The sequence below is a fragment of the Podarcis cretensis genome, assembly GCF_951804945.1.
Source record: "Podarcis cretensis genome assembly, chromosome: 3".
NCBI lineage: Eukaryota > Metazoa > Chordata > Lepidosauria > Squamata > Lacertidae > Podarcis > Podarcis cretensis.
The window spans coordinates 63458812-63703688 of NC_137172.1; the positions used below are offsets into that span (position 1 = coordinate 63458812).

Sequence of the window (244877 nt, forward strand, 5' to 3'; positions counted from 1 at the left end):
AGAACGGATTAAGTTTGACAACCAAGGTACCACTGTACTTCATTTTTAAGCTTAAAGGGGTCGAGCAGCCTTTGACAACCTGGTACCCTCCAGATGCTTTTGACTGAGACACCCTTCAGGGCATCTGGCTGGGGATGATGGGAGATGTAGACCAAAACATCTGAAAGCTGCCAGGTTGGCAAAGCCTGAGCTGGGCAGTAAATATGGAGGGGAGTGTGACCTAGTCCATTTGCCTATTTTACTGCAAATCTGCTAACAATTTGCCAGTGTCACAAGACTAAGAACCTATATTGTTTTATCGACCTTTAGTTGTTATAGCTTTCCACTCAAAATCCTGGAGATGGCAGTTTAGTGTGGTACAGCGCATTCTCAGTCTGCCCTCTTAGCCACCCCAAATTACAATTCTCCCTGGTAAGGGAGAATGACATTTTCAGACATTTGTTAGGATACATTAGTGTGGAGAAGGGGCCTGCTGCTCTCCCCACACACTCCAGTCACCTGATAAGGGCTTATAACAAGTCAGTTGAAGACTGATCTGTAGATCTGTCCTCATGGGAGTGAAAGTATTAGCCAGGTGTGTTAACTTTCCCTGCCCCTAACAGACAAATTCCATCGGGGGGGGGGTTAAAAATTGAAAATGAAACTGCACTATCATAAAGCCCTTTTGTAAAGCTACAGCACAGCTGTAGTTGGGATCCTGCATACACTTTTGGCTGCCCCATATCAGAAAGGATAGCATAGAGGTGGAAGAGGTGCAACTGAAAGAAGAGGGGCAAGGTTGGAGCCCCTTCCCTACGAGTAAAGAAAGGCGTTTGGGGCTATAAGGTGTTAGAGTATCCTGAATGCTATGGGAAAATTAGACAGAGAGAAATGCATTTCTGTCTTTCATATTGCCAGATCTTGAACGGTGATGCAGATGGGTAATTTTAAACTCAAGACTTAATACTTGTGCACTCTCTCTCTCTCTCTCTCGCGCACACACACACACACACACACTTACACATACACCCCTCTTTAGATGCAATGTATATTCCCTACTTTGAAATGTAGTAAGCCAACTTTGCTGTGTTGAGGGGCCCGTCTGCTCATTCTGTCCTAGATGTCTGTCCTACAGTAAAGTCCTACCCCAAAGGTACCACTGCCTTTCGGTCATCCAACTGAACTAATGGGCAGTGGCTTCAGAATGGACCACTGCAAGTACCTCTTCACACAACACAGAAGTCTGCATTCTGCCCAATAAAATGGTTTGTTCCTCTAGCCCTGTGTTGTCTATTTTGAGAGGCAGCAGCTTCCCAGGGTCTTGAACAGAGGTCTATCATATCACTGGCTACTTGATCTTAAGAAAAAAAGAAAGAGATTCTAGCAACACAACCAGATGGGCAGGGTATAAATAATAAAATTATTAAAATGATTGTTATTATTACTATACCGTTGCTACAATGTGGGCATGCATATGCTCTTGGCAGTATCACCAGCTATTAGCAATGGCAGCTAAATGGAACCTCCAGGTTAAGAGGCAGTGTACCACTGATCACCAGATGCTGTGAAGCAAGCAGAGCTATTGCTGTTAAGTTGTGGGCGAACATATCAGACAACACAGCGATTCTTCCAAAGCAGCTCTTTATTTGTAAGCTGGAACAGAACTGAACTGGGGAGCTCATTCAGCCTGCTTATATAGAGCTCCACTAGAATGCAACAGTAACCATTTTCTGTAACTAGCCAATCACTGAACGTCACTTTCGATCCTTCATTTGCATACAAACTATCCAATCACTGAACGTCACTTTCGATCCTTCATTTGCATAACTATCTACAGTACCCCCCTGCTGGCCCAGGGTGAGAACTTCAGTACATAACAATTGCCTTGAAGTTCTGCTCATGGCCCTTCCTGGAAGCATCTTGCTGAGCACTGAAAGAAGGTGAGCTACTGGATTAGACGCCCCTTTCTGATCTGATCCAGGGCACTCCTTTTCTTTTACATTCCACTCTGACGCTCTGGACAAGGCAGTTTGTCTTCTCCACCTGCCTGCCTGAAGGAAGGAGCAGCAGCTCTGAAGGGAAATGTCAAGCCTGCTGAGGAATTAAAAACCCACGGGCTGCATTGCCCAGTCCTCTGGCTACGTATGCAGGCTTAGTTTGAGCATAACATTTTTGTTTCCAGTTTCTTTTTCCTTCTTTCCGTCTTTTTTTTTTATATAAAAATTCTACTTTTAGGGGCACCAGTAGGGGGTTAATGCAAGCCCGGCTTGACACAATACTGGAGGCATTCATGGAGGGAGCCCACAGTTGCTGCCTAGGCAGATTTGGCCCAGGCTTCCAAAGAGACAGGAGCTGTTACTGCAGAGAAGTATGCTGCCTGCCACGGTTGGACCATTAGTATGGAAATGAGGCATGCGTGTGACAGGTGGCCTTACAACCAACACAATTAACTTTCTCCATTAGCTGACGCACCGACAAAACAGATGCAGCATCAATAAGCACCACAAAAAGAGAGAGAGGGAGGGAGAGCCTCACAAGCATTGAATAGGAATGACATTTTGTACATCCCTATTATTTATAAGAAGTAACAGCCAGTGCACATTACTTAATGGGTGGGTTTGAGGGAAAAAGGGGGGTAGGTTTACCATATATTAATAGTTTTGCAGGGAGACTATGATGCAATAAAATAAGGTTTGCCTCGGCTGCCAGAGAGTAAATATATTGATGCGTTTTTAAGATCAGACCGTTTGGTTTTGCTCTGCATGTGCAAACTGGTATCAGTTTGCAGTGCAGCTACTGCCCTCACATAAGCAGCTGGCACATGAACCGTCTGCCAGAGAATCTGAACACAGGATCACTGGTCCACCTATGTGGTGCAGTGGTTAGAGTGTTGGACTAGGATGTGAGAGATCAAGGTTCAAGTCCCCAGTTGGCCATAAAGCTCATGGTGTGAGCCAGTCACTTGGGCCAGTCACTACCTCTCAATCTAACCTACCTAACAGGGTTGTTGTGAGGATAAAATGGGGAGGGAGGGAGAGACTGCCTCTTGTATGCCATCTTGTGGTCCTTGGAGGAAAGGCAGGCTATAAGTGTAATGATGAAATAAACAAAAGTACTATAAAATGACCTACTACTCATACATGATCTCCAGCTTTCCAGGGCCTGACCTTTTTTTAACTGGAGATACCAAGGGTGCAAGGGACGTGGGTGGTGCTGTGGGTTAAACCACAGAGCCTAGGACTTGCCGATCAGAAGGTCGGCGGTTCAAATCCCCGCGACGGGGTGAGCTCCCGTTGCTCGGTCCCTGCTCCTGCCAACCTAGCAGTTCAAAAGCACGTCAAAGTGCAAGTAGATAAATAGGTACCACTCCAGCGGGAAGGTAAACGGCATTACCATGAGCTGCTCTGGTTTGCCAGAAGCGGCTTAATCATGTTGGCCACATGACCCGGAAGCTGTACCCCGGCTCCCTCGGCCAATAAATCGAGATGAGCGCTGCAACCCTAGAGTCGTCTACGACTGGACCTAATGGTCAGGGGTCCCTTTACCTTTACCTTTTACCAAAGGTGCAACTTTGGATCTTCTACCTGCAAGGCATCTGCTCTGCCACTGAACTATGTTCCCTCCCCTACTTTGCATGTGGCAGCCGACTCGTAGCATAATAGAGTTGAGACTTGAGCGGTCATCTAGTCCAATGTCCATCAGTATAGGGAATCTGCTCCTACAGCATCCTTGGCAGAGGGCCTTCCAGCCTCTGCTTAACAACCTGCAATGAAGGAGAGACCACCATCTTCTGAGGCAGTCTAAAAATCCGGTACCATCTGCAAAGCTTGGTTTCCTGTAACATCTCAGGTTGCACAGTAGTTTGGACTAGGTCTTTGTGCTCTTGTGTGTGTGGAAAGAGCCATGAAGAATATATTGTCTTTCTGGCTTGTGGACAGCAGCATCTATGGTTGTCAGATTGTACAAACTGAATATAATAATAACATCATACATGGTTATAGTTGCGCAACTCCTAGTAGAAAGATTGGATTATGGTAAATGACAAATTGGAAGAGATGTGGACATTTGAGAATCTGCGTTTCTTGGATGCACTTGCTGATAAAACAAAACAGGCAGGGTTCTGGTGTTCTGGATGTATTTTTGACCCACTTTTTTTTAAGCACACCATGTGCTTCTCTGGTATTAATTCTATTTTGCTAGCTTTCCTGGACATTCCCAAGCTCTTCCCATGACTCCAAGTTTTACCACAGGCAGCCCAACACCAAGAAAGCAGCCTTCTGTTGGGATTAGGATTCTGCATAGGGGGAAAGCCTGGTGCCACGTGTCAATGTTTGGGAAATTGCTAATTTAGTCTAGTTGTGCCTATAGGTTAAGTCTTTCTGCATCTCAAAAATTTTTTTTACATGCTTCACAGAGCGCTTTACAGAGATGGCTCGCATGCCAGTTAAAGAGAGCTTGAATACAACATTCTAAGCACAGATATTACCACATCATAGTTGTTTGCTGGCCTGTGTAAAATACACTCCTGGGTTGGTCTCATATAATTTGTCGGCCACATTTGGCACCCTTGTTGTTAACAGGGATGCCAAGGACTTGGAGGGCATGACAGCTGCAGCTTTCACATGCCTCTTGAGGGGAATATCTCCGCTTGAGAGGCAGATTTAATGGGACAGTCTAAGAAGCGTTTTCCACCAGCTTCTGCATTGTATGCCTGTTGTGTTTGATTAGAGGATTTTAGTCCCATGGGCAGCAAATTACATGCATTAAATTAGTCTGTGGGGGCGGGAAAGAGGAAGGGCTAAACTTTGCTTGAGGATCCCTTGGCATCTTCTCAAGGTGAACCACATGTTATATTTAAACTATTGGGACTCACCCAAGGGATCATGGTTCCCAAAATCAGCCTGTGTGTTATTTATAGTCTAGCGACCAAATCTTGGTTTGTGTGACAGCAGGATGTTTACCACAGTGGTCCCTTGGCTTTGGAAGAGCCTCCACACAAACAGGACTTTCAGTCTTTGGGTTTTTACAAGTTCAAAAACTATTTTATGTAGAGGGTTGGAGGCTTGTCTGAAAAATGCGGGGGTTAACTAATATAGTTAGTTTTACTGCCTTAGGATGGTATATATCATCTCAAGCATCAAGAAATGCTACAGTGCATGATCTTGTATTATTCTTGCATTAAAAGTGCTGAACTTTGGATTATCTGCAACAAAAACCCTGCTTTTCTTAGGTTTCCCTGTTCCCAGAGCCTTTTGGTCTTTAAAAGACAAAACCAATACTTTTAATTTTACCAGGCATCTAATCGATACATGCACACTGTGGTCAGTGTCAGTCAGTGATTTTTTTTAATTAAAAAAACTTTACTTAAAATGTTTCCATAAAAAAAACCACCTCATCAGTAATTACAAGTGATTTGGCTGCCATAATCTCAACTGGCTGAAACTGCTGAATACCTTTCAGAGGCAACCTCGTGTAATGCACATGACTGTAACCCAATCCAGATATTATCAAAGGTGCCTGTGTCCCAGTAGTCAGATAATTGCAGCCCTGCTTTTCTTCAAGTTTCTTGGACGGCCTTACCACTTTTAAGATCACAATCCTATTCACACTTACAATGTAGCAACTTCCATTGAACTCAATGAGACTTACTTCTGATGCATAGGTCTGAAGAACATGTCTCTTTCTCAACATAGTGAACTGATAAAATCAGTATACCTTTTTTCACCTTTAATAATGTTTAATAAGTGCACACCCACTTTCAGTCAATTAAAAAAATTAAAATTACTTTGACAATTCTTAGAATGGGAACTTTGTACTTTACACTTCTTTGTTTTATTTGTATCATTGGTTATTTTGGGGTATATATTGCTATGTGTTTGCGGTGGAGTAAGTAGGCTATATGTGAGACCCTTCTATTCCTTGGATCCAGCAAGTGTTAAAATATAAGGCAGGCTAGCTTCCTGTGTTGAGGTGGTGCCTAGGTGATGGGCCATTAAAGGAAACAGAGGAAAGGGGCTCTGTGTGCAATGGTAAATGGCTCATGGTTAGTTAGAAGACAAAGCCAGAGTTTGGAGTAGAGTTTGGCATTGATATAACCTAGAGGTAAAGCTGCAAGCTGGAGAGAGTCAGATCAATATTTGAGAGCAATGTTTGATCTCTGTTTGAATCTAAGGCTGCGGCTATGGAAGAACCAAGAAGCTTTTGGGGTGTTAATGCTGTGAACCCCTCTATCATAGGCTCAGGTTGTATATGTGTGTAAATAAACCATTTATTATAAAGATGCCACAATCTCTGTTGTGCCTTAGCTCACAAGGAAACATGAACTCTGGTTGAGTGCCTGGAGCCTCCAGAATCTTGCACCACTCAGGGGTGGAGGAAGGGGTGTGTGTGGTGTGATGTCACCACTGAGGGGAGTGACAAAGTGCCGGGCGGCACTCACCGCGAGGCCTGCAGCGCACCCAAGCCAAGGGGAACTGGCCATGGATTCACTTGACCCTAAGCCAGGCCAGCTACCTGCGAGGGGCCCAGGTCTCTCTGCTGAGGCAGCCTGGAGCTAGTGAAGCAAAATATGGTCAAAACACCTGTCTCTTGCCTCGAACGGTATGAACTGATTGTGGCCATCCCATTTAGCCCCACTGTTCCAATCCTGGATATTAGGCTTGCTCCCTTACCATGCAATCCCACACATGTTTCATCAGAAGTAAGCCCCACTTATTCAGCTTACTCTCATGCAAGTGTGCATAGGAATGCAGCCTTAAAAGGGTTTGAGGAATGAGGCAGCTTACCCTGCCAGAAGCAAAGAAGAAAGTATCTGAAAGGAGAAGATGAAAGGCAAATCAGATGAAGTCTATGCATCCATTATTCAATCAAAAGGTTTTCATTTAATCTAATAAAAGTACCATCCACATTTATGAGGCAGCATTAATAATCTTTGCTGATTCAGGAAAGAGGCCCATATGGCATGGGGTATTTTATTTTTATCTTGGCAAAATATGTCTGATTATCCACATCTGCGATAAACCAGCCTTGCCTAAGTTGTTTAATGAGGATTTGTAGGGCAGGTGATTTCCTTCAGAAGATTACAGTATATTTTCCTTAGTGATCATCCTGCAAGCAGTTTGGGTTTCTAGCTTTATTTTTAAATGTTTAAAGTTACACTTTTCCTTCTGGAAACATGTTCTGAATATATTATATTGATCTTTAATGGCTAGGGCTTGCTTTTATGGTGCCAGGCCAGTAGAAATGAATTTTCCCTGTATTTGTTCCTTCCCTCCTTTCCATTACTTTTTTCTAAGCTAAAAAGCCCCATGTGTTGTATCATATCCTCAGAGAAGAGTTCCTCCTGCCCCTTGATAAGTAGCCACCCCAGAATTCACCCTTCTCTGAATTTTGCATTGCAGTTCTCCAGTCAAAGTAATGCGTAGGGGGCGGCGGGAATGCATATGTGAGTTTAGAGTGTGCATAAAAAAAATCATATATTAGTGAAAATAACATACAAAAACGCATGGTGTTAGCAGAAATTGTTTTGCAAAAATATGTATCTTGGGCAAAAATGCACGCAGAAATGTGTGTATTGGAATAAATTTGCATTAAAATGCTTTGGAATTTTCATGAAGTGGAAATATGGAAAACTGAACTTAAAGACTGGAAGAATGAGAAGAAAAACCAAAATCGACAGACTTACACAGAACTGTATTTGCCATTTTTATGCCCATCCCTGCTCCTACCTTCCCTGCTTTCCTTTTTGACTTTGTTTTTTAAACCACCCTGAATAATTTGCTGTGAACAGCAAACCTCACTGCTCACCTCCGATTCAAGGTCATTGATGAGCAATATGCTAAAAGTATAGTACCATTCAAATGACCATAATTAGCAGTCCTGCCTGTTTTGAATGGAACTGTTCTCTCATTTTTAAAACATAGAAGTGTGTCTGGTATTCAACAAGTAGGTGTTAATGAGGTGGCTCAAAGCTGGAAAAGAATGGGGGGGGGGACACCACCAGGGACAAAAGTGTGGATGTTGTGGAGGCAGAAAACTCCCATAGAGATTTCCCATTTACTCTGCAATTAATTACAACTATATGCTTTCAGAGAATAGGTAGAAATTGTTTTCCTTCCAAGGGATGAAAGTCCTGGCTTTCCCTTTTATTACAGAAACCAATTGCGATTATTTCTCAGATGACCACAGTAGTTAGATGATATATAAAAATAAAATTCTGCAGCTGTGTTGGCAGAAATTAGCAAAAGATGAGTTAACCCAGGAGTGGGCGGAATTCAGGCTGATCAGATGCTCTTGATATTTTGCTAGATCTATCAATCAGAGCCCAGTGCATCAGAGATGTACAGTTATAATCAAAGAACAGCGTGTGTCTCAGCACATTCTGAGCCTAGGAATCTAGAACTGAGTTTACAGTCTATTCTCATCAGCTTTCTACATTTTAGCAGCCTAATTTAGGTGAGAAACCTTCTTTTGGAGTTGTTGCTGCCAAAGTGGAAATTGCCCAAAGATCTTCCACTAGATCCTGTTCCACATTCTGCCCACCCCACCCCCCTGAATTAACCTAATCTGCATTTCTTGTCCATGGGTTATTGTCGTTACCTATCTGTACCTGGGAAGAGCAGCAGCTGGATGGTAGAGCGTCAGCTTTTCAATCACCAGAGAGGCTTGTAGAAAGAAAGCCTGCCAGAAAGTGCCTGGAAAACTTCTACCAGTCAGTGTAGACAATACTGAGTTAGATGGACCAATGGTCCGATTCAGCACGAGGCAGCTTCTGTGTTCTTATCACATTCACAATCATATATACAAGACACTAAGGCACATGCTAATACAGTGGTACCTTGGTTCTCGAACGTAATCTGTTCCAGGAGTCTGTTTGACTCCCAAAACTGTTTGAAAACCAAGGTTTGGCTTCCGATTGGCTGCAGGAGCTTCCTGCACTCAATCAGAAGCAACAAAAGCCGCATCAGACGTTCGGCTTCCAAATTTTTTTCGCAAACTGGAACACTTACTTCCGGGTTTGCAGCATGTGGGAGCCGATTTGTTCAGCTACTAAACAGTTCGAGAACCAAGTTACAACTGTATACTAATTTCAAATGTAAAGAATTTCCCCTTCAAAATGCAAAACTCTTCTCCCTTCCCAGCTGAACATTTACTGATGACGGAAGTGTAGAACAAAATATATTGCCGACCCCTAACCATAGACCAGCATACACATGAAAAAACAAGTTCTTTTTCTTTTTTATTGTGATGCCATCAGTATGGGAGAGATGAACCAACTATATGGAGTATAAATATGGTTGTATCATCATCATCATCATCATCATCAATAAATGTAACTCCCTTAAGCATTAAGGCTGGAGATGTATTTAAATTTAAATATAACAAAATTTAATTGCTGGTGCTTTAAATGCCAGACTTTAGCAACCCACCATAAGCAAAGGCTCTCAAGAAGAATATACCAAAAAGTGATCGTAGTTAATTCTAGAGTTGGGCTGAGGAGAATATTCACCCGGATTTTACTAGAGACCTCCTCTTTTCACAGCCCAGAGGCCATCAGGCCATAAAACTATTTCCACAGTTAATTCTGAATGGGTCACCAGGAGTTGCTTTCACTATAGGAACTCTCCTCTCATTGTGTGGCTTCTTGGTAATATGGCATGAAGTACCAGTACCTGGATAAATTGTCTGCTTTGTCTTTGTTGTGCAAGAGTTCATTGTAAAGAATATAAAGAAGTGAGGTGGCAGATGTGTAGTGAGGAGAGTTCACAACAAGCCTTGTTTCTATGAGGGGCACTGTGTTCTCTTTCTGGCTTAGGTTTATTTGCAAGCCGCGAAGCCATGGAGGGAAGGGGGAATTAAGCCCCCTTTTGACTCTGCTTGTATCCACACAGTATTAGTCATCCTAATACCTCTTGCAGGATGAGAATGTATTTACTTCTTTGGAAAAAAAAGAAAAAGCATCGAAGTAGCATGAGCAGCATTTATGAGCTGCCCTTGCACACCCTTTCCCTGAGATTTAACTACAGTGGTACCTCGGGTTAAGTACTTAATTCGTTCCAGAGGTCTGTTCTTAACCTGAAACTGTTCTTAACCTGAAGCACCACTTTAGCTAATGGGGCCTCATGCTGCCACTGCGCCTCCGGAGAACGATTTCTGTTCTCATCCTGAAGTAAAGTTCTTAACCCGAGGTACTATTTCTGGGTTAGCGGAGTCTGTAACCTGAAGTGTATGTAACCCAAGGTACCACTGTATTCTCCTTTTGCCCACAACACACACTTCACACACTTGCAACCACCACCACCACCAACAACAACCAACACTGGTGCCATTGTTGCTTACCTGTATGATGCTGGGGCATGGTGGGAGCAAGATAAGAACCTCAGGAGATTTACCAGTGGGACTGCATCTGGTCACTCTGGTGGTTGCACTGATGTCACTGTGCCGCCCTGACCTCATTGCTGCCTCATTCAGTAAGCAAAAACAAAGACAGGCCTGGGAGACTGGTGTTGGCCAACCGCAAGCCCTACCATTTTTATGCTATAGGAGTAACGTGGTTGCTATACATAACTGTGTGAGTGTTTCATCTGTGAAAAGAGGGGACTCCATGTACACATGTCACTTTTCTTTAGGCCAGGGATTCTTGCCTGATGTAGTCTCCCAATCCAGAATTACACATGGCTGAAGGCTCTTTTCTGCCTACCATACACTTTCTGCATCTTGTATGTGGTAGCCTAGGGTCTGCTCTGGCTTCTGAAACAAGTGTGTGAATAAATGGACCAAAACATAAGAATGTTGAACAGATTATTTGGATTGTGAAGCTGAACAGATAGAAGAGCTGCAATTCAAACCAACAAATCAACGTTTACTTTCTGGAAAGAAAGTTATTGGGGTCGCCTGGGGTGGAAGGATAGCTAATGTGCTCCCTGGAGCACATATGCACACTATTTGCTTTTTTAAAGACCTCTCCAAATCCAAAAAGGGAACAGTAATTTACCAGGAATTAAAAATCAAAATAAGTTTATACAATTAATATGCCACTACATGACTGCTGCCTGAGTTTAATTTAATATATTAAAGGGGGGGGGAGTCCAATAATCTGTTCCCTTCTCCCATCGCTAGGTTTTTGATGCACACAAAGTAATTTCTGCTCAACATTAGAGATCCATCCTGTTCAGCCTTGCAGAAGAAAGGTCCTGAAAGGCATGTACAGGATAAGTAAATGGAGCTAGGAAGGAAGGCGTATTGAGGTGACCCAGCTCTGCTGGTTTCACACATCTAAAAATGCATGACTCAATTACACAAGAGTTAGCTAATGAGGAATGAGGAAGATGTTACAGATTGAAACAAATGGCAGCTAAATGAATCGGTGCTGCTTTTCAGACTGTTGCCTTTCAACAAAACCCTGGCAAGACATTTTCTTCACAGGGTATGAATCACCCCGACTCAAAAAACAGCGAGACCAGGGCCACCTACATTCAGAGTTTGTACAGTATGACCTTAAGGCCCAACATCTACCAGAAGTTGAGTAGAAAAAGGACAAGCTTGGAAGAATAAAAGGGTTTACATCGGTATTAAATAATTCTCTCTTAGATATGCAAATTTCTAATTAGTTACTGTGGAAACTGTAGGGGCCTGGAAGTAAGCCCTGCACAATGAGAGTGAGCGTTTACTTTTTTGATTTACTACAGGGCTGTAGTAGCAGAGGGAGGGGAGAGCAAGAGAGAGGGAAATTAATTCATTGCTTTTAACATGACAACAGAATGAAGTGCAGGGAATGAAGTGACTTTGTTTTGTTTGCAGCTGTTGTTACAGACCCCAGAGGAACTTTATGTGACACAGTCTCACTTGTCATGTCTATCTAGAATTGTAGATTACTAGTTTACAACAGAGTCCAAATGAATATTCTCAGCAAGCTTTGCATTTGCAGGGATTTTTACAAAATTCACAGGGCATGAACTCAAATTCCAATGGATGTTTACCCATTCAAGAACTTTGCATTCAATTTTTTCTTTTTGTGTCCTTATGTGTGAATTTGTGAGTTGAGACTCAACATCCTTCTGGTAAAATTTAAATTTGTGCATCCCAGTTCATGTATTTTACCTTCCCCATTTGCCCTTAATGAATTTACCATGAAGAAAATGGAGAAAAATCATAATTCAATATTCATGCATTTGGAATTACTTAATTTATAGGAAGCAATCTTTGGAGAAGTTCCAAAGCACAGCATTTGGAACTATTAAAATATGGAAAGTTATTTAGCTTAGGGATGTTAGTTGTGATGAAGTTCCACATTCTACGTAGCTGATCATATAAAAATTACAAGAAAATGGTCAACATAGTATAAGCATGCAACTGAATTCCTTGCTCTTCTCCCTTCCTCCATAAATACTGCTTCTGATATGTGGCTTTTGTTAGATAGGGTTTTTTGAAGGAAAATACAAATCCCAATCTAAAGTCAATTTGCTCATGGAACAGACTTTGTCTCACTTTAGCTTAAGATGACCAGTTACCTAATGCAAATGCATTAAGCTGGTGGCAAAATATTGAATCAGGAGCTTTAGCTTTCATATTGGCTTACATTCATTTCTCCTAAGTATGTTGATGCTTTCATGTCAATATTCAGTTATAAAGCCTTTCGATACATCTAACTTTGCAGTTTACATGTGTCAGGGGCTCAGGAGCAGAAGCACAGGGAAGAGGGGAGATGGAGAGAGAAGGGGAAGAATCTGAGGGCAGCGTAGGAGAAGATGACAGTGGCCCGAGAGATTCCATGAGCCTCTCCAGCGAATCGGAAGATTCACAGAAGGGGGCGCCGGTGGCCAGGGCAAGGGGGGTCCCAAGGGGGACACCCCAGAAGCAAGGGGCCAGCGGGGACTCCCAGAGCAGCAGTTGGAAATCAGGACCAGCTTCCCCACCAGAGCATAGTGGGGGGGAAGAGTCCCAGGTATCGGGAGTAGCGTCTCCCCCAGCAGGGAGAGAAGAGGAGTCAGGGCTGACCGCACCTCCATCGGAGAGTCAGACAACGGAGGGGAGGTCAGATCCGGCCAGTATCCCGGAAGAGGGAAGCAGTGACAGAAGTAGTGTAACGGTCAGGAGGAAGGTCACTGGGTTGGCGCGAGAGGCAAGTTCAAATGTACAAGAGCGCGGGACAGCAGAGAATGAGGATTGGGAACCGGGTCCTAAAGCCCGCCGGAGGCAGGGGGAGGAGCTAAGCGACTCAGCGTCAGAGGAGTCCAGAAAGGGGAATGCCCCAGCGGGCAGGAGGACCCAGAGGAGAAGAGAACAGCGGAAAAGGTGGAGCAGGGCTAGGATCTTAAACTGGTGTCAGAGGGGAGGAGATTCAGACGGGACTACGCCGGTCTAAGGGTTTAAGACGTGGAGCTGCGCGCTGCGGCTTTAAAATGGAAACTGAACTTCAATAAAGACTTTTGTACATAGCGACAGCCTGGCGTTGGTCCTCTGTGAGCTGGGACCTAGGGGCAGCTCTGACAACATGAGAAAGCCAGCTTTCCCTAGAAATGGAAGGCAGTTTGTTTTCCTATTTTCCAAATAATTCCACTACTTCAGGACCAGTGAATACTTGATCTGGCTCCTTACAAGGTGACTCTGTAACAGGTTGTTTATACACATGCCAAGCTTCTCAAACGGTTGCCACATGCTTGCATCTACAGCTCCTTTATACAGAGTAAGACCATTGGTCCATTTAACCAGTGCTGGAATAAACCTTGTGGAGGCCCCTAGACAGTCGAAATCTTGGAGGAGGGCCCTCACAAATTATTTCCTAATACAAGTGTCTTTCCCAGTCCTGCCTGGAGATGCCAGGGATTGAACCTCAAACCTTTTGCATCAAAACATGTGCTCAGAAGCATCTGGTATGGTGGGCTAATGCTTTCTACACTGATGACACCCATTAAGTGAGCCTTGCAGAAACATGTAACTAGTAAAGGACTGGTGCAGATTAAGGCGAAGCAGGAATGTGAGGGAGCACCATTTAGAAATCAAATGTGACCACTGAATCATAATGGTGGTCTACCTGACAATGAATTGACTCAAACTTAGCTGATGCTGCATATTTAGTTTAATGGAGAAGGCTAAAAATTTACACTGAGGAAGGAGAGGAAAGAAAGAGTATTCTTTCTTGAGTTCTCTGTGTGCAGAAATATATTCTATAGCTCCACAGCAGGGCAATGATATACATCAAGTTAAGAGGAACAAATTCCATCTAGTTCATCTCTCACCCAAGCAACCAATTCCCCACCCACTAGTCCTCCATACATGGGCAAGTACAATTGAGAAGCTCACCAGGAAAAAAAATGCAGTAGAAGCAAACATTTGTTTGTTTGTTTGCCTTACATACCACCCTTCATCATAAGATCTCAGAGAGGTTCTCAAGAACTAAAGTGGAAATTTACTACCAAGAAGAGGTCAACATGCTAAGAAATAGGAGGGTAGATGCTTTTAACCTGAGGATCCTTCTTTTCTCTCCTAGCCAATTTCAGTGTGGATTCTCCAATGGGGCAGCATCCAAAAAGAGAGGCTTTCAAACACTGCATGCACCACCAGGGAAATTAATTTAGAAGGACCTTCCCCCAAGCCAGCTACTGTCGCTTTCAGATTGTTGGTTTCAGATCACCCATGACTAGCATTTGTCTCACTAATTCACAGATAACGAATGTTATTAACAATGGCATTTGCTTAGGTTCTAGTTCTAGATGCTGAGGGCACAAATCCGTTCATTGACAAAACTTTTCATTACTTTCTGTTTCAGTGAACTTTAATTGTCCCCTTTTCTGGGCAACTTCTGAGACTTGAAGGTCTGCTTGCAGTGGGTGAATGTTTTATTAGTTACTTCTACAACAGTAATAATAATAATTAGCAGGAACAGTAATGATTCATCTCACCACAAATATTGAGAATACAAATGCAGTGTCCATCTGCCTTGTGAAAATGTATTTATTTGAAATTGCTGCTAAAATGAGCATTTTTATGGCTTTTACCGTTTCATGTGTGATAGCTGGGGTAAGGGGTAGGAGACACAGGCTCTTTTCACCATAGTACTCTAGGTGATAAAAAATAATGCAGTGTTTTCTCTGTTTCCCTAAGGAACCTTCATTGAAAGAACAGTAAACATTAAAGACACATTAAGACACTCATACAAAAACAAAAAAGGGACCGACTTGGCTTATAAATGCTAATACTCATTACAGATGGTCTGCATCCATCTTGTGTGAAGGGAGTGAAGAGGAAAGTAATTTGAGCAAACGAATCTGGACTGCTCCTCATGCTTTTGTCATTCACTGGGCTTGTTACCTTTTGAATTCCAGCAGTTGGGCTGCTTGTGTCCTGTTTTAGTGCCCTTCGTAAACCATCTCCCCCTGTTAACCTGGCCTGATGGCCCCAATGGAGTGGCCATGACAATGGATGTTCATTTTACCGCTATAAAAGGGCTTAATGATTAAAAGGCCGCATCATTGCACTCTGCCACAGAACTCATTCTTTTGCTCCCGTGAAGTCCCTTTGATTCAAAATGTTCTTTTGACAGGATCAAGAGTGGTTTTCATTCAGCTGGGCGGCAGAAACATCTGCATTTTCTATCCTCTACCTCCTACTCAGTGCACATAGTTAATGTGTAATTAATGAAACATCCCTTCATGGAGTGGCACACAATTGCCATGGGTCTCCCACCAACCTCGCTTCAGCTCCAATAAAGCAGGTCTGCTTTTATATCCTTGTACCCTCATTCAGTGATAGCAATAAACCGAGCTTCAAGCTTATCTAGCCAGCTTACATCTTAATCTTTTTTTCCATCCTCACTCTTCTTTCTCCTAAAAAAAGGGGGGCTGGATAAAAAAAACCTATTCAATTTCTTTAGCGTTATTCAAGCACATTGGAAATGGGTAAACCCAATGCACAGTGATATTCAAAGCAGAATAGAGATGACAAGGTTGAAAAAGGTCTAAGGAAAGGTCTATAGTTTGAAACAGAGATCTCATCTGGCAAGATGAAAAGACATTAGAGTTTTCACGGCATGTAGTTTAAGGTATTAAAGAGCACACTAACACTTTGAGCTTCTTAACTGGATGCAGATAAAACCCTAAAGGTAAAAGGACCCCTGACCATTAGGTCCAGTTGTGGCCGACTCTGGGGTTGCGGTGCTCATCTTGCTTTATTGGCTGAGGGAGCCGGCGGACAGCTTCCAGGTCATGAGGCCAGCATGACTAAGCTGCTTCTGGCGAACCAGAGCAGTGCACGGAAATGCCGTTTACCTTCCCGCTGGAGCAGTACCTATTTATCTACTTGCACTTTGACGTGCTTTCGAACTGCTAGGTTGGCAGGAGCTGGGACTGAGCAACGGGAGCTCACCCCGTCAGGGGGATTCGAACCACCGACCTTCTGCTCGGCAAGCCCTAGGCTCTGTGGTTTAGACCACAGCGCCACCCGCGTCCCAGATAAAATCCTACTATCTGTTAATATGGCACAGGGATATGGAAACTTTGCCCTCCCCCCAAGATGTTGTTGGACTCCAATTCCCATCAGCCCCAACCATTTTTTTGTCATGGATAATGATTGCTATTCTGCCACTTTCCATCCACACCAGTGAATGGCACCTGACTGGCTGTATGGGGGTATGGATGTGTCTCTCCTCTCTATACTCCATTGCCTTTTTCTGTTCTGGTCCAGTCAGAAGAAAGACTATGAACACCATTTGGCCTGGTGCCTTAAGCTCCACGTGGGCCTCAAATTTAGACACTTGTGGGTGGTTGTTTTTTTTAAAAAAAATTTTTGAGAAATTTCACCTCTTGCCTTATGCACATTGGTTTAAAGTGTGACACACTCAGAATAGAGCTGCAAATTTATGCAAATAAGATGTACCAGTGATGTTTTGCAGACACTGTGAAAAACTTGCATTCATGAGCAGTACTAGTTCCAGAATGAGGTCCCATGTTTCAAAACAATATTCCACTTTGCTCTAACAACTTGATAGGATAATTTCAGAAAACTGTGATTCCCCTACAAAAGAACATTGTGCTCTGTGAATTAGTAATCCTATGCATTCTCCATGGAAACCCACATTATCTGGAAAGGCCTATATTCAGAAACACTGCAAACAGGTTTTAAACTATCAGGTCTTGAAACCAAAAATTTCAAAGTTTCAATGTTTCAAACCTGACTGACCTCAGGCTTGAACTGCTCCCAGGTCATCAGCAGAGTCCCCAAGGACATTGACTAGTGTCCATTGACAATTCCCACACATTCACTTTAGTTTGGTCATGTTGTTCAGATGCCTGATTATCGTCTTCCAAAACAACTACTCTATTCTGAAGTTAAAAATGGAAAGCGTAATGCTGGTGGTCAACAAAAGACGTTTAAAGACTCTCTCAAGGCAAATCTTTAAAAATGTAGTATAAACACCGACAACTGGGAAACAATGGCCTGTGAACACTCCAATTGGAGAACAGCCTTTACCAAAGGTGTCATGGACTTTGAAGACACTTGAACTCAGGGAAAAAGCGGAAAATGTGCTAAGAGGAAGGCACACTTGGCAAACCCTCAACATGATCAACTCTGGCCTGGAAACCTATGTCCCCACTGTGAAACGATGTGTGGATCCAGAATTGGCCTCCACAGGGACTCTCTGTTAAAACCATGTTCATGGAAGACAATCTTACTTGGCTATGAGCAATCGCCAAAGAAGTTTGTAGGCTAGAATGATGAATGCCTTGCAGGAGTAGTTGCATGACTTGAAACTGTAGTGTCATAGCCAAGCCTAGTTTAGGAAATGGGATGGCAGGAATATTGCAAAAGTGAAAGAAATCACACTTGCTCTCAGCAAACAGTTTTTCAGTACATTTCAGGCTGTGGACAGTAGTACTTAATTACTGGAATGGGCAGGTCTCTACTCTAGGGACAAAGGCTCTGTCTCTGGGGACTGAGCTTAGCAGATGTTTGAGAAAGCTATGTGCAATTTTTCTAAATGGGGGGCAAACGTTTTCTGATGTGTGTGTTTGTTTTTACAAAACGCTTTGCTACTGTAGGATGCTGCATGAGTCCATCTACATGGGTGAAAAAGTGAGACTTAACTAAAGTCTGATAGGTAAGACAGTAGCACAAAAGAAGAAGAAGAGGAGGAGGAGGAGGAGGAGGAGGAGGAGGTTAGATTTGATATCCCGCTTTATCACTACCCGAAGGAGTCTCAAAGCGGCTAACATTCTCCTTTCCCTTCCTCCCCCACAACAAACACTCTGTGAGGTGAGTGGGGCTGAGAGACTTCAGAGAAGTGTGACTGGCCCAAGGTCACCCAGCAGCTGCATATGGAGGAGCGGAGACGCGAACCCGGTTCCCCAGATTACGAGTATATCGCTCTTAACCACTACACCACACTGACAGGGATGGGGAAACAGGCCATTCCCATTGGATCTGTTAGACTTGATGCTGGAATAGGACATGGGAGATGGTGCTTCAAACCCCCATTCATCCATAAAGCTCATTGGGTTACCTTGGGCCAGTCACTGTCTTTCAGCCTATTCTACCTATAGGATTGTGTGAGAAAATAGGGAGGAGATAAAGGTAAGATATAAATGCAAAAAATGCATGCAATATATACATAAAAAGAAACTCAGGCATACATGTGTTATTATTTTCCTTTCTAAGCTCACTTTCCATTTCCAGATCATGTGTACTACCTTCAAAGGGATCAAATGAAGAAGAGGAGGAGGAGAATACAGAGCTCTTGAGGAGCAGAGGAGGATAAATTTTATTTAGTTTTCACTTAAAGGTGAATTTATCAAATGCACACTTTCCCAAAAGAATATGAGACCCAAAACACTGTCATCCTTTGAAAATCACACTTCCCTGAAGCTTGTGGTGCAGTTCTCCAACCAATCAGTGTTTACAAAAATGAATGTATGACAAGAGAAGTCACATAAATGTTAGAAAAAATATCATGAAATTTTTTATTATTATTATTATGCATGTATTTATTGCATTTATATGAGGAGAAACTGCTCGCGAAAAATATGCACATTAGTCAAAACTGCTCAGTGGGAGAAATTTGCACAAAAATATTGAATATTTTAAAGTGTTTTTTTAAAATAGCAGATTGCTGCAGAAATGTGGAGAATTGAATTTAAGATTGGAAAAATGAGAAACTGAGAAAACAGTGTTGTTTTGGGGGGTAGATTTTGTCTGTGTGTGTGTTTTTCTGTGCCCAAAGGCTAAGTGTAATCAGGGTTCCTTCAGACTCACTATTCTACAGGAGGGATTCAAGTGCATACCAGAACTTTAGGTTTGTACAGTTAAAGTGGATTAGAGGGATCTGTCAGCTTAGTGCAATAATTCCGTTTAAAAATAAAAAATTGGACTTTTTTGCAGATTGGAAAGTCATAGGAAGTTGGGTGCATTGAAAAGTATGGAATGGACATATGATTAATGGGAAGATGAATAAACACCCCGCAAGCAAATCAGGACATACCGTATGTTCATTTTTTTATACAGTGGTACCTTGGGTTACAGACGCTTCAGGTTACAGATGCTTCACTTCAGGTTACAGACTCCGCTAACCCAGAAATAATACCTTGGGTTAAGAACTTTGCTTCAGGATGAGAACAGAAATTGTGCTCTGGCGGCGCGGCGGCAGCAGGAAGCCCCCATTAGCTAAAGTGGTATCTCAGGTTAAGAACGGACCTCCAGAACGAATTAAGTTCTGAACCCGAGGTACCACTGTACCATCCCCCTCCACAAAAAAACATACTCAATAAATACCAGATTTAATCCAACTTTTGTATAAACTTTGTGCTTGCAAATCAAGATAAATGCTCAAGAAACATGTCATCTAGAGTACCCACTGCAGCCTCTACACATGTGCAGAGTGTTTTCCCCTTTATTACTGAGAAAGCAGTCATCTCTTGAAAGCCTGGGATTCAGGGAGAAGCTTCTGTTCTGGCTTCAATCCCAGTGCCTCTTTTTTAAAAAATAAAAATACATAAAATACAAATTAAGCACTGCCTACATCACATGAAGGCTGTGGTGGCTCAATTACATTTCATTTATTGTGGCTCAAAATGGAAAGCTCAAACCAGCTTGCCAACATATCTTTGGTGGAGGGAGGAAAAGGAAACTTCAAAGAGAGCTCCGGATTCCCCCATCCACCCCCGCACTTAATTCAAAAGTATGAGTGAGTCAGGAAAAGGATATAATGTTTGTCATGGGGATTAGCCCCCTACTGTGTTTGTTACATATGAGCACATTGAAAATTGCTGGAATACAGCAGAAACTGTTCTGCATCTCTGTAGTTGAACTGAATTCCAGGCATCAATAGTGTGTGTGTGTGTGTGTGTGTGTGTGTGTGTGTGTGTGTGTGTGTCTCATGGTGCAATGAGAGCAAAAGACAACTCAAGCCCAGGGTCTTAGCACAAGCCTTCTCCCCAATCAGATACCCAACAAAACTAAGCCCTATGCAAAGGCCATGGATAGATTATAATGAAAGTTCCATAATCATTTGCCAGGAGGTTTGTGGGTGTCTGGAGAGTGCTCAAAATACTCACAAAGCCACATAGAATCCTGTTTGTTTCTACTCAAAGCAAATGAAACAAATCTAACTTCAAGCACAGTAACAGATGAAGGATCTCATTTACTGGGGAGGAAAAAAATAGTCTCTGTTCTTTAAGGATAGCTCCCCCATAGAATATGACTTGAATACTGCAATATTGCTTAACAGGTATCTCAGAACGCAGCAGGACTTACTTCTGAGTAAGCATGCATAGGACCCAGTTGCACAACTGCTACCCCAAGAGTATTTACCAGAATGTGTTAATTGAGGAGTGAGTCCTGTTCTGTTCCATAGGATTTCTTTGGGGAGTAACATGCATAAGGATGGATGAGAGACAAATTCTATTTCAGTTAAGCAAAAAACAAAACAACATTTCTTTGACCAAATCTCATCTCTCATTTACTTAAATTCACAGCTCTGTGCTGAGAAAGTGTGTCACAGTTTGTCCCTTTGTGCATTCTGTGTGTATTGTGGGTGGTACTGTTGTGAGTTCTTGGAGCAAAGTCGTTTTATGCCACCCAGGGTGAGAAGCCAACAGTACTATAGAGCTGGCCCTCTCCCAGGTGAGAGGTGAGAGGAAAGCATTTGATAGTTCTTTGAGTGCGGGGCAGGAGCCCATTGGTGCTGCAGAGATGAGCAGAGTCTGTTGTCTCTGGGTGCTTGGTAGTAATCACTTGTAAGGAACATTTGAGTGTGTAGTGGGTGCATGTGGGTTTAGTAATGTTGAGGGTGAGTGGTTTGGGTGCTTGGTTTGTAGAGATATTGCTATACACTGCCTTGATATTTTAGGAAAGGGTGGTACATGAATATATGTGAGTTCTTGTTAAAGCATTTATTATTTTATTTACATGAAGTGACGAATGGTTGCAGGGGTTGTGTAAATGGAAGTTGATAGTGATGGTGTGTGAGTAGTTGTGTGGATAGTGGTTGTGTTTTATGTTGGCTTGGAGTGTGACTAGTGTATTTTACATTGTTTAGGTCATGATACCTTGTGTGTTGGTTTCTGATCTTTGTTATATAGATGTGCCTATTCTGGATATAGATATTGTATATTTATGTATGCATTTTTCTTAATCCGTCCAAAATGGTGCTAAGTTTATAAAAAAAATCTGTGTGTTTTGATTCTGTATTTTTATTTTCCTTACTGTGTGCTGCTTTGGGATCTATGGATAGTAAGCAATTTACAAATGGACTAAATAAAAATCAAGAAAGGATAAAATCCTTTCTGTCAATTCCCCCCTTCAAAAATAAAAAAGAAAAGTTTTAATGATCCTAGCAAAAATGGGCAACAACTTCAGAAGCAGAAGGTATGCTGATTTGGGAAAGACACAAAAAATATTCCAGAAAAGTCTTTCAATTTTGCAGCATTCGTATTAATAACTTTGGACCTTGCTTCTCAATCCTTTCTGCATGGAAATATTCCCCTTAGATGTTGGTAGGAGAGTTCCCAGTTGATTTTGCAGGAGTTACACCACTGTCTCTCAACTTTTCAGGTGTCTATGTTGCTATACTTTACATTATATTCAGTTGTCTGTCTTCCAGCATCAGTGAAGCAAGAATTATCTTTGCATGTTTCCGACTTGGTCCCGAAGAGTCCTGATGGTTCTGTGACTTCCACAAAGATGCTGATTCTAGAATATAGTGGGTTTTTGTGTCCTCTGGGCAGCACAAGCTTGCTTTTGCAGCACTGGAGACACACTTAAGATCTGTGCTGCTGCATCTAATTAAAGAGACAGGGAGGGGGGATGGCTTCCCCTTAGTTACTGCAGCTTTAAAGACTTAACCAAGTGTGGGGGAGGGGGGAGGAAAGAGAGAAATAAAGCACTGTCCTCCTCATGAAGGTGCTGAAAGGCAAAGCAAGCTCTCAGCTCCTTTTCTCTCTCTTGGTGGCATTTGAAAGTGTAAAGCTTTGAATACCAATTGCTTGAACTGGACATATGTGAATCTCTTCTAATCCTACTAATCCTGTCCCCAAGTGCTTCTTTGTATGTGGAGGCAACACACATAGATCTAAGTTAAAGTGGCCATAATCCTGGAAATGTGGAAAAATGTCCCAGTGTGAGAGCTAGGAGAGGGAATGGCTATCTAACAGAGGGGACCTGTTGGAGGAACTATTGTCTTGGCCAAGGGGTTGGGGGGGAGAGATGTGTGGAAATGGGAGGGGGAGCCAAGGATGACATGAAGGAGCGCTCTCACCTTTTCTGAGCTGCTGGGAGAAAAGCAAACCCACCCAGCGGGAAAGCTCCCTTGCAAACAGCCATTGCACACTTGAGCAAACCCACAGAACTGAGACAAAGTTCCTGGATGCTGGGAAATTCACCCACTGGCTGCTTTCAGCTGTGTGAGCCCAGCAGGCCAGGCGCTAATGTGCTGCTTTCATTATATTTCACACACACGCACACACACAACCCCTCCATTTCTGAATGGCGGCAGAGCCATGGAGTTCTTCCCTAGTGTTCTGCTCTCCACCCCCACCCCCAGTCAAACATGCACAGTCAAGTTAGAAGCAGCACTTCACACAGCTTATGCCCCAACTGAGTGATTTTCTAGTGATTGCAAAAAAATAAATGTTTTTCCTCCTATTCCCTTTTGCAGACATAGGATGATTCCCCTGATATGACATTCCTATCCCGGCATATATAACAAATGACGAGGGCCTTCCCTACCATTGAGCAGAGTGAGGGAGTTGCCTCAGGCAGCTGATTTTGGTGTCAAGAACGGGCAACTCATGGTTAGTTATCCAACTGGTTTTTCCAGTTTCGTTTTGTTGTTTGTTTTTAATGCCAAGGAGTGCAAGAGGCAGTTGTGGGTGGTTTTGCTTCACCTCAGGTGTTGAAATAACTTGATAGGCCTTGGATATTATGCACATTGACTTGAGGAAAGTATTTCCAGTCAATTGTCATGGGTGAGGCCTCCAAATATCTTGTATGGCTAATATAAGCTCATGGGGACTGAACTGGTGGTGACAGACCCACCGACAAACCTAGGGGTCATAATAGATAGCTCAATGAAGATATCAACAGAGTGTGTGGCAGCTGTGAAAAAGGCAAATTCCATGCTAGGGAATCATTCGGAAAGGAACAGAATTTAAAGCTTCTGATAGGATAATGCCATTATACAAATTTATGGCTTGAGACCTCATTCAGAGTAGTATGTACAGTTCTGGTTGCCTCACCTCGAAAAGGATATTGTACAGTTGGAAAAGGTTCAGAAAAGGGCAACCAAAATTATCAAGGAAATGAAGTAATTTCTCTATGAAGAAAGGTTACAGTGTTTGGCACTTTTTAGTTTAGACAGAAAGGCGAGTAAGAGGTGACATGACAGAAGTTTGTAAAACTGTGCATGACACAGAGAAACTGGATAAAGAAAAGCCTTTTCTCCATCTCTCTTAGCATTAGACCTCATGGACATCCAAAGAAGCCGAATGTTGGAATATTCAAGACAGATGAAAGAAAGTTACTTCCTCACATCCCACGTAGGTAAACTATGGAACTTCCACCCACAGAAGGCAGTGATAGCCAACAACTTGGATGGTTTTAAAAGAGGAGTAGACAAATTCAAGAAAGCTATTGAAGGCTACTGGCCATGATGGCCATGCTCAGCCCCAGGTTGGAGGCTGCATTCTACTGAATGCCATTTGGAAAACACAGGAGAAGAGGATGCTCTTTTGCTCAAGTCTTGCTTGCAGGTTTCCCACAGGCATTCCACAGTGAGCGAGGTGTTTGTAATGTAGCTCTCTTGCTTTGGGGAGTTAATGTATCTATGTGGGGTTTATTGCCTATTGGTTTGGTCGCAAGTTGTTCTGGGTTGCTCCATGACTGACAAATTTAATAAATAAAATAAATATTAACCACAATCTGGTTGCCACTGTGAGAACAGAATGTTGGACTAGGTGGGCCATTGACCTGATCTAGCAGGCTCTTCTGACATTCCTATGTTCTTAATACATGAAGAAGAAGAGAACCCTAAGGAGTCTCAAAGCGGCTAACAATCTCCTTTCCCTTCACCCCCCACAACAAACACTCTGTGAGGTGAGTGGGGCTGAGAGACTTCAAAGAAGTGTGCCTGGCCCAAGGTCACCCAGCAGCTGCATGTGGAGGAGTGGGGACGCGAACCTGGTTCCCCAGATTACGAGTCCACTGCTCTTAACCACTACACCACACTGGCTCTCAAGACACATGGGGACCCCAGACATACCCATGAAATACAAGACACTAAAACCTGGGCAGCAGTACGTGAGTTTGTCAAGGAACCAGTTGCACGTATTATTGCTCATGCCTACAAGATGTTGACATGTAGTCCAGTGTACTGAAGTCTTGTTCTTGGAATCTTGAAGAGTTGCATCTGGGCCAAAGTCTTGCTTTAGTCCCACTGAAATCCATAGGACTTAAAGATAGTTATGACTAAGCTATTGGATTGATTGCAATGGGGCTAAAGCATGACTAGCTTAGATTTCGTCCATGCTTTGCTTGCCCTGTGCCTAGAAAGCACGAGTCTGAGCAGTTTTCCATTTGCTCTGCCACTTTCTCCAGGAAAACCTGCTCTTTAACACTGAATCGAAGCAAGCATCAATCCACGGAAAACCCAACTGGCATTTGATTCAGCATTAAAGAGTGGGTTTCAATGAGAACAAGCAGTGTGGATGAGCCCTTAGTCTACATTTAGTGCTAAGTCTGGAAGTTTTAGTCCCATTGGTTTAAAAAAAAAAAAAATACAAGGGTGTCATCTAAAACTATTTTTGAACCACATCTTCAGCTCCATCTTTCTCACAGCTAATTTCAGCTCCATGATTTCAGACACTGCACCCAATTACATCCTGGTGAGGTTTACTGTGCACCCAGAGCTTCATTTCAAAAAGCCTTTTGATAATGCCAAGGTTTCCTTGTGTTAATCCAAAAACAAAGTGGACCAAATAACTTTTTTAAAAAATGCATTGCTGTTTAATTAGGCACATGGCGACCCCAGGAAATCTAAAAAGCAGGTAATGATATTGATTCTTTATTATCACTTTAATTGTCTATTTTGATGTGTTAGAACTGAAACTATTTTCCAGCTGCAATGGCTAATGAACTCCAAGATCAAACAAGATCTTGCTAATTATTAAGTTAATGAGGACAAGTTCACAGGCACAGTTAAGTTAGTAATTACCCAGTTCAAAGTATCTAAAAACTGCATACAATCTTGATTTGGTTGCTATAATGGTTTATAGTTTCTATTCCTGATTTCTGAACGTAGTTATAGATGGGCACCCCATATAAAGTATACATAATGCTAATAATGTGGAAACATGGCAGAAGCCAGACTTCAGCAAATTCAGTAGGTTCCTCTTTTAGAAATTATTCAGTTAATATTGGAAATAAATCCAATGTCTATTTCTGTCTGTGCAAGTAATATATTTGTACAGTATTACTTTCCAGAAAAGGAGCTGGATCGCTTGCTTTTATCTGGTAGTAGCTTGGACCCCAGTTCTTTATATACCAGCACTACATTATAAACACTACAAAGGAGAGTATGTTGGTGTGGCAAGTAGGAAGAGAACTCATGGGTGACCTGTTGCTGCCAGAATCCAAGGAGGAGGCTGGTCATTATCCAAGGCAACACACTGAGAGATAGCATGAGTCAGAATCCATCCCACTAGGGTTAAGCAAGCAGCATCTCATGAGCGCCATAGGCCCTGATGAAGCTTTACTCTCTAGTGGCATCCTTCTTCAATACTTCATGTCCTTATTGCCCAGCATCCCTCTAACCGCCTATTAAAACTCCAGATACAAGGACAGGTGCTGCTAACTTTTCAAACTCACATTAATGCCTCTGTCTGTTAAACCCATCTGGTCCAAAACCTGTCTGGTGTAGGGCTAGGTTGTTGCTTGTATTGGTAGGCATAGTGTTGCACTTTTAAGTGAAGAAAGACAGACCGGATATGGCAGTGGCATAGCATGGGTTAGCGCCTGGGGCCATGTGCGAGGGGTGGAAGGGAGGGAAACGAATGGAGTACGCATGCGCATTCAACTGCCTAACAGCGTCCACGTCACCCAGGAGATCACAGCCACAGAGATAAGAAAATAAGAGTCATTCCATTGTCTGGAGAAGTCACTTCCTGGTTTACATTTTCAGCTGACCCCACCAATGGAAGCGTGCAGCTGTATTGAGGCAGCACCAGGTGTTGAAATTTTGCACCCATAACAATTTCGTGCCCAGGGCAACCGCCCCTATGCCCCCACCACGGTACGCCACTTGGATGTGGGGCGTAATATCCATCCTTGTACATGGTGGGAGGGAAAGGATTGCAGTTTGCCAACCCCAGCTGAAGTGGGTTCTTTCAGCCCCTGAGAATGCTGGTCTACAGCTTGTGCAGTGCTGCCCACTCATACATTAAGTGCCCTTTAGCAGATGTGTACATACTTCTGCCAAGCAAACACTCTTGCTTCATTCAGCATGCTTTAGAGTTGATTGGGTGAGGCTGGAGTTCACTGAAGAGCACGGTGTGGCTATTTCATTTCCTGCCAAGCCCAGAATGTACCCCTCTGACCCAGCAGCAACAGAGTAACTGAAATATCATGAGAAGCTGGAAAACTCCCACACCAAAGTGTATTAAAGGGAGCACACTTTCACCGACATCAAGATGTAACACCTTATAAACATTCTTTTCCAGTGCAGTTGATACAGAAGCAGCATAGATGTTTTATTAATTGATAGTGGCTTCCTTTGCTGCTAATTAGCCACCACTATTATTTATTTAAGTGCTGACTTTGTGGGTTGGTTATTTATAAGACAAATAAAAGACACCTGCCTCCAAATTTCTTGAAGATCAAAACTCATTCTAGCAGTGGCTTTCCTGTCGTTTCCCCCTCTCTGCCTTCCCTCCAGAGTCTTGAATTGGATTATTTCGACAGTAATGGTGGCAGAACAGAATACGGCTACTATCATTACTTCTAAGCTTCCCAGTGCTGCTTTTACTGCTCCGTCCTTTATAGTGCCTCTGCTTCTTAATAAATATCTAGTTACTCATTTAGTTGGGAGACACCATTGCTCTGTTAGAATAGAAACACAAGCTTTAAAGCCAAAGCCCACAGCACAAGACCAGAGGTGGGAGATCCATACAAGGAAAAAGCAGATAAGTGGCTATAGGTCTTTATATATGAGGTGTGGATATGGCATTTGGGATATGCAGAATCCCCTTTGAGATCATTAACGGTCCCTTAGGGGTTGAAAAAAATAAAATCTCTATGTCAAAATTTTATCAGTTCCCAATCAGCATAACCTACCCCTGTTTCACTGCTTTATGAATGTCATTATCCTATTGAATACTTGGCCTGGACATTATTTCTCCCAAGTGCATTATCTTCCATTTGCCTAAATGCATTCAAATTAATAGAGAGCAAGTTAAAGTACTGTATGCGTGGTCTTAAAGTGCAATACATCTGAATTAAGACCAGGGCCAATAGTAAACCAGGTAAAGGCAGGGACAGGGTATTAAATAGCTTTCTTGCCATTCTAATGCCAGATGGCTGCCCCAAAAGGCACAGTCAGCTTACTAACACAGACACACCGCCAGCCTATACGTTTTTGGGATGGCTCACAGGTGCTTCAAGAGGAAGGGCAAGACATAAATTTAACGAATAAATAAGTATTTTAAAAAAATAAAATCCTAGCGCACAATCTATACTATTTTGCACATGGGAAATGTGATTCTGCTGTGGTTTGTTATGGCTGTGTAGACTTTGGCAAAAAGAAAATGACAGGTTTTTAATTAGTGGCAAGTGATCAGGGATTCGTTTGGGTCAAGGCTCACCAAGGCCAACCCTCCATCTCAGTTCAGAATACCAGACTATTAACCCTGGAATATACATGAATCATAGAATTGTAGAGATGGAAGGGACCACAAGGAAACCTTCACTCCACTTGGGTCTTGAACCCAAGACCCTGGCATTAAGAGCTTCCTGATCTACTGACAGTGCTATTAGATCAAGTGGAGAGTTGCAACAAAAGGTGGCAGTGTTCCCCAGCTCCTAAGAGGAGGCAGCTTAAAACAGGAGCCTTGTAACAGCGTTTAGGACCCATGGAGGCATGGGCATAGGCAAGGGGAAGCAGAGGAGCACTTGCCCCACTGATCAAGTAAAAGAATAGAAATACTTAACTAACTGACCAGTCACATCAGTGAAACTTTCCCACCTATGTTATATGGTGTTCTCAGGCTCAGGGCTGGTTTCGCTTTGGAAGCCTATAACCTGACAGGTTCAAACCTAAGTCCTTTATTGCTATATAGACTTTGCAGCCCATACCTATGATGTGGCCAGACGTTGCAAGAGGAGTCTCTCGCTGTGCAATGTTTCCTGTGGGCTGTTCTCAGCCTGGGAAGCTCAATAGCCTGATGAGGGGGATGAGATGCCCTTCTTGATCCAAGGCCTGTTGCACAGCTATTCACCAAAATACAGTGATGGCATGCTTGACATTAAATACATTGCGTGGCATAGTGCATTAAACATATGTAAAAGGATGGGGAGGGGGTGAAGGAGTGCAGAAATCTTCCTAAGCTTCTTATGCAAAACTGTTCCAGGTGTCAAGGGAAATCAAATCTTTCCTGGGATCAGAATGTCTGCCGCCACCAGTTCTCCACACACTAAGGATTGTGTGCCGGTCTTTTAAAGTTCACATGGCAAAAACAAACAGTGGAAGCGCATTACCAATGACAGCATGCAGCTACAAGCCCTTCAGAAATAAACTCTCTAATCAATGGATATAAACAAGTTGCATTTCCATCCAATCCAAAAAAGGATCACCTACCCCACTGCTAATTAATACCTCTGTATATTTAACGGCCTGAAAAGGCTCATGGACTCGCTTATTGTAATCCGTTCATTAAAAGTTAAACTTAGTATTCAGGTACTGCCTTGCCTTTAGTACAGCGAATCAAATGCACACCGCTGAATAAGTGATTTTGTTTGTTTATACAAACTAATTTCATGCTATTAGTAGCAAATGCCACTGAGGATTAGCAATTCATGAACAGTAAATAAAACTAATTACACTTTGCAAGCTGACTGACTGACTGTCAGTCCAACTCGCCAAGCTTTATGATTAGTTGTTGGGGGAAGGCTTTCCTTTTTATTTCTTAAGTTTTTGCATTCGGTCCAGAAAAGAATGGCGTTTGACTCATCTTGTTCTAGGAATCAGTTGAGTACATTATTGCTGTGCATCTACTCACATGGCTCACTAAATATACTGGGACTGATACTCCAAAACCATTAAATCCTTGGGAGTTGTACCATTAATTTCAGTGAGAGGCTCATTGCACCACCAGTGATAATTTGTTGGATTAATATTTTGGATAGGAGTGCAAAAATCAATCAAACATGAGAGTCTCAGAATTGTATTGACTATTGGAGTCAACTCCTAATAAAATATTTGAGTGGGCTACCACTCCCCAAAGTTGATGGGCATTGCCATTCAAATGGTGTTCATGCACAACATCATCTGAACAGTTATGTGGGGCAGGGCTTACTCGGGCCCCCCAATATTTTATTCAAGTTGGCACCCCTGGTATTTCTGACACTAACACAGTCCCACATAAAACTTGTGGAATCAGCCTTGCAAAATGCCTTCTTTCTGAAGAAGTCGCTTTCGGTGACATAATCCAATGTTCAGTTAAGTTGGAAACAGTGGGACATGATGATGTAATCTGGCCAAAATTTACTACCATTGATTTCAGTGACATTTGTTCATGATGTGTTTAGACTTTCTGCTGAAATGGCCCTTAAAGTGTTTCACTCCAATGAAATTAACCCTTGATTTACAACTGCCATGTTGGTTTCATTTTATATGTTGCTTCTAAACATGCACAATGGGGTTCTAAGTATACCAGCCTTCCTCAGCCTTATAACATCCAGTTGTAACTTCCCTGACCAGTGGCCATGTTGACTTGGGCTGATAGGAGTCGTAATCTAGAACATCTGGAAGCCACCAGTTTGGGGAAGGCATACAAGAAATATGCAGCTGAATTCTGTGTCACTTGTGAAAGCAGAGGGCAGTGTGACATCATATCAGAGTGCACTGCTTACATATCTGTTATCATTTTGGGAGTGCAACATATGGTAAGATGATGACATGTCGCATGCTGTGTTTGACTACCTACCAGCAGGAGAGGGAGAATGAGTGCAAGGGCAGCTCATTTCTCCCATAATGTCTACCTGGACTCTGAAAAAGACTGAAGTCTGTGGATCTACCTCATAATACTGACACAGTCTTTTTATATGCTCAGTGTAAGGATAACATTCTGGGTTTTCAGCTAGAGACAGACCCCTTGCTACTGCAAAATTGTACCTCCCTATTAAGCACAGAAGGTGAACCATATCAAACATATAGAAAACTAAGAACCAGGAGTCTGATATTAGAGATGTGTTTTCCAACTGGAACACAATCTCTTAGTAAAAATCAAGTCAGCAATTGCTGCCTATAGACGTTCACGTGTTTCACTCTCAAAGACTGCCAAAATGGAACTATATAATGAATCTTGCTGGCCCTAACCAGCCATGCTGTTTATGCATCATTAAAATTAAACTTCCACTTCTGCCAACAAATTACATTTCCTATATATTCTCATAATTAGCACTTCAGCAGCTTCTGCTATTCAGAGACACTCTCGCATCCTTGCATTCAAGGCTGTTTGAAAATGTTTCGAGCCAGTTCTGTCCTCGTCAGACATGATTTCTGCTCTTTATCAAACAGGCATTCTCCTTTGATGGAAAATGTGGTTCCAAAGGGGTGAGCGAACCAGCTGTGGTTTGGAAAAGAGCAACTTCTGTTTTCCAAATGCTGCATGACCCCCTGTCTCTTCAACCCACCCACCCCTTGCCAGTGATCTCACTTTCTTGAATCTGAAGCTCTCTCTATCTTGCCAATCAAACTACTGGGGGGTTGATTCAAATGCAATGTTTACTTCCCCTCTAAATTATAATTCTGTTGAAAGAGTAAGAAGTGTGAAAGAGCTTTCCATTGTGGTTGGAGCTTTCAGATCACTTGGTGGGAAATCTTACCAGTTTCCCAGTTCATTGGGGCTTCATAAACCTTGATTTCCCATTCGAACCAGACATCAGGTGAACACGAGTCATTGACACCTGATCCCTTTGTTTATTTACAGTCAGGCTTCTTTAAAGATACTAAGATGGGTAAAAAAATATTTGCTACATCAGCTTTAGGAGACTAGGGTGAGCTGCAATTCTAATCTTGTTACTCAGAAGTAAATCCCATTAAATTCAATCGGGCATCAACATGGATTGCAGCCTGAATGGATATCAAGTGTGAGGGATGAGAATACCCTTTCATCCTCTACCATTGGGAGGCTTCCTTTTGGCCTTCCACCTTCATGATTTTGCTGTTTTGCTTGCTGATGGATTTATGGTATTTTATTGTACTCCATTGCATATTTTATTTTAATATGCTGCCTGCCAGTTTGCGGACATTTGGGCTAAAATGTAGTATAGAAATAAATTGTAATAATAAAATAATAATAAAATTAATTGTGTGCAAATGTAGGCTTCTGTCCCACTCCTTGTTACTCACTCATAAATGTTCCTGACATAAACAGGACTTACCGGCTCTAACAAATAGCACTCGTATATTGTTAATTAACAAGACTTGTCCCATTAGGAAAAAATATTGCCATTTAAGATAATCTTATATAGATTATTCTGGGCTATTTAGGTTCATCCTCAGCCTATGTCAATGAAAGGTCTACTCCAAATCAATGTGACTTTTGTTTAAGAAATGCATTTCCAGCATGAGGAACAGATACGGGGGAAACTCTTCTCATTGTTAAATTGCTTGAACAGATTGTATGTACTCTGTTGTTGTTCTTTTAATTATAGGAGACTTAATCAACTTTCTGGGATTCTGGATGAATTCTGCAACATATTAACAGTTTATGTTAGCAAGGGCTATAATAATTTATATTAAACAATAGGTGTTCATTCTAATTTTTCTTTTTTTCCACCCATTTTCCATATTACATTTGCAAGGGTACATACAAAATGTATGGGGTACAATCCAGCTGAAGTCCGACATGCAAGTGCCATAACTTTAGTAAGAGAGGCAGGGACATGCTTCAATGAGGTCCGTTGGTTTGCAATAGGAAATAAAAGTGCTGAACTGAATGGAGCACATGGCCCCCACCTGTAAAACAAATGTGTCTGGTCAACATTTTGTGTTTCTTACCAAACCCTTGAAACAGGTATGTGGGCTAGGGAGATGGGATTCTTGCCCCCACTTGATAGCTGCCATGTGTCCCTGGAAATTGTAATGTATGACGTGACCTGCTAAAGGCACCTTCAGTCTTAGCATCACTCCCCCCACCAAAAAAAGTTAGTTTTTTTCCACGAGTTTAAATCATTTTGCATTTCCTGTGCCTGCAATGCGCATGCAACTGGCAGTGATAACATCAATCCAAAACACCCTTCCTTTGATATCTGTTCCATTGCAATCTGCATCAGACTATAATACATCCATACTGTTTATTTGGCTTGAATCTGCTTGTTCTTATATGGTGCACATGTACTTGAGAGGCAGTGTGGTATAGTGGTTAGAGTGTTTGACTAGGACTTGGGATCTGGTAGACCAGGGTTCAGATTCCCACTCTAACATGAGTGTTTTTACCTTGTTGCCAGCCCTCCTGTCTTGGGCTACCTCGCAGGGTTGTATGGAGGAAAAAAGAGGAAAGGTGAGATATCATCATCATCACCATTAGCAAACCAGCGGACAGGGGATTAACCACTTAGTAGTCATGCATAGGCCAGTGGGGGCTGGCTGTCAGGGAAATATAAATTCTACTTTGAGTAGCGCGTGGTATTTGATTTCTCCTCCACATTAACAACATCTCTCACATGGCACAAACAAGGAGAACCTCAAAGTAGTTTCTTTCATGTTGCAGTTGGGAAACGGTCTGCCTTAGTGACACCTGAGGCACTGCGTTTGCTTTATATGAGCATCACAAACCCGACAGAGAGCATCAGGTCCACATCCAGCCGCGCTCCACCAGCGGTTCCTTCTTAAAATCGAAATACAGCGTCTCGACGCTCATCGCGAGTGGGAGGGTGGGGGACGGAGAGACCCGAAAGGTGCAATCCTTTGCACACAGACCTGGAAGTCAATCCTCTTGAACACAGCGGGACTCACTTCCTAGTAAATACGTCAAGGATCGCGGCGTAAAACGTTGCGCACAGGATGTCTCAGGTTCTGCCTCCATCATCTCCAGGTAGGGCAGAAGGGGGGCCTCCTGAGCCCTAGACACCCGTTGCCACTCATTGTAGACAATACCGAGCCGGGTGGGCCGTGGCCTGACTCAGTACTTAGGCAGATCCCTATGTTCCTGTGAAGACATGGGGTCCCACAGAGTCCGCCTGTCTGCCACAAGGCGCGCCTCTCCATAGCACAATGACTGAATGCCGACCCCTTGTGGGGGTGTCCATTTGCATGCAAGTAAAACCCGCGCAATACAAGGGGATTTGCTCCGGGGTAAGCAGCTGGGCCGGTGTTTGTGGTGGGGTAATTGGTTTGTTTTTCTTATTTTTATTATGCATTTTGCGGTGGTGGGGGGGGGGGGGTTCCTATTGTATTTTTATGTTGTGAACCGCCCTGAGATCTACGGGTGAAGGGCGGTATACAAATTTAATAAATACTAATAGGTGGAGCAGTTGCGTGATGCATCGCCCTATGATCGCCTTGAGGAAGGTTTTAAGACTCGGGATTGCTGCTGCCTTGTTAGCAAAGGGAGAAAATAAAGGACTGTTCCTTCCTTGCCCCCAGGCTGTCCGGTCTAGGGGGTTCCACCAAGGAAGGGGCCCCGGCGCTTGTGCACGGAAGTCAAGCGGATCCCTTCAGGACAGAGACCGAGCCTCTCCAACGGCCAAGCGCTGGTCTGTTTTGGAACCAGATTCTTTAGGATATGGATTTATTGATGGCATTTATAGCCCACCTTTATTCCTCCCCTGAGCTCAATGTAGCATACGTAGTTCTCCTCCTGATTTAACCACCCAGCAACCCTGTGAGGTAGGTTAGGCTGAGACTGAGTGGCAGAGGAACGAGGAATGGGGCTGCAAGGTTTAAATGGGGCTCGCTCCCAGGTGAGGGCGCAGAGGGAACAGCTGTCTAAGAAGGAAAATGAAGGGGCTCCTTTTAAATGTAGGAAGAACTGCGCGCTATACCCGATGACTAGCATGCTTTAGTCACCAGGGAGCAGTTAAGAAGGAAGAGGTGTCTCCATTACCAAATGTTCTGGTCACTCTTTTAACTTTTCTGGTAAGCTGGTTGGGTCCTCGCCATTTTGTAGCCCTATGTCGAGATTATGTTACCTTGTGTAAGGAATGATGCAGTGAGTATTTTGGAGTTCCAAAAAATGTGTGTGCGCGCACGCATGCACATTCACACACACACACACGATCAGACATTTTAAAGTAGCTAGATGTTACACGCTCCGTATAGACATGGCAATACAGTAGACAATCCTGTAAATCAGGCTTCCTCAACCTCGGCCCTCCAGATGTTTTGAGATTACAATTCCCCTCACCCCTGACCACTGGGATCATGGGAGTTGTAGGCCAAAAACATCTGGAGGGCCGAGGTTGAGGAAGCCTGCTGTAAAACTTCTGGTTTCCATGCAGCTTGATCCAAGTGCCGGTCCAAAGTGAAATATTTTTTAAAAAACCACCACCTTCTTCCGTGTGGACTAAACGTGGCTCTCTGCCAATGAAGAACAGGGGGGAAGGACCCAGCTTCACCGGGACGCTGCTGCGTTGGTGACAAGGCTTCAGAGCTGGAATGGGGTGTAAAAGTTGCAAAATGTTGCCGAGCGTTTCAGGCCATGTTCTTGGAAACAGTTGCGGCTCAGAGAGCGGGACTTGGTTTCGGAATTACAGCTCAGCCATCGGACGCATTGGGGGGCAGGGAGAATGCCCCATAGCATGCAAAAAATGTTTTCCCATCCATATGGAACGAATGCCTGATCTCCCTTTCCTCCTCATCCCCAACTGGGCCGCTCCTTTTGAGCGGGGAGAGGGGAGCTCTCCACACGCCGTGATTTGCTAGACCTTTTCCCTCTAGCAGCTCAACTGATTGAGCACGAGACTCTTAATCTCATGGTTGTAGGTTCGAGCCCCACGTTGGGCAAAAGATTCCTGCATTGCAGGGGGGGTTAGACTAGATGACCCTCGGGGTCCCTTCCAACGCTACGATTCTATGAAGACCTCCATTCGGGGTCTCTCAGTTTCCCATCGAGGGTCAGCAGGCGAGCGATGCAGGAGTGGGGCGGGCTGGGAGAGGCGTTTCCTCCCCCATGAAGCAGTTGCCTCAGGAGAAATCCGTAGGAAAGTCGTGCTCCGGCGGTCCGGGACTGCTCGGTTCGCAGAGGATCCAGCAGAGGGCTCCGACCCGGGAGGCGACTTGAAGGCGATGGGCAGTCCCGCTTACTCCTCACTGGGCCGGGGGAAGGCTTCACTCACCTCCTCCAAACGTCGCCCTTAAGTCGCCTTGGCAGTGAATATCGTTCATTCCGACGGAGGAGCTCTCTGGACAGCTGCCGGTGTACATCAGGATGGTCAGTCTTTCTTTCTTTCCTTTTAAAATAGTTCCGATTTAGAAAAAAAATAACACTTACGCTATTATTAATAATACTATTAATATTTTTTAAAATGCATTCTTCAGAGTAAAGCGAGGAGACCTCGCCACCGGCTTCGATCGGTACTTCTGGGGTTCTCGTGCAAGGAATCGCGCCCAGGAAAGGACCGAAGTGCTGTCAACTCGGAGGCTTTGGAAAAGTGACATCGCTTCCAGGTCGAGCCTTTGACTTCGAACCGCATCTTCGCCGAGATGGGGTAAGACTGGGCTCCGTGTGGGGATGCGGGAATAAAAGTATGGAAAAGCGTTGAGGTTAACTTGTCGCTTTAGCCTCTGCATATCTATTCCGAAGTAAGATCCACTGAGCTTAGTGGCGCTTACTCCCAAGAAAACGTGCGGAGGACGGCAGCACAGATATCTCTTAAGATCATCGGAGATGGTGCTAAAATGAAGTAGGTCTGCTTGGAGCAAATGCTCTGGGATTAAGGAGCCTCTAAATATTAGTCTGGCTTCACTATTTTAAAAGCTTCCATTGCTCCAGGCAGCCTCGCTTCCAGTTCCGTCACATGGTTTGGGGATTTCCTCCATCTCAGGGACATAAGGGAGGGAATGCGGAAGATCGATATTATTTTTGAGTCTGGTTATTTCCAAAAACCTTTCTTTCTTTCTTTCTTTCTTTCTTTCTTTCTTTCTTTCTTTCTTTCTTTCTGTCTTTCTATAAAGTATTTAAAAATATCTTTTCCCCCCTTTCCTGGTAGAGCTCCGCTGGAGAGGGCTCCTTTATGCCTGCGAGTGCTTTGGGGGGAGCAGGTGCTGCGAAGGCGGCACCCCCCTCTTCCCCAGGCAGACTTCCCTGGAAGCGCAGGTCCCTCTCGATTTAGAGAGTGGCCACGCGCTCTGAGCGCCATTCGAGTGCCGGAAGGTGGGGAGGCTCAGGCGCGCAACTACTTTCCGTGCGTGCTGGCTTCCTGAGTTCACACGATCGAGGAGTGCGCGCGCCTGGATCGAAGAAAACCCACCAATAAAGGCCGAGCAAACTTCTGGGCGTATGTTTGACGGATTTACCCATACGCAAATCAGCTGGCAAACAAACTGCAAGCCGTCCAGCACCATCTCCAAGACCCGGAGCAGCTATCGCGTGTCTTCGCTCCGGAGCAAACTTCTCTTGACAGGTCTCCAGAAGCTGAGGCGCGCGTGCGCCTTCCTTTTCCAGTCGCTGACCCTCTGTCATTCAACCCTTTCCCATGACAAGCGAGATTGTCAACTGGTTGCCCCAACAGTCAAAGGCGCATCCCTTTGGCCTGCCCTCAACCATTTCCCAAGCCTTCTCCCCGCCGGCCCTCGCATGCTTCCTCCTAGGCCCTCTGCCCAACAAATTCTCGCACGGTCTGACCACCGAAGCAGTTGCCAAAGTCCCTGGCTTTTCTGGCGCGGTGATCCAACTCACATTGAACGAGGAGATCTGGGCATCCTACACACGCTATACCTTTGAAGCACAGTCGAAGCACATTTCCCCCCTCAAAGAATTCTGGGCACTGAAGTTTCTTAAGAGCTGCTGAGAATGGTAACTGTGAGGTTTAAACCACAGTGCCCAGAATTCTCTGAAAGGATGTGTTGCAAAGGCACACTTAGTCCCGGGAATTCCAAGCCCAAGGCCAAGACTGAACCCCGCCTCTGCCTGCAGGAGTGCCAAGGGGGGCTGCTTCAGACTCCATGCTAAGGTCCTCATTCCGTGTCTATTTCTTGGGGCAGGAGACAGTGGCGTAGCGTGGGTTGTCAGCACCCGGGGCAAGGCAAGTAATTTGCACCCCCTAACCCGTGGATTTGCGCCCCCTAACCCTAACCCCCAGATGTTGCGCCCGGTGCGGCCGGCCCCCCCTGCACCCCCCACGCTACGCCACTGGCAGGAGATGCGCCATCAATCTCAGCGGGCCGGATTTTCCAGTAAACGAGCATAGTAAACGTCCCTGTGAGCTCTAGAGTTACCTGGGGGTTAGATCCACAAATACTATTGGAAAGCAATGAAAGTACTCAATTATTTGCGCGCCCCCCCCCCCACAGCAGACGTCTGCCTGCCGCAATAATCCTGGTTAAGCTCACAGGTCAGTTATCCGGAACCAAATGGGACTTCCCTCGCTCAACAATAGGCAACTGGGAAATAACCGCCTCAGTTGCCTCTCAATTCGGTTTGGTCCCAGTAAGCGCGCAGGGGAGAACTGGGGTCATGGTAAAAATTCTAGTTTGGATTCAGGCATTTTGAACTCAGTGGCATTTACTTCCAAGTTCACATATTTAGGGGTCGGGGTGGTCAATCGTTTTAGGAGTATTACGCTGCTTTACCTTACCCTGCCTGACCAAGGGAAATTTGAAACAAATTTGGGTGCACATTATATTGGGTGTAGTCGTTTCTGTGCTGCCTCCGTTTTGCAGAATGTTGTCCTCCTTGGTGACGTATGGCAGTGGCGGCTTCTTTTTTGCTTACTTGGGGGTCACTTGTTCACATGCACGCGCACGCGCACACAGACACACACACGGAGTTGTTGCGCCGTTTAGGATGCCTTCTGCATATTTCCGCAAGATAGAAAGAAACGAACACAGTGTGAGTCAAAGGAATGCGAACGGAACGGGGTCCAGTTTCATCTGTGAGCCATTTCCCGCAGACTCATAAACTGATCTGAAAAAAACAGATTTATTTGAAGGTTAAATCCCAGAGAATCAATAAAATTTGCTTCCCAGTAAATGGACTAAGCTAAGCGCAATACTCGAAACTATACTCTCCATTGAATCTACGCAGTCTGCATCATATTTCAAGATTGAAAGTTTTCAGAGATATCGGGGAGATCTCAATATATATGTATCCGCGCTCACTTGGGAAGCAAGTTATCCCTGTTTTTTCCGTCCAACCAAATAAACAAGCTCAACATAACTTCGAGAAATGATAAAAGAATTGAAAAGTCCATGGAGATGTCAGACAAAACTCCAATATTTTAAACAGAAAAACAACAAAAATATAGTCTGCGAACCGCCGCATTTATAATAATAATAATAATAAAATAAATTTATGCATCAGTAAAGCCCTTGTCTACCGTCTCTGGACAGGCCAGAGGTATTAAGAGACGTGGGGGCCGGATAAATTATTTCGAAAAGGAACATGGCCTACATTTTTATAGAGTAAACGAAAGCATTCACACGTCTATTGGACAGTACCGAGGCACGCTTGCCTTTGAAACCGACAGTAGGGGTAAACAGCAACCCAGTCCAAATAAAAACAGCCCCTTTAAATGCACTGGGAAGAGGGGATGAGCTTCGGGGACAGCAGTCTGGTGCACATTTCAATTAAGACTGCAGTCCTATCTCCACTTACCTAGGAGCAAGCCGCCCTGAACTCACAAGGAATTGCTTATGAGTAAGCACGCATAGGATTCAACTGCAAACGATATTCGTTTGTTCCCGCGAGGGGTTAGCTAACCCGATCGAGCGCCACTGATTCTGCCGGGCAGCGAACCGAGACCGAGGAGTGGCATCATAAAGCCCACTTTCTCCTGAGTAGCTTCAGAGTGTTCCCCCAAACCTCATGGAAACCCCTCGGAGGCTACTTCGGAGTAAGATTTCCCCGCCTCTTCTCTACACGTCGTTTACTCAAAAGTACTTCTAACAGGACTTGCTTCTTAGTAAACATGCAGAGGACGGACAAAACCCGACGTTGCTTAAAGGAGCACGAGCGCCTCCCTAAGCTCGGAGCTGCGGGGATTTGGAAAGCCCAGCTCCCGGCATGTTGGATCGTGTCTCTCTCCCCTCCTCCACTTCCTAACCCACCCACCCCCTATTTATTTGACACATACCAAGAGGGAGGATCAAAATGCCCCCGCCCTTAAGCCCCGACGAGGGTTCCAGCCTCCTCCCGGCCCGTCGAGGAAGAGAGGCCAAAGCGAGCGCAGGCTGTGCGCGCTGTCCGTCCCCGGCGGGGCGGGGCTGCCGTCTCCGGGACTCCCGCGGGTCCCTGGCCTGAGGGGTCCGCGGGAGGCTCCGGCGCACAATGCCTGCGAAGCGGGGTCCTTGCTAAACGGGGCCGTCCAAGCGCGCCCCGCTGAAGAATGGCGCGTCATCCCGAACAAGCCCCTTCGAGGCAGGAGGGCGCCTTTTGTCTCTCTGGCTCGCCCGCGGCTCTATAAAAAGCCCCTCGGCTGGCGAGGCAGCCTTAGAGCGAGCTCAGGCGCGCAGCCGCACGCACACGAAGCCAGCAGCTCTCCTGGAGAGGGAGGGGAGAGAGAGAGAGGCGGGGAAGGGGGATCTCCTCCTCTGTCTCGACCACCTTCATTCTCGTTGGCAGAAGAGCTTGGTGGCCCTCCTGCCTGCCTGCTTGCCATTCCTCCTCCTCTTCCTCCTTCCCCTCGAGCGGGGAAGCCCCTTCTTGCACCTTCCCGGCCCCTGCAGCCAGACCATGAATTCTGACTCCAGCTCTCTTTCCAGCAGAGCCTCCTCGCCAGACATGGAGGAGATGTACCTGCGGGACCATCACCACCACCACCACCACCACCACCACTCCGTCTCGTCGACGCAGAGCGAGGTGGGCCAGCGCGGGCCGGGCGAGGGCCTCTCTCGGGCCGGCTCCAAGGGCTCGTCGAGCGAAAGCAGCAAGTACAAGATCAAGAAGCAGCTGTCGGAGCAGGACCTGCAGCAGCTGCGGCTGAAGATCAACGGGCGCGAGCGCAAGCGGATGCACGACCTCAACCTGGCCATGGACGGGCTCCGCGAGGTGATGCCTTATGCGCACGGGCCGTCGGTGCGCAAGCTCTCCAAGATCGCCACGCTGCTGCTGGCGCGCAACTACATCCTGATGCTCACCAGCTCCCTGGAGGAGATGAAGCGGCTGGTCGGCGAGATCTACGGCGGCCACCACTCGGCCTTCCACTGCGGGACGGTGGCGCACTCCGCCGGGCACCCGGCCCACCCGCCGGGCGCCGTGCACCCTGTGCACCCCATCCTGGGCGGCGCCTTGTCCTCGGGGGGCAACCCGTCGCCGCTCTCGGCTTCCCTGCCGGCCATCGGCGCCATCCGGCCGCCGCACTCGCTGCTCAAGACCCCCCCGGCGCCGCCGGCCCTGCAGCTGGGAGGGGGCTTCCAGCACTGGGCCGGCTTGCCTTGTCCCTGCAGCATCTGCCAGATGCCCCCGCCGCCGCACCTCTCGGCTCTCACCACGACGGCCAGCCTGGCCCGGATCTCCACAGAAGCCAAGGACCTGCTTAAGTGAACTCGCCGCCGCCTCTCAGAGGGGGCCTTGGCCAAGTCTCTCGCCCGCCCGCGGGAGGGTCTAGCGAAGACCACCGCCCGCCCCCTCGGAAAACCTCTCGCTGCCCGGGAAGCCACGGGGGGGGGGGGGGCAAACCGGAAGGACTCGAGAAGGTGAAGCAGCCCAGAGGTCCCGCGGTGTCGTCGCATGCTTGATTCTCCTCCTCCAACTCCTGTTTTCCCTTCAACTCCTGTTTTCCCTCTCCTTCTTCCTCCCTTCCTCCCTCGTCCCGTCTGATGCTGTCTCCAAACTTCATTTGCTGTAACCAGGGGGACGTGTGTGTGTGTTTAGGGGCAAAGGACCTTGCAAGGTAACCTTTTTGGTTGGATTCTGGGTGTTTTGTTTTTCCTGTCATTTCTCTTTCTTTTAAAATCCCTGTCAATTCAGGAAATAGGGAGAGGGGGGGAACGAGAATGTAAATAAGTGCTTGAAAACGGATGGGGGCGGGAGAAGAGATGTCTCTCTCTCTCTCTCTCTCTCTTCATTGTACTTGTTCACAGCCGCAGAAGCGCTCGCTTGCTTGGTTGGATTGCGGTTCGCAACGATTTCGCCGTCTAGGAAAGCGTGGAAGGGTCATTCCTGGAGCTGAAGAGTGGGGGGGGGGGCTGATTTGGAAGTAAGCTCGTTTTAAAAACCAGTGGCCAGGATCCTAGTGAAGTTTGCAATCCTGTGCAAACTTCATCAGGACTTCTGAGTCAAGCAGTGCAAGTCAGTGCAGCTACAAGAGTTAGACAAAGTACTGTAAGAGGACTTACTTTGGATTAAGTCCCTTTCAAACCAGCGGGGCTTCCTCCCGAGAAAAGAGGGCTGTCTCCTTTATTTAAGGGTGGGGGGTGCGCGTAGAATCTGCAGTAACTGGAGCTTCTTAGCGGAGGCTGAATGGGGTTTATATCCACTGATGCTTATTTCCAATGTCTTCTGGGCTAGGGGAGTTTAGACGACGAACGGTCCGATCCACAAACCAAGGCATTTTATGCTGGGAACATAAACCCTTTGAAAATAAGAGTAATCCGGGGACACTAATTGGCTAAACTCAGCAAACTGGCTTTTGAATCGGACTGAACGTGACTTCTTTTTTTAAAAAATTACGCTGGGGCAGGTACAGGAACCCTTTTAATTTTCCAACGGGGCGTCCGTTCCTCTCAAGCGACTGCATGCGTGCTTCGAGCCTACGCTGTTATTATTAGTATCCAGACCATGGTTGTTCGGACGGCACCAAGGCAGTTTTCCTTGTAACAAGGATTTAGGAGTGCAGTCTCGAAGTGCTAGCCCAGGATGTTCTTCCCTCTAGACGAGACAGTTTGCTGCTTCCCCGCTTTGCCCTGGAGCCGTCCAACCTCCCCGCACTAGGTTAGAGACAACCCTTCCACGCCGGATCCGCCGCGTCCAAGACAATGCGCGCTTCCCCGGCCTCCCATCCTTCAGTCAGTCCCATCCTGCATGCGGGCTCGGCGTCCCCCGGACTCTCCCTCGGACCTTCCCCGCTCTCTCTCTCTCCCGTTCTCCCTTTCTGGGCGCTTGCTTGACACTATTTTGTGAAGGACCCTCACAGACGATGACGTGTCTTTATTTTTTATATATTCTTGAGAACTATCGATATATTTATTATTATGGACCAGTGTTTCTGGATGAAAATTTCAAATTAAAAACGGTGAAATGATAATTCAAAAAAAGATTTGGGTTTCTTCTTTTTGGTTCTACCTCCTTCGAGGTAAACGAGAGCTGGTTTAGAGTGGGACTTGTTTCAAAACCAATGAAAAGCTGCTTTGAAGGGGTAAAGCCTTGCAAGGTGAGGGAGACTTAAATGCGCTGTACGGAATCGAAATCTGAGTAAAACTGTATTCATGTATTTTTTGCAAACTATTTGGGAGCATGCCGCAGCAACTTGGTGGGTATTAAATCGGAGAAAGCGGGGAGAGAATCCGATTGCGAATGTGCTTTATGCCTAGGACGCACTTACTTAGAAGCAAGTCCCATTGTATTATTATTATTATTATTATTATTATTATTATTATTATTATTATTACATTTCTATCTCATCTTTCCTCCAACGAGTTCAGGACAATATACATGGTGAAATCAGTGGGATATTTGCAAATAGTTGTGAGGAGCATCCTCTCTCTCTCTCTCTCTCTCTATATATATATATATATATATATATTTAAACCCTTCAGATAGAATTTTGGATTTAAAAGTACATTTAGGAGAATTTCCCGATTTAACTTCCGGTTTAACAGGTCCAACTTCCCACTCTAGCCTACCCTATTTTGTGCACCAAATGACATGGAACGTAGGTTGGTTTTTCTTTTGAAACAGGACTGAAATCTCCATGAATTCCTAATACGCATAAAATGACTGCAACACTCACAACAATAGCCAGACTTGGTAAAAACAAACGCCAGCAAGCAAAGGGGAAGAATAAATCAGGGCTCTTTGTGCCCAAAAGAAAGTGTGGCGACGAAACCCCGAAGTGAGGGGCTCGTTGATTCAAAGCCAACTGAAAAGTCGAACTCGATTTCCTCCCGACTCCCACAGCAACTATATATATATATATATATATATATATATATATATATATATATATATATAATTGGTTTCATTTAAGAATAAATAACTAGTTTATATATATATAAATAACTAGTTTATATATATAAACTAGTTATTTATTCTTAAATGAAACCAAGCGAGATGTTAGTTAGTCCTTCCTGCAGTCTTAAGGGGCTGTTCTCAGAAGATCAAACGAGAGAAATGAATCCGTTCGATTCAAGTAACTCTAAATTCAATACGATTCAGTGGGTGCCTTGACATTTTTCATTGCCACACTGATTATGTTTTTTTTAAAAAAATTATACATACATACATACATACGAGATGAAGTTTATTCCGCTGGCCACGGAAGGCTGAGAATGAAGACATTGGAAATGGCCTCTGAACTTAATTCACTTGATTGGTTCCCGTCACCAGCCAATGCCCATCTGTCCTGCGCCTGGACCTCCTGCTACTGGACCAAAACTCTCCTTTGATTTGCCTTGCGTCATTCTGCGGAGAACTTCGTCTGGGCTTCTGCTTGTGTTTTGCGATGGGGGGGGGGTGTTTTATTTTTTACTTTGAATTCACGTCTGACTTTGCTGTGGTTAAAAGAAAAACACAACAACGTACAACACTTGAGAGGGATGTGCAATTCAGACACCTCTTCCTCTCTGGGATAGTTTAAAAGTCGTTGGGGGGGGGTTATATTCCAGAGTAAGTGGTGCCAGATTGATAGCTAGAAATATATATACATTAATGCTATAATTCAAACTACTGTAATAGGAGAACCCTTCCGAGGTTTTCAAAGCGAGGCTGCAGTTGGTAAAATTGGTCGGTTTGGGTTTTTTTACTAGCTTTAAAGGGAAGGAGGCGTACGTTAGGGGGCTGGTGATCATTTTCCCGTTGATGCATTGCCCTCAACGACAACTAAAGCGAGAGACATAATTCAGCGAGAGATACGATGTTCCAAATTCATCGCTTTAGAAACAACAATATAAATAACAAGGGAGGGGACGTGAGTGAAAGGGTTGTTTTTGAAAGGAGAGAAATAAATGAGGGGAATGAGTAGGGGAGAAATGAGTAGGACTAAATAATTTGATAATGACTATCATTCGGAGAAATAAAACATTATCTTCACCCATCGTTTGCAGCTTTCCAAAGGAAATCAATTTGTTTCTTAAACGGCAAATGTTTTATACGTACCATAGGTGCCAAGTCCCTGGGGTCCTGGGTGCTTGAGCACCCAGAAAATTCCCCATGAAGGGGCCGGGCACCCACAAATTTCGGTGCCAGGGCCATGCACGCTGCATGGCACCCACGACCTCGGGCACCCATGGTTATGTGACCAGGTTGGCACTCCAGAAACCCAATTACCTGGAAGTATGGAGTTTATTGTTGATTAGAAGCTGACAACATCTTACGCAGGCAGAGTTAAGAAGTTTTAATTTCCATTGCATCGAATAATAGAGATTTAGGCATTAAAAAAAAACAATTTCCCCGCTGCAATCAGTGAAACGAAAGTGCTTAACTTGGGCTGCGGTGTGTTCAAATAATATCCCCCCTCTCATCTCAAGGCCCCCCCTCTCGCAACGCCCACCCCCCCTCTCAAAACGAGAATGTTGTTGAGTCAACTTTGCATAGTATAAAAACATTATGTTCTAGTCCTTTCCTCCCTCACCCTCCATGTAAAAAAAGCACATTTTCCTTAGCCAAAAAACATGCAGGACTGTATTAGACTTCCTTAGAATCGCGCCGATTTGTAAGTTTTTCAATGGATAAGCTTTCTTGTGAAGGGAACAGGCTCCCACCCACGTCTCCAAGGCGGGATGTAAATTTATTAAATAACTAAATAAGTGTAGCAGAAGGCGGAAAAGTGTGAATGAGGAGTCTTCTTCCGCTCACTCGCTTGCAATGACTGTTAAATTGAGGTGAAAATATCAAAGCCCACCCCCACCCGCGTCTGTCTCCGACACACACACGAGCGCACACACGAGTCCCAGACCTTTTCTGCCTCTGAATTTGATGCCGTGTGGATTCTCTCCAGTGACCCAAAGGGACTATTGATTTGGTGATGGTGGAAGAGGGCCCGGCCCAAATGCTCAGGCGTGAGCGGCACCTGCGTGGACGTGTGGACGGTGTGTGCGTGCGTGCGTGCGTGCTGGAGATGTGTGTGACAATCCTGCAGATCAGGATGGAGTCTGACAGAGAAGCCTCCTGCCCGCAGCCAAGTCTGGAGATGAGCGGATCCGGGAGCTGAGGGCGATTGGAAAACTCCTGAGGTGGACGAGGAGCTCAGCTCCAGAATGTCCCTCCACATTGACTTGCACCACACACACAACTTTTTTGAGTTTTGGAATATGCGACGAAAAATAAAAATATCCTTCTGGTGGTTTCAGTGCCTTTCCTTTCATCTTACTCCCCCCTATCCACCACCATCGCTGTGCCTGCTAATTCTTAAGATTTTAAGGCAAAGACTCGATTCTGGCTTCTTTGCTTCTTTTTTTTGGGGGGGGGGGAATCAAATTCAGTAAAGAAGGCAAAGTGGGATGCTCGCAGTTGATCAGCCGTGCTTTGTTCGGAACTGAACCGTAGGAAAGTCGTCAAGCTTGCAAAGCCCTGCACGCTTTTGTAAGGGAGTAAAGTCCCATTGAGCGCAATATAACTTATTGCCTTGAGCTCAATGGGGCTCACTGCTGAGCATAGGCAGGCGTAAAAGTAGCTGGGTCTAGGCAAGATCCCAGGCCGATCTCGGCAGTGAAGGCTAACTAGTAGCTAGGTTAACTGGTAAGGTTGAGGCTTTTCTTCCCTTACCCCCCCCCCCCCCCGCCCAGTGGCACTCGCACACTTTTCCTTCTCAGCGTAAAAAACCTCACGCCTTCTGCTATCGCAGAGGAGCAATTGGGCAGCTAAAGAAAAGGCAGAGGGGGAGGAGAGAGAGGTCTAAAGGACCGACATGTGACTTGCACGAGCTGTTTAGAAAGGCAGCCTTCCGCACTTTCCAAAGACCAGTTGGCGCTGCCTCACTGCGCCTTCTGCACCAGTTAGGGGGTTCAGGGGCGCGCCACCCTCATACCTGATGGCGGATAGAAAACAACAGCGAACAGTTCCAAAGTTCTGCCCAAACTTGGCCTCTGGAAATAAGGTACGGGAAAGGAGATCCCCGAGGGACCTCGCTCCCTTTGCGTTTCTCCTTCAGGAGGAGAGCTTGTGAGCAATGCTGCAGCTATTTTTCCTCCCCCCAAACCATTTTGCAGCTACGTCTTCGAGGCAAAACGCCTCCCTTATGAATGTCCTGGTTCGATCGTGCCTACTGCCTAGTTTTATATTTTTATTGCTAAGAGCTGTCGAATGCTTGCGCGAGTTTCGAACCTAGTTTCCATGGGAGTGCGCTTTCTACCCCTCCCCGCCCCCTAAAACCCCCAAACCCGCGGGGCTCCTCCTCGCCTCTTTTGCATTCGCGGCCTGCCTGGGGAGCAAACGAGCGCCTCCCGCGCGCCTTTTGATCCCTTCCTCCAATCGCAATGCATATGCAAAACAGGCGGCCGCGCAAATCCGCGCAGTCCGGGACCGAGCGGGCTGCGGAGGAGGCGCCAGCTGGGAAGCCTCCCTCGGCCCTTTGAGGCGCCGCTTGCCTTCGCGGCGCGCAGCAGGGCCGGGCAGGGGATCCTCTCCGGGTTCACGCTGCTAAGTCTGAGGTGGGGGCGGGGGAGGGGCGGACAGATCGCAAGGCCTTTCAGTCTAGTTCCAAAGGATCGAGCAGGCCAGCATTCTGCGACGTTTGCTGGCCAGGATGAACCACATTCCGTCGCCCTTTGGGAATGGACTCCCCGTTTTGGGTTGGGTTCAGTTTTGACATTGCGCACGAATCCCGCTCTCGATTTTTGGGCGAGCCGCTGCCAATACCCAACTTTTCCTTTGGAATCTGCTCTCCAACCTTAAAAAAGTCACATTTTCGCCCCTCTCCCCAAATAAAAGGAGCCGCTGCGCCACTTTCTCTCGTTTTTCTATCCCAAACTGTAACGCAGGGAGCGTGTGCTGACCAATCTTGGGTGATCTATTATTGATCTGGAAATTCCCCCATAGCGCTGGCCTATCCATTTACAAAACAAGTTCGCCTCCAAAGCAGAGCGTGTGCGCGTGTGTTAAGCGAGCCCGTGTACATCTCAGGGCCAGGCCCCCGGTCCGCAGCAATGCCTGGTTGGATCAAAGGCGCAGATGACTTTGAGTTGAAGACCAAAATCCACCGAGTGCAGCACTCTTTGCAAGAGGCCCTTCAAGAAGCCAGGCAGGGACCTGACCCGATCTCCGTTCTCTGCCCTCGAGGGCTCGACTGCAGGACTGGAGGAAAGAGATGGGGAGCAAATGCCTCTCAGCCAGCCTGGGCTTAACCCTGAAGCTGTTTTCCAAGTCCCACTCAATCTCTAGGAACTCAGAAAAAGTATTTTATATTGGAGATCCCTGCGCCACAGCCAAAGAGGGGATCCTCATCCGTCACTTAGCCTCTATCTTACGGTTCTGCCACATTTTTCTCTCCCCCTCCGGACCTCATGCAATCTTCCTTTCTGCATTGATACAGGACTTCGGTCACGCAGCTAGAGAATGCAGAAGACAAAGTGGAGAGAGAAAAAATATCCTACGCGGGATGACACGAAAATAGACCCTTGTTTCGAATAACTTTTGAGTCTTCGCCAACTTCCTTACAAAAACGCAGAACCTCGTTGAAGACGAGTAGATGGCAATGTATTTCCGTCTAGAGAGGGGGAGGCGGGTATTTGTCCAACCCCGACTCTTCTCCAGCCCCGCCTGCCTGACCATCGGACAGGGGTGATGGGAGCTGGAGTCCTTTGGTTCCCCAGTCTTGCAAAGGACGCTTTGCTCGGTTGGTTCGAACTTTTACATCGCTTGTTCACCTTTCAAGCAATAGCCAATATAATTGCACTCGTGCTAGTAAGGGATACTGCAGCTTCCTTAGGGAGAGCCCTCCCTTTGTATGAGATCTTTTTAGAAGTTGAAGACCCCTCCGTGCGCCCCCCCCGCCAGTACATATTGGCACCAACATTGGAGACGTCGCCCGTGTTTTCCATTCTAAAATGGGCTGATCTGCTCTACGCGTCTTGCAATTGGCTGTGTAAGAAATGCCGTCGGATACCGATTCTGCTCGGAAATCAATAGCCCTCTCCATACGCAAGCGCGGGCGCATCACTCCTGTTGTGAATCTCTTTCTTCCACGCAGAAACTACCCTCTTGCACTAGGCAGGGTCGTAGTTCGTCCCACCAGATGGCAAAGCGTTCTCAACCCCGAAGCAGCTACAAAATCCATCCGTCTGGCATTGGTGGCTCCTATCGAAAAGCTGAGACTATCCAGGAGGCAGAGCCGAGCGCGATGCGCAGAGGCTGCTCAGCGCCCACCCGGTTAAACGGAAGCGCTAGAAATTCGCGTCTGAACCTGAAATGCTAAACATTTATTGAAGAAAATCCCCAGTCCCGGACTATAAATAAACGTGGGCTCAAAATGGGGAAGGTGTGTGTGTAATTCAACAATTTCTCTGAGCCATCAGTTGGTGCAAACCTCTTGAAAGTTTTGGTGAGCTTCAAAGAAACATTCTCCCGACAGCCTGTTTATGCGTGTTTACTGGGAAGTAAATTCCTCTTTGTTCAACAAGGTTTCGTCCTCGCAAATAGCCCCCCCCCCCGCTGCAAAAAGTCCCTTGACGTGAGAGACTACGAATTAAAACGCTGCCTAAATGCTCCAGCTTTCGTAGCGTAATCGCAAAATATTCTAAATTTTAAATTAGGAATATGTATATTCATTGCTTTTGGGAGGAGGCAAAAGAAAACAAAACAAACAAGCCTCTGTTTCCCCTTCTCTACTTGTCATAATTCATGATGATACTTTAAATGTTTTGTTAGCCTGCGAAGTGAGATCCAATCAAATCTCAACCACGGTGGGCTCTTAATGCCCTCTTTTATCTGTGGGGAGAAGCGAGGGGAGAGAAATGGGTCCGTCAAGACGATCTAAGCCCAACTCTGCCTCCGAGATCACAGCAGCTTAAGACGCGGTGGCCATAGGTCAACCACTTCTTCTTTTGGTTAACCTATACTGAGCTGTTTTTTCTTGGAACTTATTTTACTTGAGGGTTTTTAATTGTATATAAACGGTTAAAATTCTGCCGTTTGTTTTTAATTGTCTTGTTTGCATTGCCGTAAGCCGCCCTGGGACCTTACGGTGAAGGGTGGATAAGGAACCTTATCTATAAGCAGACGAATATCTTTTCTGTATTATCGGGCATAGATGAAGCTAGCGCTTATGCTACGTGGTCAGTTGTTTGGGTGTTGCTGAATTGTTGTTGTTTTGCAAACTTTTTCAATAGGTAGATGCGTTTAAAAAAACTTTTCTTTTCTTTTTGAAAGATAGAAAATTCGGTTGGTTCTGTTAAGGATTTAGGTTTGCATGGAAAACAAGGAGCGTGAAGAGGAGGCTAGCTCCTGAATATAGGTTGGGTGGTTTGTTTGTTTTTTAAAGATGTTCTTTCCATGGTGCTGACCTTGCTTCGGACTGCTGCCCCTGCTAACTAAGGGGCTCCGAATCGTGTGTGCTCAACTGGGGAAGTGCCTCGTTTCTCCCTTGCCCTACATTGCGTAAATTGCATCTGCACACAACACACACCTTTCATATTTGGCCTCTTGCTTAAATGAGGGCTTTTTGGCTTCCTTATAGAGCTCGGGCGGGGGAAATAGTGTAATCAACATCTCCTGAAATCCCAAATAATCCAGCCAAAATTAAATACTTTTAAGAACCATTCACTTCAGTGGGAAAGATTTAAGCATGTGCATACTTCTCTTAATATGTTGCCCATAAGAAGCCAGTCACAGAAGCCATGGGTTTTCATACTTGTAAACAAGTTCCATTCAGAACATTTAAATAAATGGGGCAATAGAATTAGTAGTCACTTCTAGGTTATCTGTTTATTGAGCATGAATCCTGATTCATTCCCACAAAGTTTGCAGAGAGGTTAGACAATGCCAGCTATTTATTTATTGTTTGTGGGGAGGTTATATGGTGTTGCGTCAATCAAATGCTACCCTACAATTTCCAGTGCATTTCCCCATCACAAATAGTCTGAGTTTGGTTGGGAATAAACCACAGAGCCTAGGGCTTGCTGATCAGAAGGTCTGCGGTTGGAATCCCCGTGATGGGGTGAGCTCCTGTTGCTTGGTCCCTGCTCCTGCCAACCTAGCAGTTCGAAAGCATGTCAAAGTGCAAGTAGATAAATAGGAACCACTCTGGCGGGAAGGTAAACAGCGTTTACATGCGCTGCTCTGGTTTCGCCAGAAGCGGCTTAGTCATGCTGGCCACATGACCCAGAAGCTGGATGCCGGCTCCCTTGGCCAATAAAGCAAGATGAGCGCCGCAACCCCAGAGTCATCCGCGACTGGACCTAATGGTCAGGGGTTCCTCTACCTTTACCTTTTTAGGTTTGTTGTGCAAGAGCTCCAAATCAGCTTCAATTGCCAGCATGTAACTGAACCCTCCCCACAAAATAGCAGAAATCCAGAAATGCCCAGTAACATTAGGTAGGCACCACCATTTGTACAGTTGAAGCTGCTTGCGAACCCATTTTTATTTCAGGAAGCATATCTGGACACTTAAATGTTGTTGTTGTTTATCTGTTTTCAAATGATGATTATTTTGCTGTGCACCTCTCAGAGATGCTTTGTGATGAGCTGGACCAATTGCCAGGAGCTATTTTACTAAGACTGAAGTCTGAGCTGGCCTTCATTTGACCTGTGGATCTGGACTTTAAAGAGCCAAGCTGCAATATAATTGCCATGATATAAATATTGCTGGAATGTGCCACTTCAGACTGCACATGGTGGGTTGGGGGGGTAGGGGGTAGTATTTTCGAATGCTTCTCAGGGAGAAGATTTCTTGATCATCTAGAGTTAGCATGATAGGGATGAAGATATGTCTTCATAACATGCTAATTCTGTATCTATAGTGAATTTTTCCTTTTGGGGAGCATTCAAATCTGTGACATTCCCCACACCTGCAGTTTGAAGTGGTCCAGCCCAGCAAGTGGACCTAAATCCAGCAGCTCCCACTTTCATCACCGTCCAAAAATATATCATTTTAAACCAACAAACTGTACTGGGAGTGATGTGCAACCCTAGGTATGTCTACTTCCAAGTAAGTCCTATTGAGTCAACTAGAGCTTCCTCCCAGGATTCCAGCCTTAGCTACTTTTTGATGTTTGTGTAACTAATTGCCTTATAGCTTACCTTCCTTTCATTATTCCTTTTTAGCATTATCATTCCGCTCAGTGGCGTAGCATGGGGGGTGCAGGGGGGGCCGGCCGCACCGGGCGCAACATCTGGGGGTTAGGGAAATCCACGGGTTAGGGGGCGCAAATCCACGGGTTAGGGGGCGCAAATCCATGGGTTAGGGGGCGCAAATTACTTGCCTTGCCCCGGGTGCTGATAACCCACGCTACGCCACTGATTCCGCTTATGCCTGCGCTGCAATCTTACATCAGTTTCAAGCAGTTTCTGTGGTTCGGTACCCCAAATGGGCATTTCATTGCATCAATAAATACATGCTAACACTGTGCTGCTTCCAAATAATTGTCCATCTCATTTGAACAAGGGTAAATGTATTCTAAATTGTCTCCCAGAAAGAGGGACACTGCAATGTGAGGAAGTAAGCCGCTGCGTCTTGTTTTCTTGCTCGAAGGTTGGCTCAAATGGATCACCACCAATCAGCACATAAATCTTTAGTCGTCTTCCGCTGAACTAGTCTTTCCAAAGCAGTTGAAAAATGTCCCTGTGTCCTCAAAGGACACACCTGTTATATGAAACAGTTTTTAACCAGCTTGTTAAGCCAGCTTTGACACATCAAAGAGCCTGGACAATGGACACAAACTTTAACAATAGTTTTGCCTCCAGCAAAAGCCTCCATCAAAGCCAGGCTTGTGCCAGTGGTATTATGGCCTCCAATTGAAAATAAATTTTACTTGAATAAGTACCTCAGCCTGATCAGAGGCTCTGCCGCCACGGAAACAAAAGCAGTTGGGGATAAGTTATTGACTCCACTGACAGCCTGAATGGACTTCATTATGCCAGCCCACTCTTGGTAAATGTGTCAGGTTTTAAACTGAATTAGGTGGCAGGTGCAGGAACCATTTTCCTGCCCCCCTTGAGACAGCAGAGAGCCAATCATCACCTGATTCTGCAGACAAATGTTTAGATTTGGTGTGTTTTTTTCCAGGCTGTGTGGCCATAAGTGAAAGCATATTTAAATCATAAGGCTTCCCTGTTTCCCCCATCCCATTTTGCCTGTCATGGGCCTGTAATGTTCCCACAGGCAAATCGCACAGGCCCTCTGGCGTAATGGGATGTGTGTGCTTCTCCTCCTCCTCGGAGCACAGAGGACAATGATGTTGCTGATTTGTCTCTATTGTGCATCACTTGAGGCTGCTGATTTCCAGCTTCAAGCGCCCACTTCGGTTCAAGGCAATGGGAGACCCCAGGGGAACAAAATCCACCCCCTTCATTTTTGTTCTTCTTTTGAGCCATATGAACACAGGCACTTTCTAAAGAAAGATATTTAGGATGATGGACTTGCACAGAATCCCAAGGAGATTAAAGGAGAAAATCTGTACGTCTTCCAGCAATCTCAGGTGGCATAGTTTCATATTAAGAGTTTCCCCTAATATTTTTTTCTTTTTCACATACATGATAACACCTACAAATTATGATAGCCAGTGTGGTGCAATATTTAGAGTGTCAGACTATGATCTGGGAGACCAGGGCTCAAATCCCCACTCATCCATGGAGCTCTCAGCTGAACCTACCTCACAGGGTTGTTTTGAGGATAAAACGGGGAGGGGAGAACCATGTACATCACCCTTAGCTCCCAGGAGAAAAAGGTGGCATATGAATGTACTAAATAACAAGCTTGCATCCTGATACATGAGAATACACACTGGACACAACTAGGCTTTCACATTTAAGTCCTAATGGTTTCAAAAGCAGAAACAAACACATGCTGAAATCCATTAAATTTCCAGGTTCCTCTCTTGCGTGGACAATACTCATAATGGGAAGGGAGCACAGGCAGCTTGTTCCTCCAGAACTGTTCCTTGAATGTGTTCATTCACAGGTATTCTACAGTAGACAATTATGCATTATTTGGGCATGTTTTAAACAGTGTGTGCCTGCTTTCTACTCCTGAAAAAACATGAGCATTTGTAACCCTTTCATCAAAGGTTCCTGTGGAAGCCTCATGCTCTTCCCTGTGATATAACATGCTTCAAACAACAGTTCTCAAAGGGGCTGGTCATTTTATCATGTAATATATGCACAATGTAGATAACATAGGCTGAACATCAGAATCGCCACCTTAGAACTGAACTAACTTTTTAGCCAGGGTGGGTTTTCACACTAATGATGCAGCCATGAAGACACGTTTTTGCCATGTAGCAGGGCCATAGACAAGGGGTTCACTGTGGAGCCTCAAACCAATGTTTTTTAACAAATAAATTTGACTGACTGGCTGAAGCTGGAAGTCAGGCAAGCTGTCACACAGGGTGGGATGCATTAACCATAGTCATATACTGGGCTTGGAAGGTCCTTTCCATATCTATACATGGCTACAATAAGGTTTGCATTCGTTTTATGTTATTTAGCCTTTTGTCTGCATATTTTACCTTCTAACACTCTTCTTAATAGCCTGCTAGGACCTACAAAAATAATGCAAGATCAGCTGAACTTCAGACACTTTGCATGCCAACTCTCATTACTTAATCATAAGACTCAGGACTATTAAGACTCTTTAAAAAAGAGAGAGCTATTAAGACTCTTAAAAAGAGAGAGAAAGCTAGTTTTCTGGCCAGAGAGAGGAGACCTGGCATATGTCATTGGCTGCATGCCGTATTTAAGTTAATGAGCAAGAAAGTTACCCCTTCTGCCTGACACAAGAGATGCTCTTTATGGAATCTAAAACTTGCAAATTCACATACAAAGTAGTAGTTATATATAAGTTTCTTTACTCTTGATAATAACTCTAGTGGTAACATATATAATTCTTCCTCATACCCTTTGCCCTAAATAGCAGCAGCAGTCAAGATGACTTCAAGACTCAGTGTTTGACTTATGCTGGAAAGTTTGTGCATCATCCATCCACAGCAAAGCATTTTTAATGCTGGTTGAATGCTGGTTGAATTCAGTGAGAGAATTGCACATGTGCTTAAAGTCTTCCATCAATATCAACAGGACTTTAAATGATGTGCCATATTTAAACATTAAAACATTCCTGATATATTATTGAATGTGGGCTATCACCTGATTAAATGCAGTGGTACCTCGGGTTACATACGCTTCAGATTACAAATGCTTCAGGTTACAGACTCCACTAACCCAGAAATATTACCTCGGGTTAAGAACTTTGCTTCAGGATGAGAACAGAAATCGTGCTCTGGCGGCGCGGCAGCAGTGGGAGGCCCCATTAGCTAGAGTGGTGCTTCAGGTTAAGAACAGTTTCACTTATTTAAGTAAAATTTGGCCAAGTAAATGGTTTTTTAAAAAAGTACATATATATAATAATAATATGCAAAGGATGAGAAATATGAATTTGCTGAGTTAATTTAATTGAACTAGGATGTATGAAGGGGGGGTGGGGGGAGGTCAAGAACTGGGGTTAGGAAAGTAAGGTTATGAAACTTTATACGTGTTGTCTTTGTCTATGTGTATGTATGTTTGTCTTGATAAAATGTGAAAATTTAATAAAAATTTTATTAAAAAAAAAAAAGAACAGTTTCAGGTTAAGAATGGACCTCCGGAACGAATTAAGTACTTAACCCAAGGTACCACTGTAAATGTTAATCAATTAATGACTTAACTATCAATCAATTTTTTTACCTCATTAGGTGATGAAATTGGCCTAAATGTGCATATTAATAAAATATTACTTCTTTAAAAAGCATAATTTACTTGGTTTTAGATAATTTAAACACATTGTAATAGAAGGCACCTTCTTAGAAGAAGCCTTTGTTGGATGTATGAGATGGAAGAGGGAAAATGGTGTCTGCAGTTTTTGTAAATGTTTGCATTAAAACAATTGACAACTATCTGTTGGCAGGAAGCTGCAGTATCTTTTTGGTTGTACAAAAGATTCTGAATTCACTAATCTAAATGAGTAATCTACTAAGGCTGCAGTTCTATCCTGTGCACACTTACCTGGGAGTAAGCTTCATTAAACATGGTGGAACTTATATCCTCATTGAGATGCCTAAGATTATGTTATGAAAGTCACAGTTCTTTTTTTTTTTTTTTTTTAATAATTTTTATTGCATTTTTCACAAAAAAGAACAAAAAAGCAAATTTTCACAAACATTACAAAAAGAAAAATTTTCACAAACATTACAAAAGAAAAGAAAACATAGACAAAAAAAAAAAGAAAAGAAAAAAGGAGATTTTAACATAAAAAAACAAAAAAAAAATCCCTCACTTTCCAATTATAACCTTCAAAACCTTATTTTCCTTACTTCCACCCGCCTCCCGATCTTGTATTCTATGTAATAATTAGTTCAGCAAGCTCAATCTTTGTTCATTTTAATTCTTGATCCCTCCCTTTGTGCTCTTATTTAACTCAGTCACTAGAACCCCTTCTTTCCTTTTCAATGTCCTCAACATTCAAAGATTTTACAGTGTTTTTGTAGATAGACTTTAAACTTCTTCCAGTCCTCTTCCACCTGCTCTTCTCCTTGATCTCGAATTCTGCCAGTCATTTCAGCCAGTTCCATATAGTCTATTACTTGCATCTGCCATTCTTCCAGAGTGGGTAGGTCTTGTGTCTTCCAATACTTTGCGATGAGTATTCTTGCTGCTGCTGTAGCGTACATAAAGAAAGTTCTATCCTTCTTTGGCACCAATTGGCCGACCATGCCCAGAAGAAAGGCCTCTGGTTTCTTCAAGAAGGTATACTTAAATACCTTTTTCAGTTCATTATATATCATCTCCCAGAAAGCCTTGATCCTTGGGCACGTCCACCAAAGGTGAAAGAATGTCCCTTCAGTTTCTTTGCATTTCCAACATTTATTATCGGGCAAATGGTAGATTTTTGCAAGTTTGACTGGGGTCATGTACCACCTATATATCATTTTCATAATATTCTCTCTTAAGGCATTACATGCCGTGAATTTCATACCGGTGGTCCACAACTGTTCCCAGTCAACAAACATAATGTTATGACCAACGTCTTGTGCCCATTTTATCATAGCAGATTTTACCGTTTCATCCTCAGTATTCCACTTCAACAGCAAATTATACATTCTCGACAATATCTTAGCATTGGGTTCTAACAATTCTGTTTCCAACTTTGATTTTTCCACCTGGAAGCCAATTTTCCTGTCCAAATGATAGGCCTCTCTTATTTGAAAATAATGTAACCAGTCTCGCACCTTATCCTTAAGTTTCTCATAGCTTTGCAATTTCATTTTATCTCCCTCCTGCTCCAGAATTTCCCAATATTTTGGCCAGTTAGATTCCATATTAAGCTTTTTTAAGGCCTTTGCTTCCATAGGTGAGAGCCACCTAGGGGTTTTATTTTCCAATAAATCTTTGTATTTCATCCAGACATTAAACAATGCTTTCCTGACAATATGGTTTTTAAATGTCTTGTACACTTTAGCCTTACCGTACCACAAGTATGCATGCCACCCAAAAACGTTATCATATCCTTCCAAATCCAAAATATCCGTGTTTTCAAGAAGTAGCCAATCCTTCAGCCAGCAAAAAGCTGCTGCTTCATAATATAACTTGAAGTCCGGCAGGGCAAACCCCCCTCTTTCCTTTGCGTCAGTAAGAATTTTGTATTTTATTCTGGGCTTTTTGCCCTGCCAGACAAATCTAGAAATTTCTTTTTGCCACTTCTCAAAACAGTCCATTTTGTCAATGATTTGTAGCGTCTGAAACAAAAACAACATTCTTGGCAATACATTCATTTTGATAACAGCAATTCTACCCAGTAAGGAAAGTTTCAAGTTTGTCCAAATTTCAAGATCTTTTTTCACTTCTGACCAACACTTCTCATAATTATCTTTGAATAAATTTACATTCTTCGAAGTCAAGTTCACCCCTAGATATTTCACTTTTTTCACCAATATTAAACCTGTTTCTTCCTGAAACCTTTCCTTCTCTACTGCTGTCAAATTTTTCTCTAAAACCATAGTTTTTGATTTATTCAATTTAAAACCTGCCACCCGACCAAATTCTTGTATTATTTCCAGTGCTCTTTTAGAACTAGGGATTGGCTCCTGTAGCGTCAGTACTAGGTCATCTGCATAGGCTTTAAGTTTATAGTGTTTAACTCCGACCTGTATACCCTGAATCTGTTGGTCCCTTCTAATCATATTCAGCAAGACCTCCAGGACTGAAATAAAAAGCAAAGGGGAAATTGGGCAGCCTTGTCGTGTCCCTTTCTCTATCTTAACTTCTTCCGTTACTGCATTATTCACTATTAATTTCGCCTTCTGCTCTGAGTAAATCGCGCCTATACCGTTTCCAAACCTTTCTCCAACCCCCATCCCTTGCAAATTTTTCCTCATAAAGCTCCACGAAATATTGTCAAAGGCTTTCTCCGCATCAATAAATATTAAAACAGCTTTTGTATTTATATTAACTTGTAGCTTTTCTAAAATGTCAATTAAGTTTCTCGTGTTATTTGACAATTGTCTGCCTGGGAGAAAGCCAGCTTGGTCTTTATGAATCATTGTTGCTAAAACTTTTTTCAATCTTCTAGCTAAAATATCAGCAAAAATTTTATAATCCACATTAAGTAGGGATATGGGGCGGTAGTTCTTTAGTTGTGTCTTTTCTATCTCATTTTTCGGTATAAGCGTGATGTAAGCTTCTTTCCACGACTCCGGCGCTCTTTTCCCTTCCATAATTTCATTGCCAACCTCCATTAGAGGTTGAATTAAGTAATCTTTCATGTCTTTGTAGTATTTGGAGGTTAGCCCATCCTATGAAAGTCACAGTTCTATCAATAACATCTATTACTTTTCAGTACTGGAATACCATTGACTTCCATAGGACTTATGTCTCAATAGACATGGTTAGAAGTGTCACAGAAAAATCAAATTGACTGTCAAATTCCAAATGGCTATCTCAAGGGGGTGCATTTAGAAAACCTAAGATTTCAAACATTTCCCTACCTTAATGATCAATTACCTGCAGTGAATAAGCTACAAGAGAAGTCTTGTGCACTCACAAATACTGTTTCTTTACAAATTATGAAGCACACAGTTTTCAGAACATGGATAGATTTTTCTTTACAAGAATGGCATTTCTCAAGGTGTCGTGTGAAAGCTACTACTTTGTTATGTACTTTGTTGACCCTGTATCTGGGTCAGCGTTCATTTTACCATGACAAAATAGGAGTGGCTTAACTTCCAACATATCATTATAACCTGCATTTATGGTCACTTGGATGAATATCATTATGAGGGAAAAGGCATTGCAGAAAATAAAACAATGGTGCCTGCTTTAACTGTGATTTTATTGATAATTGTTGGACACACACACACACACACACACACACAGGCACCAACACTAATACAGTGGTACCTCGGGTTACATACACTTCAGGTTACAGACGCTTCAGGTTACAGACTCTGCTAACCCAGAAATAGTACCTCAGGTTAAGAACTCTGCTTCAGGATGAGAACAGAAATAGTACTCTGGTGGTGCGGCAGCAGCAGGAGGCCCCATTAGCTAAAGTGATACTTCAGGTTAAGAACAGTTTCAGGTTAAGAACGGACCTCCAGAACGAATTAAATTCTTAACCCGAGGTACCACTGTACGTGCAGTTCATCTAGGATTTCTGAATTCAGTTCCTCCCGCTTCAAGCTGTGAATGAGTCAGAATATGTCACCTACAGAATCAGACCAAAGGCACCCAGTTATGTCCACACCACCACCACCACACACACTCTCCTCATAAAATAACATCAGTTTCTTCTTTAGGGCTATCTGAAGACCACTGTGTGTCTGTCAACACAGAAAAATCATTTCTCACAGTGGTATCACTTGCTGGATATGTTCCTCCCCCACCTCCCTTCAACTTGAGCAGATGGTGTTTCATAGTTGGTCACAAATGGCTGTCAGTGAGTTTGTCTGCCTGCCAGTAACCTGTAGTTTGGGGACTCCCTTGGAGAGTGTACCAGCACCGAGTCTGCTGATAGCAGCATCCAAGAAAATGATCCATCCTTTCTTGTCAGGCACAAAATTAGCCATCTCACTTTCAAACTGTTGGCGAGGGGGATATGAAAGAAATAAGGACACTGCCAAACTAGCTGATGGTTTTTGAGCTCTCATTGTCTGACTTTAACACATTAAAAGCAGCCATTAGGGTGGCAAGGTTGCAATGAATGTAAAGGCATCTATTCCCCCCCCCTTCTATTTTTTCTATAAAAAAGATCAACCTTGCTTTTGGAACTAGCATTTTTGCCCTACATTTATTTCAGTATTTTTGCCAATTGAGACTACCTCTTTTATATTGGGTTAATTCCCCCCACCCCCAGACCTATTTAGTCTACACCGCCTGCAATAACCTTTAGTGACATTGTTCTGCAAAAGGGGGAAGAAATCTAGAGCCAGCAAATGTCCCATTGCTCCCATCATTTTCACTTTGGCTTCAGATCCACAACTAGAAGGCAACCAGCCAATCCTGCTTTCCTCTGTGATTGGCTGTTTACCAGCAGCTTTGAGTAGAAGGAAGGGAGAAGAAGAAGATAATGTAGAGCAACCATCTAATCATGAAAAAAGACAAAAAATGAAACCCCCTCCAAACAAAGCCTTTATCTGGGGGAAACCCTCACTGAATAGAGCTGGATTTATCTCTTTGCATACTGTTATGCTGTAATTTTGGGTAATTTTAAAACATACCCAAATGGAATTTAAAATTTGCATCATAAAATAATTGTTACCTATATTTTATTTTCTGCTGGAAAAAAAGAAACATGGAGTTTAATTTTGTTGCACTGTATTGATTACATATCTTTTTCATATCAATGGAATATATCTGCATGTTAATAAGTGGAAACTTCTTTCGACAGTAGTTTTAATAGTAGTAGCTTCTGAGCCCTGCTTATTAGCAAAATGATTTGGAATGCAAATATGTGAACTGCCTTAAACGGGCAAGCATTTAAGAATCTCAGCAAAGATTTAAAATCATAAAATATGCAGCAAAGTAAAGTGTGGAAATATAGGCTGTTAGACCTTTAAAATATGCCATTGTGAGTTCCAAAACTTCCATCTTCCCATATTATAGAAAAGACCACATGTTTGGTAAGTAAAACTTACAAAGGTCAGGTTCATGTGCTTGTCCATACATCAGTCAGAAAACACAGGCAATAAAACCTGGCTTAATTACAGTGGTGAAAGTTCCTATTGGTACAGGAACACAAGAAAGGCTTGGTAGAGCCATGTAGTCTGAGCTGCAGCAACCTGTTTAAAACCTCTTCACATACTGAACTTCTAAGATAGACTGAGGGAAGAACAATAGGCCTGTTGCTGTTGTTGTTTAGTCATTTAGTCGTGTCCGACTCTGTGACCCCATGGACCAGAGCACGCCAGGCACTCCTGTCTCCCACTGCCTCCCACAGTTTGGTCATACTCATGCTGGTAGCTTCAAGAACACTATCCAACCATCTCGAACTCTGTCGTCCCCTTCTCCTTGTGCCCTCAGTCTTTCCCAACATCAGGGTCTTTTCCAGGGAGTCTTCTCTTCTCATGAGGTGCCCAAAGTATTGGAGCCTCAGCCTAGTTCATCCCAAAGTGAGGTAAACCTGGCAGGAAAGCTTTCTCTGTAGTCTTAACCCCTTCACGCATTGATTACACTAAAGCATGTTAGTTATACGAGGCTGTTTATCCCACAGTTTGATCAGTGGAATAACTCATGATTTGTTAAACAAACAATGGTATAGTGTTATGTGTATATGAGGCCACTGAAAACTCTGGCCAAAATTATCTTTAAAGTTCTGCAGCTCAAAACAGTAGTTCCCAGGTTTCTTCCACACTAGTCTGGAATCACCATGGCTCATTCATTTACTTACCAGCGTGGTGGTTAACATTTATTGTGCTTTCTTCTCAGCATTTCTTCCATCTTCGGTCCAACTTTTAAACAGGTGGATGGGAAAATCTCCACAGCCTTTAGCATTCCTTTCCCATCTTTTAACAGAAGAATGCTTTTGATATGGGCAGTGACATGTCAGGCAGGTGACCCTATCACAGCTTAGCACACATTCTCTGTTATCTTTATTTTATAAACCCATTAAACTATTTAGAGTCAATATTTTTATTAACAGTAAAATGCTTTTCTGGTTATCATTTTTTAAAAAGCAAAACACTGCTTAAATGAAAAAGTATTATAGCACTATAACAGGACAACACTATTTTTTAATTAAGAAGAAAGAAAAGCTCTCGGGTTATCACCATTTAAAGCAATCCTCCCTTCCCCTAATTAAACACTTCCAATCTATACTTTGAATCCCAAACAAACACTATAAACACTTCACTTTTTGACAAAGTGTGGGTGGAACATAGCAGGCTGAACATGCAGAAAAAGTGCAAGATGCCCGATAGTGTGGAAAGTCTATTTCTATTCCAATTGCAGTTTGCAGAGAAAGAACAAGGACTTTGTAGTGCTAGGAACCACCCTTCTAGAAGGTGTCCCAGTCCTACTCAGTTACTTCCCTTTCATATTGTTTCATTCACCTCCAAGTGGTGAGAAGCTCTAAGGGTGCAGTGTTTATTCATATTTGGTTTCCTGTGGAAGGTGGCCGCTGGAAGGTAATTGCATTTTGTAATATTTGTGTTTATTTACAAATATTGAGTGTAAGTGGGGGTACAGCTTAAGCAGTGTTTCTCAAACTTGAATCCCCAGCTGTTGTTGGACTATAACTCCCATCATCCCTAGCTAGAAGTACCAGTGGTCAAGGTTGATGGGAGTCGTGGTCCAACAGCAGCTGGGGACCCAAGTTTGAGAAACACTGCCTAAGGCGACAGCCAGCACCCCAATATGCTCTTAGCTTTCACCGTTCCAAACTTAGTTCTTACTGTATCTGTGCCTTCCTCAGTCTCTGGCTCAAACAAAGTATTTCCCTCCCTCATATACCTTTTCCCTTGCTCTTGGCTATCCGGGAGTTAGATCCAGATCTATAGGGATTTAAAGGTCACAAGAGGTGCTTTAACTGGATCTATAATAAAACAGAAGCATGTCTTCTTGGGCCCATGGCTAGGAAACACACATTCCTGGTAAATATAGCCGCTTGCTTGGTCTTTATATCTTTAAAAAATGTGTTTTTTTTCATCGCCTAAAACAAGGGTGTCTAAAGTAATGGTACTGCAACCCATGATCAACCATAACTGCAAGAAGACAGAATACTAGGTAAAGGTAGAGGGACCCCTGACCATTAGGTCCAGTCGTGACCAACTCTGGGGTTGCGGCGCTCATCTCGCTTTACTGGCCGAGGGAGCCGGCGTACAGCTTCCGGGTCATGAGGCCAGCATGACTAAGCCGCTTCTGGCGAACCAGAGCAGGGCACGGAAACACAGTTTACCTTCCCACCAGAGCAGTACCTATTTATCTACTTGAACTTTGACATGCTTTTGAACTGCTAGGTTGGCAGGAGCTGGGACCGAGCAACGGGAGCTCACCCCGTCGCGGGGAGTTGAACCGCCAACCTTCTGATCAGCAAGTCCTAGGTTCTGTGGTTTAGCCCACAGTGCCACCTGCACCCCTAAATACTAAATGACTCCAATTACAGACTTATCTCAACTAGTTGTGTGTTTTCATTTAACCCCTCTGAGGAAAGCATTAAAAGGATGGCTAGGAATTACACCGGGGATAGAGCTACTTTGTTATGGTTTTGGGAAAATATGTCAGTGCTCAGTTCCACTCAGGCAGTTTAATTTTGGTTCATCATGGAAGATTCCTCTTCTCTGAAGATTTCAGGAGAGGTGGGGGATATAGTTAGAAAATGTGATCTGTGGGAGTTCATTGCAGCTTGATACAAGAGATGATATCAGAGATTAGTTAACCGTATGGGCTGAGTCCCAGGGGAGGTATGTGAAATGAATCAGATTAAACAAAATTGATAATGTGAATACTTAATCAAACAGACAAAGGTAGTCTGCACAGCTAATTAGGGGCAAATAGAGCGTCCCTCTTGTACCTCATTTAACTGACAAATTGTGCAGACAGTTTTAATGGGAGTCTGTTTAGCAAAGAGAAGGCTGTACAGTTGACAGCTTGGCAAAATGTGGTTTCTGTAACACCACATGATGCTTATGGAAATTAGCCTAGTGCAGCTGAGCTCCGAGTAGGTAAGGTCTGACCACACTATAGCAAAATGGACCTTTTTGTCAATTTTTTTAAAAGGGTATGTTTTCCCTCACTATTTCAGAGCATTATTCCTAAGGAGGACTCACCATCCCATTATACGAATAGCAAACTCATTATCTATGTGGGGAGAAGACCAGCACCATCCATGCAGAAGCAGAAAGGATCAGTAGCCTCAGGTTTTCAGAAGTATGAAAAATCTTTAGGGAATAAATCCTGGAGGCGGTGTGGGGGAAGGAAGGGAGACAACCCAGTGAAGACTGGACAGGCTCAGTGGCCATGGAATGTGGGCTGACTTCTGGAGCAGAGAGGAGAGAAGACCAGAGGGAGTGGAAAGGAATACCTTCAAAAGGGAACACTTGGCAACATTTTGATGCAGGTCCCATTTGCTTATTAATAGACATTCAAAGTAGACAGTGGAGAACAGATATCCATCCATACAGGGCAGGTGTAGTGAAGCTTTGGTCCGTCACATATTGCTGAACTACACCTCCCATCATCCCTTGTCATTGGCCATGCTTGCTGGGGCTGATGGGAGTTGCAGTTCAGCAACATCTGGAAGGCCAAAGCTTCCGTGAAGCTAAACACCATTATTTAAAAGCTTTTTCATCACAGCCAGCTGCAAAACACAGATCTTTTTCCTCATCACTGGTTACATTCAAAACAGATAAAACAGTCTCTATGTATATTTTCAGCACCCATAACACAGTTAAGTGAGTGACCTTCGCTCTTCACTTCGGGACATCAATTGGCCATCTAATACAGAATGATCTTTGCCTCTCTCACATGACAGTAACAGTATAAAGCAGCACTAAAGTAGAGAAAGGGCATTAGCTCAGTGCCAGCCTTGCAGTGACTCATATTCTGTTGGATATATCCGGAAACACTTTAATTTCCAAAACAACTGTTTTTGGTCTATTGGAAAGAGAGAGAAAAACAACAATGTGTCTTGCTGCACATACGTGCGATGGCATAAGCTTTCTGATGAAGTAACTAACCCATTTGCAATAATGAATGTGTCAGCCTTTCAGGTGCCACAAGACTCTTCGCTGCTTGATTACCAAGGAATCTCTTGCTACTGCTTGGCAAAGATTGGGGGTGGCCTGTAACTGTGCAATGCTTTGCACTGTTAGTGGGTGACCTTCTTTGAGCTCCATTAGGAACAGGCTCACCTAAAATGGGCTTTGAGTGCGACTTGATTAGGACTGGGATCAGATTAGCTTCTTTTCAATCTCCAGATCTTGTCATGCTTCTAGTGATCTCATTAGAAAAGCAATGAGCTCTGGAGGCCTCACAGACACCTTCAACCTTTTTGTGTCTCCTTCTCTGCTATGGCCTTGCCCTCCTGCCAGGTAAGTTTCAGCAGGAAAGGGTGGGAGGTGCTACAGCAATAAGGAGAGCCTATTTCAGCATGTTCAGCTGCATATACACTGTTATCATTAAAGCATATTTGGAACACTTTTCCCTCCTCAAAGAATTACAGGCACTTTAGCTTACCCATCACTGAGATGCAATTCCCAGCAACCCTAAACAAAAGCACTGTGCCTAGGATTCTTGTGGGGCGGGGTGGGGAATGTGCTTTATTTGTAAGAATATATGAAGAGCCTTGTTGCGTCCGGCTACTTGCAAGGAACCCTGCAAGCAGAGCTTGAGTGCAACAGCACTCCTTTCCTGTGCTTTCTAGCAACTGGAAATCAGAAGCAACTAAATTCTAGCAGGACATTGCAGTGAAAATATTCTAAAATCCTGGTATCATAAGCAGGCATGCCAGGAGTATTGATATTGTTGTCACCAAGCTGCACGCAGATAAGTTAAACAAGATGTGTAACAGCATGAAAAGGGAATAAGAGTTGTATGAAACTGCCCGTCTTAATGATTTAACCCTTTTTGTACCTCTCAAATAACTGGCCACTCATTCTTTCAGTTGGATGTAATCCAGCTACCAGAAAGAACAGAAGGGAAGGGAAAGAACAATTGGCAAGCAGGATTTCTTTTGTAAAACAGGGCAGCCTTGCTTTAGGTTTTTTTTTTCCTTTTCCAGCGTGAGTCAGCATATTCAGCCTGGTTGCCCTTCCAGACGCTTGCTTGAATAGTTTTTTTAACCGGAGCATTTAATAAGTTGCCCTTAATTGAAATGGGAGGGAGTCCTGCTACTGTTTCGACAGAGCTGTTTGAGTTAATTGATAAAGCTTCCCTTTTATTACCAAGGGTTTGCCTTCTGTTTGAAGCTGTACAGGCTATTGCCCCGAAAGGCTCTGAGATTTCCTTGTGGAAATCTAGCAAATATTGGAAATTGCACTGGCAAATTAGCAAGGCTCCCAAAGCAGAAGTGACAGCTCAAGTGGACTGGCGGGGGGGCGGCCACTCCGCAATCCCACACCAATTGGCCAGACTGATCATATGGACTAATCACAACAGATCTGGCGAAATAATGGACACCAGATGTTATCGCTTTGTACACGGTCCCTCTCGAGGGATTTGCGACAAAAGGAAAGCAAGAGCATGATTCTGTCATATATATTAATAAAACAGGGTTACCAGGCATTCTGGTGGAGAGTGCCTATCCCATGTTCTCAATTTGTTTCAATGTAGTTTCTCTGCCAGGGCACGGTGGAAAGCAAGGCGGTGTGTAAATAAACAAGCAATATGTCAAAATGCAAGCAAAGTGTGTTCATTTTTATAGGCACGCCAGCGCTGGAATATGTGAAAATGTAGCAAGTGAAAGAGGATTACTAACTTACTTTGTTAAAGTCTTCTGGGAGGGAGTTTGGGCTGCTAATCACATCTTGGAGTAGCACCACATTATGGCAGAATAGCAGTACATTTTGACCAATCACTGGGAGCTACCAAATGGAACACAGCCCACAAAACTGCAGTAGAAAAACCAAGGTGGTGTATGGAGCCCTGATGGCTTGTTATATATGGCTGACGGTTTGTATATTTTGTTTGTTGAGTCTCATGTTGTGCAGGTCTGACTAAGCAATTTGGTGTCTTCTTCCCCCACCTCCCTCCCATATGCTCAGAGCCCTTTACTTGTTAGTATGGAGTGAGAGCTACTGCACAGATTTTTTTCCCTGAGGGAAGATTCTCTGAAGCAATTTTGTATGGTCTTCTTATCTGTGTTAACTGCTGCAAATCTACACGCATGCACACAACACCCCTAAACTGTGGGTTTAAGCAGCCTGCCACAGAAGGGGAGAATCAATGCCATTTCTTTTTCCATTGTTACAGATATATGCCACTGCTAGATACTGAAGCCAATAGGATAAATATTTGGCCCAAAATTGGTTTTGAATGGAGAAGGAGGAATAGTAATGTACTGAAGTCCTGACTTGCATGTATAACCTCTCACAGACCCATCCCTCACAAACAGCATCCATAGTCCGTATCCATTCCTGCCACTCCTTTGGTGCAAAGATGCATCTCTGCTGGCAAGCCATGTAATGAAACATCTTCCTCTCTTGTTGGGGGACACTCTGGAACATGTTTGGTGGTGCCTGGTGGGAGGAGAGAGAAAATGGAACTTCCAGAGGGTTTCTGCTGGTGCAGCATTGGATAGAATATATCATATCTCACAGCAGCTCCAGGCTGGCTTGAAGTCCCTGCACAAACTAGTTTCTGTTAGCCACAGTCCAATATCTCAATGCCGTGATAACGATTGCGTACCTTAGAGGGCCATCATGCAGATTAGCCAGGAAATGTATGTAGTGCTCTTCAACACTCAAACCATACTTTTAAAATGCTAAGTATTATTATTATTACATTCAAACAAATGCAGCTCATGATTGTTAAGCAAAATATTGGAGGAGAGAGCAAGGTGAATCTTCTGGCCCCTGTTAGGCCACCATTTACTATGGAATTTTGAAATGGCTAAAACCCACCCTAAAGGACAGGTAAGAAACGGAAACAACAACAGCAACACTGAGAGTTGGAGAACCAGCACAGGGTGACTTCTACATGATGCCTGTGGCTGCAATGTGAAGCATGGGTAACCTAATTTACAGTATTGTGAAGACTGGCTTGGAAAGTATCCACACCAGCACTGCCTGTCTTCTCAACAGAGCAGTCCTGGTATAGAAACTGGCCACATAGTGACTCCACAATGGTGTGATGGCTGGGACAATACATGATAGCCATGGGGGGGGGAATAGATCATTACATAGAAACCATTTCCAGTCATCTCCATGTGTTTCTGGTAATAGCTGCTCCAGCTCAGGGGGAACCAAAATGTTGCTTTCCCAAAGTGGTTGGACTCTAAGGCCCACCAGCCCCAGCCGGCATGGAGAATGGCCAAAGATAATGACAGTGATAGTCCATCTGGGTCTTGAGGGCACCATGTTGGCTACTCCTGCTCTAGCTCATAATAAAGACATAACAGAAGTTAGAAGGTACATCTTCTCCTGTAAGCTTCCCATAGGAATAGATGTTCCAAAATCCTCCATCAAACCAAGAGAAGCTGTGTGTACGTGAATATAATGACATAATTTTTACAAAATAAAATCTGTTGCCTAATTTAATCAAATAGCATTTTTTTAAGTAGCCAACATTTTAATTCTTAGAGGCAATTTGCTGCCAAGTTTGTTTTTAAAGACAGTGTTACTTCTTTATATACTGAGAAGATCTTTATTCCATTTCTTTCAAACTACTTTGAAATTCTGTTCTCTTTGTTATATCTTCATATAGTGTCTCTAGAAAAAAATGGTATTATAAGGGATGTATGAGTAATCACTTATTCAGTCATTCTCATCTTAAATCAGTTTGCCTCCTGTAACACAAATACAGTAGGAAAACTTCTGAAAGAATTTTTTTTGCCTTGTCTGTGAGAACATGCAAAGGAGTTACCAGTAAGTGGCTGTTTGTCAGCTCTTGACAGTGACAGAATTCCCTCCTCCTTGAAAGCACTTCCTGAAGAGCTGTCTTTTAGCCTTTGGCCAAGCCATTATCAATTCTATGGCACTGCTCCATCTGTCTTTATCCCAGCAATTCTAAAGTCAGAAAAGAAAATTATTTTCACATTAGCAACTCATTAAAGGGCCCCAAATTTGTAGGCCCAATCACTGCTGGAGCCAAAGGCATTGTTTTTTACACTTCTAAATGCCTGTTTGGGGGCTTTGTTGGAATAGGCAGCTCTGGCCTGAGGGGACCTTCTGTCATGCACACGGTTAAGTGGGGAAGGTGGAGCTGTGTCACAGCTATCCATCACTATCCATCACTGTCACCACCACCAACAGAGAGATGGCTGACAGATAGCTAGTCAGTCAATCCATCAGTGAGTCCTGGCCTTAGATCAGGGAGGGAGAGGATGTGTGTAGTAGACATGACTCTTTTACTCAAGGAGTAAGTATGATAGCTGGTGGGGAGCTCTTTGCATTCTGAGGATCCATACTTTTGAGGAACACCTTTCATGTCCTTCTTTGGCCTTCATGCCAATATTCACACAGAAAGCTTGTTTCATCCCCAAAGTCTCTTGTAACTAACAAGTTTCAAAGCTAGCCCATTTATTTCACAGTAATTCAATCGCTAATACATTTCCTAATCTTTAAGGTTGGTGCTGCAAGACTCTGTTGCTTTTGCTGCAGCAGATTTAGAGTCCAATCTAGCCATGCATACTCAGATGCAAGTCCTACTGAGTTGAATGAGGCTTACTCCCAGGCAAGTGGGGTTGGCACTTAGATTTTCTCACTGGTGTTTCCGATGTTGGTCTGAATGAAGATAAAGCAGATCGGTTTAGACAACAAACAACAACAAAGTACAATTAGGGTTGCATCCTAACATAGCTACATAAGAGCATAGGAAGACCCCCTACTAGCTGAGGCCAAAGGCTCATCAAGTCCAGCATCTTCTTCTCACAATGCCTATTGGAAGCTTGCAAGCAGGACATGAGCATAAGAGCACACTCCTTGCTTGGGCTCTCTAGCAGCTGATAGTCAGATGCATGTCATCTTTGATACTTGTGGTAATATACAGTTATTCTTTAGTCTGTTAAGAAAGAAACAAAATAGTTTTTTAAAAAATATATGTTTGGCAGGTGAGCATGTAGAGATTTTGCATCATGCTGGTGCATGTGAAGGAGGGAATGGATGTTCAAAACTGTTTTAGTGGGAATGCTGTTGAACACTCTCCCTCACCAATGGTCCTCCCTCAGTTGTTGACTAGTTGCAGAGACTACCTCACTGGTCTAGCTTTTGACCTGAAAGCTCTCTGGTTTTAGCTCATGGAGACTCAAGGGAATTTGGGAGGAACCCTTCTCTTGTTATACATCAGCAGTGGATCACACTCACATTCTCAGCACTCACAATTTTGCTTCAGCTGCCTAAAGACTGTTAAGTTTGAGACCCACAAATTGCAAAACCTTGCCCAAATTATGCGAAGCAGCCCTTAGCAGATGGGTGGCTAACCAATGGCCCTTCCAGATATTTGTTGGACTACAACTCCCATCAGCCCCAGCCAGCATGGCGGATGGTCATGGATGATGGGATTTGTAGTCCAACAGCATCTGGGTGCCCACAGGTTAGCTACCCCTGCGTTAGGAATACATTTTCTACCCTGTTAATGGAAAAAATATATGCTATAGCTGGCTATCTGGCTAATTTATTTATTTACTATGGGTGGTAATCAATTAAGTTTTATGCAGAGCGGGCCTATTGAAATAAATGAACTTAACTTATGTTGATTAATCTCAATGGACCTACTCTGAGCCAAACTTATATATCCCAGCCATCCTCCCATGTAGGACACCCTACATCAGCCTACATGCAAACTTTTTCAGCAGGGGGCCGGTCCATGTCCCTCAGACCTTGGCGGGGGTGGTAGTGGTGAACTATATTGGGGGGGGGGAAACAAATTCCTATGTCCCACAAATAACCCAGAGATGCATTTGAAATAAAAGCACACATTCTATTAATGTAGAAACTCTCTGATTCCCAGACATCCGCGGGCCAGATTTAGAAGGCCTTTGGGCTGGATCTGACCCCGGGCTTTAGTTTGCCTACCCATGACCTACATGGTCCTTTCACTTCTTATCCTCACAGCAACCATGTGAAGTAGGCTGAGTGCTAGTGATTAGTTCAATGTTACCCAGTGAGCTTCATGAATGAGTCCAGATATGAAGAGCCTGAGTCTGCCAAGTCCTAGTTCTGAACTACAATTACTAAACCAAACTGGCTGTCACTGTAAACCAGGGGTGGGGAACCTCAGGACCAGGGGCCAGTTGTGGCCCTTCAAATATATCTATCTAGTGCTTGAATCTCTATCAGGACCACACCCCTCTATCAGGACCAGACCCCTCTCCCCAGGCCACATTTTCCACTGGCCCTGATCCACACTCAATTTGATTTTGCCTGGCTGAAATATGCATTTGAATTCGGATAATGACTCTTGCTTGCCTGGATGGAGCTTAGAGAAGTGTGTGTGAATGTCTGCAGGAACTAACCTACTGCAGAAAGGCAAATTTTACATTTGTTGCTCCACCCACTTTGGCTTTTGGCCTTGCCTACCATTGTCATGTGGCCCTGGACGGTTGCCCGCGAGGATATGCAGCCCTAAGGCAGCAAAAGGCTCCCCAACTTCGCTGTAAACAGTACTGTAAAATTTCTAGAAGAGAGGAAGGAAAATGCACCACATTGTATGGAGGTAACCAAGGATTGTTGTGGTTTACGTGTTCAGGCATTATCAGAAACTTTTGTTCATTACAAAACTCAAAAAGCTGTGGGTACAAGACTACCCATCATCCAGACCAGTTCCTCTTACCTGGATAGGTCAGGCTATTCTGGATAGGGTTGTGTCCACTCTGAAAAAAGTAGAATCACACTGTGGAAGTACTATGAGATCTGAGCAGAGCTTTGAAGGCTCAAGTGGAGATGCTGGAATCTGATGGCTCTAATATTGCGAGAGACCATCCATTTCTCCCCTCACATCATGTCAAAATCAGCCCTAAGCACAAATCTACTTGAAAGCCCAGAATATGCCTTTTACTTTTCAGGCCTATTATTTAAGTGCTGGGATCCTAGCAACACTCTCTCATGCCCCAATCTGTTTTGGGGTGTTTCGCTCTGGGAAGAAAGTAAAGAATTTCCATAGCTGAGGAGAAGGGGAGGGGTAGAAAATCTTAAGAGTTTGACTCAGAACACAAAAGAGCTTCTCGCAGGAAATGTGTGTGTACAATTGACCTTCCTCCTTGAGGCCTTTTTTGCATTCAGAAAATACATCTGACTGTGCTTATGGTCCATGGAGATCCACAAGGTGCTTGCAGCTGGTACAGATACCTCATTAGAAATTCATTTTTTCCTGTCATAATAACAAAGTGCAGAGCAGCGGTGGTAACATAGTTTCGTATGGGAAAATGCACAAAAGGGGACAGCTGAAAGAAGCTGTGCTTTTCTCCTGTATTTTTTTTTTAGTCTGATAGAATCATCTTCAAAAGAAGCAGCTTTGTTCCACCCCCTCCCCCGTCCCCCTACTTCTCAGAGGCTGAATTTACTGAATTGCATTATATACACCTATTGCAGCAAGCCTGCTTCTTTGGAAGAAAGTCATCTGACTGTAGAATTGCTCTCTCATGGTTTCTTTCCTGCCCCAGAAATTGTACACAGCATCCAATAGGTGAAAATGGATAGATCTGCTATGTCCAATATATTTCAGACTCTCTAGAAGCATCTTACACATCACTTCATTATTATGAAATCAGTGTGGCCAACCATTTTTGTTGTTGTTGGAAGCTTAGAAATTGTCATGGGGGGGGGCACAAATAGAGATTAGCATTTAGAATAACAACAACTATGCAAAGAAATTTTGTTTCGAGTTTCTCCATTGTTGGTAGCAGAAAGAACACGGCTCCTTACCCTGGATCATTCTCCTCCCTTGGGGACTGAGGGTTTTGTTTAGTACTTTGAAGAGAGACACAACACTTCATCCTTTAAAATGCACATCCATAAAATTACTGTACTGAGTCTGAAACCCATGGTCCATCATGCAAAACCAGCAAACTGAAATAATAACAATAACAATTATTATTATTAGTAGTAGTAGTAGTATACCACCCTTCATCCAAAGATCACAGGGCGGTTCACAACGTATAAAGACAAAATGAGAACACAAAATACAATAAGAAATAAGAAGCAAATAAAAATAAACACACCAGCACGAGAAGGCCTCTTAAGGAAGACCTCTCTTATGGATTGAAATGCCTTAAATAAATTAGAGCACAGGTAGGCAGCAGTGGACTACATGATTCTGGACCACTGGTATCCAAGTTTGGTTTTTCTGGACTTCAGCTGCAGTTTACAAAGCCTAAGACCATAATTTAGGAGTTTTTTCAAACAGGCTTCCTGCCGTCCAGGTTGATCTGACAGGAGGGGCAGCACAATAAAGGATGCGACTGATCTTAAATCAAAGGAGAAGTGTAAAGCAGAGGGAAGCTTTGATTACAATAGTAATTGCTTATGCACCCGAGGGATGTTTAAATGCCAGGGATCCCATATATTAAGTAGTGCATAATGCATTAATCTTCTCAATGAAAGAGCGGGGGGAATGACTGAAAAGTCTATAGGACACGTGAAATGACAATGTATGCATCAGAGCCATGCTGTCAATTAATGCAAAAGGTTGTGTATCAAAATTACTCTAAATCCAGTCTCATAATTTGACAAAAGTTGTAAGTCAGCATCTACTACGATTGTGGTATTCAGTGCCCTTCCCAAACACTGTGGACATTTCCAAACATGAAAATTAAAAGTGCAATATCTTACCCACTCACCTGGGAGTAAGCCCCACTGAACTCAACAGAACTTAGGTATGAGTAGATAAACCTTGGATTAGAAAACCTCTCAAAGAGCTACAATTTGCAGCACAAACTACAGCTCCTAGGATTCTTTGGAGGAAAGTATGCTTTAAATGTATGGTGTGCATGTGATGTTACTGGGAAACCATGTTGACTTCAGTGGGATTGACTTCCGCATACATATCTTACTTTAATTATTAAAATAATCAGTACACCTGCTTTCTTTTTCAAAAAATAAATACCAAAGTGGTTTGCATTTAGGAGTGAACCCTTAAGATTGTTTGTATTTTTTGCTTAGTGACTGCATTAATTATATTTTCTATATGCTACTAAAATTGATTGTTTTCTGAGGGATGATTTCCTGCTGATTGCAGAAGTAGGGCTGATTTGGTTGTCAGCTTTGGACGGAGCAGTATTTATCTACACGGTAATCAGAAAACCAAGAGGTAAAGGTTTCTGAGATGTAGTAATTGGAAAACATCACCTGTTGACTCCCCCCCCGCCCCTTGTGTAGCTGTTAAAAGGAACTGGAGTTTTGGGAGCAAAGAGTCAACCCTACATGTCGTGGAAGATACGCTTGCAGAAATGAGGAAGCAGCACCATAATATGGCAATGTTAGTAATTTAACAGGAAAGCTTCAAAATCCCTCACTCTCCAAGTCCCACAGAATCCCACATTACTAGTAACTGCCTTGGATCTTAGCAACAGCTTCACTTTCTTATCTACATACTGTGTGTCTTCAGAACAATTTACACCAGACCCTACCTCATCACCTTATCTCCCCAGTCACTCCAGACTCCCTCTTTTCTCCTCATGGAATGAAGGCATTCCTCAGTATTTATTTCCCCGCTTCCTCAGATCATTGTTGTGCAATAGCCCAAGAGTTGCAGAATGTAGCATCCTCAAAGAACCAAACTGTCATTATGGGGAAACCAATGCAATTATTCTTTGGAGATTTGCCAGGATTCATGCACCCAGAAGATGTGAACTTGCTTGCGTACAGTATTTCATCCATTTCTGTTCCCACTTCCCCCCCAAACAGCACAGTCTGTCAACTGATTTTTATCAGAATTTAAAGAGATTGGGAGTTCTGCTTTGCCATCTAGTTTGTAACTCAGGTGAGGACCTAAAATTGCCGACTGATAAGCCAACCATGATAAGCCTGAAACAAAGTATGCTGAAATGTCATAGTAAATCATTGCAATAGAAGAGAAAGCATTTCCTTACCAAAGTGTGAAGTCATTCAAGGAGCTTTGCTGTCAGCAGGTATCCAGGGGCTGTGTAATATTTCAGAATGATAGAAACAAGATGAAAAGAGTTCCAAGAAGAGGAACAAAACCACAGAAGTTTCAGGCTCAAATGATGCTATACCAGGGGTCAGCAAACTTTTTCAGCATTTTTATTTCATTTTAAATAAGAGGGCACATTCTACTCATGTAAAAACGCGCTGATTCCCGTGTCGGAAATCAAGCCCATATCAGGAGAAACTGGCAACTCTCCCAGGCACCCGGCATGATTCCCTGTTGACCTCCCTGGCTGCATTCCCCAGCAAGATCCAGGCTAGGTCGCAATAGCGTGAGAAGAACACACCCCTCTTTCCTGCCCCCCCCCCCGGGCAGGGGAAAGAGATAGACGGAAACGTATTTACATGCCTTTATTTCTGTCTTTGCAGCATTACAAAAAACATGACTGCTCTCTTCAAGCTCCAGCAGTCTAGAGACAAACACTTCCTGGACAGGAACAAATGGAAGAGCTCATATTACACTCTGAGCTAATTCCGGTGCTTCGCACTGTGAATTGACTGTCCCTCTGCCTCCCACGGGCAGTCCCAACATTCCCATCATGTTTACTTTTCAAGCTAGCACTTTGCAGCTGCATTGCATCCATATCGTAACATCCCGGACCATCGGTGGGCCAGATTTAGAAGGCGGTTAGGCCTTAGTTTGCCTACCCATGTGCTATACTATACTCAAATGCTCAAGTATCCTGCTACGGGCTTCCCAGAAACATATGGGACTCAGCTATATTAGTCAAAAAACAGTTTTTGGAATGTGTTATAAACATGCAACACCAGATGGCGCTGGAGAGCAAAAAATATTATTTCCAGTTTTCCATTGTGGTTTTTCTTCTTTCGTTATAACAGTTTAATTTATGGCTTACTTATAGCATTTTTTCGTGTGTGTAGATCCATCCCTGGTTGGCCACTGCAAGAACAGGTTGGTGGACTAGAAGGGCCTTTTGTTTGATCCTGCAGACAAGTTTGCCTTTGTAGTGTAGGCCAGGTTTTCAAGATGTTAGCAGAAAAATGATTTAGTGTAGGTATGGAATTCTGTTTCTTATGGAAAAGTCAGTGCTGTCAGCAGTGGGAAAATACTGCAGTGAGCAAAGTGCATTTTCACCGGGCATTGTGCTTTGTCTTGTATGTTAGATTTCTGAAAGAGAAATAAGAGCAGCCTGTTTCACATTAACACTCCCATTCTAAACATGTTCATGGTAAAATAAGTCACACCGAGTTTGAATTATTATTATTTTTTTAAAAAATAAAATTATTTAGAGGCTGCCACCTGCCCATGACTCCTGAGCCTCCCCCAGTCTGTCAAAACAAAGGGGGAAGGGGGAAGGAGATCTGTATCGCCGGACATCCCCGGTTCCCCCTTGGCAGTGGCGGCAGCAGCGAGCAGCTCCTGAAGCCACCCAGAGCCAACTGTGCTACCAGGCCGGTTCCTGGCTGCTGAGGCTGCCACTGCCATGTTTCCCGGGGACAGATTTGCAAATCTGGGGACATTCCAGGGACAGATGTGCAAATCTGGGAACTATCCCTGGGAACTGGGGACGTCTGGTATCCCTATTCTGGGGCAAATAAATCGGACTGCATAGCACCAAGGGACCCTAATATGGAAGTATCATTACTTTTATTCATACTTTCTCTATCTGGACCGCCGTGCCATTTCAGACAGTGTGTGAACCTCTAGCTCATTGTGCCAGAAAAGTACAAACAAGAGGAGGAAAAATATGTTTTTTTTAATTTGAGAACATAGTACATGGGCATTTATACTCTGTTCCATCTGCCTGCTTGCAATCAGGACACCAGATTTCATCCTTTGATACTGACTGGGCAGTTTCAGGAATACTTTAGCAGTAACACTTGTTGCCATCTGATCTCTATTGTTTTCTAACTTATATTCTTTCTAATTCCCCCTCCCTCTCCGATTGTAAATTTTTTTTTGGATCGAAGAACAGACCTTCATATTCATTAAATGTGTGAAATGATGGAAGCAAAGTGTGAAATGGTAATAGTCTGTTTGTGGTTGATTAATAGAAATTTCCTCTAACAATTCCCAGATCCTTCTGGGGGTCATTGGAATGGAGCAGCTGTAAAGTCAGCAGGAGTAATTTAGATACTGTCTGATGGGGGCCATGCCAGCTTCAGAAAATAAGTGGGAAGTGTCCTGTGCACTTTTTCAGGATGGTAGGTGATGAGCAGACATTGCAGTGTCAAGTTAACATCATGATTAGTTTCCAAAAGCCTTCTGTTGTTAAGGAAAACTATGGTTAAAAATTAATAATTGGATCACTCCCTCTAGAAGTTGTTTGCTTTATTGCCAAATAGTGTTTGCCAATGTCAGTGTAAAAAAGAAAGATAAAAACCCTTATGTAGGAAGAAGCACCACTGTCAAGTTATTTTTCTTCTGAATTCAACTGTGCAATATTAATGGGGGGGGGGTGTGTGTATTTGGCACATTGTCTTTAAGACAGAAAGGTAGTGGGGCTGTTGTTGTTTTCAGACATATTTTCAGACTCCTCAACTTAAAACACTGCTGCCAGCAGCAACAACAACAATGTCTTAATACTACTTTTATGGCTGGCACTTTCCAAATGATGCCAAAGCAACATCAAAGTAGATCTCCAAAAGGGATAAGAGTACAATAAAGGTGACTAAGTGGTAAAAAGCCTGGGACAAACGTCAAAAGTATTTCACTGACTTTGGCAACAATGACACATGTGTGACAATGATGCATACCGGATAGCAAGGGAAAAACCCCTCCCTCTATTGTTGGGCACTGGGTACCCCACCACCCAATTTCAGGGTGATGGAACAATTATCCAAGAACATCAGCACATCATATTTTCATACCATAAACAGCTCACGGCGCCAAGGATGGCTTTCCTGCAGAAAGCACATAGCGTAAATTTGAAGGGTGTGAAATTGACATGATTAATAATTATAGTTATTAGCACATGGGCCAGCTGCTCATGTATGGTTTATTCCATGATTTATGGTGCTGTAAATGCCCATATCTCCATCTGATGCAGAACTGAGAGGGCATACAACCATGGACAGAATGTATCTTACCCATTGCCAGAAGTTTTGCTTTAAAACAAACAAACAAAGTAAACCAAGAACTCACCCTGGCTCAGTCTGGGTGGAAGTGGCCCCTTTTGTTTCCATGCCTGCTTTAAACCTGTCTGCTCCGTGCCCCCAAAGCCTTTGAAGTTTGGGTTGCAGCTAACAAGGGGCTATGGTTTTCCCACCCTCCTCACTTCTTCATTCTGTTGCCAGGCTGCAAACAATCACTATACATATTACAGATGAAACCACAATAGAAGAAGCAAAAACTAATCACTGAGGTGCCAGAAGTGAAATCTTTTGTATTCACAGGCAAGTTGATCCCTCTCCCCCTACTGCTTCTGCAACATACACGGTACGTTTACATGGTTGGTTACGAAGGACAGCAATTTATGGCCCAATCCTCAATGTGTTTACTTGGAAGAAAATCCCAATGACCTACAGAGCAACTCTGGGCCTTTTTGACCCCAGGACACAGCAAAGTTCCCCTAAGGGCAAGGTCATAAAGGTGAATGCTTGGAACTGGTGCCCTTTTGTATAAAATCTAGTATTTTTTTGACAGGGTTTGACCCAAATCAAATGCACTTTCCAAAATTTACAGATTTAATCATACATTACATTTGATGCATAGTTGATGCCAGTTTGTGCTGGAAATGAATCCTGATACAAAATACAGGTGGTTCCTTCCTATCAGTTTTCTTTCTCATTAAAAAAAAACCCCTTTATCTGGTTGAAGCTCATGTGATTTTGTAACCAGATCTCTTCTGCATACTCTCCCCCCAATGAATGAAGTCCAAAATAGTGTTCAGAGTGTTGGAAGTAAAGCAATGATGCTTGCAATAAGCTATATGAACCAGTGCAGGGTAGTAGATAGAGAGGCAACCTCTTCTTCCTCCTTACTGATCTCTTCTCTTCCAGTAGCTACTTGTTGTGATGATAAATTGGAAAGAGAAGAACTGTGGAGGTCACCTTGAGCTCCTTTGGGGAAAGGTGGGGTATAAATGTATAAATAAATGTATAAATGTATAAATAAATAAATAAATAAATAAATAAATAAATAAATAAATACAGTTCCCACACAATTGAGAACCATGCACAACTAAGGTTCTAAATCACACAGGTAGAGAAAGTCATTTGATGCAGACATTCAACCCCCTACATGGAAGACAGAAGGGAAGGAAACTAGGAAGTGACGAGGGTGGGATCACTGGGCTCATTGCCATTCTCCCCCTCATTATGTGAGGGGCACTACATCTGAGGAGGGCTAGACATCATGGAGAACATACAAGTTATTTTTAAACAATCTTCAAACAACAAAGAAAGGGGGCTAGAGGGACCAATCCTGAATTAGCATACTGGGTCCTGGTTGCCCAGATCCTTCTAAGATTTATACTTTGTTTACTTACTTGCTAAATTTATATCCCGCTTAATACATCCATGTATAGGGGGAAAAACCTAAGCTGATAATGTAAGTTGTAGTCAGGGGGAAAATAATTATAAAAAAATAAGAATACAGCAACAAGTAAGACTTTTAAAAAGGTAAATAAAATACAGATTGGTTTGGGGGCTTGGGGGCTGGGTTCATTTTAAATGGATTTCTTTTTCAGGGAGAGAACTAAAAGGGATCACTTTTCAGATAAAACCGTTCCCTTTAATTACATCATCTGTGACTGTCAGTTACAACAGAGCTCTCCCTCTACCCTCTTGCTAGTCTGGTGGCTGCTGTTACATTCCCCATCACCCATCCTGGCATTTTCCTTATATGGTAAGCTGAGAGACATTTAGTTTTGCTTTTAGCAGATGCTTGTCTGCAGCTTTTCTTTGGCATATGAATCACCAAGGTGCCACAAAGCACTTGAGGGGTTTCCCTGTTTAACTCTAGCCACCTCATACAGATCTTCCTTTACCTCTGACAAGCCCAAATCCCTTCGAGTCACCCCAGTTTGACTTGGGATTCAGACGAATCCAATGAACACACCTAGTTTTAATTGTAGGAGCTTATCATAACATCTGGGACGCAGGTGGCGCTGTGGGTTAAAGCCTCAGCGCCTAGGGCTTGCCGATCGAAAGGTCGGCGGTTCAAATCCCTGCGGCGGGGTGCGCTCCCGCTGCTCGGTCCCAGTGCCTGCCAACCTAGCAGTTCGAAAGCACCTCCGGGTGCAAGTAGATAAATAGGGACCGCTTACCAGCGGGAAGGTAAACGGCATTTCCGTGTGCGGCTCTGGCTCGCCAGAGCAGCGATGTCACGCTGGCCACGTGACCCGGAAGTGTCTCCGGACAGCGCTGGCCCCTGGCCTCTTAAGTGAGATGGGCGCACAACCCCAGAGTCTGTCAAGACTGGCCCGTACGGGCAGGGGTACCTTTACCTTTACCTTTATCATAACATAGTATGTGATATACATATGTATGTTGCAGCTGACTGCAAATGTTCACATTGACCAGGTTCATTTCACATGCAATAGAATTTGGTTTTAAAACAGTGATTCTTAAACTTTGTTTCAGAAGGCAAGTGTTATGGGTTGTTCATTCACTGTGAAGCACCACACTTTCTTATGGTAACCAGATGGAAGAAACTTCTTCTAAGGTGCATCAATTTACCTGCGGCTGTGAGTCCACAAAATTATATGCAGAGAGAGAACTGTCTGCATGTGTTCACAAATACAGAACTGTATGTGGGGTGTTTTTTTTTTTGGGGGGGGGTTCTTTGACGTTTCCACCACAGCTACTTTCAGTGCTAAAGTGGCGAATTTACATTCCTTTCTGCTTAAATGATAACATTTATACTGAAAAGTAGATTCCAACCTCAGAATATATATTGGCAATAATAACAACAACAGCCTTGTGACATTTTGCTTGTTTTTAATTATATTGTTTTCCTTGTGGTCTTATAGATCACCTAAAACTGTACACACAAGCAATCTAAAGTATATTGTAGCCTGAACTGAGCAACTGGGAGAGATTATTGTAACATCCTTGTTATAATATTTTTATTCAAGTATGGTGAAGTGTGTGTGCGCACACCTATATGCACATAGGATCTTATTTCAATGCAGGGTTGTTTTTGGCAAACTGGCTAAAATTGTCATTGTTTTCCCTGATTCCTTTTCTTCTTTCATTCTTCTTTGTTTCTAGCCCTAAAATTGATTAAAGATTACACACACACACACACAGAGAGAGAGAGAGAGAGATGAAAATAGAAAATGAAACATGTTCTCTGCCCCCACCTCATGTCTTGTATATGTAGGGCGCAGAATACTTTGGTAGCTGTTCTCATAACGAGCTTTCCTCTAATGATGAGGTAAAATCTATCAGGGAAGTTGCCAGGATATAGTAGGCAGATGGGATCATACTTAAGTATTTGAAAGGAATTATAATAAATTAATAGGTTTAGAGAAAATGGGTAGACCCACCACAATCCTCCATTGTGTTGGACACATGGCATGATACTTTGAAGTTTCTGTTGATCTTCAGTTGACAGATTATAGTTCAATATTTAGCTCTTTTATTAGCCAGATTAGTAAAATCAATGCTTGGGATAACTATTGAACTAGTCAGAAAGTATTTTATCCAGATAGTTATGCAGCTTTCTTGATGACCACCCAGGTAGAAATAGGCATTTGCTAAAATCTAAACTAAACATTTACATAATGTTTCTAAAGCAGCGAGTGGGAGGAGGGTTTCAGTGAGATGTGGATGAATAAATTCATTATTAATGTTATGCTAATAACTTTAATCACCACCAATATTTACATTTGGACAAGGGATTTAAAGTAAAGACTTGTCTGCACTTATTAAAATGTTTGAACTTCCTTTAAAAGGGGTGGGGGGAATGAGGGAGAAATTACAAGTATTTAAATTAAATTGATTCTAGGTATGAAGCATTTTGGAACAAATCTTTTCTTGAGGGCATGTTTTTAGCAATTGTCATCAAATGCACAGAACAAGTCCCTGCTAAAAATGTGCACCTGAGGAAGGAATTGTTCCAAAATGTATCAAGCCTGGAATAAAGTTTATTTCAAGCACTTGGAATATTGCCCTCTTTTTTCTCTCTGTCATAGTCTTCCCTGGTTTTGTGGGCAATTTACTACTCTGAACCATCACCACCAAGCATTCTTGCATTCTCACACACTTCTGCTTATACAGTGGTACCCGGGTTACATACGCTTCAGGTTACATATGCTTCAGGTTACAGACTCCGCTAACCCAGAAATATTACCTTGGGTTAAGAACTTTGCTTCAGGATGAGAACAGAAATCGCGGTGCAGCGGTGCGGCAGCAGCGGGAGGCCCCATTAGCTAAAGTGGTGCTTCAGGTTAAGAGCAGTTTCAGGTTAAGAATGGACCTCCGGAATGAATTAAGTACGTAACCAGAGGTACCACTGTACGCACATCCTCTCTGAATGCTGGTACTTTTCATTTCCTCCTTCTTTTGACTCCTCTCATGGTATATTACACTGAGTTGCAATACATTATTTCTGTCAGTAGGTGACACTATTTGCACAGAAGACACATATATTTTAATAGCAGCACCAAAGGGCCAAACTACATGTAATGTTAAACATGATTTTAATTACGGTATGCATTATGGAGACCTTTATGTATGAGATGGGAAGAGTGGATTTCTTCCACACGTTCTGTCTATGTTTTCAATACAACTTGAACCATCAAAGGGATTGGCTACCAGGAGACTCAAAAAGTCAGGTCTTGTCTCTTGTGTTGCAATCTAGAGATAGATGGGTGATTATGCTGGTATACTGCCTAGCCTTGCAGTCCAACCATCTCCTTACTTGATATGTCAGAGGTGATCTTGGACCTGGTTTATAGGAACCACTTTTAGGTCAGCTCAGGATTTCGTGGCTGTCATGACAACAGTGGGACTTTCCCAATATGAACTTCCCTGTATATGTCCTGGACAAACCATTTCCTGGTGTGGCTTATGCTTGCAGCACCTGTTCCAAGGGCGGGGAATTTGTTAAGATGGTTTACTCCTGGAGGCTGGTGGAATTGGAGAGATTCCTAAACTCTCAGGAAGTTTCCAAGTGGTCCTGTTGAATCCCTATTCATGCTATAGAATTTGGAGATTGCTTGGGCAGTTGACACAATAACTCCCCAAACAGCATAAGGATTTCAGCCTTACAGCCCAGTCTTAGTCATTATATACTTGCTTCCAAGTAAATATGACTAGGAATATAACCCTTACATCCACTTACTAGCAAGTAAGTTCTGCTGAAGCCTTGCTTTTTGTGAGTATATGGGCTCCTTCCCGCTTTTGTTGCTGTCATGGCCATGAATCAAGGGTCTAGGGATCTATGCCTATATTTTTAAGGCTACCTGGACAATTCCCACATATACTGAGCTTGCAGCATACCTTCTGACATCTCCACATTAGATATGACTAATGTGTCTGAGAACTAGATTTTACAGAATGTTATGATCATCTGCGGTCAACAACACCATAATGTTGTGTCTATCACAGCAAAAACAGTGTATTAATGGAGCCATTAATCACCATCAAAACTGTATTAAGAGTGAAGATAGCCAAAAAGAGCTTAACTGACAGCAAGTGGCCATAAACCTGTCCAAAAACTAATTTGATTACCATCATACCAGCATCTGTGCCTCTTATGAGGGTTCATTTTTTTGATGAAATTAAGTAGACAAGCCATTCATGCGTATAATAGACATCTAAATCATGGTAAACATGTTGCTGGCAACAGAAGTAGTTAAAGAAAGTGTGAGATTGCCTTGCGTGATGTGTTTCGTACACAAAGTGAAGGCATTTCTTTTTCACAACAGTTGGTTTTAAAAAAAACCTGCCATCATATGCACCCTTTGATAAGCCGAATACTGCAAGGGAAAACATTTGGATCCATAGTCAATGCTGCAAACTTGGCATTGGGGGGGGGGAGCTGCTGGAGATTTCCCAGAAAAAATATGTTATCTCAGTCTAAATACTTCCTCTTCTGGATACTTGCTCTTTATCAATCCAAAGTATTCTCTACAAAGAAACAGTTTTATAGGCAGTTGGATTCATTTTGTTTTGCTGAATAACAAGGATGGCTAATTCCCTGGCCCATGGGCCTGATTCAGCACCCCCCACCCAGCATTTTTTCTACCCTCTCAAGAGCCCAGTGACATGGCTCTGGGGTGGATGGAGATGTTTAAAGCTCTTGAGGCAGCCCAGCACTTGGATGCAAATCTCTCCTTCCCTGTCATCAGATCAATCCTTTGCTGAGAGAGTGGCTGTGTGTGTGTGTGTGTGTGTGTGTGTGTGTGTGTGTGTGTGCGTATGCATGTATGTACAGTATGTGTGAATGTGGGGTGACTATACCTACCAGTGGCATGCAGACCCCAGGAATTGGCCAATGGTGAATGCTGCCCTTAAGCCTGAAAATGTTAGCCCACCCCCCACTGTAATGTATGGGGCTGTAAGATCTTGCAGATTCCATTTCCCACCATTGCTTAAACAGATGGGGCTCTAGGTTGCAAACAGTATAGGAAAGGGTTTTCTGACGATACGTGATCCTCCAACTCTTCTCATAAACCTAGGAATGCACAGTCATTTAGGAAGAAATATATCCAATCCAGCGCTTTACAACTGGAGGCTGGGTGGAGAAACCAAGGTCCCCAAAGGTAGTTTTAGAGCTCTGACAGCAGACACCAATGGGTTTGTCTCAACAAATAATAGTGTCGGCTGACAGGAGATTCAGAACTGACCAAATAACAAAACAGAAAAAGCACTCCACATAACACAGAATTCTGTAATGGAAGAAGTGGTGATGGCCACTCATTTAGATGGCTTTAAAAGAAGGCTAGGCAACTTTATGAAGGATGCCTGTCAGTGGCTATTAGTTATCATGGCTATATGAAATACCAGCTAAATACCAGCAGCTATGGAACAATAATGGGATATTGCTTGTGGCCTTCCCAGAGGGATCTGGTTGGTCCCTGTTAAAAGAAGGAAATTGCTCCAGATTAACCTTAGTCTGATCCAGCAGGTCTCTTCTTTTGTTATTTTGACTTGTACAAAATTAGCTTTTGTACCCTAGGTGGTCTGCACTTTAATGCCTTTCCTGGATTTTGTTTTTAAATGATGGGACCTTCTTTGCTTCATCCACTCAATGGCTGGTTTGTTCTACCCATTGGTCAGTGATCCTGAATTTGCAAGAACCCTGAACAAACAGGCAAATGCCAGGCAGCTCCTGGCAATTGGGCAATGGGGAGCAGTTGCTCTACCCTGCTTACTCTCATGACCTAGATACAGTGGGCATCGTTGCCCTCTCCTGTTACTAGCCTTTCTCAACCTTGGGTCCCCAGAAGTTGCTGGACTATAACTGACATCATCTCTGACCACTGGTCCTGCTAGTTAGGGATGATGGGAGTTGTAGTCCAACAACATCCAGGGACCCAAGGTTGAGAAAGGCTGTGTTAAGACTGTATTCATGGACCTGCTAAGATCCAGTCTGATTCTGATTAGCAAAGCATGAGACTTGAGCCTACAAGACCTCCGTAGAGGTGCCAACAGCTTTATTGGCCTACATAGACAAAGAACCTGACCTGGCATAAGGCAGAGTCCTATGTTCCTGATCTTGGCTTATGATTCAAAGTAAGGAACAAGTCAGGACAACTTCTGTATCTGAGCTCCCATGGGCCTCTGAGAATGACCCACCAAGTACTACTGTGTGGCATATTTGTTACTGTTATTAAAGTTTGTGTGCTAGTAATAGTAATAGTAATAGTAATAGTAATAGTGGGTGAATAACACTTTGAATAAGCAGATAGCAATGAGAGGTTACCATCTATTTAACCCACAAGCAGTTATAAGTGCTCTCTATCAATACACATTCAACAATCCTATGAGAAATACATAGGAACTGTATCTACAAAACTTCAAGACAGAATGAATGGCATTTATCTCTGGTTCCTTTTTATGAATCACAGCAATGCTAACAGTGAACATCTTGCATTTGCTGTGAACAATGCCTAAAGCCATGGGAAACAGCCTGCCATTCGCAAGCTGATGTCTTGTAGGCAGCTACATCTTACCTGAATTTGCAGATGGGCCATTCCCCAGGTGGGTCTGGCCAAACACTTCTCATTAATCATTGCTTAAATCCTTCTCAGGGGGGAGACCTCAGGTTAGACATCATTTGGAAACAAATTGGGTGAAAAATAGCTCTGACAATAAGAAGCCTTCCTGAAATTCCCCTGTGAAAATGTCAGCAGTGTGAAAACAGACTCTTCCAGGACACTAAATGATCTGTCAGTTAGCGAATGACATTATAATCCACTTTTATGCCACAGACAGCCATAAGCCTTTGCTACACTTCCTCCTTTCCACCCTTTATGTTCCACAGTGATTCGAAAGCTTGGATAAAAATAAGGAAAAAACCCAAAAACCGTAATCCAGCAACACAAATGTTTGGCAGGCCTACATCATTCTTATTTTATGCAAATATAATAAGATTTGATAGGAATAAAATTATTACGAATCATTCTAAATGCAAGAAACAGAAGGTGCCTCAAAGAAGAAACATATTATGAATTAACAAGGAGAGATAGTAAAAGTTGGGGGTTCCCCCCCCCCAACTGTTTGGGAATTATCTTGTTCCTGTGTTTGCATTCCTAAGCCCTGCAAAATAAACACATTTAAGTCCCATTAATTAAGTGGAAGAGATAGTTGCTGATGTTGAACACTTTCACTGAAATGAAGAAATGCAATGTGTCATCCTAAGCTTGTTTCCTTTGAAGTACATTCGACGCAGTTCAACCACCGTGGTTATATTATAAAAAGGTAGGTTAGACGCAAACAAACAAACAAACAAACTATAGGACCTGCTTCCTTACAAGTGCATTTTGTACCCTAAAGTGCTTAACTTTGGCAACATATGTATTCAGGATTATTTCTAACCAATTCTAGGGTTGCAGCTAACATTTGCAGGAATTGCAAATGTTAGGTACCACCCCAGCATTTTAACTGCAATCTGGTGAGTGGAATATTCCAACGCTGTGAGCACAGGAGCCTCTAAAAAAGAAGCCGACCATGGAAACTATGATTTCATATTCAGCAAAGCAGCCAAAATATCTTAATTGAGAGATGAGAGTTGACTATTAGATCAGGCTGCTCCTGAGAACACCTGAGACTATTTTGCTGGTCTTCTCTTCCAACCCACTTTAAGAAGACGGCTTCACAGTTCAGAAGGTTGGAGAGTGTGAGGCATGGAATTGGCCTGTTCCGTCCTGGGAATAGCTGTTTGTTTATTCATTTAAATCAAGGGCCACATTTTGCTAAGAGCTATCTTCTGTCAAGAGCCTCATTCCCTCGGAGGCAATCTGTCAGGAGTTGCATACTGGCAATAGGCAGCTTTGGAGTCAAATGTGGGCAGGAGTGGAACCAAAAGTGAGGGAAGCCCCCCCTCTTTCTCCCCCCCCGCCACTCCTTTCTGTTCCCCCCCTTTCTCCCATTTCCCAATTCCTTGTGTCACCAACATGAGATTAGGCCAAGGGCTGCATGAAATTGAGCCATGCATAAGTTCAGCATCTCCATCCCAATTCACCTAATAAACAGAATGAAGATTCTATATTTCCATAGTTGAGAAAATCTATTTAACTTGTCCACCCAATCAGAAAAGCATAGGTCCATTGTCACCACTGCTGCTGGGGTCTTGAGCTGGAGGGTTTGAAGCCAGTGTGAAAGGTAAAGGTATTGCAGGATCCTGTTGGAGGATCATTGAGTCACTTGATATGGCATCCTTGGACAGTGTCTTCTCTAGGAAGGTGGGCTCAGGCTGTTTCTCAAAAGATGTTGACCACCCACCAGCCCCATATGATGCTGGGGCTGTAATTAGGCTTTGCTTCTTTCAGAGGAGGTGTTGGTAGGTCTACGCAGCAGTATTACAAATATGTGCAAGCAAATATATTTTGTACTAGTTCCTTCGTCCATCTTCCTTTCTCGCTTGCCTATTGCAAGATCTTCATGCAGAATATAAAATTACAATATGTGCAAAGGATAGTGTGGCATTTTGAAAGGCCAACTATACAAATACAGTGGTACCTCAGGTTACGAACTTAATTCGTTCCAGAGGTCTGTTATTAACCTGAAACTGTTCTTAACTAGAGGCGTGCTTTCCCCAATGAGGCCTCCTGCTGCCGCTGCACTGCCAGCGCACGATTTCATCCTGGGGCAAAGTTCTCAACCCAAGGTACTATTTCCGGGTTAGCGGAGTTTCTAACCCAAAGCGTTTGTAACCCAAAGTGTTTGTAACCCGAGGTACCAGTGTACACAAATTCTCCATTCCTCATCAGTAAAAAATAACTGAAATTGTTAAATAATTGCAGGGCTGTCGTGAAGGTAATACAAGTCCAAACATGTGGCAATGGACCTCAAATTTCTCTGAAACTATATTATACACTTCTGTGTTGTCAGGATTTTCATCACTGACACAAAGTGCTGTGAAAGTTATGCTGCTTCAGTGTATTCACATATGTCTCCATGGTGCTGGCATGCCTCTGGAGGTAGCATGGGTGCGGAAAGCTTCACTCATCATGCAGAATTAATGGGGATGTGAGGAAGCTGCACAGAAGTCATTGAGCAAGAAGATTTATTGCTTTATTTGACAATCTGTTATTAACTAAACTGGGCATGGCACTTCTGGGACTAGGAACCAACAGTTTGACATCAGCTAGTAAAACACAAGCCCTTTTTGTGGCAACATACATCACCCAGCTCACTCCACCCCCCCCCCCTTCGGATGAGTCAGTTGAGGGCTCAAATGGAACCTTGATGACAAAAGATGATGTCCACTCCGCAAAGGTAGGGGGATTAGGGGTTTTCTGTTGCAGGTGAGGATCTGAAACATGAGAAAATGACCTCGCTGGATTGCACAGTAAGAGAAGGCGTTGCCTGTTCAGCTCCGTCTCTCTTGTCATTAGACACACTAATGATGAGAAACAGTTTACTTAATCTTAATAGACTAGCAGGGAGAGACAGCTCTATATTATCTAAATAAAGATGGCAAATGTATTTCAACATTGGCCAATGCTAAATTAACCCCTTTACAACATTGCTGAGAGTGCCCAGAATATGTCTATAGTTTCGGATTCTGAAACTCTTTTTTCTTCTTTGTGCTGTAGCTGTACAGTATTTGTGAATCAATGAAGTGGGAAACAAAAGCTAAGGGTCCAATGAATTGTGAGAATCACTGTTCCCAAAGATGAGTTTAGAACAGTGCTTTTCGAATATCCAATTCCATATGAACTTGTCTGCTGAAGAACAGTTGCTAGGTCTCAGTGGTACCACATGGGAAGTGAGACTGTGCACTGGAATGCATCAAATACTTCCCGACATCTACCCATTGCAGGGGAAGAACAGTAGTGGTGGGCAAGCTGACTTCTGGAGAAGTTTGTCTGCCATTGCAGTCCTTGTAATTAACCCTCCTCCTGAAAAGTTCCTGGGGTTTCCTAGAACAGATCTTGAAAATGACTAGTTTGCTTTCTCATTTCATTTATACTACATCTTTCTTCCATCAAACTCAAGGCGACATACCTAGGGTTCCCAGGCAGTGTCCAATCTGGGCCAAGACCTGACCCACAGCAGCTTAGTTTCAACAAGATTGCTGCATTTATGTGCAGAGTTGAACCAGATACAACTCTAAGGGTGGCTCGACATGATTCTTTGTTGGAATTAGCAATACTCTTTGTTACAGATAGGTAGCCGTGTTGGTCTGCCATAGTCAAAACAAAATAAAAAAAATTCCTTCCAGTAGCACCTTAAAGACCAACTAAGTTAGTTCTTGGTATGAGCTTTCGTGTGCATGCACACTTCTTCAGAAGAAGTATTTGAAGAAGTGTGCATGCACACGAAAGCTCATACCAAGAACTAACTTAGTTGGTCTTTAAGGTGCTACTGGAAGGAATTTTTTTATTTTGTCAATACTCTTTGGTTTGCTTGAAGGAGTATGCACTCCATAGCTCTAGTGTCTTGAATCTTAATAACAGCTTTATGTTATCCAAGGATATCAGAGCAGATGTTGAGGGTGGATCGAGGGCTACAGAGGGAAGGAAGGTGAAGTCTCATTACATAAGTAGAAATTCATTCCCCTTGCTCACAAACAATTGCTGTGTTCACATGGCAGTTTATTCCACTTTCACATATTTTACGTGACTGTTAAGTTCTGCATTTTATTTGAGCTTTCACATGATGTAAAAGCCACTTCTGGAGCTACAGTTTAGTGCTCATTTCCACGTTATTTGCTTCCAGGAAAAAAAAATCCATTGGCAAACAATGTGGAAATGAGCACTAAGTCTGAGCTATATTCCCCTATAGTTTCTAGAAATGGTTTTTACATCACATGAAAGCTCAAGTGCAATGTGGAAATTAACAGTTAGGGAAACATTTTAAAAATAGAATAAACTGCCCTGTGAATGCAGCTAGTGTTGGCTATAACCAATAATTTTTTATTCTCTTCTCGCAGAGCTACAATTTCCAGCACCTTAACAAATTCCTGTTCCCGGGATTATTGGCAGGGGGTGGGGGTGGCATGCTTTAAATTCATGGTGTGCAATGCAGCCTGACTTCCAAGTAAACATGCATAGTAAGGTGCACTATATATTTTTCATCTGGTTAAGCTCTGACTTATAAATAAACATGCATTTTACAAGACAATATTTGCTAATGCCCCAGACTACTTTTTTAATGTCATAAGACTATATTTAATGCCAGAAATCTATCAAGGGTGATGTCACCTGTGTTGTGCCAACAAGAGGCAAATTTTAAGGAACTCTTTCTCTTTCTCTTTACACAGAATGGCAGCAAATCAAATCAAGTGAGCTTGCCAGACAGGGAAGAGGTGAAAGAACAGAACAGCATCTGGACCCTATGTACGTGGTTCATATACTTCCAAGGGGAAGCATTTTCCACACTCATTGCAGCTTAGCAAGAAAGAGCAGGGCAGGGGAAGGGAACAACAACAAAAAATCAGGCAGAGGGGGGGGGGAACAGGGGAGTCCTTTTGTATCTGTGTCCAATATGGTTTCTTTTGATTGTTCATTCTCCATAGTCAAGGGCTCCCCATGGGTTCTCATCTGTTACCCAGGCACAGCCATACCTGCTTGACTGTGTGAAAGTGGTTCAGCTGTCGGCTCTGGATGAGGCTAACAGATCACATCTATCTCCCGGGCATCTACGGAGCTCACAGGGCTCCAAGGATCAAGCCCCGGACAAGAATACAAAAGCAGGTCTGTATAGAAAAACAGCCAAACTTCTGTATTGTCCATAGCTCATTGTATGGACACTGGAGGTCAAAACTATCCAACATTCTTGCTTTCACAAGATACGTTTGTTTGTGTTTGTGTGTGTGTGTGTGTGTGTGTGTGTGTGAGAGAGAGAGAGAGAGAGAGAGAATGATTCTTGTTGTACTTTATATGGGTGAAATTACTTAAATATATATAAAATAAACTGTAAGATAACAGCTTACGTAAGATGCAACTTATATTACATGGAGACTGTTCTAAAAGGATGTAATCAAAACATAGGTATAAGAGCAATATGTAATTTTTGGTGGCATATGGAGAAAACATTTTTCTGCGATGAAAGAGATTGCTAGGAACAAAATATGCTGCACTGGCTGAGGATGGACACTAAAGTGCACTAAAAGAAAACTCATTTGAAATGGTAAGAATTAAACTTCAACCACGGAAACAGCACATATTTTTGAAAGTGGTAGGTGGAAAAGAGATGGATAGGGTGACACCTAGTGTGGTTCTTGAAGAACTTAGAAGAAAATATTCAACAAACATAAACAGTGGTAGCCTGCATGCGTCAGCTGCAATAAGATTTCAGGGGACACACACATACATGCAGCACATTTTCTGTTTCAGTTCTTCAGTTAAGACAATAAGCTTGCAATGGTCTAGTTCCCTGTTAATGAAGCTGCCACTTTATGTTGTTTCTTGATCTTTGGATCACATAGCAGTTTATAGAAGTAGCTATTCAACTAATTAACTTATGATTAACTGGTAAGTCAATTTACTAATGAAATTGGCATGGTCAAAGTAGCAGAGAAAGGAGGTTTGAAGCCTAAGCCTATGCATTATTACTCAGAGGCAAGTTATGAGTTGTATAGGATTTTCTTCAAAGATACTGTGCCTTTGCCTTTTTTTAAAGGTTCAGTTGATTCCTTCTACTTTTCTTGATGATATGAGGAATTTCTTCAGACTTGTTCATTCAATTTTAAAATAAGTTTTAGAGATTCTATGTTCTGAGCCTCCTTTTCTATTAGTGCTGAAACACCTCTTTATCATGAAGTACAACAGATTCACTACCTATTTCTTTAATTCTTGTTTGTTTCACATTTTTATTTTTATTTTAAATTGTATTACCCCAGATTTTCTTGCCTCTCATTCCTCCCATACACCCCTCCATATCTCTCATTTTAAACATTCTTTTTACCTCAGATTTTCTCAGCTCTCATTCTCTGCACACCTCCATACACGTTTTTCATTTTTTAATTAAACATTTTTACCTCAGATTTTGTCACCTTTCGTTTTCATTCTCCCTCCCTCCCTTCCCTCCCCTTCTTTTTTCTTCCCACTCTCTTCCATAGAGCTTTTCACTTTCTGAAAATAGCCCAATGAAAAAAGATTTGCTGTCCCATTCGTTCCGCACTGCCCCCATAAAAAGCAGATATTTTCAGGTTGACTGAAAGTTTAACTTAGTTATTTTTTTTATTTTTAAAGAAAATCCAGCGTGACCTGGCACGTGTTGGTGCCCTTGCTACTTAACAAATTACTTGTTTTTTTGACCTAAGTTAAACACTGTGCAAATTTCCCTTGTCCGTGTTTTCATTGTGTGCCCACTTTACTGATAAATAATAAAGAGCTAACTTGTTGGGCTTTTCAAAGCAGGGCTTCACTAATTTACACCAGATCACCTCACACCATAATTCTACCAACAATATTCTAGAATGCAAAATGGACTAAAGTAGTCTGCCTCCACTAATGTCAGGAGGAAAATAACAGTTTATGTTAGCTGACGACCGAGCTGTATATGTTCAGTGAGATTCTAAGGCTGGGAGAGAATAGCAATATAATTTCATAACACAATATGGATAATAATACATTCTTCTTTAAGTATGCATAGTATTCATATTAAAATCTGAACATGAAACAAAATGCAGAAAGTGCACAGCATCTTTTCTCGAAAGCTCCCAATTTTTTCTATACCGCTTTGCAGGCTCAGTATGTAAATCAAAACTCCACTTTTGGGAGTTGTTTAATTTGCAAAGGAGTGGAACCTAATGAGCCTGTTCTTATGACAGTTTGATGGACACATCATGAGTCTCTTCTCCCCCCCCCATCCTCCCATTGTGTAGCTGCAGCTTCTTAAAAAGGCCTGTTAAAATACCAACCACACTCCTTTGCATGGGAGCATTAAAGAGTTTCTTTTTATGGATATATGCTCTCTTGAATACCCGTGGAAGCCCAGAATGCCCTTCATCTCTATAGACATCACCTTACAAAACAATAACTCCTTTTTTAATTTATATACTGATGCCATTTCTCCAGCAAGGTCCTGAATATTGAACTGGTCATGCATGGGATTGCCCCTCTCTGTGAACCCCTTTTTTAGTGTCTCCTTCGTGCCGTTTAATTTTCAAAAGCGAGAAATATTGTAGAGTTGTAAATCTTTGGCCTTTCTTTAGCCAGACCATCCAAGTTTATATGAAGTTCTACCTCTCAAAAGTGATTTAAGGATAAGGTCAAGCCAGCCTGCCACACATTTCCTGGCAGGTGGTCAAGCATGGAAAGAGAAGTCTTAGCAGAGTTAAGGTGAGTTAAAGTCTCTTGTCTGTGATGTAGACATTGTTGTGTGGCATTGTTGCCATTTTTTAGTTTTCTGTGATGCTAAGCTTTTCTGATATTTGTGCACTTAAATAAATGCATAGGGATAGCTCAGTTGGTAGAGCACAAGACTCTTAATTGCAGGCTCGTGGATTCAAGCCCCATGTTGGGTGAAGGTTTCCTGCACTGAAGGGGGGTAGGACTAGATGATCCTCACGGTCCCTTCCAACTCTACAATTCTGTGATTCTGTGATATATACAGTGCATTTCTCTCCCACAATCATTTCAAGCAAAACACATATTGGGTAAAGATAATACATATGTGTATTATCCTTGGGAAGGAAGCTGCATATCCACCAGCCATATAGTTGGTGGGGTGCAGCTTCCATCCTAAGCCTCTGCGGGGATTGCTCTCCTCCCGTGGAGGCTTGGAGGCAAGCTGCACGCCCACCAGCCATATGGTTGACAAGGTGTGGCTGGTGGGCATGCAGGAGGGAAAGGGGAGGCCGCCCGCAAAGTTGCACAGCTCCCCCACTCGCTGGGGCGTCCCGAGAGGCTGACACCCTGGCGCAATGCACCAGTAAACCCAACAGCGGTACTTATTTATCTGCTTGCACTGGTATGCTTTTGAACTGCTAGGTTGGCAGAAGCTGGGACAGAGCAACAGGAGCTCACCCCGTCGTGCAGATTCAAACTGCCAACCTTCCGATTAGCAAGCCCAAGAGGCTCAGTGGTTCAAACCACAGTGCCACCCACCAAGTAATCTAAGGTAATGCCTCCTCCATTATAGACCTGCCTGATAGCTAAGGTCAGTTCCAGAGTTTAACTATGAGCTGAATGAAAAAATACTTTCTTTTGTATGTCCTGAAACTTCCAACATTTATCCTCATTGGGTTCTGGTACTATAAGACAGGGGCACGGGTGGCGCTGTGGGTAAAACTTCAGTGCCTAGGACTTGCTGATCGTCAGGTCGGCGGTTTGAATCCCCGCGGCGGGGTGAGCTCCTGTCGTTCGGTCCCAGCTCCTGCCCACCTAGCAGTTCGAAAGCACTCTTAAGTGCAAGTAGATAAATAGGTACTGCTTTCTAGCGGGAAGGTAAACTGTGTTTCTGTGTGCGGCACTGGTGCTGGCTCGCCAGCTGCAGCTTCGTCACGCTGGCCATGTGACCCAGAAGTGTCTTCGGACGGCGCCGGCTCCCGGCCTCTTAAGCGAGATGAGCACGCAACCCTAGAGTCAGACACGACTGGCCCGTACGGGCAGGGGTACCTTTACCTTTACCTTTTTACTATGAGACAGGGAGAAAAACTTCTACCCACTTTCTTCACACCATGCATAATCCTGTGCACCTCTATCACGTTCCCATTTACTCGCCTTATTTCTAAACTAAAAAGATCCAAATGCTGCAACCTTTCTTCACAGGGCAGTTGCTCTTACAACATGATAATTTTGGTTGCCTTTTTCTCAGCTCTTTTATGCTGTGTTATATAATTTTTGTGGTACAGCAACCTGAACTGAACATAGCACTCCAAGCGCTGCCACACCATACATTTGCATAGTGGCATTATAATGGTATTATTTCCAATATGCATCATTGTGCACTTATATTGAATTGCACCTGCCATTTTACTGCCCATTCTCCCTGTTTTCAGATTCCCTTTGGAGCTCCTCACAATTATTTTTTGTTCTTGCCACCTAGAACAATTTGGTGACTCATCTTTAGGTGCCAGTAAGCTGTTTGTTGGCAAAAGCCAAGAACTCCATTCAAACTTTTGTCATTTCTGCACCATTTTTTGAATTTTTATGTGTGTGCTTCTTCTCCTGTCCTGGAATAAGTGTGCATTTGATTCTGTGGTCATTCTACCAGCATAATGTCAGTATCTCTAGACTCGGCATTATGTAATGATAGGGTTTCTTGGTTCAGTGCTTAACTTTTGCCAGATCATAATTATTTTTAGGAAACTTGGGTCTTCCTCAGAACATCTGTACATGATTGTACATTTGAAGCATGAAAGGAAAGCCTTAGTCATAGCTATTCCAACAGTCATGTTCAGTTACCCATAAACTCACAGATAAGATACCATGTACATATGATGTAAGACTGTGTACACACCATACGTTTAAAGCACCTTCCCTTCACCCCAGAGAATCCTGTGAACTGCAATTTACCCCTACTGAGCTACAATTCCCAACACCTTTAACAAACAATAATTCCTAAGATTCTTGAGGGCATACTTTAACTGTGCTTTAGATGTATGGTGTGTACACAGACTGAGTGTGTAAAATACCAGATTATGGCTGATTCTGTGAAACAGACATGCATAAAAATTACTTGTCAACATGACCAAGACTGCTCAAGGCCTAATTCCACACCCTCCTTTTTTTCTAAGTACTTAATTAATAGGCTGTCAAGAACATGTATTTCTGTCACACTAAGAGTTAGCAGCCCCTTCTGTACTCAGTGGACATAATCAATGTGCCTGAATACTTTGTGGCAATTCTTGTTGACTCCATCAATTATCAGTATTCTATCCCAGTCCTTTCCATCAAAATCACTTCAAAGACTCAATATAGATTGATTCACACATGACCATTACCAAAACTGTCTTCTAGGATCTGGGGGAGGGGAGAAAAGGAGGCAGATTCTTGTCTTACGTTTCTTTGAACCCACTGTTGTCTGTCTACATGTATTTACTTTGCATGGCCTATGGCTGAACCATGAAAATTAAAAAACAAACTGCTATTCAGCAAGTCATGTCAAAGGTGACCACTATGCTAGAAAGTTGACTGTGGGACAAACATTCGCTCTGATTAGAAGGCCTCTTCTGCAGCGTTGCTGTCTCCACAGTTACATACCTGTCTGCAGAAGCCTTTAGTTTATCTTGTCTATGTGGGAAGTCCTAGACGATGCCATCAATCTGAAAGATGAGAGGGATGCTCCCTTGACACCTAAACAAAGACTATAGCGCTGTAAGAAAGAACTCCAGCTCCATGCTGAACAGAGTTCTTTTGAACTGCACGATGTTCACACACAAAGGCTGCGTACACATTGCCATTCGCTCCGGCTCCAGTGCGCTCCCACCGCTGCTGTTTCAAGCCATGTACACATGACATTAGTCACAATCCATATCTAACCTGTAATTTCGTGAGAAATACTTCTGCTGTGCTTCCCCTGAAACCAATTTTCATCTGATTTGAGAACAGAAGCCACATTCACTTTGCAGTTACTGAGGTGTACACACTGAGACAGCCGTTGTACATGTGTGGGTGACAGTGCACACACAGACCACAGCTTCACAAACAAGAACCCAGGGCATCACAGAGGTAGGGAAACCAAACAGATTATGTGCATTGGGGGAAGACATCTGCATCCCCTTTCTGATCCGTGCAAATATGACTTGAAATGTAGTAGGGGAAAACGACCTTGCTGCATTTTAAGATGCTAATGTGTACATGACCAACGTGTTAGGACAGTTGCCATGGCTTTGTGTTGTGCAAAATGAAGGATGTCTCATGAATGAACCGAAGAGGTTTATCAAACACACATTAAAGGGCAAAACATGCTGTTTGTATTATGTACACACAGAAAGATAGATAGCCAGCACCTTTCGTGAGGAACCCTATATTTTCTGAAGGATCAGTTTTTGAGAGGAAATAGCATCTCTTCCTTTCTCTTTCACAGGCTTTGGCCTCTAGAGAATATTGTCCCAAGTCCAAACAAGGAATGGGACAAACACCTATCAAGGAAAGCCTTCAAAATATACATAGTGCCAAAGCTTTTTTGGGGGGAAATTAAACAAACATTTATTGGTTTTTAAACAAATACAAATACAATAACCATTAAACACTTATCTAGCAGTACAGATAATGGTGTGTGTTTTATCTGTTGTTTCTAGACATACACTTCCAGTCAGGGTTAATGTAGTGCAATAATGTCATGTGGTATCAAAGACATCCATGAACTTGGAAATGAGGGAATCTCATCTGTAGGATGTAAAATACCACACCTTGTCCATTGTGTTTCTCCCATTGTACTGGTGCCTTGAAGTTCCCAAGGAAGCAGCAATAGAGGATGTGTGAGTGATTTGCAGAACCTCTTTGCATGCCTTGTGAGATGCTACACAGGCAAATTTGTGCATCTTTCCTCTGGGGAACTCATGTCTCCGTCCCGCTTCACATGATAATCAGAAGCATAAAAAGACAGTGCGTAATTCCCATATCACATGGCTCTTTTGAGCTTCCTTGCAACATGCAACACTCTCGTATGTCTGCTTTGGGATTGCTTTTATTAATTATGTTGAAGAGCCTCAAAACTTACTGAAGTTACTGTCTGGATTTGTAGCAACATATCTTACAAACCTAGGGAAGATGGATCTCTCTACATAAGTACCTTCTCCTGCCTCTCCACACACCACACACATCAATCTTCTCCTTTACTGCCTTTTCCTTCTACCCCCATATTCAGGCTACTTTGTCAATTCTTTCCTTTTTTAAAGGTAAAGGTAAAGGGACCCCTGACCATTAGGTCCAGTCGTGGCCGACTCTGGGGTTGCGGCGCTCATCTCGCTTTATTGGCCGAGGGAGCCGGCGTATAGCTTCCGGGTCATGTGGCCAGCATGACTAAGCCACTTCTGGCGAACCAGAGCAGCACACGAAAACACTGTTTACCTTCCCGCTGGAGTGGTACCTATTTATCTACTTGCACTTTGACGTGCTTTCAAACTGCTAGGTTGGCAGGAGGGACCGAGCAACGGGAGCTCACCCCGTCACAGGGATTCAAACTGCCAACCTTCTGATTGACAAGTCCTAGGCTCTGTGGTTTAACCAACAGTGCCACCCACGTCCCTCTTTCATTTTTTTTACCACCTGCTTTTTCCTCTCCATATGCCTCACTACTTGCAGGTGAAGTGTGTTCTTGGCACCTCCCATGCCACCCTGATAACTGCCATGAAAAAGTGTGCCATTCTTTCTGAGGTTTTATTATTATTATTTAGTTGGTGAGCAACTAACCATATATTCATGCTGTTGAAAGGAAGAAGAAGAAGAGTTTGGATTTGATATCCCGCCTTTCACTCCCTTTAAGGAGTCTCAAAGCGGCTAACATTCTCCTTTCCCTTCCTCCCCCACAACAAACACTCTGTGAGGTGAGTGGGGCTGAGAGACTTCAAAGAAGTGTGACTGGCCCAAGGTCACCCAGCAGCTGCATGTGGAGGAGCAGAGACGCGAACCCGGTTCACCAGATTAGGAGACAACCGCTCTTAACCACCACACCACACTGGCTCTCAAGGAAGGTTTTGTAACATCACGCGTACTGAACCAGTGCACCCATAATCCACACGCCGCATGAGGACTGTCCTGAACTCTGGGCTGATTTGCTGCTATTCCAAATGGACTAGCAGGACAAGGGTAGATGATCCATCTCAGCTACTGCCTCACTAAAGCTCCCATGCTGGCTGGTCATGTTCCTACAGGTACCCTTTCCTCGTGTCCTCTTTAGTACTATATTTGCTGGGGGAATCTGCCATCTGGATACAGCCTTAGTTCTGCCAACACATGATACATGAGAGCCATTGGAGTGTGCTGGGTAGAGTGTTGAGATGGGATGAGAAAAACCCAAATCCCTGCGCAGCTGTAAAGCTTTATTGGATAGCCCTGGGTAAGTCACCATCTCCAAGCTTAACTTACAAGGTTGCTATATGTGGCTAAACTGCTATTCTGAGTTTCTCAGAGGAAGGGTAGGATACAACAGCAACAAATAAATAACATAGAGGAAGCAGATGGTCACATAACAATATGCTCTAAGGAATGCAAACTACATGGCATCAGATGGAACAATGTAAGCTGAAGTGAAGACAGGGCCTAAGCTTTTATACTGATCAAACAGTAGGTAGAATAAAAAAAAGTGAGAACATATTTAACTATCTTGTAGATGCTGTACTGCTTCACCTCCTCTTCCCTCGAATATATTTGCATTTCCCCAACACAAGAAAATTGCAATGCAACATGCTGCAATTTATTAGAGAGCACTATGTTTTCTCTCCTTCATATGTCCTCTGAAAACCACGGCTTCGGTTGCTAAGAGTTATGTACTTTTCATAATACAGAGTGTTTTAGCGTTTTAGACATGCAGGGTTTCATCACTTGCTTGTCTTTAGCTTTGGGAACAAAAATAAGTTCCAGGAGATCTGTCATATGATTAGAGCAGCCCAATCAGAACACACAGAAAGGGAAGTAGTTGCCAAAAGAGCAGATGTGTCCAAAGTCTGTACCCGTTAATTTCGTGACCTACTAAAATCACTCGGAGATTTATACTGCTAATTACTGACTTTGTTTCTGATTTAATCACCCTTTGCTTCACCTTTCTAAAAATGTGAACAGAGAGAACTTCCTGCAAAAATATCACATTATGAAAAGCCTTCATCTTTAAGATAAAAGTAATGCAAACTGCATCATTACTAAAAATAAAAGAGAAAAGAGGAGCATTTTAAATGACTATTTGGAAATAGCAGTAAAAGCTTTTATTGGTTATTTATAGTGGCTCGTGCAATTCGAAATGAAGGGTTTTTTAAAAAGGTAATTATAAAAGTGAGCTTTAGAAAATAAATACGGATTTTAAAAAATAATAATAAGCAGAACGTGGTCCAAATTTAGCCAAAACTGACTAAAGCAGTAATGACAATTGGGTTGGATCCAGACTTAGCAAACCCATTGAAATCAATAGGACTTAGGTTAGCCATGACTACTCTACTCCCAAGTATAAGTATGTCTGGATTAAACCAAGGTGTCCTAGCATTCCTGAAGAAAATCCCATAGAAAGGCAATTCTGGTGATAGATCAGTTAAGCATTATTGCACTGAAATCGGATATGAATGAAAGTATGTGTTTAAAGGAATGAAAAGCTGTTACAATGGTACCCTAAAGTTACCAGTGGTCAAAGTGTGCTCAGGTACAGAAGAGACATGGCACTAGGGATTGCCTTCCAGAAACATTGCTGTATGTGTCAGAAAACACCTCTGCATAAAGATGGGACAGCAGCATTAAGCTAGATCCATTCCATTGGGGCTTTACTACGCCTTCAGTTTTTGCCAAGGAAAAATAAAGTTGGACAAATGAGCTTTGAAAATGAATAAAAGAAAATAATGGATAATTCAGAACAACAAGTCAATAATGATTTTGTGTGGATGATAGGTAAAAAGTGAGTGTCCGAAGAGTGGTAATCTCAGAGTAAACAGTTAGTGTGGAAGCACGCTACATGTCCTGTCTTGATCCCAGCGAGGAGCCCATGGAGTACCGTATGTAAAAATAGAATTTCTGGTCTTACATTCTTATGAGACAAGGGTGTGAGACAAGTTGATAGCCCCAGTACCAAGGAGAGCTCCTCGTGAGCAACTTGTTCTAAGAGTAGCTGGGGCCTGACTAAAGTCTTGAGGTCATGATCACCCCTCTCATTTTCTGTCTGTTCCTTGAGAAGGGGAAGACCTTAAAGTAGCAAGCCTCTGGCCTGGATCTAGAGCTGCTACTCTCGGAGGATTCCCAGCAGGTTCATTTCCAGCACTGATGGGTGAACAGCAGGGGCTGTTGCTGGCATGGATAGGATTTATTCTGCAGGGTTTAGACTCTGAGGATACAAGTTCCAAAGGTCCTGCTTTATGGATCCCTGCACCACCAATATGGCTTTGGCTCAGGTTCTGAATCAGGCCTGGTCATGATTCTATGGTCCTGGTTGTCCACCAAACCTCTGCTTCTGCTGCTGTTGGTCCTATAGGTCTGGCTGTCTCTCTCCTTCAAGTTGGACTCCAAGCCTAGGCTGCTGCTCTGGGTAGAGGTCTTGTCACCACATCTCTTCTCTCTTTGTCATGGCTACACTGCAGGAGCAATTGGTAGTGTTTGCCCTGATTCCTTCCTCAAATGAAGATATAAAATGAAGACACACCCACTTTAAACACTTGAGAAGCCAGATGTATGGAACTGGCAGCCTGGAATGTTGAAATAGTGATGGTATTTTTTTTTGATGGTGATTATTTTTGATGTGGATGAGCAAATATTTTTTGCCATATTTATATGGTATGCTTTCTAAGGGAACACCTGAAGGAACTGCTGCAAACAGTAAGTGTTGAATACCATGCCCAGACATGAACAGGCAAGTAAAAGCACATTATTAATTAATTAATTGCATTCTTTCTTCCAAGGATCTCAAACTGGTATACATAGTACTCCTCCTCCCCATTTCATCCGCACAACAATCCTGTGAGGTAGGTTAGGCTAAGATATGGTGACTGGTCCAAGGTCACCAATTAATCAACCTTTAACATAGACAGATAAAAACCCAAAGAAAGGGTTATGGAGTCTTTGTGCTGGATTTGATTACCCCCCTCTGAGGATTTTTTTTTCCTAGGCAGAATTCACCAGGAGGATCATTTCAACTGCAGTATGCTGCAAAAAGATTGAAGTTTGGAGCTATTTTAAATAAGAATAATTTTTGAAAGTTTCTGAATTATCTTCAACACTTTCCTCCCCACTCTTGATGTAGGACTTTGTTTTCAAAATACAAAATTATATTGATCCACAGTGATCTAAAGCAGGGGTAGAAGAGTCTGCGGTCCTCCAGATGTTGCTGGACTCCAGTACCCATCATCCTTGATAATTCGCCATGTCAGCTGAGGTTAATGGGAGTCAGCCTCACCTTCCTGTGGAGGGCCACAGATCCCCATTTCTTTTGTAAAGCCCCTGGCTAATAATAGAGATATCCAAGGTTGTTTTCACCTGAGATATTAAAAAATACTTTAAAGGCTCTCTCTTGTAGTATTCATGCCATGTTAATATGGGATGAACCACAGAAGCAGAAACTGAATGCACATTCCCAACACTGTATGATTTACATTCACATTATAAATGCATTTAAGAAAAACCTGATTGGTGGATTAAATATGAAAATGCCCTAAATCTTCTAAACTAAATGCTCCTCACCAGTTAGATAAAAATATGCTGCTTTAATGAGTTGTATTATTATTTGCACTGATTTGCCAATAATGAGCCAAAGGTAAGATTCAAAATAAAAGCATATATCAATACTAACACATTTCAAAATCTCTTATTTCCGCAATCCAGGGAAAATTGCTGTCAAGGCCTTAATTCTGTATGAAAGGAATAATGTTGCATTTCAGATCTAAGATTTCCGACAAGGCAGACAATGAGCTTTCTGAAAGGCGAGAGCTTTGGCTTGTTTCTTTTTTATAAACTCACAAACATGGTCAGACATAGCTTTCCTTTCAGCCAATTAAGCTGTTTTAAAGCAAACTGGTCAAACAGTGACATCATAGTGGGGGGCCATGGAGTCAATTGGATGATATAGAAGGCAGAACATTTAAATGGTGACTTCTACCATTGTTTCCCCTGTCTGAAGCTTTTCTCCTTGGCCAATGCTGCCCGAGTGACCCTATACAATTGGGGAATTCAAAGCCACTGACCTCAAGAGATGCCATTAAGAAGGCAACTGCAGAATAAAATTTCATGGTTGGGAGCCAAACGTACTGTCTCCTTCCACATCTTGATGTTGACAATATTTAATCTGTATGCCTTCTTCCCATCATAGACTTAAAATAGATAAATGCAATAGATAACATGGAGGTTCATATATTTCTGTAAATAACCGTGCCCATATGTGCATTAGAGTAACACTGACCTTAGCAAAGTCTGTAAATACTACCATTTCACAGCACAATGGTATTGCCTTTTAGAGAACGACAGTGAATAATTGCAAGTGGTGATTTTCAGCATACTAGTGCAGATTATGGACTCTTTCCCTGGCATATATTTCATATGACATCCATTGTCTTCTCCAGCTGCTGGATATAAAATTGGTGAGTTTCAACATCTGTCTAATGACCATACAGTTTCCCATGTGCAAAGAATAGGCAAATTCAAAACATTCTGTTAATAATTGGGGACACTGGGGGAAATGTTCTCTTTGCCATTTCTTAATGAGGACATCAAAACCTGTATTCAGCCAGCAAGTGGATAAAAAATAGAACCTTGGGAAACCTAAGACCGTGGCAATTGTTCTATTTGGGGGGGGAGCCCATATTAGTCAAGATATATTTTAAGGTTTGTTTTTGTGTGTGGAAACCTATTAAAACTCAGAAACTAAGTCAAGGTAGCATTACTAAAGTGTCTGATTTTTGTTCTGTGTCATGAGATAATGCCACAGTACTTCAAACTTAAGCACAAATGGCCTTAGAGCCATATTCCTGATTACTTCATAGGTCAAATGTGGCTTAAGCAAATGCAAGGATGTCCTCGTTTTTTCAGCCCTGCAGAATGTGTCACAATGTCAGGTAGGTATACTATTCTCTGCTGACTCTGCTTCCACCAAATGTACAAAGCCAATTGCAAAAAATAAGTGGAAAATGGAGATGAAACAGATAGGGGGATTTTAGGCTTCCCTTGGATATCTGGTTGATCCTTGTGCAAACAAGATGGGTCATTGGTTTGATCCAGTAGGCTCTTCTTAAGTTCATATGAAGCAGTGGCATAGCGTGGGTTGTCAGCACCCGGGGCAAGGCAAGTAATTTGCACCCCCTAACCCGTGGATTTGCACCCCCTAACTCGTGGATTTGCGCCCCCTAACCCTAACCCCCAGATGTTGCGCCTGGTGCGGCCGGCCCCCCCTGCGCCCCCCACGCTACGCCACTGATATGAAGCAAGCGGTCTGCTCTGATGTAGCCCTGTAAGCCTTCCTTTATGCCAAAAACAGCTTTATTGATAAAATTCTCAATATATCAAGTATGACTGGATTAAAGAGAGACATTCTTTGGGAGCTTCCTTTTAGAAGAAGAAGAGTTTGGATTTGATATCCCGCCTTTCACTCTCAAAGCGGCTAACATTCTCCTTTCCCTTCCTCCCCCACAACAAACACTCTGTGAGGTGAGTGGGGCTGAGAGACTTCAAAGAAGTGTGACTGGCCCAAGGTCACCCAGCAGCTGCATGTGGAAGAGCGGAGACGCGAACCCGGTTCCCCAGATTACGAGACTACCGCTCTTAACTACTACACCACACTGGCTCTTTTAAATCTTTTAAAGATTTTCTAGTGACTTTTCTCTAAGAAACTCAAGAGAGACCTAACTGAGTTACCCTATTTTACCCTTATAACAATCCTGAGCAGAGAGCAGGCCAGGCCTGTGTAGGCGAGGGGTGACAGCAGGGTACACTTGCCACGGGCCGTGGAGAGCTAAGCCAAGCTGAGGGGGCCTGCCAGGGACCAGCTGCTTTTCTGTTTGAGCTTATAACTTTATTCTAAAAAGACTCCCACCCCGGGCCTCAGACAAGCTCTGCAGGGACCTGGGTCAGGCTGAGAGATACTGACTCAGCTAAGGCGCCAACCCCTTAAGCTTGATGGCTAAGCAACAGTTTGATCCAAGACATCCCCAGCTCACATCAAAAAGAATATTCATTGCACTATGGTGGCTACTGCATTAAAGATATTGGAAATGCAGACCAGGATCCCAACCGAGTATCATACAGATGAAGGATGGACAATGTGGTACCCTTCAGATGTTGCTGGACTACAAGACCTGCTATCCCTGACATTTGGCTATGCTGTCTATGGCTGATCGGCACTGGAGTCCAACAACACCTGGAGGGTGATGGGAAAATGAATTATTTGTGGGATTGAGTGTAGGTATGTTTGAACACTTTTAAGGATTGTATGAAATGTATGTTTGTATATTTGTAATATATGTGTATTAAAAATTCTTTTTAATAAATAATTAAAAAATTAAAAAAACAACACCTGGAGGGAACTATGTCCCCACTTAAACCTACTTGAACCTGAAAGCCCCTTTCTGAACACCACCTTTGAAGGAGGTCAAAGAGAGAGTTCCAGAGCTCCAGTGGAGTCCAAAGGCCAGAAACAAGTCCATGGAATGCTCTCTCCATGGAGGCCCATCTGGTCCCGACTTTGTCATCATTTTGGCACCCAGCAATTCTTTTTTTTTATGGGTATTTTGGCATCACCAACTATTGGATATTTGTATTTTGGTTGTGTTTTTAATACTCTTGGGTATTTTTGTTATTGTATTTTTAAAATTCAAGGGCTTTCGGAATTAATTCAAATACAGATCCTGTAATGCAAGCACAAGGCCCTTGCTTGCTCATAAGCAACTCTTTAGCCTTCATTGCCAGACTTTAACTTGGCTCGAAGACTTTTGGTCAAAGTCAGTATAGAAACTGCCTTGTAAGCCCTGTACCAACTCTCAGATTGCCTTGGGCAACAACCAGGAACATAGGAAGCTGGCTTACACTGAGTCTATGGATCTGTCTAGATCAGCACTGCCTGCAGAGTCGGGAAGTAACTCTCTGGGATTCCAGGCAGGGGGCATTCCCTGTCCTACCTGGAGATGCTGAGGACTGAAACTTGAGTCTTCTGCATGAAAAGCTTGTGTGCTAACAATGAACTATGACACTTCTTTCTAAAAGCAAATCATGTTGTTGTTTAGTCGTTTAGTCGTGTCCGACTCTTCGTGACCCCATGGACCAGAGAACGCCAGGCACTCCTGTCCTCCACTGCCCCCCGCAGCTTGGTCAGACTCATGCTGGTAATCTCGAAAACACTATCCAGCCATCTCGTCCTCTGTCGCCCCCTTCTCCTTGTGCCCTCCATCTTTCCCAACATCAGGGTCTTCTCCAGGGAGTCTTCTCTTCTCATGAGGTGGCCAAAGTACTGGAGCCTCAGCTTCACAATCTGTCCTTCCAGTGAGCACTCAGGGCTGATTTCCTTCAGAATGGAGAGGTTTGATCTTCTTGCAGTCCATGGGACTCTCAAGAGTCTCCTCCAGCACCATAATTCAAAAGCAAATCATACTCACAAGCAATTGTTTCAATGCCCTCCATCCTTCTGAAAGCAACACACTCCAGAGACACACAAATTGGAGTGTCTGTTACAATTGCAGCATGATGCTGAAGACAGACCATAGTTTTTAGCTGAGTAGAAAATGGTGTGATAGAGGTATCATTCCCCATAGAGGATATCCATTTCTTTTGTCCATCTGTCATCTCTGATCATGCAGGTCTTCAGGTTTGTAAGCACCACACACACACACACACACACACACACACACCCACACACACACACCAGCCCTCTTTCCCAGTAGTGACAGTGGAATAATTATATGAAGACCATGATATCTCTCACATGTCACCCCCTATAATCTCTATACAGCCTGATAGGGAGAAATTGGATGTGGCAACTCTTCATCAATTTGTTAGGCTTTGTTTTCATGTATCTGTTACTGTTTCCTGGCTACTTGCTCCTCTTCCTGTGTAGACGCATGTTAAACATGATGACTTGCTGTATAGAAGCCATGTGTTGTCATAATGTAACATCATTAAACAAAGTGTTTAGAGCAGTTTTTAGCTGAGCCAGAACATGAACAACAAAACCCGCCAATTACACTGTCATTTTCGGTAGTTGTTAAGGTTTCAAATGTCTCCAACTTTCTCTGGTAGGCCATATTGAGCATGTCAGAGTGAACATCTGAGATAGCGATTTGCTAGGCAGTGTGCTATTCTGCCCCCTCCTCTTTTTTTAATATCAGAGAAGAAAGAGTTCTTTATAATAATTTGGCTCAAATGTCTACACACATTGCTCCAGCGTCTGTAGCAGCATGTGTTTCTAGGATTGTTCTGGAAGAGAAAATGCAGAAACAGCAGGGAGCAGAAGATAAACAGGCAATTCGTGACTCATTAAAACCAGCACTGGTAGCCAACATTGTGGAGTGTGTGAAGGCCCCAGATCCAGCTCGCCTATAAACTTTTCTTTACCAGCTGGACTTAGCATCTGTCAGAGTTTGGAAGGAGAGATAATCTGGTACAAATGATTTCAGTGTGTCGCATTTATTAACCTGCCACCTTACATAACACTGCTACTGATTGGGAACTCGGGGAACGGGTTTGAACAATGACACAGCTTATTGTTTAAATGTTACAACTTTTGCTGTTAAAGACGCAACACCCCCCCACACACACTTTTTTTCTTTTTGTAAAATAAATAAATGGCCACTCAGACAACTGAAAAATTACGACAGAACTGCCTCGAATCACTGCAGCACTGAGAAATGGATGTGCCAGAATGTTATTCCAATCTGATTTTAAAAAAATAAAAATATCTCCCCTCTGTTATCTACATCCACAAATAAACAGAAATTTTTTTTTAAGCTAGTTGGCGCATTAACTGCTAGACATAACCCTGAACAAAACAAATACCACACTGAGAATTCTAGTACTTAATTCCACCCCCAGTGGCTGTTCTTCCTATTTGATGCAATTTAGTTGGCAAACACTCTGATTCTAAATAGCAGGGGCTGCAAGCCTATACATGGAGTGAATCTCTTTGAACTCAGTAGGTCTTTCTTCTGAATAAATATGCATTGGATTAAGCTGGAAAAGTAGCGGTCACAAATATTACACATATATCACAGACAGCGATATCCAGTCATGTCCTCTAACCCTCCAGAGCAGATTTTGGGGTGTGCAGGAAGGGGAAAGCAGGGGGGACAGAAAGGGAGGGGAAGGCCATTGGGCAGACATTACTGGGCATCCCATTGTACAAGCCAAAGTCCGCTAGCATGTCACTCATAATCTCTTGCAACAGACTTGGAGGTAAAAATGTGGCCCCAAAGAAGGAACTATATTGGAAATAGGCTCAATAAACATACTTTGGTGCATCTGTAATCTTGCTCCCATTTTCTTTGTAGGGATGCATACCGCACCTTCATTTCCCTTCTCCTTAAGTTGTGCATCACAAACAACATTTTTATGTAAATGTGCATTTTGCAGCTGAATTTAAAGCAACATTCTCATTTTAAAGGGTCTGCTTGCTTTGCCTTTAGGTTCAACAAGAAAGCAGTTGGGTAAAATGTGTGTTTACTCAGAAGTAACCCCAACTAAAACCAGTGACATTTACTCCTTGGTAAAGTTGCATCTAATCACAGCTTTACTTGGAGACTGCAAAAGAGGAAATCTACAACAGATAGCAACATAAATGTCAGCATAGGCATTGCCATCTAAATGCACATTTTCCAGAAGCTGCTTGACAGACAATTTGCAAAGCAGTGTGCATTTGTTTCTGTTCCAGATCAGTTGCCAGCAATTTCAAATTAATGGGGATGTTTATTCTTTATCACAAAATGTGCACATATTAACTTATAAAATATGGATAAGATGTTTTCCTGTAGCAAAATGCAGATTTGCCATTTAAAAATAAAGAAAAACTGCAGAGACTTTGGGAAGCGGGAGGGCGGGGGGGGTGAGTATGGGGGGAAGCAGGCAAAGGAATATCTCACATTTCATAATGGTTAGCCTATTATTTGTAGTTTTGAAACCTTATTGGTCCCCAATCTAATCTTTTCTGAATATAAAAACATTAACATATGGTTTAACGCAGCACAGGGCTGGAAAGTCCATATCCCAAAAGCGCATTGTATGCAGGGTGACATTCACACTAAATATCATCCCTCAGGGTCTGTACTCCATTTTACCTGGGATTGGAGAGCCATGAAATCCCTGGAAAAGTTGTTCATGAGTCTGAACCAAATGGTGCGCAGTGTACTGAGATAGTAACAGTGTATGCTTCTGCCAAAGGTTGTGGCTCAAATGTCTCTCTAAGTAACATTAAAAATCTGCTGCTTCATGCCTATGAATTTCAATATTTATAGTGTTCAATAAAATGGTCCACTGTCAGAGAGAGATGTGCCACTGTGCACTCTCTGAGCAGATGGGCTGCAATATGGCACATTTACATGGACCAGCTGTGGAGTGCAGAAATGAATGCTGGTCATAGGCAAGGTACAGGCGCCACATCTGGAATGCTAACAGACTGGCCTCAGCATCCATTGTAAAGTTTCCTGGAGCAGGATGCGCTCTGATTTAAAGCTGCTCACCAGTGTACCTTAAACTGCATCAAGAGTCCTCATTAACACAAGAGACTGCAGTGAGGTTTAGGGCCTGGAACTTCTCTGTTGGGCATCTGTTAGAGCACGAGAATGGTACTCGGTAGCCTATTGTAGAAACACCCCAGGGAGAAATTCTTTCGTGTACAGTTCTGTGTTCTAAATTTAACTTCTCTTTTGCTTTCTCCCATATATGACAGAGGAGTCAATGCGATCAGATAATAGCGGACGGCACCTCCCCCAGCCCATTTGCTTGATGGAACTGTTTGTTTTTTAACCCAATGAAACATTAAATAATGCCTGACACACAACAATAACAAATGCTTTTCGCTGGATTTTTACGGTTACTACCTTCTGAAACCTAAAGCTCTTAAGTGCATTCCTCATAATACGTGAATGCAGAATTCAGGTCTGCTGCCTTCTATATCCTCAGTGACAATCTGCCGGCAACTGAAACTCCCTTATGACCATGTTTGTGTTGTTCACGTGTGTCTGTCACATCCACAAGCGAGTTGTGCGTTTAAAACATCCACATTTCCAGAATAATCAAATAAAGAGGAGATTTAGACATGCAAGGTTAAGACAAGGAGCTTTCTAGAGGATAGAGACCACAATTTTTAATAAAGCATTTCTTTTCTTGCAACAGTTTTATTGGTTTTTAAACTACAGTGGTACCTTGGGTTACAGATGCTTCAGGTTACAGACGCTTCAGGTTACAGATGCTTCAGGTTACAGACTCCACTAACCCAGAAATAGTACCTCGGGTTAATCTGATGTACCACTGTACAGCAGAACATCTAATGGTGTTTGTTCTATCCATTGACCTGAGACATAAGTTTACACATTCAGTGATGAGATCTATTACTTAGCATAACCTCTCCACTGAGAAGATTGAGCAGCTGGTAATAAAGCATTTATACAAAGTTGTACTTTGAGTGGGATAAGCACCTGCATGAAATTTTAGCACGATGCACAGATCCTAAGTATATCACATGTCACCCAAAATACGACTTTAAAACTAGCTCTGGTGGGTCAAAAGAGACATGACACAATTCGGCATTCAAGCCCAGGCTCAGTCTCCCAAATTTTTAGAACTATAAAACAGTTGCTGAGGTTTCTCTTACTATTTGTGTTAGTGACACAGAGGAAGAAAAGAGCATTCCCCATTCTCTGCTCTGCGCCCGTGCACGCGCGCACACACACACACACACACACACACAATTGTGTTACCTGATTTGAAGTTTCTCTTAGCCCCACTGGACTAAGGTGCAGGTACCTGTATAGTGCCTGATTTCTGCGGACCGTTTGGGTCTCTCCCAGGAGAGATGCATGGCTCAGGCATGCTGCAGGCCCCGCGGTGAGTGCCACCCAGCATTTTGTCACCGCCTCAGTGATGACACCCAGGGCAACCCACACCCACCGTACCCCCTTCCTCCGCCCCTGCCCATCCATATCTTATCAGAAACAGCTTCTGAAAGCTTCTCAAGCATCATGCATATCTTCTGCTCTCATTCATCAGAGCTGCTTTTCAATACATTAAAAAACCCTACTGTGTATGTCCATGTATGACAGCCATCATTTCTACTGTGGCCTTTTATTCTACTTTTTCAGATATACTGAGGTAACCCAATATACTCTCCATATTCCATAACATCTTCAGAGGAGACATATCTACATATATTACATCTAGTTCTCCATCTAGTACAGATAACAAAAGTAAAGAGTGTATTTAAAATTACTGTCAGTCAGCATGGAATGAAATCATCTTAGGAGCTTCTCAACCTTTCTCTCTTTACTGCTCGTCAGATGCGACAAAGGCAGCCTTTAGCCTCACAAATGCCTGTAATGTCTTGTCTATCAAACAAGCTGTGCTGCACTTCAGAGTTGTGTGGCCTGACATGTGCTTGACATGGACAGCAGAACACATAAGCTTTCCCATCTTGGAGGATAAATTTGAGCCTATTGCTTCTGACAAAAAAACCCACCCCATCATGTATATTTATGATCTGCCAAGAGAATGTATGTATTTGCAGTCGGAGTTGTGTTTATGCAGAATCTTTTGCCATGGGTTAGTCAATATTTCACAAGGAAATTCATCACTGTTTGCAGATAAATAAACTGTAAACTCTACTTATGACTAATTCTGCTAATATCTGAGCTGGCATTTGTGAGCCTGCACATCTGCTGACATTTGTAGAAGCAAAAACTGAAGCATACATGTGTTTTCATTTCTGCATTAAAGCAACTATATATCTTGAGCTTACCTGGGTAGGTAAACTGTCACTCAAGACTGGTTCACTCCACCAGCAACTGTTACAGGGCTGGTCCAAAATATTTTGACATCTGAGGTGGACAAGATGGCAACTTCCCCCCTCACCCCCACTCCATTTACAAAAGCGGATAAGACTGGCAGCTTAATCTTACTTTAACACTGGCAAAGGATAGTGTCCTCTGGCCAGCAATTGATCCTAAGACAAACCTTTCAGCACAAAAAAGATCTGTCTACTCCCCACTCCCACTGGTGCTCCCTACCATCTGTAATTCAAAGGCCTGCTGCTCCAATATTCTAGCCAAGTTGCATCCAGGGGAGCATGACTGGGCTTGGAGCTTCTAGAGCACCACAACTATGGCATCCAATGGAAGGCAAGAACTGGGAGTGGGGGGGCAGATTTGGGTATTGCACATGCACCACTGAAATTTGAGATGCCAAGGTCTGCCACTGCCTCTAGTAGCTTTGCGTAGTCCTGTCCTCCATGTTGTCCGACCCCCTTTTAAAGCCCTTTAAGTTGGTGTGCGTAGAATTGCACATGCTCCCTGCACTCGTTAAGCTGGGTGTCCCACCAAATGATTTCTTAGATGTGTGGATGACCCATCGCACATTCATCACGACAGTGAAAACTTTCATATCGTCCGATGTCATCTTTTCAGAGGGGACAGTTCACATATTTTGGTTGAGAGTTACCAAATAGTGAGTAACCAAGAGATGAGAGATCGAGCTATGCCCTTGGGTGAGTAAACCAGCCCTCAGGCTCATCATTCCAACCCCACACTCTGCTGCACTGCCTTGTCCTACATATTTGAAACAGATTTTGGGCAGGGCTGGGGGTAGCACCTGACACTGAATTCTTTCATGCTTCTCATAACACAAGTTATCTCTGTGTACAACTCAACCTGCCCTGGTATGCCTTAAGAAGTGAGCCAGTACTTTGGTGCAGAAGTCCCCTAAAGGCAAGCAGTACAGTCTCATATGCATATAAATTCATGCCACTCTTTGGATTTATCTTGGAAACAGAAATGAATAATATATACACGATGATAAACACTCACTGGGGGAAATCTAAACAGGCTATCAGTCGTGCTGCTGAACTCTGCTTAATATCTATCAAGCTACCTTCTTACTGACCTGGGACATTTTGTAAAGCAGTAAAACTGTCACCAACCAGTAAAATGAGAAACAGGGTGGGTTGTGGGGGGGGGGAGCGTGGGAGATGGGGACATTTGCATTAGACTTCATCCTATGAAGACCAAACATTAAAATGCTATTTGGTAACTTAGTAATAGAGAAGAATGGCAAGGCCATATTCTTTCTTCTTTTTTTTAAGTCCAGCTCTTTTAAGTGTCTCCTTAAGAGAGCTCGGTAGGGTGTGTCAATATTGCTCCCCATGGCAATCATATGGTTTGCCTATGCAGACGCTGAATTGTTTTGTGGATGTGAAATATTGTGTGTTACCCTGTGAGCAGTGGAGCCAGCAGATCTGGAGGCCGTTGTTGAGACTGACAGTTACATTGTGCCCATGAATAGTGCAAAGGCAGAATCAAAAACTCAAGTGGACCCAGACAGAATGTCCTGACCTTTAAGAAAAAAGCTGATTGGTTATGGTATATAAGCTCTCTTCATCTTTCAACATAATCCATTACACCTATCTTAGCAAACACTAGTAATTTATGAGGATGCATAGATATGTTTCTCATAGATATTTTACACATTCATCAGTGAGGGGGAAGTCTATGTATCATATAATATCTTGCGTATAATTATTTTAAATGTTTTATATTCACGTCATTTCATTTCTTGCACCTACTTATACATTCTTATGATAGCATTCTAGCTCACTTGGAATGTGAAGCAGCAAGTTGCAACCCTTGAATAATAAATCTGCAGCATACTGACCCAACTAAACATTTATAAAGGGCAAGAAGAAGAAAAGAAAGGGGAGAAAAAAGATATAGCCAAACACACTTTAACCACTGCAGAAAAATAACCATGCCAAGCCAGATAACGGCCATCAGCATTAGTATTATTACTTTATCTCTTTGTATGATTTTGTCTGATCTAGATTAATGAAACATTTGCTGCAATCACTATATGTCACACATCTTTAATGAGTTTTCTAAAACTTTTCTAAAAATTACCATTTGTTCAGTTTATAGAAAACATATGTAGCATGATCAAAAGAGAAAAATAGTTTAATTTGCAATAACATTGTTATTATTATGTTATGCTGAATGGATCAGAATTGTCATAGATTACTGAATGTACAGTAAATTAATATCACAACAATGATTATTGCCGTTATCATCATACGATTATAATACTGATAATGGTTACAATAATAATAATAGAGCTTTTTTTTTAAAAAAAAAAAAGTAACTGTTTAACCAAAATGTAATCTGTTGAAAGGAGGAATGATTTAGCATGGAGAAAGTCTTTTATAGTTGTAGATGTTCAACAACTGAATGTTAACCATTGGGGAACTGTGCTAATTCACTGCAGGCTGAGGGGAAGGAATAGAGGGAGAAGACCATTCATCTCCAACTTCTCTTACTGACTTGCCACCTCTGTGTTCTCTGCTACTCTGAAAGAATATAGTATTTGGAAAGGAAATATAATTAAAAGAGACGGGGGTGGGGAAATACCTGTCAAACAAAAGTTTGAGACATATTACAGGCTGAAGAAAATCACCAAGCTAATGAAGTGCAATGGTTTTGCAATAATCAGTTCTCGAAACTAGAAGAATGTTTTAGAAGAACTGACAGTTTAAATGTTCACATATGAGGTCAGGTATGGGGCAGCTGGGTATGGTTGGTGGGGGGCGGGCAGCTTCCTAGGCCAAATTGGGACTAGAAAGCCACAAAGTAGCCACCCCTGATTTAGCCTATTAACAATCCAAATAGTAGTTACAAGAGAACATTAAAGAGAAATGAAATGGGCAGGAGCTAAAAACTCCAGTACAATGAACAGAGGAGTAAATTATTGTAGTTTTCCCAGTTTCCACTGAGAAGGGAGGATGCCTCCAAAACTAGAGGTGCAAAAAATAATACCTACACCTATTGCATCTATACAATTTAAGCAAAGCAGTCTTTTATCACCTGTAACATATTTTATATTTCACTGATGTCTATGTAAAATGCAGGGGGGGTGTAACACAAGTACTATATTTCAAAAGCATTTTTTGCTCTTAGGAAGACTTTGATATTGAAGTAAATGTTGGCCTCTTCGGTGTTTTTTTAAAACACATACATGTATATTAAAGTGTTGTTTTGCTGCCCCGTGTGTACAACAGAATTCTTTGCCTAAGTTAATGACCTTGATTTCTATAGTGTTTGAACATGAAAGCATTAAGACAAACAGACCATCTGGTGAATTTGTAAAACAATATTTTCCAACCTAGTCCTAGGTTTATCATATCCTGTACACTGTCTTCATTGCCCACAACCCCCACAAGTTTACACTTGATTATGGTAAGGGCAATTTTGCATCCTTGTTCTCTGAGAGGCATTAAAAAAAAACCCTTCTAACTCAATTAGCATTCTAAAGAATGGCTCCAGTTTTGTGCTCCATTAAAGTCAGCTAAATTGATGCCCTGCATGTCTTTATTTCAGAAATAAAGCTGAACAATTAAAGCCCATGTCTCTTTGCTCAGCTTTTGATTCCTCACAAAGCTTTCCCACTTGCCGCCTTTGGATGCAATGTTAACAAAGTCAGTTAACATCAAGAGCAGCGGTAACAGGCATGGCGGAATTCCTTGTTTTTGCTCAACCAGTCTGTGTTCAAACTATTCCATTGATTTATTTGTCCAGGCTGACCCTTATTCACCACTTAATTATCCTTGTATAATGTTTCAAGAGCTTCCTGACATAAGGAGAAAGACAATTGCTGATGTTCTGGGAAACAACTGTTGACCTGATGGCCAAAATGATGGCTGCAGGTCGAAGGTTGGTCTCCTTTTGAAGACCATCCTCAGTTTTTAAGAGGTGTGGCTGGAGACACCTTTCTCAGGTACTACTAGCAGTCTGGTTATCCTGTCAATCAAGCCCTGGAATATTACTCAGGTCACACACAAATGACAAGTTACTGCATGAAGGCATGGGCCAGCTAGCCCATCCAAATGTTTATATTGAACTAATTACATTAATTTACTCTTTGCTCTTCCCTATTTTGAAACACTGGGCTTGATTCTTATCTCACACATAGTTTACATCAGTGAAGTTCCAATGAAATACTCCTATCTAATACCATTTGCTTACAACAGAAAGGTGTTTGTATGCCTAAAAGTCACTTACATGCACAGCTCATCATTTCAATGGGTCTTAAGATGCTTATTTTTTATGATTGCATCCAGGATAAAATTCAACTGTATAACAAGAAGCTGCTATAAAGCCTAATGATGAAGAGCTGGTGCGACATTGTGTCTAAATCTAGGGCTCTTGTCATTACAGTGGTACCTCGGGTTAAGAACTTAATTCGGTCTGGAGGTCTGTTTTTAACCTGAAACTGTTCTTAACCTGAGGTACCACTTTAGCTAATGGGGCCTCCTGCCACCACTGCCGCTGCACAATTTCTGTTCTCATCCTAAAGCAAAGTTCTTAACCCGAGGTACTATTTCTGAGTTAGTTGAGTCTGTAATCTGAAGCATATGTAACCTGAAGCATCTGTAACCCGAGGTACCACTGTATGTCCAAATCCCACAAGCATCTCTGACCCAGTGGCGGAGCTTCATGCTCTGCCACCAGGGGGCAGAGAGCAGGCATGGCGTGGCACCCGCAGGGGCACAGCGTGCATCCTGAAGGCGTGGCACACTGCCTGTGGGGGCGTGGCTCCTAGTGCAGGCAGGGGGGGGACAGCCGCGATGGCACCCCACTGGGAACGTGCTGCCGGGGGCAGTGTGCTCCCCCCGCACTCCTCTTCCTCCACCAGTGCTCTGACCTTGCCACTACCCACCCCTGGCTTTGAAAAAGGCCTTTAAAACTTTTTACCATTGCCATTCTGTATGAGAATTTCGGTGATCTAATTACTTTTCATGCATCTATTTGACTGCTTCCACTCAGTGTTTCATGCTCTGCCTGAGATTCTATTGTTTGATTTCTTTCTGCATGTTGCTTTGTGAGAGATTGGCCCTGAAAAGTAACTAATAAATAACTGGAGTAAATAAATACATTTGCAGCATGTTCCATTAATTTATAAATAAGCATGAGTACAACCAAAGCCTTGATTTCACTTTGACGTGCTTTCGAACTGCTAGGTAGGCAGGAGCAGGGACCGAGCAACGGGAGCTCACCCCGTCACACGGATTCGAACCACCAACCTTCCGATCGGCAAGTCCTAGGCTCTGTTGTTTAACCCACAGCACCACCCGCGTCCCTCTGATGAAAATAGGGACGTCCTAAAGAAAAACAGGATCAGATCAGGAACTGGGACAGCTTCTGTAAAATCTGGGACTGTCCCTAGAAAATACAGAAACTTGGGAGGTCTGAAAGTGCTCTGTAAAGTTCTATTTAAATGTGTGTTATTAGTCCTAGAAAATAAAGTTCTTGTTTTAGATGGTAATGACAACTGCCACTTAATATTGTTCATCAGTTCTAAGTTTTAGGCACTAAAATGTACCCCACTACTAGGGTTCCCATGACTGTTGTTTCATGTCACCTAAAGAAGAGCAAGGGTTTAAGCAAACAGCTGTTTTGTTTGTAATTTCAGAAAGTGCATCACATATTTCAGTGGAGATATATATATATATAAAGGAACAACCACCACCATCCTTGTCTGAGAGATGGAAAATTTATGACTGCAAAGGGCAGTGTTTTATCAAAGAGTTTGGCCAAGGCCAATTCACCTACTGGGTGATGCAAGAACACAGCAAGATGAAAGTGAAGTGAGTTCATTTCTTCCCATCACAACAAAAAGGTTGATGAAGAATATACTTGATATCCTGCTGTCCCCAGTTACCTGGGAGTTTGGAGCCTGCCATTTGAATAATGTTTCCTGTACAATAGGGATGACAGCAGAAGTGTGGAGAGACTGATGGGGCTTCCTGCAGGCTCAGCTTTTATAGTTCAAACTCATTCTTTACCCTCAGAATAGAACGGATAATAAATGTTTAAATAAATAGTTAGCAATCTTCGGTCAAAGCTGAGTTAACTAGCCACTTTCTTGTAGTTAAGAGCAACACTTAGAAACTCTTGCGACTGAACACGGTACCTCTACAGTTTCATATTTTACTTTTGAGTTTGCCTGTGAAAGAATGCAATAATTTGCACTTTGTGAAATGTTAAGAATAATGCAGAATTAAACCACTCACTGAGTTGTTAACCAAGGTGTTTGTTTAAGTGACAAGGTGCTATCTACGTGTGCCCAAAGTTCAATTTAATGATGCACCCATCAGTAACGTAGCCTTTTACTACATGTACATGCAGCATGATCAAAGGGCTTCTTATGCACATTGGAATTCAGATATGCGCAGATGTGCATAATGGATTCCTGCTTTACTTCCACAATGGGAGCAGCTCTGCAATATATTCCCAATGTGCATCAGTGGTCCAAACCAACTGTGGACTACTGTTTGTGTATATCAGAACACACCCAGAATTTGGAAACGGAAACCGTGCATTTCATATACATTTTGACATCACTCCCATAAGAGTGATATTTGAATGACATCACTTCTGCTTCCAGGATTTTAAGCTCAGCTACACAAATGTAGTAACAAAGTTTAAGGAGCTTTAAACATAGCTAACAGAATGCATGCGCTATGAAGTGCCAGGTCTTAATTCCCTGAGTGCGCAGTGGCCCATGCAGCCATGCAGAGAAAATAATATATGAAGCCACTATACAGTACTGTCACGAGTTTTCTCCAAGAGGTGGTACCTGTCAACTTGGGCATGTTTCAGAAATTACTTCCCCCATGCAACTGAAATTTTGTTACAGTTCACAGTAACTGAGGAATTGCCCACACTGTTCTAAAACAACTTGCTTAGCAACTGTGAAGGGAAAGCATAAATCAAGATATCTGAACATCACACATATCAAGTAAAAGCATCAGGTAATGCTCTATCAGCTAAAAGATAAGTTCCAAACCGGTTACCCTTCCCTTACTCCTCAAGGCCACTCCAGAAGCAATGCTTGTTTTTAATCCTAAATATTTTTCCTTTGTCAGTAATGATCCATCAAAATGTTGCATTTTATATCACAATTTGTACTTTTGGGAATGAAAGTAACTTACGGTAAATACCCTCAGAAATAGTTGGGACTGTCTATCTGTTATTCTTTTCAGGGACTGTGATTGGCTGTGTTGAAAAAAGTCTTCTGCTTTCAGCTTTTGCTATTATCAGTTCTGCTGTTCAGAAGATCACTGATAGTGGTGCCATTAAGAACACAAGGAGAATGTACCAGGCCTTTAAGAACAATTGACCATGCAGATGCTGTCCTTCTAGCTGAGAAGTGGACAGAAACAGAAGAATTGAGAGGGGGAGGGTGCCAGGGTAACGGGGTATGATGTCACCACAGAAGGGGGGGAAGGGGGCCCTTTTACAACTGAGATTTTGGGAGCAGGGGTTTCTGGGAAGAAGGAGCAGGAAGTGGGCAGAACTCCATGCAGGGACTGAAGGGCTGCAGACATTGTTGTAGGCACCTTTGTACATCCTTTGTCAATGGGAAGGGGTTAACTAATCTTTTTAGCAAGTGCGCCACAAGTGCCAAGTGTTAGTAGCCCTTCTAATGCACACTTGCATTGCATATGCAGCCCTCCATGCCTGACCGTCATTTGCCCATAGTCTGTAGGCCAAGGAACAGGCAGCAGCACAGCAACTGGTGAAACAGGCAGGAGTGCAGGTCTAACTCTATGCCATTACCAAGCCCACAGGCCCTTCTGCTTCCATCATTTGTGCCGCTGTAGAACTCGTGCCACAGGTTTGTCACATGCAAATGATTATGTCTACACAGGTGTGCTTCTGACTCAGTCTGTTTCATACCTTTGATGAAGCAAATTGTACCCTTAAAAGTGTCTTTTTTAACAAGTCTTTTTGGTTCCTCCATCCCAACAATATAAGGAAGCTTATTTAATGGGATTATGATGCTGAGAAGGCAGGTACTCCTGTCCTTTCTGTGATCAGGCTGTAGTTTGTTACATGATACTCAGTGCTGTATTTATTGCCCATCTGGTTCTGAGATGTAGTTAGACCACAAAGTTGGGGTTTCTGTCCCATCCTCCTTCAAGCCTGTTGTTGTTGTTGTTTAGTCGTTTAGTCATGTCCAACTCTTTGTGACCGCATCGACCAGAGCACGCCAGGCACTCCTGTCTTCCACTGCCTCCCGCAGTTTGGTCAGACTCATGTTTGTAGCTTCGAGAACACTGTCCAACCATCTCGTCCTCTGTCGTCCCCTTCTCCTTGTGCCCTCCATCTTTCCCAACATCAGGGTCTTTTCCAGGGAGTCTTCTCTTCTCAAGAGGTGGCCAAAGTATTGGAGCCTCAGCTTCAGGACCTGTCCTTCCAGTGAGCACTCAGGGCTGATTTCCTTCAGAATGGATAGGTTTGATCTTCTTGCAGTCCGTGGGACTCTCAAGAGTCTCCTCCAGCACCCTGTTAGCCTGTTAGAGATTACATTATCACGGGGGGGGGGGGACCCTCCACTAAACTATATCTCTGTTTATCTCCACATAGGTATGCTTAACTAATTTTCTGGTACCAATCAATCATTGAAATAATATTGTGAATGTCATCCTTTTCTGTTCCACAGGTTATCTCTTTAAAGGGCAAGGCAAGGGCCCTCATTCAGTCTCTGGAGCTCCTCTCAGGCAATAAGGCCTGGAAATTGGCCTGAGGAATCAGTCACTCCCAGTGTCTACAAGAAGAATAGATCAAGCCTTGAATGTTCATGTTGGATATTGTCTGAAAGGTTGCCCATCATGTTACTGCTTGGAAGCTCTGGCGGTCAGGGATGACACGCTCCGGCTTCCCTATTAGACCCCCTACACTGCCAGGACAAAGGGAACGGCAGGCTGCCAGCCAAGCACATACATTTGCAAACTGCCGTCAGTCAGTTCCCAAGGCCAGAGGCTGGATGCCATTAACAAAGGAGCTGTGAACTGCGGGCTTAGCCCATTTCATTCTCCCTGCCGGGAGAGTGGCGCTTCTCATGAACAGCTATAGGGGCTGGTCTCTCCCCCTTGGTCAGGAAAAGGCTGGCTAGGAGCTGCTGCTGCTGCTGCTGCTTCATGTTTTAATCAAAGGTCGCCTGAGCCACTAATGCTCTCAACATAGAAGTTGCTAATACAGGAGATATGCTTCCCAGGCTGCCAGTGAAATCATATGTTTTCTTTTTAAAAGCACCTGCCACATTATTTATTCTTTGTTTGTTTGGGGGGGGTTAAGTTTATTTTATTTGGGATTTAAGGTTAAGATATAATGAGCTAGAGTTTAGGTATTGTCTCGCCTTGAGCTTTTAGCTAATACATTGCAGGGTGGGTAGGCTATCTATTTTCATTTTGAAATGGAATGCTTGTGGTTTAAATACTCGATGTCTTATTCATTATCTATCTTCCTTTAACTGATAAATTCAGACAGTCTTCCAAATCACAACTGGAAAGATCAGAAATGAACTATGAGTTATCGTCAAGGGCAGTTCCACATAGAGCTTGTTGCTGTAATCCAGTCTGGCCATTACCAGAGAATGGAGTACAGCTGCAAAGCCATCTCTATACCAAAGGTTGTAGCTGGTGAAATAGGCACTCCTAGCCACAGAGGCCAACAAGAGTATTCCCAAGCTACAGGCCTGCTCCTTCTAAGGGAGTGCAACTCTGCCTATAACATGCCATCTCCCTACCTCTCAGGCCCAGTAATTCAGAACAAATAACACCTATGTCTTATTGGGATACACCTTCCATTTATTGGCCCATGTCCAACACTTTCAATCACTTCCAAGCAGAAATTTTGTTTCCGTTGAGTAATCAGTTCTCTAGGGTAATACTGGCTTATTTTGACCATGCATACAATTCACCCTAACACAGGGCTGCCATACGTCCAGATTTTCTGGGACATTACCAAGATTTCAAAGGCAGAATTGATGTCCAGGGGGAATTTCCAAAAGGTGGAGCTTTGTCCTGGATCTTAGGCAAGTCAATCGAAAAATCACGTTTTTGTAAAAAAAAAACCAAACTCAACAATTTTGAGGTGTCCTGGTTTTCACTTTTTGAAATATGGCAACCTTATCCTAACACATAGCCTGAATTTTAATCATTTGAAATAACGATGGACAAAACTGTCAAATTTGATTTCTGTTATTGTCTTCGTTTTTCCCACGTGAATTCATTTATCCACATTTCCAAAGCAGTCTGATCTTTTTTAAAAGTTCTCATGAGAAGCCATCAACATTTTAGTTGAAATGTCTCCAAATATACACATTTTTGTAGGCAGTTTTTCACTAACCTGAAGATTTCAGCAATCAATTTTTTCAGGAAGCGCCTGAATCCTTATATCCCCATTTGATTGCTGAGATCATCTGTAGCAGCATTGTAAGTTATCTCCCATGTTAATGAAACTCATCTGATATAAACATGAAACAAAGCCTTCCATGTTATCAGTCCAATCATGTCAAATCTTCTTCCAGTAGAGATTTAGCAGGCTTCTTCTGCATTAACTTCTAAATGTTTGCTGAAAACTTTCCTATGCTGTCAATTTAAGAAAAAAATATATTTCTGTGGTGCTTAGCTGTGATTTAGATATCTGTGATTTTGGATTTTATGTGGTTTTTATTGTATTTATATTTGTTGTATACCAGGGGTCAGCAAACTTTTTCAGCAGGAGGCCAGTCCACTGTCCCTCAGACTTTGTCAGGGGCCGGACTATATTTTGAGGGGGGAAATGAACAAATTCCTTTGCCCCACAAATAACCCAGAGATGCATTTGAAATAAAATCACACATTCTACTCATGTAGAAACACCAGGCAGGCCCCACGAATAACCTAGAGATGCATTTTAAATAAAAGGACACATTCTACTAATGTGAAAACACGCTGATTCTCAGACTGTCTGCAGGCCGGATTTAGAAGACGATTGGGCCAGATCCGGCCCCCGGGCCTTAGTTTGCCAACCCATGTTGTATACTGTTCTGATATATTTTTTAATGAAATTGTGGTATACAAGAATTTTTATAAATAAACAAACAAAGAAAACACATTTTTGCATGCTATTTCCATTAAATAACTTCCCCCAGTTATACGTTTTCTTCAAACGTTTGGTTGGTTCGCAAGAAATGCAAACAGAACTGATTTTCTCCCCTTTCCTTAATGAGGCTAGATCTTCCTTCCTTTCTACTGCCATATCCCTAGTTCCCTTATATTCTTCTTGAAAGGGTTGTTGTTTGCCTAATAAGTAGGCTTTAAAAGTACGATTGGAAATCAGAGCATACTAGGCTGGCCATATTTCAAAAAGTGAATATCCGGACACAAAAGTTTTTGAGCTTTTTAAAAGGACATTCGCCAGATTCTACCGTTCCGACATGGGTTGCCATATGTCTGGATTTTCCCAGACATTACAACGATTTCTGCCCGGACACAGTTTCTGAATCCCAGCTATGTCTGGGAAATTCTGGATGTTTGGCAACCCTAACAGAAACACTCCCACGCCCACCTTGGTGTTCTGCCCCCTCACCCCCAAGAGTGCCATATTGGTGTGGATGTTCCACCATCATAGGAAAGTCTGCATACAGTCCTGACAACAGGGTAGAATTCTTCCCTCACTAAAAAAATATTTTTCAGGAGCCCCCACATCATTCTGAATATAAAAGCGGACCTAAATAGGAGCACAGAGAAAGCTGTTTCAATCCATAAATAGTTCAATCATGTATGAAAATATAGTCACCAAAAACCCAATAGGGTTGTAGGAAATGACCCCTTATTTTTTTATTATTATTATTAAAATTTTTATTACATTTTCAGTTTACAGAAAAGAAAAAGAAGGAGAAACCAGAAAAAAGAAAGAAAGAAAAACAATCCAACTTTCAAAATACATTTTTAGGTTACCAACTGGACTTCCCCACATCTCCCTCACCCTGCGTTCTTTACAATAAACATATCAGCAAATTATTACCTTGTTTCGTATCTTATTTATATCTTTCAGAGTGTTTTACTTCTAAATTTAAAGTACCTTTTGTCAAATATTTATACCTTAAGATAATACATAAAATAACTTTAAATTTCAACTTTTTCTTACTTATAACTTAACTTTCTATTTTCCTAATCTAATTGCAGGAGCTAAAATTTCCAAGTCATGCAGATTCTTAACATTCATACAACTTATAATGTTTTTGTAAATAGTCCTTAAATTTCTTCCAGTCCTCTTCCATTGTCTCTTCTCCCAGATCTCGGATTCTGCCAGTCATTTCAGCCAGTTCCATATAGTCCATCAACTGCGTCTGCCACTCTTCCAGTGTGGGAAGGTCTTGTATCTTCCAATATTTTGCAATGAGTATTCTTGCTGCTGTAGTTGCATACATAAAAAAAGTTCTATCCTTCTTTAACACCTTTTGGTCCACAATGCCCAGGAGGAAGGCCTCTGGTTTCTTAGGGAAGGTGTACCTAAACACCTTTTTTAACTCATTATAGATCATTTCCCAGAAGGCCTTCACTTTTGGACAAGTCCACCAAAGATGAAAGAATGTCCCTTCAGCCTCCTTACATTTCCAACATTTATTATCAGACCGATGATATATTTTTGCAAGTTTGACTGGGGTCATGTACCACCTATATATCATTTTCATAATATTTTCCTTCAGGGCATTACATGCCGTGAATTTCATTCCAGTGGTCCATAACCTTTCCCAGTCTTCTAACATAATGTTGTACCCAATATCCTGAGCCCATTTTATCATGGCTGATTTGACTATCTCATCCTGGGTGTTCCATTTAAGCAGCAAGTTATACATTCTCGAAAGCGCCTTGGTCTTAGGTTCTAACAGTTTTGTCTCTAATTTCGATTTTTCCACCTGGAATCCTATTTTTTTGTCTGACTTAAAAACCTCTTGAATTTGAGCATAATGAAACCAGTCTTGCACCCTATTCTTTAATTTTTCAAAGCTCTACAGCCTCCAATTATCTCCAATTTTTTCTATTATTTCCCAGTATTTCGGCCATCCGGCCTCCATATTGGGTTTTTTTCGAACCTTGGCCTCCGCTGGTGATAACCACCTCGGGGTCTTACCTTCCAATAAGTCTTTGTATTTTGTCCAGACCATAAATATAGCTTTCCTGACAATATGGTTTTTAAACATTTTATGAACCTTATCGTACCACAAATATGCATGCCATCCAAAAACATTATTATACCCTTCCAGATCTAGGACGTCAGTGTTCTCAAGGAGTAACCAATCTTTCATCCAGCAGAAAGCCGCAGCTTCATAATATAACCTTAAATCTGGCAGGGCAAACCCCCCTCTCTCTTTTGCATCCGTTAATATTTTAAATTTTATTCGGGGCTTTTTGCCCTGCCAGACAAACCTAGAAATTTCTTTCTGCCACTTCCCAAAACACTCCACTCTGTCCACGATCTGTAGGGTCTGAAACAAAAATAACATCTTCGGCAATACATTCATCTTTATAGCTGCAATTCGACCCAACAAGGAAAGTTTCAATCTTGACCAGATCTCTAAATCTTTCTTAATTTCTGACCAGCATTTTTCATAATTATCTTTAAATAAATTCAAATTTTTGGCAGACAAGTTTACCCCTAGGTATTTTACCTTTTTAACAACATTTAACTCTGTCTCTTTCTGAAACCCATCTATTTCCAAAGGTGTCAGATTTTTCTCCAAAACCTTGGTTTTTTGCTTGTTCAGTTTGAACCCCGCTACCCGACCAAATTCATAAATTAATTCTAACACTCTCTTCGTACTAGATTCTGGCTCCTGTAGTGTTAAAACCAAATCATCTGCAAGAAATGACCCCTTATTTTTAAGAGGCATGAAAAAACACCAATAGCAGAATAAATTGCTTGTCCTGCCTGACCCTTGAAATTTCATTTCATGCTTGGATGCCCAAAGTTCTGTTGTCCTGCGAGTTCTCATATGAATGTTACTATTCAACCAAATACTATCTTTGTTCCAGGGGAAGACCCCTCAGAAAGAATGAAAGACAGCAGACAACTCTACATTTCAACAATTAAAATTTCTCCTTTGAAGGGGAAGCTTGAAGCTTTGGAGTGCAGAGGTACTTATAATAATACAAAATAATAAGAAATTTCAGGAAGTGACACTCAGCATATCAACTGGACTGCCATTTTGCTAAGACCTTTCAAATTACCTCACGGATACCATCTCATGTGGTACTTCCAGGTGGGGGTTTACTGTGGGATAGGTGCTCCTCATGCATGCACATTTTCCCAGTTTTCATACAATATTGTTGGCAACAGAATGTCTGCCATATTTTCCCTGCTCCTCCTAATTTAATCCAGATTAAATGAACAACTAATTTACAGTATTAAGCCTCCACCTGGAAGCACTGAAAGTGAAGTGTGGTGAGAAAAAAGTAAATTTTGAAACCATTCACATGAGAGGTTATCCCTTCCGAACAAATACTTGAATGATCAATTTCACTGACTCCTGCTTGCTTATACTGAGAGTACACATTTTCATTACAAGTAGCTACTGTCTTGAAGCCACGGCAAAGGGTGAAAGCCGTCCCAAAAGACCAAAAACTCTTTGGCTTAAGATAAAGACTAAGTAGGGCCAGCCCTACTATTAGTCTTTCTGAGGCAGTTGCCTCAGGCAACACTCTGGAGAGAGCTGCGAGGGGCAGTAGATTTGGTGTATTCCTAGTTAGCAGTGCCAACTTGGGCCCTGCACCATGGCTGCCCAGTGGCGCATGCACGTGTGCTCTGGCACCACGGTTGTGCCTGCACCTCTGCCATGGGGCCTCTGTACGCCATGTGGCCTTCGTCCGTGGCTGCAGTGGGCCCCAACAGAGGCCCCGCAGTTCAGGTGCAGGCCCCAGTCCAGTCGTCGCCGGGGCACCTGAGCACCAGAGGTAAGGTGTCAGCGGGGGGGGGGGGGAGCCCAGGTGGTGGTGGCAGTGAAGGCTGGGTGACAGCGGACAGTGGAGGGGGGGCAAAGGTTGGGCGACAGTGGAGCCCAGCAGTAGGGGGCAAAGACTGGGTGGTAGCAGTGCGTGGTGGGGTGTGTGACAGCGGGGGCAGGGGCAGAGGTAAAAAAATAATTGTGGGTGCCCAGACCCCCAGGTTCCCATGGAGATGGTGCCAGTGTTTTTGGTTGAGAACATGGGCTTCCCTTTGCTTCCTGTCTCTGTGACCCTGGCAACCTGTTCCCTGGTGCGCCTTTGCTGCTCCTTCAGTCATGGATGCAGCACCATGAGGACCTCCCTGCCACCCGCCTGGGCAGAGTTCTAGGCCAGGTAACCACCTCCAGTCACCTCAGGCCATGGCTTCCCTGCTGAGGCCACCAATGGTGTGGAAGGGGTGGTGACAGCATAGTGCATGCCAGCCCTCCTGTTGCCCTCAGTCCCCTGCTTGGCCTTGCTGGCCATGGGGGTGGGAGAGAAGGGAGACGAGTCACACCTTCAGGCAAGCCAGAACTCATCACATTGATGATCCTCTTAGGTTCTCAAACTGAGAAACTTGTTAGTCATGTACTAGCTGAGCTTCCTGGCTGGCTGGTGAACTGGCGGATCAGTTGGCCAACTAATCACTCACCAACAGCCCTGACAGCTTCCTTATTTTGACTGTCTTGGGCTATGTACACTTAAAACTGGTGGGAGACACATGAGTGGGAAGAGGGAGGAAAGCCCCGTTGTGCAAGCAAGAAATCCTTGCACAGGGCCGCTGATAGGACTCCTTAGGTGTATCCCACCCAATGGTTGCAAACTGGGAGGTGGGCAATTAAAGCCATCCCCATGCAGCATTCACAGTAGAGTGACTTTGAGCCCCCACCCTCTAATTTCATCCTCATGGTTCTTTTTTCATACACCCCATAAGAACTAATAGGAAAAAATAACTTCAGTGTTCATATCTGCCAAGTGGATAGGAACTGCCAGTCTTGCTGGTCAGTGTGAACAGAGTGTCCTGGCAGCAAAGGGGCAGTGCTGCTGTTTCCCTGCCATGATCCTTCTTTGACATCATCAGGATGCTGGAAGCAGAATTGGGTAGCAGCCTCCTCAAGGTGGGCAGTGCACATCATCTTGATTCTGCTTGCAAAACCTGAGCAGGACTTTTTGTTGTTGTTGTTTTACAAGCAACCCAATCTGATTTCCTGCAGCATTTCTAGACCCACTAATTTAAGGTCTGCCTGATCTCATGCCAGGGGATGACAATACATCAAGGAGAAGGCTGGAGACAAAAGATTGTCCTTCTATATGCTATTAGAATCCATAAGTTTTAATAATGTTGTTGCATCTATTTTGGAGCCAGGAGAAATTTCAATAAGGGCACAGATGCAAACGCGGCTTTTATGAGCAGTAACATTTACTAAGGAGGAACATTTATAGTTTCCCGTAATTTATAGCTTTTAAATGCAAAGATATAATGCAAATAAGTTTTTCTTCCTCTCTTCTCCCACTGATCAGCTCATGAATAAGGCTGAAAGAAGCTTGGACCGAGCGAGCCAGGAAGAAGACAGTGAGAATGAATTAGCTTGTGCCCCCCATCCCTTACTTAAAATGTCATCAAGTGACCATGGAATCCCTTCACAGCTAGCTCAGCTTGAAAACTGAGCACAGTTACGTTTCATGATAACTTCTTCCTCCCGTTTCAGGTATTGAAACAGAAATGCTGATTAGCTGATTAGGCAACAGAAATAGTGCATGAAATTTCATTAGCTTCCTAACAAGATTCCTCAGCCTTGGCCATAGGAAGTCAGGACTTCTAGCTCATGGATTCTAATTCAAGAAATGTTTCCCTGGCCATAGCAACTTAAATATTTGTAGCAGGCTGCCTGCCTTTGCTATCAAAGTAACCAAGTTCCTCAGGATTCAGATTATATCCATTTGATTTAAATCCTTTACTTTCTTTCATTAAAACTTTTCAGATACCAGAAAAAGCAAATAATAATAATAATAAATTCACATGCATCAAATTAAGCACGCCTTGCTTGGGCAACTGGAAAAAAAGTATAAAGGGAAAACAATGCAAAAACAGCTTGTTGTGCAAAATTTATTTGTATGCACTCACAAACCAAAAATATACTATACATCTCTGGGAGGGGCTGTAGTTCAATGGTAGAGCTTCAGCTTGACAGGCAGAAGTTCCCAGGTTCAGTCCTCAGAATATCCAGTAGGATGGGAAAGTCTTACTGCCTTAAACCCCAGCGGGCTGCTGTAGGTCAGTGCAGACAATACTAAGCTAGATAGGCCATTGATCTGACTCAACATACAGCAGCTTCCTGTATTCCTATGGGAGAAATTCAAAATGGCTTGTAATCTACTAAGTCCTACTCAGGGTAGACACATTGATTTCTGTGGGTCTATTATCACCAAAATGTACTGCCAAGCATTATGTCTGAATTGTCTTTCATTTTGTCAGTTCCACCATTAGGGTTTTTTTTAAAATAGCCATTAAATGTTCCTTTGAATGATGTTACTGCAATCATTTTTCAGTTTAAATTTATACACAAAGTTCATGGCTCATCAACATCAGAACATTCAGTCTTCTGTATAGCTTTTCAGTACAGTTCAACACTAGTTTAAGGATAATTGCATAAACATCACAAAAAGTTGAAATTTTATTTAGGGTGCTAGTTATCCCACAGGCTGCCAATTAAAAAAAAAGTATTTTAAAGGCATTTCACATTGCAGAAAAGAGCAGGGTTGCTTAACATTATATATTAGTTCAAAATAGTACTCCAGTAGGTCACAAAAGTGGCTGGATGTAATTTTCTTCCCAATTTAAGATTCAATGGAATATAAATATACAGTTATATTTAGAAAAGTGCAACTCGAGATCTTAATGTCAACATCAGAATGCATTTGTTTAAAATGCAAGTAACATGGTTGAATGCAGTAACATGGTATAGATTATATTTTATTTTAACATGGCAGAATGAAAAGTGAAAGAAAAAACAGCAAGCAGAGTACTGGAAGTATTATTTTTTTGCATAGGGAAAATTTCTCATGAACTCATCAAGTATTATATTGCTCACTGCCTATATTTAAGATAGAAACAAAAGAAAGAAACATAGAGGGCTTCGCTTTTGAAATCATCAAAGCCAGGCTGATCAAAGTGCACACATAACAGTTTACTCATTTTCTTACAGTGTTCTTGACCAGAACATATAGCAAATACTTGATTTACTATACAGTATGTGATCTTCCCATCCTGCAATAAAAACTATTATAATATCCATTTATTTATATTCTATCAACACCAATAACTATTACTGACAAAATGCAGAGCTAAAACTATTCAATCAGTCTGGTAGCTCCACAATGCTTCAACTAACTCTGTTTCAAATCTATATTTTGTTTCAGACATCTCAGGGTAGGGCATGCTTCTACAACTTTTGGAGTAGATACGTTAGGGCTTTTGCAAACACTCTTTTCGTTGTATAATTAATGTACAGTTGCTACTTGATTAACTGAGTAATTTGGGAGGGGAAATTCAAAAGTCTTTTTCTCAAGGAAGCGTTTTGTGGTTCAGCAATCACATTTTCCCAGGTCTCAAACAAGAAGAATCTGCCAATGTGAAAAAATGTAGTTTTACTGTTTGGGGTCTACTGTTTGGAGGAATGTGATTATATGGGTGTTATGAGCACTTCCTGGCTAGTGGCACCTACTAACATCACTGTGATAAGCAACATACTTGCGACATCATCCCATTTTATTTTAAATTTGGCTTCTTTCGAGGCTGCAAACACTCCACTGCACCATTCCGATGCAGGAGCAGTCAGGCAATGTTTTATAAAGGAAAAACAAAGCCTGAAAAAGTTATTCCTGCTCTTGCAGCCTGCCCTAACTTTTCAATGAATGGACGGATGTTCCCTCCTCTGGAAATAGCTCTAGGATCTGTGCTCTCCATCTCCAGCACTGTAGTGCCTGCTTTGTTGTGTTTTGTTTTGTTTTGTTTTAATAACTGCAAACTGGCAATCTTTTCACAGCACAGATATCAATTCCTCTCCGCATCCCTCGGCAACAAGGTATCCATTTTCTTTGGGGATAGGGGTGTTTAGCCCAGCTGCTGGATCAGGTGAATGTAATCTAATTCGCTATAAGGAGAGTCCTATAACTATATGGTTTTTCGAAGTTTCCTGATATGTGAGAGAAAATGAATTCCACCTGCAATCATATAAAATATATATTTAAAAATTGAACATTAAATCATTGGTCTAGCTATAATATTACTTAAAAAAAAAGTTTAGACAGCTGCTCTGGAAGACATCAGAGTCTACTAGGATTGAGATATGAGATCCAATACAAAGATTTACTCTCATTCTTTATACCCCCAAGTTAAAACTCCTTCTCCCATCTAGCCATGCCTCATGCTTAAAAATTCCATCAAAACACTAAATGCCACATGTAAAACATCACAACAGGAAATACTGCTTTTTATCAGGTACCTTAAGACTTATTATCTAATATTTTTATACTGCACATTTCTGAAAATGAGAATATTGCAAAATGTTTCATATTTGTTATGTTATCAACTGCTTCAACTGAATGATACACCACAAGCAAAGAAATAGCACCACTATTCATGCATCCGATAAGAAAGCCAGTGCCTGGGGGATTTCATCTCTCAACAATAGTGCACACCTCTGCATGTCTACTCAGAAGTAAGCCCACTGAGTTCACCTGGGTTTACTTCCAGGTAAATGGGAATAGCATTACAGCTTTAGATACAGACCCACTTGTTTGGAAGTTAATTCAGTGGGTCTTAATTCTGAGTAGACACATAAAGAATTTGAGCTGAAAAGCAGATAATTTCTATGATGCCACGCCATTACTCATAATTTGCCTGACTTGCAAATTGATTTCCAAAATAATAAAATCTATCAAGATAACCAAATCACAGTATCAAAAATAAGCAGTAATTCCATATTATGATATATATTGATAACAAGAAAGCAGCATATGACCTTCAAATTCCCATAAAAGCCTGCCAAAATAATTAAAAATAGCCTTACAGTTTTGGGGGTTTTTTGAGGGGGGGGGGAGATAAGTACCAACTAATGTGGCTTGGTTTCATTACTAATCATAAAATATGAGTGTTTCTCTTTTCTGTGTAATTTCCAGTTAAACATTTCATGACATCAAATGAATGTATGCAGATTTGTAGACATTATCAGCATGGAGACCATACTTTTTTTGGCAAGGTCTTCATATTATGCATTACAGATAGCTGGTGAAAAGTCAGACTCGAGCTGGTTGCTGTGTTAGAGTGACTCCAAGTGGATTTCCTAAGTAAGTACAGTACCTTAGAAAACGAACAGATTTACAAAGTAAACCTCAACCCAACAAAAAAATGATTATATGATTTAACTTATATTCAGAAATCCTCTCTGTATGCTTGTAGACACTCTGATAGGGTGAGGGCAATCTGCATATGGAAACAAGATTTGATCCTGCGCGCACACACACACACACACACACACAAGATGCTGCTTGGTAATAGTGAACTCATTCGCTGTGGGTCCTTCTCTAGCTAAAATGACACTACTTATGCACAGGGGAGGCAACAGTAGGTTTGGAGAAACCATCCCCAAGTACACAAAAAGAACGTTTAGGAAAGCAACCTCTAAATGCGGCAAGGATCCATCCAACAGCTCAGTGAGGTCTAGGCTTGCCCAGTGACTGCAAAATGCTGAGAGATGGAATTGGGAGAACTGAGGAGATGGGAAATGGAGTGGAATATCCTAAGAAAGGGTATGGCTGGCTGGCAGGAACCCTGCTTGAACAGGAACACTCCACACTGCAATATTTTGTTTTGGGTCCAACTTCTAAGAAGTAGCTGTCTTTTTAATGTTAATTGTCTATCCTTAAACTTATTTTATTGCTAGTTTTGTATTATCTTGCTGGGCTATTTGGGTGGGCCCACACTTGGTACTTGGGGGCTGCACAGGCAATGCCTCTTGATGGATCAGGGCCAAACATGCATCAACAAAGAGCCGTCTTGAAAGCACCAAGCACATTCATATTTGAGAGTGGTGTAACTAATTCCAGACACCTTATTTCCTCTATGCCTTTCACAAAATTGGCAGTGGCTTGAAGCCTGGCAGTCCATTTTGGCAGGGAAATCTTCCACTGAGCAGTTTGCACACAAATTGCTAGTGTACATGACAGTATGATAATCCTCCCTGCTCTCCTTATGGAGAGACACATGGGGATTTGCATTAATTAACTGCCCCTGAATGGTTCTGCCTGTGGAGCTCAGTACACTGGGGAACCGATTGCAACATTTAGGACTCCCCCAGACATCCTATTTGTTATGCATTCATGATTATTTGTGCTCATGATGGTATTGGAGCGGTTATACACGATCCCACTTTCAATACTGTTTGCCCCTGCAAAAGCTTCTGGCCTGCTTTGTCACCAGCTGGTGTATGCCAACTTCCTGCTGAAATCCTGTAACTTTTCATGCCACAAATGTATTTATTTACGTACTTCAGCAATTTGTATACTGCTTGATCACAGTCATCTCTAAGTGGTCTCTAAATGTCCCAGGAAACTGTTCGTGTTCCACTTTTCATGCACTAGCACAATAGTAATACTACAGCAATACTGGGGAAGCATTGAAGAACAGCTAATAATGGGGTGATGTGTGGCTGGTCCAGTATAAGTCCACCACATGTGTGCCACTTGCTTTTTGCCACCCTAGCTTACTGTGAACATTACATTTTAAAAAGCCACTGGTTTCAAGCTTGGCAGCCCAGTTCACCCATCCCTAAGGCCAACTTTGATTGAACTAGTGTTCTGTAGCCCCCTAGTACCTGTGCTCTAGGGTTCTGCATGACACTCTTTTGTCCACAATGCAATTTAACATCTATATCAAGCCAATGTGAGAAGTGGTTAGGGATTTAGGAGTATGGTGTTAATGCTAGGCTGGTGACATGCAGCTCTATTTCTCCCTAACAGCTGCATCAGGTGTGTTGGTGCAAGCCCTGAATCAGTGTCTGAATGCAGTGATGGACTGAATGGGGGTCAATAAATGGAGTGTGAATCCTGGGAAGATGGAGGTTCTGTGAGTAGGTGGTTCCCATGTCTGGAAGATCTGCGATTGCCTGATCTGGATGGGGTTAAATTTCTTCTAAAGGAACAGGTGTGTAGCTTGGAGATACTCCTGGATACATCTATTTTATTAGACATCCAAGCAACCGGTATGGCTGGAAGTGCCTTTTCCCCGCTTCAGCTGGTGCGTATCAGATAACCTGGCCACTGTACTCCATGCATTGGTAGTCTTGATACTGGATTACTGTAATGCACTATATGTGGGGCTGCCATTGGGACTGGTTCAGAAGCTCTAGCAAGTAGCAAATTCAGTAGCTGACTTCAGTGGTTGATGGGGGTACATGGTACATGGTCAACAGCATGTTACACATCTGCTGAAACATCTTCACTGGTTTACTCATATGGCTCCAGGTCAGATTTAAGGTTCTTGTGCTATTGTACAACTTGGGTCCAGAGTACCTTAAGGACCATTTGAGCCCTAATATCCAAGGCTCAGTCACTGAGGTCATCCAGAGGAGCGTTGTTAGCTTTCTCCCATGTTACAGAAGCCCAAATGGTGATCGTTTAGTGTCACTGGTTCCACACTCTTCCAGCAGAGATTTGGTAGGCATCCTTGCTCATCCTTGCCCTTGAAATTTGGGCTCTCAAATTTCAGTAGACTCCAAAATTTGGCACCACCCCCCCCCCCATCTCTAGCACATCATTCTACATCATAGTTGTGGTGCCCCCCACATCATCCACGCCCAGTGTGGCCAAACTGGTCTTGCTACCCTAAAACTGCTTCTGTCCTTGCTATTGACTCCCGAAGAATATTTTATGCCAACAGGCCTATGCAGCTGTTTAAACCAGGCATAGGTAAACTCGGCCCTCCAGAAGTTTTGGGACTACAACTCCCATCATCCCTGACCACTGGTCCTGTTAGCTAGGGATGATGGGAGTTGTAGTCCCAAGACGTCTGGAGGGCCCAGTTTGCCTATGCTTGGTTTAAACTGTGTTGATTAATCATTTTAATGATTATTTTGTATTGTTTTTATGATATTTAACGTTCTATTATATATATTATTGTTTTATGCCACTTTGATACTATATATGAGTTGATGATATATAAATACTTTTGTAAATAAGTAAATAAATAAATAAAAGGTGTCACCCTCACATTCTTTGTGAAAATGCAAGCAGAAGAATGATAGAGTGAATGTACAAATCAGCCTGAGTCTCACAGAGTTCAGTGGCATCACCCTTGAGCAAGTAATGTGCAAGACAATTCATGAGTCAATGCAGCAGCAACAGGGGCACCACCTGGGGGGCGTGGGTCTGATGGCTTCCAAATTTTCTTTTTTTTAATATTTTTATTAAATTTTCACATTTTATAAAGACAAACATACACACACAAAGACAAAGACAACACTTATAAAATTTCATAACCTTACTTTCCTAACCCCAGTTCTTGACCTCCCCCCATCCCCCCTTCATACATCCTAGCTCAGTTACATTAACTCAGCAAATTCAAATCTCTCATCCATTGCATATTATTACTATATCTATATATATATGTTTTTTTTTGTTTTTTTTTTAAAAAAACCATTTACTTGGCCAGATTTTACTTATCCAATTTTCTTATAAAACATTAAAGCCTTTTCTAAGGTCGTCTCGAGTTCCTTCCACGAATTTCCCTTTAATCTTAAAAATAGGTCATAATAATCAAACACAAAAGTCATAAAGATTTAAAAACAAATTCTCCTTTCCCCCCCCCCAGCCCCGGTTTCTGTCCCTTCCAAATGTCCCCCCATCCATAACAACAGTTTTTAGCCTGGGTTCCTCACATCTGAGGCCTTTAAGTCCTTGTCAGTCTCTCTTTGCCGATCTTGTTGGTAACCCTCCTCATTGGTCCTCAGGTTTCGGGGAAATTTCAGCTCAGTCTCATCAGAATTTCTTCCATCCAAAGTACTTGACACCAGCTGCTGCAGAAGATCAACCAGTCCATACTCAAATAGGAAGCCCCAGTCGTATTTCTTATTTCTTTTAAAATCAGGTATTCCAGATGTTCCAGGGGCTTCCTCCCTCCTCTTTCGCATCTTTCGCAGATTTGTAATCCAAGGGTCTTCTTCTTTGTATTCTAACAATGTAGGCTTGTGGTTGGTAGTCTCCATCTGTACTAGCCCTTGCTCGCTCTCCCCCTGTTCCGAAGTTATCTCTTCTGATTCAGCTGCAGATTTTTCCCCAGTCAAATCCATTGTACCTTCAGCAGAGTCATTTATTTTAGAGTTCAAGGTTATGAGTTGTTTACTCATGACCGTAGTCTGCTCCTCCAGTTTTCCCACAAGAAAAAACATTCTTTCTAGCTCTGCCTGTAGTTTTCCATCTGCAGCCATTGCAATGTTTCAATGTTTCCCCTAGGGGGATTCTAGTTACTTAGTAATCTTTTCCAATAGTCCTTTACTTTGTTATTTCCCTACTTTGTTTCCAACCACTTTAGTTCGAATGTAACAAATTAAGTCCAAAAAGTGTTAAATAATAGAGTTTTTCACTTTCGCTGCCCGTTTGACAGCTCCTTTGACAGCTGTCAAACTCCTCGTTCCTTGTTCTCCAGCTCACATAAAAGGACACCCCCGGGTCTGGGGGGGTTCAAAAAAAAACAAACTTCTAAAAAATCACTCTTACTCTCCAGCACACATCTTCTTCTGTCAAATTCATGCAAATCTTATCTTTTACAGAACACCAAGGAAAGAACTCTCCACCTTAGTTCTCCGATCTTTGCTTTAAATTTTCTGTAGGCAGGGGGGTGCGGACTTCCCTTTAGCACATCCCCCGATCGTGCCGAATTCAAGGATAAACTTTTTAAAGTCCAAATTCCAATCTACTCACGGATTAATTAGAGTCCGAATTTCAGGGAAGAAAGTCAGCGGTCTCCGGCCATGGCTCGCGGCTTCGCTCCACTGCAGTAGCGGTCTACTCACAGCACCACGCCACTCCCCGTACCCTCTCCGCAGCCTTTAAAAAGGCTCTTCGTGGGTCGGGGGGCGCTTTAGGTGCCCGCCGAGTCACCAGGTCCGCAGGCTTCCGCGCCTGCGGTTTCTAAGGGTCCCCGCGTCGCCGTCGCGGTGAGACCCGTTTGCAATGGAGCCGATTCCCTCCGGAGCTCGGAGGGAATCCGCCATTACTCGGATCGCGCTAACCCGGAAGTCCGATGGCTTCCAAATTTTCAAGGGGGCGGGGATGGGCCCCTCAAAATTCCACGGCAGCCCATTGCGTGGCGTGCGCGAGAGACATTATCACATTGAGTGGCATGTGCACATGACGTCAGCACGGCATATAGCGTGGACGGGAGCAAGGCAGTGTTGAGCAGCATAGTTATTCTATCCTGGAGCTGAAGGGACACATTCAGTATCCACCCACTTGCACAATGGAAATACACATGTGCCACAGGACTTTCCATTTCTCTTCTCCTTACACATCATCACATGGACTCAAAATCTACTCTGGATTTTGGGGGACTGCAGGGGGGAAGAGAGGAAGGAGCCACATTGTACGAGCCTATACCCACTCATGCTACATTGAATCTTACTTCAAAATTTAAAATTCTTTATAGTATATTCACAATTTCATACCAAATCATCCTGCTAGGGTCTCCCACTCCAGATGTTGTTGGACTCCAGTTTCGCTTAGCTCCAGTAAATATGGCCAATGGTCGGGGCTAATGGGAGCTGTGGCGTGGAAACATCTGGAGGCCTCCCCCGCAGTAAGGGATGTAATCTGAAATTGGAGTAAGGTAAAGGTACCCCTGCCCGTACGGGCCAGTCGTGTCCGACTCTAAGGTTGTGCGCCCATCTCACTTAAGAGGCCAGGGGCCAGCGCTGTCCGGAGACACTTCCGGGTCACGTGGCCAGTGTGACGAAGCTGCTCTGGCGAGCCAGCACCAGCACAGCACACAGAAACGCCGTTTACCTTCCCGCTATAAAGCGGTACCTATTTATCTACTTGCACTTAAGGGTGCTTTCAAACTGCTAGGTGGGCAGGAGCTGGGACCGAAAGACGGGAGCTCACCCCACCGCGAGGATTCGAACCGCCGACCATGCGATCGGCAAGCCCTAGGCACTGAGGTTTTACCCACAGCGCCACCCGCGTCCCAGAAATTGGAGTAGGCATTTATTATAACTGTTAAAACCACTGGGAAAGTGAAATAGGTGAGGTTAACACTTTTTCACTATGAGGTCAGTATTTCCTGTGCTGCGGTGACTTAGAAAAAAACCAAAGCATTCACTTCAAACAAATGAAGCACCACAGTGTCCTTGGTATGCTCAGTCATTTATGAATTTGTTTATAAGCATAGTTATTTCTACTTCCCTGATAAAAGCATAAATGTACAAAAGTTACTATTGTTTTTGCATATTGCACCAGTAATACAGAGCAGAATTTCATACAGGAAAACATCTTTCAGATCCGGATGGGGAAAATTTCCCAGCCACAGGGTCACATTCCTTTGTTGCTAACTTTCCAGAGTTTATGAGCCAGTAAGGGGACAGGCTCTGGAATTTTTGGCTGTAGAGACCCTGCTCATTGGAGCTATGAGGAAAAACAAGATTTGCAAGTACAGTTGTACTCGGGTTAAGTACTTAATTCGTTCCGGAGGTCCGTTCTTAACCTGAAACTGTTCTTAACCTGAAGCACCACTTTAGCTAATGGGGCCTCCTGCTGCCGCTGCCACTGCGCCGCCAGAGCACGATTTCTGTTCTCATCCTGAAGCAAAGTTCTTAACCTGAGGTAATATTTCTGGGTTAGTGGAGTCTGTAACCTGAAGCGTATGTAACCTGAAGCGTATGTAACCCGAGGTACCAGCTGTACACTGACATAGCAATAAAACCAGGTCACGCAACCCTCTTGTTCTGTTTGAGATAGTACAGTCCCAAGCAACCTCAAGTTCTGCTGGTTCTCACAAGAGAGTTGATGTGAGCAATACGTGAACACTTAAAGCACCTTTTTAATTTCAAGAGTGGTCACAGCACAAGGAGCTATGACATCCCTCCCCTTGATGCTGCAATTAGACTTGACATCATTAAATTTCCCATTGCAGCAAATCCAAACCATTTTTTTAAAGCCTAGCTGTTTCATGAGGGAATTCTTTTTAAAGGGTGGAGCTTCGGACAGGGAGGGTAGAGTTAAACACATCTGGCCTGAGAACAAGAAGTTCCCTGCTCCTTGTTTTGGACTCTAATATTTCAAGCATCTGCAAAACAGACACTGGTCTCTTTTGCTGGAATCTTAAAAACATGGCAAGAAGCCTGCTGAATCAGAACAAAAGCCCATCTAGGCCAGCATTCTGCTTCCACTACCACCTTTCAGTGTTTTTAGCCAGTGTTGGAAGTTAAAGTTATGACTGAGTGATGCGATGCAGAGAATTCTAGGGTCACACGGAAAGTCAAGAGCAGATCAAAACTGTAAAATGAACTAGGATGTATTTTCTTTAGTCAATGTTGCAGGAACGTACCGTTTCGCTTTGAAACTGTATTGTGCATACCTGTATGTGAGCCTGTAGTTTTTCCTGTAGTTTCAGACAATGGAGAAGGAACCTCGTGGTTTATTTTGAGGGGACTCCCTGCTTCATTTTTAGGCTGTCGTTTTTGTTTGGCTGCCGAGAAATGTGAACGCTCACGAAATCCAGAATTTTAGTGTAGCCACGATTGGGAATGATTTGTGCTCACACACGAAAACTTAAGAAAAGAAAGGGTGACTGTTTGACCTTTTGCTCTCTAGCGATTGTGAGGTCAACACAAATAACCACCACAAACGCTCTTCAGATTAGATACATTGCTTTTTAGCAACTTGACATTTAGCTGATCCAAGCATGGGCATTGGATAAGCTCTGTTGCTTGAAGTGTTCACGTCTTGCTCGCATCAACTCTCCTGTGAGAACCAGCAAAACTTGAGGTTTCCTGGGGTCCTACTATCTCAGACAGAACAAGAGGCAGCTGCAGCTTTATTATGCTCACGCGCCTCCCCAGAGAAGGGCCTCTCCAGCTGAAAAGTCCGGAGGCCGTCCCTTGCCAGCCACCCCGCCCCTCTGTGGGAGCCCGCCTGGGTGGGTGGGGCTTTCTCCGAGGGAGCGGCTCCAGCCGCGGAAGTGCGGAGGCGGCCAACGGTGCTTTTTTTTTTTTGCCCTGCCTTGGTTTGTTGTGGTTCGGGGTGAGGAAAATGGGGCCGGCGGAGCTCCTGGTCGCCCTGGCGGTCTTGCCGTGGGCCTTCCGCGGCGGGTCTGGCGCGCTGGCACTGCCGGAGAAAGGTACCGTGGGAGGGGAACGGGTCCGGGTTCGGCCTCCTCCTGAAGCGAGGCGCCGCCGGAGCCTGGCGCATTGTTCAGCGCGGCTGGCTCTGCGAATTCGACTCTTAGAGGTTCCTGGATTAAGAGGCCTGGGCTATAGGTTTAGGATCTGGCTTCCGGTATGAGTTTTCCGGTATGCCAAAGCTCGGTTGGTTCAACGCCGGTCATTTTTGCTCGCTTCTGGTCTTGGTAGCGGCGCGCCTTCTCCACGCTTCCCTCTTTGGATTTTACGCATGGTCCGCGCGTCGCGTAGGTTAAGTCTTTCGAAGGAGGCATCATCTCTAGTTACTGATCTTCGTTGCAAAGTCGACCGGGCACTTTGAAACACACGGGAAAGCCCCCCTTTGAAACCGGCCCATTCGTACTGGGCTGCCCCCAAAATATGGGGACATTATTTATCCGTGTCAAATTTATTTGTTCAGTGCGTTTCTATATCCCACATGTTGTGTGCGCCGTTCATGTACCCTGGTATCAGGTATGCACGAAAGACATTATGCCCATCCCACCGCCATTCTAGGCTTCGAGTGAGTTAGGGTTTGTTAGAACTGATTGTGAGGCCTCAAATCCGTACAGCCGAATACAGTACTAAGTTGATCTGCCTTGCCAGCCAGCACTGCATTTGCTTCCCACATATTGTCAAATATGCAGCTGGTGCTTCCAGGTCACAGAGTTTTAAGTGACTTTAGACCCCTGCTTGTGTTTGGCTCTTCTGTAAGACTTTGTGATTTGGAAAATGTTTGTGATTTTCTTTTTTCATCCTGTATTGCATTATAGAAGAAGTACCGTATTTTTTGCACCATAACACTCACTTTTTTCCTCCTAGAAAGTAAGGGGAAATGTCTGTGCGTGTTATGGAGGGTATGCCTACGGGTGGCATGCCTACGGATTTTCCTCCTCTAAAAATTACGTGCGTGTTTTGGTCGGGTGCGTGTTATAGAGCGAAAAATACGGTAGGTTCTCTGGTGCTTATTCATACAAGGAAGTAGATAAGAAAGTTGATTCTTGTATTTTAATATTTTGCTGGAAGCCGCCCTGAGTGGCAGGGGAAACCCAGCCAGATGGGTGGGGTATAAATAATAAATTATTTATTATTAGAGTTAAGCAACATGGTATAAGCAGATTTACTTAAGTTACAGTATATATGCCACATAGCACGTGAGTTGTATGCCCAACTGTGATGCCTGGATTTTTGTTGCTATAGGTGAGGCAATTTTCAGGCAAAATCTTCCATAACTCAGAAGATCTCCTTTTGCTGTGCTGATCCACAATGAAGCATTCTGTGATAAATTCCAAGTTCATGCAGATTCTACATTGTATTTTTTTAAATAAAAGTATTTATCTACCGCTGTATCGTGTATCAACAGTTTACAACAATATAAAAGCATACAATGAATCCATTAAAAAAATACTGTAGAACAAAGGACCTGGTTAGTGCCCAGTATTAACTGTTGCTTACACTCAAACTAGCACACAATAACCTGCAAGGGGTCTGTGACTGAATTGTGAGAAATTTTTGCCAAAAGGCTACACTCAGTGGCTTCTTTTATTAGTTTTCCAATTATAACCCAATTATACAATACCAATTAGTTCCAAATTTATACAATTTCATTAAAGTGAGAACTCTTAAATTGGGACAGGGCCAGTCATGGAAGTCAAATGTTGTGTCCAGCATAATATATTTCAGTGCTATTCTTTTTGTTATTAGAGTGAATGGCAGTCTTTAACTTAATATGAGAGAAAGTAAAGTGAACCTACCCTTTAGTTTATTTACAAATGCCCCAAGTCCTAAATTTTTCAGCCATGCATATTTTTATTGTGATATGGCCTTTTTAGCACTGTATTTGCTGTGGATTTTTTGCTCCCAAACTGGCCGTGCAAAAGGCTGTTAGTGCTTAGGTATGAATCATTAGGTATATCAGTGTGATATTATGTCACCCTTTGTCATAGCTGTCAACGTTTCCCTTTTTTTTAAGGGAAATTCCCTTATTCTGAATAGGATTCCTCGCAAGAAAAGGGAAAAGTTGACAGCTATTCCCTTTGTTGACCTAATGTTTCAGACTACAGTTCCCATCAGCCACAGCTATTACAGCTGTGCTGGTTGGGCTGATGGGAGGAGTAGTCCAAAAGCATAGAGGGCACGACATTGGTAAAGACTATATTAGGTGTATAAAGTTATAGATTAATCAGAGTAACACCTGGGTTTGTTTGCTCATGCTGGTGCATGTGATCAAGGGATACATGGGGCTACCTTTGAAGGTGACTCAGAAGTTACAGAATGCGGCAACTAGACTGGTGACTGGGAGCAGCCGCCGAGACCATATAACACCAGTCCTGAAAAATCTTCATTGGCTCCCAGTACATTTCTGAGCGCAATTCAAAGTGTTGGTGCTGATCTTTAAAGCCCTAAACGGCTTCAGTCCTGTATACCTGAAGGAGCGTCTCCACCCACATCATCTAGCCTGGACACTGAGGTCCAGTGCCGAGGGCCTTCTGGCGGTTCCCTTGCTGTGAGAAGTGAGGTTACAGGGAAACAGGCAGAGGGCCTTCTTGGTTGTGGCGCCTGCCCTTTGGAACGCCCTCCCATTAGATGTCAAGGCAATAAACAACTATTTTACTTTTAAAAGACAACTGAAGGCGGCCCTGTTTAGGGGAGTTTTTAATGTCTGATGCTGTATTGTTTTTAATATTCAGTTGGCAGCCGCCCAGAGTGGCTGGGGAAACCCAGCCAGATGGGCGGGGTATAAATAATAAATTGTTATAATATTATTATTATAGGCATGGACTGAAGCATAGTTAAGCAGGGATGTGTGCAGGGGTGAGGCTGCAGAGTAGATGTGCACTTTTGCTCTCTACACCTGTGCTCGGGGGGGGGGCACACGGTATTGATATGGGGCCTTCAGCAGTTGTACAGTTGATCCAGACAATGGTAATCAATAAATCTTGCACTCTGCAAGTTAAGCACACTAGGCTGCTAAACCAACTTGTCCATAAAGGTCACTGGAAATCAGCTGGCCCTGGACCCATGAAATGACTGTAAACTCTTTCTTTTCACAATACTTCTGAATTCTAAAGATACATTATTAGTGTTAACCTATTGAATAAGTGTAGTAAGATTTCCACACATCCTCTTTATCAGGAATAGCTAACTCACAGGCAGCCTCTGTTCCACCAAGCAGCTTTTAAGACCCTCAAATTTGTCATCTGTTGTTGTTCTAATGTGCTTTTAGTTTGTTAATTTTACTCATGTGGGTTTCCTACTGTGATGCCATGAGCTCTCCAAAATTTGTCAAGATTTTAATTTTTTGATGAGTGCTTCCATAGGTCTCCTGTGACACTGACTCCCAAAGGTTGTTTGTGAGTCCCCAATGGCCCCACTAAATTTGATACTGTATTTAAAATACTGACTACTACATAATACTACTACTGTGATGCCATGATGTCAGATATTTGTGTGTGTGAGAGAGAGCGAGAGACATCTCTAAGATCCCTCAGATTTTTTATTCCATATGAATTTAACCAGGAAGGATAAAAATCGATTTAAAATAGTGTAGTCTTTTGGAAAGAAGCTTTTAAAACTGTTCTCACTATGGCCACTTTTGCATTTGGGCTGCCATGTTCATCTTGACATACATGCTCTGAAGAATTGACTATGGTTCAAGGTGGCCTTTGACCCTTTAGGAAGGCATGAGGAACAGATGTGGAGCAAGTATTTGAAGAGGCACTCGGGAAATCACTTGGAACTCTAGTTGCGTATTTTCTGGAAATATGTTAGAGATCCCCAGCTTAGTATCGTTTAGCAGCTGGTGTGCTTGTAGCTGCAAAACAATTGTGTAACTCAAGTTTGGAAGGCCTCTAAGGAATAGTGGTTTACTAAAAGCTAGGAACTTTTAGCTTCACATAGTGCATCATCCTGAGTGTGGAAAGGATATTGTCAGCTTAGTGAACTGTCCTTTTCTTCCTTTTGCTTACATTCCTGAAAAGTTTAAAAGATGGCTCCATGATAGAGATAAGTCTTATGTTGCCTGCTTTAATGAAAGGTGAATTATCTCTACAACTAAGTAAAATGTATCTTCCCTTTTATCCAATGGAAGACGCAAAGGCATTCATTTGGAACTTAAAATGTTGCACCTACATTGCACAATATGAGTGAAAACATAACTTGTGGGTGCCAGTGCAAGAGGAAGTCCTGGCTATATTTTACAGTTGCAGATGAAGCATCCTGTGGGGTTTAACAAGGGTACCCACTGTGTGCAAAAACCCTGCAAGGGGTCTGCCCAAATACTAGGAAGCAGCAGGAGTCAGGAGAAGTTTTATTTGTTCATGAGCTACAGAACAGCAGCTCAGCATAGCAGGCAAGACTAAGATGCTAACCCATTTCTACTGAGGAATGGAGGGAACTACATCAAGAGAGGGGAGGGGTGTTCCTGTCACAGACTAGACCTGTCTCTTAATGAGAAAGGCCTCACTCACTACACTAGAAGTGGCTAGACCAGGTGGCTTAGCAGGACTATACAGGATTATTACCCCTGGTTTGTCATGATGTACAGAAAGTTTTGTGGGAAGAAATTGGAAGAAAATGTTGAAATATAGGAAATAGGTAAAAACAACCAGGGAGGGAAATGAGGCTATTAAAAAGTACAATATAACTTTAAGAACGAAGTTTGGTTCCCCCCCCCAAAAAAAAATCCATTTTTCCTCAAGTCATGTGTTTTAGATCATACGCCTGAGGCAAGGATGATCTTACAGCTGATTTTTTTGTAAAGTGCTCTGGGAGCCTCTCTCTCTCTTACTAAAAAGCAGTGTATAAATAATTTTAATTCGGGGTGGTTTTTAGTAGTTAATTCATAGTGAGGGAAGTAGCTTACCAACCTCAAGCTCTCTGTGCCACCTTGGTTCATGCAGGGTGGTACAGTTTTTGAAGGCTGGTATCATTTTTGAAGGCTGGCAGGGCTACAGTTGGTATATTTGTAGAAATTTTCAGTGGAATTAGACCTACTGACATGTGTCCTGAAATGCAGGACAGACCTCCTTTGCTTCCATGCATTTGACATAAGGTGAGAATAAGCTGTAGGTGCCCACATCCTCACATGCAGTCCCCTCCATCCAGATTTCAGGCATAGAGGTTGGACATTTCCTACATGTATAGGAATGCACATGTATGTGACATGCGGGAGGCTGCAGAAACACAGGGCAATTCTGCTGTCCACCCCAGCCCCTGTGTGTTCTGTTTATATCCTTCTACTAGAATTATAAATAGTCATTTGGTTGGCTGTTTTCAAAATTCATTTAATTCAGTTGCATCAAAGCAGTAATAACCTTTGTCTTTTCAGTGCCTTCACCAAGCAATATTGTCATAGATTCATATAATTTCAACACCTCTGTTCGGTGGGATTACAAAAGTGTGTCTTCAAAGACCCTCTTTACTGTGAGCATCCAGTGCTATGATAGGTAAGACTGTTTTGACTTTGTACCTCCCCCAAATGTTTGTTCGTTCAGTGCTGTTTTCTAATGAATCAGCAGATTAACAAAAATAAACATTTTTTGCAATTTTATCACACTTTATAAATTTGAATATGAATTTCGAATGTTTTCTTTTCTTTTGTTTTACATAGGGCTGGTGACGTGGAAGTTGATAACTGTGTAAACATAACACAACACTATTGTGATATCACCCACGAGGTTGATGAGTCGTGTGATACATTCTGGGTGAAGGTTAAAGCTCTTAATGGACTGCATGAATCTGACTATACATGTTCAGACCGATATCATGTGTTTGAGAATGGTAAGTTGTCATTGAAATATGCAAGGCTTCTAGATCTTGAGTATGGGCTATCCTTTGCAATGGGGCTAGGGAATCTCCAGGCTGCAGGGCAATTGGGGGCTCACATGGGAGTTCAACTTAGCCCACAAGGTTGCAGTTTGTACGTGCTCCTGTATTTAACATGGACACTGGAGGCTAAGGTGGCATTTTTTTCCACTCTAGCATGTTCACCAGCTACGATCCCTTTTGGACAAAGGTGATCTGGCCACTATACTCCATGCTCTGGTACTTTCCAGATTGGATTACTGAAACGCGCTCTACGTGGGGCTACCCTTCTTGACTCAGAAACTTCAGTTGGTCCAAAAGGCAGCAACCAGATTACTGACTGGGGTTTTAAAACAGTTGCAGTGGTTCCCTGTTTGTTTCTGGGCCCAATTCAAGGTACCACTCACATTGCTGTTTAAAGCCCTAAACAACTCAGGCCCCCAATATCTGAAAGACTGTCTCCTTCCCTACAGGCCCTCTATGGTGCTGAGACCAGCAGAAAAGGCCCTCTTGGTAGTTCTAAGGCTTGGGTGGGCAGCCAGGAGAGGGCATTCTGTGTGGCGGCCCCTAAGCTGTGGAACTACTTACCCACACAGGTGTGCCTTGCACCCTTCATTGTACTGTTTAAACACCTGCATCTACAGGTGTTTTCAGGACCCACCTTATTTTTATGGTTGTGGATTGTTTTAAATTGTCCGTAATGTTGTTTTAATGTTGTAACCCATCCTGGGACCTTAAGGTAAAGGGTGGGTACTACTACTACTACTACTACTACTACTACTACTATTCTTTTCCCCAAACCACACCTAGCCACACATCAACTGTTACTGATTATGCCAGCTGAAAAGCAGACAGTCAGGGTTTAATACTTCACTGTTTGTCAAGTTCCCAGCAGGGAGCAAGATCACAGAGCAGGATTAAATCTAGTTATAGGTAGGTAGCCATGTTGGTCTGCTGTAGTCGAAATAAAATAAAAAAATTTCCTTCCAGTAGCACCTTAGAGACCAACTAAGTTTGTTATGGGTATGAACTTTTATTGGTATCTGAAGAAGTGTGCATGCACACAAAAGCTCATACCAATAACAAACTTACCGTAGTTGGTGTCTAAGGTGCTACTGGAAGGAACTTTTTTATCAGGATTAAATCATCACTCATCTGAGTGACAATTAAAGCCAGTGCTTTTTTCTAGAAAAATAGGTGCCGGCACTCACCATGAAGTTGTTACAGTAAGTGCCACACTTTTTAACAACAACAAAAGTGCCAGTACTGGGTACCCTGAAAATAATAATTTATTTATACCCCACCCATCTGACTGGGCTTCCCCAGCCACTCTGGGTGGTTTCCAACAAAATATTAAAATACAGCACTGATTGTCTGAAAGCAGCTCTTGTACACAATCCTTTTGAAAGAGACTTCTGCAAAGGCTTTAAGTCTGTCCCTGCTCTCCAGGTTGAGCCCCTCCAAAGGGGAGCGGCTGTCTTAAAGTCTTTTGTAAATCTCCCTCTTTTAAGTCCCCAGTCTCGGAGGCTAAGAAGCGAAGTGCAAGGTGACTTGGGAAAGGGTTTGCAAGTCTCCTTTACTCCCCTCTGAGATCAGGAACTTAAAGCGGGGAGACTCACAGAGCCCTTTGCAAGGCTTCCCTCGCTCCCCTTTTAAGCCTCCAAGCTCAGGGGCTTAAGAGTGGAGCATGGGGAGTAGGCCTGGGTGATATATTGATTTATCGCCCAGGACCAGTATGAGACCACGATGTTGGTTTGACTTAGCGGTATATCGCTGGTGAAACTGCCACCACTCCTGAGTCCCTCTGCTAGCAGCGTCCACTGGAGGGAGTCAAGAGTTCCTTCCTCATGCGGGCACTGCTTGTTCCTCCCTCTGCATCTTTAAACTGCTCAACTGAGGATTGTGCAGCTGCCCTTGCCTCAGTTGAGCAGTTAAAGGAGCCCCCAGCCTGGCAATGTCTCCTGCAAGCCAGCGGTGGGTTAGAGGCTCTGAAACTGCTCCGCTGAGGGGAGCGCAGTTGCCACTCCTCAGTTGAGCAGTTTAACATTCCCCCCCCCCCCCCATCTGAGACAGCCCCGGTGCTCTCGCAGCTCGCACAAGAATGGCAAGATGGCAAGAGCATCAGGGCTGTTTTAACTGCTCGCTGTGGGGAGCAGCAACCCTCTCTCCTCAGCTGAGCAGCGCAAACAAGTTGCGTTGTCCCAGTCTGCAAGCCTGGGCGAAACTGCCTCAGCTCTTGCCAGCGCATCTTGTTTTTTCAGCATCCTGGTATATCGCCAAACCCCACAGTGTTTGGCTGGCGATACACCGTGATGTCGAAAAGCTGATATCGCCCAGCCCTAAGGGGGAGATGTGTGTAGCACAGGTGAGCAGCCTATGACAAATAGTACCTGCCTCCAATTAATGCTCCTATTATGATTCATGAGGGGTAGCTTCACAATTTCCTTATCTTCACGGGTTGTCAATTCTCTCTATTGATTATCATTTTAATTACTTCTGTAGTACTTCACAGAGTTAAAAGGAAAGTATAGTTGTTATTCTTGCAGCACAACACTTTGCGGTATATTAAGAGAGTGGCATGACCCAGGCAGCCTGATCCCTACATACTGTAGAATTTTAGCCAATACAAATGGGCTGAGGGTTGCATTCTGTCCACAAGTTGTTCCCCAGAAAAGATCTGATGATTCACCCATACTGCTTCAATCACGCTGATAAATGTTTAAAGTTGTCTGTAGCTAACTTTCTTGCATTGCAGTACTGTGAACTGTTTGATATTAATAGGAAAAGTTTAACTGTTTCAGGCCGAATAGCACCACCAAAATTTAATATCTTCATTGAGAATCATGAAATAAAAGTTGATACTGAAGTTCCTCTCACTCCATATGGCAAGAAGTCCCCACTTACTTTAAGGGCAAACATCACAGACTTCACCTCCAGAGTGTTCCTTTGGGAAAAAGGACACCCGGAAAAGGTATATTTAAGACTATCAACTTCTCTCCCTAATGTAGAGGCTGTTTTTGATGTGATGCTCAGAGAAGAATTTCAGCATAGTTCTGATGAGCTTCAGTTCTCCACCAGGCACATGAAGTATATTCCACACATTTTTTAGGAAACTGGAAGTTGCCTAATGGCTGGACTTCTGGGTGTGCTTTGTTTCCTGTTTCCTGCTGTATACTTCATCTTCTTCAGCTGTGAAGGGACATCCTGTTTTTCTTCTTGATATTAGCATGGGGAAGGTAAAGGCCTGGAAAAAAAAATGTGTTTCTTTCAAAGTGTGTGCTTGCTTCTCTCAATCTACAAGTGTACTATTTCCCCTTAAGGGCATAGTTGGCAAGATTTATTTTTGATAAGTGCTGCAAACCTCAACGACATAAATTCACATGATTGACCTGTTCATTTATGCTGAAGCACTGACAGTTTTGCAATGACAGTTGGAATTCTTTACCCAAGTCATTCCTGTTACTTACTGTGTTCAGAATCTATGTGTGTGTCTCTGAATCAGGAGTACTGCATAGAGATTTTAATGGACAATCTCATGTGCCCTAAGACTGTTCAATGTGCTACTCATCACAGCAAGACAATTGAAAACAATACATTGAAAACAATTTATGTTAAACAGGTTTCTAAGTATTGTGTATATTAGGGTACAGTTAAAGTTTCAGTTTCCACATTTTTTTCAAGAAACAAAGCTTTATCTCTTAGAGTACTGATGGTTTAATTGTGCTACAGCAGTAACAATAGTATATAATGTCTTTTAAAATAAGGTAGTAATTTACCACACCCACACCAACACGCACCTACCTTAAAATTTAAGAGAAGAAATCACCAGGGAGGAAGAGATTTGTGAAAATTATGTAGGATCCAGCTGCATGTACGGCTGACCATTAGGTCCAGTCGCGGACGAGTCTGGGGTTGCGCACTCATCTCGCTTTACTGGCCGAGGGAGCCGGCGTTTGTCTGCAGACAGCTTCCGGGTCATGTGGCCAGCATGACTAAGCCACTTCTGGCGAACCAGAGCAGCACACGGAAATGCTGTTTACCTTCGCACTGGAGCGGTTCCTATTTATCTACTTGCACTTTGACGTGCTTCTGAACTGCTTGGTTGGCAGGAGCAGGGACTGAGCAACGGGAGCTCACCCCGTTGCAGGGATTCAAACCACCGACCTTCTGATCGACAAGCCCTAGGCTCAGTGATTTAGACCACAGCGCCACCCGCTTCCCTCTGGATTAGAATAATGAGCACTAAATAATGGAAATGGGGGGGGGGGGGAGCAGAGGAAGAAAGGGACTTGGTGAGGAAGAGAGTGCTAGCAAAATGTTGGGAACGAGTAGGGCCACATTGTGAGAGAAAAGACAAAACCAAGGGCAAGAGAATGCAGGCACTTAGAAGCAAAGAGCAAAAGTTTAAAATGGATGTCATAATGAAAGGGGAGCCAGTAAAGAAGACAGAAGTGGTCACCAGGAGGCCGGATGGGCAAAATGAGTAGCAGATTTGAGAACTCAAGATAGAGGGTGGAGAAGAGAATTAAGCATGCCTGGGGAGGGAATTAGGCAAGCTTGATGCTTTAAGTAATAGAGGCAGCATAAAATCGGTATAAACCAATGTTTTAGTTGTAGGAGGAGAAAGAATGAAATTTGGAAATATTCAACAAATGCAAAAGTCAGGATAATGTAATGGTAAAGAAGAAAAGACAGGAATTTCTGTCTCTTTTTTAAATAGACTTTTTAAAAGAGACAGTAATAATGGAACTAAAGAGGAGGAGCGGTAAAGAGGAGGAACTATAAATTCGATATATATTTCTTAGTTATTTCATTTGAAACAATTGGAGGGCAGGGCGGAATCCCAATATGTATTTTCATGTATCTAGGTATATGCCCCACAATATGTTGGTCATTGATCTAAAGATACCACAAGTCTCTTGTTCTAACACTGTGAGGCTAAATCAGTATTTCAGTGAAAGAGATGACAGTTGATGAGAAACAGTAACATGGTTCTGTTAAGCAAAAAAACCCCAATAGCTTTTAAGAGCACAAAGAGGGATGCTGCATATTGAAATAGCAATGAGGATAGAAAGAAGGTAAGAATGTGGACCAGGACCCTGATTAGTTGAAACACCACTGACATGAAGTAGGAATGGAGGTGGAGGGGAGGACAGAGAAAAGGGGGAAATGAGAAAATTGATTGCATCATGTTAGGAACAGGGAAGTAAACCACATACAGTATAAATCATGCAGTGGGGAAACAGAAATGGATAATCTGACTAACTCAAAGAACATGGAAAGAAAAATCTTGTTGTATCATGGAGCCCATAAGAAAGGCTTTTTCTACTCTGCAAATCTTCAGTAGCAAATTAGGTTGTTAGTAGGCAGCGTTTAAATCAGCTGGCAGCCCCCTTCCTGTTTCCTTGCATATATTGTATTTACATAAACAAGTATAACTTTTAAAAAAAGTTTTTATGTTATTTACAGCGTCAATCATTTGAGGCAGAGGACACATCATGTAGTGACACATCATGTACCATATCTATTCAAGTTCCTCCTTCGGAAAGCTTGTATTGTGTTTCAGTTCAAGGATTTTCAGATGAGTTTGCCATTCAGAGTGAAGAATCTGAAGAGAGGTGTATTGACATTCCTCCTAAACACTCATCAGGTAAATAAGTTAATTCTTCATTATTTTGAAAGCCTCATAATCTGCAGAGCAGAGGATCATACAGAGGCACCAGGACAGGGGTGAGGAACCTTTACAGCTCTATGGGCCACAGTCTTAACAAAATCTGCCTCATAAACCAAATTGGACAGGTTGGCAAGTCGGTTACCCCTTAGTCATCTGCCATCATTGTGATGTCACATGATTGACTGGCTGGGGGTAGACTGCAGCCTCCACATCTTTGCAAAAGCTGCCTCTTTCCTCCTTTACTTAGAAGTAACCACCACTGAATTCAATGGTTACCATGGTCACTCAGCTTCATAATTTGGAGTAGAGGAGGATCACAACTTTCACAGGGGTTAGGTTCGGAGATTGTACATATAGTCAAAACTGTGTGTAGCTAGAACAACCCTGGAATCGCTCCCACCTGACCATTCCTGCCTTTCGAGTGATGGCACACTGTACAGGTCTTGCCTGCAATGCAGGGTGCCAGGAGCCTCTCAGAACCCAGTAAGCAAGGCAGAGGGCTTAAAGGTGCTTTCTGCGCCAGCACTTCTCAGCTCTGCTGTGCGTGCATTTGTATTACCACGGGTGACCAGCCACCAGGTGCATAAAGCTGCGATCATGCAAATTAAGTGTGTGCAAGTTGCAAGTCGACTGTACTTGCATAGTTGCCATTCTGTCTAGATTCACAGGTACTAGTTCAGCTTTTTCTGACTGCTATGTCTTTATAACCTCCAGCTGTTCAACTGCTGCAGTTATGGGACGGCCCACAAACACATCCAGGGAGTTCTGTGTTTCAAAATGCAGCTTCCTGGTTCCTAATTTGTGAGAGGGAACCCATGATGTTAGTCTAGCTTCTTCAGAATCGTTCTCCCACCCACACCATCAGTAGAACTCCCTACTGATAGAAGACTGCCCCTCTCAAGCTAGAAATGCTACATACAGTAGTTGTACCTTGGTTTTCGAACAGCCTAGTTCTTGAACGTTTTGGCTCCCAAACAATCAAAACCCAGAAGTGACTGTTCCAGTTTTTAAATGTTCATTTGGAAGCTGCACGTCTGACAGGGCTTCCGCAGCTTCCAATTGCCTGCAGGAGCTTCCTGCAGCCAATCAGAAGCCATGCTTTGGTTTTCAAACGTTTTGGAAGTCGAGCGGACTTTGGAACGGATTCCATTTGACTTCCAAAGGAACAACTGTATAGATAGAATTTGTTTTAAACTCATTATATCATGCTCTCATGGATAACAGAGTGTTTGTGTGAGTGAGTGAGTGAGTGAGTGAGTGAGTGAGTGGGGGGGGGTGTCCGTCCATGTATCCAGATTGTGCTCCAGGCTCTGCGTTGCCATGGAAGGACCTGCTAATTTACTGAAAAATATCTGTACTACTTTGAATTGTGTAGCATACGTATATGTGTGAATTAATAGTATTAGACCCAATGCCTTGTTATTGTATCAAATGTCTCTCTCTTTAATTTTGTAGATTTAACAGTGCCTATAACTGTAGGTGTTCTTGGATTTCTTCTTTTGGCGGGAATCCTTGCAGGAATCTACAGATGGTTCAGTAAAAAACAGAGAACAATTAAACTTCCTAAGTCTCTGGTAAGTTCTCTGTAGGAGCCTAAAGCTCTTTTCTTCATATGCTGTTGTTGTTGTTTAGTCATTTAGTTGTGTCCAACTCTTCGTGATCCCATGGACCAGAGCATGCCAGGCACTCCTGTCTTCCACTGCCTCCCGCAGCTTGGTCAAACTCATGCTGGTAGCTTCGAGAACACTGTCCAACCATCTTGTCCCCTGTCGTCCCCTTCTCCTTGTGCCCTCCATCTTTCCCAACATCGGGGTCTTTTCCAGGGAGTCTTCTTTTCTCATGAGGTGGCCAAAGTATTGGAGCCTCAGCTTCAGGACCTGTCCTTCCAGTGAGCACTCAGGGCTGATTTCCTTCAGAATGGAGAGGTTTGATCTTCTTGCAGTCCATGTGACTCTCAAGAGTCTCTTCCAGCACCATAATTCAGAAGCATCAATTCTTCGGCGATCAGCCTTCTTTATGGTCCAGCTCTCACTTCCATACATCACTACTGGGAAAATCATAGCTTTAACTATACGGACCTTTCTTCATATATAATGTCTTAATAGCAAACAGACTCAAATTTTATTTTGTTGGTTCTCTTATAAAACTTACATGCTGCTTTATAGCTTCAAGAGACTCCCAAAGAGGGTTGCAAAAGTTTTCAAAATACAGTCATACACAACTATAATATTATGCACTATGCAGGATTTGGTAGAACACATTGAGTAAGCCAGGCATAGGCAAACTCGGCCCTCCAAATGTTTTGGGACTACAATTCCCATCATCTCTGACCACTTGTCCTGTTAGCTAGGGATGATAGGAGTTGTAGTCCCAAAACATCTGGAGGGCCGAGTTTGTCTATGCCTGGAGTAAGCGAGGATTGCTTTCTTCCTAATGACCTCTGCTGTTCAGGCCCAAAGCTGAAAAAAACCTTCCGCTGCTGGTATAAAACGCTTGGACGCAGCACTGACAAAAATGTTGGGCCCGAGTGACTATTAGATGGTAGCAACAGCGTTCAGAATGCAGCGTCCATGGCATAGCACTGCATTGTGGGGAGATTAGAAATGCTGTCAGCAAGTTCAGCCACATGGGGCCCTGTGCACATCTTGGTCCCTGTGGTGCCTGACACAACCTGGCAGTATTAGTAGTCAAAAGCAAAGGCCTCCACAGACAGATTCACTGGTGTGGCGACCATTTAAACTTTTATGGCATTTATCCCACTTTTTTGTTTTAAATATCCAAATACACATTTATGTTCAAATGATGAATAAAAGATTGCAATGCATCATATCAATTTATGCAAAACATAAGAGTATTTTATCTTCCATATCTTTATCATATTCCAGTGATTTATGAACTCCCATCTTTCAGTAAGCTTATGGATTACTTGGACTTCCTTACTTCTCTTACAATTTTTATAGGGCTTATAACTAAACATGGGAGCTGTATGACAAATATATCACATATTTTATTATGACTTATTTGTGTTGGACCAGATTATTATATTTTGCTCTTTTTTCAGCTTGTAAACTGCCTTGTTCATAGCAATATAGAAAGGCGGTATAAAAATTAAAAGTGAAATGAAATGAAATGGACAGGGAAGAAGCTGGAAGATGAGCAAACTGATGCACTCCCATGTGTTCATGCATGCTAAAACGAATGAGAAATGGGCTGTGTGGTATCTTTTGTTTCCAAGGAAAATAACTTGCCACTATATTTTTCATTTCCTTTTTCGTTTCTTAAGGCTGCTGTGGTAAGAAACATGAACCCAGTCAACTTTGACCCCAGACCAGAAGGCAGACATGCTGTTCTTGTAACTGAACCAGACATTAAGCCAGAGTCGGATCCCTCAGGAGAGGCCACTGGCCTCAGTGACTCTGACCAAGAAGCAGATGCACTTCACTCTCAGAGAACTTCAAGTCTCCATGAAGGCATTATTGTGGAAATCTCTGAAGGTGAACAAAGTGCCGAAGAGAATGAAAATTATTTTAGAGACATCAGTGGCCAAGAAGAGATGTGTAGCAGTGTTCCAAATCTGGATCTTCCCAATGCAGATGTGGAACAACCCACACTCCCAGATAGCTGCAGAAACATTTCTGGTTATGACAGGCGTTGGCTTCCTCCTGATGTGGAAGAATGGCTGAAAACACAGAGTTCCAGTGACACACCAGAAGCCTAAGAGGTCCGTTTCTCAATCTGAGAACATTGTAAAAGAGAGAGAGAAGCAATTACTTTTGACTGTCACAAATATCCATTGTAAAGGTTTATAAGCACTTAGGGTTATCTGAAGTATTCTGCTATGAATTTGAAGAATTGTAGAGTTGGAAGGAAGCCTGAGGGTCAACTGGTCCAACACCCTGCAATGCAAGAATCATAATCTTTTGCTGCCCCCACTGTGGGAAGCAGTGTGCTTTTTGAATACTGGCTGCAGGAAACCTCAGGATGTGAAATGCTGCTGTGTTTCAGGCCCTGGTTGTGTGCTTCCTGTAGGCATCAGCTTGGCCAACTAACTGTGAGAACAGCATTCAGACCTAGATGGATCACTTGCTGCAATTTTTTACTTCTCATAATATATGTTTTTATGATTTATGATGTGAAATTTGAAACTATGATTTCCCAGTCCTACAAAAGGTATGTTGCAAGCTAACACTCACATATTTAAGAGTAAGCCACATTGAATCCCTTACTTCAAAGAAGACCTGAAAGTTTTATTATAACCAAAGACTTAGTTTAACTGTACAGCTACACGCACACTTCTAGAGAAGGGCTTCAGCTAACTTTTCTAATAATAGCTATATAAGGTAAAGGTAAAGGTACCCCTGCCCGTACGGGCCAGTCTTGACAGACTCTGGGGTTGTGCGCCCATCTCACTTAAGAGGCCAGGGGCCAGCGCTGTCCGGAGACACTTTCGGGTCACGTGGCCAGCGTGACAAAGCTGCATCTGGCGAGCCAGAGCCGCACACGGAAACGCCGTTTACCTTCCCGCTGGTAAGCGGTCCCTATTTATCTACTTGCACCTGGGGGTGCTTTCGAACTGCTAGGTTGGCAGGCGCTGGGACCGAACGACGGGAGCGCACCCCGCCGCAGGGATTCGAACCGCCGACCTTTCGATCGGCAAGCCCTAGGCACTGAGGCTTTTACCCACAGCGCCACCTGTGTCCCCAATAGCTATATAGATACAATTAAATAAGTTTCCATAAATATCCTCAAGCATTAAATTGTACCCGCCCCACCAGCATGCTTGGGCCTTGGTCTGTGGTCAACTGATTTTAATGCCCCTCTATCTGGATACCTTCTCCTAACTTTGTAGAGAATATCTTTTCCAGTCTAGTGTAGTTCGCTCTTCCTTTTCTTTAGATTGATAGTTGGAACTGATAAAAACCCTCATCGCCACATAGATGGGTGCAAATACAGGTCGCGTCCCTTGCGACTGCAAAGCCTGTGAGCTGCAGCCATGTATAAAATGAAGTGTGTGTGAATTGATAGAAATTACACCCCCCCCCCTTGTTTGTTCTCAGGTACCATGTTCACTTCTGAAAGGCATTATTATGAGCAATAGGTTCACATTAATGCATCTCCCCAAATTGCATTTTCATTTCACCCACTGGCAGGGCAGTGTTTAAAAATCTGATACTCATAACAAGACACAGCTCACTTGGAAGTGGGGGGGGGGGACCTAATAGAATGACAGTAACACACCAGATGCTCCAGCCTCATAAATTAGGAAAAGATTATGCATAGCCAGCTGTACCATATAAATGCCCAGTTTTTTATACTGCACCATGACTCTTGGTGTTTATCATATGGTCTAGCATCTGGTCAGCCCTGTCCACTTCCTATATATCTGCTCTGCTTTGGGGGTTATTTATATTCAGGGCTTTCTCCCCCGTTTGTATTGTTCCTTAGTCTAGTCTACCTATAATAAGATACAAATGTGGGCTGATACGGGGGGGGGGCACACACCACACAATGTCAAACAGGGACTAGACAGCAAAAAAAGGGGAAGCAATGCACTAACTCGCGTCACATGGGGAACTGAATAGACGGAAGTCAGAGGATTTCTGCAGTCTCCCTTTTTACTGCAGATTCATTGCGTATGTGCAATGCAGTGTATGCTTACCCACTGCAGGAAGAGCTGCTTGACCTTCCTAAACTAATGAACTGTTCAGCAAAATCTTCATTTCGACCTGAGATTATCAAGGCGTTTTGGAGCCATCTAAATACTGTTCTGGGTTTTTGAACAACCTACAGATAGGCTGACTCTGCAGAGCCCAAGGCATTCACCCATTCTGCCATATCTGTGGTTAGCCTAGGGTTTAGCACTGATCTGTAATGTGTGAGAGCCAGCGTGGTGTAGTGATTAAGAGCAGTGGACTCATAATCTGGTGAACCGGGTTTGCGTCTCCGCTCCTCCACATGCAGCTGCTGGGTGACCTTGGGCTAGTCACACTTCTCTGAAGTCTCTCAGCCTCACTCGCCTCACAGAGGGCTTGTTGTGGGGGAGGAAGGGAAAGGAGAATGTTAGCTGCTTTGAGACTCCTTAGGGTAGTGATAAAGCGGGATATCAAATCCAAACTCCTCCTCCTCTTCTTTATCCCCCACCTCTCTGTCCTGTGACCAACATTAGCCACAAAGTTCTAAAAATGCTGTGTTTGATTTATGGGCATGGAACTTCTAATCCAAGTTTGTAATCCACCTAATGTTAAAGCACTTTTGTACAGATTTGTTTCTAATTACATACATGTTTGTTATAAAAATATATGTGTGTGTCTTTATATTTCTTATTGCTAGAAGGCAAAATAAACATTTCTTCTGGAAGACACCAATTACATAAATATTTCTGCATGGAATTTATTTTGAAATAAACCTAAAAATGCAGGCACCAAAAAGGAAGAACATCTCAGTACAACAAGATCACTAATGTAAGGGGGAAAGGATGTATAGCGATAACAGTTCTTAGTAAATTCTGAATAAACTGGTGGGACACTCAAACAGCCTTAGTTCACTAAAAAGTTTAAATCATGGAAAAAAATAATGCCAATAGATGGCACTCTTGTTCTGTGTTTCCCAGATTAGCATCTGGACAGTAATTGATTCCAGCTAAGGCAAGGAAGCTATGATTAGTTTCTGTTCTTCACAGTAGCTACCTTATAGACATAGAAATTTTTAGTGCATATTATTAGATCAACTGTCTCTGTTAAATTGAAGAAATGTACTTGGGTTCTTTTTCTTTTTTAAATTATACTCAAACACTGCTCAGTATCTTATTTCCTTTTGTCACTTTATATGCCGTGTAAGCCTCCGAGCTGTGACGAAAACAGAACTGGAGATGGGGGGGGGGGCTCTTTCCCCATCAGCAAAGTACCCTTTCGTTTGCAGAGAGCTTCCATCTCTGCAGCAATTTGGAACCTTGGCAACTTTGAATGCTTTGAATGTAACTATGCCAGTGACCATTGCAAGTTACCAAAAGACCTAGGAAGCTGCCTTCTACTGAGTCAGACCATCAGTCCATCTAGCTCAACATTGTCTACAGGATTTCAGGAGGGTCTCTCCCAGTCCTGCTTGGAGGTGCTGGGGTTTGAACTTGGGATCTTCTGGATGCAAAGCACATACTCTGTCACCCTTGCCGATACAGCAGCAAGCGATTCCTTACTGTGACAGAAAAAAGGAAGAAGCCTGAGGCCACACTTCTCCATAGTTGAGAGAGAGAGATGTTCTCTTGCTGTCTCCCCGTCCCAGTATGCCACACAGGTCCAAAGGAAAAATTTAGACTGAAGTACAGAGAACAGACTTCATCCATGTAGACTCACTGGTATTGGTGTCTCCTCTGTGGTTATGCCAGCTATACTCCAACAATTTAATAAGAATATACCCTGCCATGTCACGGATGCTTTAGCTGAGATTCCTGCATTGCAGGAGGAAAGACCCTGGATGACCCACGGGATCCCTTCCAACTCTACAATTCTATAACAAGTCAGTATCTTCAGTACCTCTATAGACTTGAGATTGGGTCATGGTCATCCAGCGGAGGGGGGGGGGTTAAGAGGGGCATTTGTGCCCCTTTCCAGTTGAAAAATAATCCCCGGTTCCCAGCTTTCATCATTTTATTAAGAGGTTAAGTTTCTGGCATTGGCAGAACCGGAGATCATGCAAAATGTACAGGCATTATTCTCAATGTTATTATGTGAGAAACTAGCCTGCTCCCCCTTTTTCAAGTTCTACTCCCATTTCCACACACCCCCAAAATACCCCTGTGGATGCCGATGAACATGGCACAGAATTTTGAAGGCCTGTTGTGCTGGCATTGAGGACCTAGTGGTCTGCTGTGCTTCATCGCTTCCCTATCACTGGTTTGGAACACAAAACATAGTTGAATAAATAATCTAGAGGCACTATCTGGCTTTGGTGTTCATTTTGGCACACTGCCCAATGGCTCAGCAGAAGAACCCACTTAACCAGCTTGGAGAAGAGCTAAGCCCTAGGCTTGGTTCTGCTCTTAGGGTTTGTGTGTCTTAGGAACAGCTTGGTTATCGGTACAATCAGCACAGTGTGATTTCTGTTATGGAACTTGCATACCTTTCCCACGGGGCTCCTAAGGTTTTAAACAGATGTTAAATGGCAGGGTGTGTCAGGCCAACTATGGATGCCAAGATGTAACAAGTGCTGACTTATGCCACACACCTTACTGAGAAATACAAGTGTTTTGAAGGCAAAAAATGCCACCGCTCAGTTATGGCACCACAAGTCCAGGCTTGTGCAAGGCAATTGGGGTAAGCCCATAAACCACTTTCTCCTGCAAAGGTAGGCGGGGTGGGAAAAGACTGCCACTGTACACTGCTAGAGTTATAAATCAAGGCTGCAAGTCTACCGTCAGGTTTGGGCAGCCTTCCTCTGAATGCTTCTTCCTGGAGAACCATAGTGTTCTGCACAAGACAGGAGGCAGCTGGTTGGCCACTGTGGAAAATGGGGTGGTGGACACAGACAGGCCTTTGGTCTGATGCAGCAATCATCGAGAATTATACCTAAATTAGCAGTGATACCAAACAAAAAGCGGCGAGGCGTCAACAAAAAGGAAAAGCCAATAGAATTAATCCAATAATACAACATCCTTTCAACCCAATGTATTTTTTGGGTTGGGGAGGCCCAGCCAGATGGGCGGGGTATAAATAATAAATTATTATTATTATTATTATTATTATTATTATTATTATTATTATTATTATTATTATTTCTCTTTTCCTGTAGAAACAGACTAGTAATAAAATAAGCCCTTGAAGTGGGAACAATATCTGGCAGTGTTCATGTGCTCTCCCTGCAATGCAATCTATGGCATCAACTTTGGTGATGGAGGCAAATTTCAGTGCTGGGTGGGTGGAGGGTTCAGCACACGATGAGAACCTAGATACATTTTCAGGACACCAGCATTAAAACACTCCCCCGCTTTGTGTGAGCTCTCTCTCCCCTTGACAGGAAGGTAACAAAATGCACAGAGGCAGCCCATGTTTCTTCACCCAGTTATGAAATGAGAACAACTATATGTGAAATTAACAAAGCGTGGAATTGACCGTCAGATCTCTCCTTATATTCAAATTTTGCTCAGTCAGGGATGGGATGGGGGAGTGAGAAAGCCAGCTCTCCCTCTCTAATTACAAGTGTGTGTATCAATTTATCAGCTTTAAATCATTACATAATGCAGAAAGAACATAATGCATGTTTCTACTCTATACTGAGCAACTTAGCTTGTGAGGACACTACCTGTGTCCCAGAGCCAGAGGTTAATCTCTGTGAGCTATGCCTGTTGCATAGTCATGGTGTGGCTTTTAGTTAGGCCTAAGCCAAAACTAGGCACATTTCCAGGAATACTCACCATTTTGAGCAGGGCCATTTGAGTTAAGCTCAGAAACTGTATGACTCCTTTTCTCCCCCAAGTCAGGGCACCATAATTTATATATGTTTAAGTCTGGCCCTGAATAAGTCTGGCCCAACCCATAGCCGCAGACATGCCTTGGACCTGGTGTTTACCTCTATGGATGTTGGTGATCTGACACTAAGTAAAAGCGAAACGAAAGAAGTGTTATGGTCAGATCACTTCCTGGTGCAACTGGACTTCTCTGCGACCCATCCCCTCTGCAGGGAGGTGGGACCAATTTGGATGGTCTGCCCCCACCACTTAATGGATCCAAATGGTTTCCAGAGAGTGGTAGGGGATGCTTTATCCCATGTTGATGGCCTTTCAGCTGATTCCCTGGTGGCCCACTGGAATGTGGAGTTAACCAGGGCTATTGACTGTTTGGCTCCGAAGCGCCCTCTCCGATTGCATGGAGCCCGGACAGCCCCATGGATTTCCACGGATCTGAGGGCAATGAAACAATCGTTGAGACGGCTAGAGCACCGGTGGCGGATAACTCATTCCGAATCTGACCGGACACAGGTTAGAGCTCAACGTCGAGCCTACCAAGTGGCAATAGCGACGGCGAAGAAGAATTTCTTCACCGCCTCTATTGCATCTGCAGAAAACAGCAGCAGGAGACTTTTTCAGGTGGTTCACAATTTAGCGGAACCACCTGCAACATTGGGGCCCAGTACGGGCCACATGTTCTCCTGCAATGATTTTGCAAAGTTTTTTGCAGATAAAATCACTCAGATTCGGGAAGAAGTAGACTCCACCGTGGGAGCAGGGCCAGGGCGGGAGAGTGCTAGAGTTTTGTCTAGTCAAGTTGAGTGGGATCAATTCCAATCTGTTACCTCCGAGGATGTGGACAGGCTGCTTAGACGAGTGAAACCAACCACCTGTCTCCTGGATCCTTGCCCAGTCTGGCTTATAAAAGCTAGCCGGGAAGGACTGGGTGATGGGCTTCGTGGGGTGGTGAATGCTTCCCTCCATGAGGGAGCCTTCCCAGACCCGCTGAAAGAGGCGGTTATTAAACCGCTTCTTAAAAAACCATCTTTAGATGCGGCTACAATGGCCAACTATCGCCCAGTCTCAAATCTTCCATTCTTGGGCAAGGTGATTGAGTGCGTGGTTGCTGAACAACTCCAGGCACGCCTGGAGGATGCGGACCATTTGGATCCCTTCCAGTCGGGATTCAGGCCTCATCATGGGACTGAAACTGCCTTGGTCGCACTGGTTGATGATCTCCGGCGGGCTAGGGACAAAGGTGAGAGCTGTTTCCTAGTTCTGCTGGATCTCTCAGCGGCGTTTGATACCATCAACCATAACATCCTTCTGGACCGTCTTGAGGGGCTGGGAGCTGGGGGCACTGTCATACAGTGTTTCCGCTCCTTCCTCCTGGGCCGTGTTCAGAAAGTGGTGGTGGGGGGTGAGTGTTCAGACCCCTGGGCTCTCACTTGTGGGGTGCCTCAGGGTTCTGTCCTCTCCCCCATGCTTTTCAACATTTACATGCAGCCACTGGGAGAGATCATCAGGAGGTTTGGGCTGGGTGTTCATCAGTATGCAGATGATACCCAGCTCTACCTCTCTTTTAAATCAGAACCAGTGAAGGCGGTGAAGGTCCTGTGTGAGTGTCTGGAGGCGGTTGGAGGATGGATGGTGGCTAACAGATTGAGGTTGAATCCTGACAAGACAGAAGTACTGTTTTTGGGGGACAGGAGGCGGGCTGGTGTGGAGGATTCCCTGGTCCTGAATGGGGTAACTGTGCCCCTGAAGGACCAGGTGCACAGCCTGGGAGTCATTTTGGACTTACAGCTGTCCATAGAGGCACAGGTCAAATCTGTGTCCAGGGCAGCTGTTTACCAGCTCCATCTGGTACGTAGGCTGAGACCCTATCTGCCTGCGGACTGTCTCGCCAGAGTGGTGCATGCTCTGGTTATCTCCCGCTTGGACTACTGCAATGCACTCTACGTGGGGCTACCTTTGAAGGTGACTCGGAAACTACAACTAATCCAGAATGCAGCAGCTAGACTGGTGACTGGGGGCGGCCGCCGAGACCATATAACACCGGTCTTGAAAGACCTACATTGGCTCCCAGTACGTTTCCGAGCACAATTCAAAGTGTTGGTGCTGACCTTTAAAGCCCTAAACAGCCTCGGTCCAGTATACCTGAAGGAGCATCTCCACCCCCATCATTCTGCCTGGAAGCTGAGGTCCAGCGCCGAGGGCCTTCTGGCGGTTCCCTCATTGCGAGAAGCAAAGCTACAGGGAACCAGGCAGAGGGCCTTCTCGGTAGTGGCGCCCACCCTGTCGAACGCCCTTCCAGCAGATGTCAAAGCGATAAACAACTACCTGACATTCAGAAGACATCTTAAGGCAGCCCTGTTCAGGGAAGTTTTTAACATGTGATATTTTACTGTATTTTTGGTTTCTATGGAAGCCGCCCAGAGTGGCTGGGGAGGCCCAGCCAGATGGGCGGGGTATAAATAATTAATTATTATTATTATTATTATTATTATTATTATTATTATTATTATTATTATATCTGGGTATCTTTCAGGTTGCAGACACAGACTCACTTTTATAGTTTCCATCATAAAATGCTAGACACAATTTTAGCATAAAAGCACACTTAAACATGAAAATAAATACTGGGCTGTATTCAGCCAAGTTGTTACTCAGAGTTGACCCACTGAAATTTATGAACCTAAGCACTTCCGGGTTAGCGCCATCGGCGAATGGCGGAGTTCCTCCGATCGGAGGAACGGGCTCCGTGGAAACTGGGTCTTCCCGCCGCGGCGAAGGTGGGGACCCGCTAGAAATCCCAGGCGGAGGAGCCTGGGAACGTGGGGTTCGGCAAAGCACCAAGAGTGCCTCCCCTACTCACAGGGAAACCCCCTTTTTGGGGCTCCGGAGCGAAGTGGGGTGAGCAGCGCGGTGCAGCGAACCGATTGCTACTTTCACGGAGGGAAGCCGCACAGCCATCGCCGGAGAGCGCTGACTTTTTCCTGTTGACATTCGGACTCTAAACAAGTACCCGTGAGTAAAAACGGAAAATTGGATCAAGAAATTCTTGAATTAGGCACTGAAGCGGGAAGGTTTAAACAGGAAGTCCGCCTTCCGCTTTTTGTAAGTAGACTAAAGCAAAAACTCTACAATCTAAGAGCCTGGAAAGTTGTTTTAAAGATTGAATTTTCCTGCATCTACAACTAATAAAACCCCCTTGGAAAGCAGGAGAAAAGGGGGGGGGGAGAATTTGACTGTTTAAGCCTGCAGGAGAGAGAGTAAAGGAATATAAGTTTCCATCGTCTCAAACCTGGGAACGGGGTGTCAGGACAGAAACTGTTGGAGATGTTCATTGATTGAAAGCGGAGCACTTTGACAGATAGTCAAAAAAAGAGAAACAAATTAACTTCAATGCTGCTTTCTGCTTTTTAAAGAAACAAAGTATTTGAAAAATGAAAGTAATTTTCTTTTTTCTTTTGTTGGATACGTTTTTAAAGATGGATACAAATAGAAATTGTGTCCCCTAGAGGGAGCTTGTCAGTTTGTTGCTGCAGTTTACTTGGAGACATTACAGCTGAGAGATTGAGATCGTGGGACCAGTCTTTTGACCTTGAATAGAGATGTGCTGGGAGGAAGTTTTGGTGTCTGCCCTTGATAAGACAAATGCTTTGCTGGAGCAGTTGCATGAGAGGATGAATTTGATGAATGAGAAGTTGGACTTGATGACTGCCGTAGCCAGTGAATATGAATTAACAGGAAATAAGGATAAAGAAACTATACAGCGACTAATCCAGGAAACTGGTTTGATCGGGCAAGGGCAAGGGCAGAGGAAGGTGGAGGAGGCTGTGATTGCAGCCCAAGCAACACAAATGGAGAGATCCAAAGTCCTGCAGGAGCAAAAGTTGTTGCATTGGAAGTTTGAACTTGGAGTGTACATGGAAGTGTTTGGAGTTAAGGAAGCTCTTAAATCTGGTGGAACTATGAAACATGTTGACAATTACTTTTTGGACAGCCACTTTTTGGAATACAAAGATGATGACAGGGAGTGGGACTGTGGGGAATGGACTGGCTTGATGAAGGAAAATGGAGATTATTACCGGTTGGAATCCCCCAGAGACCTACTCCCCAAGGAGAAAGGGAAGAAATTAAGAAAGAAACCAACAAAAGACAAGGAAGAGTGCAACTACAAACAAGAACAAGAAAATCTGCAGAAGGGGCATAGAAGAGACTTAAGGGCCTCGGATATAAGATCACCAGATTGATGGACTGGATGGAATGTATAGAAAGGACTGACATAACCCGAAACCAGGAAGAAGAGACGTTGGATAACAACTAGGGAAAATTTTCTTTTTTTATTTTTGGAATTAGTGTAATATTAATGAAATATCAGGTGAAATAATGGAAAGGAATTAATTGGCCTTAGTAGAAAGGATTTAAGGAGTTATGTATAAATATGGTTTAAATTTTGAATTTTAAGGCTTTTAAGGTAAGATAAGGTTAAATAAATTAAGGTTAATTGAATAATAGAATATGGTAAAAGATGGAAAGGATATGTTGAATTAATTAATAAGATAGATTGTTAAGACAAATTATTTAAATAAAAATTGAGAAATATGGGAAGAATTTGCTGAAACAACGAGTTAAGTTAGAATACAAAAAGGGAGGTGTGAGGAGGTCTAGGTAAAGGTAAAGGTACCCCTGCCCGTACGGGCCAGTCTTGACAGACTCTGGGGTTGTGCGCCCATCTCACTTAAGAGGCCAGGGGCCAGCGCTGTCCGGAGACACTTCCGGGTCACGTGGCCAGCGTGACATCGCTGCTCTGGCGAGCCAGAGCCACACACGGAAACGCCGATTACCTTCCCGCTGGTAAGCGGTCCCTATTTATCTACTTGCACCCGGAGGTGCTTTCGAACTGCTAGGTTGGCAGGCGCTGGGACCGAGCAGCGGGAGCGCACCCCGCCGCAGGGATTCGAACCGCCGACCTTTCGATCGGCAAGTCCTAGGCGCTGAGGCTTTAACCCACAGCGCCACCTGCGTCCTGAGGAGGTCTAAGAAACAAGCAAATGAAAAGATGTAAAATGGGATGTGTATTTTTCTTTTTTCTCTTTTTTTTCCTCTTTTTTTTCCCTTAGTTTTTTCTTTTCTTCTTTCTGTTGTATTTTTTTCTGTTTTTAATGTATCTATGTATTTTTGAAACTTTGAATAAATATCATTTTTTTTAAAAAATGAAATTTATGAACCTAAGTTGTCTCCATTAACTTCATTGGGTTTACTCTGAGTAGGACTAGCATTCAATACCACCCATTGGTTATCCGACATAGAATCACTGAATTGTAGAGTTGGACGGGATACCAAAGGCCATCTAGTCCAGCCCCGAGCAATGCAGGAATCCTGTCCACAGCTGACCCTGGATGGGCTCGAACCACCTCTGAATTTGCAGACTGAGTTATTAGTCCTTTAAATTGTACACTGCTTTTAAGCTCTACACAACATGGAACTAATATACCTAGCATGTCTCCAGTTTCGTGTTAAATCAATACAACACCAATGCAATTATCACAGACAAACTGTTCATTCACACTTCATATAAATATTCCATTTCATACATCACTCTGTGCTTTGGGGGGGGGGGGCATTCATCTCTCTCTTGCCCATTTGGCTGGTGCAAGGAGTATGTGATAACTTTACAATCAATTTGCCTTTCAAAACAAGAAAGAATTGTTCCCAGAGAACATCTTCCTGCTTTTAATTTTGTTTCAGATTAGAATCTTTACCCTTTTCTGAGACTTTGTCCCTAGTCAGGTGCAATCTAATCCACTACAAATTGATGTGATGCATAGTAGTAGTAGTAGTAGTAATAATAATAATAATAATAATTGCTAGAAATATTAGTCTACCTGATGTCTGTTGCATTTTCTAATTAAGCCGCTTTAAAACCAGGAGAATTAAGTGTGCATGTCTGCATGTGCCATGCCTGGAAGAGGAGTGACCCTCAGTGGCAAGACAGCAGTAGTGTACTCATTTCATAATTTTTCTCTCGTCGTCATAGAGAAGACTGTCTGCTTTTCTACTTTGTCATAGAAGGGCAGCCTGCAGGTGAATTGTCCCAACAGGCTGCTGGCAATTAACACCTGGTCCAGGTATGATGGTGCAAATGAATCCAGACAGTAAAGTTTCTGGGTGAAACAGATCCAGAGCATGAATCACACTGAGTCTGGCACTCAAGACTGCACACCTGTATGTGCAGCACTGAAATGACAGACTGCGTCCTTGAGTATGACTAATTACCAGTCTGGGATGGAGTGGAGATTTAATCTACCCTGACCAGGGAGGGGACAGCCTGGGTCCAGGCTACCTGTTTTTCCAGGAAGGTATAGAGTCAAACCAGATGACTACTTCTTCTCCTTTGTGGCAGACACACCCGAACTAAAAGTAGTGAGATTACTTGAGCAATTTACTAGCATTTTTTTCACTATATTGCTCTGAATAAGGGCATCTGACAAGAAACACATAATCTGACATTTTATTTCTGGTCATTTTACACAGTAGCCAATGCACTAAAAGGTATCCATACTCTGTGCTGATGTGTTTGCTAATGTTTACATCAGGCATGATAGAAGCTGCAGTGCAACACCATCTGGGGGGGGGGGGCTACACCCTCCCACAATCCCTAGTGTAGACGACCAGATAAAATAGATACGTAAGATATTTGAAAGACATCAAAAGACCATCAGAATGCACTGGTTCCTTACAAATGGCAGGAAGAATGGAAAAATGCAGTGCATGCCTACAGCCATCCAATGTCTTTGGCTTGATTTGGTTCTAGTATGTCTCAGTGAGACTAATGAGTAAAGAATTGACTAAAGTCCTTTCCAACTCCGTGAAAAAAATGAGCATTCAAAAACCTATCAAAGAATGAAGAGTGGCATTAGAATAATAGAATCAGGGAATTTTAGAGTTGGAAGGGACCCTGAGTATCATCTAGTCCAGGCTTCCTCAACCTTGGGCCTCCAGATGTTTTGAGACTACAATTCCCATCATCCCTGACCACTGGTCCTGCTAGCTGGGGATCATGAGAGTTGCAGGCCAAAAACATCTGGAGGGATGGGGCTGAGGAAGCCTGATCTAGTCCAACCCCCTGAAATGCAGGAATATGCAGCTGTCCCATATGGGGATCAAACCTGCAACCTTATCAGCACCATGGTCTAACCAACTGAACTATCCAGTTGTGGATGCATTACATGGAGTTTTATTTTACACAAACATGTTAGGATTGTGCTGCCCAGGCATGGTCATATGCCCAGCAACTATAGAGTGAAGTCCCTTAAAAATAATGGGACTTAGATCTGAATAAACGTATTTAGGATTGCTTTGTTAGGCTCCTAAATGTATGTGATGTTGGTCAAATGACTTTTGCACTTTGAAAATGTTGTCCCTCTCTAGCCAATACTATGGACAACATGCTGTAAGAGGCAGCTCTCACCCACGATCTGTAGATAAGATTGATCCAAAAGTCTGTTTTTTTCCTACAGTGCAAACATACGTCAACAGCTAATCCAGTTTAAATAAGAAAACAATGTCACTACCGTATAGATTCTGTTACCACTTTATCTTGAAGATTACCTTCAGATATCCTTTCCACAGTCACAGCCGAGTTGCATAATGACCCAATTAAAAGCATGGCAATAGGCATCAAAGCCAAATGTCAGCAAAGTATCCCAAATTAATCTCCTGTGCATGTCTATCACACTGATTTCAATCAGCCTACTTTGTTGGGGCAGGTGTTGAGTACCTGATTCCTAGGCCAGTGTGATGTTGTTCAGGAGAAGAATCACACCATATTGGTTTTCCACCAATACGTTGGTTTCCTATTAACTACAGTGGTACCTCAGGTTACAGATGCTTCAGGAGACTGACCCTGAAACTCCAGCAGCTGCAGAATGCCTTACGGGGTCCTCACCATGGGATCACATTCACCCGGTACTATACAGCTGCACTGGCTCCCAGTGGAGTACAGGATCAGGTTTAAGGTGCTGGTTTTAACCTTTAAAGCCCTATACGGCCTAGGACCCTCGTACCTATGGGACCACCTCTCCTGGTATGTCCCACGGAGGACATTACGCTCTTCAAATAAAAACATCTTGGAGATCCCGGGCCACAGGGTGGTTAGGCTGGCCTCAACCAGAGCCAGGGCTTTTTTGGCTGTGGCCCCGATCTGGTGGAACGCTCTGTCACAAGAGACTAGGGCCCTGCAGGACTTGACATCTTTCCGCAGGGCCTGCAAGACAGAGCTGTTCCACCAGACCTTTGGCCAAGGCACAGTCTGACCCCCTCCTTCGTTAATCCTCACAGAACTCTAGCCCAATGGTTGCCATTAATTTGATTTTGAATTGATTTTAGAATAAATTGGTTTTAGAATGCATTTCAATTAATTGATTGTGATTTTATGTAAACTGTGTTATTTTTATTGTTGTTAGCCACTCTGAGCCCAGCTTCGGCTGGGGAGGGCGGGATATAAATAAAATATTATTATTATTATTATTACAGACACTTCAGGTTAGACTCTGCTAACCAAGAAATAGTACCTCGGGTTAAGAACTTTACCTCAGGATGAGAACAGAACCACGGTGGCAGTGTGGCAGCAGCGGGAGGCCCCATTAGCTAAAGTGGTAACTCAGGTTAAGAACAGTTTCAGGTTAAGAACAAACCTCCAGAACGAATTAAGTTCTTAACCTGAGGTACCACTGTATGTTGCTCCGAATATATACTTTATATTTGACTTTCTTCAGTAATGTTTTATTTTGGAGTGCTCTGTCTGGTGTTTTAATGTGTTGTAAACTGCTTTGAGATTTTTCTTCAAAAATATAAAGTGGTATAGAAATGAAATTAACAACATTCCTTTGGAGGGTGGGCTCTATTCCCACAAGCATGGTGCAGAGGGAAAACCCTTCCATTTATAATCCTATGTTTCAGTGGCAGCTTCTTATGAAGGGGTGAGGTGGAACCACCATTTTCCAATTCATATCACTAGCTATAAGCAGTGCTTTTTTTCCTGGGGTACTCAGAGGTATGTAGTACCAGCACATCCCCCCCCCCTAGAAGAAAAGCACTGGTTAAAAGTGTGGCACTTATTGAAAAAACTTCATGGTGAGTACCGGCACCTATTTTTTCTAGAAGAAAAGCACAAGGTTACAAGGGATGCTGCTTCATAAAGCTGGCAACTATACAGTCATCAGTGGTGCATATTTTGCTAGAACTGTCATGCATAATCCTATAATTATCTGGAAGATTATGGTTAGGAAATACTTTGACTTTCACTGATGTTCAGTGACAAAGCTCGTATTGCTGCCATGCACTGTGCAATTGTTATTCTGTGGTAGAGCACAGGGAAGCAACACGTAAGCCAGTTCAGAGTGATATATTGTTTCAGCTACCTCTTTTGTAAAAAAGAACCCTGCCATCAACCAAGCAGAAAAGATTGCAGGTATTCTCATATTTCTTTGTACAACTTGGGCTTCTGACAATTAAATTCAATAGGACTGCAATTTCTGCAGATAAGCAGATGGTAAGGCAATGCACTAAGAATTATAATAATCAGGAAAGAATGTTGCTGAGGTATGAATTTATGTTTCCAAGTCATAAAGACTTGGATTTTTATGGAGATTAACTACGTTATGGGCTTGTGTTCATCAAAATAACTGGAACCAGGTTAGTTGAGCTGTGTCATTGGGCTTCCTAGAACACATCTAGCTTTCTAGACCAAATCATTTTTAATTACTGATGCTTTGCTTTGTGGAAGAACCTCCCACCCCCAGGGTAGGTTATGCTGTTCTAAAACATCTTCAAAAATCCATGTTTGGTGTTTGTACTATAAACGAATGGTATTTTTAAAAATTAACTGCAGTGAAGATAACCATGGAATTAAAGAAATGATCTGAGCCTCTCATCATGCTAAACTATAATCTCCTCAATAAACCAATGTTGTCCCCATACCCCCAAACTGCCATAAAGTTACAGTTCAACAATGCAATCCTTTTCATTGTCTACAGAGCAGTAAGTATGATTGAGTTAAATTGGATTACTTCCAGGTAAATTATGTATGGAATTGCAGCCTAAGTCTATCCTAAATCAGGGAGGGGAGCCCGCAAACCTCCAGATGCTGCTGGACTACATCCCCATCATCCCTTGATCATTGGCCATGCTGGCTGGGGCTAACTTGAGTTGGAAATCCAACAACATCTGGACAGCCACAGGTTCCCTACCCATTCTCTAAAGCACCACATTATTACTCGGAACTCAATGTTGGTTTGTTACTTAGGCTGGCAATACTCCTGCCTCCATTAAACATTGATTTACTTCAGCATACACTCTTATACTGCAAGATTTAGGAGCTGAAACAGAGGTTACTTTTCAACTGAACAATAGATAATAGATAGATATTTTGACTACTATCTCTGGTTCACACATGTCCATCAAACAACGTCTGGAACATTAGGAGATTATTGCAGTAGTGAATAAACCATCATGGACAGAATTTCACTGTCACCATTAATAATTTATAAAATGCCTAAATTTTACTTCATGTATTTATTTTTTAAAAAATAAAGTTCATGAGTTTTCGACTTGCGTTCTAAAAAGGCACAACACCAAAGGAAAAGATAGGAAGGGAAAAAGAAAACAAGAAAACTCAGGCATTAGTTCTTAAGTGAACTAAGCTTTTATAATGACCGGTTTGAACGAAAACAGTACATATAACCTAATGCCAATTATTGATAATCTTTTCAATTTCAATTTTATATTTTTGTAGCATAATTTTATAAACAGAAAAGACACTTCAAGGCCTAGGTTTCACCATCACCAAACAAACCCATTTGCTATTACTACAAGTGTAATAGTAATCACTTTTCAAATGGTTATATACAAAGTACATGCATAAGATCGCATAAAGGCAGACTTTTATAAAGGAAGGCAAGTTTGAATGAAATGTATCTGTTGAAATCATTTCTGCCTCAGGAATATTAAATCAGGTGAGGAATTATCTACCTTATTCAAAAGATAACAACATATAATCCATTTTATCAAATTCTGATTTCAAACACATTAACAATTTCCAGAAGCCTAACAGAAAATTGGGGGGGGGGGTGTAGGATAAGACCCTTCTATTAATGGATGTTTATGAAAGTCATGACATGGCCAAACCATTCCTCTCATTCTTGTTTTGACTGCAAGATAAATTGAGTGGCAGCTGGGATCATTCTCTGGAGCTTCTGCTTGTTTAGTTGCCTGATTAATGGCGAGTGCTCTACTTAGTTTAATTTATTCCATCCAAGCCTTTATGTTCCCTTCAGCGTCCAAAGTAAAGTTTATGTCCAGGTGCACCTGCAAAATAAAATGGCTCCATATTGAAAACAACTGCAGTTTAACTTCAGACTGAGTCCCCATGGAGTTCGTTGCACAGAGACATGGACGATCAAACTGATAATGGTTTAAAAGCTCAGATTAAAGGTTGCTTGATGATGGCTGCCAACCTTGGCTCTGCCTTAGCAGACAGCCCTGTGGAATGTGTTCCATACTCTTTTTAATGATAAAACAGCCCTTTTCCTTTGAACAAGAATTATACAGGCTGCATGGACATTTCTAGAGGGTCCCTTCCTGCAGCTGTCCTGAAGACTTCTGCTAGTGCTATAGCTTCACTATGTATTTCCTATGTGTTTATTTACAATCTACCTTTCTTCCAAGAAGCTCAAGGCAACACACAACACTGTGAGGTTGGTTAGATCAAAGAAGAAGAAGAAGAAGGAGGAGGAGGAGGAGGAGGAGGAGCAGCAGCAGCAGCAGCAGCAACTGGGTCATCCAATGACCTTGATGGCAGAGTGTGATTTGAACCAGGGTCTCCCCAGTTCTGCCCTGGCAAATCAGATCACCACATCACACAGGTTTTCAGTGCGTACTAGCCATCTGAAGTCCCATGGACTGCAAGAAGATCAAACCTATCCATTCTTAAGGAAATCAGCCCTGAGTGCTCACTGGAAGGACAGATCCTGAAGCTGAAGCTCCAATACTTTGGCCACCTCATGAGAAGAGAAGACTCCCAGGAAAACACCCTGATGTTGGGAAAGATGGAGGGCACAAGGAGAAGGGGACGACAGAGGACAAGATGGTTGGACAATGTTCTCAAAGCTACCAGCATGAGTTTGACCAAACTGCAGGAGGCAGTGGAAGACAGAAGTGTGTGGCGTGCTCTGGTCCATGGGGTCACGAAGAGTCGGACACGACTAAACGACTAAACGACAACAGCCATCTGAAGAGATGCTTGTATCATCACCACAAAAGGAAATGGGGTTGTGATGCTAGCAAAAAAATGTCAATTTTAATAAGTTCTTTAATAAGTTCAAATGGTGAAAGAACAACTTTTTAGAAAAACAACACAAAGCTTTCAAAATGCTGCTGATAGTTGCACTTCTTCCTGCACCTTCCCACACATCCCTGATATTGTTTATCAGTGAACCAGAATGTTCTTTATAGTCAGCATATGGGGGCAACAGAGTTTGCTGACAGTGCTTATCAATAAGTCATTCTTATTCTCCCTCATACAGTGGTTTCCAAACTCATTGCTTGCTGTCTCACCTTAAGATGAGAAGACACTGTTACACATACTTTAATCTGTGTAGCTGTGTAGCTGTATTGGAGAAGGGATGCAGGGACTGCATTCCCTTCTAAGTAATTTGTGAGGGCCACATGCATGTGGTGAACATGGCTAGAGGCAAAAGTAGATGGAGAAGAAATGTAAGTTTTGCCTTCTGCAGTATCATAGTTTCTTAACATTCTCTGGTCCATGGGGTCACAAAGAGTCGGACACGACTAAACAACTAAACAACAACAACAAAACCCACACAACCCTCTCTATAATTCGTCCTGATGAGGAAGTGCTATTATCAGACAGAATTCAAGAATACAATCCAACTTCAGGATATGAGGTTTGGGCCATCGAGGGTTTTGGCCTGGGGAGATTTCAGAGGACCAGATACAGAGCCCTAGAGGACTGCATTTCATCTCCAGACCTGAGGTTCCCCACTACTGGTCTAATACATCTAATCTAATGCATCCTTTTGGTACAGAGCAGACCTGGAATCAGATGGGGAGTTCAAAAATCAACAGGTCTCATCACAAAGTATGCACTGACTTCATTTCTTCAACCCAGGGGACACCATCTTAGCATGCCTTGCTGTTCTGTCTCCACCACCCACAGCTGGAGAGGACAGCAAAATCAGACTCTGGCCTCATGACCTCTGGACAAATGTACTTCCACCATCCACTTGTATATTTGAGTTAATTCTGGTCTCTGGCAATTTAGCAATCTTCAACAGAAAATGGCACCAGCACCCTTGGACAGCTGTCAGGGTCCCAGGAGCTTCGCAACACCATCCTGGAAATGAATGAGGAGCCCACCTGATTAACTCAGGCTGAAATCATGCCCCCCACATGGAAAAGAAAACAAGTTGAGGTCCCTCAAAAATCAGGGCTCTCTCTCTCTCTCTGTGTGTGTGTGTGTGAGAGAGAGAGAGAGAGAGAATTTGCACCTTCCCCCCATTCTCGATTGTACTGGAAAATGGCTCCCATTATTGCTTTTCTATTTGGGATTTTTTCAGGCTGTATCTGTCCTATTTCATTGCCAAACACTTTTTCTGTGTTTATAATAGATGACACAAGTGCCTTGTGGAACTGCACGACAATGAAAACATTCTTTTGGCAGTTTTGCTTTTTGAAATAAGATTGAATCACAATTGTTAAATAGGATCTAATAGTGTTTGATACTGAGCCTATAAATTCATGTCAAACAGAATCTGAGTCATCGATCAAATCTTTTGACCAAGTTGAAAAACAATTTTGTTTTGGCCCATTCAGCTTTTTCTGTCCCTGAAATCCCTTGGAAAATTCAGGTGGGTTGGTAAAACTGAAGGATAAAGAAGTCCTAGAGAAGATAGTCATATTTTCCTCAATGTAAAAATCCATCATTAGGACAAGACCCATCAGCAGACATAATATGAAAGGATGGTTCCTAAGTGTATCTTTTGCTGCTAATTAATTTCTCATTTTCTTCCTTTTTTTCCTTCTTATTTACTACTTATTTTTCCCCCTTCACATCTATTATAAAACATATCACAAATTTGCAATAAAGAAAACCATTTTTAATTAACAATATCCTATTTTAATAAATATGCTGAATATTATGACTATATATCTAACAATAAACAACTCCTCAACCTTAATCTCATAATCCATTTCATGCCACTAGTTACAATTTAGATCAATTAAATTATTTGAGAACTCCTCCACTTATCTGTATCCATATTATGTCTTTCCTTCATGAATGCTCTAAAAAGTGCCATAATGAGGTGTACTCTTAAGGTAAAGGTAAAGGTACCCCTGCCCGTACGGGCCAGTCTTGACAGACTCTGGGGTTGTGCGCCCATCTCACTTAAGAGGCCGAGGGCCAGCGCTGTCCAGAGACACTTCCGGGTCACGTGGCCAGCGTGACATCGCTGCTCTGGCGAGCCAGAGCCGCACACGGAAACGCCGTTTACCTTCCCGCTGGTAAGCGGTCCCTATTTATCTACTTGCACCCGGAGGTGCTTTCGAACTGCTAGGTGTACTCTTACTTTCCGTCAAATAGGCATGTTCTGTCCATTTAAGACACTTCTGTCATCTTTCAAACTCTCCCAATCCAGTACTACTACTCTGTTTACTTCTTTGATTCAGCATCTTGTTAGGAACAAGTGCACAGCTGGACTTGCAACCGCAGTTGTGCAGGGCATGGCTTCTTCCAAGGCCCTGACTCCAGCAGAGTGAGCAGAAAGGAGGATGGTCAGCTATAGGTAGCAACAAGTGCATGTGTACATGTGGAAAACCACCAGGTGCAGAACCACACTAAAAGGGAAGCTTTTAATGTTTGATGTATTACAGTATTTTAATTTTTTTTTGGAAGCCGCCCAGAGTGGGCGGGGTATAAATAATAAATTATTATTAATTATTATTATTATTATTACCCCACCCATATTCCTAAACTTTCTCTGCTGGTCATGTGCAAAGCTGCATCAGTTTGGCTGCTCTCGGTCCAGGGATCTGACTGGATGCTGGTGCTGGTGGTTCAGCATCCCAGCTGGGAGGAGGAAGTAGGGCTGTGATTCCTGCATGCAGGGGGTTGGACTAGATGATCCTTGGATCCCTTCCAACTCTTCAATTCTATGATTCTATTTGTGCATGAAACCTACATTCCCAGTGCAACATTATGGTCGCATAGCCATGATTCAAACAAAGATGTGAGTCAATGTTTGAGTATGGACCTACATTTGCTGTCCAATTCTGCCATCTCCTCAGCCCTGTCCTCTACCTCTGCTGTCCCCTCCGAGCTTGATGAAATGACAATAGAGAGCTCAACAGGTCTCACAGACTGATGTCCCCCAATCGTCCAGCTCCACCAAAGAGGGAACATCTCCAGCTGCTTCTGGAGATGGAGAGGGTTGAGCTCCACCCTCAGGCAATGGGTACCATTCTGGTGGCACTGTGTGATATGAAAGTACAGTAATCACAACAATAATGTGGGTGCTTGCTTCTGAAGTTCCTTCTCTCCCTCGCTCTGCATAGATAGTTGCCGTGCAATGCACTGATCAGTTGGGCAAGCAAGCCAAAATGCCCTTCTCTGCACAGAATTGAAATGTTCCCAATTCTGCAGAAAAGTATAACTGGGAAGATATATTTCCTGTTCCACCACCTCTACACAGGTCAACCAGGGTGCTGACGAGGACCCAGAGGAAAATTCCCACGAGAGACAACAGGAATCCATCTGATTTCACACCCTCCTGGGGCCAACCATTTTACTAAATTCTGCTCCCCTGCAGAGAGCAGAGGCCATCACTAGCTTAATCCTATCTAGATAGTGATCTGTCCATGACATGGGCACTATACTGGGATGCTTCGCCTGTGCATCACCTGTCCAGGAAAGAAAGCAAATTGAGATCATGAACTGCCACAAATGTTTCCCACCTAGCCCCAAGCATAGACCCTGATCACAACAGCACATTCCCATTCCTCAAACACACACACAATTCTGGATCTCCAGCTAATCTTATCCAAGCAGAGACAAAGGGCTGCTTAACCCAATCTTCCTCAGTATGAACAGCAGCAGAAGTTCTGCAAGAGTTCTGTATGCCACAAAAGTCCCCCTGCTCCTATACAACCCCGTTGTTCATTCCTGTGCCAGCCAGCAACCTAGCAAGTGGGAATGAGCAACTGACACACCCAAGACGTATCTAATTTTATGCCAAATTAGTCAGTGAGAGAGATGCTGCTGGCCCTCCAGCAATTGGTAGAATATGCCTAACGGCACAATCCCATGCACATCTCTACTCAGAAGCAAGTTCTCCTGAGTTCACTGGAGCTTGTTTCCCATAAGAAGATGTGTGTGACTGCGCTGATTACTCTGTGGGAACACAGGATCTGAGGGGGAGGAGTTACAGCTGAGAGGGAGCCCAGCTGAGGGAGGATTTGGCAACCAGCAGCAGTCAAACTTAGCTCAGTACAGATCTTGGGAGCTTGCAAACAGGGGCCTCCAGCTATTGGTAGAATATGGCTAACGGCACAATCCCATGCACATCTCTACTCAGAAGCAAGTTCTCCTGAGTTCACTGGAGCTTGTTTCCAGTAAGAAGGTGTGTGTGGCTGATTACTCTGTGGGAACACAGGATCTGAGGGGGAGCAGTTACATCTGAGAGGTGAGTAAGCAACCAGCAGCAGTCAAACTTAGCTCAGTGCAGATCCTGGGAGCTTGCAAACAGGGGGGTTTAGGCCTCCCCCTTAATCTCCCCTGCTAGAGTTCTGTCTCTTGGTGAGCATAGGACCAGAGGCATGGAAGGTGAGGGAGCTGCTACAGTGACCTGTAACAGCTGCGCCATGTTTGTCATTCTGCCAGAGAACAAGCAACAGTACACTTTGTAGCAAGTGCAAGCTGGCTGTCTTGCTGCAAGAGAAGGTGCAGTAACTTGAGGCCCACCTAGCCACACCTCAAGCAGCAGGACAACATGCAGAGTTACTTGATAGAGCTGAGTTGACTGAGACTGAGCACCAAGATAGAAGGGGTGGCCCCAGCATGGAGAAAGATTGCCCATTGCAAGAGTCTAACCCCTGGAGGAATGTAGGGTGGTTACTAATACATTTAGACCAGAGCAGACAATACATATATATTGCCCAGTCCTATTTTCTGGTTTAAAAATGCCTGAGTTGGGTACGGAGTTGAGTCTGGCCCACTGCTTTCCCTTTGCCAACTATAGCAACCCCACTCACAATTTCACATGTTAAAGGAAATGTCTGTTTAGTTTGTCCTAAGCCTATATGGTCTAACTTGTCCATTTTCAAAGTTAGCCTTCACAATGCGCTTGAGTCATTGGAGGCCACTAGCAGAGACTTCCCCCTACAGCTCAGTGATCGGGCAGGAATCTAATGAATAAGCTGTCCTGGACCCTTGCAAATCAATACAAAACCCTGTATACATGCACATATTGTGCAGACACAAACTGTTCAGCTGCAACCCATTGCAGGTTACCAGTAGTCATTCACACAGAAAGTTAGACATATCTGGGGTGGGTGTAACATGTGTTGCTATCTTACTATGCGACTCACCTACTTGGAAGCAACTTCTTTGCAGGAATTTCACCATCTGTAAATCAGGTGTTGACAAGTGGTGCGGGCATGGGGAGAGCAAGGAAAGAAAGGGGGCTGGGTTTTGTCTGTCTTGTCTTCTTTTGTTTGTGTGCCAGGGATTCCTAGAACCTGGGCCCTGAAAACCATCAGGTCACACAGGAAAGAGTACATCTAAGAAAACGCGGACAGCAGGTACTCTGCCAGCTCCTAACAGCCGCCTCAGGCATTGCCCCACAGACGCCTATTAAGGGTTAGGGCGGAGGAAAGTGGCTCCCTCGTCAAAGGAGGCGCTCGGTCCCGCGACTCTTCCTCCAAAGCGTCCCGTCTGCTCCACCTTCTCCGTGGAGGAGGAAACCACCCCGTCGTCGTGTGAGAGAAAACCGCTCAGCTGCTGCGACCTGCTGCGGTCCTTCAGGCCGGCCTGCGGCTCTACTGGCGCCTGCTTCTGCCCGCTTTGGCGCGGCACGCGGCCCCCTTCGCCCGGCGGCCATGTGACCACGCACACAGGCGCACACGCCGCCCGCTCTCGATGTGCGGCGCCGAAGCCCTTCCCTGGTTCTCGGCTCTGGGGCTGCTGCTGCTGCTGCGCCTGGCCGTCGTTCCCGCCCCTGCTGAGCCGGTGGCGCCAGGTGAGTCCCGGCACAAGGGAAGGCGCATCGCGCTTTGAGCTTCCTCGCCTGTTTCTGCCATTCTGTTCGCGCTCTTTCAAGGCTTCGTCTGCAGTCTCGGCGAAGGTTGCGAGGTCAGCTGGCAGGATAATAACCCTGGCGAGGAAAGTGTAGCTTTCTTCTTCAGAATCCTGTCCTGTGGGCTCTTTGTGTTCTGGACTGAGCTATGTGCTGTTGCCTGGGGGTAGTTTGATTCTGGCCTCGCTTCTGGAAGCTGCTTAAATGCCGCTGTTCCAGTTTGGAGCGGATAAACAAGAGTGCTTCTGAGCACATGCGGAGTATCTTCGTCACCGCACGGATTACAAGTGCTGTGCAAGCCTTCAAAGCACAGGAGAGTCCTGATGGGACAGAGAGCTCTGAGAGGAATAGCTTCTCTTCGGCTCCCTGCCCCCTTCTATTCCTCAAGGTTTCCTACATTCATGGAAACCAACTCTTAGAGGCGGAGATCCCTTCTGCCCCACAGTAAAATATTTGAGGGAGCGCTCCCCCCCCCCCAGTTGGTGGGCATTGCCATTCAAATGGTATATGTGCACTGCATCTTGTAGTTGATTATGTGGGGGGGGGGGCTTACATGTCTCTCCCACCCCCCAGAATTTTATTCAAGTTGGCACCCTTGCCCAGATTGCTTGATATACAAAAACAAGTACTGCCTGTTCTTTTAAAGTTAACAGGTTATTTTTATGCATGCCTACTTAGAAGTAAGTCCCACTGAATTAACTAGATCTTAAGTGTCAGGGGTCCCTTTAATTTTACCCTTTGAAGTGTAAGTCTCTGGGTTTGCAACTGGAATAGGTTTAAGTCCCAAGTATGCATGCCAAAGGCACAAATGCAGTAAAGTTTCTGTAGTTATTTGGAGTTGTAAAACTATTGTTTTTAGTGTGTGTGTGTGTATGTGTGTTTTGAATCCTCTCTCCTTACTAAATACTCTTTGGCACTCCCGCTGTCCTCTCTTGAAACCTCTCTTAAAATCTGTAAGAAATGCATCTGGCACCTTAATAGAAAATGCTGGGAAATATGGTTCCTGCGTTACTACACAGCACAGTGTGTCTCAGTGAGATGGAAATTATGCATCATCTTTGCTGCTTTGGCTGCTAAGAGTCTAAATATTCATATTTTGCTATTCATATTGCAGTACAATGCATGCCTATTTTGTCGAAAGTCAGATTTTGAGGAAGCAGGGTCCATGGTCTGGTCAGGTTTCTGTTTTACACAGAAAAGTAGGAGAGTGAGAGTGAGAGCTTTTCCTTTTTTTTTTAACAAATTTTTTATTAATTTCCAATTTTTTAACATAGACAAAAACAACATAAAAACAAACACAAAAAATCATGTTTTCTTTACCTTATTTCCATAACCCTCTTTTCCCGGACTTCCCCATACCTTCCCCTTTTTGCATCCTTAATTTTAAACCATTATTCAGCAACCCTTCTTAGCCAGTTAAATATAAATTCATTCTCCTTTTCAATTCCACCCTAAAGTTAAACACAATTTGCCGCTGCAATTCTACGTCTTCCTTTCCCTCAGCATTTTAGCACTCCTCAATTTTATAATAGTTCTTAAGATACATCTTAAACTTCTTCCAGTCTTCTTCCACAGTCTCTTTCTCTTGGTCGCGGATTCTGCCGGTCATTTCTGCCAGTCCCATAAAGTCAATCACTTTCGCCTGCCATTCCTCCAGCGTGGGTAACTCTTGTGTCTTCCAATACTTTGCTAGAAGAATCCTTGCTGCCGTAGTAGCGTACAAAAAGAAATTCTTATCCTTCTTCGGCACCAGCTGGCCGACCATACCCAAAAGAAATGCCTCTGGTTTCTTGTTAAAGGTGCACTTAAGCACTTTCTTAATCTCATTATAAATCATTTCCCAGAAGGCCTTAATCTTTGGGCAGGTCCACCAAAGGTGGAAAAAGGTACCTTCAGTCTCTTTACATTTCCAACATTTGTTATTGGGCAGATGATAAATCTTCGCAAGCTTGACTGGGGTCATGTACCACCTGTAAATCATTTTCATAATGTTTTCTCGTAAGGCATTACATGCCGTGAATTTAATACCTGTGGTCCATAACTGCTCCCAGTCAGCAAACATAATGTCATGACCTATGTCCTGTGCCCATTTAACCATAGCTGATTTCACTGTCTCATCTATTGTATTCCACTTCAACAGCAAGTTATACATTCTTGATAAATTCTTAGTATTGGGTTCTAACAGTTCTGTTTCTAGTTTCGATTTCTCCACCTGGAAACCAATTTTCCTGTCTTGTTTGTAGGCCTCCATTATTTGAAAATAATGGAGCCAATCTCGTACCTTGGACTTTATTTTCTCATAACTTTGTAATTTAAGTTCACCACCTTCTTGTTCTAAAATTTCAGAATATTTCGGCCAATTAGTTCTCATATTAAGTTTCTTTACCTCCTTGGCCTCCATAGGTGAGAGCCACCTGGGAGTTTTATTTTCCAATAAATCTTTGTACCGTATCCAAACATTGTATAGTGCTTTCCTGACAATGTGATTTTTAAAACCCTTATACACTTTAACCTTGTCATACCAGATATATGCATGCCAACCAAAGTTGTTATCAAATCCTTCCAAATCTAGAATGTCTGCATTTTCAAGAAGTAGCCAATCTTTTAACCAGCAGAAAGCTGCCGATTCATAGTAGAGTCTTAAGTCCGGCAGGGCAAACCCCCCTCTTTCTTTAGAATCGGTAAGTATCTTAAACTTAATTCTGGGCTTTTTGCCCTGCCAGACAAATTTAGATATATCTTTCTGCCACTTCTTGAAACAGTCCAGTTTATCAACAATTTGTAATGTCTGAAACAAAAATAACATTCTAGGCAATACATTCATTTTAATTACTGCGATTCGACCTAACAAGGAAAGCTTCAGGTTTGACCATATTTCTAAGTCTTTCTTTATCTCAGTCCAGCACTTATCATAGTTATCCTTAAATAAGTTTACATTCTTAGATGTCATGTTAATCCCCAGGTATTTTACACTCTTTGCCACCACTAACCCAGTTTCCTCTTGGAATCTCTCTCTTTCAACATTTGTTAAGTTTTTTCCCAGTACCTTGGTTTTTTGTTTATTCAACTTAAATCCTGCGACCTGGCCGAATACTTGAATTAATTCTAGAGCTCTTTTGGTACTAGTGTCTGGCTCTTGCAAGGTCAATACTAAGTCATCTGCAAAGGCCTTCAATTTGTAGTGTCTGGCTCCGACCTGAATCCCTTTTACCAGCTGGTCCCCCCTAATCATATTTAGCAGAACCTCCAGGACCGATATAAAAAGTAATGGGGATATTGGGCACCCCTGACGTGTCCCTTTTTCTATAGGTAATTCATCCATGACCACATTATTTACAATTAACTTTGCCTTTTGCTCAGAATAAATTGCACTTATACCATTTTCAAACCTTTGGCCTACCCCCATCCCATGGAGATTCTTTTTCATAAATTTCCAAGATATATTGTCAAAGGCTTTCTCCGCGTCCACAAAAATTAAAACTGCCTTTGTATTAATGTTCACTGTCAACATTTCTATAATGTCAATTATATTCCTTACATTGGTAGATATATGTCTACCCGGGAGAAAGCCTGCCTGATCTTTATGGATCTCCTCCACCAGCACCTTCTTTAATCTTTTTGCCAAAATGTCTGCAAAAATTTTATAATCCACATTAAGTAGTGATATAGGGCGGTAGTTCTTGATCTGTTTTTTATCAACCTCAGTCTTTGGTATAAGTGTAATGAAGGCTTCTTTCCACGTCTCAGGTGCCCTTTTCCCCTCTAATATCTCGTTACAAACCTCCTTAAGCGGCTGTATTATCCAGTCCTTCAAAGCTTTGTAGTATCTGGAGGTTAATCCATCTGGCCCTGGAGATTTCCCCAGTTGCATATTTTGAATGGCACCCTCAATTTCTTGTTCAGTTATTTTCTCATTTAAAAGCAACATACTTTGTTGCGAAATTTTTTGTAATCCATGTTTCTTGAGAAATTCTTCCATTTCTCTTTCGTTTTCCGGCCCTTGTGCGTACAGTCTTCTGAAATAACTCTGAAAGCAATTACTGATCTCATTTGGTTTAGAAATGTTCTTTCCGTGTACCTCCAAACTTGTGACTGTGTTCAATTTCTGTCTCTTCTTCAATTGCCATGATAGGAGTTTTCCACATTTATCTGCCGATTCGAATGTCTTTTGTCTCATTCGTTTAATTTTCCATTCAATCTCCTGGTTCATCAATTCCATATATTGCTTCTGATACAGTTTAATTTCTCTCAAGATCTCATGTGACTTTGGGTTAGATCTCAATTTCTTTTCACTGTCTTTTATCTTTTCCAAAATTTTATCTTTCTTCTCCTGCTGTTTCCTCCTTTTCAAGGAATTCTGCTGTATCAGGAAACCCCTCATCACGGCCTTGCTTGCGTCCCAGATCACTCGTTTCTCCACTTCTGTCCTCAGATTTATCTCAAAGTAGTCCTTCAAGGTCTTTTGGGCCTTTTGGTACACCTCTGGATCTCTAAATAAGGTGTCATTCATTCTCCATCTGAAGGAACCAGCTGTTGTTATTTTCATTTCCATCTTCACCGCGTTATGGTCGGAGCATGTCTTTGGGCAGATTTCCACTTTCTTTATCTTTGGAGCCATTCCACTAGTAATCCATATTTGATCTATTCTTGTCCAGGTCATCTGTGATTCTGAAAAGAATGTTCCCTCCCTCTCGAGAGGATTTCTTGTTCTCCAAATGTCAATCAGGTCCAAGTTGTCAGTCATTTCAAAGAAAGTCTTAGGTAATCTCCCATCCTTGGAGATCACCTGTCTTTGTGCTTTGTCCATATTTGTAGAGACGACACCATGAGAGTGAGAGCTTTTCCATCCCTGAGCAAGAGATAGCATCACTTTTGCAGCAAGAAATCATATGTAGAGGTGGTGATGTCCTTTTAAGTTGAGTACAAATAGTAGCAACTGGCGTGTTGAGGCAGCTCATATGAATGAATTTACTTTATTACGGTCACAGACCAGCATAAGCGGCAGCTCATATAATCCACACTTTTTTTGTTCAGTAGATGCGAAGGATACTGAGGACACAAATGCCATCTATACCAAAGGAGGGGAAAGTCTGATCTCCACTAAAGGAGCAGGTTACCTGGCCTTTGTTAAATGGACGCAGGTGGTGCTTTGGTCTAAACCACTGAGCTTCTTGGGCTTGCTGATCGGAAGGTTGGTGGTTGAATCTGTGCGACGGAGTGAGCTCCCATTGCTCTGTCCCAGTTTGAAAGCATGCCAGTGCAAGTAGATAAATAAGTATCACTGCGGCCGGAAGGTAAATGGCGTTTCCGTGCATTCTGGTTTCCATCATGGTGTCCCATTGTGCCAGAAGTGGTTTAGTCATGCTGGCCACATGACACGGAAAGCTGTCTGTGGGCAAACGCCGGCTCCCTTAGCCTGAAAGCGAGATGAACACTGCAACCCCATAGTTGCCTTTGACTGGACTTAACTGTCTAGGGGTCCTTCACCTTTTACCTTACGTTTGTGAAGAGAGACCATCATTGCATATGAAGTGTGGGTGCTATGCTTCTTTCCTGAGCAAAGTGATAGCAAGAGTCATTACATCACAATGCCAGGGACACATAGATTAGTTTACATGCTACAACTAACACCAGTCTAACATGGTCATAAAACTGAGACAGTTTTGGTTGCAATCAGAATCCTGAATTGCCATCAGCCAGAATCCTTGGCAGCTGCCTCTGCAGACAGGGAAAACTGGCCAACGTTTAAAACTTGTTGGCCTGTCCATCCAGATGATCAGCTTTTCAAAATGCACATTAACAAATGGTGGCATCCTTATTGTCCACACATGTTAACTTGTTTGTTTTTCCCAACAGCATTGCGTTGTACTTTGCCCAGTCCTAGGAATGTTCATTTTGTCTCCAGAAACCTGAAGAATGTCTTACACTGGTTGCCGCCAGAAGGGATTCCTGAGGACAAATTAATTTATAGTGTGAAGTATTTAGTGTATGTTTTGCTGTTGATTTTTCTGTACTACCAATACTAGTTTGTGGGTTTGTTTTTTTAATGGTGCTTTAAATGTGCAACATGCTTCATCGTGCTTTCTTTTGCAGCAGTAACCTCAAGGTTGAAGTTGAAGCTGGCGTAGCTTCATTCAGTAGACCGGCTCCTTTAAAATATAAACAGATCTTGGATTCTGCCAAGACAGTGATCAACAGGAGTCCCTAGCATCTCTGTCTGTCTCCCCCACATGCCCTCTCCTTGCTAGCACCTGAAAGGGAAAAATCACGAGTGGTTCTTGATATTACATGAATTATTGAACGTAAGCATAGCAGTAAGAGGCATGGGATACATTGCACATTTTCAGTATGATAATCCAAAATTAATCACTGGACATTGTAGGGAAACACCCAAGCAACTTTAGTCTGATATGTATGAGCAATTGAATCATAGATTCATAGAGTTGGAAGGGACAACAAGGGTCATCCAGTCCAACCCCCTGTAATGCAGGAATCTTTCACCCAACATGGTGCTCAAACACACGACCCTGAGATTAAGAGCCTCGTGCTCTACCAGCTGAGCTGCCTTACTTTGATTGTTCAACATTTTAACTTGCATTGATTAAATTATATATATTTTGTTTCAATTCTTGCAAGCCACTGCAACAGCACTGCTTGAAAGTGCCTTATAAATTGAATGAATAGTTCATACTGTCATAATCACTTCAGCACATAGTTAAACTACAGAATTCACTCCCACAAGAAGTAGCAATGGCCATGAACTCAGGTGGATGTTTTTAAAGATTAGACAAATTGCTATAGGATAAGGCTACCAATTGTTAGTTGCCATGATCATAGAATGAGTACTGACCTTTTCTCTTTCTATTGACTATTTAAAATTCAGATATGGCACAGCTAGATGGATTAAGGATGCAGAATGCAGAAATATCAGTCAGACCTGGTGTGACCTCTCACGTGGAACAAGTGACCATAAGGAGCTATATCATGCCAGAGTAAAAGCGTTTCTGAATGGAAGTTGTTCCAGCTGGACAGAATCTCCTCGGTTTAATCCATTAACAGACAGTAAGGAAACACCTAAGGAATGCTATGTGTTCATAATAGTATTGAAAGTTTCCAGAGGGCAGATTACCAGTCAGAACTCATGTTGTGCAACAGATTCCACTAAAATGCTTGCGATAAAATTTGATATGATGGTTGCTTAAGCAGGCACTAGTTTAAACATGGCTTGAAAACTGCATTTATTATTCTTTCTACATAGCAAAGTGATTAGGGCTTTGATCACAGAGATCCTGTGTCAACACTGGATTTGAATCACAGCTTTGTCATTTGCATAAACAGCCCACTTGCCCAACTTCTTTGAGGTTCACACTGGATTTAGCATTAATTGCATAAAAGCAGGGGCAAACTAGGCTTTATTTAATCCAGCTCAAAGACCCAATTTGGCACCCTCCTCACACGCATTTGCGTACACAGAGAGAGAGAGAGAGAGAGAGAGAGAGAGAGAGAGAGGCTGGAAGCTTAGTGGTGCCCCTCTGGAGACTTCACCTGGGGCAAAAAACTTGGCTAGTCCCTGCCCCCCCCCCAGCTATGGCACTGCATGAAAGCAACTAGCACACACATCTTTGTTATGTGAGTAGTGTAAAGTCTGGCGGGTGGGGAGTTTAACTCTTTCTCTTCCATTACACTCCCAACAAAAATCACTTCGCCAAAGCTGTTATTTGCATTTCAGGGGAGCTGTCTTGCTCATGCTTTTTAGCTTACATTGGAGTTGGACTGATTGGCTGCTTTTAATATTATTGGGTGGAATGTGTTTCTAAAGCACAATTTGTATTGTGACTGTATTTTGGATTTTTCATGTTTGTAAACTAGCTTAAGGCTTTTGCCTTTAAAGGCAGCCTAAAAGTAGTTAGGCTGTTAATAAGAGTTTGTAATTCACCACGGCTCACCCTGCTATTATGAAAAGTGTGATAGCCTGTTGGACTGTTGATTCTGGGTGCCATGAAAGGGCAATAAATTAAACGATTTATCGTAAGGTTGAAGGGGAGAGAGGTGCTTATGGAGTTTTCTGCCTCAGTTGCTAAAATAACTTCACCAGCTTTTGAGTGTTACAAATCAAGGCTTGGGCAGGGATGGTGGAGCAGGGAGGGGCCCCATTTGCTGCTCTGCAACCACACATCAAAACAAAAGACTGATGAGGGAATATTATCACAGTTGGCTATAGTTGTTTTCTTGTCACTATGCACACTCTAATATATACTTGCTTTTCTTTTCCAGCTAAAATTGATCCACCCGCATTTGCCTTGTCTTCTGCTGAAAAATCTATTTCAGTCATTGTGGCTGCACCTAAGACATGGAGCAGAAACTCCAGAAATGAGCCTAATTATCTGCATGAAATATATCCCACCCTACAATATAACGTATCTGTATTCAACACTAAAAAAAAGACACAGGTAAAACTTGATTAGAAAGGGGTATTAAGCAATTTAAATTGGTTCTGGATTAATTGGAGATGGTCATGTTATTAGGATGTTGAGAAGGGGCAGTTGTCTGCTTTGCAGATATGTATGTGGATGGATGATGAAGACGAAGGATAGTTCTTGGGAGCGCAGCATAATGGGGAGTGTGAGCAATGAGGGTGAAAATAACATGGTGCTTAGTCATGTAAATGACTTCCCCCTGATCATGATGACAGAAAACCACTACACACGCAAGACAGTTGTGGGAAGTTGCAAATCTGGAGCAGAAGATTACATGTGGGGAAGGGATATTTAATGCTTTGCCTGCGGGCTGGAGTCTTGCCCTCTGCCTTTAAAACCTTCCCCTCACCCAAACTGCTTTTTGTCCCAACAAGAGGAAGAGCCAGGAACTAGCTGTGGCAAAGAAAGAAATGCCAACCTGGGAACCCAGGGCTTGGTGCCATGTCCAAGTAGATGTCTGTGATCTCATCTCAATTATCTGAACTATGAGATGACTGTGGTGGCTGGGAAGAAAGTGAAGATGTGGGGTGAAAGAAAGCCAGCAGTAGAGACCGAAATAGAAAGCTAAGAAAGGAGAAAGATCCTGTTCTTTGGCTGTCATCTCTATCCTGATGGCACTGTGTTTTTAAGCTAGCTCACTTAATCTCAAAATATAGGCCTGCGTAGGATTAAGGCAGGGGTTGGCAACCTAAGGCCCATTGGCCACAAGCAGCCCATGGGGGTTGTTGAACCAGCCCATGGACCCCCACCGCCTGCTTGGGGATCTCTGCCACCCGCTCAGTTGGCTTCCATGTGCCGTGCTAAACTGGCACGGAGCAGAGCGGGGACCTCCTTCCGCGACGCTGGCTGGCTTCCCAGCTCCTGCAGCCAATGGGAAGCTGCGCATGCCTTCTCTGCGCTGGAAGGAGCTCCCGAAATAGTGTGTGCGCATGTGTGCATGTGTGTGCACTCCGGCCCACCACGGCGTCTGCGGGACCGTGAACCGGCCCAAGCCACAAGAACTTTGCCAACCCCTGGATTAAGGTATAACAATCTGAATGGAGACGCACGTTTTTCTCCACTCTCTGGTGGTTGGTTCATAGATGAAACCATAGGTAGAATGTTCCTGTGTTTCTGTGATTTTCCAATATATTGTTGTATAGTTAAGTTCTGAAGTGTGACAATGCCTTCTTTCCCCTAGTGGATGTTCTGTATTAAAAGCAACAGACTTGATGTGTTCCATTTAGAGTCGAATACAGTGTACTGTGTCACAGTGCAGGTATATATTACTCCACTCCTGTTCAGTGGACTCTCCAAAGATTGCATTGCTACGTTGAAAGGTAAGCAAAGAACTATAAAACACATCTCCAATACAGGATGCAAATTTGTTGCTTCAATATCAAATAGTTCCAAAAATAGATAAAAGTGGTTGAGAAATCCTTTTTTGTACAAGTCATGACAAGATCCTCTTGGCTTTACAGAGGTATATAACCTTGTTTCTTAGTGAAGCTTCTTTCTAAATAACAGTCAGCTGAGGACAAACCATATCTCCAGGCAACCCTAATTGCTGGATCTGTGCCTTAACAATAGGCTAAGAGCTATTACCTTCTCCCTTGAAATTCTAATAGATCATTAAAGAGCCCATGGATCTATAGAAACACCCAGCCACTCAAATGAGGCAAAGGATCATCCAACCCTGTCCAACTGGTGAACCACAGTGAATGATCACCTAGATTAGTGCAAAACAAGTGCTGGAACTGCAGGAGTGGGCCTGATGTGGGTGAAGGGGGGGGGAATCACTGCTCAGAAGCATAGATCATGCCCAGGTAGCAACTGCTGCCACCCCCATTGCAAGAATTTCCAAAGGAACAATACTGTATCATTCTCATTGAGCATTCTTTTACAAGAAAGCTATAGGACTACCACAGGCCATCAAACCACTTCAAATAGTGGCAGTGTGTGTGGGATTCTTTTTTAAGAAAAACCATCCATAGCCATTTCTATAATGTAAGACACAAAAAAGTCATGGAATAGCCCTCTGCCCCACATGCACAGTGGATAAATGAGCCTGCAAAAGTATGAAAGGGAGGATATGTGACCAGTTTTTTCCCAAAACCCCAGAAAGCCACTGCTAGTAAGCCTTGACAATACTGAGCTGGATGAGCCACTTGTCTGATTTGGTATAAGGCAGCTTCCTTTGTTCATATATATTCCAGGTTTATAGAGTTTCCTTGGTTTATAAAATTACTCTTTTCAATGTCAGAAGACCTGGAAGCACCTCTGCCATCTTTCTCTTTCTTATATGATGATAAGGGGGAAACCGGCAGGCAATATCCTCTTCCAGCCCCACCCCACCCCCAAAAAACTGCTAAGGCAGAGATCTTCCAGTGTTCTGTCCAATTACTGCAAAGGCGCCAGGAGGTCACATAATGGCTTGCTTTGAATTGTGTCACCCTGACTAGCTTGTCCTTTAGGTTTTGCTTTTCCCACCCTGATTTACAATGACTCTCCAATGTTCTGTCACCATCACCGCATCATTTCTGGCTATTGGCCTGCTTAGGGGAAGCATCTTTGAACCGTGTTCATTTCCCCATCCATTCCCTCTCAACCTGTAAATTACCCGCAATAGCCTAGTGCTCCATCCTCCAAAAAATTACTGGTCTCCACTTTCCACTCTTCGGTGAAGGAAAATCAAAAGTTATATATTGCCTGCTGCACCCGTTTCAGGTTAGAGTTGCAGAAATAGGCCCGCTTTCTACTGCTTGCCATTTTCAGCATTGCCGTATTAAGTGGCTGCCTTTTGGTTCCATTCGATTCTGAAGAGCCTAATTTTGAATCTTTTATTAGAAACCAGCAAGTCAGCCCTTTTTAGTCCCTGTTAGCAATCTGTGTATCCCTAATAATTGGGGGAAATTAGGCAAAGAAGAATCTGCTGGCAAGGACCTCAATAACTTGCTAGGGAAGAACAGCCTAAATATAGAGTTTAAAAGAACCTAGCCCAGCTGCTCTACGCGTAAAAAGTTACAGAGTACATGTATTTTACCGCATACATACGACTTTTGAAAGGGATAATATTTCCCAAATGCTGTATTATAAGTGAACAAATTGGGAGAAAGAATGGTGTCAAAGTGCTTTTATTGAAGCTACAGGCAACATTTCTTCCTTTTATAATGTTCACCGTTGTTCAAAAATCTTACAATAATTTGTAATACTAAAATTGTTGAAATCTCAACCACTTGTGAAATACTGTTGAGTTGTGGCATGTATTTTTTAATGTTTTGTATTAATAATTGATATCGTTTTTATTATTGTTTTCTTTTTTAATGGAGCCTATTTAGACTTCCATATCCAATTACCAGTAATAAATGCTGATGACTGCTGGATATTTGGAAAAATGAACAGCATCTAATGCACATATTTCTCCACAGATTCGGCTTTCAAGGAGACGGCGACAATCTTACTCGGATATATTTTGCCTGTCCTTCTAACAGTCCTTATTATTTTGGTGTCATGCTGTTGTGTATATAGGTACATTCATATCACAAAGCAAAATTACCCTACAAACTTGGTAAGGGTTCTTTATTATCCCTGTAGTATGTAATGTATCACATGGTTAAGGCCCAGTCCAAACGCTTAAAAACTCCCCGTGTGAAAATATTTATTAATTAATATTAATCAACCAAAGGCCTGGTTGAAGAGGAACATTTTCGCCTGGGGCTCGGTTACTTGGATTGGGGTCAAGAAACTGGGGCAAAGAGTTGGAACCCACCTGCCCCCATCATCATGCCCCCAGTCCATATTGGGGGCGGGGGCTGCAAGTGCTTTTTCCAAAAGCCCAAGACGTTCCCCATGTTATTGCTACATCATATTTAGTATGGAGCCATATTAATTAGTCTGGGTTCTTTTCCAAGACATAGAAGAAAAGGCAAATGCTGGCTACCCTCAATTGGTTGTGCCTCTCAGACATAGGGCTGCTGAGAGCCTTTTTAAGTGGAGATGTCAGAGCCTAAACTAGTACTTTGTATAAGCAAGGTAAGTGCTATGCTACTGAGCTGTGGCCCTTCCCCTATGACACTCTTGATCTCAGGGTCATGGGTTCGAGCCCCACATTGGACAAAAAGATTCCTGCATCGTAGGGGGTAGGACTAGATGACCCTTGGTGTGCCTTCCAACTCTACAATTCTATTATATTATTATTCACCCACCCACCCAATGTGTGTGTGTGCTGCATTTTCTTATTTCACCTAATAGGCCAATGTTTAGTAGTCTTCCACAAACTTGCTGATAAGCATCAAACAGAAAATTATTCTGAAGAATCTTTGCCTTAAGCAAGGACTAAAGTATTCTCGGGCAAAAAGTACTGAAAAGCCAGCAGCAAGGCTATATTTGCACATAAAGATGCATTAAAAAAAGAAATCAATGACCACAAATTATGAATGGATGAATTAATTGCTGAGAAAAAAAAGAAATTAAGAAATGTAGAAGCACTGAACCGGATCTCCGCTGCCCCCAGCTATTCCAGCCCTTGGAATTTGCAACACATTCATCCAGCAAACTACCTGGCTTTAGTGTCTGCCATTTAAAATGCACTACAATCTTCTTTACTTAAACATTTTTCCAACTTGCAGCCAAGCATAGGAACTAATCCGTTCAATTAAAAATCTACAAATGTAATTCCTTGCTTTTTGTCTACAAAAGAGGATAAAAGTAATGGGCCCTGACAATTGTTTTCCTTTTAATTGTTTTCCTTGTTGAACATATTGGAAGACTACTGCCACTATTTATACATTATATTAGAAGGATGGTCCTGTGGGGAAGGGCTGCAACTTGGTGGCAGAGTATGTGCAAAGGGTCCCAAATTTGATCCCTGTTATCTCCAGGTAGGGATGGGAAAGGCTACCATCTGAAAACTTGGAGAGCAACTACTTGTCAGTATAAACAATACTGAGCTGATGGCACCAGTGGTCTGTCTCAGCAAAAGGCACCTTCCTAACATTCCTAGCTATTGTTTGTGCAGCAAAATAATAATAATATAGATCAGTTCTTTTTTGGGGGGGGACACAGGGGTATGCATACCCATAAACATTTTGTGAATCTAAGTTTGGCCTCATTGAGGGGCAGTATTTCAATATGAGTAGGAAAATGAGAGTACCCCTAAACATTTTTTTTAGAAAGAAAGCACTGATATAGTCTTGACTTGTTCCAGAAATTGGTCGAAGGGAAAGGAAAGGAAAGGAAAGGAAAGGAAAGGAAAGGAAAGGCAGTGTATGCAATACTCCCCAATCTGCATAATAGTTGCGATGTGAAAGCACATAAATTTTATACATAGACTAATCCAGCTAACATTATTCAGGACAAAATTCAAGTAAAAGCAGTGAGACTTTGAGAGCAATCCAATGCACACACCCTTATGCCATGCTGAAGGGAGGACATAATATTAGCTGGACGTGCCCTTCCACCCAGCTCTCCTGGCAGAGCCATTCACCACTGTTCTCCCCTTGCCACCCACCAAACAGTTGCCAGCATTAGGCCCAGAAATAGAGTGTTCCAAGTGCAGAGAGACAGTGGGGCTGAACTAGGCCAGAATTCATTGATTCTGAGCTTGTCTGGATGGGAAGTATTGAGATGAGTTCAACTTGAAATGCTAATGTATAGACAAATGTAGAAGACTGCCCATGGGATAATCAGATCTCTACAACCCGCATGCACATTAACACAGTGGTGTGTGTACAGCCTTAGTAAGTAATTAACTTTAGCTGGGTTGGGGATTTAACTTAAAAGTAGAGACTGCAATTAACGGATCTCTCAGTTTTCTTTTTTAAACTATAGCTTGCTTTTTTTCCCCTCCCCAGGTTTTGAAGTATAGTGACAAATGTGAGAGAGGCAATTTGTTGCCTTCCGAAAAAACTGTGATTAACTTCATTACTATTAATATCGCTGAAGAGCAGAAGACCTCTCTGGAGGACACTCATTTACTAGGCAGTGCCCACAGCAGAGATGGATGTTGTGATGGAAACAGTGTTGAGGGAAAAGCTTCAGAAGTGCAACTAGCACAACAGGATTCTCAAGACGCTTGCCTAAATGAGGAAGTTATGTTTGAAAATGAGCAAGATGAGAACAAGCTACCCATGATGAAGCTTGTATCTCAAAGGGCTTCAGGTGAGAAGCACGAGGATGAAGTTGTGGTCTATGAATTTGACTTGAGGGCTGAAGATACAACTCTGGTTCAAGAGAAGCTGAGCTTAAAAGCTGGTATTTGTGCACTAGAGGGACTGCTTCACAAACTGCAAAAAGTACCTCCAGATTTAATAACTGATGGAACAGAACAGACCTACTGTCCCCAGTTTGGTGTGGGAGCTCCAGGTACCCGTTCAGGAGAGCAACCAAGAGAGACCCTTTTGAATAAGATGGGCTCTGGACATAATGGCCTCCAAGTTCCTTCACAAAATTTGGTTCCCAATAAACCAGGCCAAACTTTTTGTCCTCAATGCAGTGTGGTGGCAGATACTTGTTTGGCACATAATCAAAAAGAGTCCTTCTTCGATGAGAAAAGAGCTACACTTGAAAAACCACAAACTTTTGCAAACGTAGTGATGAGAAGTGCAACATCAAAGCATCAAACATGGGCCACCCAGGACCAGGAGGCAGCAAAGAAAGCAAAAGTGGAAGATGAGCAGAGCATAATAATAGATTGGGACCCCCAGACTGGGATACTTAATATACCCTTGTCTAATTTAATAAGTGATGAAATACTTGAGAATGAAAAGTATGAAGATTCTCTGGAGGAGGGACTTCTGTCCAGAGTTTATGAGAGACGGTGCTCTGCTGAGCTGTTAGAGAGAGATGAAGAAAGGTATCTCTTGCACCTTAAAGAACAATGGGGACTGCATATACAAATGCAAACCTAACTTTCTTTCCCATCATGATTTAATTTACTACTAAGTAGAATTATTTTAATTGTTAAGATTAATTGCTTACAGTATGAAGCTGGTGACCATCAAACCATCAATGACTATCAAAGGCCATTGGTTTTAATTATTGGTGAACTCCAACAAAGTAATCTGCTTTTATTCATTCAATAGTCTTGTACCAATGCATGTATTTGTTGAGAATTGCATTGATTCAAACAAAAATATCTTTAAACAAAAAAGCAACACCATACGATAAGGGCATAGAGTACATGCTTGTCAATTTCAGTACTAACTTTAGATGGAAAACACTTGCTAGACTTTGAAAAGAAGTCTAGCAAGAAGTCAGCTTTGAGATGATCTGTTTGCCTCAGATATGACATTGTCCTAGGGTAGTGGGGTAGTAGCTAGAGTTGAACCAAGTGATAGTGTCAGTTAGATGTAAATCAGCAAATAAAAATATTGGGGGCAGGCATTACTTGGCAGAGAGCAACTAACAGCCCCTGGTAGATACAACATTGTAATGGATCTGCCTGTGACTACCAGACATGACTGCTATATGCCATCTCCAGGATCAAAAGCAGCATACTTCTAAATACTAGTTTCAGTGAAACAAATGGAGAGGGTGGCTTGTCCTGTTTGCGGTCTTCCATTGGCATCTGGTTGGCCCCACTGTCTCTGATCCTTTGGTCTGATCTAACAGGATTCTTGTAGCTTGGCTCTCACTCTCCTCTGCTTTTTGGCTGCTGCATTCGTGCAACACCACACATTGTGACTAGTGTATGCTGGGAATAGCACATATAGGAAACAAAGGGGGAAACCCCATAGGCCCTGTTATGTCTCAAGTATGTGAAAATACACCTCCAGTCTTTGGAAACAGAAGTCTATTAAGCCTTTATAAGAAATGGGAGGTTAGCCGTGATCAGTTAATAGACAGAAAAAGCAGAGAACTTCAGCAAATGAAAATAGTATTTTGTCATTTTTGCCCCATGCCTTTTGCATGCAGTATAGCTCTGAAGCAATTAATCGTGTAAAATATATCACTTTTCCATTTCTGCATCAACACAGTACAAGTAAATCAATGTTGACACTTTCAACATCCTGGAGGAAGTCACCTCTATTAGCCTAAAGCATTCTGATCACCTTAAAGTAATCAGGCCTGACACTTTCATCCAACCTGAGGAATTGGCAGCAGTCGGAACCTCTCCATAGGAAAGCATAGTTGCATCCAATATTTTGAACAATTTTGAATAATCAATTACATGGACAATTCAAGCTAATAGAAGAATTCACTAGCTTGAGTTTGAGAGTTTGGTTCCAGCATGTTGGTAAATTACATGTAATTGGCTGTGTAAAAAGGTAAAGGTAAAGGTACCCCTGCCCGTACGGGCCAGTCTTGACAGACTCTGGGGTTGTGCGCCCATCTCACTTAAGAGGCCAGGGGCCAGCGCTGTCCGGAGACACTTCCGGGTCACGTGGCCAGCGTGACATCGCTGCTCTGGCCAGAGCCAGAGCCAGAGCCAGAGCCGCACACGGAAACGCCGTTTACCTTCCCGCTGGTAAGCGGTCCCTATTTATCTACTTGCACCCGGAGGTGCTTTCGAACTGCTAGGTTGGCAGGCGCTGGGACCGAGCAGCGGGAGCGCACCCCGCCGCAGGGATTCGAACCGCCGACCTTTTGATCGGCAAGCCCTAGGCGCTGAGGCTTTAACCCACAGCGCCACCTGCGTCCCCTCAATTGGCTGTGTGAACACAGTCAAATGCAACGTCACACATGTAAGAAGAAGAATGAATGCATATTGTACATGCTGCTGGCTTTTGAAATTATATTGTTGGCATTTAGTGTTAGTGCCATAGCTTTACCTTTTCCTATTTGTGTTTTAAAGATAACAGCTGAACAGGAGCATCTTGTATGAACAAACAGATGTGTCTGAGGCACGTCTGGCAAAGCTACTTAAAACTTCTCCAAGCACTCAAACACTTCTCTACTCAGCTTTCGCAAATGTGAATTGTAAGGTTATGAAGGAAAAATAATGTGGGATATAAGAAAGCCAGCTCATACATACATGTACACCACTTGATTCCTTGTCACTTGATGGTTCAAGTTAATTCATGAAAAGGTATTTGTGTCTGATGTGACACAGAAGTTCTTATAGTCACTCATTTCCACAAGTCATCTTTTGGTGCTGTATTCATCAAGTGATGATTATGTATGTGGTGCCAAGGTTTAGGGAAGCTATCTAGAGGCATGAAGGTGAAATTATCTGTTAATATGCAGTATTAAATTCTAGAGATCTGGAGTGGGGAACCTCATACCTATGGCCAAATGCAGCCCCAGAGGCCTCTCTGGGCCTTCAGACTTTCCCCTGCCAGCCCAGCTCTGCTTTGCACCCTTCCGAGTGTTTTTGGCTGGCTGGCATGTGCCCATGGATTCTGATAATGCTTCTTGCTGGCCTTAATGGAGGATAGGGTAAGTGTGTTGGTAAAACCTTCAGAGGCAAAGGGGCTACGCCTCTACATCCTACTGGACAAAGGGTGCTTATACTGTAAATCTAAAAACTGAAGAAAGTTACTGCTTTCTTTGGTGGTGGATTACAGGAAAAAAAAAGGCGGACATTCAGCCCTTGTATATCAAAGGGGAACGGGTGGAGAGGGTGGCGGAATTCAGGTTTTTGGGAGTGACTATCGATCAGGGCATGACTTGGAGCGCAAATACCACTGCTCTGGTGAAGAAGGCCCAGCAGAGAATTTATTTCCTCAGACTTTTAAAGAAGAACAATCTGAGTGAGAGACTGCTGGTGTCCTTCTACCGAGGCTCCATAGAGAGCATTCTCACATACTGTATTTGTGCCTGGTTCTCCAGTTGTACAGCTAGGAAGAGGAAGGTGCTCCAGAAGGTCATAACCACAGCCCAAAGGATTATTGGTCATCCTCTCCCATCTTTGGAAGAACTGTACGGTTCCCGTTGTCTTAGGAAAGCAAACAACATCCTGCAGGATGCATCTCACCCGGGATACAGTCTGTTTGCACTACTGCCTTCTGGCAGGAGATATAGAAACATCAAGTCAAGGACAAATAGACTGAAAAATAGTTTTTATCCAAGAGCTGTGGCCTTTTTAAATGCTGTAACTCGATAGTGTGACCTGGGAGTTTGATGGGTGTGGGTGTGGGTGTGGCTGGAATGTGGTTTGTTTGGTTGTTGTTGTTGTTTTGCTTTTGTTGTTTTTAAGGGATGGCATCCAATTTCGTTGCACTTGTGCAATGTTGCACTTGTGTAATGACAATAAAGAATCTATCTATCTATCTTCACAGTCTTATAAAGCAGAGACAGGGGCAGGATAGACTTCAGTCCTCTCACCATCTACAGCTACCCCTCCCTCCTGCTAGCCTTGCACCTGCTGAGCCTCTTGCCATTAGGCAGGTAAAGGTAAAGGTAAAGGTACCCCTGCCCGTACGGGCCAGTCTTGACAGACTCTGGGGTTGTGCGCCCATCTCACTTAAGAGGCCAGGGGCCAGCGCTGTCCGGAGACACTTCCGGGTCACGTGGCCAGCGTGACATCGCTGCTCTGGCGAGCCAGAGCCGCACACGGAAACGCCGTTTACCTTCCCGCTGGTAAGCGGTCCCTATTTATCTACTTGCACCTGGAGGTGCTTTCGAACTGCTAGGTTGGCAGGCGCTGGGACCGAGCAGCGGGAGTGCACCCCGCCGCAGGGATTCGAACCGCCGACCTTTCGATCGGCAAGTCCTAGGCGCTGAGGCTTTAACCCACAGCGCCACCTGCGTCCCGCCATTAGGCAAGCCTTCCGCTAATTAACCTGTGGTCTTTTAAACTGTTGGGAGTATTGTTTTTATTATTATGGTATGCATTTTTTGTGTTTTTATATTGTCAACCGCATCTTTGGATGAAGGTCTGTATAGAAGTTTAATAAATGATGATGATGATAATAATAAGCACCAAGACATTCAAGAAATTTGTGGTAAAAAGGAAACGTTGTTTTGAAAGTTGTTTACATCCATGGCTAGCTTTGATACCATTTAATTATAACAATTTTCTGATTAGTCATATGAGCATCTGCAAATGCCAACATTATTAAAGGAACACAGGAAAGGGAAGGAGTATTTGATATGGGAGTGTTGGAAAACGATATCTCTTTCAAATACTGTACATCATCAGCTGCAGATAATGTGCCAAGAATTTTGAGCTGTGTTTCTTGATACACCCATGATTCAAAATTCACATAATTTTTATGCTGCCAGATTCCCCAGAGCTTTGTCTATTATGATACAATTCTTAGTAAGTTAGTAGTTTCTTTTTAAACTGCCCTTTTTCTTTTATTATGTTTGTGAGCTGCTTTGGGAGGTCCATATAGGGCGCGCGCGCACACACACACACACACACAAGTTAAGTACAAGTTAAGTACTATATTAGGGTAAAAAAAACCCAACCCTGTCAGCTCAGTTACTTAATGCTTAGTTCATAAGAAATACAGAAGACAGGGTTCAAAGATAACAACTTGAACTGAATCAACTTGACTGTAGTTCTGTGCATTGGATTACTCCCATAAGATTTGCTGCATTATTCCAAAAGTTCTAACACAATGGTACATCAAGTCTCCAGTCTCCTTGTTCACAGAACCTATGAAAACATTGTAGCTAAAGTTTTATCCAGACCGTAAAAGCATGATCCAAGTGCATTTTATTCTTTACCAAACATTCCAGATGGCACCAACCCAACACCATTTGCACTGCATCTAGTTCTCACGTAGTGGAAGAGAGCATCTTACACAGGTTACAGATTCTTGATAATGGGGAGATGGCACATTTGCTGCTTTATAAGAGGAAGAGAGGTTGCCATGAAATGGTGAGTCATTGGTTGGGACATATAAGCTGCTAGCTATGTTTTGCTTTACATGTCTATATGAACACTTCTGTGCTTTGCTTATTAAGGGGGAAAGGGCCCATCCAGCAAATTTAGGACAGATGTATAATAACTATTTGGCAACAAGAAGTATAATAAGATGTCATTGTATTTTGTACAGGAGAATATATTCACTTGTTCATCATTGGCATCTACAGGCAGTTTCCAGTAGGCCCTTGAGACACTCAGGAAACCGCCACGCACACAAACAATGTAGACAAACAGAGACAAGCAGTGGTAGCCACAGAAATGGAATAACATGTCCTCAGCAAGCACATATTGTGGTTTCTTTGCTGGTAAAGTGAGATGCCTCTGTACTGCAGAAGTACTGCCTGGAGAAAATACGGCTGGAGGACTTCCTGAGTGACCCTCGCTAATGTTAGCAGGCAATTTGCATGTAAGCCTGCAACTCTCACATGCAATCCTGGCACTGTATTATTTGGGGATAATGCAGACACCAGAGATAATAAGCACATTTATTATATCAAGAGTGGAATGAGCTTACTAAAGACATTCAACAGAATCTGCATACAGGACACTAACAACAGGCTAAATATTAAAAACCTTAAGATTTAATTCTTAAAGCATGCATAGGGATGCATAGGAAAACTAGAGTGCAGTAAAAGTGGTGAGGGGGAGGGTGTGAGAAAGAGCTTGTTCACATTTGAGCATTATTTAGCTGTTAATCTGCTTTCCCCCCATTTGGATTAGAATGGAGTAGGCCATATCCATACGTTTGAATTTGTATTTGAGAGCCACTTCCATTTTCCCATTCATACCACTAGGCATTCCCTTTATTCCCCCCCCCCCCCCGACTTCTAATTTGTTGGTTTTATTATGCCAGTTATGTACTGGCAGGGCGTGGGGCACAGATAGCTGTAAAATTTCCTGTCCAAGAAATTTGGACATTGCACTCAGGCAGTTGTAAATTTGCTTTGCAGTTTTCTGGTTTTGTGCAAATATGAGGCATCAAAAGAAGAAAAAGAGTCCTCTTTTCAGGAGTGCACCCGAAATAGTTACGAATACAAACAGAAAAGAATTGGTACTTGGGGAAGTAGGTAAGGTAAAGGTAAAGGACCCTGGATGGTTAAGTCCAGTCAAAGGCAATTATGGGGTGTGGTGTTCATTTCACTTCTGGCTGAGGGAGCTGGCATTTGTCAACAGACAGCTTTCTGGGTCATGTGGCCACCAGAACTAAACCGCTTCTGGCGCAACGGAACACCGTGATGGAAGCCAGAGCACACAGAAATGCTGTTTACCTTCCCGCTGCAGTGGTACCTATCTATCTATTTGCACTGATGTGCTTTTCAATTGCTAGGTTGGCAGAAGCTGGGACAGAACAACGGGAGCTTACCCTGTCACAGGGATTCAAACTGCCAACCTTCTGATCAGCCATCCCCAAAGGCTCAGTAGTTTAGACTACAGCGCCACCCGCTCCCTACTTGGGGAAGTAGTGGGTATGGAAAGGAGAGTACAGTGGTACCTCTAGTTACAAACTTAATTCGTTCAGGAGGTTCGTTCTTAACCTGAAATTGTTCTTAACTAGAGGCGTGCTTTCTCTAATAGGGTCTCTTGCTGCCGCTGTGCCACTGGCACACGATTTCCATTCTCATCCTGGGGCAAAGTTCTCAACTCGAGGTAACTCTTCCAGGTTAGCAGAGTTTGTAACCTGAGGCATTTGTAACTCGAGGTACCACTGTAATTGCAATAGACCACATATTTGGAAGAATTTGTTTTATGTAATGGACAGATGGAAAATTGGAAGACCTTTCAACTTTTCCGCTTCTCTTTTATCTTTTTTAGTTTATTTATTTAGTTAGTTTCCGTTTGTTTTCTCTTTCTATGTTTTTGTTTTTATCTAGATTAGTTTCTTTTATCTTATTGTGTTATGAACATTTTAAAATAAAATCTTATTTTAAAAAAGAAAATGAAAGAGAGTAGCAATAGATCACAGTAACAAATCATTTGCAACCCCAAGCAGAGCAGTTTGGACCCCAGTTTTTGAGGTTTGAGAATGAGACAGCCACACATGGAAGAGCAAAGAGAAAACATGGAATAGGTCTTCCAAAAAAAAAAAGGTACCTCATCAGGTTGATTGGGAAAGGGAAGAGAGAATGATGGTTTGGCTAGCTGATGGGCTTGAGCAAGAGTTTAATGTGTTTCCTTTTTCTGTGAGAATGGGGCTTGGTGGAGGTGAAAGTACTTCTTCAGCAGCAGAAATTAATACAGAGAGGAAAAGAAGAACAGGAAGGGGGGAGTCCACCAGAAATGTTCTGGTGAGGAATGTGTATACCTGAAGGAGTGTCTCCACCCCCCATCATTCAGCCCAGACATTGAGGTCCAGCTCCAAAGGCCTTCTGGCGGTTCCCTCACTGCAGGAAGTGAGGTTACAGGGAACCAGGCAGAGGGAACGCCCTCCCACCAGATGTCAAGGAAATAAACAACTGACATTTAGAAGACATCTGAAGGCGCCCTGTTTAGGGAAGTTTTTTAATGTTTGATGTTTTATGGTATTTTTAATATTGTGTTGGAAGCTGCGCAGAGTGGCTGGGGAAACCCAACCAGATGGGTGGGTTATAAATGAATGAATGATGATGATGATGATGATGATGATGATGATGATGATGAGTGAGGTCTCTTTGTGGGGTTCCAAAGATTCCTAACAGCTAAGGTGAAAAAGATACTTTATACGCTTAACTTGAGCTTGAAGATAAACAAAAAAAGACAGAAAAATATGTGTAGTGAATGGGTATTGCAAGTTTACAGAACCATAGAATTGTAGAGTTGGGAGTAGCCGCCAAGGGTCATGTAATGGTGACATATTCGTCACTGCTATCTTTTCCTTTCAGGGAAGAAACTGGAATGACCAGACCTGGGATCCTCAGAGTGAGTCGGATGCTATACATGCCATTTTTGCCAAGGAGAAGATCCCCCCCCCCCCGGGGCTCTGCTATGACCAGGGAAGCAGCAGACGCTTCTGCTGCCCCAAAGTGAGTTGCTGGGGGTTTGGAGGGGGAGGTTGGCATTTTGCAAACACCTTGCAAGCTTTTTGAAAGTGTTCAAATCAAGCATTAATAAATGCTAATCTGCAGCTTATGTGGGGAAGGGGAGAAAGTTCCTGATATGTCATTTCAGTCCTTTCCTTTCTAATAATGTGCTGCCTTCAAAGACAAAATTGGCAACTCATCCAATATAATTAGGGACATACATGGTTCTGTTTTAATTAAAGTAAGTGCAGTGGCAAATGATGCTACCCTATGGCAAATGCTGCCAGTTCCAGTACCAAGGAAAAAAGCTGATGTCATGTGCACAAACTATGTTAAATGTTCTTGTTGCAGCTCAGATCTTTGCTGCTTTGCTTCAAAAACTGGGAAAGCAGTTTTGATTTATTTTCAGCTCGGGGCAGAATATGTACTTTGGATTTTGGCCCAGGATCATTTATTATGGAAATAAATCCCGGCATTGATTGTTAACGCATGCTTAGGGGCAGGCAGGGGCAGCCTGAGGCATTTTGTAACCTGAGGTGATCCACAAAATGGCAACACACACACACACACCATCATGGAAGAAGGCGTGAGTGAAGATCTGCATCAGGAACAGTGTGTGGTGATCAACATTGGGAATGGCTGAGGAGTCAAATCAACCTTACCCAACAGTTGGAGTGGGAATCAAATGTTGTCACTGGCGGGAAAGCAGCCAACTCTAAATCATGCCAGGCAGGTGCAGAGCCCAGCAGATCTCAGAGGGCTTCCTCCCTAGGGATGGGAGTGCCTCCTATTTGCCAAGAGGTCACTGTAGAGGTGGCATGGGGGGGGGTCGCCTAGGAGGAGGCAGATCTGGTCTCCAAGGAACGTGCCACAGCTGACTTTGCCACTGTGGCAGAAGCAGAAGCAATGGGTGGTGCATTCCTTGGAGGCCACATCTGCTGCCCCTGAGGATTGTGCCACCTGAGGTGGTCGCCTCACTTTGCCTCATGGGTGGGTCGGTCCTGGTTGCAGGACAGTTTTGCGTGGTAGTGTTGTGTGAAAGCCCTTCGGTGAGATCAGTTGGAATGCATTAGGGTCTGGTAGCAATACCTTCTCTCAGCCAGTCAACAGGAACTGAAACGGATGGCCGAGAGAGGCATCTGCAACAGATGTTTCTTTATTCCAAAATAGAAAGGTAAAGGTAAAGGACCCCTAACGGTTAAGTCCAGTCACAGACAACTCTGGGGTTACGGCGCTCATCTCGCTTTACAGGCCAAGGGAGCCAGCATTTGTCCGCAGACAGTTTTTCCGGCTCATGTGGCCAGCATGACTAAGCCACTTCTGGTGAAACAAGAGCAGTGCAAGGAAACACCATTTACCTTCCCGCCGGAGTGGTACCTATTAATCTACTTGCACTTTTTGGGGTGCTTTCGAACTGCTAGGTTGACAGGAGCTGGGACTGAGCAACGGAAGCTCACCCCGTCACGGGGATTCAAACTGCCGACCTTCTGGTCGGCAAGCCCAAGAGGCTCAGTGGTTTAGACCACAGCACAAATATATTCCATTATATTCCAATAGAGCAGCCTATAAAGATGGTCATTAACAGCTATCCACTGTTAAACTAAGCAAGAGCCATAGCTCTGCAGCTGAGCATCTGCTTTTCATCTGGAAGACGCTGGGTTCAATCCCAAATATCTCCAGATAGGGCTAGAAATATGCACTCTCTGAAATCCTGGAGAGCCACTGCCAATCAGTGTAAACATACTGAGCAAAATAGCCTTGTGGTCTGACTCAGTATAAGGTAACCTGTTATGTTCCTATATGTGCATGGCATAACAGGAATGCGCTATTTTACCTTGGAACCCATGTGCTACTATCTTCTTCAAGACATGTCTCTGTCCAAGAAAGAAACATGAATTAGATGGAGGCCAAGGATTGCAGTACTTTAAGGATGATAAAGAGTCTTATTGCACTGTAAAGATTGTTTCTTATGGAACAATCTACTATAGACTAGAGTCCAAAAGTTTATGCTATGATGTATTTGTTTGTTTTGAGGCTTGAAACACCTTGAGATGTTTTGTTGTTTTTGTTGCAAGAAACTAACACCTTATGAGGATGACTTTTGTTTAAGTCCCATGGATAAGAATGAGAAATCGCCCTGACTTATAGCTTGAGGGTTTGGTCAGTTAATGCAATGACTGGCCTCTTCAGAGTGACGTGGACTCCTCATTCTGGCCCTCAAGTGCTCTTTCCCAGCATTACAATGACATTTTGGATTGGAAGCCAAATATCCTTGTAAGCACAGCAAGGCTTCACAATCAAAATCAATTGATAAGATGGCATGGTAATGAGGAGCAGTTTTTCATTTTATTTTCACTTGGATTCCCACTACTGGGATTTTTGATATGGCAAAGCAAATGTGGTTTCTTAATGTGGTTAGCATGTATCTCCACATCATTGTTGCACTGAGACCAGCGTTCTGGAGAGATTTATTCAGGGAATCAAAGAAGCAGCCTCGTTAATGTTGCTTTTGTAAATTTAGCTTCTTCTCTAACTTCTGATCACTGCGATAATGCAGCAGATGGCTCTGTTGTGTTTGGCTTGATTTGATTACTTGGTACTTCTCTGCCTGCCCTCCAACAGTGTACGTGAGAAGCAGCGTAGAGCTGGGAGAAAGCTCACAACCCTCACAGGAGTCCACAGGAGTCTCTTGCGTTTGAGCACATCTTCAAGCTCCCTCCAGGGACTGGCACCAGTCCCAGAACACAATGTTGCTTCAACCCCTATCCAATTGGGCATAGGAAACTGCTTCATACTGAGCTACACCATTGGTCCATCTCGCTCAGTACTCTCTGGCAGAGATTCCCTTGGGTTTCAAGCAGACTAGCATGGGATCCAGGTTGATGTCAATGCACTGAAAGCTGATGTTGGAGCTACATGCGAGCTATACCAAGAAACCATCAAAAATCCCAGGGGTGTGAACCAAGTGAAGGGAAAAATCAACACTAGCTCCCAGCTGTGTTGTCTCTTGGACTGATTGGGACTGGGTGGGCAGAATGCAGGGAGGTTAAGGGTAGGTGGAGCCAGGGTCAAAGACAGGTAGAACCAACAAATTCTAGTTTTGTCCCCATCCTCCTTAAAGCTAAGTTCTTACAGGAAAAGTTGAGACTAAGGAGAAGGATGCTGACTCCACCCACTGCAGTTGCTGTAGGTAAGTAGCTTGGTGAAGCTGGTGAAGCTGTGCCCCATTTGCCTTAATGGAGCAACTTCCACAGGCTAACCATCAGAAATGTCCTTTTCATTCCAGAAAAGCACATTTCATCACATCATTTGATTTGTAAGCCACCATTCCATAGTTAAAACCACACTCAAGGTGGCTTAGAACGTGAAGTAACAAATGTAGCCATAGACAATAAATAAAACACATCAAAAGGCACACAGACGTAACTGAACAATTTCCACATAAATCATTGTAAGAGATAAAGATAAAGATACAAAAAATAACAGCGACAACACCTCAACAAAAACCTCTAAACAATACCCCAGCCCAAGAGTCTGTTCAGCAGCCTTGGTTTTTGTAGCTGGAGTAAGTCAGTCAGGGCCCACCCCTCCCAGGCCAGGTGGGGAAAGGCCCACAAGGCAGGGAGCAGGTCTTTCAGGACTCATAGCCAATATGGTCCCATTTGATGGCCAAAAGGAAGACACAGATGTCACTTGTGTTGCAATCACATACCATTTGCCTAGGAACAAGCCCTATTAAATGTTGTGATATCTACTTCTGAATAGCTATGTACACTATAGGAGTGCACTGCTAGTGTTTTCCATTAAGTACAGCTGAAAGTGAGAGCTTATCATACCCTAAGAAATTACCGTATTTTTCCTTCTATAACACGCAGATTTTTTCTCCTAAAAAGGAAGGGGAAATGTCTGTGCGTGTTATTGAGCGAATGTGTGGTCCCTGGAGCCAAATAGTGCAAGGGGAGGCAAAAAAAAGCAGGCAAAAATCAAATCGCGCGTCTCCTAGAAGGGAAACCTGAAAGAGGAAGCGGCTGCTTTCCGGCATTCTGCCTCAGGGTCTTACTGCCCACCCATCTCTGTTTCCTTGCTGTGTTTGCTCAAACGGAACAAAGAGCAGGGAAAGCCCCTCCCCTCCAGGCAAGCAGAGGGGAAAGCTGAAAACATGCAGAAGGGAGAGAGAGAGAGAGCTGGCTGGCTTGGGTGGGTAGGTGAGGGAAAACTTTTGCCTTCCTTTCCTCCCTACCCCTCTCCTGCATTCTTAGCCAGCTGCTTCTCTGCACACCCCTCTCCTGCTCCTTGTCCCTTCTGTGTTTTTCCTTCCCTCCCCACTTAAAATGTGGTTAAAAAGCATGGATCCACATGGATCCTCAGGATCTTTGCATTGGGTCAGCCCAAATTCACCATCAGATCACATAGCACGTCCATGGCTACAGCCTGCCCCCCCCAAAATCACGCACCCACTGTTGCCTGGGGCTGCAATGGTGCAAAAATGTGGTTAAAAAGCATGGATCCACATGGATCCTAAGGATCTTTTCATTGGGTCAGCCCAAATTCACCATCAGATCACATAGCATGTCCATGGTTACAACCTGCCCCCCCAAAATCACGCACCCACTGTTGCCTGGGGCTGCAATGGTGCAAAAACGTGGTTACAAAACATGGATCCACATGGATCCTCAGGATCTTTGCATTGGGTCAGCCCAAATTCACCATCAGAGCACATAGCATGTCCATGGCTACAGCCTGCCCCCCCAAAATCACGCACCCACTGTTGCCTGGGGCTGCAATGGTGCAAAAACGTGGTTACAAAACATGGATCCACATGGATCCTCAGGATCTTTGCATTGGGTCAGCCCAAATTCACCATCAGATCACATAGCATGTCCATGGCTACAGCCTGCCCCCCAAAAATCACGCACCCACTGTTGCCTGGGGCTGCAATGGTGCAAAAACGTGGTTACAAAGCATGGATCCACAGGGATTCTCAGGATTTTTGCATTGGGTCACCCCAAATTCACCATCAGATCACATGTCTGTGGCCACAGCATGAAGCACAAAAATGATACATCCACTGTTTCATTCAGAATGTTTTTTCCCTTGTTTTCCTCCTCTAAAAACGATGTGCGTGTTATGGTCAGGTGCGTGTTATAGAGCGAAAAATACGGTAACTAGTGAAATTATGAGGTGATGTATGCATTGGCTGCTGGTACTTTGCTCTTACAATTGTGTTGAAATGAACTAAAAGGAGTGTGATGCTTGCTGCTGCTCCAGAAATTATCAGCGTTATAGCTTTTACAGAGGGTGGATTTGAACAAAAGGGCTTTCCCCCCATCAACATGCACTTGCTTTTGTAGTGGCCATGTACTGGGAATTGCAGAACTTACTTATCTGTAAGGGCTGAGCACAAATCAGGCTCCACAGCCAATGCTCATTTGAGCCACTAACAACATAGCTCCCCGCCTTTTATTTTAACTTCTGCCGCTTCACCAGCTCCAATCCTCATTTCTGGACAGGAAACCCTGCATTTTCAAGAAGAGGGCATCATAGGATTGTTGCTGTTGGTTGGTTGGTTGGTTGTTTTTTTAACTATCAAACCATTCCAAAGGCAGAATTAAAATCTTAGACAGGCACACTGGAAAGGTTTTGTCTTTTAGAGAATGGCTGACACTCAATTTGAACAGTGTGCTTTCTTCCTACAGAAGGTTTTCTAGCTTTATTGATTCTAAAACTTTTTTTTTAGCCTGCCATTCCTCAGAAAAGAGCCAAAGATGGCTTACATGCAATAAAGAAAACAACAATATCGTAGCAAATGGGGGTGAGTTTACTAAAAAACAAGCAGCAAAACTAAGAACTACAGGATTAAATAGCAATGGAAAGTGCAAGGTTGCAGGCTGGGCAGCTAGGAGACAGAGCTATGCCTGATTTCTGTTAGAATCCAAGGCTTTGGCTATGGAAGAAGCAAGTCCTTCTTGGGGTGTTAATGCTGTGGGGCCCTCCATTGTAAGCTCATGTCCTATATACGTACAAATAAACCATATATTATAAAGGCACCACAGTCTCTGCTGTCCCTCATTCCGAAGACACCAAATCCTGGGTAGAACCCTTGGAATCTCGCACCACTCGGAGGGGTGGCACACAACATTATGTTTCCGGGGTCTACAGGGTTGAAGGCAGCACAGTCTGACCTCTGTCGTCAAACAAGGGACCCAGGGCCACTGGGAAGCTGCTTCCTCCCAGGTAAAATATCATAGCAGGAAGGAAGTCAGTCAGGCCCCATCCATCAACCCAACTTCCTGAGCCAGGCTCCAGTCAGCTGCAGGGACTTTGCTTCCCCACTCCCTGCTGGAGGAAATAATCAGCTCTGGCTGCCAGTTGCCCTGGAACTGCAGAAGCAAAGGCAAAAAAGGCTTCTTGGCCACATCCATCAGTCAAAGAAGCAAGAACCAACAGCAGCTATTCAAGGAAGATTTGCCTGGCCACAACTGGATACAAAGGCACACAGCTCACCTGTCTCTCCCTCCACCTTCCTTCCTTTATGTGTCTTTGAAAGCCTATAAGGATAGTGTCTGGCTCTGGCTGTCTTTTTCAAGCTCGCTCTCTTAAATTGGAGTGAGTTGCTTTGGTGGACAGTAATTGTCTGAAAAGCGACACAAAATATAGGAAATAAGGAAATAAATAAATATAATCCACCCTAATTACAAAAGTAGAAGGATTGTGCGTGTTCTGTTCCAAATCTCACTGCATCATGGGTTTTGTAGTCCAAATGCTTCCCACTACATAATCATTCAGACCTGCTAATTTCCCAGTGCATTTTGTGTTCTGTTTTCACAATCTATTTTCTGTGAGAACGCTATAGCAAAAGCTGGTCACAAGCCAACATGTAACCCACAGAGACAACAGAGTAACTTTTTATAGTTGTGTGTGTCAGCAATCAAATTAAGAGGTGGTGTTTCTTTTGCCAACACTCAGGTTGGTTTCTTCCAAGATGCAACCATGGGAACTGTGTTAATAAATTGCTGGAGCCAAGCCACAGAGGTTGGCTGCAGTACTGCCAGCTGCAGTAGTAAACAATGTTTTTGCAAACTCTAACAGCTCCACAGAAACTCAGTTGATAAGAGTGTAACACAGCATTACCACTTTGGAAAGGGAATGAAGTAAGATAAGGAGAGAGGACACTTCTCTTAAGGAGAACAAGCTGTTAGTATGGAAGCCTTTTCAGTTAAGCTGGCTGCTGGAATCAAAGATAATTTTGCATATGTGAAAGCAAATGAGTCCCGTCTAGCCATGAGAAACTCCAGCAGCAGTCCTAATGTGACCCACAAGGGTACTTTCCCCAAACTGCACCCATGTGCCCTACACTTGTTACATATAACTTCAGGTGTGGGACACATAAAGGCATTGTTCCCAGTCTAAAGAGAGTTTTGCAGACACCGCCAGTCGGCCAATTGGTGGCACCTGCGAACCACGCTCCTTTGTAAACATTGACAATTAGTTGATCTTTGGCACTAGCTGAGTAATAGGGCTCCGCAGATGCCACGATGGCACTTGCAAAGCTTTGTTCCTTTCCTGTGAGGTTTGATTTCAAACTGCATGTGCAGAAGAAAATGCTTCCCCTGGTGTCACTGTGGTGCCAGGTGACTGCCAGGTGTCCAGCCCCACACACCTGTCTGAATCCAAACCGCTGGCCAGATCCACTTCCCCAACCTTATATAAAATGAAAACAACAGCCAATGCAATCCCACATCCCATCATTGATAGCCACTGCTACGCTGCAGCTATGCTGCCATACCCCCACCCCACCCCCAATTCCCCAGTAATGTCAGAAACAAAATAACACCTGGAGATATATGAGAGTGTTTGCAGAGTAGGCACAAGAATGAAGGCTACTCTTACAAACACCCTGGCAACTCCCTTGCTATTATTCAGTTGCAACATTGTTTGGTGCTTTGAGGGAACCAGTTGCAAGACTTCTAGGATTAACTCACACAAGCCATTTGTGACACAAGTATGCTGGCAGGAGAAACCTACAGAGCCACATTCAACATAGCTCATATCATAGCCCATTGGGAGGGGCAGACAGCATGGAACCTCTTGATGCATCCTTTCTAGTCTCCCAACATTTAACTGTCATGAGACGAAGGTTCTTGAGAGCAGAAGCAGTAAGGCCGACGAGGCCTACACAATCATTCAAGCCCGCTAACGGCTAACTACTAACTGTTAACAGCAAACTGCTAAGTCAGCTGTGACTCGTGACTCATTCGCCCTATAAAAGTAGGCAGCCTCTCTGTGGGCCTCAGAGTCAATGTATCTCGGTCTGTGTCTTAGCGTGTGTGTATGTGTGTGTGTGTGTGTGTGTGTGTGTGTGTGTGTGTGTGGTGTGTTGTTGCAGAGTGGTTCCAGGACTCTAGTAAATCAGTAACTAAGACTATGCCCCTGTGAAGAGTCAGATAGCTCCTATGAGCACTCTGTGTATGCTCTTTAACTATGCTGTTTATGAACATTATTTTCTCAAGTAAAAGTTTTATTCTGTTTATGAACAAGACTCTGCGTTGATTAATTTACCTCTGCGCGACATTAACACCCTCCCTGAAAACAACCATCTTCTGTCCTTCTCCACCCTATGTGTAGGATTTCCCAAACACACATATAGACTGATACCTCATGGGGCTGTAGCTCAGTGGAACAGTTCAGGGTTAGCAGATGAGAGACTTCAGGTGTAATCCCAGGTTGCAGACTGCCATGACAATAGGCTGGGAAGACACCCACTCACACCCACACACCTCTAGTAATATACTGCCTCAGTATTCTGTGTCCCCCCCTCCCAATGCCTGCCCCATCCTGAAGAAAGCTGAGGTGAGTAAGAAACAGGTAGCCAGGCTCCTTACCTACTATTCCTCATTTAAAAAGTCAGTTCAAACCATGCATACGTTGTGAGGTGAATTCTGAAAGCCACAAAGAGGAGTGGGGTTGGCCAAGCTTCCCTGCATCCTTGTAAGACTCCTGCACTTTTGCAAGCTGCATGTGCAGCTTTCCCCATCACCGCCTCAGTCTCTTTGCCCTTATGTGTGGCTGATTTCTACCTGCCCCTTGCATGGAAGAACAGGTCTGAAATACATGTGCTCCAGCCCCTCTGATTTGAAAGCTGGATAATGTGGGCCTTGGTTTCAGCTTTCTCTTTTGGTCCTTCTGGCTTCCTGAGATTACTCATCCACCACAGAGCTGCCCCCTTTTTTAGGACATATTCTTCCACAACTAGACCAGGGCTTCCAGTAACTGCTGACAGGGACTCCCGCTTTATTTCACTTTAACAAAAGGAAACTAACACATTGTACTTCTCAGTTCCCCTTTCTCTTGTGGTTGTTCAAAGTGGGCCCCTGCAGACTTCCTGTGGTCACCCTAACATTCAAGCTCTTTTTACCTTAGTGTTGCAAAGGACACCAAAAAAAGACTGGGTGGAAGCCATTGCATTGGCCAATTCTAGATGCCTACTTTATTTTAATTTTTATCCTGCTTTTCAGAAAAATATTGTCTCCCAAAGGACTCACATCAATGGTGTTGTTGTTTAAAAAAAATGACTGGTTCTCAAATTTTCAAGTTAAACAGACAAGACACATAAGGGGAAGGGGAAGGTAGTGGTGGAGGAAGAGCTTGACAATGCCAGAACAGCATGTTGAGTTGTGGGCAGGCATGACATTCATATCCAGTTGCTGGCAAGCTGATCTGCTGGGGAGAAGACCTGTTGGGTCAGACCAGAAGCACACCTAGGCTACAGCCTATTTTCACAGTGTCAAGCCAGCTGCCTATGGGAAGCCCCAAAGGAGAACCTGAGAGCATCAGCACTCTCTGTACTTGTGACTCCCAGCAACTGGTATTCGGAGGCATAACTTAGCCACCATGGACAGAGACACTGCAACCACCCCAACCAGCTCCTTTTCCTAGGTCTGGTGGCTCAGGCCAGAGCCTGCTTCTCTTCAGCTGGGCAGCTGGGCGAGCCTGCTTTCTGGCAGAACCAAGTTCATTGGGATGGAGCCAGGCCAGTCTTTCCTTTGCCTTGATGTTCTTCCTAGGAGGCAGCAACTGCTGCATTCCAGTGGTCCATGGTGCCCTGGCTGGAGCCAAAGTGAGCACCCCTTCAGCTCTGCAGTCCCAGAGCATTTTTTTTAAAAAAATGTTTATTCATTGTTCGTTGGTATTTTACTTATTATTACTTTTACAATAAAATATTTGCTTCTCAGTGATGCGGTTGGTGATGCAGGATATGTAGCCCATAGGACTGCGCTGTACAAGAGTCAGAACGAATTATTATATATTTGGATATTACACTGTGATGTAGAAAAGGCTGTGTTTATTAGGCTTCTAACCAAAATTGTTTTCTTAGAACACAGTCAAATTGTGAGTTGTAGCACACTTGTGAGCAAAAAACTCCCTGGTGTTGTTTTTTTAGGAGGAATAAACAGAAACATAAAGCCACAGAATTAAGTGCAAAGCCTAATAATTCAAAGCATGCCTCTGCTAGTCCATTTTCTCCACATTTCTACTCGGTCACATCAGGGCTGACACTGTTCTTCAGGGGGGCCTTAGCAGGGGGTGACTGCTGCCCCCTGCCTCTTTGTGGCTGCAGCACCACTGCTCCGCCTCTTCCCCACCCCTTTGCTTACTTCCTAAAACACATTGTTTACCTATGCAATAACTTCAGCACAAATGGCAGTTTCCCTGGCCAAGCTTGTCATTCTCCTCAGAGCCAGGCATTCTGTGCAAGGTGACCATGGCAGCTGGAAAAACATATTAAGCTTACAGGTGGTGGTGGTGGTGGTTGCTTAAAAAAACCACCTAAGTTCTAAATGCCTTTCTTGCCTCTGTGGCAAATCATGACAGTGGAGCAGGCAATGCCTGGCTACTTCACCCAGAATGCAAGGCCCATTATCAGAGCCCACGCAAGCAGTGAGGTAGAGATAGAAGGTGAAAGGGTGATGACCAAGTGAGTTTAAGATGGTGATGAGTCATGAGGCCTTTGGCCAGTGCCTGACCAGGCCAAACGCTGGCTTCAGGCCTGAGCCATAGGTCTGCCTAAAGCCAATGTTTCCCATAACTTTTGAACTTGCTCCCTCTCCCTTCTAAGCTTTGTCTACCTAGTGTGACTGGCAAGCACAAAGAATCCTTGCAGAGAAGTGCATGTTTGCCGCCCACTGTTATATGTATAAGGACCTGTCAAGTAGGATACTAATCTAACTCTAGTACTGCAGAAGTACTTGAACTGGAAATCTCAAGGAGGTGGTGAGAAGTCACTCTGCAGCCAAAAGCTCCCATAAGCCTTTCATATCGCTGTGCAATTTCCACAGTCAGCACAGGGTGTTTTGATGACTACCATGCTAGGCATCTTCAATGGCAGGGAAATGTCCCCTGGATTCTGTTTCTCTCTGGCATTTCCCCCTACACAAGCATGAGGAATCTATGCCCCTCCAGATGTTGTTGGACTCTAACCATTGTTATTCTTGGCCTCTGGTCACACTGGCTGAAGCTGATGGGAAACTGAGTTCAACAGCACCTAGAAGGCTACAAGTTCCGCAGTCCGACCCTATGGGGTCCTGCCTGGCTGTTTGAGAGCCACTGGCCTAAGCCCATTTCTGTCCACAAGACTATTATTCTATTTTTTTAAAATCCCTTTCATTGTCTAAATTGTGGTGATAGCTGAAATAACAATGGTTTATGTTATGGTTAAATAATAATAATAATAATAATAATAATAATAATAATAATAATAATAATAATTTATTATTTATACCCCGCCCATCTGGCTGGGCTTCCCCAGCCACTCTGGGCAGCTTCCAACAAAGTTTTAAAAGTATTAAAATACAATTTATAAAATAGGTGCTATGCAAATGCCTTCAATAAACTAAATAAGGCTGTAATTGTATACACTTCTACCACTGAATACACTGGCACTTACTTCTGAGTTAATATGCATTGGATTGGGTTGTAAATTAGACAGGGCACATGTGTTTAATATGCGAGCTGAGAGGCTATCGTCAAGTGTATTTTTGTTTTCCAGATTTTGATTACAAAAATAGCTTCCCACTTTCCTTCTCTTCTTCTGCCAGCCGCTAAAGGAAATATTTTAATCATGGCACTAACTTGGGTGGGGGGGGGAGGAGGATCAATGCCAGTTCAATTTTTCACTAACAAGATAACACTTAAGGTACACATAGTCCAATCTGTGGGGTTCTTTGGATTGCAGGTGCTCTGAAATAAAGGGACTTCATTAAAGGAGGTGGAATGAGAAATAAATTGCACCTGGGAACTCTTTCTTGCACCATGTTTTCCAAATTTCATTTCCATTTAAAGTGCAAACAAATATATATTAATGGAGCCTTTGCTGTAGCCAGCTAGTGCTGTACTGGAGACTCACTAGCCCCCTGCAATGCCTGTATCAATGTCATGGACAGGTAGGCTATGATGGGATGAGGAGAGGAAGGAGCCTTGCTGGTGGAAGATTACCAGACTGTTTTGTTTTTAATGTGTTGGGTGGGGAGAAATGCTGGAGCCCAACAGAAAGCAGCCCAGGGAGAAAGGAAGAAACTCTAAATGACACAGCTAGGTCAAGAAGGCCTAGTGATGATGTGTGCAGGAATCACCCGAATGCTGAAGATACACCTTTTTACCCTGGCTTTTGACATTTGAGATGCATATTTTTAGGACACACACCTTATTTATTTATTTATTTTAAGTTGTTTTAATTTTTTTAAATATATATATATTGGTTTTCTATTGTTGTAACCTGCCCTGGGACCTTAGGGTGAATGGCAGGTAATAAATGATGAAAAAATAATAACCAGTGCGACACCCACACAGGGTTGCCAACTGGCTAGGCAAGAAAAACAAATAATAGGCAACCCACTAGCAAGGCCTGTTTCTGTTACACAAGTGATGAAATCAGGGGTGAAGGTTTTCATAACATAATCCTTACAATTAGGTAATCGCAAGTGTTTGTTTTTAATGAGATAGTAAGACCCAGCCTGGTCCAAAAATTATCAATCCTAAATTCACACAACCCCAGTCACGCAAAGCAACAGAAATGTGTTACTGCCATTGCTAGCTTCATGTTTCCCCCTTGTTTGGGACTACGTTATATGGGTGGAAGGTTGTGCAGTCCTTTTTGAACTTACTTGAGAAACGAACTTTGTCAGTGGGGGAATAACAAAACAAAAAAACAAAACAAAAAACCAGCCTATACTAATGGTGCCACCTAGTGGATCTCAATAGAAGGATGATAAAAGAGTCTGGGGAATGTAGAGGAAAATCAAAGAAGTTTTGGAATACTGTACTTTGATGAGCCCCCTTCATGGATCACTGCCTTGCCGTGGCGAAGGGGCTTGAATAACTCAGAGAAGCTATGAACTATGCCGAGCAGGGCACCCAAGATGAACAGGTCATAGTGGAGAGTTTTGACCAAACGTGATCCACCTGGAGGAGGAACCGGCAAGCCACTCCAGTATCCCTGCCAAGAAAACTCCATGGACAAAGACAACAGGCATATAAAAGTTATGACGCTGGAAGATGAGCCCCTCAGATCGGAAGGTGTCCAACATGCTACTGGGGAAGAGCGGAGGACAAGTACAAGTAGATCCAGAGCTGATGAAGCGGCTGGGCCAAAGCCGAAAGGACACTCAGTTGCGGATATGCATGGAAGCAAAAGGAAAGGCCAATGCTGTAAAGAAAAATATTGCATAGGAACCTGGAATGTAAGAACCATGAACCTGGGTAAGTTGGATGTGGTCAAAAATGAGATGGCAAGAATAAATATTGACATCCTGGGCATCAGCGAACTAAAATGGACGGGGAATGGGTGAATTCAGTTCGGATGACTATCATATCTACTCCTGTGGGCAAGAAACCCATAAAAGAAATGGAGTGGCCCTCATAGTCAACAAAAGAGTGGCGAAAGCTGTACTGGGATGCAATCTCAAAAATTAAAGAATGATCTCGATACGAATCCAAGGCAGACCTTTTAACATCACAGTAATCCAAGTTTATGCACCAACTACTGGTGCTGAAGAAACTGAAATTGACTAATTCTATGAAGACTGACAAGACCTTATAGAAGTGACACCAAAGAAGGATGTTCTTCTCATTATAGGGGATTGGAATGCTAAAGTAGGGAATCAAGAGATAAAAGGAACAACTGGCAAGTTTGGCCTTGGAGATCAAAACGAAGCAGGGCAAAGGCTAATAGAGTTCTGTCAAGAGAACAAGCTGGTCATCACAAACACGCTTTTCCAACAACACAAGAGACGACTCTACACATGGACATCACCAGATGGGCAACATCGAAATCAGATTGATTATATTCTCTGCAGCCAAAGATGGAGAAGCTCTATACAGTCAGCAAAAACAAGACCTGGAGCTGACTGTGGCTCAGATCATCAGCTTCTTATAGCAAAATTCAAGCTTAAACTGAAGAAAGTAGGAAAAACCACTGGGCCGGTAAGATACAATCTAAACCAAATCCCTTATGAATACACAGTGGAAGTGACGAACAGGTTTAAGGATTTAGATTTGCTGGACAGAGTGCCTGAAGAACTATGGGTGGAGGCTCGCAACATTATACAGGAGGCAGCAACTAAAACCATCTCAATGAAAAAGAAATGCAAGAAAACAAAGTGGCTGCCCAACGAGGCCTTACAAATAACGGGGGAGAGAAGGCAAGCAAAATGTGAGGTAGATAGTGAAAGATACAGGAAATTGAATGCAGATTTCCAAAGAATAGCAAGGAGAGACAAGAAGGCCTTCTTAAACGAGCAATGCAAAGAAATAGAGGAAAACAACAGAATGGGAAGAACCAGAGATCTGTTCAAGAAAATCAGAAATATGAAAGGAACATTTCGTACAAAGATTACCATAATAAAGGACAAAAGTGGTAAGGACCTAACAGAAGCAGAAGACATCAAGAAGAGGTGGCAAGAATACACGGATGAATTAAACCAGAAAGATATGGATGTCTCGTACACCCCAGGTAGTGTGGTTGCTGACCTTGAGCCAGACATCCTGGAGAGTGAAGTCAAACTGGCCTTAGAAAGCACTGCAAATAACAAGGCCAGTGGAAGTGATGGTATTCCAGCTGAACTATTTAAAATTTTAAAAGATGATGCTGTTAAGGTGCTATACTCAATATGCCAGCAAGTTTGGAAAACTCAGCAGTGGCCAGAGGATTGGAGAAGATCAGTCCACATCCCAATCCCAAAGAAGGGCAGTGCCAAAGAATGCTCCAACTACCGCACAATTGCACTCATTTCACACACTAGCAAGGTTATGCTTAAAATTCTACAAGGAAGGCTCAAGCAGTATGTGGACCAAGAACTCCCAGAAGTGCAAGCTGGATTTAGAAGAGGCAGAAGAACCAGAGACCAAATTGCAAACATGCGCTGGATTATGGAGAAAGCTAGAGAGTTCCAGAAAGACATCTACTTCTGCTTCATTGACTATGCAAAAGCCTTTGACTGTTTCGACAACAGCAAACTATGGCAAGTTCTAAAAGAAATGGGAGTGCCTGATCACCTCATCTGTCTCCTGAGAAATCTCTATGTGGGACAAGAAGCTACAGTTAGAACTGGATATGGAACAACTGATTGGTTCAAAATTGGGAAAGGAGTACGACAAGGCTGTATAATGTCTCCCTGCTTATTTAACTTATATGCAGAATTCATCATGCGAAAGGCTGGGCTGGATGAATCCGAAGCCAGAATTAAGATTGCCGGAAGAAATATCAACAACCTCAGATATGCAGATGACACAACCTTGATGGCAGAAAGTGAGGAGGAATTAAAGAACCTTTTATTGAGGGTGAAAGAGGAGAGCGCAAAATATGGTCTGAAGCTCAACATCAAAAAAACGAAGATCATGGCCACTGGTCCCATCACCTCCTGGCAAATAGAAGGGGAAGAAATGGAGGCAGTAAGAGATTTTACTTTCTTGGGCTCCATGATCACTGCAGATGGTGACAGCAGTCACGAAATTAAAAGACGCCTGCTTCTTGGGAGAAAAGCAATGACAAACCTAGACAGCATCTTAAAAAGTAGAGACATCACCTTGCCAACAAAGGTCCGTATAGTTAAAGCTATAGTTTTCCCAGTAGTGATGTATGGAAGTGAGAGCTGGACCATAAAGAAGGCTGATCGCCAAAGAATTGATGCTTTTGAATTATGGTGCTGGAGGAGACTCTTGAGAGTCCCATGGACTGCAAGAAGATCAAACGTATCCATTCTGAAGGAAATCAGCCCTGAGTGCTCACTGGAAGGACAGATCGTGAAGCTGAGGCTCCAATACTTTGGCCACCTCATGAGAAGAGAAGACTCCCTGGAAAAGACCCTGATGTTGGGAAAGATGGAGGGCACAAGGAGAAGGGGACAACAGAGGATGAGATGGTTGGATGGTGTTCTTGAAGCTACCAGCATGAGTTTGATCAAACTGTGGAGACAGTGGAGGACAGAAGTGCCTGGCGTGCTCTGGTCCATGGGGTTACGAAGAGTCGGACACGACTAAACGACTAAACAACAACAACAACACTTTGATGAGCAGAGACATAAAGCTCAACTGCATGACATATTAAAGTGAATTTAAAAATATTTCCATTCTTGTGATAAATTATGTTTGATGTGTTTTATATGCTTCTTGGATTACAATATATATCCCTGATCTTTTCATTATATTCAAGCATCACTTTTTAGTTGAGAAACAGACGCCTCGACCCAGTTAAACAGAGGGCAGCAAGGGTGGATAGACAGGTGTCAATCAACCACGCACTCCAAGAATTCCTGTGCTGCAGCATGTTTCTGTTTTCTTGGAATTAGGTCACTAGAAACTTATGGTATTTTTGTGGTACATGGTTTTATACACACACACACAAACAAACAAACAAACACACACAAACACACACACACACACACACACACACACACACACACTGAACATAGGAAGAGATGGATGTAATTCTGACAGATGCCCCAAAGTCAACTGCTTCCCCATCTGCTTTTATGAGAGGTAGCTTCCAGAGTCTAAAACTCAGCCTCTGTCTCTGACTTTGTGTCACTCCAAAAACAGTGGGTCTTTTCTCTTTCACACATACACCTGGATGACATCATCTCCATCTAGGAGGAGGGGTTGCAGAGAAAACTATATATCCCTTTTGCTGTATTGGTATCACCTTCTTGAAGTGTCTCCAGATGTTAATAATAATAATAATAATAATAATAATAATAATAATAATAAAGCGATAAAACATCAAACTTTTAAAAAATGCCTTCATATGTCTTTTAAAAGTCAGATAGCTGTTTATTTCCTAGACATCTGATGAAAGGACATGCCACAGGCTGGGCGCCACTACCGAGAAGGCCCCCTGCCTGGTTCCCTGTAGCTTCACTTCTCACAGTGAGGGAACCTCCAGAAGGCCCTCGGAGCTGGGCCTCAGTTTAGTTTCTGTGGCAACATATTGCCCCCAACGTACATGACAAAGGAGATACTAAACAGACCTGGCCTTACCTAGCAAAATAAATTGGCTTGACTATTTCCCCAATCTTCCTCTGCTCCAGGCCCGTCTTACAGCTATAGGATTGCAGAGTTGGAGGAGAACCCATGAGTCATTTACTCCAACATCAATTCCCATTACTATATTACAAACTCCACAAGCACTTCTGTGTACAACTACATGAACATACCTCTCCTATCCTGCCACAAAATGTTGCAGTGTAGGGTACTCCTGTTCAGGACAGTCCATTTCATCCCCACCTCCCTCCCAGTTCTCCCCTGAACTCCCCTGTTAACTTGTGCACATTGAGCATGCTCAGACTTCAGACCTTGAAACATTTTCAAGCCTTCTTCTGTGTGAAAGGTGCCATTTTGGCTACATAAACATCAGCACTCAGATATGTGAAATATATTTGTTTGTTTATTTGTTTTTACTATCACTATCATTATTATTTAGATTTCTTTCCCACCTTATTCCAGAGCTACAACAATATAAAACAAAAACAATTAAAATTAGCTTAAACAATTTTAACTGATTAAATATATGGCAGAGCTAGAGAAGAAGAGGCTTTCCACTTGAAACACATGTTGTTTTGGTACATGTTTGTACACTTCACTCTCCCAAGCCTATCCTCTCAGCAGATGAAAGGTGCCATTAAATTTCAAAACCACTCAAAAGGCTTCCATGAGAGCAGGAAAGCCAACTTCAATCACTCCTATCTAATGCAACGTTGAACTTATCATCTTGGTAGAGCAATTTTATGATGTGGAAGAGATCAGATCACAGTAGCATATCCTCAGCCTACAGTTTCTGGTCTTCAAAGGAAAGGAAAGCTTTGGAGAAATCAATTCCAGTTACAGTACAGAAATGCCATATTGTTGTGGATTCGGTATTTTCCCTCTCTAGATTATTATTTTCAAACTCGCCTTAGTACTGTATTCAGAACTGTCTTTTTTTAGTATTTCTCAAAAGAATGGCAATATATTTGGAAAAAATACCTCTTACACATTCTCTTTCAAAGGCTGCATTAAATTCCATGCCTTGTTTCTACACTTGATATAATCTACTAATTTAATTTACATGGGGAGCATTGTGACTTTTGAATAACTTAAGAACACTCCTTGTACCACATAGTTTTTCTGAGGGTGTAGGCCTTGGGGCCTCCCAAGTGTGTTAAAAAGCATTTCAGAGACAAAACTTTAAAAGAGCAAACCCTGCAAAAGATTAGAGATTGGATGATTGTGTCCCTATTAAGCAGTTGGGGAAACATAGGAAACTGTGCCATTTTTGTTCATATTTTCTGTATATGAGAATATGATTTTTCCATCAGATGAATTGGGCAGGGGCAGATTGGTTCAATGGGGTAGTTTACATAAATCCATTTGGTTGTGGTACACATTCCAGGACCTATAATCCCATGTGAGAGTCACTGTAAACATCACAAAACAGATTTAAAAAGCATTCGCTTTACAATTTAAAGAGCTTCTGAGCACTGTTTTATTCTCTATAGAACTTTGTAGGGTTGTTTGTTTATCTCACTGATACAGCTGTTAGCTTTTCCATTAGCTTTATTTCTATATCTTGGGTAAGTGGTGATTTGAAATCGGTATCTTAATGTTGCTGAAGATACTGAAAGGATGAAATATTGCAAATGCTAGAATACAATTGTAGAGGAAGCATATGTGATTTGGTAATACCTGTGGGCATTTTCTTCTGGACTCCTTGCATTGCACTTTGTAATTCAACTGCATTTATAGAAGCAGTTGAAACACAGCAGTTGGTACCTAAGAAGAACCCTTGCTGGAGGAAACAAAAGACCTATCTAGCCTGGCATCCTCTTCTCAGTGTGGCCAACCAAGTACCTACAATCAGAGTTCAAGAACACACTCCAGTCACCAAAAACACTTAAGATGAGAGCAAAGTAGGGCTGGTAAGGGTTGTGGCTCAGGAAGCTGGGAAGAGCCCTGAAGGTCAGATAGCGAGGCCCCTGAGCTTCAGGTTCTCCACCCCTGCTCTAAATGCCTGTCCTTCTCACCTTTAAAAAGCCACTGTTACAAACCACCTGCAAAAGGTTTCTATATTTCAGCTGCTTTTAGGCTAAGGATGGGGAAGCAGGGACCCTTTGAGTGTTATTATACTCCAACTCCCATCATCCCTGACCCCTAGCCGTACTGGGTGGGCCAAGTGGGAGTTGGTGCCAACGACATCTGGAAGCCACAGGTCCACCATCCCTGTTTTACATCATCTGTTGCTTACATCCCATTGCATTTCCCCTTCCTTTATTTTCCTAATGTTTTAACATTTTTATGAGTTTATTGAATTTTGCTGCATTTTATGAAGTGCTCCAGGCACAAATTTGCAAGGGGCGTGTGTTGGCTTGTGTTTGTTGCTACATTATTGTTACGAGTAGGGCAGCCCTATCAGAAGTAAATCCTGGCAATTTCTTTTAGATTTACTGCCAAGCATAGGAAAAGAAACAGCTTTGGGAAGATAAACAGTTACTACTGTCCTCTGTAATAATGTCTCCAGTCTTCGGTCTAGAAGGATTCCATCAGACCAGGGACTGAGCCAAATTCTTTTTGTCAGCCATATATCAGGCCCTACTTCCCACATGCAATCAATTCTGCAATAGCCAGCTCCTTCTGACCATATTTCAGGTATCTCATTTGTCTCTAACTATCTTTACGATGACTGCCACCATCTTGGATGGCATTAGAAAAATTTATGAAGGAAAAGGTTATCAGTGGTTATCATTATTAATGGCTATGTATTATCTCCAATGTTAGAGGCATTTTCCTCTCTGTATTCTAGTTACTTGAGATAATAAGCAAGAGATTGCTGTTGCACTCATGTCTTTTCATAGACATCTGGTCAGCAACTGTGAAAACAGAATATTGGACTAGATAGACCTTTGGTCTAGTCCAGCAGGGATCTTATGTTTTTATGATTAGATGACCGTATAAAGTATCCATATCAAGAGTTTCTTCTCTGCACTAAAGCAGAGATGGGAACCTCTGGCCGTTCAAATGATGCTGGGATCCAAGTCTAATCAGCCCCAGCAAGGCCAATGGCTGGGGTGTTGAGACTTGTAGTCTATCAAATACCTGGTGAGCCACAGATTCCCCATCCCTGCACTAAAAATGTGCATCACTGATATATATGAAATATTTTAGTTTAGTAAGAAAAGATGAGATCGTTGGTGTAGATTGAGCTCATATAATTTATCTGCTGTCTTGCCGAGTTATAATGGCATCATTATTATGCTGCCTCTCCATAGTAAACCATGCTCATGGCTGCTCACAACATCAAAACGTTTTGCATTATTCACTAACAGCTACAAGACATAACAAAATCCAATAGCAATATAAACAACAAATGAATGAAAACCTATTATGTTAATAAATGTAGAATAAACAAATTGATAATTCAGAATACGGTCAAACTAATAATAATAATAATAATAATAATAATAATAATAATAATAGACCATAAGCTATGTAAACAGCAAAAATAATGCATTTCCAATACTAAATATTGACCACAGCAAATACCCCTAAACAATTTTCCACCTTGATGGTCTCCAGGCATCCTGAACAGCAGAAGCAACCTTTGCTCCTGGTGGCAGTCAAGGAGGCCCTGCCCTCTCAGGCCAGTTGGACATGGGCCAAATAAGGAGAGATCAGGTCTTGCAGGACTCACAGTGAGATGAGTTTTTTTTTTCCTTTTCAAAAACAGTTTTCTAGGTGAATATATAGAATTGATTGCATATGGATCTGCTGGCAATTACCCACAGACATCCTGCAGATGCCAAGTCGCTGCAAATGCACTCACCCAAATTAGATATCCCTCATCCTAGCAGACTGCTCCAGTATTGCATGAATACCAGTCTTCCCTCCACTGGGCTTAGCTGGTTATTGCTTATCCAGTAAAAAGATTCAATTTATGGCATTTTATATTCAGAAGGCTGCGCATTGTAAAGAAGCCAAATTAAATTGTCAAGTCAGCTGAAAAGCAATATATTCCTTAAGCCGAGTTCCCAAATGGCTTTTAACGTTAAGTGTAGTCAAGTAGGGTCACTGAGCGCCTGCTTTATTACACTGCTTGCCATTAGATCTTCATTTGCCCAACCAGCCTCTTGAAGCTGATGTTTAAAAGATTCGCAGATCAGCTCTCCTAGTAGAAACCAGGCATGGCAATACCTTTAAAAATGGCCCCTAATATTATTTAACTTGTGAGAATTGGGTTAAGTTCTCAAGTCCCTACACCCCAGAAACTGACTATCAGATGCAATAAGGAGGGAAAGCAAAAACACATGCAAACCAACCAATGGATTGTCAGTATCTTCCGCATCAAACCGATACACTTTATGAGCCTACTGACATCACCCTGGCACAAACCGATCTATTACATCAACTGCAGCCATTGCCACAATAACTGGTGTAGTAGTGTTGCACAAAGCTTTTGCGTAGTACATATTTGGGTGAGAATGGTGGCGTAGGAAGATCAGTGCCATGGGCACATACCTTGGTAGTACAGGGAGGGAACTGGGGTAGGAATCCCAAATAGGGTGTGTCCTAGAATTACTTCTGGGGCAGGAACCCCAGAACCCGCACTACCAGTATCTACCTCTCTGGAAGTAGTAGCTCTTCCTGCTTCTCTGACTATGAGAATAATTTCTCCTTGGAACTCTCCACAGTCAGTAACCCACTACTACTGCCCAACAACCAAGCAGGAAAATCCCCAGTGCTTGACAAATGGGGACATGGAGCCTTTAAGTTCCAACACCTTTCTTCAGAGACAGCAAAGCAAGAGGCACCTCTTTGCCTGCAAGCCCACAGAACCTCCCTGTTCTGTTCACCTTAGATTGTTTCCTCACCTTGCTCCTGGATCATGTTTGGACTTACCGTAGGCTGATTCCCTGTGCTTGACCTTGGTTTGTTTAGACTGTGCTGCACCTGCAACCCTGCCCTCCTTGGCAAGTACTTTGGCTTCTGCCTTTGGTGACTGGGCTAAAGGGTAGCTGCCCAATCAGCAATCCTACATCATTGCCACTGATGATGGCCCAGCCTCGTCCACTCACCCCTTCTCCAGTATCTGTACCTACAAAGTGCTGGCAACTGTGCAGTGCTCAAGTCTAATCTTGAGGTACAGGCCTGGAGCAATCCCATGAACCCCATTTGGGTCCAGCTGGCAGAGCCTCAGATTTCAACTACTGCACCAGCTTCAGTTTTGAATGAAGATCTTTTAAAATAAGTAGTTGACTTTTGCTGTTCAGGTGCATAAGGCAGTGGTTTGGAGTGCTGCATGTCAGGATTAGAACCAGCAGTACCAACACAACCTTGCAAGCATGAAGTCAGCTCTTCCATTCAAGTGAATGGGAAAGCCCAGAAGCACTGAACAGATGTGTTTGTAGGAAAGTGGTGATGGCCACTTGTGTAGATGGCTTTAATAGGGATTATACAGACTAATGGAAGATGGGTGAATGAATGGCTGGTATCCATGATAGCTGTAATGGAGCTTCTGTCCTCTAAGCCAGTATACCTCAGTGTGCTTGATGCTGAAAAATCAAGAAGGGATGGCCATCACCTTGAGGCCACTGGCTGAAAGCCTAGCCAAGTAAGTACAATGGAAATAATTGGTCCTTACTCCCAAATAGGTGGGGTTAGAATTGCAGACTTGTTTGTGATCATCTAAGTGTCTTTATGACTGCTATCAGAAGCTTAACTCTGGACTCTAGCAGGATTTTTTCAAGTCTGTTGGCTGGCAGGGAGAATGAGTGTGCAGACATGTGCTGGTGGCGTGTATGGTTGCCATGCATATATGTGCATCTGGTTGTAGTGTGTGCCTGCATGGCTGTGTTTTTGTGATATTGCATGGTGATAAAGACAATTTCTCCAGTTTGCATATGTGCCCACGGACCCTCAAAAAGGTGCCAACCTCGTGTTATTATCGAACCCTCAATTTTATGACTGCAGTCCAGAAGATGCATCCAGTACAAGGCAATGTGCACATTTCCCCAATTTTGTTATGTGCACAAGTTTATGAACAGATGCCTCTTTGGTATCGGTTGTTCATGAAGAAAGAACCATGTCAATGTATTGCACCATTTCCCCCTTCCTGATAACAGCTTTGCATTCAGACTTGTGAAGCAATTGATCCATACAGAGAACAATCTTTTCTTATGGAGATTATGATGCTTATCTTCCTTGTGATAAATTGCATTGACACACTTGCTTTCTTATGGTTGTGGCTTTATTTTCACAGGGAGCTTATTAGGTATTGTAATTTTTGCATAAGAGACTAAAAGGAGCTAGATAATGAACAGCCACAGTATTTAGAGGTGATTATTTTATAATAGGTTTCAAATTTTGTGAAATATATATATTATTTTTCTATTTGTTTAGCTGAATGCATAAACAATTGCATAAAAGATGCATTAGAACTATGCTGTGGCGTCATTTTGTGGTTTCAGCTCAAGCCATTGATTGATATCATTCCTATTCTGTATTTAATATATTATGTTGTAAGTATTTTTTTAATGGACATTACTCAATTTTGCTGTAAAACCTCAGCGCCTCGGACTTGCCGATCTCATGGTCGGCGGTTCGAATCCCCGCGGCGGGGTGAGCTCCCGTTGTTCGGTCTCAGCTCCTGCCCACCTAGCAGTTCGAAAGCACCCTTAAGTGCAAGTAGATAAATAGGTACCGCTTTATAGTGGGAAGGTAAATGGCGTTTCCGTGTGCTGCTCTGATGCCGGTTCGCCGGAGCAGCTTCGTCATACTGGCCACGTGACCCGGAAGTGTCTTCGGATGGCGCCGGCTCCCAGCCTCTAGAGTGAGATGAGCGCACAACCCTAGAATCTGTCAAGACTGGCCCATACGGGCAGGGGTACCTTTACCTTTACCTTTACTCAATTTCACTTTCAAATTTCATATTCAAATCTCAGACCTAAAACCATATTAATTAAATTGTAAGTGCTGCAATATCTAAGACTCAGCTTTTTCATTTCTTTTAATTAATTCGCTAGACAGGTGCTCTGGGGGGGGGGGTTCACCCCTGGAAAAAAATCTCTTCTTGATTGGAGTTGCAGGGTGAGGCAGTTGCACAATTCATTTACAACACTGCTTGTTGTCATGTTCCACAGTAGGAGGAGGATCTCCTTTGCAAACTTTTGTATGGGTCTGGTGCCTTTTATCAGTAAGCACTGGATCTCTGCCCTTGACCTTTGTCCAATCCTGATTTGGCCCTTTCTACATGATATGTGAGAGGAGGATAGAGATGCTTTGTAGTATTATGACATAATCACCCAGTTCCCTTTCAAATTATACCATCACAATAGACAGACATATCATCTAAATGTAAGAGACAGAAGGAGGTAGCCTTGCAGTGAAGAACAGCAAAGCTGCGCCCTCCTTTCCCCCAAAGTGTACTGGCATTTATTTATTTTTTATTCCACCAGACATTCCTTCAAAGATGGTATCTCATATTCAATACAGGACTGTCATTGATTGGAGCAGGTGTTTCTGATTTCAGCACACATGTATCAAGTAATCTGAGTTTAGATTATCAGGTGCTATTTAGTAAAAAGCTAAACCCTTAAAACATTTTATATCACTGTGTTGTTGTTTTTTTAAACCTGAACCAAGTTTAATCCATTTTGTAAGTTATCTTCTGAATATGGAACAGCACAAGAATCAGAGCTGGCATGCCCACGGGATGGGGTGAAGCTCCCACTTCAGGTGGCAAAAGTGCAAGAGGTGGCACTCCTTCTGCCCCACGGCTGCCGCTGCCACCAGAACGCCCTCCTCTCACTGCCAAGAGAGAGGCATTCTGGCACGCTGACTTGACTCAAGGATGAGGAACCTGCCCAGATGTTGTTGCCCTCCAGCTCCCATCATCCCTGACCTTTGGCCATGCTGGCTGGAGCTGATGGGAGCTGAATTCAACAAGACTGGGAGGACCAGAAGTTCCCCATCCCTGACTTAAATCTTCATAAACTATTGGCTCCATTAGCCCAGCAATATGAATTATGTTTGCATGGGTGAGTACCACACTCCTTCACCCCACCCTCTCCTGACTGACATCCTTCCAGAGGGTGAAAGGGAAACAAGACGGCACGCGTTGATTACAACAATGACTGCTCTGAATGAACAGCTTTGAGATGACCTCCAGCAAACTCATCAAGCATGAACACAGAACTAATTGATGGGCAGAGTTGATTGCTTCTTCCTCTCCTGCACTTGAACAGGCTTATGGTTAAAAAACCAGAGGCAGCAATGGGGAAAGCAGAGCTAAGTAGACAAGCCTGCATTCAAGAGTATTACAACTGCTGGGAATATTTAATATGATAGATTCTACATTATAAAAGAACAATTAATCTAGAGGTTATACCAGCAAAATGTTCTTTCTTCTTAATTTACTTACTTGCACACTTTACTTGTTATAGCTAGGTACATCAAGAGACTAGATGGCGCTGTAGTGTGCCTAGGATTACACTCTCCTCAGCCCCACTCTTATGCCTGTCCCCAGCTTTCCAGGACTGAGAGATGCAATGAAAATGGCATTAGTGCATTATGAAAGATGCTATCTCCCTTCCTCTATGATTTTAAAGCTACTTTAAATTGGTAGTGGAAGATACTAATGGCAAAATAAAGGAGCGAGGAGGAGAAGGCAAGGCAAGGGATGTGGATGCTAGACCGATGACCATAAAAAAGACCCCAAAAATTAACACGGCTACCTACCTGTAACCAAGAAAATTATGCCGTAATCGTAGGTATCTTAATGCATATTAAAAGTCAGTTCCTTTATTTTATTTCTGGTAAAAAAATTCTAAACGAAATTAGGCAGATGCCACAGTCCAACCAAAACTTTATTTCAATGGGTTTAAGCATGTTTAATTCTGTGTTGGATTGTGATAACTGAAGCTTTCACTGCCAAACTGTTTTTTGTTCCAAAGTCCTTTGATGACACTATTTCTCTCTCCCTACCCTCTTCTCTCTCTCCAAAATCCTACAATGATTGGAAGGGACTAAACCAGATACATGGACATCTCAGCCAAAAGCACACAGACATCTGTATGCCTTTTGTAAAATGCCTTTTCCAAAACAAAAACAAAAAAACCCCAAAGCAATAGCTAGGCTGGTTTCCTTGCCTGAGTTCTTATAATGCCCCGCTTTGTAGAGCTACAGCAGGTGCTGCTCAATAGTATATTCAATATGCCATATTGACACAAAAATTAAAGTTTATTTTGGAGAATGCCATTGTGCACCACAACCACTCATTTATTATGGCAGCAAAATGAGAATTTGTCTTTCTTTCTTTAGTTTCTCTCTGACGTGCCTATTTCTGTCGACAATAAGTGTTTCCCTCAATTCTCAATCACCTATTATAACTGCCAGACCAAATGTAGTGCGCCCTTCAAAATATTCTCATGTTAAATTGCTCACCCATGTCTTTAGTCTGAAGAATGGCAACTGCTGTTCCCAGAGGAGAGTGATGACTCTTTGATACATATGAAACAGTACTAAGCAGTGTGGGTCTGCAGGCACTGTTATTAATAGAAATGAATGTCTCAATGGCCAATGATTGACAGTTATTTTGCCAAACAGCACCAAGTAAAATCATTCCAAGTAAGCAATGCCTACAGTACAGTGCAGTATGTTTTCACATGGCTGAGATTAGCTGACTTTGAGGCCAATTTCATGCCAAGAGCTTTCAGTAATCATACAGGAAATGCAGATAGTGACCAATTAATGGGAGATAGATGTAGGAAGTTGCACCTATATTTTACAAAGTGATCATTTACTCCTAGCCACTGGCATCCTGCCTTATGTTTACCATATGACTGAACACCATGCAACATGAAATTGGTCTCAGCAGGGCAACAGTCTCATGCCAAACCAATCTGGGCTTGATTTTCAACCTGTGACTGTCCTCTTGATTCCATCAGTTCTGGAATTGTAGTACAGTACTTTCCCCCCATTAACTAATTGCTTCACCATTGATTATGTCAGCGATTCCTATGCTTTCTTCCTCCTACAAGGCACTTGAAAATTATGGAGGATCTTGGTGGGCCATTTAATGATTTTGCAGCCTGCGCCATACTAGATGCTGTATGATTTTTCATTGTATTTTAATTGCTTCTTTTATTTCTTACATTTTGCATTCTATTGCATTACAATTTGAATTCTATAAAATTCAGCAACACAATAAAATACAATGTAAGAAATGAAAAGCAATTAAAAATCAATGAGAATATTTAATGCGATGGATGTGCCATTTTCAACTATAAATCCAAAAACACACCGTGAATCACCTGAATGAAGCTCAGTCGTACATGGACCACGGTTTGAGAAGCCCTAGATTATGCAGGGACTCGGGTGGCACTGTATCTAAACCACAGAACCTAGGGCTTGCCAATCAGAAGGTTGGTGGTTCGAATCCCCTGACGGGATGAGCTCCCGTTGCTCGGTCCCTGCTCCTGCCAACCTAGCAGTTCGAAAGCACATCAAAGTGCAAGCAAATAAATAGGTACCGCTCTGGCAGGAAGGTAAACAGCATTTCCATGCACTGCTCTGGTTTGCCAGAGGCAGTTTAGTCATGCTGGCCACATGACCCAGAAGCTGTACACTGGCTGTACGCTGGCCAATAAAGCGAGATGAGCGCCGCAACCCCAGAGTCGGTCACGACTGGACCTAATGGTCAGGGGTCCCTTTACCTTTACCTAGATTATGCTATATATAGATGTGGGAGCCCATCCAGCATCAAGTCACATACAATTAGTTCTACACAAAATGGATACAGTGGTACCTCTGGTTAATAACTTAGTTCGTTCTGGAGGTCCGTTCTTAACCTGAAACTGTTCTTAACCTGAGCTACCACTTTAGCTAATGGGGCCTCCCGCTGCCACTGTGCCACCGCCACGCGATTTCTGTTCTCATCCTGAAGCAAAGTTCTTAACCCAAGGTACTATTTCTGGGTTAGCAGAGTCTGTACCCTGAAGCGTCTGTAACCTGAAGCGTCTGTAACCTGAGGTACCACTGTATTCCTATCCACATAAAAATATGCATCTGTGTTGGCTGGTCAGGTAAGCTTGGCCTTCTTTGCTAGATTCAAGCAGTGGTGTATAATGCCCTAAAACATACACCTAAACCTACAAAAGGCATGTCATGCGCTCGGTCTCATTCTTACACACACACAGGATCACAAATACATCAGATAAGTAAATTTAAAGTTTAAGCCCACTTACTCATCTCCTCACCACCCCAACAAGAATAAAAACTTCTTAAGGCATCTGTAAAGCAATGCATTTTATTACCATGTCTCATTCTCCAGATTAATTGAAGTCTTCTATTTATGCAATTAAAATGCCTCAGCACGAGGCAATAGTTATATCATTTTACATTACAACAGTCTCTTTCATTGACAAAAAACCCTCCTCTGGGCTGCATTTACCAAATCCCCATTTTTTAAAAGCTGGGAATTCTTAAACACCCATGTTAAGCTATGAACAGAGATAGAGCATAACCATGCATTCTCCTCTGTCTCTCTTTTTTACACTGTACAAGTTTCACCAGCACACTTTAAAAGTGTCCAATACTGTTGGTATTTTCAGATATTTCTACTAGCACTTTTAAAAGCAGCAAACCAGGACTTTCCCACAAAGCATGTGGAAAAGGCACCATATTTGGTGGTAAGTTAGCACTTCATAGCCTCCAGGTACCAAAAGAGTTGTGTGGTCAAAAATCAAGTTATTCTCCATGGCTTGTTGAACATATTTAAAAAGGGATCTGGAATCACTATTCTGTGCCTTGGCCAACCAATTTACAAAGTAATTAAGCCTTCTAATTTACTGAACCACACCTGCCTGCATATAATAGAATGAACCTATTTTAATATTCAAGGGTAGACAATGTTATTAAATAACTACATGTTTAAATGAATGATATAGCAATGAATTTGCTAGAAGGAAAACATATGAATATATGAAACTAAAGTATGTCAAATCAGGCCATAAATTCATATGTGTGTGTGCGCGTGCACAGGCGACACCAGTGATTCATACTTCCTCATTTCCAAGAATCCTTGTTATCTGGGGAGCTTCTTTCCCATGGAACCCTTGCATGTTGAAGGGAATTCTGGGGGATTGTCTTGGAGAAAATACTGGGTTCATGTGCACTGGTTAGGTCTTCTGGGCTTCATTGTCATTTCACCAGCACAGTCAATGCTCTCTTGTGTTTGGACATGGCTGGTTATGGAAGATTGGTGGGCAATCTAACTTTCAGTGAAATTAGACCACCAATGCAGTGGTACCTCAGGTTAAGAACTTAATTCATTCCGGAGGTCCGTTCTTAACCTGAAACTGTTCTTAACCTGAAGCACCACTTTAGCTAATGGGGCCTCTCGCTGCCACTGCTGCGCAATTTCTGTTCTCATCCTGAAGCAAAGTTCTTAACCCGAGGTACTATTTCTGGGTTAGCAGAGTCTGTAACCTGAAGCGTCTGTAACCTGAAGTGTATGTAACCCGAGGTGCCACTGCACTGATCTTCTCATTGCAGGATACCTGGGACACCTAAGCAGAGAAACTACAAGGTTCTCTGGATTAGGATTTGAAAGCCACTTGTTACTCTGACTGCTGTCAGCTCTCCAAAGTCTCTGGTGAGTATTCCTCAATCCTGCAATCTGAGATCTTTCAATGGGAGGATGCCCAGAATTGAAACTGGGACCTTCTGCACACAAAGTATGTGATCAGTTTGGATCATTTAAATCACAGCCAAGTACTCTATTGATGTCAGTCAAATTTTAAATGCAGCCACAGTGTGGTCCAGTCTGAAGCCATTTAACAATTATGGGCTAAAGCCCATCAAGCACAGATATAACCTAACCTCCACTTGCTTCAACAAGGCTTTAGTGAGCATAAAAGCCCAGTGAAAGAAATGGGCAGGGTGGGAGTTGCACTGAATTCTGTCTATATAGGACTGAAAATTGTGCCTGCAGTGAAAAATCATGGTTAACTGGTGAATTTTGCCTATAGTCTTTGTCTTTGTCCTTTTGATTGTTCTCAGTAGCATCTCAAGGAAAAAGGGTTTCATTGGGGAATGTTGGATGGAAGGCCAATTTCCCTACTTCAGCACCTTGCTTTCTCATTCTTCCCTTCTTCACAATACCCAAATCATGAGAAGTAGTCTGCAAATGAAATTGAGAGTGGGACATGGGGAACACAGCAGCAGGAGTGGAAGAGGCTTTCATGTAGAGGTCAGGCCTATAATATTTGAAATAAAAAGAGCATACATGTGCTTGCCTTTTGTGTGACTCATCTATGATTTGTGGCATGCTCCTAGTTTGTAGCAGGAGTGGCATTGCGTGGGCAAGCTTTGGGTTCACAGACATTGTTTGTAACAAACTTCAGGATATGGAAGCACAGTTTACTGCTTCAGATATTGGCTGATTTGCATAGTTAAGCCAAACTATGGTTTACTGGGACCATGTCAATATGTGGGGGCTCAGATAAGAGCTTGCAGCCACTTTGTTCCTCCTTAGTCTTTTTTACCCCCCCCCCCATGCTGAACTAGAGTAAACCAAAGTTCGGCTTAGTGTGTTGTCCAAACACAGGGTTGTGGTTAAGCTCTCTCACTAACTATGAGCTGCAGCCAAGGTTCATTCATGCTACAGAATGTGATTAGAGCTTAACCATGAAGCAACCCCGTTTAGGGAAGTTTTTAATGTTTGATGTTTTATCGTGTTTTTAATATTCTGTTGGAAGCTGCCCAGAGTGGCTGGGGAAACCCAGACAGATGGGCAGGGTATAAATAATAAATAATAGATGATGATGATGATGATGATGATGATGATGATGATGATAAACCTTGGCTTAGCTTAGTGCAGGAGTAAAGAAATAATAATAATTGAGGAGCATAGTGGACTTGTGAGCTCTTTTGCAGGAGCCTACATACATGTTCACACAGCCCCAATAAGCTTACCATGTTGCGCAAACCAGGCCAATGCCGGAAGCAGTAAAATGTGCTTCCAGATACTTCAGTTTGCTGCAGCCACTGTCCATGAACTCAAGGCTTACACATGCAACCCCGACCCTGCTATGAGTTAGAAACACATTTTGTTTAGTGCAAACAAGGCTGATGTGTTGAGGCAAGTGTGTGTGTGTGTGTGTGTGTGTGTGTGTGTGTGTGTGTGTGAATAATTTCTAGTAGATACATATGTTAAGAGGACCCAGACCATATCAATATTTTCTTGTTACGCATTCAGCTCTTGAGTAGCATTCAGGTGGATAAGAGGAACTCAATCCAGCTTAAGGCTGCTGGGACTTGGACGTGTGAGACGATTGCCTCGATTTATAACTTGCTGCTTGGGGAAGGTTGAGGGAAGCTCTGGGTTGGTGGTGGTGGTGGTCTCACTGCCACTGCCTCACCCCACCCCATCCCTGCCCCTCACACCTGACCTCATCAACTCCTTTCTACAAACTTGCTTTTTGAATGCAGCCCCAAGTCACCTTATAATGCTTCTGTTATAAGACAAAAGAAAGTACTTTTTCATACCACACACCATTAATGTATAACATTCACTATCACAACGTTTGTTGATGGCTGCTAGCACAGAGGGCTTTGAAAGGGGAATTCAGCAGATTAATGGAGGATTGTTTTGCCAATGGCTGTACAACAGCCTCAATTTTCAGCAACAGTGTGCTGTTGAATATCACCTGACAGCAACTGTGGAAGAGGCTGTTCCCTTCAAGACCTTCTTGTACACTTCCTGAATGCATCTGGTTGGATGATGTACTAGGTGGACTTTTTATGTCCACATTCCCTCAACCTGGTGTCCTCCATATATTTTGGTCTACATTTCCCATCATCCCTGATCATTGGCCATGCTAATGGGAATTGATGGGAATTAGAGTCCAACTACATCTGAAGGGCACCAGTTTGGGGACAGACGGCTTACGTTTATTCATTTATTTCATAAAATTTATATACCTGTAGATCGTAAGGAGGGGGGGAACCCTCAGAGTGGTTTATTCTTTCAACAATCCTGCACTGGAAATACGTTTTAAAATAATACACGACTTCCGAACTTTCCAGTGCACAAAGTATTTTTGAACACACTGAGTTTGCCTGTTACCATGAATGTTAACTAAAAATAGACTAGTTGAGAAAGTTGAGGCCAGCTGGGATACAGAAGCCTCAGTCCACCTCCCACACCTCTCTTTTCTTGTCAGCAAAGGCAGAATAGGCAGAGAGAAAGTGGGATGGTGCCCAATTATCAGGAAGATCTTATTATCTTGCTTCCATTCATTCACTGCAAGGGCTGTCCACATAGGGGTGGGACTTGCAGTATATCTGGAAGATGGCAAGTGGGATCCGTGAGATGACTCACGGTTTTTGCACTTCCCATTCATTTAGCTTTCAAACCACAGAGAATCCAGTGATACTTCCTTTTGACTTACCTTTTGGACAAATCTTTTTAGCTTTTGCTTTTGGGTCTCATGCTTTTAACTGCTGAGAGTAATTCCATTAGTACTTCAGGGAGTACTTACAGAGGGACACACTATTAATTCAATCAAGTTGACTTATGTGAATATAAAAGCAAGCTGTGGTGTGTGGTGGGGGCACCTGCTTGGTGGTCCAGGCCTGATTTTGATCTCAGAGATTTTGATTTCAGTGAAAGTCCACAAAAAATGGGATTTCACTGAATCAAAGCATGACCATGGTGCCTTTGTTCCTTCAGAATGAGGTAAAATCTTGCTAATAAACAATTAAGATTTGTCTGTGAACATATGAAAGCATCTGTCCTTCTGTACTCCCACCACAAGGAAAACAATGCACATATGCTTGATTATTTGCTAATAAATTATTCTTCAAGGACTTGGTAGCTCCTCATTCTCTACTAGGTAATCTTTTTTCATATAATTAGCCCCCCTAACCAACCTCCATACTCCAAGGTAGGCATCCTTTAATGAGCTGTTGGTAACTGCTTCAGAGTTGCCACCATCAGTGACAATGGGCGCATTTCCTTGTCCCACTATGCTGTCCTTCTCCTCTGTGCTTTGCTGGTCGCTTCCATTTGCTGACTCCTCCATTGGTGTCTCCCCATGCTCTGTGTCCTTGGAGATCTCCTCCATTACAAAAGGTGGCTGCTCTCCATCACATTCTTTCTTCTCCTCTTCCCTCATTTCCTTCTCCAAGTCTTCGTAATGACTCTGCTTTCTCGTTTCCATGTACTTGGCCACACAATAAATGATGGAGCCTATGGTATTTACCACCACACCAGCTATAAACAGCTTTGTAGGCTCCACGTCGCTAAAAGCCACCATCCCGACCGTGATGGTCGCGATGCTCTTCACGACCCCAACAAAACTGGTGGTTACAGCCGAGTTGATGTAGGTGCAGTGGAGAGTGGTAAAATTCATGGCACAGCCAATCACGACACACACAATAAAGGTGCAGGTCATGGCAGGATCTTTCCATCCTGGGAAGGACCAGACATTGATGGCATCCATGCTGGCAAAGGAGAGGATGATGAGAAAAGGTGTGGCAGAAACAGCAATGGCATACTGGGCCGTAAGGGGCCCATAGTCACTATCTGCACTCGTCTTTTGAATGAGTACCAAATAGGCTGCGTGCACCAGCACAGCCAGCACTCCAGTCAGATACCCAATAGGATCACCAGTCAGGTCACCCGCACCTGCCGATTTTGAAAGAAAGAGAAAGAAACATGCATTTACATGCCAGGATGTAGGGACTCTGCCTATAGCAACATTTCAGAGAGATCACGAGTCTAGTTCTGCAGGATCACCCCTCTTTTCCTACAGCAGGCGATAAGGTCAGTGCCAGAGCAATTGCAGCAGTAGCAGTGAGTAGGACTTTGAATCTCAGGCCGTTTGCCTTGAGCACAAATGCAAGATTTCACAGGGGTCCCTAATGTTCATATTCAGCCCTCATTTAAATGAATTTTTAGCAAGTAACTACCCACAAATACATGCAGAAGCCCACTTGTTACATTCATTCCTATAATGCTTTGAATAGAAAGAGCTTGAATTTACTCAGCTGGATATGTAATATTGTAGAGCCGATATCTGCTTGCATTCCCTTTGAGGGAAACAAAAGGATTGACGGTGCGGTGTTTGACAATAGCTTAGTTTGAGGCACCATGACAGAGCAGTCATTGCTTGTGTTTACATTGCTAGGGTTTTTGTTCTGAGTTTCACCAGTCAAAACAGTTTTGCATATTTGTGTAGCCCAGAAAAGCCAAGGGTAGCAGGTGATTTGGCTCCCGCTGCAAAAGATATACGCACCTTTTTTTAAAGTTTATAGGGTACACCTGCTGGATATGGTCTTGGATGAATACACTGCACCCCTTCCAACTCCCAAAGCACCCTTAAAGCTGTTTTTAAATATTATAAATAGATTGTGATGGTAACCTATTCACAAATACACTCCTGTAGATTTGTTTTAAAAATTATCCTTTGAAGTTAAACCAAATCACCTGTCACCTGTGCCAGAAGATGCTTGGCATCTCCTCTGGTAAATTTTAACACTCACTCAATTTGTATGAACTTGAGCAAAGAAGTGTGGCAAAGAAGTAAGAAAACATAGTGAACAAGCTTCTTCCTCTCCCTGCAACAAGGTTTCTCTCTCCCCATCTCCTTCCCCTGTGATTGTACAGTGATCAAGGTACTTATGCCATAAGAGAGGAAGCTGTTCCTTTTCCTCCACAGATAAGAGCACCTGAACACACTCTGGGTCATCCAATTAATACAGAATATAGCCCAGCAGCCCATGTTAGTTAGCTGTCTGTGACTGAATCCTTCTCGAAGTGATTGAGGAGGAAGTCCAGCGCCTGGTCTAGCAGAATGAGCAGGAGGGTACTCAGATGCAGCAAGGCTGCATTTCCAGATTGTGAGGTGAATAAAGGTCCACATTACCATCTAAAGAGCGCTGCCCCCTTAAAAGCACTAAGTCCAGAATCCAACTTTGGCCAACTGCACTACTGCCTTCTATGGAAAGCAGACACAACTTGAGCAATCTGTCTCGAGATAACACCGTCTTGTGAACAAACAAATAGGGAAAAATGACACAAATATTTATATAGGGGGAAAATATAGAAGTTAAGTTTCTGACTGTCATTGTCTCATGGTGATTTTATGTAAACTGCTTACAGGGCTTGATGATTAAGTGGTACATAAATGCTCTTAACTAATAAATAAAATAAAATAATATCCAGATCTCTTTGTAGGGCAAATATTTCTTCATTTGTGTGCTTCATTCTTTCATATCCTTTTAAACTAAGCAAGAGTTTATTTCCAAGGTGAGGGAAAATATGACACCTCACTTTGTTTAATAACCAGATAAAAAGACATTGGGAATTGCTGGTTAATTATTCTATCTGCACAGTTTTTGCAATAGCTAAAGCATTATTTTTTTTAACTCAGTCATATTCATCCCAGCTTAACTATCCTTGAGGATTCAGAACTAGTTCTCACTTCTGAACATGCATACATGTATACATGAATTCTGGCAATCCAGTTATTCCTAAATAGAATTTACCCCTGTCTATTAATGGCACTGGTAATAGACTTTAATTATAGACTGTAGAGACAGTGGCACTGCCTGACGGATCCATAATGTGGATTTTCTCAAGAGTTTTTCCTCATCCTTAACAACAGCTGCCATGTGACAGACAAGCCAGGCAGCTGCAAATAAAATGGGGCTAGCGGAAGAAGAGGGCTTGGGGGAAATCAGCTGGGCCACTTCAGACATGACATTTCTCCTGCATGGAGATAATCCCCATAAAGGAAAAATCACGTCCATGGGTCATGCATAGAAAACACAGGAGTGCAAATTTGACTGACGACAGATGTACTGCAGGTGTACTCAAGTGTACATATTTTGCTTCTTACATGGAGGTGATCTACCTGTGTGTTTTTAGTTAGAAAGAGCCTTCACTGAACTCTTTATTATAGAGAAAATGAGTATTTTTTAAAAAAATAGAAAACCCATGACATAGGGGAAGGGGGTGGTAAGTTGTGATGGAAGGGGGGGCAAGTTTGGGTTAGAACCTTGGCAGCTTCGGACATAGTTTGCATTTATGCAAACAGTGCACATACATGTGAGAATGGCAGACAGATGTGTACCCTGACATAAAACTAGCCATGTCAGGGAGCTCATACTGTGTGAAGCAGCCCTGAGGCAGCCTCTGCTAATGAGCAGAACTGTATGCTTGAGTGTAGAAGAGGAAGGATGAGACAAGACCCTGCCACTGGGAGGATAATGGGACAAGGAGTCATGGGAGAAGGAGCAGTGGTAAGAGTGTGGAGCTATGAACTTTGGTGAGGTACTACTAATCTTCATATAATATTGGCTGAGAAGACACTGATGACTTTACTGGGGTGTTTTGAGGGGTGGAGATGGAATGGGAATTGGTTGAGGCTTGTAAGTGTGGAATAAAGTATTTGAGGGGATGGGAAGAAACTACATTACATGTTTTTACATCTCTATCTTTTCACCCACCTTCCAACCTTTATAGTCACTTTATTAAGGACTGGACAGTAATATTAGGCTGAAAATATATTATCATAAAAATATATTTAAGGGGTGGGAAAACTGCTGTGTTGAAGGTTGGTGTGGAAACATGATGTAGGTTGAGGCGAGCTCTAGAGATGATCAGAGATGTAATAATAAAAGCTAAGGAAGCGTGGAAGGAGGTAAGATAGAGGTGGCATGAGGGTCGCAGCAGGAGTCAGTGGGAATCCAAGCGAAAGACCAGAGTGGAGAGAGAAAAGGGAGGTGGTGGGTGATGGGGCTGATGAGTCGGGAAGTGATGGGGTGAGGAAAGGACAGAGTGGGAGGTGATGTGGCTGCGCTGGGCATGCCAAGGAGCTGGGTATGAAGGGGGGAGGGGGCGATGAGAGGGGACTAATCGAAGGAACGAGGCAGGACAGGGTAGAACCCGCAGGATCCTGGTGAAATGAGCCGTGCGGAGCGAGGAGGAGCTGTGGCGAGGGTTTCCTCTCTCTCCATCACTCACCTGCCAGAGCCGCCCCGCAGGTGGTGATGAGGACGGCCACCAAGACCCCGACGGAGGGGATGCCGTTCTTGAGCACCAGGACGCCGATGAGGAGGGTGACGAGGGGCAGGCAGCGCTTGAAGACCACGTACATGGGCAGGCTGAGGCCGCGCAGGGACCAGAGGGTGAGGCTGGACTGGAGCGTGGAGAGCAGCGTGACCCCGGCGAAGAGGCGCGCCAGGCTGAAGCCGAAGGGCGGCATGTCCAGGGCGCCCCGTCGCCGCAGCACCTCCAGGCTGAGCGCCGCCGTGGAGCTGGTCAGGCACTGCAGCAGCGTCAGGAAGGCGAAGTGGTAGCGGGTGATGAGAAACTTCAGCAGGATGTTGAGCGAGCCCGAGAACACCCCGTGCGCCACCGCCACCGAGATGCCCAACGCGCGGCCCCGGCACAGCTGCATGGTGCGTCCTGCGTCCTCCTTCCCTCCCGCCGGAGCCGGGGCTACCTTCCCGGCTGCTGCTGCTGCTGCTGCTGCTGAGGACGCCGCGATCGCCCGCCCGCCCGCCCGCCCCTCGCCTGGCGCTGCTGGAGGGCTCCGCGCCGAAGCAGCTGCGAGGCTGGAAAGGGCAACTTTGCTGTGCGCCAAGAGCGCGCGCGGAGGACGGACTGGACGGGGACAGTGATCAATAGGGGCGGGCGGGCGGGAGGGGGACGGGATCCGCGGGGAAATGCCTCTGCAGGCTCGGGAACCTGCCGCCTACACCATCGCCCAGCAGCTCCTCTTGCTGACGCAGAGGGGGGCTGGCTGCCCGGGCGCTTCCCATTACCTTAATTAAATGGGAACAATTGGAGTGCATTGGCCGCGCTTCCTTCTTGACCCGCGTGAATCATGGATTCGCTTTGTTCCTGGAAGAAAAAGGGAGGAGGAGGAGGAGGAGGAGCGGGGCTGAATCAAAAGATCGAGGGGTAGGTGGAATCCCCCCCTCCACACCCTTCCAACTGCCACCCCCCCCCCCAACCTTTATCTTTAAAAAGGAGAGAGAGGAATGCACATTAAGTTTTGTCTCCCCTTCCAAGCGAAAACAAACAAACCAGTCCTGGCGTGCCTCGTCGAATATGTCAAGCAACCCACACACCAAGCCCAAAACACAACTTCCAATTTATAGGTTAGGCTTTTCCGTGCAGTTCACTTACGCTAATGGAATAGGCATCCATCCTTATTGAATGAATGTGGGTAGGGTCCTTTATAAGGCAGTACAAATATTGATCCAGTCTTGCGCCTGGTCGCTTTTCTGCAATCGACAGAAAGAAACAGGTGCCTCGAAAGCAGCAGCAAAGAGTTAACCCTTCACGGGGAGGTGTGCGCGTGTTTGGAGTCTCAGTGCTTCGGCAAATTATCAATGAATGCACCACAAAGCTTAAGGTAATTAAATAATGCGGCGATTTCTGAATAGCATATTATCTCTGTTTTTAAAAAATAACGCTTTGAAATTTCACCACAAAAGAAAACCAATTGCCAATGTATGAGCAGGGAGAAGGGAAAGTGCCCAATGGGAACTTTGGAGTTGGGAAGGATCTTAAAGGAAGCAGCCGACTGGAGATGCCCTGAGCTGCAACTACTACATACACCACCTCCCGGATGATCCCGGCAAACCCTACGTGGAACTCCCAGCCCAAACACCCACAAGCGCGCAGCCATAACAACTCAGCAAGCCACCTAAGCGCGTCTGGGAAATGACTCCGCCTGACACCTGCCATCACCCAAAGGACTGCTAGAAGAAGAAGAAGAAGAAGAAGAAGAAGAAGAAGAAGAAGAAGAAGAAGAAGAACTGGAGGAGGATGTGAAAAACTTATCGCGATCTCTCTACTCTCTTCCCCGCTTTTTTTTTGCTTTTTTCTTTTTTGTTTGCAAAGGACTTTGAAACGGAAACAAGAAGCGAGAAGATTACGCACGAATATTAAAAGATCCATTTCCCAAGCGCATGGGGTAAGACCAAGAGGTTAATTTTGAGCTACTTCTACGCGATTATTTGAACAAACAACCCCCTGCACAGATTTGTACATTTTCTAATTATGCGAATACGGTGGACAGTCAGCGTCTAGACTTTCTTCGGTGATGTGCTGCCCAATCATGTGCATCTTTTCTCGCTTTGTTCCGTTCCGTGGGCTTTACTTAGATAAGAAGGTGAAACTGAATATCCTCCTAAATCCAGGATCCTGTGTCTAGTTTTAGTCCCCTAGCAACTGATACTAAGGGCTCCGTTGGGTCTGCGCATGGCTAACAGCCTCAGATAGACCTGGGTTCTATTAGACCTTTTCCAAGCGGTCTAAGCCTTAGTCGCTAATAAAGCATTGGGCAGGAACGCCGGTCATTCCCCCAACCCACTTCGTCAGCCAGGATAGGGCCACACCTTGAGCGGGGAGAGGAGCAGCCTCCACACTGAACTCCCCTCCTCTTGCTTGTTGCACGCTAGCTGTGGGTGAATCACAAACCCTGGCCTGAGAAAAATGTGGTAGACACCACCAGGGCAAAAATATGAAAATACAAATAATTGAATTACTGTATTGATGCATTACTACATTTATTAATATCATTGTGCTGTTTTCTGTGAAGAACACAAGAGCAGTTCTGACTTCTAATCTGGTCCAGCAGCCTGTTCTTCGCAGCTGCCAGCTAGATAGATAGATGCCTGTTGGGATCTTGTACCTATTTTGTATGCTGCCTGGATAATTTTACTGATGGGCATCTACATAAATTTAAAATAAAACAACTACTCTAAGCATGTTAAACAAATTGCTTTTAAATTTCACTAATTTACTATTTCATCCTTAGGACTTACAAGTCTAGCTACAGGCCTGACAGCAGAGCTGGGGACATCCTTAATGACCAGCTACAAAATTCCATTAACTCATGCTCAAAACTTAGTACAGTTTTAAAAAGTTGTGATGATAATGTTTTAAATTTATAAGGTAGAATGTTTCCTAGCAATACCACTCATCCCCTTTAAACAAATGATGCAGCAAACATATAATAGTTTGCAGCCCCCATTGATTCAGCAAGAGCTGCTAGTCACCATGAGATATGGGGGAGGGGTTTTTTCCTTTGTGACCCAGGGACCAAATACAGCCCTCCAGGCTTGCCTGGCTCTCAAGACTCTCCCTGGGCCAAGGATGGGGAACCGGTGGCCCTGCAGATGCTGTTGGACTCCAACTCCCATCAACTCCAGCCAGCATTACCAATGATCAAGGATGATGGGAGTTGTAGTCTAGCAACATCTGGAGGCCTGTAGGTTCCCTATCCCAACCATTATCTTTCCTCCCCAAGTCGTATCCCTTACCAGCCTTACTCCATGTCCTCCATTATTTTATTTTCCTGACCAGAATATGTCCTTGTGAATGCCCCTTGCTTGCCCAGATGGAGACTTGTGTCCATGTGTATAGAAAATTATTATTTTTCCATGGCTGGAATTTAGCCAACTGTACAGAGGCAAGAGTCACACCCACTTCTTCTGCCTCTGGTCCCACACATCACTGGCCTCTGGGGAATTCTGAGCTTCTGGCTGAAAAGAGGTCCCGTCGCCCCCACTCTAAGAGATAGCAACTTGGTTCAGAGTCACCTTGTGGTTCTCATGGCTAAATGGAGATTTGAATTCATTTCCCTTTCTCCAAATCCAACATTCTGTCTGCTACATCATGCCTCTCTTGATATGATTTGTTTTAAATATTGTTAGCATAACCTTAATGCACGTTCTGAATTTCCTCACTATGATTTCAC

The 244877-nt window shown here is 43.2% G+C and overlaps 4 protein-coding genes and 2 long non-coding RNA genes across 12 annotated transcripts; 4 read left to right on the forward strand and 2 right to left on the reverse strand.

Moving 5' to 3' along the window:
• Positions 1–10174: 10174 nt before the first annotated feature.
• Positions 10175–241724, reverse strand: SLC35D3 (solute carrier family 35 member D3). 2 transcript variants are annotated; one of them, XR_013837442.1, is made up of 3 exons: positions 241127–241724; positions 233597–237784; positions 10175–10197 (listed from the first exon to the last, which is right to left on the reverse strand). XR_013837442.1 is itself a non-coding variant. In XM_079970971.1 (2 exons), the coding sequence occupies exons 1-2, from the start codon at positions 241560–241562 to the stop codon at positions 236958–236960; spliced, it is 1263 nt and encodes a 420-aa protein (XP_079827097.1). In that variant the 5' UTR covers positions 241563–241724; the 3' UTR covers positions 232386–236957. The 2 variants fall into 2 exon arrangements, 1 of the variants encoding a protein (XP_079827097.1); XM_079970971.1 differs by lacking the exon at positions 10175–10197 and having other exon boundaries at positions 232386–237784.
• OLIG3 (oligodendrocyte transcription factor 3) lies at positions 35710–43054 on the forward strand. Of its 3 annotated transcripts, XM_079970979.1 has the most exons (3): positions 35710–36110; positions 36218–36387; positions 40604–43054. In XM_079970979.1, the coding sequence occupies exons 2-3, from the start codon at positions 36383–36385 to the stop codon at positions 41379–41381; spliced, it is 783 nt and encodes a 260-aa protein (XP_079827105.1). In that variant the 5' UTR covers positions 35710–36110; positions 36218–36382; the 3' UTR covers positions 41382–43054. The 3 variants fall into 3 exon arrangements, with proteins under 3 accessions (XP_079827105.1, XP_079827106.1, XP_079827104.1); XM_079970980.1 differs by having other exon boundaries at positions 35710–36387; XM_079970978.1 differs by lacking the exons at positions 35710–36110; positions 36218–36387 and having other exon boundaries at positions 40428–43054.
• Positions 140803–156623, forward strand: IFNGR1 (interferon gamma receptor 1). The gene is made up of 7 exons (XM_079970968.1): positions 140803–140966; positions 146336–146453; positions 146618–146787; positions 149613–149782; positions 152281–152461; positions 153941–154059; positions 155769–156623. The coding sequence occupies exons 1-7, from the start codon at positions 140879–140881 to the stop codon at positions 156201–156203; spliced, it is 1281 nt and encodes a 426-aa protein (XP_079827094.1). The 5' UTR covers positions 140803–140878; the 3' UTR covers positions 156204–156623.
• LOC307213345 lies at positions 172620–179720 on the reverse strand. The gene is made up of 2 exons (XR_013837483.1): positions 179598–179720; positions 172620–173300 (listed from the first exon to the last, which is right to left on the reverse strand). It is a non-coding gene; the product is annotated as an uncharacterized lncRNA (long non-coding RNA).
• Positions 179996–195675, forward strand: IL20RA (interleukin 20 receptor subunit alpha). Of its 4 annotated transcripts, none has more exons than XM_079971176.1 (8): positions 179996–180247; positions 185339–185416; positions 186161–186290; positions 187188–187366; positions 188579–188754; positions 189962–190100; positions 192189–192328; positions 194613–195675. In XM_079971176.1, the coding sequence occupies exons 1-8, from the start codon at positions 180148–180150 to the stop codon at positions 195666–195668; spliced, it is 1998 nt and encodes a 665-aa protein (XP_079827302.1). In that variant the 5' UTR covers positions 179996–180147; the 3' UTR covers positions 195669–195675. The 4 variants fall into 4 exon arrangements, with proteins under 4 accessions (XP_079827302.1, XP_079827303.1, XP_079827305.1 ...); XM_079971177.1 differs by having other exon boundaries at positions 185342–185416; XM_079971178.1 differs by lacking the exon at positions 179996–180247 and adding an exon at positions 180415–181503 and having other exon boundaries at positions 185122–185416.
• LOC307213344 lies at positions 198973–199620 on the forward strand. The gene is made up of 2 exons (XR_013837482.1): positions 198973–199085; positions 199464–199620. It is a non-coding gene; the product is annotated as an uncharacterized lncRNA (long non-coding RNA).
• Positions 241725–244877: the final 3153 nt, after the last annotated feature.

What these genes read in the sequence shown, in the direction of transcription:
- OLIG3 (XM_079970978.1), top strand. Translation starts at nt 40,572, where the DNA reads ATGAATTCTGACTCCAGCTCTCTTTCCAGCAGAGCCTCCTCGCCAGAC.
- IFNGR1 (XM_079970968.1), top strand. Translation starts at nt 140,879, where the DNA reads ATGGGGCCGGCGGAGCTCCTGGTCGCCCTGGCGGTCTTGCCGTGGGCC. An exon ending in AGCATCCAGTGCTATGATAG is followed by an intron (nt 146,454 to 146,617) that starts GTAAGACTGTTT and finishes TGTTTTACATAG; the next exon opens with GGCTGGTGACGTGGAAGTTG. An exon ending in TCCTCCTAAACACTCATCAG is followed by an intron (nt 152,462 to 153,940) that starts GTAAATAAGTTA and finishes TTAATTTTGTAG; the next exon opens with ATTTAACAGTGCCTATAACT.
- IL20RA (XM_079971176.1), top strand. Translation starts at nt 180,148, where the DNA reads ATGTGCGGCGCCGAAGCCCTTCCCTGGTTCTCGGCTCTGGGGCTGCTG. An exon ending in TGCTGAGCCGGTGGCGCCAG is followed by an intron (nt 180,248 to 185,338) that starts GTGAGTCCCGGC and finishes TTTTTTGTTCAG; the next exon opens with TAGATGCGAAGGATACTGAG. An exon ending in TTGCATTGCTACGTTGAAAG is followed by an intron (nt 190,101 to 192,188) that starts GTAAGCAAAGAA and finishes ATTTCTCCACAG; the next exon opens with ATTCGGCTTTCAAGGAGACG.
- SLC35D3 (XM_079970971.1), bottom strand. Translation starts at nt 241,562, where the DNA reads ATGCAGCTGTGCCGGGGCCGCGCGTTGGGCATCTCGGTGGCGGTGGCG. An exon ending in CTGCGGGGCGGCTCTGGCAG is followed by an intron (nt 237,785 to 241,126) that starts GTGAGTGATGGA and finishes CAAAATCGGCAG; the next exon opens with GTGCGGGTGACCTGACTGGT.